This window comes from Vulpes vulpes, chromosome 1 (assembly GCF_048418805.1).
Source record: "Vulpes vulpes isolate BD-2025 chromosome 1, VulVul3, whole genome shotgun sequence".
NCBI classification, from domain to species: Eukaryota; Metazoa; Chordata; class Mammalia; order Carnivora; family Canidae; genus Vulpes; species Vulpes vulpes.
Window position 1 is genome coordinate 196,740,425 of NC_132780.1, and position 288,358 is coordinate 197,028,782.

The 288,358-nt window shown below is 46.4% G+C and overlaps 1 protein-coding gene across 3 annotated transcripts; it reads right to left on the minus strand.

Annotated features, from left to right (window-relative positions):
- Positions 1-13,377: 13,377 nt before the first annotated feature.
- FYN (FYN proto-oncogene, Src family tyrosine kinase) lies at positions 13,378-224,802 on the minus strand. 3 transcript variants are annotated; one of them, XM_072739156.1, is made up of 14 exons: positions 224,403-224,802; positions 196,682-196,721; positions 130,763-130,832; positions 70,899-71,156; positions 67,271-67,367; positions 58,922-59,020; positions 55,798-55,901; positions 54,673-54,822; positions 51,181-51,336; positions 48,234-48,413; positions 46,218-46,294; positions 45,966-46,119; positions 25,015-25,146; positions 13,378-15,018 (listed from the first exon to the last, which is right to left on the minus strand). In XM_072739156.1, exons 4-14 carry the CDS (start codon positions 71,143-71,145, stop codon positions 14,810-14,812), a joined length of 1,605 nt encoding a protein of 534 aa, XP_072595257.1. In that variant the 5' UTR covers positions 71,146-71,156; positions 130,763-130,832; positions 196,682-196,721; positions 224,403-224,802; the 3' UTR covers positions 13,378-14,809. The 3 variants fall into 3 exon arrangements, with proteins under 3 accessions (XP_072595257.1, XP_072595238.1, XP_072595248.1); XM_072739137.1 differs by lacking the exon at positions 51,181-51,336 and adding an exon at positions 51,744-51,908; XM_072739147.1 differs by lacking the exons at positions 51,181-51,336; positions 196,682-196,721 and adding an exon at positions 51,744-51,908 and having other exon boundaries at positions 224,403-224,782.
- Between the last annotated feature and the right edge of the window lie 63,556 nt (positions 224,803-288,358).

Below are 288,358 nucleotides of genomic sequence, written 5' to 3' on the forward strand. Positions count from 1 at the left end.
GGTATGAATACTTTGTAAAAAATAGATTTTGGGGGCCCCTGTGTGGCTCAGTCAGTGATTTTGGCTCAGGTCGTGATCTCGGAGCGGTGAGATCAAGCCTTGAGTCGAGTCAGGTCTCCCCGCTCACTGAAGAGTCTGAGAGTCTCTCTCTCTACCCATCCCCCTCCCCTACGGGTGCCATGTCTACGCGAGCAGTGCTCTCTTTCTAAAATAAAATAAATAAATCTTTAAAGAATAGATGTGGTAAATATCTGCTCCAAGCCTGGGACTTGGACTGGACTCCAAGCATATTCATTTACTTAATGTTGTTTCTGATGAACATAAGTTCTTATGTTTAATAAGATCCACGTTTATCATGTTTTACTTTAATAGTTGACATCTTTTATTATTATTATTTTAATAATTGAAATCTTTTATTTATTATTATTATTTTTTAATAGTTGAAATGTTTTAAAGAAGTCTCTCCTTACTCCAGGGTCATGAAGATATTCTATTATGTTTTCCTCTAAAGGACTATTATTTTGGGATGCCTGGGTGGCTCAGCAGGTGAGCGTCTGCCTTCAGCTCAGAGCGTGACCCCCGGGGTCCCAGGTCGAGTTTCCACATCAGGCTCCCTGCAGGGAGGCTGCTTCTCCTTCTGCCTGTGTCTCTGCCTCTCTGTGTCTCTCATGAATAAATAAATACAATCTTAAGAATAAAGGACTATTATTTTACTTTTCGTATGTATCATATCTTTCATATGATATGATATGAGTTAATTTTTATGTATGTTTCAAGTTAATTTTTATGTATGGTGTAAGCGTGAATTGTTCATTTTTTCCCATACAGATATGCAAATGATTTGGCACCATTATTCTGGAAAGACCATTCCTTTCCTATTAGATTGCACTGGTGCCTTTGTTGCAAATCAAATGCCTGTATACATGTATGGGTCTATTTCTGGAGTCTCTATTCTGTTCCATTGGTCTATTTGTTTATCCTTGGCCCAATACCAATACGAATACTCTGTCTTATAGTTTTATAGTAAGTCTTCACATTGGTAGAATAAGTTCTCCAACTTTGTTATGCTTGTCAGAATGGTTACAGTTGTTCTAAGTCCTTTGCATTTCTTATAAATTCTCAAATTTTGTCAATTTCCATAAAATTGTTTTGCTGAGATTTTGATTGAGTGGTCTTGACTTGATGGATCAATGTAGAGAAAACTGATTATCTTAATATTATTAAAAATTTTAATCTATGAAGATAGAATATCTCTTCTCAGTGATTTAGTTTGAGTAAGAATAATTTGAGTAAAACTGTTTCCAAGTGGCTAAGGATAAAGTACCAATATGACCTAGTAATTCCACTCCTAGATATATACCCAAGAGAACTGAAAACATACGTGTAGGGGCACCTGGGTGGCTCAGTTGGTTAGGCATCTGACTGTGGCTTGGGTCATGATCTAGGGGTCTTGGGGTCAAGCCCCCACTTGAGCCCTGCCTGGAGCCCCAAGTCAGCTCTGTGCTCAGCTGGGAGTCTGCTTGTCCCTCCCTGGTTGCCTCTACTCCCACTCATGCCCTTTCTGTCTCTCTCTCAAATAAATAAGTCAATAAAATCTTAAAAAAATGGGTACAGAGAAATTTGTACCTGAATGTTCAAAGCAGTATTAGTCACAATAGGCAAAAAGTAGAAACAACTCAAATGTCTATCAGCTGATGAATGGAGAGGGAAATGTGGTCTATTCATACAATGGGATATTATTTGGCAATTTAAAAAATAAGTACCGTTAGAGGTGCCTGGTGGCTCAGTTAAAAGAGCGTGTGACTCTTGATTTCAGGGTCATGAGTTTGAGCCCTAAGTTGGGCATGGAGATAAACTTTTATTTTTATTTTAACTAAATGAACTTGTTTAAAAAGTGCTAGTGAATGCTACAACATGGATGAACCTAGAAAACATTACGCCAAGTGAAAGAAGTCGGTCACAAATGACCATATATTGTATGATTCCACTTAAATACAATGTCCAGAATAGGCTAATCTATAGAGACAGAAAACAGATTCGTGGCTACCTAGGGGCGCCGGGGTGGCTCAGTTGGTTAGGCGTCTGCCTTTGGCTCAGGTCGTGGTCCCAGGGTCCTGGGATAGAGCCCAAGTCGGGCTCCCTGCTCAGGGGGGATGCTGCTCCTCCCTCTCCTGCTCCCCCTGCTTCTGTGCTCTTTCTCTCTCTCTCTGTCAGATAAAAAAAAATAAAGTAAAATAAAATAAAAACAATGAAGAAAAAGATCAGTGGCTGCCTAGGACTACGGGAACAAGAAGGGATTGGGGGAGTGCTGGCTAGGGAGTGTGGTTTCTTTTTGGGTAATGAAAATGTTCTAGAATTGATTGTGATAATGGTCCTAAAACTGTGTGAATACACAAAAGGCCATTAAATTGCACACTTGAAGTGAGTGAATTGCATGGTATATGAATTCTGTCTCAGTAAAGCAGTTGGAAATTTTTAAAAGTCATTCTGTCCGTCTATTGCTATGGGTTTAGACGGGTTCTAACACATCTTGCGTCTGACATGCGATCGTCACACTGAGATGTTGGGGGTTAGGGCTCAACAACGGCACGGATTTATGCCTTAGAAAGAAAAAATTGTATATATTGAAAAATGTTGATTTCTTGCCCCAGGGTCAGGAGGCCACAGCAGTCTGCATTTGACTAAAATTTCAGACCCTGTTCCCTCGGCTGCCTGAGTCAGAGGGGAGCGCAAGGACCCAGCCAGCCAGTGGCCTAGGAGCCAGGGCCCCAGACAAGCTACAGGATTGCCCTGGGCGTGGGAGGGCCTGGGAGGGCGTGGGAGGGCGTGGGAGGGAGCCGACACTTTGCCCAAGGGCTATTCAGTCTTCAGGGGGCCCGATGGGCGCGGAAGCCCTAGCGTCATTGGGCTTCTGGAGAAAGTCCCCTGGGCTTGCAGCACTTCTCCCACCCGCTTCCATCTGCCGTGGGTGGGGTGGGGGGCACCTCTGAATCTCTGGAGGGTGCGGGGGCCCTTGAGATAGTTACAGTTATCAAAAGTGGGCATCAGAGAAGCCCGGGGGGCTCAGCGGTTGAGCATCAGACTTGGGCTCAGGTGGTCAGTGATCCCGGGGTCCCGGGACCGAGTCCCGCGTTGGGCTCCCTGCAGGAGAGCCTCCTCTGCCTCTCTCCCTCTGCCTGTGTCTCTCTCATGAATAAATAAAAAATCTTAAAAAAAAAGAAAAAGAAAAAAGTGGGCATAAGGAGTGAGGCAGGGCATCCCTCCACAGGGCTGGCCCAGGCCACTCCATATAGCGACCTCCTTCTTGTGCAGAGGACGTGGTCGGGGACATGAATTTTTTTTAAAAAAGATTTTATTTATTTATCATGAGAGACACACACAGAGAGAGAGGCAGAGACACAGGCAGAGGGAGAAGCAGGTTCCATGCAAGGAGCCCAACCTGGGACTCGATTCCGGGTCTCCAGGATCATGCCTGGGCCAAAGGCAGGTGCTAAACCACTGAGCCACCCAGGGATCCCTTGACAGGAGTTTTCAATGCGTTCTGGTTTCTGTTTTCTGTTTTTTACCGGTTTCATCTAGAAACCCAGGGCTTTCGCATGAAGGACAGGCCTGTGTGTCCTGTACGTTGGCGATGGGCTTGTGGCAGAGCTGCGCCCATCGACTCTGGGTCCGGCTCCCCCGCGCTTGGGGACTGAGCCCAGGTCCGCTGGGCTCCCAGAGAGGAGGATGGCCTGGCCGCACCCTGGGTGCCCTGGGTGCCGGGCCACCAGCTGCGGTGTCACCCCCCCCCCTGCCAGCAGGTGCAGTGTCGGCAGGTGAGGTGTCCCCCTGGCCACCAGCCGCAGTGTCCTCCCTGGCCACCAGCTGCGGTGTCCCCCCAGCCGGCAGGTGCAGAGCGTGACGTAGTGGCCTGGGCTGTCCAGCCAGAGCTGAGGCAAGTGGGACTTAAACGGAGCCTTAGAAGGAGAAGTGCGACGGGAATGATCCATGACGGTGGGGGGTGGGGGGGGGGCTTGGCTCACAGCCCGGTGCTGCCAGCGAGGAGGGCCCACAAGCTGCATCCTTGTGGAATCGCAGGGGAGGCCTGGGAGCTTCGGGAAGCGGGGTGCAGCTTGCCCTCGGCTAGACTTGGGCACAGGGCCTGTGGTCAGGTCAGAGGTCAGCGTGTGCTCACAGCCGGGGCCTCGGGAGTGGGAGCCTCTCCAGGCGCTGGGCGCCAAGGGCGGCTGGAGCCCCACCCGGGTACGGGGCACCTGGGGGGCGGCTAGGCCCTCACCCACCTGTGTACCGGGGCGCCTGGTGGGTGGCTAGGCCCTCACCCACCCATATATTGGGGTGCATGGGGGCAACTAGGCCCTCACCCACCCGTATATTGGGGTGCATGGGGAGCAGCTAGGCCCTCACCCACCCGTATACTGGGGCACCTGGGGGGTGGCTAGGCCCTCACCCACCCGTGTATGGGGCACCTGGGGGGCAGCTAGGCCCTCACCCACCCGTATACCGGGGCACCTGGGGGGTGGCTAGGCTCCCACCCACCTGTGTACTGGTTGCCTGGGGGGGGGCAGGGTAGCCAGGGGAGCCTGCAGCCGGGAGGGGCCCGGAGCACCAGGCCAGGCCGAGGGCCGAGGGTCGCTGGAGCTGTGGTCCCGTGGTGGTGGTGGGGCATTGCCCTGGGAATCGCTCGCGTCTACAGGCGGCCGTGGGGAGCATCACCGCGGGAGCAGGTGCCTCCATCCATCCTCTGGGTCCGGGTCCGCCGACCCCGGCAGAGTGCACGCGGGCCGGGCCGTAGAGACGCCAGACGGCAGGGGCGAGGCCATCCTCTGGCTGCAGGTAGAGGGGTGACGGCCTTCCGCCGGGTCGGAGTTCCAGAAGGTCTTATATTACGGCCCCAAATCCACGGTGATGGTTCCAATCACATCAGGCAATTAGATGTCCACAGGGGGGGTCTGAGGCTCGGACCTGCCGGCCAAGGATGCCCCATCCCCGTCCCCTCAGGCCAGCAGTCCCTCAGCGCATCTCCATCCTAAGGAGCGCGGAGCTCTGGACTGGAGAACTGGGGACCGCGTTTTGGGATGCGGCCTGGCAGGTGGCTGGCGCTCCTCCATGGGCCGCGCCTGGGCACTGCGGGGCTGCGAGGAGGTGACCGGTGACCGGGCCGGGAGAAGGCTGCCGGCCGGGTCTGGCCGCAAGGGGCAGAGGCTGCGGAGACAGGAGAGGCAGAGAACATTCCTGGCAGGGGAGAGGCCTGGGGCGGGCAGGGGAGAAGCAGGCGGAGGTCCCCTGGGCCCTGAGCAGCGGCGACAAGGCGGCCTGGGGCGACGGGCTGGGCGGCAGCTGGGCCTCGGGCTCAGGGCAGGGCAGCTGCCGGGTCACGTCTGCGGACCCTCCTGCGGCCGCCTGCGCCCCCTGTGCCCCGCGGGCGACCTCGGCTGCAGGCCTCGGCTAGGAGAGGCCGTTGCCACGCAGGGGGTGCAGGGGGCGCAGGGGCTGCAGGGGTGCAGGGGGCACAGGGGGTGCAGGGGGCTGCAGGGGGCACAGGGGGGTGCAGTGGGCGACCGATGCTGCGCAGGGGGCGCAGGGGGTGCAGGGGGTGCAGGGAGGTGCAGGGGGCGGCCAATGCCGAGCAGGGGGCGCAGGGGGCGCAGGGGGTGCAGGGAGGTGCAGGGGCTGCAGGGGGGTGCAGGGGACTGCAGGGGGTGCGGGGGGCACAGAGGGTGCAGGGGGCGGCCAATGCCGAGCAGGGGGCGCAGGGGGCGCAGGGGGCACAGGGGGGTGCAGGGGGCTCAGGGGGCTGCAGAGGGCGCAGGGGACGGCAGATGCTGCGCAGGCGGCTACAGGGGGGCGCGGGGGACACAGGGGGCACAGGGGGCGGCTGACCGAAGATAAGCCAGGCCCACCTCCCCTCGTATCTCGGGGCTGCCCGCCTTGGGCCCGGCTGCCCGTCCGGAGCCGTCTTTTCCCGAAGCGGCCCCTCAGCCGACGAGCAGGCGAGAGGATGCACCCACCGGGGCTCTGATCTGAGCCGGGCTCGGGGGTCACAGCCCAGCCGGCTGGGCCGCGGAGGCGGGGGCGCCGTCGCACCATCTCTGGGTGTATGGACTCCGGGAGTGCCCTGGCAGGTGGCAGCATCTGGGGGGGGGGGAGCTTTTTCTAATTTGCGAAAACATAATTTACAGCTGGCGGCAGGAGGCCTAAGAGGGAACCTAGTGTCTAGTAAATGTTGGGCCACTGGCAGGGGCTGGTGGCAGAGAAGGGAGGAGGGAGGAGGAGCACCGGGGAAGGCCCCTTTGGCTGACCAGGGTGAGCACCAAAGGGCTAAGAAATGTGGGTATTTGTGGGGTTCAAGGTTCAGCCCCGAGGGGCCATCAGGGTTTTCGAGGAGGCAAGACAGGCCAACGGGGGGCGGGGGGGGAGGCAGACAGCGGCAGCCACAGACTGGCCCCGACAGGTAGAAGCTAAGGGCTGCCTCCGGGAGACCAACACTGGCCTTTAGTGGAGGGACGGGGGTAAGGAGGAGGATGTGTGTCTAGATAAAGATGCTCTGGCTCACGTGGGGCTGGTGGGGGGGTTGGGAGCAGGGGGGAGGATGGGGGGAGGATGGGAGGGGGCTGGGAGGATGAGGGGAGGATGGGAGCTGGGGGGAGGACGGGAGCTGGGGGAAGGATGGGGGGAGGACAGGAGCAGGGCGGAGGATGGGGGGAGGATGGGAGGCGGGGGAGGGAAAAGCCAGTGCCCGCGATGGAAGCCCAGGGCTCAGCACAGGGTGCACAGCCTCTGAGCCTCTTGGCCCTGCAGCACCCCCAGGCTCATCCCCCCACTCAGCCTCCTCCCCCAGCGCAGTGTGTGACCCTCGCTCCCGAGGCCGCCCTGTCCCTAACCCGGGCAGCAGGGTCTTTGGAGCAGGGGCCGCCTCTGGGCTTTGCGTTGGACCCAGCAGGACCGCCGAGCACCAAGCGGCTCTGCTCCTCCACTCATCTTCCGAGGTCTCTGTAGGCCGCGCGTTGCTCTTGTTCTGGGTGCGCTGGTTTTTGTGGTTTGTTTTTTTTAAATATCTTTTTATTGGAGTTGATTTGCCAACATATAGTATCACTCCCAGTGCTCCTCCCGCCCGGTGCCCCCCAGCATATCACCCAGTCCCCCCACCCGGAGCTCGGTTCCCGGTTAGGGACCTCTCAGGGCCTGCTGGCTTCACAGCCTCGCGGGGGCAGCCGCGGTTCCTCTACTATTGAAAAGCAAGCGCTTCCTTGAGTTAGAGCCGAAAACCAGCGGATGGAGGCCGGTCCTAGTGCCGGCTAGGACGGCGATCAACGCCCCGCGCTCACTTAGGGACCTTCAGCAACCTAGAAAGAAACACTTTCTGGAATTTGCAGGTGAAAGGAGGGAGGCGAGGTGGCTCCCGCGGGTGGCGCCTGTACAGCCTGACTCCTCGCCCTTCCCAGTTACCTCACAAACTCCGCTCCGGTGAGCAGTGCGGGAGCTGCTCATATTTTAAATCAAACTAAAGTCCACTGAAGGAGAAAAATTATGCATTTTCCATAAGTGATGTGGGCAAATTATTATTCAATTTTTAACAGGGTTTTGCCATCACTTTACTGTGCACAGCATAGTATGGTTAATTTACCAGAAAGCAGTGGTATCCATTCCCTAATTCTCGAGGCCACTGCTCTCCGGGACCCGACCGACCTTCCGGCTCCGTTTGGGTGGGTTGGGTTCCCGAGCCTTCTCCAGAGGCCCTGCCTCCCTGGGGTCTTCCAGCACTCGCCCCTCGGGAAGTCTAAAAATGAAAGGATTCACATACCCGGGTTTAGTTTATGAGTGGCTTTAAGTGAATCCTTTTGTAAAGACGAAGACAAAGACGATGACGAAGACAAAGAAGGAGAAGAAAGAAGGAGGAGGAGGAGGAGAAGAAGAAGAAGGAGGAGGAGGAGGAGGAGGGGCAGGAGGAGGAGGAGGAGGAGGAGGAGGAGGAAAAGAAGAAGAAGAAGAAGAAAGAAGAAGAAGAAGAAGAAGAAAGAAGGAGAAGGAGAAGGAGGAGGAGGAGGAGGAGGAGAAGAAGAAGAAGAAGAAGAAGAAGAAGAAGAAAGGAGAAGAAGGAGAAGGAGAAGAAAAGGGAGAAGCAGCAGCCTCTTGCTATTTGGTAGTATTTCCCCACGGAATTCCATGTGCGGTTTTCGTTAAAAACACGATCTGACTAATAACCATTTCATTCTCTCCTGCTTCTAATTAGCCACTCATTGATGACTACGTTCCAAACGCTTGATAATGAACCAAAGGGGAACAAAATTCTGAAACAAAACCACCAGAGAACATCCGCGACCGGCCCTATATATCTTCTTTCAGGAGTTGACGTGTCGCGCGGGGGTTCAGGCACGACAGCCACGTCACAGGAAGGACAGCAAGGAAGCCAGTGGGTTCACACAGGGACGAAGGCCGCCCCCCCACTGCTGTTAAAGGGGAACTATCACGAGCCCCTTCCCCCGCCACTTCTTGATTCTCATACTCTGTGAATATATTTCCGGCGCCTGGACCAGTCCAGCTGGGATGCTGGAGCCGATGCCCTGCCCCAGGCTCTCTGTCCTTCCATGGTGTTGTCCACCATCGGCCTAGCAGCTCAGTAATCAGAATAACTGATGCACCTGTAGGGTTTTTTTTTTTTTTTGTGTGTGTGTGTGTGAGAGAGAGAGAGATTGACTTAGATTTGTTTTGTTTTTCTTCATTTAGATGCATTGGCTGAGCACCTTCTAGATTTAAAACATGCACTGGCACCCCTAATGGGGGTTGGGAATCAGAAGGAAACACATCCAAAGGCAAAGAACACTGGTTCTCCCATTAAGCAGTACATAATCCATTTCTACTTGTCCTTTAAGATTCAGTTCAGGCATCACCTCCTCCAGGAAGCCTTCCCTACACTCTCCGTTCTGGGCTGGACAGCACTCCCTTGCTACTACCTTTTTTTCTTTTTACATTTTTTTAAAAAAGTAAACTCTATCCCCAGCGTGGGGCTTAAACTCACAACCCTGAGATCAATAGTCCAATGCTCTAGGCGTGCCTGGCTGCCTCAGTTGGTAGAGTGTGTGACTCTGGACCTCAGGGTTGTAAGTTCGAGCCCCACATTGGGCATTGAGATTACTTAAAAAAAAAAAAAAATCTTAAAAAAAAAAAAAGAGTCACATGCTCTATGGACTGAGCCACAGAGGCACCCCACAGAGAGCTTATTGCAATGATCTTTTATGGGTCGCCATCCTCACTGAACTGGGAATATTAATCGTCTCTCTGACTTTTAATAATATAATCTATTAATAATAACAATAATAAGCACTCAGCAAGTGTTTGGAGAAGGAATGGATGCTGAGTCCTTATATATGTATATATCCGTAGTCATTTCTACCATTATCCCACCACCTTGAACAGCCTTGGCAAAGGACTCCTCTCTACCCAGCTCTGGTTTCTTCCGCCTCGTCCAATGTCTCCATCCTGTTTATTCCCATTTGCTGCCATCTTGGACCAGCAGGTTGGCCAGACCAGACGTTCACTTCTGGTGGCTCTGGCTGGTTTTCTTCTTCCCACTATCAAACCCTCCTGTCTTCTGTCCCATTCTCCGTCAGGGGGCTGTTCTTCGCTGGGTGAAAAAAGGGAATCAGTTAAGAGAATCCACATTAATGGGGATTAATGTCACCTCTCCCAAATACATTATTTTTATGTTAATGGTAGTATTTTATGGACCACATCTTCATGCTGTGATTCTCAGGCAGGGCCCAGGTACCCCTGGGTCATGCAGAAGGGTGCCAGGAATCCTATAAGCCATAGCCTGCTGAACAACACACCACCTGAAGGCCTGGAAAGATAATTTTATGTGAAGATAAGGAATGGATATCGTAGGGAGAGTATCAAATTTTCATAAAAGGACAAAGTTAGAATGTGACCTTGAAGGGCCCAGGTCCCAGGGAGTACAAGCTTATTCCCATTAATGTTGGGGTGAGCTCTGGGCAAAACTTTGGGAAGCACTCATGGGGTTACTGGGCCTTTGAGTCATATATTGCTGACTGGTGACCACACATTTGCAAGGGGGCAGGGCTATGCCTCCCAGGATGCTCGGCCCGGGGCCTAGGTCACTGTGTCATTTGCAGGTCAACCGTTTGCCACACCTGAAGCCATCACCCATGGAGCCACCATCGTTCCGTCCAACCTCGCGCAGCAGCTCACCATTGCTCTCGGTGCCGGGAGAACGATGGTGAGCCAGTTAGGCACTTACGTTCCTGAGGCGCTCGCGGTCCGCCAGGGGAGATGCAGTCAAAAAAGAGTCATATTGGCAAACCCGGTATTAGAAGAGTAGCAAGTATTCCAGACAGGAGCAGGGTACTCTGCCCCTGGTGGGATCACCTTCTCCTTAGAATAGTCCCTACCAAGCTGGGAAAACACTTAATTTCAGTCCCTAGAATTTTAAAAATAGAGGCCTGGCTCCCCCTGCCCCCCCGGGGGATCATGGATATTCTGCGTGTTTGAAAAAAAAATGAGGCATGATTTAGGAATGTACTCTGAAAAGTTTCTGGGAATGGAGGTATGTTACAAATTGGGAAGGTCTGTTTGATATTTCAAAGGTATCAAAGATGCTAATGTTTCCTTATTTTCTGCTCTGTAGTTGTCATCATTTTGGAGAAATGAATAAACGTGTGTTACTGGGCCTCGCTTGGTAAATCTGCGCCCCACAGTGTCATTTGTAGAATAAGACATTTTTGAGCTCCTTGCCCTGTACCCCCAGGTTATTGTCTTCTTCCCCTCCCCCCACTTCCTCCCAGCAGATATTTGGGGCAGCCTAACCGAAGCCCCACGGTACAGCACCTAGTGGTAGAGAAGCCAACCAAAGCCACCTAAACCGATTAAAATACATTTCAGGAACAAACTGCCCAACGACCATTTTATGTAACTGATTGGGCAACGCCAGTTCTGTCAAGGGAGGTCCCTTGTCCCTTGGAGCCGGCACAGGCGGTGCCCCTCTGTGTGCTGCTGAGAACCTCACCTCCTGTCCAGGCCGCGGAAGAACCAGTCAGCGAAGGTCCCACAGGAGACCTCGGCTGAAGTTTCGTAGCTAGAGACCCTCTGGGGCCAAGATTTAGCCACGGAGGACTCCTGTCCTTCTCAGGGCAGGTAAACACCCTCTGGCGCTTGTCAGAAAACCGGCGGTCGCGTGGCTGTACTTGAGGGCCTAGGAGCACCCCGAACTTTCCGGGGGGAACGTCTGGCTTCCCCACAGCCCCTTCTTTGCCATGAACCAAGTCAGAGCCAAATGCATCATTAGCTTTGGTCTACACCCTGACGCCCCCACACAAGGCTCCCCCCGCCCCAGTTCACTGGTCCTCCCGGCCCCCCAGGGTCCTGAACCAGGGCCCCGGAGGGGGTGAGCACAGGTGCATGGGAATCACGTCGGCACATTGGCCAAGTGTCAGCTTCGTCAGATGGTTCTCCGGTAGCTCCGTGATTCGATTAACAGTTGGTCAAGATTAATAGTTAATAATAGAAAGAATCGTGTAGCCCCCAGCGCCCCGGCAAGGCGCCCGCTCCCCCAGGGCAGCAGGGGGTGTACTCACTCACTCCCGGGCGCCTGGAGACCCCAAGCGATTCAGCAACACCTGCTGCTAAGGCACCTTGCAAGACCCGGGCGTGCCGCCTCCTGGCGTGCTTCACTGCAGTCGTTTTGCACACCGAGGGCTGCGGCACCCCGCGCGGAGCGGAGTCTGTCGGCGCCCCCTCTCCGACACGCGTCGCTCACTTCGCGTGTCCCTGTCACATTGCGAATTCTCGCAACGTTTCATTATCCTATTGGTTATGATGAGCTGGGATCGGTTCTTGCAGCTCCCTGGAAGTTCAGATGAGAATTAGCACTTTGTAAGTAATATTTTTAAGGTAAGTGTATGTACTTTTTTTCGGACACGCTCTTGCACACTTACGAAACTACGGGACCGTGTAAGCAGAGGCTTCACGTGCACCGGGAAACCGAAACATTCATGTACTTGCTCTGTTGAGATAGTTGCTCTGCCGGGGTGGTCTGCGCTGGGACCTGCTCTGTCCCTGGGGGTGCCAGTGTTCCTCGTTCCTAACAAGACATCTTTCTGGTGAATTCAGTTTCCTGGCTCCAAACTCCTGCAGCTTGGGAGGGAGAGAGCTTCTTGGGCGGTGTTGGGAACCCCGGGAGCGGTCTTCGTTGGCCTGGGCTGGCTGACCTCGGGGCCATCTCCGGGCAGCACGGGCTCTGCCTTCCCCGCGCCTCCCCGCCGGCTCTCAGAGCGGTGCCCGCGCCGCCTTTTCGGGGCGCCCTCGGGTTCCCCAAGCCCTTAGCTCTGCTTCACAGGACAGACTCCACAACAAACGCAGCTGATGAATCAAAGGCTACGCTTTGGCTTGAAGAAACCAAAGTTTTCTCTTAAAGAATCTCTGTCTAAAGCAAGTTATAAAGTTTTCAGATTTTTTTGAATGACCCAGTCAAAAACCCAAACAACAACCCTCCAGAGAATGTTTGCAAATTATCCAACCGAGTGGGATGTGAAGATGAAAAAGTTATGTTTAAAAATATCTCAAACACGTTAATAAATTGCCCAGTAATGTGATAGTAATTGTAGAAGATCTTTGAAATTTTTTAAAATCAATTTAGCAATCTCATTAATACCAAAAACCATACCAGAAAGACTTGGCTAACCAGAAAATCCCTTTGTTTCATGATTTTTTTTTTTTTTTAATGTTGGGAACCCTTTCTAAGTATGAAGGTTGTTTCAGCAAGAAAACTCCCCTGCTGTGGAACTCCACCTGACGGCAGCGATCTCCGAATCACAGGATCTTAGATCTGTGGAACCTACAGCAAATCTCATCCAACCCCCTCATTTCCATAGACAGGACCTAAAACAGAGGCGCCAGATGGCTCCAAGGTCCCGCAGCTGCATGAGTGTGCAGCCAGGCCCGGACAGCTGGAGCAGTCCACCCCCGGCCCCTACTACCACCGGGTTGTTTCCCTGGTTACGGAGGTAGAGGACCAGGGGAAGTACATATACTGATTCTAGGGCAACAAAGTCTTTTTGTAATTGTCCTTCTACAGGTAGGATACAGGATGTTCCAGTTAGAGACAATGTCTGATAAATTAAAATGTTAAAGGGTGCTTAATCTCGCTTTAATGATCCTCTGAAATAGCTCGACAACAGCCTAGGCTTTCTAGGGGTGGGGGCGGGGGGGGGAGGGAACCCCAGTCCTGGTGTTCTGAGTGTTTCTGTCATTTGGAAATCACTGCACGATGGTTAAATTCACCAGAGGATTCCTTATCACCTGGTGTGGGACAGATATGTCACCACTGGAGTACCTTCCATGATTTAAACAAATGAACAAAAAAAATTCAAATGTAAAATGCTCTCTTTTTAATTACTAAATTAAGAAAGTTAAACAATTTAAAAATGTAAACTCACAAATAAATCATAACAAAAAAGGAATTAAGATTTCAGAGTTGCTACCCAGTATTAAAAACTTAATAGAAATAGGCTTTTTTTGATTTGTTGTTGTTAAACATGTAATTCAAGGTTGGTACAAACAGCAACTAAAAATGTAATACTTTTTTTTTCTTTTTTTTTCTTTTTCCTTTTTTGGTGCATCCCCATGAAATGTAAAGTAGTGCATAGTTATTCCACTGGAGACTTCTTGGACATATAGAAAGTCATTTCATTAGCAGTACAGGACGTTTAAAACACTTATTTTACAATGGGAAATGTACAACCCCCACCCTCATAAAGTTTTAGTTGCATGAGAAAGTTTAGCAGATTGCCATGACTCTAATGCTATGGGTTTTAGACCATTTAAATGTGGTTACAAGGTTTATTAAATAAAAAAAAAGGTTGAAACATTTCAGCATTCATATCTTTATACAAGAAGCATGTGTGGTATCCATCTTCCAGTTCCCCTGGTAGTATTGGCCATTTGCTTGCTTAAGTGTACTTTTAGGTTTCAAGAACGAATCGCAGGAAGTCAAAGCAAATACTGGAAACAGAACTTGTGAATTCAGCTCTGCGGCTGCGGAAAAGAGTCAAAGTAACAGCCATCTATAGGTACAATCATGAACCAAAAAAGTGCAATCCAAATTAAGAAGAGAGAAAAAAAAAAAAGGGATCATGCTTTGCAAAAGCCAAAAAGGAGGCCACTGGTTTGCAGAATAACACCAGTGCTTTTATGCTGATTTGGCAGTAAAATCCTCACTCTGGGTCCCCGAGGCTTTATGGCCCAGGTTGGCCATGGTCTCCACGTTAGCACCCACATGGTGTATGTACAGGGACATAGATAGTCTATATATATTTTTTTTTGTAAAAAAGAAAAAAAGAACCCAAACACCTGTCCTGATTGGTTTTTGTTAAAACATGAAAAAAAATTTTATTGTTTTAGACAAAGAGGCCACTTTTGGAAAATAATACCTTTTTTTTTTCTTTTAGTTGAATCAGGTGAAGACAGTTAAAATCACATAGGATTCGCATTTTAAAAAAAGGAAAGCACTAGGATCGTTGGCACTGGAGTTAACTATTTACACTGAACAGAGGTTTGGCCTTTTACATAAACATCGATACAATGCAATTTTCCAAAGTCTGAGAAATAACAAGGTTCTGTCTCGTATGCTTCACAGAGGAGGTTCGGATTTGGGGACAAGTGTCATGAGTGAGGGCCGCGGAAGTTCGTCAGCTTCGGAGTCACATGCAATCTGGTCCAGGACGGCTCTCACTGCTCGAGCAGCTGCGGCTACGGAACTGAAAGCTAATGGGGGGGGGGGAAGCCTGCAGACCCGGGCTCACAGGTTCTCGCCGGGCTGGTACTGGGGCTCCGTGGCCGTGAAGTAGTCTTCCAGGAAGCCCTGCAAGTACTCGAAGGTGGGCCGTTCCTCGGGGTCCTTCTTCCAGCAGTGGATCATGAGCTCGTGGAGGGAGATGGGGCAGTCCTGCGGGCAGGGCATCCTGTAGCCGCGCTCCACCTGCTCCAGCACCTCGCGGTTGTTCATGCCTGCAAGACACGGCAGGGCGTGCGTGAGCAGGGCGCGCTCCCCGGCCTCGGCCTGCCCCTCGGGGGCACCCAGGACGGCGGGGGGAGCCCAGGACGGCGGGGCCGCTCTAAGGAGGGGGCCAGGCCGATGGGCCACGCGGGTGACGCGCTTGTGTCGAGTTCTGGGAAAGGCCAAGCGATGGTGGTGGGGAGCGGAGGACTGGCCGCCAGGGTGAGCGGCGGGGGCGCCTGCGAGGGGCTGCACAGGATCTCTGCCGTGTGCATTATGTATTCTTAAAGATCTTATTTATTTATTCATGAGACCCAGAGAGAGAGGCAGAGGCACAGCAGAGGGAGAAGCAGGCTCCATGCAGGGAGCCCGACGCGGGACTCGATCCCGGGACCCCGGGGTCACGCCCTGAGCCCAAGGCAGATGCTTAACCGCTGAGCCACCCAGGGGCCCCTGTAAATTTTGATTTAATTTAACTGATCAAAACCAGTGAATGAGGCGGACAAAAAGAAGGAAAAGAAATCGGTGGAATGAAAGCTATACTGTCCCTTGTTTACAGCATCTACAACCTCCATCTATGGACTTCGTAAAATGGTTCTGCTTACGCCTGGGCCAGCTTTGGGTGTCCCGCCGGGCGAGACCTGCCATCGTGTCATCACGGCGGGACCGTCTGGCCCAGTGACCCCGCGGTGCCCTGCGGTTTGGAGACTCTGACGGTAGCCGGGGCGCCTCCGCGGCTGTGCTCACCGTCCGCCTTGGACAGGCCATCTGTCGTCTGAGACCTGCTGGTGAAACCCCAGGCTGCGCAGCCCCAACCGGAGACGCTGGGGGAGACGGACGGAGCAGGAAGCGCAGGGACCAGCTAGGTGGGCTGAGGCCAAGCCTGGCCCCTCCTCCGGTCACTGCCGGACACGCTCCTGTCCTCCTCGCCCTCCCTTTCCCCCCCCCGTGTCACATCCTGCCACTGCCGCCAAGCACTTGTGTGTTTTGGCTGCTGCTTGGCCCCAGGCTTGTAATCTGGAATCCTCCCCAACTGCTGACCTGCTTCATTTACAAAATCAAGGGCCTGATTTCAAGCCACCAGAAACCTAGATTTCCTCCCCTGGGTCTCAGAGATAAAAGCAGGGGACCCAGCGTAGGCACGCAGCAGCTCCCGTGAGGCCCGCGGCGCACCCCTGACCTGACTTCTGGGGTCTGTGGCCCTTCTCTGCTGTTGCTTTTGGAACCGGGCTTGTCCTGGCTCCTGTCTGGACCGGCCACGGCCCCGTCGGTCACATGCTTGCTCGAGCGCTTTCAGGATGCTTGCTTGGTCTCGGCCAGTGAAACTTCTTGGGATAAAATCCAAGTATCACCCCTGCTGCTGAAGGAGGCCTTCGGTGGAATTATTCTAACATCAGCTTTGCTCACATTTGGGAGGGACCCTTAGTGTTAGTGAGAGAGGTTTAATGACCCGGTGAGGGCCCCCTGCCTCCAACGATGCCGGGCTTCGCTGGGACCCTCCTCAGTCGGGTGCTGGGTCAGCTCTGTGGCTGGTTACCTTAAATCCTCCACCAACTGCTGAAAACTCATTTCGAAAACCCAGGATGGGGCGGGGAGCTGGAAGCAAGGGGCAGAGTGTGGTGCTGCCAGCAGAATGTCCTGCGGTGCCCTGGACACACCGGGTGAGGGACAGGGCCCAGCGCATCCTTATCCACGATCCCTAAATCCAACAAGCTCTGGGAGGTTCTGGGGACTCACCTGGCCGCACAACTGACCCGAACGGGCGTCCTTGGCCACAAAACCTGAGGCTGTTTACTGTTTTTATTTGTTTGTACAAACTGCTACGGCAGTGAGAAGGTATCGGAGTATGGAGCGTGGCCTCGGGCCCTCCTAGGATGTCGTGCTAAGCGGTCCATGCGCCCTCGGTGCTGTCTACAGAAGGCCTGGTCCTGAAGCACATCCGGGCCCGAGTTTGGGCTGCGGCCTGAGCGTGGCCGTGGCCGCCAGCCCGGAGGGGCTGGGAGGTGCGTGAGGATCCGCGTTCCCTAGAGCCTTTGCTTTGGGTCCTACCGTCCTTGGCTCCCATCTCAGAGGCGGGAACCTCCCCGGTCCTGTCCCCCCACCCCCAGGAGCCTGTAGGGACGAGGAGGAAAGGCACAAGGCCTGCACCTCAGGAGGCCCACCAGGCCCTCCTGGAAGGCTTCACCCCCTCCCCCCGAAGCCCCTTCTAATGCTTTATTCTGGCGTGGAGACTGTCCGAAGTGGCACCGCGGAGTTTAATTAATCATTCTCCTGTTGCTCTGTGGCGCTTATGTCAGGAAATGTTTCCTTTCATTAAAAAACAAACTACTCAAATGGAAAGATTTCACGTATTTTTTTTTTTTTTTAAGACTCCTAGTGCAATCTCTGCCAATGGAAAGTTTAATTGGCCACTTGGGTCAGGCCTATTTTTCCAGGGCTCTGCCCAAGTCCCAGCCACGGCAGATAGAGCCCCTTGACCCTGTGCCTGCAGCATCCCCGAGACGGCCGCTTCCTGGGCGGCGGTGGCCAGGGTCCCCCACGCGGGCCCACGGTCACACGCCCGCCGCTTTCCTCCAGGTCCCTTCCTGCCCCATCCCTTCCTCCCGCGCCTCCTCTTCGTCTCTTCTCTTGCCTTCCTCAAAGCATGGGGACCATATGTAACCAAGTCTGCTCCCTGGGCCAAGCCGAGACATACCAATGACGGTGTGGCCAGAAAAGTGGGGAAGACAGACAATGCACATTCGGGGGACAATGATGGCGCGAGCGGGATCAGCTCTTCCCGCTGCGCATGAGCCGGGGCTGGCCAGGCCGAGCTGCGGATGCTCCTCCACAGCACCCTGGGATCTGGAGATGCCGCTGGGCAAGGCTGGGGGGAGAGTTTTTTTTTTTTTTTTTAAGATTTTACTTATTTATTTGACAGAGAGAGAGAGAGGGAGAGTGCGCACAAGCTGGGGGAGCAGGAGAGGGAGAAGCAGGCTCCCCGCTGAGCAGGGGGCCTGACATGGGGCTCGATCTGCAACACCCCCAGGTCTCAGGCTTAACTGAGCCCCCCGGGCGCCCTGGGCTAGTTTTGACTCTACAAACGACAGCCAGATGAAGCGGATTGTGTTCATATTAAAAAAAAAAAAAAAAGTATTCCCAGCTTTAAGAATTTTGATCAATCATTTCAAGAATTTCTTTTTTCAGCAAAAGTGGGTTTTACTCTCTACACTACGATAGAAATGAGACTATTTTCCTTTTTCGACGGTTTTGTATTTTTGTTACCAAAAGGACTTGGGAGCTGCCCTCCTTGAGCCACTTTTCCCAAGACACTGGCTGCACCTAGCACCTGGGCAGTGCGGGAAGGGCCTGGCAGGGGCCACGCAGGCCGGCGGCGGGGCCTGGAGGGCGGCGGGGACACCAGGTCAGAGGAAGTGGTCACCATATCTCCTGTGGAGGAGGCAGGGAGGCAGGACGGTGCTGGAGTGTTTTTTTTCTCTTCCCTCCCTTTTCGTGGGGGAGATGCTGGCAGAGAAACAGAAGAGACAGAGGCTCTAAAACATGGCCTGTGGGTGCGTTTCTGGGCGACACTGCCTTGGACCACTCGGGCCTCCAGGTTTCCAGTGGGAGCTGCTGGGAGACCGTTTCTCAGCCAAGGGTGGTCCCTGCGGCGGGCGGTGGCCGGCCTGGGAGGTGTCATAGTCAGGAAGGACGTGGGGCTGGGCGGCCAGCTCGGCCCCACCTGGCCTCTTTGGGCGGCCTCTGCCCTCTCGTTGCATCTGCAGAATGGGCCATTCCCACGGGTCACAGCTCCACGGACGTGGGCCGTGCGGGGTTTGCCTTCCAATCCGTCTTCCCTAGCTCCTCCCCGGGGCCTCCCGTCACCATGGATTTCGGGCCTTCGGGGGGGGTCACGGAGAGAGCCCCATCTCCAGCGGGCGGCCGAGCCTCTGCGCCCCCCTCACGACCACAGAACCCTTCCTGAGTCATTGTGCTGCCTTGCTCCCGGCTTCCCAACCGGGGCCACGCGTCCGACCCTCCCGCTTACACGTGCGTGCGTTCCCTTCCCTTCTCCTCTTGTCTTTCTGCCTCTTCTTCTTTTAGATTTTTCCTGTTCCCCTTCGAGCTACCCACTAACTCCACAGAGCCTCATCTCTCTTTTCTTTCAGATTCTTTAGAGGAGGGGAAGAAACCTCATTTCCCCCAGCGGAGCCACTTCACTACTTCCAACTCTGCACCTCTAACTGATGACCTGACCTCCCCTGGCCTCAGTTTCTCCATTTGTCAACATTCACTGTGCTTGCAGCTGTTTGAAAAAAACAAAACAAAACAAACCCCAAAAACGGGTTTCCTATGAAAGGGGAGTGTTGGGTTTTATAGCTTCCCATTTGTGCATCTTCCTAATGCGGATCTCCGAGGGGCCAGCTCTGCACGATCAGGGATTTTCACTGTTGGCGGATCAAGGCCACATCTGGATTAGACGACGGGTCTCAAGAACCTGGATTTTGTGCTATGGGGAAAGGGAGCCTGTCACAATGGGAAGGATGTGAGGTTATCAGACGTTGGGGTTGCTTTTTGCAAGCTGAGCTTTGCATTCAGAGGACTTATGCTCTCTTGTGCAGAAGGCTTTCTCCGGAGGCTCCCCCTGGCTTCTCTGCATAAACCCTGTCGGAAGCTCCTTCTGTTTACTCGCCTGTGTCTGCCAGGGGACGGAGGGCGAAGTTAACGGCGACGAGCTTGTGAAACCCCAGACCATCCCGGGCTCTGGGCAGCAGTCGGGAGGTGTCCTGTTAGGTCTGGTGAATGATCAAAGTGCCACGTTAGGGCAGACAGATGCTCATCAAAGAGCAGAGGCGAAAATGAAGGAGTAACTTTGGGAAGGCAGAAGAACGACTAGTTTTGTTTCTCTTGCCTCATCTTCCCTGATAACCTGGGGCAGCTGGTTTTACTAAGCCCACCGTACTAACGGATGTGGGAAGGACAGCTACTCAGGTGCCATGGTACAGCAGGGGTGTTTGATGTGGATCACGCAGCACCATGAAGAATTGTCCCAGAGGAGGAGACGGGAGGAAGAGCGCCAGGGTGTCCACGGGGAAGGCCCTGGAAACACTGAGCTGACCAGAAGGGCAGCGGGACTGGGGCTCAGGAGCGGAAAGCTTCTCTCTGGCTGCCCTCTCCGCGTGCCTTCTCCTCCCTGCTCCCCCCTCTCCACAGTGAGCCCTGTAGGGAAGGGCGGCAACTCCAGGCTGGCTTCCCTCTCTGGGGGGGCACTGGGGAGCTGAGCAGAGAAGCCGGGGGACGTGGATGGGGGCAGAGGGCAGAGCACCCTTGGCTGAGAGTCGCGCTTCCCTCCTGCTTCCCACGTTCCTGGCCCGAGAGTCTCCTCTTTTCCTACCCCCAGAAAAATCTGCTCCGTGGGCAGGCTGAGCCTAGCAGGAGGTGAGAAGGCAGGTGATGAAGGTGGCTGCTGAGCACAGAGCAATGTGCCTGGGGTCCAGGGCCGCGGGTGTCCCAGTGGGGCGGTGGGGGGGGGGGGCGGGGGACGGTCGGGGCTTGCAATTCTCTAAGGAGGAGACCTTCTGGTTTCCCTAGTTTGCCCTGTCGCTTTAAGTCGCCTTCGGGCCGCTGGATACATTCACGAAAGCCAGGAGCTGCCACTCACCGAAAGATTCGAAAGTGCTTCAAGTGCACGGGTCAACGTGCCGGGCTTCAGGGCACGGTCCTGCCTCGCTGGATCCTGCCGAATTCACGGAGCAGGTGTGCAGGCGAGAGCCGGGGCACGGGACGGCGGGACTGCCTGCCTGGCCCGGAGCTGGGACGCGGGCCTCCAGCGGCCCAGGGCAACTCTGAGGGCAGAGGCCAGCTCGCGCTGGGCCAACACACGCTGCGTTTCTTTATGGTGCGGGTGGGGCAACAGAGTTAAAAGGCTTTGCAGGCCATCAGCCAACCTGAAGGAGAGCTTGTCTCAAAAAACTCATCGGCATAATCTTTTTTTTTTCCCCTCTCTTTTTGCTATGCCACCCATCCACCCACCCTGCGTGGGCTTATGCTTGTTGAGAGTCTGTGTGGGGCAGACGCCGCTGGGCCCCCGGTGGCACGGAGGCAAGCAGACGGGGCGGGTCATTTGGGGTGGACGTGGAGAAGGCGATGTCTGGGCTGGGCTCTGAAGGACGGTGAGGCCGACGCTGGAGCCGAGAGGAGCGACTCGGGTCAGCGGGATGGCCCAGGGGTGGCAAGAAGGAACTCGCCGCCAGGTCATGTCACTCTCCCACTCAGGCCCATCAGTGACCCCCCACCTCACTAAGGATGACAGCCCCAGTCCTCACAGTGACCTGGGAGGCCCTCTGTGGTCTCCCCGGGCCCCTCGGGCCTCCCGTTCCCTCTGCTCCAGCCACGCTGCTGCAGAGGAGAGATCCCTGGAGAGCCTGCGTCCTGCAGGTCCTTCCTCTGGTGCCGCCCTCCCCGTGGGCCCTTCCCTTGCCTCTCTCCATCCCCTTCCTCGTTTTGTTTTTCTCTCACCCCCCCCCCCCCCCGCCCCCCACACAAACAGAGTTTGCCTATCTTTGTTTATTGTCTGTCTTGTCCAAGAAGAATAAACGCTCGTGAGGGCACAGGTCAGTGCTTGAACCAGGCCTGGCATACAGTAGGTGCTCAATAAATATTTGTGGACCGACTCAAGGAGTCTCCTCCACCCCCCTCCACTCCCCGACCACACACCCCTCCACGAAAGGGTTACTAAGGACGACGCGAAGCTAAGGCTTCTGGAGTTTCTCTGGAAGGTGAAGGGAAACCACACCTTCCAGATGCTTCTAACTAGGAGAGTGAGATAACCGTGTCTCTGTTTTCTAGGATAACAACCCGGCGGTGACAGTGACAGAAGGGGTGAGCGGGGAGGAGAACCCGAAGCAGGAAGTCCCACCAAGGGGTCACGGCACAGCGGGTGGCGGCCTGACACGGGGCAGCGGAGGCAAAGAGCGAAGGAAGGACGTGGAGGGAGGTGCTGGAGGCCAGTGACGGGTCAAGGAGCCGGACTCCCGTTCTCTGCAGCAGCCCCGGAGAGGGAGAGCGCCTGCCCGCGAGCCCGTCGGGGCCCCTCGGGTACACGTGCCTCTGCCGCTGCAAACAGGGGCTCTGGCCTTGGCGCCCGCAGCAGCCGGGGACAGTGCGGGGCACAGCTGCCCTTTGGACCCGCGGCGCCTCCGGGACGCGCATGGGCAGCAGCCTCTGCCCGGGAGGGGCGCGTGCGACTCCCCTCTGCTCCCCCACGCCCGTCTCCTGGCTCCAAAGCTGTCACTCGGAGTGAGGTCGCCCTTCCTCCCTTCTCTGCTCCTTTCACGGGACTGACCTGCCGACCCCACGTCTCGCATCACCTCGACCCTCTGCTCCTCATGTGGTCCCGCCTCCCGTCCTCCACCCTGGGCCCCTTCTCTGATTCCTACTTCTGGAACTTCTCTCGTGAACGCTCGATGGACCCGGGGAGGAGTCCCCTCCCTTCCCTTGACCTCCATCCTCGTCTACCAGTTGCCTTTCCTCTGGGTCAGGGTGACGGCGGGGCACGCCCAGGTATGAGAGAATCCGGAAAGATACCGTCACCTGCTGTTCTCGAAAAAGGAATCACTTAAAAGTAGGCTGGAGCCCCCTGAGAAATGTCCGCGTGGGTGGAGATGAGATGTCCACGCTGGCGGGGGCCGGGGGGTGCCCACGTACACCACGAGCAGGCCGCAGCGCAGCAGGGAGGCAGGGCCCGGGCCCACGCTGGCTGACGTGGCCACACCGGCCGTGACAACGTGGACAGGAGGGTCCTTCCCGTCACCGTGACGTCTGCGGGAAGCTGAGCGACACCGACCTCGGGAGGCCACGGCTCCGGCGGCCGTTCCAGGCGCGCTTCCAGACTTGGGCCCCCCAACTCCCCACCGGGCAGCTCCTTGAGTGAGCTCAGGACAGAGCGACGCGGAACCCGGTGCACGTAGGTCTCGTTCCCCCCCTCGCCGCCCTCACGGGATTCTGAGGGAGGGCCCGCTCTGTAGATACCCGAATCACGCGCCCCTGCCCCCATTATCCGATCAAAATTCGAGGCCCACCGTGGGTAGATCCCAGTTAATTCATCCCATGAGGACGATTTCCTTAAATAATAAATAAGGAACAGAAAAGACTGATTTCTCCCTAGACTTGATGCATATCCCATCTACCTGACTGCAAAGTCCGTGAGCGCCGGGACTGAATTCGTGTATCTTGCCCGTTGTTCTAGCCCCAGCCGGCGACACGGCCTAGCTCCAAGGAAGCCTCTGACCAGCCTCCGCAGAGCCTGAATGTCTTCTTTGTGCTTCCTTCCTAGGTACAGCAAGACGACCTCACGGGAGGCTCTGCTCAATGACCCAATCTTAGCCTGAGTTATAAAACGAGGCCATTCTCCTTGGGTACGCTAGGACCAAACTTGGTAAAAGACTCTGGGTCAGAAGCACACACCTGCCGGCCCGTCCGGGGCCCCCGCCCCCGCCCCCGCCCCTTTGTCTTGGATCCCCGTGCAGCCCGGGCCGCAGGAACAAAAACTGGCTTTGTGTCACTGAGGGGAAAGCCTTCTGAGAAAGGCTAAACAACATTAACCTTTTCCCCTCCGTTGCATTCAACACACTGGCTGACTGTGACCCTGGGGGACTCAGGGAGAAATTAGTTTGAAATTCAGGCCAAAAAAAAAAAGAAAAAAAGGTGCTTTCATATCTTCAAAATCCCAAGGACCTGCGCATTGCCTCCTCCAAGAAGCAACTCAAAAATGCCCAGGCTGTGCTGCAGGCCGCGCCGGACACCCCTTCGTCCCTGCTGGTTGGCCCCTCTCCGGGCGGCTCGGGCGTGCTGGGAGCAGCCGACTTCCACCCGCATCTCCAAACGCCCAGGGCTGGCACTTCAGAGACACGGAATTTTGTCCATTTTGTCTCTGTGCCAACCCGGCTCCCCTAGGAGTCTCAAGGCCACGCCGACCTGAAAAGAGATCCTCTTTGCTTCTCTGCATTCTCCGAAGATGACCAGAAATAATCATAAAAAACTGAACAAAGGGATTACAAATTAATCTGCCCTCGCTGTCTCCTCTGACTGCAAAGATAGAATTACAAAACCCAGGATTTGCAAGAGACCTCGATTCCTCATTAATCTCCACTATCGTTTCTATCATGGCTTTTTTCTTTTTCTTTTTTTAAGCTCCTTTCTTAGGCAGGGAACGAGGGGGAGCTATGTTCTTTCTTCCCTCAACAGTAACTGAAAAATATGTCCTTAACATTTCAGAAAGCAGATCGTCCATGTGCTATAGTATAACCACTAAAGCGTGGAGGTGAAATGGCACGAGTGTCCTTTACGTCACCATCTGTTGAAATTAATGAATTTAAGCGTGGATAACCTAAACCTGAGGTTTCTTTGAAAGGCAGGAGTCTGATAGTCTAGGAAATTTCCAGGGCCTAAGAAGAATCTCCAGTTTCTTGACATTACACTTGCTTTTGTGGAGCACATTTTGACTGTTTGGAAATGGGCAGTGGGTAGCTTCTAAGCTGCGTTTCCCATGTACCTCTGGCCATCTGGAGCGGGGTCTGCGGAGAGAGCAGGTCCTGGCATTTTCTTGCCAGCCTCATGCCATGGGTCAGTGCTACAGTGTAATCAGAAAAGCAATGGGGGCTCTTCTCCTCCTCTTCCTGGAAGTCTGTAAACCCTATTTGGGGTGAGGCTGTGCCAGGACCATTTCTGTTCCAGGAGCCGAGGCTGCATGCTGACACTGAGAGAGCAGACTCCGTGAACTGGGGTGGACGGAAGCGCTCATCCGAGCTGCCGTTTACGTGGAGCCTGCACACAGTGCACACAGTGCACGGTAGCTGTTTGTCTCCACGATGCCCACGCTGGCTCCCGGTTCTGCTCCTCCCTGGCTAAATACCTGCCCGTGTTCCTCAAACTCACGCTTGGCAGAAAGTCGAGGATGGGGCTTCAAAAGGCAAAGCGTTAAGAGAGCATCCAGGCAGGGGCCCATCTCCGCCAGGTCCCACTCTTACCTGGGTATGGCACTCTTCCTTTGGTGACCAGCTCTGTGAGTAAGATTCCGAAAGACCACACGTCAGACTTGATCGTGAACCTCCCGTACAGGGCTGCCTCGGGGGCCGTCCACTTAATGGGGAACTTTGCACCTGCAGAAAGAACACATGGGTTACTTGACTGGCGACTGGTGGGGAGGACGGCGCCTGGTACGGGGTTGGGGGTGGTGGTCGGAAGTGCTAGGAAGCCACTTCCACAGGAGCAAGCCCGTAGAGGGGGATGGGAAGGCGGTGAGCAAGAGCGACCTACAACAGAGCAGCTGGTCCTGGCTCTGGGACCTCCAGCAAACTAGTCTAATTTTAATTTTCCCATCAAAAGATTGGACTGCAAAGCTCCTTAAAAAGCTCTGGCTTCTAGAACTTGAATCTCTGACCACACCGAATGTCATGGGTTTGGTCTGGATGTAGGGCTGACTTGTGACTTAGGAAACTAATTTTATATACATTTTTTCCTTTGCTTTGAAATGACGTCATATTTTATTTTTAAGGATTTTATTTATTTATTTTTTCGTGAGAGACAGAGAGAGAGAGAGAGAGGCAGAGACACAGGAAGAGAGAGAAGCAGGTTCCCCGCAGGGAGCCCGACGTGGGACTTGATCCTGGGATCACAACCTGGGCCGAAGGCAGGTGCTCCACCGCTGAGCCACCCAGGCGTCCCATGACGTTGTATTTTAATTAATGCATAAAGTATCAAATCATAACACTACTCTCACAAATTCCTTCACAAAATTCACAAAACAGGAGACCATGGTGTGCTCTTACGAGGTGCATAAAAACCAAATCAAACCACCATGCTTCTCCCAAGGCGAAGACAATTTGCTGCAGCCCATGTATTTTGTTGCAATGGGCTCTATTTCCACAAGGCCTTCCATACGCACGGCAGAGAAATGATTTTGCCTCTGGCTCCTTCCCTCCACCGCTCCCCCCATCGCTGATAGTGGCCCTCTTTACTCCCGGGGTAGTTTTTTTCTTTTATACTCTAGGATCCCTCGCTTCCCTCCCTATGTTTCCCCTGCTGGCCGGGAGGGTGCTGCTTAATGCTTGTTCTTAAAGAGCAATCTTGCCTCAATGACTGTCTTACGAGTCTGATTTCTCAAGACCAAGCGACAAATTCGTGCCCCAGTCAGTAGAACCTTTTCTTTGAAAATTTCTCGGATTAAAAAAAAAAAAAAAAAAAAGAAATTTCTCGGATCATTTGGAGAATCCTCTCTCCAATCCAAAAGGAAGGGCGGCGTCCACCCTGCTCTAAGGCTAGATGTGTGTACGGGGAATTAAAATTGATTCGGCAGCCTGTGCTCTCACATATCAAGCTCAGCAATTATAAAGCAGTTCCAGATATTCCACTGAACAAACCAAAAGAAAAACACAGGGAATTTTTATTACCGATGGAAACACGATTGTATGTTGAAAGCATGTTAATTTTGCTTAGGAGCTCCTTAAAAAAAAGGAAAAAAATCATACAAAGGCTGACAGAATCAGAAATTTTCATGGTATCTTCTACGGAAAGTCACAATACGCAAAAGTGGCAAATAATTAAAATCCTTAAATTAGCATGGTTTTAATAACAAGAGCTATGATAAATTACAGCAATTAGATTTTTGTTTTAAACACAGTACATGATAACGTCTTTAGCAAATCTACCCTGGCATTTTCTGGCGATGTAATTTTCCTCTCCATCTCTTTTATGCCAGTGTGAAATGAAATTTAAAAAATCCTACTATTTCATTATGTGGCATCTCCCATTTACGCTGGAGCGGAGAAGTTATTCTATAGTTTTCCTTTTGTGCACTGAGTTATTTTTAATTAGCTGTGTTTCTCAAGCATAATTATTTCTATCTTTTCTTACGTGCTGCATGATTCCACACAAGGCCTGGTATTCTCCGAACAGTCGTTTTGTTTTTAAAGTTTTCTTTCAAAGCGTTCTGCTGTGTGAGAACCTACCCTCGAGCATTCTGTTCACGCAGCTTTGGACTCTGAGCCGCGGGGATTAATGTGATAGATTTTCTTCAGTGTGGAGAACAGACTCTGCCCTGGACCAGACCTCAGCTGGAGTTCTCTTATTTCAGAGAATTAAAGGTATATTAAATTCATTCCTATTTAAACTATCTCTTGAGCCAAATGGCTTGGAAATCCATGTCCATCTCGAAAGCAAAAATAACTTTTTTTTTTTTTCCCTCCCCCGTGCCGACACAAAGCCTGTAAGTAAAATGACAAGCAAAAGGAGCTTTTCTTCCCTCCTCGGAATCCTTCAACGTTTGTGAAGGTGTGTGTGCGTGCGTGTGTTGCTGAAAGTAAACCGTTCAAGATTTGGATAAAGTCATTTTGGATTTTCTGGGAGGAGAGCTCACAATTTGAGGGTTAATAAAAGCCGAAACAAACGTCAATATATCAACCCGTTGTGCTAGTCGGGCTTTACTGGTTTTTTTTTTTTTTTCATTACGTCATCTACAACAAGAATTAGAAGAATATGTAAACCTTCAACAGATCAATTCAAACAAAGGCTGCAAGGGATCTCTGATAGGAAACCGTTGGTGGATACGTGCTCTGAGACTTATTAGCGGGAGCTCCCGTAGATAAACTTATTTTGTGTTAGTTTTCTTTCTAAGATAAGCAATATATTTACACCCAGTACACATTTTGGAAGAAAAAAGAAAATAAAGACTGTCTTTGCCCAATTTCTCCTACTTCTTCTCAGTCTTAAAATAGCAGCCACTGTTGACAGAAGCAGCTTCCCTCAAGATACCTCATATTTTCCTCTTGAAGGCAGGAGAAAGGTTAATCAACGAAGGCAGCGATAGTCTGTTGATCGTTAACTATAGTTTCAACAAGAGAACTGATGGGTGTCCGCTCTTTTACTCATCTCATTACCTCTACTTCCCACCTCCCGGGGCGGCGGGGTGGGGGGCAGGGGGCACAGATGCAGCTCCAGACGGTTTGTGGCAGGTGGTGGGGTGTGTGTGTATGTGTGTCTGTCTGTCCAGGGCCAGGCAGGTTGCACACTGCAAACCCCAGGCTCTGAGAACAGGGTCCCCAGTGCTGGCCTCTTGCCTCAGGTGGAGACAAGAAAGCTCAGAAACCTGGAAGGAGGATCTCCTGGGTGTAAATACTCTCTTTCCCTTGAAAATAAAGTTCTGTCCCTCCGTATATATATATAAATAGATATATTTTTGAAGACATCATGACAGACAGTCAAGTCAGGATCAAAGCTGTCTTCTAAGCAGGATGGTTTTGTAGAAAAAAGGAGGCGGTGTCCAGAGGCCTGTGCTACAATGGACTTGGGCTCTGGTATGTCACCAGCTGACTTGCTCTCCTTGAAATTCTCCCCTTTGGGAGGAGGATTCAGATGCCAACGCAATGTCCTCCCCTTTGCATTTTTGTCGCGGGAAAGGTAGCAGACTCCGCAGGTAGGATAATCTGTGTCACGGGTGTCACGGGCCCTGGAGGACACGGTGACGCTCAGCCAACTTGTTCACTGTTTAGATGAACCCGAAAGGTAAAGGAGTTATCGTCACCCGAGCTTTTATTTCTGACTGAATTACTTCAACACGTTTACGATTCTTCGAGGCCGCTGGACAAAGGCTGTCCGTGATATGTGTGTATTTAATGCGTGGACTTGAAACGTCTTTTCCACGGAGTGTTTTCCAGGCCGGGCCTAGGGCGTTGTGCCTCCCAGGGTGAAGCCCTTGCTGAAAGCCTGACTTGGTGCTGTCACCGAGGCCCGCGTCATGGAGCCACAGCATCCGGGCTTCTGCCGTTGACCTTCCTGTAATCATAGCGAGGGCCAGTGAGCCTTAGGCCAAGCCTCCTTCCGTGGTGCGTAAACACGCCAGTGTTTTAAATAATAGTCTGTCACCGACATCTCAATCCTGTTTCTCCAGACCCCGTGGGGGTGTGAACTGAGTGGTCATAAACGCTGTGCGCTGACGGGGATTGTGCTCCGTCTCTTGGCTTCGACCCCTCTCCTGACTCCCGTGGCACCTGCCCCGGATCATCCGATGGGCCCTCCCTCCTGCATCCCTGACCTGTAAAACGGATTCTCTCCTCCGTGTCTCCGCGGGGAGGCCTCAGGGGGCCTCTCAAATATAACGGCCAAAATTTACCTTCTCCAGAATTCTGCTTCTCTTTCACGGTTTGCTGCCTAGCAAACCGCCCGGCTGATGAGACCAGAATGCCAAGAGCCCTTCCCTGGAGCTGCGTCTACCTGCCATCACCCGGCCTCCCGGGGCAGCGCAGGGCCTGCTGCTTTGTCACTCTGCGGCCACCTCACTCCTGGGAAGGTGTCCGGGTGTCCGGGCATCCTTGCCACCCTCGCGCTATCCCTTCCTCGCTCTCTGTCGCCTGCCTGCGCTCCTGGCAAGGGCCCTGGGGCCGGGCCCACACGCACAGGCTGGTCCTGCCTGTTCTCGTCGTCCTGGGCCTGCCCCCCACCCAGCCTCTCCACTGCCCTCCTCTGAAGGTCACTACCTGCGGCAGGGCCACCGGGCAGGCTGCTCCCTCTGCCGAAGCGCCCACCCACGGCTAACTCCTGCTCCTCCGTTCACAGCCCAAGTGTTATTTGCACAGGGAGCCTTCGCCTGACACACAGAGGCAGGGGGTGGTGCCCGAGCACTGTGCCCCCTCCCCTTCGAGAGCCTCGTTCTGGACGGTGTCTCCGGTGCTGAGACCAGTGCCTGGTGCACAGAAGAAACGAGATAAAGGTGTGTTGAATGACTGAGTGACCGGGCAGCCGATTAGCCCTCCAGGCTTCCTTTCCGGGCCGAATCACCATGGCTCCTTATGAGGCTTATTATGAGTTCCCTGCTCTTCGGCGGGGCCCCTCTTTGTCCTCAGTGACCGGTGTCATTGTCCGTCACCATCTGGAAGCCCTTATCAGGATCTAACAACCACCGACTGCAGTGGAAAAGCATCTATCACACACTAATGACACTTAGAAACCCCTGGAAACCCCTGTGCTTTTCGGGCCAAAGTGTGCAGTGAATCTGTCCGAGGTGGAAGGAGCACCCCCCCCCCTTTGCTCTGTGAGGAGCGGGGGGCCTAGATCGCTGGAGTCGCAGCTGGGGACAGGGGCAGGGCGGGGGAGGTTAGTCAGCAGTAAGTCTGGGCGGGCCAGAGGCCTTGGGGGTGTTCACAGCAAAAGAAAGTGGAAATAGAATGAGACGAAGCAGGTAACTGGACGCCAATCACGCACACTCACGGGCCCTGGTCCTTCTCAGGTGGAAATGAGGTGAACAGTCACCCGGGCTTTGGGTAAGAGAAAGGAGGGGGCTGTGGGTTTATGCAGGCATCAAAGTTTGGTCACAGAACGACATCAACCCCCACTACTGCTGGCTGCTTTTGCTCACTCTCGTTTCCCGCCATAAGTCTTTCTGAGCTTTCCCCGCGTGCCTGGCACTGTACCTGGTGCTAGGAGCACAGCGGTGAACTCGATCCCTGGCTCCCACGGGGCGTGCCGCTTAGTCTGGGAAGGAGATATACTAACTGAGTGGCCGTGATATGGGTCAGACGGTGACAAATACCATGAAGAATAATAAAATGGGCCACAAGGACAGGTGTTATGGGGCTTTCGCCAGCCTCGCTAAAGCCTTTGGCTCCTGTCCTGTGATGGGAAGCCACTGGGGCTTGGGAGCAGAATATGATGACATCCCACCTCATTCCTTCTCCCTGTCTTTCAAAAGTAGAGGATAATGTGTCACTATCTTGAGAACAGTTTGGGATGAGAAAGAGCGTGCAAAGCATTTTGACTTTTCAACACCCTCGGGAAGCATCACGACACCTCCAAGGCCCACGGGTGAAGGAGCATTAGCGTCGGGTGGGCCGGCCTTCTATCGTCACTTCCGACGTCATGTTCGTTTAAAGAGTGGCTCTAGGCACATCTGCACTATTTTAGCACACTTTTCATGGTCGAATGATACTAATAATCTCAGCCACAAAGGAGTAAAACTTAGCGTACTCCGGCGCTTTGCAAGCTCAGACATCTTCGGGAGGAATGAATGAATCATCTCTGAGTCCAAGCCTCCTCGTGTCTCTGAGTGAGGCTCCTCCCTCTCCGTTCATTCCCTGGTGGGGGGGCACACCCTGTCTCTGGCTCCCCCCCGCCCCCCGCCCACCACCTCTGGGCTGGAAACACCACACAGACCCTGTTTGTCATCAGATGTCCCAGTTCTTGATTTGCAAACGTCGAAGGGACACAGCCTCTGGGGTTCCCCACCTGTCTCTCGATTGTGGCAACTAGGCGTCTAAATGCATTATTTTACCAAATCATCTTACTATGAAGATGACATCTTATTGTAAAGGAGATTCCTGTATAAGGCAGAAAGTTTTACTAAACGACTGATCTGACTTAAGTTTCTTCTCATTTTAATATTTTAGGATGCGAGTGGAGTGCCTTTTTAATTAAAAAAAATTTTTTTTTATGTTATCCCTTTCCCGGGGGTCAGATCATCATTCTGCCGGGGTTCAATGTGAAAAGCCTGAAAGCCAGCTGGAACTTCTCCTTTTCTTGCAACCTCAGAGCTGATCTATCACCAAGGTTTCTTTCTCTTCCTTTTTTTTTTTTTTTAAATAATCTCTATGCCCAAAGTGGGGTTCAAGCTCATAATCTTGAGCTCATAACCAAGAGTCATATGCTTTACTGACTGAGCCAGCCAGGCCCCCAGTATCACCAAGGCTCCCTCTTTCCCTCTGTAACAGGCCTCCCACATTTGCCCTTTCTTTTTTTTTTTTAAGATTTTATTTATTTATTTATTTATTCATGAGAGAGAAAGAGAGAGAGAGGCAGAGACACAGGCAGAGGGAGAAGCAGGCTCCATGCAGGGCTCAATCTTGCGACCACAGATTCACGACCCGAGCCAAAGGCAGATGCTCGACCACAGAGCCACCCAGGCACCCCACATTTGCCATTTCTGGTTTAAGCTCTTTGCTGAAACTTGTCTTGGGGCCTTGTCCCTCTGGTCAGCCTTCCCGTCACAGTTCATGGATCGTGCCCTGCCTTTGGCTCATTGTCCTTCCAATGAGTCACTTAAACCTCAGCCTCATGATATACTCCCCTTACCCACCACAGAGCGGGTCCCCCACGGCATTAAGGCAAAATCCCCCACCTGGTTTTCACACCCACGTACCTATCCAACTTGAGCTCTTGCAACCCCAAACACAACTTCTCTTCTGGTTTGCTTTCCCAGAATCTGTACCCTGCACTTGGCATAATCGTGCCTGCTGCTTGTTAGCTTGTTCTAAATGTCTTCTTCTCTTCCACTTGCTGAGCTGAAACATACTCCTCTCCCTTCCCACCTTCCTCATGAAGTCATCTGTGATTACTCCAGCTTTCATTGATCTCTCCAACGCACTTGGAGCCAACGTTATAAATAACCGTCGAATGCTTGACAGTAGTAGCCACAACAACAGCTAAACATACACTGAGTGCTTGCTAAGTGTCAGGCATCAGGCTAAGTGCTTTACACGCAGGAGGTAGATGCCAGTAATAGTCCTGTTCTCCAGATGAGAAAACTGAACGCGGAGAGGTAAAGTGATATGCCAAAGACCGTGTGGAAACGGCGGAGCTGGATTTGAACCAAGGGAGTCTGGTTCCAGAGTCCAAGTCCTTGAACACGATACCCCATGCTGCAATGCCCATGTCCCCAACATGTCCTTCTGCTAGTTCTGCATGTGTTATTTTTTTGTCTCCTTAAGTAGAATGCAAATCCTTTGAGGTTGGGGACCATGTTTTATACTTCCATTCCTTGACAGTACCTCGCCTACAGCTGCTTAAAGAGCAACTGCTCAACTAATCTTTAACGGACTAAAGGCAATTTATTCCAGCAATTTATCCAAAGAAATTCTCTTCTTTTACGCAGGTTTAATCAAACCAAAAAAAAGAAAAGAGAGAATACACGGCAGTGTAACAACTAGTGATTGTTTTCACCCCTAGCGTTACAGGAATAAAGGCATCCTTACCCTACTGTAGGATGGTCTGACCAAATGCTCTTGATTTTTAAATGAAAGCAGGAAGACCAGTTAAATTCATTAAGTCAGGATGGCTCATCCCAACCCCCAGGATCCAGTCCAGTTAATGAAGGTTCTCTATCCCTAGTGGCCAGGCAAGCTGTTTTCTTCGCCTCAAACAGAAGCGGTTCTTACTTGATTTGGTTACTTCCTATATTTTATGCATCTTCATGCATTAAGATGATGGCAGTGGCCCTGGAAATATTCAAATGAAAATGGCAGAGACTTCCACTCCCAAGTCTACCTCCTGCACTTAGTGCATGTAAGTTGGCCAGGAATCAGGGAGAAAGTGCTCTTAAGTGAGAGTGCAAAGGGGCGCACCCCATGGGCTGTGCTGGGATCGAGGGGCCATTTGTGGAAGGCCCAGGATGGCTATTTATGAAGGGAGCTTTGGAGTCAGTAGATCTGGGCTTGCACGTCCCATTTGCTCGGTGACCACTTAAAACTGCCCCCAGTCTCAGTCTCTGTGTCTGTAAATCGGGATGATGATAACCTCATGAGGTTGTGGTGAGAATTGTAAATAATGTAAGGGGCTCAGCACAGCCTCTGGCACACTGTAACAGCTGAATAAATGCCAATTATTATTCTATTTGTTTTTTGTTTTTTAAGATTTTATAGATTTATTCATGAGAGACACAGAGAGAGGGGCAGGGAGAGACATAGGCAGAGGGAGATGCAGACTCCATGCAGGGAGCCTGATGTGGGACTCGATCCCGGGACTGTGGGATCATGCCCTGAGCCGAAGGCAGATGCTCAACCGCTGAGCCACCCAGGCGTCCTTATTATTCTATTTGGACGGTAATGCAAAGGCACTGAGTTGCATCTGGTTAGCTGAAGCTCTTCAAACTTTAAGAGAGGGAAAGAGGATAAAGAAAACCCAATGCACTCATCAATCACTGAGAACTTACTGAGCATCCAGCGAGTGCCCGGCACAGGCGGAGGGCCTCCTGAGAAGACCAAGCATGGATCACCTCCTGCCATGTGCCGCTGTAGGCAGCTGGGGAGACACAGTTCACAGGCAGACCCAACAGACAGCTGAATAGGTTGGGACACTGATTTTAGGAAAAAAGAGGGCTCAGGAGAGAGGGAAAGAGGAAATGCACAGGGAATGGGGGCTCTGGATAGAGGTGGCCAGACTGAAATGCTGCAGTGTGACCCGCGGTTCTCCCTGGGAGAGGCTCAGCTCGGGAGCCAGGACAGGCCGAGGGTGGGGGGGCCATTCACATTATTGGCTCTTGGTGGACAGTTGGGCTGTCAAACCTTACTTCCTCTGCTGGTGACCAGGCCAATTCCACAGCCCTGTCTCAGAAAACATCCCCTCCGGCTACAGAAACTGGGCCAAGGTGGAGAAGGCAAAGCCAGTATGGAATAAAAGCAGCCAAGTCCTTCCGAGAGAGACTCCAGTGGTGCCCCAAGAGCATTTTCAAGGGGGAAAGGCATTAGCGTCAACAACAGACACTGTTTTTCTGAACCAAAGATCCATCCAGGGTCCCCTTTAATTAGGAAGCCACAGACTCTGCAAATTATTACATCCAGAATTAAATAATGTGCAGGACGTCAACTTTAAAGTCACCCTGCGGAATAAAGGAGAAGAAATCACAAACTGTGCCAGCAACAGGAAGCTGCTTATGTTGGCGGGGAGGGGTGACACGTCAGGACGAGGACGGGATATCCTGCAGAAGAGGTGAAATCAAAGCTGACCTGACCTGGAGCTCTGCGGTTGTTCAAACAAAACAATGATTTCAAACCCAATAAAACCAGGCAGAGCAAAATTCCGATTTTTCACACGAGGCCAAAGGAATGACTTTCAAGTTCCCCAAATGTGTCTGGAGCAATACAACTGTGTGTTTTCCAGTTATCTCTGGTGACGCATTGTATTGAAATTTCTACGTGAGGTTCAGAAGATTTCAGCACCGTGTTTTAAAAGTAAAAGTAGGGGAGAGGTGAACGGTACCGTGAATTCACATGATGTCCCATCTGAAATGCACGATGGTGAGCAGGGAATCTGAGAAGGAAGGAGGTAAGCAGTAGAGGAGGGAGGAGCGGGGTCCCATCAGGGATGTGGGTGGAGGAAGACCAAGCCCAGCCAGACAAGAGCCAGGGGCCAGAGGCAGGGCCAAGACACGTCGTACAGACAAGGGCTGATTAGCTGGGCCACGGATCCGAGGTCTGGTGTGGCTAAATGCACGGAAGGGATGTTCAGGCTGAGAGGGGTGAGGAGAGTCTCAAGGGAAGCCCAGAATGGAGGCCCAGACAGGGAAGGGGGGTGCAAGGTCCAGGCCCATCGGCGGGTATCAAAAACCTACTCAGGACAACTGAAGGAGGGAGACCCAGCCCGCGGGAAGAGGGGGATGCGGCTGCAGCCAGGGCTCTGCTCCTGGCACCCTGGAGTTGAGGAGGGGCAGGCAGGGACATTTCTTCTGCGACCTGTGGGGGATCGCCAGCAGGCGAGGGGAGGGTGCTCTGGCTGCCCGTTTCCCCACCACTCTCTTCCCCGTGGTGACCAGTGGCAACCGGAGAGAACGGTCCCTGGCAGCGCAAAAGAACGGAATGCATTGGCAGCTCCTGAAACCATGGGTATTTGGTCCCCGTACTTTCCGGAAGGAAATCTAAGACTCGTCGAGAGGACTCTGCTTGAAGCACAGACTGCATTAGGACGGGGGTGGGGTGGGGTGGGGTGGATTGAAGTGATTCTCTCGGGCGGAGGTGAGGAAAGGAGGAACCCTGCTGGCTATTCCAGAACACCAAAGCTCTGAACAATTGCAGCGATCCTCCCCGCTTTCCAGGAGCCAGACAGAGACGTGAAATCAGAATAAGGATCTTGATTCACCGTCCCGGGTCGGAGGGACACCTACCTCCGTGGGCTTTTGTGCAGAGTAAAAGACAAGAACGCTGGGTGTAGGGCTTTGCAGCCAGGGGCACGCTGCTGCTCAGGGTGGTGAGAACTCAGACCTCAGTAATAAACGGGTGTCTGGGAGGCAGCTCAACACAGAAATTATTCCAGGAATCCGGCCACCCCCAGGAGGGGCAGTCTGACATCATGCCACGAAGCATGCGAGGCAGCGGGGACAAGCGCCGGGGCTTGGGGAACAGCTGGTGGTCATATTGAGGGTTTGGCTGCAGTGAGGAAGGAATCAAAGCAAGAGAGGATGTGCGGAAGACAATAGGCACTTTGGGGTTGCTTTTCCGGACTGCCCCCACACAGCGCCGGGGCCTGCCGGGGCCGCTGGGGAGCCCAGCTCCATGCGGCTGTGCGCCTCCCTCCAGCTGGAAGACATGGAGGCCTCGAGACGTGGGGCAGTTTTCATCTGCACTGCCTGTCCCTGATTATCCAGATGATGCAAATGAAGGAGTTCCTCCTGCCAGCAAGGCAAGACGAGGAAGCCAAGTGACATTTTTGATGTTTGATGGCAGTCTGCAGTTCCTATTTACACACTTTAAAATCACAGAGGGTGACCATCTGCTTCCTCCTTGCTGATTGCTAAGAAACGCGGGATGCACAGACCAAGGACATGCTCTTGACCATTCAGAAACCACCGCCAAATTGCTCTGCCCGAGACAGCACAAAGGAGAAAGACACCCACCCGGCGTGTAACACGTGACTGGCCGGTGCAGATAAAGAGGGAAGATATTCAGAGGAGCGGAGCGGGCTGTCAGCGACCGGGGCTCGCCGGGGTCCCATCTGTCTCCCCGGGGCCGGCGGGCGGTGGAAGGACCCAGGCCGTCGCCCGCCTGCGGGTTTCATCTTAAAAGAGAGTCTGGGGTGGCCGAGGGTGGGTTAAAGTCCCTTTCTTTTCATTGTGATCTTTGGCTTTCCGCGTCCTCTCTGGGAGCGAAATGGACGGTGTGCACAATTCGTGCTCCTTCCCGGGGGGCACAATCGGGGTGGCCCCCGCGGCTCCAGGTGGCTCAGCAGGCAGGAGGCTCCCGGGCCCCCCCCCCCCCCCCCCGCCACGGCACCCCTGGGGCTCCGGGGTGGGGGGTCAGTGTAAACAAACACGCTTCCTGCTCAGTCCTTAAAACAATGGGTGCTTTGGGAAGGGTTTGCTTTTCGTCAAAGGGTGGTTTGCTTCTCCAGTAGGGGGAGAATTAGATTCAATCCAACGATTAAAAAAACGGGTCCCCGGCCGCCTCCCCGTGGCTGACATTTGCCGTTCGGGTCACGGCGCGCTGTGTGGGAATGGCAGTGCTGCTGTTGACAGAGAACAAGAACCCATGTGCCGCCCACGGGGGCGGGGGCGGGCATCTCCTGCCTTGATGTGCCACCGGATTACAGAGGCCTCGGAAGAGGCTGATTAATAATTCTGCAGGAGCCCTTGAGCTGGGAGGCTGGTGTTCGCAGGCTGATAATCCCCAGTCATTGTAACACAAAGGGAGGACAGAAATTGAATTCACAGTTCTGAATCGTGAGATTCAAAATTCGAAAGAAAACCGGGATCCGCTTCTTCCTGGCTGTGTTTGTCAACCTAGCTGCCTCCTTGTTTGTGTTAAATGGCTACTGTGCTTTTTGAATCCAAAATCTGATTATATTTAATTAGTACAGGCATCTGGGATTTCTAATACACAAAGAGTTATTAAAGTAACAAATCTTTCTAAAATATGTTCACCATGAAAGAATGTGTTAATTTATGCAGTAACAATTTTTTAACATGAAATAATTAACATGAAAACTGCAACGATTATGAATTCTTCGCAGTCTAATTTATATGTGAATTTTCCTCCAGATAATAATCTATTCAACTTAAATCTGCAATACTGGGAGCATTTGAACAGACGCATTTTTCTTCCTCTATTTAACACACAAACCTAAACTCACGGCAGGTCTCCCCGCCCCGGCCCCCCCCCCCAAGCAGGTCTTATACAAAGTCACAGGAGCCCCGGTTTCTATCTACATTCCAAAGATCCAGAGATTAAACTGCTTTGACATTTGCTTCCCCCACAGTGATCCTTAAAAAAAAAAAAAAAAAAAAAAACAACCAAAAAACCCCAGCACACAGAGCAATTCTATGTTCCTGTCTTTGTGATGATTCAAATCAGCAGTGGAGAGAGTTAAGTAGGCAGGTGACCCGGCTGGAAGACGAGAGGGTGTGTGCTCTGCAGGAAGGCAGGCGTGTGTAGGGTGTGCTTGTGTGTGTGTGTGTGTGTGGGGGGGGGGATGGAGGGGAGGGCCGGAGTGAGATACAACAAACAGCTGCTATCACCCCACTGGATCAATAGTAGTGACGTCACTATTACTACTAACAACTGTACAACTATCAGCTCAGCGTCTGCTCTGTGCTGAGCACTTTACGGATATTCCCAGTCCTGTGATGGAGACGAGGTGGGGATGGAGACCCAGGGAGGTTGGGTAACTTGTCCAAAATTTACAGCTACTTCGCAATGATGCTAAGATTTACACTAAGATCATTTGATTTCATATGTCGTGCTCTTAACCCATTCAGTCCCTCCCATCTTTGGGAGCATGTGTGTGTGTGTGTGTGTGTGTGTGAAGGAAAGCGGGGTTGGGCCATCCAGAAAGACATAAAGCAAGGAGCTGCCAAGAGCACAGGAAGGAGTGAAAACCCCGAGAGCTTCTTCTCTGATCCTCACAACCGCCTGAAAGGTGGCCAACACCGGCCCTGGTTCTCCAGGGAGGAGAAAAAAGCTGAAGCTCCCTGAAGCTAGAGCTTATGCAAAGTCCACGAAGGAGCAGGAAATGCAGAGTCGGGATCTGCACCCAGACCACCCAGCTCCAAGGCTCCTGCGCTTCTCACTACCCCAAGACAACCTTGCTGCTGCATCCAGGGAGGGCTGGCCTAGCACAGCGTCCTCTCTGGAGGGTCTTGCGGTCACCAGGGTGTCTGATGCCCACAGGGAGAGCTGTGCCCGCTGCCCAGAGGGCAGGGGAGCAGGTCTGGGAGGAGTGTGCAGAGGGGACAGTGAGTTTGGCTACTTTCGCTGCTGTAAGCAGGTATCTATTAAGTACCTACTGTATGCTCAGTGCTGATCTTCAGGCCGAATTACCTCTATGGAGGAGCGGTGAGACTGGGCCCGCAGACACGTGGGAGGATTGCTCCGACAGCGCTCGTGCATTTATGTGTGTGCTCACGCACACGCAGGCACAACCATCAGAGCCGCTGCTGGAGCCTCTGGTTTGCAGTTATGCTCGGGCTGGCAGGGGATGGGGGGGGGCCTCGGGGCATGTAGGTAATAAGTGGTGAGGGCCCAGGCACAGCTGGCTGTAAAATTAAAGAACTAATTTTTCTTTCTTTTCTTTTTTTTGTCTTAAAAGATTGATTCTTCTTTCCTGATTACTAGTAGTCTTTTTCTTAACTTCTTTTTTAAGGTAAGAAAGAAAGAGACTTTTCAAGGATAATGTACATCAGACATAAGAAGTTTGGGTCATAAGGATGGTTTTTACATTCCACCACCCTCGAAGAGCTTTCATAGACAGCCCGAGGAGTCCTGCGCTAATTACGTGAGGAAGCTATTTTCACTTTTCCATTTCACAAAGGTCAAGTGATTTGTAAGTGAGTTTGTTCAAACCCAGGCCTTGTAACCTCTAGGCCTGGCTTCTTCGAAGTGTCCCACCAGCAGGTAACACAGCAACCCCGTATTACACCTCTAAAGGCATGCCCACAAAGTCTGCAGGGCAGTATCTATAAATGCAAACTAGGCTTGCCCGAGGACTAATGGTTCTTTTTATGTTTTAAAGATTTATTTATTAAAAAAAAAATAAATAAAGATTTATTTATTTATTTGAGATAGAGAGAGAGACAGTGCATGAGCAGAAGGGGCGGAGGGAGAGAGAGAGAATCTCAAGTAGACTCCGTGCTGAGCGCAGAGCCTGATGTGAGGCTCGATGTCCTGACCCGGAGACCATGACCTGAGCCGAAATCAAGAGGCGGATGCCAAACCGACTGTGTTACCCAGGCGCCCCTGACGGGTCTATTCCTGGGACCTAACCACGAGACAGAGGGACTTTTGTCCTCCACCACGGCAGCCTAGTCCATAATGGCCCCAAATCAGAAATACCAGTAGGACAGATAAACTGATAACAATTTGTAGGGTGGAATACGGCTCAGCAAGAGAAGGGAAAGAGCTGATGCACACAGCAGCAGGGATGAGCCCCGCAGACGTAATGGTGGGAAAGAAGCTGGACACAGGGGAGCAACGCTCATGGCTCATTTAGACGAGGTGCCACCACCAGCAGAAGGAATCTCTGGGTGCAGGTAGGAACAGTGGCTACCCAGGCAGGCGGCTGTGGCTGGAAGGGGGCCGAGCGGGGCTTCTGGGGTGCTGGCGGTGTGGCCTGTCTTCATCCGTGGGTGGTTTCAGGGGCGGACACGTGTGTAAGAACTTACTGGGTTGTACACTTTGCCGTTACTCATTTTATCGTCCGTATGTTATGGCTCAATAAAAATAAATACGTGTAGACAAAAGCAGGCCGTTCTTTTACACAAGCCAAGTCGACCCGAACGTGTTAGGTTTAGATCGGGCCTAGTCAGCACTGAGCTTCCTGAAAGCTCAAGAAGAGAATGGGGTCGATCAAGAACTCTCTTCCTGCCTGTCTGCGTGAGCTCTGAAGGAGCTGCTGGTTGGAGGGGAACTGCCGGAGTCTTAGAAAGCAAGGCTCGGTGACAGTCACCCACGCTGGTGGTTATGGGAGGAGGTGAGGTGTGGACATGTGAGGATGACAGACAGACAGGCAGACGGTGGAGCCTTGGGGTGTCCGCTCCGCGGTGATGCTGCAGTAGGGACAGGGCTGAGATTGGATCTCAGGCGACCCTGCAGGTAGGGGGAGAGGCCAGTGGGAGCCTGGGGGAGGGGATGGAGGAGGGGGTAGAGGCCAGTGGGAGCCTGGGGGGGATGGAGGTGGGGGGAGAGGCCAGCGGGAGCCTGGGGGAGGGGATGGAGGTGGGGGGAGAAGCCAGTGGGAGCCTGGGGGAGATGGGGGATGGGGGGGAAGAAGCCAGTGGGAGCCTGGGGGAGGGGATGGAGGTGGGGGAGAGGCCAGTGGGAGCCTGGGGGAGGGGATGGAGGTGGGGGAGAGGCCAGCGGGAGCCTGGGGGAGGGGATGGAGGTGGGGGAGAGGCCAGCGGGAGCCTGGGGGAGGGGATGGAGGTGGGGGAGAGGCCAGCGGGAGCCTGGGGGAGGGGATGGAGGTGGGGGAGAGGCCAGTGGGAGCCTGGGGGGGATGGAGGTGGGGGGAGAGGCCAGCAGGAGCCTGGGGGGGATGGAGGTGGGGGGAGAGGCCAGCAGGAGCCTGGGGGAGGGGATGGAGGTGGGGGGAGAAGCCAGTGGGAGCCTGGGGGAGATGGGGGGTGGGGGGGAAGAAGCCAGTGGGAGCCTGGGGGAGGGGATGGAGGTGGGGGAGAGGCCAGTGGGAGCCTGGGGGAGGGGATGGAGGTGGGGGAGAGGCCAGCGGGAGCCTGGGGGAGGGGATGGAGGTGGGGGAGAGGCCAGTGGGAGCCTGGGGGGGATGGAGGTGGGGGGAGAGGCCAGCAGGAGCCTGGGGGAGGGGATGGAGGTGGGGGGAGAAGCCAGTGGGAGCCTGGGGGAGATGGGGGGTGGGGGGGAAGAAGCCAGCGGGAGCCTGGGGGAGGGGATGGAGGTGGGGGAGAGGCCAGTGGGAGCCTGGGGGAGGGGATGGAGGTGGGGGAGAGGCCAGCGGGAGCCTGGGGGAGGGGATGGAGGTGGGGGAGAGGCCAGCGGGAGCCTGGGGGAGGGGATGGAGGTGGGGGAGAGGCCAGCGGGAGCCTGGGGGAGGGGATGGAGGTGGGGGAGAGGCCAATGGGAGCCTGGGGGGGATGGAGGTGGGGGGAGAGGCCAGCAGGAGCCTGGGGGAGGGGATGGAGGTGGGGGGAGAGGCCAGAGGGAGCCTGGGGGAGGGGATGGAGGTGGGGGGAGAGGCCAGTGGGAGCCTGGGGGAGATGGGGGGTGGGGGGAGAGGCACTGGGAGGTGAGGACCTGGGGCAGGGGGACGGGGCAGCGGTGAGGGCTTGGACACTGCCTGGGGATCCACCACCACAACCACCTCCAGCTCCACAAACCCAGAACCAAACTCCTCCTCTTTCTCTGAAAAATGAGCTCTTCTCTCCGACTCCCTTATTTCTGTCACTGGCGATTCCAGTCTCCTATAACCTGCATCTGGCTATGCGGGAACTGCCCTCGCCTCTCCCTGTCCTCCACAGCGTTCCCGGGTGTGCTCCCCAAGGGCTGTCACCACGTATGAGACACAATGACAAGGGTATGTATTCACCGCCTGCCGTGTTCCGGGCCCTGTGCTGAGACTTGACATTGCCTTTAGCTGTCTTGGCAAAAATTAAAGCACGAAGCAGTTAAAATATATTTCCACTTTGCAGGGAAGCAAATTGAGGTGCAGAGAAGTGAAATAACTTGGCCGAGGCGATGGTTTTATGTGGCTTCAGCGCCGGACCTGTGTGTCCCTCTGCTCACCTGCAGGACGCACCCCCACCCCCACCCCTGCCCCGGGGTGCGTCCTGCTTCCTTAGAGCAGTAGCTCCCAGCAAAATCCCTCTCCCGGACGAGGCATTCACGTAGTTAATGGTGGCGTTACTTAGAGGCTCTGATTGCACAGAATTTAGCAACGAGTTTATGACCGAAGAAGACCTGCTGTGATGGAGGGAGATGTGCGGGTACCAGAGAGCAGCGCCAAGTGATTTCTGGTGGCCTCCAGAAGGCTGGCGGTAGAGGACCACCCTCACCGGCTCTGACCCTGGCGCTGACCTCCTCCCTGACGGGGGCTTCTGCTCACAGTCCAGGGGGGCGGGGGGCAGTAGGGGGAGAGCAACGCAGGGAGGGCTGCTGGACGCGTGTCCAAATTCCAATTCTGTGCCCTGGGGAATGTCACCGCATCTACCCAGGGCCGGGGGATGGTGACAGACGCTTCGGTGCGCCCCTAGCTGGGAAACCCCCAACCGTGAGGAGAAACCACTGCTGCTCAGAGTCCCCAAATACCTGTGTTCGGTGCTTGCTTCTGAACACTGCCCTCACTTCCATAATCAGGATCTCCCCTGGCCGTGGCCTGGGGGTAACATAAAACCCGGCTTGTAAATACTCCCAGGCTCGCGGGCCAGCTGTCTGGAGGAGCCGAGGAGTCCCCAGCAGAACCCTCAGCGTGCAGCGCGTGCCATCTGCAGAGCGCCCCGACAGCTACACGCAGGCCCCTTCTGCCTCCTGCAGAGCCGGGGCGGGCCAGGCCCTGGGGGAGCCGGCCCAGAGCTCGAAGATGCAGCTCTTTCAAGCTCCCTCACACTTGCACATGAGAGGCTCCCCCTTAAAAACACTTCCCCACACAATAAAGGGGAAAAGGGACTTATGACTGTTAGTTTTTGTTTTTGTTTTTTAAATCACTGTCTGGCTGAGCGGCAGTGGGCACCGCTGAAGAGAGCAGAAGCAACGCTGCCGGCCACACCTGGAGACTCCGCTCTTGCCTCTGCCCTTTGACTAGCTGCCTGCCTTTGTGCAAGGTGCTCAACCCGAGTCTCTTTCTCTTTCTCTCGCTTCCCTCCCGACTCTTCACATTTAGGCTCCCGGGCCCGGCCCTCATAGGGTGCCCCGTAGACGCCCCGGCTCCTTCCTCTCCCTCTGCTGCAGGAGACCATTGCTTTTATTCTCCTCGCAGATCCTGGAGCCCCACAGCCTTTGCTTATCCCCGAGTGCGGTTCTCCACCTCATTTCCTTCTCCTTATTTGTCTCTTTCCGGAGTTTGGCATGGACGGGAGGACATTTGCGAAAGGGAAGAGAGAGGGAGTGGGTGGGACGCTCTATTTGGAAGTTAAGCAAAGGAAATACGGTACGAAGGGTATGAGCGGATCCTTCAGAAGTCGTCGGGGGCAGCATCCGGGAACGTGATGGTGGGGGTGCGGAAGCCAGCAGAAGGGTGGTCAGGACAGCCGACCGTGGAGGAGGGTGGGACTGCATGGCCCGGGCCGCGGGTGGCCGCGTGCACGCTGTCCCTCGGGCGCCAGTCACCCAGGGCCACAGCCCGACGACCCCACTCCGTGGACTAACCCTCGAGCCCTGTCCACGGCACCCTTCCCAACATCCTTGGTTTCTGCCCTGCAACTTCTAACTTATGGGTGGTTCAAGGCAAGTATCTGTAGCCACACACTCTGTAGAGTCCAAAGTGTGGGAGAGGGGAGAGGCACACCCTGGACCGCCCCAGCCGGCTCCCGGACTCTACTCACTCCCGCGAGCACGCTGACACGACCGACTGCCGAGACCGACTCCCATCTCGCCCCTTCCTGAACTAAGTATTCATGTCTCCAAACCTTCACCTGCTCCCCGCGCGGCCCCCCGGCTTCTGGGTCTGCGAGTTGGGACCTGACGGGTTTGCTGCAGGGCAAACGGTCTCATTTAGGGCCAGGTCTCAGACCCAGGGACGCTGCAGACCCCTTGACTCAAAAGCACGGCCACATTTCTGTCCGGATGACCAGTGCCAATCACAGCTGCCCGTGTGCCTTTGATAAGGGACACGGCCTGCCATCTGGCCCCGCAGTAGCGCGTGTGTGCATGTGTATGTGCGTGCACACGCGCATGGGCACGCTCGCGGTGTGGGCATTTGGCTCCAGCACAAGAGCTGCCACGTGTTGGGGAAATTCAAACAGCCAAGCTGTCTGACCGACATGAGATTGAGCATTTGGACGGTATCTGCACCAGCCAGGGTCTTCGTTTAAGCGCTTTCCTCCTCGCTTGACGCTGCCGAGAATGAGGAGGGGAGAACTGACACGGAATGAAAGAATTTAAAAGTCCCAGGGTGGCCGTTCTGAAATCCAGCAGGAAGCGCTGCCCTGCCACACATTCCAGTCCCCGCTTCGCCTTGCTCAGGAGGCCTAGGCTTGGTGAAAAACAACAGCCACGCAGCCTCCCCGCTCCCTTCAGACGCCAGCGTTACCTTCTACACGACAGACAGGCCTACGCTCCCCTGCAAACCGCACTCCTAATTCCACACACGTACCTTGCTCACCGCGGTGCGCACATCCGGGAAGGAGGAAAACAGCCCTGGGAATTCCCTCCCTGGCATCGGGTGCTCTAAAAGTAGCCGAAAAGCTCCCTGCCGGAGCGGCTGCAGGCCTGGGGTGTGTTTAATCTAGAATCTGATTTCTACAAATCTTTGGGGGAGGGAGAGCAGGGGGAGATGATTTAGAGGGGTGGGGTGCTCAGCTGACACGGTTATTTACCATCCTTCCTCTAGATCCCTCTTCTGCTCGTCTCCTGGTTCTCAACCCAGCTGGGCTCCTCAGTGGGCTCCTCTGACCGCTGGATTCCCCCCCGGGTTTGGCGGCAAATCTGGAGAAGCCCCAACAGCGGGCTCAGGTACGAAATCGCCCGATCCAAGCCTGGCCTTTCTCTGCAACGTGGCCTCTCATTCTTAGCCCTGGTGCCTGCTCCGTGCCCACTGCCCTTCTGGCCTCAGTGGGTGATGGCTGTCACCCACGAGCTCCGGGACATCACAGCATGCCTTGTTGGTTTCCCTAACCCTGCCCATGCCTTGATAAAGAACTCCTTTATTAAATTCTCCAATGAGCATGTTTCTGTCTCCTGCTGAGACTTGGATGGAACGACAAGCTATGATTTGATGTATCTCTTGGCTTCCCACAGCCCTCTTTCCCCAAAGGCAAAGCGTCCGAGGCTTGGACGCTGTGCGGGGGCCAGCCTGAGCCAGGAAGACCACATCAGCGGACGCTCAGTCACCAGAAGGCAACATGCTGTCCATCCATTGAACCCACTATAGTCTCCCGCCTGTAGAGCTATCGGATCCCTGCCAGAGCAAGAAGAAACACCTCGGCTGGAGGATGCCATTCCAAATATTTTTCTGGAGGAGGGGAAGGGAAGGAGAGAGGAAGGATGGTGCCGCAAGCGACTGTTGTCTCGGATGTGATCACGAGCCATCCCATATAAATGCCCACCTTGTCTTGCTGTGTACTCATTGTCTTCGATCAACCTCGCCAATCCAAAGTCAGCAATCTTGCATATTAGTCCGTTCCCCACTAGGATGTTTGCTGACCGCAGGTCCCTGTGGATGTAATTCATGCGCTCGATGTAAGCCATTCCCGCGGCAACCTGTAGGAACGGAGGAACAGGACGCACGTCACACCACGACTCCACGGGCTCACACGGCCTTACGCCTGAGGCGGGCGTCAGAGGACCACGCAGCCTACCTGTGCTGCCATATCCACGAGGTTTGGTAACTTCAGAGCTCTTCCTTCCCCGTCTTTTAAGAAATCGAGTAAACTTCCTGTGGACAAAACATAAAACCATTTCAATTTACTCTGGAAGATAAAAATGCCTGACAAAGGGCTGCATTTGGTTTTCTTATGATTGAATAGATGATGCCATTGGTGAATAAAAAAGAGATTTATACAAAAAAAAAGGAGGGTAGAAAAAAATTCTTGTTTGAGAGGCAGCGGTTTTATCTTTCGGATTTCACCGCAGACAATGGTGACTTCATTTCTAAGAACAACAAAAGTTTGGGGATGCCTGGGTTGTTCAGTGGTGGAGCATCTGCCTTTGGCTCAGGGTGTGATCCTGGGATCCTGGGATCGAGTCACGCATCAGGTCCCTGCAGGGAGCCTGCTTCTCCCTCTGCCTGTGTCTCTGCCTCTCTCTCTGTGTCTCTCGTGAATAAATAAATAAAATCTTAAAGAAAAAAAAAAGAACAACAAAAGTTTGAAAAAAGCATAACGCGTGGGATATGATTCCCTCTATGTCACAAAGAAGGGCACATGGGGACACGTGGGGATACGTGGGGAGTTGCACCACTTTGCTTCATCCCCCAGCAGTCCCCACTGACATGGGGAAGACGCTGCCCGGCCAAGTGGTTCCCGAAGTCTGGTCCTGGGACCAGCAGGGATTGCATCCCTCAGGGAATCTGTTAGGAAGCTCTCAGGTTGTGCGCCAGAATCAGAATCAGAAACTCAGGAGGCGGGGCCTGGAAACCTGCAGTGTGAGAGGCCCCCTGGGTGATCTTGATACATAGCAAAGTTTGAGAAGCACTGGCCTAGCTTATTTACAGATTTTTAAATCAAGGAAAGAATATCTGAGGAATATAGAGTGGGGCAGGTAGCTCCCCTCGTTGGATCATGGCCAGCCAGGCCTTCTGGATATCTGACGCCTCAGAGCCACCGTGACAGCACGGCCTAAGTTGCTTAGGACCAACACCAGGGCTAGAACAATCATGCGCAGAGGCCGGAGGCTTGCGATGGTCACTGGTGATTGCTTGCATGCTTTAATCACAAAGTTATTGACCAAATAACCCTGGAGACAAAAGACAAGCAATCTGCCAGGAAAAAACATTTTTTTTCCGAATATATTTAAAAACAAAGTACATGGAAAGGAAAAAATTACACTGGGGTCCTCTGTTGTATGATGCATTCATTGCCTTTTAAGGTTGTTTCTTGTTTGGTTCGTCTATTTTTCCGAAACAAAGTGATCTTTGGCCTTATCCCTGGCAATACTGCTTTTGATTAGAAAGACAGAGAGAGAATGAGAATAAAATGCGCTCTCTAGGCCGCTTGCGTGCTGCAGTTGATTGAACGCCCGGCTCTTGGTTTCGGCTCAGGTCATGATCTCCGGGTCGTGAGATCGAGCCCTGCATCAGGCTCTGCACTCAGCAGGGAGTCTGCTTGAGACTCTCTCTCCTTCTCCTTCTGCCCCTCCCGGTTGTATTCTCTTTCTAATAGATAAATAAATAAATCTTAAAAAAAATGTGCTCTGTAAAAGCATGTCTTTCTTCATCTGATATTTAAGAGAGTTGGAAAAGCAAAGGTGCTGAGAAGATGGAGACAAAATGAACCCAGAGACCTGTGTCTGATATGAACCGTTCAGCCCTGAAAAAGGAAATTTAGCACAAGGCATGCCATCCGAAATGACAGCAAATGATCACAGCCCTCGCCACCACCCTTGACATTAAAAATGAACGCTTTCGTTATGGAGAGGAGCTGAGACTCCTGACGTGTGCAGCGTGTAAAAGGTGCTGTGTTTCATAAGGACCTAGGGGTGGGAGCACACTCAAGGTCATGGTCTGTTTTAAAACTGTTTTCATTAATGAGCAGACAATTTGTGCTTCCTGACGGGAATGCTTGACTCATGCAGAAAGCAGGGAAAAAAGCAAGCAGGCACCTCCATTTCCCTCCCCAAAACAACCCCTGTGGGTCAACTGTGAGAGGGATCCCAACCTTTATTCATGTACTCGGTGACAATGTAGATTGGCTCCTCGGACACCACCGCGTAGAGCTGGACCAACTTGTCGTGTTTCAACTTCTTCATGATCTGTGCCTCCTCCAGGAAGGACTCAGGGGACATTGTGCCTGGTTTAAGAGTCTTTATGGCTACTTTTGTGTTTCCATTCCAGGTACCTGCACACATCCCACAATACTGAGTCAAATCAAAGCTCCTCTTTTGAAGGAAACAACAACAAAAAAGCTTTTCAATCAATAGCTCCTTACATAAAGTTAAACTTAAAAACTTAATCTCCTTTTTTTTTTTTTGTTGAATGAGGACAATCAAATGTAAGGACTCTGTCAAGTATTTTCAACAGGAAAAATGCGTTTACCTATGGCCGTATTACTTTTTTCTGATTTCGATATTATGCGACTTTCCTTTTCTGGGGCTCACTCATGTGATTACAAATTGTTACCAAAAGCTCTGGACACTTCTTTACAAGGATGAAAGCCCAAAGGTCATTAGAACAGGCCTGGCCATCCCATAGCTATCCCTTCGGCAGTAGAGTGAGCATGGAAGAAGACATTTTATGAAGAGTGCCATTAAAAAAAAACACATGGCAACACACTGAGGATGTCTGGAAATTTCCTCTAGACTTTCAACTGTCTGCAGTGGATGGGCTACTTGACCGAGTCCTTGAACAGTTGATATATAGGTAAGATTACAAGTATGCTATTGAGCTTTGGCAAGAAGCTCACAGCCTACTTGCCCCATACTTCAACCAGGTAAGGAAAGTTCCTCATGTTAACTGATGGTCAGCCACAAGAACAATAGCTTCTATCAGTTAGAGTGAAAAAATTAAACAGCAGCTAAGAGGGAACAGAAGTATTTAGGCATAACATGTTAAAATCAAGTAGATACAGAGACAGGCCTGGTTTATGATCACGGGTTGCCTCATCTATAAAATATAGGAACGGAACTGGATTATCTTTTGAATCTCTTTCAGCTCCAGAATTTTTTTTTTTTTTTAAAATCTAGGTTCAGTGTGTATTCCATTATTAGTCTTATAATAACTATGAGTTAAAACTCTAAGGGAGGGGCACCTGGGTGGCTCAGTGGTTAAGCATCTGCCTTTGGCTCTGGTCCTGGGATCGAGTCCCGGATCAGGCTCCCCACAGGGAGCCTGTTTCTCCCTGTGCCTTTCTCTCTGTGTCTCTCATGAATAAATAAATAAAATCTTTAAAAAAATCTGCCGAGTTAGATTATGCCTTTACTATTTGTAAAGAAAACTGGTTTAAATGAAGATTAATTTTTATTTTTATTTTTTTATTTTTTTTTAAAAGATTTATTTATTTATTCATTCAGAGAGAGCGAGAGAGAGGCAGAGACACAGGCAGAGGGAGAAGCAGGCTCCATGCAGGAAGCCCGACGTGGGACTCGATCCCGGGTCTCCAAGATCACACCCCGGGCTGCAGGCAGCACTAAACCACTGGGCCACCAGGGCTACCCAAGATTAATTTTTATATTTAACATAACTGATTTTAGAATTAAAAAATTCTGTAACCTTTGGGTACTCTGTTCAAGGCATGATTCATATAATGACGACATGCAACCTAGAAAAATCTGAGTTAGGAAAGAGCAGTGGCTTACAGAAGAGTTCATTCAAATTATAAAATATCTGACTGCTACATGTAAGTGGAAAAGGTAACAATCTGTAAGTGGTCTTTGCTATTTGAGCACTGTCAGCATCCCAAAATTTTAAATAGAGATTTTCTTCTCTGGTAACAACCCAATTAGTCTCACTGGCATTCCACCATAACGTGGTATTTTATGTTCAGTAGGAAACAAATTCGTAATAGTATGGCATAATGACTTCAAGTTGATAATTATGCATTTTGAAAATAAATCTTCGTGGAATGTCCAATTCTTCCTGACTGCATAAATGAATTAAAATCTTGGCACCCGCAACTTCAGTTATAAATTGAGCGGATGAAGGAGAGGAAGGCCATATACAGATATTCATATATACTTATTATATAGTAGCTTATACACACATATATGTGCATGTCTGCGTGTCTGTCTCTAACCTTACTGCTCTATCTACAGCTATGTAATACTTATTCTGTTACAAGAGCTTTCCCTGTGCTAAATCTTTTAATGTTGACCACCCCTAAACACTTAGAGCTACATATAGCAACAAGTACCTATCTTTATTGTTTTTAATTGAACCTAAGAAAGGAAGAAGGCGGATTCCATAAGCACCAACATCTGTCTCACTGACGGAGAGATGTGTTTGGGTGGGGCCAAATTCAAGGATTTTCTCTAAGCCAAGCTGCCATGGACCAAAGGCTGTTATAAAAGAAGTGGGACGGGCCCAGGGCAGTCAGCCTCATCAATGACACGACAACCAAATTAAGAGAGGTCTGAGTGGTCTACTGAGCATCCACCATGTGCAGGGGTTCTGAGTATATTGTCCATGTCATCCTCAATCCCGTGAAGTAGATATCATTCCAATTTTACAGATGAGGGAACTAAGGCTCAAAGACATTAACTTAGCCCCTTGCCCATGGTTAATCAGCTAGGAAAGGTTCAAATGCAGGCCCACTGAGCCAAAAAAAAAAAAAAAAAAAAAAGCTCACGGTCTTTCCCTATAGTAACCCGTCCATCGTATCTTACCTTCTCAGGTCTTAGGAAGAGGAAACAACGGATTCTTACTGTATTGGTTTCCCGTTCTGTGCACACCTGCCTTCGTTAGCCATGTGACGGAGGATAGAGGAGTACAGTGAAGTATCGCTGTACTTTCAAAATCTGGACGTCCTGTGCCGGACCGGCTACCCAGGTTAAATGTCTTGGTCCCAAAATCTGTGTGTGTGTGTGTGTGTGTGTGTGTGTGTGTTTGTCCCAAACTGTCTTTAATTGGCTCTGAGGTGCAGCCAAAATGCAATGCGCCCTCTGCCTTACCAAGCCACACTTCAGCGAAACACCCCTGACCCAGCTTCTTCTCCAGAAACAACGAATCACGTGCAACTTCCCAAGCATCTTTAGCCAATCCAGAAGTTTGTGGGGTACAACTCGATGCAATCACAGTTAAGTTAAAGCACAAACCATCAGCTTTGTCTACAGGAAAGGGAATTAATAAAGAAAACACAGTCCTTATAATCCATAATCATGCATGCACTAGGGAAGATGGAAGGTGACTTGCCCCTTAGGGCGACACTGAGTTCATTGGGCAAATGTTTGCACTTGAAAATGAAGGGCTGGAACATTCCTCCTACTATCTTCTGGCTTATGAATTGAGACTCATATGATAGCATAATTTGAGCCATCTGCCAATCATGACCGCTACTTCTCTTTTGGAAATTCTGGAATTCTGAAATCAAAATCAAATGTATAATCCCCCACTATTAGTAATTTAAACCTTCTTCCTTCCGGGTCACAAAGTCTTTATTTTCACCTTCCATCTTTGATGTTTGGGACTTCCCAAACGAGAGAGCTACTAATAGAATAATTGAGTCTCAGCATACCCATCCATACTTCCCCAAACTGCCCATTTCCCAGTCTCTTGATCAACTGCAGGGATTCTCGAGGGATTTCCCAGACATCTTTGGTTTTGACAGACAGATCGGTAAGCCTTGGCATCCCTTTATGACAGGGAACAACTAGGCGGCAGCAGAGACCTGCGGCTCTCTCTGATGGAGTGGAGACAGCAGCAGGAGAGGGAGAGAAAAGCAGAACATGTGAAACGACACTTAACAGTTGCACAAACCCAGCGAGCGCACAGCATTGCTCAAAACAGGGCTACGTCGGCGAGAACTGCACATATCTTGGAAGATTAGACACCACACGTTGAAACATGTTCATTGGAGGTAGAACAGGAAAGACATTTTAAACATGGACCGCTCCATGCCTCCAGGTAGTATATAGGCTACACACATACACAGGTACAGGTACGGCTGTTTTGGTTTCTATACTCGCTAACGAAGAAAAATGTTTTCCGTCCGAGATGCTAATGACATGTCTCTGGAGCCCTGGAGATCTCTCCAGTGACTTCAGAAGGTACCTTTGGAAGACAGAACATCAGCATGACTATCCTCTCCCTTTCTAATATCAAGGGTTCAGGGACTTTCTTTGGTTTGAACATATTTAAAATTGTGACTTTAATTCAGGATTTTTCCATAGAATATTAGACTGTTATAAGCCAGGAAGACTGAAGATTATACCTGGCCGGGGAAAAAAGAGGTCACATTTCTCTAGGGATTTCTTTGGCATTTTAACTGACTCTATTCTAGCCGTCAGATACTCTTGCTTCTTTGATATTTCCCATTAAAAAAAAATCTTTATAACCGTCTCCAATGCATAATTTAGAAATCTGGTTTCAAAGCAGAAAGAAAGGAAACTGAAATCTGTAGAAACTCAAGGCTGAGAAAGAATCCTATTTCCTATGAAAAAAGACAAAGGAAACAAGTTATCACTTATGGGCTATTTGGATTTTTTTCCCCTTCTCTCTTTTCTTTCTTTTTCTCTTCGTTTTCTTTTCTTTCTTTCTTTCTTTCTTTCTTTCTTTCTTTCTTTCTTTCTTTCTTTCTTTCTTTCTTTCTTCTTTCTTTCCTTCCTTCCTTCCTTCCTTCCTTCCTTCCTTCCTTCCTTCCTTCTTTCTTTTTAAAGAATATACCTTTCAGAATATATCAGTGGTGAGGGGAAATTGCCTAAATGTCAGGTTAAATGTCTGCCAGGTAAGAAAAAGTAACAAAGAATAAAGGATCGGAGCAGTGACAAAAGCCGTAGAGCGCCTGGTGTGTGCAATGGACAGCGTCCCGCCCGCCACGTCCCACCAGCGGCCCCTCGGATCCAGGGAAATCCTGTGGAGGGTGGTTGTCTTTTCTCCAGGAACCAGCCTTAAGTTACTTTTTATTCCTTTATGGTAGAACCAGGTTCTGAGATGTTTAGGCAGGAAATTATTTATGTGTCAATATTTCAGAGGCACTTTATTGCATGGGAGAGAGAAAGAGGGAAGAGGCAAAGCCAATATAAAAACAAATCTAACTTGAGATGGAATTTTTTTTTCTGAGATTAAAAAACGTCTATTGCTCTTCATATCCTTTCTCTCCTCCAGCTTTACGATGTTATTAACGTGCCCTTTCCAACACAATATTTTCAAATGATCCAAACCCTGGGGATCCTGCTGATGTTTGGCTGTAATGAAATATATCTCGGCATTTGAAAAATCCTTACATGTGCGGGCACTTTGAGTATGTCGCTTAAGCTCAGGGAGATATTCTGCTTCATTTCTCCCAAATATTTCATTAGAATCCCTATAAACTAAACCTATCCAATGCCCTAAACAACGATTACTCCAGGTCCTGTTAATTTTTCACTTTTTCATTAGTGCCCAGGATGAATCGATAGGTATTTCTTATTGCCACTTTCAAAAGATTGCTTTTTTTCGGTGCTAAAAAATTATACACAATTTTTTTTAAAAAAATGAATGTGCACAGAGCCATAGTTGAGGTCAAGCCATGTACTATTTTGGGGTTTTGTTACTGTCCTGAAGAACAGTATATAACGTGTATATATATATATATGTATGCATATATTATGTGTGTACACATAATACACACACACATATACAGATCAAGAAAAAACTACAGGGTTCAATGGGACATAGATCTGTATATGCATGTGCATCTATGTAAAACTCCACCTGTGTGTATATGTTATATGGTGCGATAGCCTTGCTAATCTTAGAAAGTAATCGTTTTGACACTTGTATATAAGACCATATTCTTTACTATAATGTGCGGACTGTACACCTAAATACCTCATAAACATATATTTTTAGGAACAACACACTAACAGTGACCTCTGGGTGTTAGGACAGCGACTGATCTAGTTACTGTTTGTAAGCTGAATTTAATACAATAGCTGTAACAGATCTAGGAGCTGTGGGCCGCACAGTCTACATCTAGTTAGGAAACAGCCATAGTGGTGGAGGAGTGGAATGTGATAAATGGACTGCAAAATGCATCCGGTCATGGGAATGAAAAGCATGTGCAGCCAGTCCCGTGAGTGCTGAGTGTGAACTGGGGACCCTCGACAGGAGCACCCCCCCCACCCCTCACCGTGAGTTCCCTCCCAGACACTGTTCCCTCTCCTGTCACGGTTTCTGATTACAGACTCCAGGGGAACAGGTTTACAATTTAACCTATTGCTTCGTATTTGGGAACTAGAATGTTATAGAATCTTTTGACAAATGCGTGGAACTAATAACAACCATGGTAAAAAGACATCAACAGAGCCTATTCAGCTAAGCCCCACCTTGCCTGGCTGCAAAGAAAACTATGCCACTGCTGACCTTGCTCATGCTTGTACCTCCTCCCCGCCCCGACCTCCCTAGGAGCCTCCCCGTTCCCTCCAGTGTCCCGGTGGTGAGTAGCTAGTCAGAGTCAGGGTTACCTGAGTAATGTTGTACAAGCTGCTGAAGTGTTTCAAACTGGGCCCGGGTGGTAATATAGTATCCACCATTGTCAAGTTTGCGAATTTTATAATGTTTGACATGGTCTCCTTTCATATCATCCCAATCTCGGATCGACAGTGAATAGGCACCTGGTAAATATGCAAAGCATTAGCAGCTCCAATAATTTTGAACGCTCATTTGTTTTTTGGGTCTCACTTACCTGACTATTCTGATTAACCAATATGAAGAGGACACACACATGTATGTGTGCATGCACACACACTCTTCCACTCAGTAACAGAAGAAGAAAACACCTCTTTCTTGCCAATGCCAGAAGTTATTAGCAATTAAGTCATTTTATCCTTGAGAATGAAAGCGTCCTGCATTTCTTCCTACAACACCCTCTTCAGTACCCTAGTGTTGCCTAATATGGTATTAGACCCAACTCCCCTGGGGGCGGATGAAGAGAAACACAGACACGCAGGCAGGCTGGGGTCGCTCTCCTCATCTTCCTTACTCCTGGAGTGCTGCAGAGGCAGTGGCCACGTGTGTTTGAAGAAGGGTAAGGACCGTTTCTCTAGAAGGGAGCCTTCAGATACCACTTCACTGTCTCAGGAGCACATAACCATGGCTAGTAGATCAAGCTAGAAGGCTACTGCTCCTCCTTTCCCTTGGCCCAGCTCCCTTTTGTGGGCTCTGATGTGTGGGTGGTTAAATAATGAAAGGCCAGTGGTTGGAGGAAGAGCAGTCCTCAGATTTGAAAAAACAAAAGGAATGCAAAAATAACCTGTACGATTGGTGCCTGAGGAACTACAAGCTGTAGAAATCAGTAACTCTAAAGAACTGCCGTGAATTCTATCATCTTGCATGTCTGCAGGAGTGAAGCTGCCCAGCCCCTGTTTCGGGAGAAAGGGCTTGATTCTGAGCCTCTACGGTCCTTTTGGAGCTGTCTGTGGTTCTAGAGCCTGGGGGTGGGGGGGAAACTGAAAATAGGACTCTGCTCACAAGGCGGGGAGGATATGTGCCATTTAAAAATCCTTGTACATTAGAGAGAAGCCTTTTCATCTGCTCTGACTAATCCACAGATTTGAATGACAACCAAGTTCTTCAACTCCTTATCTTACCTTTGGTGGTTTCACTTTCACGGATAAGAAAGGTACCTCTCGGGTTTCCAAAGGACAAAAGCTGTCGCTCAGCATCTTTTCGGCCAAGTTTTCCAAAGTACCACCTTTAAATGAGATCAAGGGAAGGAAACATTTTGTAAGGGATCATTTACAAAACTGCAGCAGTGATCCTCCTCACCTCCGATCGCATCCCTAGCCTTTCCCCGCCCACGTTTTCCTAGCCTCATCTAGTTCCCTTTCAGTCTGCTCCCAATTCCATCCCTAATCCATCTTTTTCAGTCTTTGAAGAAAATAAATCAGATTGGAATCGTGGGCGATTTTCCTTCTCTTCCAGAGGTGACAAGAACTGGTTTGTGTTAACACTGCCACCTGCATTCACAAGAAGAGAAATCTAAAACCTTGTTTTGAAATGGCAAGTGCAGGAGACCCTTTCCGTGCATGTCTATAAGACCCTGGATTTCTGAGCATAATTACAACACCTGGGAAATAACGAAACGCAGCCTTGGTCTAAGTAAAGATCATTAATCAAGCATTGAAAAAAAAAAGTCAGGATGGATAAAGAACAGAGACGTGATATTTTCAGTAACTTCGTACCTACAGTGATTTTGAAAAAAAAAAAAAAAAAAAAGCTGTCAAGACTACCCCTAATTTGAGATGACTGCTGCCTTCAGATGCTTGCTTTCATGCTCTTCCTGGCCAGCAGGTGTGAGGACTCATGTAAATGGAAGATCTGCCCAGCAGATGGGTGGGGATCTGCGCATGTGTGCTCTGGCTCAGCTGCAGGGACAGGTCACTAGGCAGTCAACGAGCACGGCCTCACAAACGACTGGCTGTTGCAGCCGTTTCCTATCCTCCCCGTGACAACACCCTGGTGCCGTGTGAGAAGGCGTCGCGTCAAGTCACCTCACAATCTCTGCTGTTTATCTTTTATCTTCCCTTCCGCTCTCTAGCCCTAACCATGGCTTGGCAATCAGCTAACGTTTCCGCAACTAGCTGCTGAGGGAGCAGCAGCAGGTGCCGTGGGAATCCACGACAGAATTCAGGAGAACCCCGTCGGAATCTGTGCATAGACACAATTTTAGAATATTCAACTGTGAGAGGATCCAGTTTCTAAAATGAAATTTTAATTCACTATACTTGAACATAGCTATTATGTGTTCACTGTCAAATTCTTTTGTGAATGAAGGAGCCTCGCTGAAGATAAGAAAAGACACACTCCAAGCGAGCTCCTCGGTGACTTTTAAAGGCACCAGACTGTGCAACAATCCTAACTTAGCGCTAGACGGTATAAAGAGAATCACAACAATTATTTACGAGAAATGACTTTCTGGGTTTGCATCGGTTGCCGGATGAAAACGCAGTATAAATGCAAATGGTGGTGAAAAGAGAACAGTTGGAACAATGGGCTGAACCAAGACAATAGCATTTTAAGATAATGGTAATTAATTGCCTATGTAAAGCCATAGGCGTTATCTTCTTAAGATGCTAATTTATTCTTTAAGAACGACGTATTTTAAAAACTGACCATTACAAATATAGCTTAAATATATAGTCGGTAGGTTCTCAGTTAAATCAAAGTAATGCCACCTTTTAGTGGTACCTTTTATTCTGAAAGAACGCACAGATGTTGGCAAATCTGCCCCCCAAAATAAAAATTCAACACAAATTCCTTTATTCTCTGATGATAAAACACACTCCCTAGGAGAAAAAAAAGAGTGCAGAACCACTGAGTATTTGAGAGTGGAAAACAAAACCGATCTCCTTAGAGCAAATATAAAGGAATTAAAGGCAAGACAGTGATCCCGTTGGGAATTTGGTTGGGGTGCGCCGTCCAATCCTCCCCGTCCTGCTTAAACAAATCCAGGGCAAAATGCCATATTAGAGCCAAAGGATGGAGGGCTTCGTGGCTGACTCTCCTTGCCCCCCTTACTGGTCAGGCAAGGCCACCAGAAGAGGCAGATGTCCAGGGTGTCAGGGAGGAGGACAGGTCCCCGGATCTGGGAGTCATGGGCCAGTTTTCTTTCCCTCAGTTCAGAAATGAGGGTTGCCACACGAGCCACTCTCATTAGTTCTCCCTTTTGGAAGCGACCGTGACTCTGCACAGGCCAGGAGAAGGAACGATGGTGGTCCCCTCTAGAATGCCCTCAGCCTGCCAACCATCTTCCCAAACCGGTACCAGTGAAGTCCTTGGTCTGACAGTTAACTGCGAGTCACGATTTACCATCACAGAAACCAACCAAGATGGCAACTCAAAGGAGAGGAGCATTTGAAATGCATCATCAGGGGATCCCTGGGTGGCTCAGCGGTTTGGCGCCTGCCTTTGGCCCAGGGCGTGATCCTGGAGACCCGGGATTGAGTCCCACGTCAGGCTCCTGGCATGGAGCCTGCTTCTCCCTCCTCCTTTGTCTCTGCCTCTCTCTCTCTCTCTCTCTATCATAAATAAATAAACAAATCTTTTTTTAAAAAAAATAAATGCATGCTCAGAGGATTCCCCAAGCTGTGGAACACGCCATAGGTGAGATATTTGTACCTGGGGCACGGAAGGTATGTCTTCAGTACCCCCTTAATATTTCCCATTACTCTAAGAAAGAACTCAATCTGATCTTTGATCATTGTTTGCCTCCTTCATCACCCCCTTCCCTGTCCCCCTTGCCTTTCTCTTTCCCTCCCCACTCCCATTCTTTCTCCCTTCCTCTCTCTCTCTCTCTCTTTTTTTTTCCATTGGACTATATTATAGGCTTAGAGCCTTGGGTTTGCAGTAATAATATATGCTCTGGCCAGAATTGCATCACATTTTCCCGATTACTTTGTATCTGTGGCAAATACTATTGGGTTTTCAATAGACTTGGGAAGTAATGCTCCCTTTCAAAATGAGTATGCTTTCAAGAAGCAGGCACATGTGAAAAAAGATATTACGTCAATAATAGTACAAGTACCCCACAGACAGGGCACAGGCCGCAGCACAACGCCTGGGAAACCATGGCATCACCATACTCTCTCAACCCTGAAGTCGCTCTAGAGAACTTCTTCTCCCTGCAACCTGCACAAAGTTAATGGCATTTCACTGTGACAGCTAAGTTTTAAAAGCAAATAGTTGAGTGAAAACAACAAAAACAAAACATACTCTTCTGCCTGGATTGAGTCGACTGGAGCCACGTAATTGCTGGGAATGTAACCAGTCTCTCCGGTTGTCAAGGAGCGGGCTTCCCACCAATCTCCTTCCCTGCAGAGAACAAGGAGAAAAGGAAGTGAGTGTGCAGACCATTTTAATGTCAACGCCGTTAGGGTATCCAAGACTATCTCCCAGTCATCTCATTGGCTGATTTCTGCAAAGTCCAACACAGCCCTCTGCGAGGGTCACACGGCTACCATCAACGTCAGCTGTGACTCGAATCCAGGGCTTGTCTCTCATCTCTTATTTTACTTGCAAATTAGGAATGTAGGACCCTGGCCACGAGGGGGTTCTCCTGGGGGTGGACGGGCATTGTGCTCGGTAAGGGTCCCCAGCTTGGACAGAGGGGAAGGGTACTCGGCCTCAGGCTACGTTAGAAAAACCCTGTAACGAGGAACCAACTGGTAGTTATGGGAGGTGCGGGATGTGTTATCGTGGTAGACGTCCACGACACGTGCACGGGTCAACCAGCCACACTGTCCACACCGCACAACCCGTCACACCGTACAGGACCCATCGCAAGGTACACAGTGTTGTGTGTCAGTGACATCTCAGCAAAGCTGGAGGAAAGGCAGAGCATGCCCGGACTCTGCTAATTTAGCTCACAGTCCCGACGCGGTCTCACATCCTGCGGCAACCGCATCCTCTGGTACTGCTGGGGAGATGCACGCCGGTCGCTGGCTCTAGTGCTGTTTTGCTCGCCACGGAACGGACGTATGAGAAAAGAAGAGAACAGGGCAGCTGCAGACGGTCTGAGAGGGGAAGCCTGTTAGGAGGCCCGGGACCGGATGAGAGCTCACCCCGGGCCTGCCGTGCTTGCCGTCTAGACAGTGGGTCGAATCCTTACAAGCACAGTACAGCTGGGCCGTGCTCAGAAGTGTGCAGCCTGCGGTTCGTGCCTCGGCCGCCGACGGCGCTGACCTGAGTCTGCTGGGCCGGAGGGGCAGGGTGGGGAGCTGCGTGCGTGCGGGCGCACGGGGAGAACAGACAGTGGCCAGGCCGGAGGCGGAGTCTCAGCACCGCGGGACACCCGCGTTCCAGGAGGCGGCCTGTCTCAGCCTGCGGGTGGGGGGCAGAGGCCGCGCTGCAGGCCTGTAGCACCCGTCGGCTCAGGTTGGCGGTGAGAGGTCACGTGTTTAGGCTCAGGGGCACGGATGTGTGACGGAGAGCGCGGGCGGGGCGTGTGCCCCCTCCACACAGCGACGCGGGGCTGCGGCCCTGCCAGTGCGACACCCACAGAACCTGCACCCGCCCGGGGAGGCCAGCGCCCTTCAGCACCCCGGGCCTGCCCGACTGCTCTCCAGCAGGGGCCCGGCGCCGTCTCGCCTTCCTTTTTTGGTCCATGGAGGCAGCAAGAGAAATCTTTAGCCTTTTTTTTTTTTTTAAATCATTTTGTGGCTGGACTCTGTGTCAAAACCCTCAGCCAGGGAAGAAAGTGTGTTGGCTTCTGGCCCTGGTCAAGATCTCCCTCAGACTGACAGCATTGGGCAGAGAATGACCAGCCTCTGTAGGATCGGAAGCCTTACTCCAGAGCCCCGTTCTGCAGACTGATTCTGCGTGACGTGGCTGATGAGCAGCGACTCTAGATAGAATTTAATAAAGCAACAGACAAATGATGACAAGCCCACACGTATTCTGGGTGTGGTTTTGGGGGGAGTGCTCGGTGGCACCGGTGGCACAGAACAGCTCATGAGAAAATGGGGTGCTGGGAAGGCTTTTAAAGACTCTCATGTCTGGTTGTTTGTTTGTATGTTTTTAAAGATTTTATTTATTTATTCATGACAGACATAGGGAGAGAGAGGCAGAGGCACAGGCAGAGGGAGAAGCAGGCTCCATGCTGGGAGCCCGACGCAGGACTCGATCCCGGGTCTCCAGGATCGCACCCTGGGCCAAAGGCAGGCGCCAAACCACTGAGCCACCCAGGGATCCCCTGGTTGTTAGTTTTTTAATTAACTTATTTATTTTAAGAGGGGAGAGGCAGAGGGGGAAGGAGAGAGCAAATCTGAAGCAGACTCTGAGATACAAGACTCCGAGGTCACATGACCTGAGCCGAAACCAAAAGTCAGACGCTTAACCTACTGTGCTACCCAGGTGCCCTAAAAGCTTACGTTTTAATTCACTTTTCGGTCTTTCCCTTTTTGACCCTGTTTAACAAATTTAAACAGATACATCCACCAAAACAGGGAGATAACTTCTCACACCTAGGAAGCCCTTTGTTAATCAATCTTAAATTTAGTTTACGTCCAGATCTGTCTTATGAAATGACTGGTACGTACCAAAGGATATGTGTGCGTATGAACACCTGTGGACCCACACCCGACCGAAGAGCTGCGTCTTCACTGATCATGTCTGTGAAGTCTACTCCATGCTGTTCCCCTATTGCATTCCTCTGCCTTTTGGGGCTCACATCACGAAATTCAAACTGGTTCATGTTTGAACAGTTTGTATTGGTTTATTTCTGTGTCCTCCAAAAGAAATACGTGCCCTTGTTCAGTACATCACCTAGGAACACATGTGGAAGTTGTTTTTTTTTTCCTTTGGGACACATGCTAAGAAACAGTTTTGGAGGCTTTAAAATGGTGACATGTTTACTGCTCCGAAATTCCACTAGATGGAGACATTTCATCATTAAAAAGAATAACAATACCCACCACCTCTCCACCCTCTCCTTTCTCTCGCCCTTACTCTACCTCCCAAACCCCACACCCAGGAAATGCTCCAGAATAGCAAAAAATCAAGAGCTTTCAGCAGAAGCTTATCTTTTATTGCAACCTTCATCAAGTGAGTTCTAATCGACTTAAATGAAGAGGAAGAAAGTCTAATATCAGAGTTGGGGAACATGGAAATGTCATCTGAGGCAGGAAGCCAATACATTTTTTGGGGCAGGGACAAGCCCAAGTCTGATTCAGATGATCTGGGATTAATCAAGTAAGGTCGACCCTTGGGACGCCTGGGTGGCTCAGCAGTTGGGCGCCTGCCATTGGCTCAGGTCATGATCCCAGGATCCGGGATCGAGTCCCACGTCGGGCTCCCTGCATGGAGCCTGCTTCTCCCTCTGCCTGTGTCTCTGCCTCTCTCTCATGAATAAATAAATAAATCTTAAAAAAAAAAAAGTAAGGTCGACCCTTGAACCACATGGGTTTGAACTACACAGGTCCTCCTGCATGCAGATCTTTTCCAATAAAACCAGTAAACGTGCTCTCTTCTTAGGATTTTCTTAATAACATTTCCTTTACTCTCATTTTATTCTTAAGAACATTGTATATAATACAGATAACATAGAAAATGTATGTTAACGGACTGTTAACAGTCCTTACCTGTTATTAGTAAGGCTTCCAGTCAGTACTAGAAGAGTATAAGTTAAGTTTTTGGGGGTGTTAGGTTAGATGCAGTTTTTTGACAGCATGTGGAGAGTGGCGGGAGCTGGCGTCCCTAGCCCTCCCCCATTGTTCGAGGGTCAACTATAATTTCCCATTTCAAACCCAGCATTCATGTCTCATTTTGGTGTTGGCACCTAGATAGTTTAGCACAGATTAGAATCCAACTATCAGCTCATCCTAAAGTCATGTATCAGGAATTCATGATTTTTCTCTTAAGTGACTCCATTAATCTCACAAGGGTTTTCAGTTACTTATGAGAAAGATAAAATTCTTTTTATTTTTTGAGGCCATCTAGGGTCACTTTTTCCATCAAAAGAGATATAAAGTGACAAGGCAACAATGTATTATATAGTAAGCCTCACAGGTTGTGCCCAGAAAGGCTGGTAGACTTGAAATATTAAAAATAAATAAGTAAATAAGTAAGTAAGTAAATAAATAAATAAAAGCAACCCCCCCCAAAAAAAAACAAAACCCCAAACCTTTGAGCAAATGAATAAATCCTCTTTTTAATACATTAGAGGCCAACTCACCCATAGATAAATGATACTTTTTATAAATCATTCACCTTGATTCAGGAAAACAGAATCTGGACTATGGTACTTTCTACTTCTTGAATTATTGTAATGAACGTTTTTAAAACTGCACTTAAAAAAAAAAAACACCTGTTCTTACAGTTCAGATTATTTCAAGAATTTAGAGTTGGTGAGATTTTTCTTTAACTGTTATCTTGCTTTGATTAAAATATGTGATTTAAGGCTCTGGTTTAGAATGACTTTTAAGTTTTTATAGCAGCTTCCCCTCGTCCTCTGATTTAAAGACTTATTAAGAGAGCCTGTTTTCAGTCCCCCAGTTTGCTCATAAAGTTTGTTGGCCCCAGGAGCCTAGGGCCCTGATGCAGCCGGAAGTGGTGTTTGCAAACAGAAGTTGGTCTGATCTGTTGAGCTGTGGAGCATTTTTTATTATAAATGCTATATTATTTTCAAATTTGGTTACTGTCATCTTACTGTCAGAGTATCCGTAACAATTTTATTGCGTGCTTGGAGGGGACTGTAAACCAGGATTTCTCCTTATCAAGATGAAAAGAACTTTGCAAGGAGTCAGTACCCTAGGCACTATTCCACTCTGTGCAACATGTATATTGTATTTTTTATTTATTTATTTATTTATTTATTTATTTATTTATTTATTCATTCATTCATTCACTCATTCATTCATGAGAGACATACAGACCCAGAGAGAGAGAGGCAGAGACACAGGCAGAGGGAGAAGCAGGTTCCCTGCAGGGAACCCAATGGGGACTCGATCCCAGAACTCCAGGATCATGCCCTGAGCCGAAGGCAGATGCTCAACCTCTGACCCAACCAGGCGTCCCTGTATTATATTTTAAAGAGTCACTGGTTTTAGGTGGTAAATCACTAGTCATGAAATGTGAAAATAGGGAATAAAATAAGATGAATTTAAATAGTTTGCTAAATGGGTTCAAATTTAATAATGTCCAAATATACTGCACTGAGCACTTATAATAGGTCGGGGAAGAACCCTTACCCCATGTGGGGCCGTGGTGTCACTGGCTCTGGGCCCATGGCACACACGGGTACCACATGCTTCCTGCTGCCCTTGAGAACACAAAGGCCAGCCCTGCCGCCTCCCATTTCTGCCTCCTGACAGGGTAAGGGGTGGGAGGGTACACTCCCTTGGAGGAGAGAACAGAGGGCCATCCCCCTCCCCGCCAGCGGAGGGGGGGGGCTGGGAGAGGCTGGGGGAGGGGGAAGGAGCCCCCGTGCCATCTGGTTCCCAATTACTGCTTGGTTTGTCCTTCACAATTTCCTCTTCCCCGTCATTACCCTTTACTTCAAGATACTGTATTTGTTGTAAAAATCTTATTTTTTTCCCCCCGACAACCTTGAAAAAGGGCATTTAAATGGCATGTAGGATGAGGAATTCCACTGGCAAGAAGGAAGAACATTAAGGGTGAAAAAAAACAAAACCTTTGCAATATTTTCTTCTAAGAGAAGCGGGCCCGAGGCTGGAAGTCTGTAAACACTAAAGGCCATGCATGCAAATCCTAAAATACAGTCTGAGATAGACTGGATCCTCCTGGACTGTTTCTCCAAAATTTCAATTAAATGCCACTGTATATCCTATCCAGATGAACGAAGGAAGAAGTCACCAGTTTGACCTTGGCGAGGACTGGCTTTCCAAGTGGCCTGTGATCCGATGTGTAGATACCCCGGCAGAGTGGACAAAACCCGCAGAACAACAGCTGCGTGGTACTTCCTACCGCTTCTCAGTTCTTACCTTTCGGAAGTTGGTTAAAAGTTCCAACCAACTTCGGGACTGAGAGAATATTACACAGGATGGGGAGGGGAAGTGGAGGGTATTTTGGAATTTCAAAGTAAGTAGACTCTAAGGAGAAGCATTCATCTGAGAATCAAACTAACAATAAGGAATCACAGATCAGAAGAGATCAAAGCCAAATTCCCCTCTTCCCCGCCAACCTTCCAAACTTTCATGTATCTTGAAAGGTTCAGTCCCTTCTGGGGTGGGGGGTGGTCCTCTGGGCCCTTCTAAGACTAAACCTGACGTGGTCCTCAGGATGCCATCCCCACACCCCACCCTCGGCTCCTCTGTGCACCTGGGAAGCTCCTTAACTTGAGCCTCTGGCCCCTCATATGTCAAACGATGACTCCGAGGCGCATCTCAGACAACTGCCATTGAAGAATAAATGCGAACATTTGCAACTTGTACATGGTCGGTGATAGGAGCCTTCAATCAATGGTAGCTGTTTGCTATTTTTTTGTTTTTGTTTTTTTTTTTAAATCTCTGTGGCTATAAGGGAGCTTGTAGAGGGCAGGTAATGTTCTTCTGGCTCTCGGTGCTGGTTGCACAGGCATGTTCAGTTTGTGCAAATACAGCAAACTACACTTTTAAAACATTGTGGTAAAATATGCACAGCAAAATTTCCCATCTCAACCATTCTTAAGTGTGAAGTTGGATAGCACTAAGCACATTCACATTGTTGCATGACCACCACGCACACTTCTGATATGTCCAGTTTTCTGTATGTATTTAAATAGCAAAAAAAACCCAACCACATCCATTAATGACAACAATAATACCAATTAAAAATAATCCCAACAACCTGGTGGCTCCTATGTAGACACTGCTTTCTGAGGTCCAGTAGAGTCACTAGTCTCTTCTGGGGGGAATCTAGCTCTTGTCCTCGAAAGGCGGTGTATTCTGAGTGTTGGGGGCATCCCAGGGAAGGAAGGATGGGGCTTCCCAAGGAGGCAGTTTTCAGGCTTGATGGAGCTCCCTATGACAAAGGAGCTCCCTATGTCTCTTTCCTAGGACAGGGATGCCCTGGGGTGCCTCTCCCTCCTCTTGCTCCCCTCTCTTCTCCCTGGAGCTCTCAGCAAAGCTGAAGAGCCGGGCTTTGACTGGTCCTTCTGCCATTACAGTTTGCTCAGGGAATGGAGTAGGGAGCAATTGGATCTGGTGGCACAGGAACACTTCCTGGCGAGCCTTCAGCCTTGGTGCGGCATTCCTCCCAGGTCACTGGGAAGTGCTCACAAGGAAAACTTGAGGAATGGGGAGGAGGCCTCAGTTGCTGATGGACATCATCATTTTCCTTTTTTTTTTCTATTGGGGGAGGGCAGAGGGAGAAGTAGAGAGAGACTCTTAAGTGGGCTCTATGTTGGGGCTTGATCTCACAACCATGAGATTGTGACCTGAGCTGAAATCAAGAGTCCAAAGTGTAAATGACTGAACCACCAGGAGCCCTTTGTGTGCGTGTGTGCATGCGTGCGTGTTTTAAGTAAATCCTACCCTCAATGTGGGGCTTGGACTCATGACTTCAAGATCAAGAGTTGCATGCTCTACTGACTGAGCCAGCCAGGTGCCCCCACCACCATTTTCTTTGAAGCCTGAAGTTTTCGGGCAGGCACACTGCCTTAACCTAATAGGGGCAATATTTAAAAACTAAGGGAAATCTGTTTCTCTATATGTGATGCCATATATACCTATATTTACTCTTTTTTTTTTTTTTAAAGATTTTATTTATTTTTTCATGAGAGACAGACAGAGAGAGAGAGAGAGAGAGAGAGAGAGAGAGGCAGAGACATAGGCAGAGGGAGAAGCAGGCTCTATGCAGGGAGCCCGATGTGGGACTCGATCCTGGGTCTCCAGGATCACGCCGTGGGCTGAAGGCAGGCGCTAAACCACTGAGCTACCCAGGGATCCCTATATATACTCATCTTAATGGAGGAATTAAATGTAGTGAGTGAAAACTGAGTGATTCTTACCCTTGAAATTTCCCCAATGCCTGTGTAACTGTTGTTCCTACTGGTCACGTCTAAAATGCACACATTGTAGTCATACACAAGTGGGCGAAGTCACTTCTCCTTCCATCTCACAAAGATTTCAGTCACTCGCAAATTTTCACTATGGGGAAACGCCTCCACAGGCTTCACCAATCGGAATATTTAACAGTTTTGAAAACAGAAGGTACTTGTTACCAGCTCTAAGTGAGGGCTCAGCTAGTGCAACTTGTGAAATGCAAAAAACAAAAACAAAAACAAAACAAAAAAATCTCTAGGCAGAGAGAGAGAGGGTAATGTGGGTAGCCAAGCTTTGTGCCAATTATCTGAAAATGCAGATCTGCAGGGGGCGGTACGGGAATTTTTCCAACCTTTGAATCAAAACTATCAACTCTGCTACTTTATGGTGTCCTCCAAAAAGCTCCTTGGACACCATAATACTGCACTGATTCATCAATTCTTCGTAAGTTCAGTATCTACTCATTAATGAGGTTAGCAGGTGTTCCTTTAGCATTTCAGATACTAAAAAGACACAGACTGGTAACACAAGTATTCTTTCCCAATCTGAACATACTTCCCCCCATTTCCCTCTCCGAACTTACGAGCTGTTCAGTATTTGGAATTTCTCTCCTTTGTGAAAACTCAGGTCATCTTCTGTCCGTGCTTCATAATCATAAAGGGCTACAAACAGGGTCACTCCTGAGAAAACGAAATCAAAAGGGGAGAGATTATTACTCAAGGGGAAATTCATTCCAAGAAATTAAATCTTCACTCAAATCTCATTCTCAAAAACTACATCTAATCAGCACTGATAACACGGTGCGGTGATGTGATTAATGTGTGATAGCAGAGTTGCAGGGTGGAATTTCTGCCTGGGTCTTTGTAGGGGAAGCATTATTTGACCCGACTAAAACCTAGAGCTGGAGGTGCACTTCTCTGTGCACCTCTGAATGAGTCCTCGGGAAGAGATGGGCATTAACATCATGTCCACAGCCAAGGGGCAGCAGCAGTGTTACCGCTCAGATCTGCAGAGGTCTGCAGCAATTAAAGACATCTTTTATCTGACACAAATTCTCCTCCTCTCAGGAGCCCACGTTAGTCCAGGGTAAAACAGAGCACTTCTTCCCGTGACCTGACAGTAATGTAGAAAGTAACAGGAAACTCCTTCTGCAGCCTGGGACTGAGAAGACCTACTCCATTAAGTTCACCCCAATTAGACGATGTCTTGCTCTTGGCATCTGCAGTTGCTCTGGGGACTCCCTCTCTCCTATCATAAATTTGCCTATCCTTGCATTGATTTGCACTTATTCCTCCTCATACCCACTCTATGTCTTCTTATCTGAGGGGCTCCCCACAGAGGCCCCTCCTGCTTTGCACAAGTCTGCTGTCAACAATGACAAATCTCCAGCATCCCATGCAGCCTAGGACCTCCTTCATACAGTAGGCAGAGTTCTAAGATAGTCCTCAAGGACTCCAACCTCCTGGTATTCATGCTCTTGTGTTATTCCCTTCCCTGGAGTGTGGGCAAACCTAGTGACTTGCTTCTAACCAATAGGACATGGCAAAGGTGATGGGACGTCCCATGAGTGATTAGGCTCCAAAAGACTGTGACTTCTATCTTCCCAGTAGACTCTCTGTATTGCCACTTTTGGCTTAAACACTTTGATGAAGCAAACTGCCATGTTGGAAAGGCACACATGACAAAGAGCGGAGGGTGGCCTCTGGCTGAGAGCCAACGAGGAACTGAGTCCTGCCAGCACCACACGAGCTTGGCAACAGATCTTTCTCAGTTGGACTGTGAGGTGACTATGGCCCAGCCAACACACCTTGATTGCAGCCGGTGAGAAGTTCTGAAAAAGGGGATCTAGTTAAGTTATTCCTGGATTTCTGACCCACAGGAACTGTGAGATCATAAATATGTATTGTTTTAAAGCTGCTGAGTTTGCGGTACGTTATGCAGCAATTGTTAATGAGTACATTGCATTTCTCGGCTCTCTGGCTCCTCATTTGGATCTCCACACATTTCACAGTCCCTGATGTGGCCTAAAGAACGCACAACATGGATTCCCCTCTTTTCCAGGCTGTCATTTTGCCATGTTGGTAGTTCCGAGGGAGCAGATGTGCCTTTGGGACTATTCAAAAACCAGAGAAGGAGCTGGGGCTTGTTTTTCTACCCCATCCCAAATGGGGCTTCCTATAGGAGACCTGGCACCCAGAAGGTCTGACCATGCAAAGCAGCAGGGCTCATTTGGCAACTTTAAATTTCTTTGAAAGCCTGAAAAAGAGACTGGCTTAAAACAAAGAAGTGGGAGCCTATAAGATCATGTCTGTTCTCACTGAACACTCTATTAACAGATTCCTTTTGTTACATAATTTAAAAACAAACCCTAGCTCCACCGTGAGGAAGACAAGGCACATGAGGACGGATACTTCCAATCTCCCACTATCTCCCCTGCATCAGCTGGCAAGTTCTTACTGGGGTTTTTAATCTTCTAAGGATGGAGGGGAGAGTCAAAGGAGGTCACAGGGGCACACAGGCACTGTTCTTGGCCTTAAAGCACTAAAAGCAGTGGCGGAGAGACACACATGCACACACAACAAAGCCAAATAATACAAGGCCGAAGAGTCTGCCAACATTTGGGAGTACTATGTTTTAACTTCCAAATCTTAAAAGGGACCAGGCAGCCTCATACTAAGATTGTCCCTAACTACAGTATAGACTCCCATGTTCAAGGCGAGTAGCCCTTTCTAGTGACTTTATGAATGACACCTGCAGACACAGGGATTCATATCCAGCATTCATGAATGAATGAATGAACAAGGTCGATGTCTGTGTCAGCAGAATTCAGTCTGGTTGGCAAAGAACTCAGCAGGCACAGAAGTGTGTGCTGGTGCATTTTTGGCTCTTTTTTTATCCCCCTCTTGTATCCTCAGAGACAGACTTCCACAAAATGCCTCCTCCCTTCCTCCCTCCATTCCAGGAAGGTAGGAAGGATGGGTGAGTGTACTAACATCCACTTGCTCATGTGAGGCTGACTTTAAAGAGAAAGTTGGAACCACTACAATATAATGATAAAATGCCCAAAACTCTGGATCAGGCACCTTGGATATAACTATGCTGCTTTATTGTAGGCAGAGGTGGGGGTAAGGGCAACAATCAACCAAACCTGTTAATGCCTCAGTAGGGCCAACTCCCTAGGTAAAAAGGCACAGTGGGTTCTTATATAAGACATGATGAGCCAAGAGCATAATTGGCTGATGTACATTTCTTTAAACTTTTCTAATAAACAAAACAGTATGGAACAAATAATGTCAAATATCTAGTTACCATGATTCACATGCTGGGAAGAAGATTTGGAAGGCTAAGGATGCATGAGATAACTTACAAATATTTTGCAAAACATATGTCTGAGAATGTATGCCAGATATTTTATGAAGTATTAGCTAAGTCAGCAAATGTACATGGCAGTAAAACAGAGCCTTGTGGTGGGAAAGAGAAGGAAACTTAAAAAGCAAAACAAAACCAAAGCTGAGAAGGATCCCTTAAGGATACATGAGATTTGATTTTAAAATACAAGAGATACATGATATACTTGAGGGTTGATAAACTCAGTCATATGGAAGATGATGGGAAGATCAGAAACAGAATTAATGAAGATGAATGGCCAAAAACTAATGCTACCCAATGTCTGCACTGGCTGGGAGGTGCCAGTGGAAGATGAGGGAGGTGCCAGGTGGAAGATGAGGGAGGAGGTGCTACCCCCTTCCCCCCGCCCACAAAGTGGCTCTTAACTGAGGGGTGGGAGGAAGTGCACTGATATCTGGAGAACTCAAAACATACATTCTCAGATCCAGTCCTGAAAGCTTCTGATGCAAAAGATCTGGGATGGGACTCAGTATTCCAAAAAAGCTGTTACTTAGCCAGCCACGGTTGAGTCTGCCAGCCACGGTTGAGACCACTGACTGGCCTAGACTACCTTAGCAGAAGCTGTACCTCCCAACCCATGCAGCATCCTCACAGAGCAGCAACCTGAGGTCCCCCTGTACCTCTATAGATAGCATTTTCATTTGTCCATCAAGCTCTGTGGGGTTTTTTTTTTAATAGCCCTTCATCTGCCTTGGATAGATGGGGACTGATGAAAAACTGAATGTTAAATCCTTTGTCAAAGGGAGCTGCCTGGAACACAAATGTTCAATTGACAAAAGAATTAAGAATGGCTTAATGCTTACCCGTTCCTCCCCTGGTACGCAAGGTCCCAGTATGAGATGAAGAGTTCACACCCCCAAAGACAGTGAGTCCTTGGCCTCCGGCCGCGTGGAAGTTGTTGTAGTTTGGGATGGAGGTCACGCCGAAGCTGGGGTAGTGCTGAGGAGTGGGGTCTGTGCCATAGCGGTACCCGGAGCTCTGGTTCAGGCTGCCATCCCTCTCCTCTGTCAGTTTTGTTGCTTCTTTATCCTTACATTGCACACAGCCCATTATCTAAATTCCTGTTGAACACAAAAAGGAGGCATGTGAACTTGGATGCTCCTCAGTTGCTGGGTTGCTGGATTAAAGAGGAATCATTTGTCAGGCTCACGCCTGGCTATTTCAGGCCTGAAAGGGACATGAGGGAAAGCAGTGGCTTAGGTTGATGGTTAGAAGCAATCTCATGGCCTTTAACTTGACAATCACATTTGTTCCCCATGTGCTCTGGGTGTTGGGAACCACACAGGGTATGGTTACCAGGCAGCAATTGCCTTGGATGAGGCCTGCACCCCTTAAAATCCTCTAACATCACACACCTGCTTAAAGAGAGTCCAATACTACATATTATGCTTTTCTTTAGTCATCTCAAAGAATAATGTATGCTCTAGAAAGTCAGTCTATGCAATATTAGAATAAAAATCTCCATTATGGCAACAACAAAAAAATCTAAGGAAGAACGTGGAGGAATGTTGGAAAAGCCGGAATACAGCCTCTAAACAGCTCACCATACTTCTTTTTTTTTCATGGCTACCCATTCTTCAGGCACATTCCTGGTAGATTTTAAGCAGTAAGATGGTGATAAGTATCAATATTAAGAAACAGCTGCTGGATGGAAAAATAAAATTAGGAGCGCCTGGGTGACTCAGTCGGTTAAGTGTCTGACTCTTGACTTTGGCTCAGGTCATGATCTCAGGGTCGTGAGATCCAGTTCCACATAGGGTTCTGGGCTGGGCGTGGACTCTGTTCAAGATTCTCTCTCTTTCCCTCTCCCTTTGCCTCTTCCCTCCTCTAAAAAAATAAAATAAAATAAAATAGGCAGAAGAAACTAAGAGGTCCGACCATATTTGCAGGATGTCATGATAGCCTACAGTAACAAAATCATTTAAAGCTGCTAATTAACTTTCCAAATTTCCATTAGCTTTTGACATCTTTCAAAAATATTTAAAAAAAAATCAATCCCATGTTCTAGAGTTAGTGGTAGATTAAAAACTCAGGTCATTGTCACCCCACCCTCCTCCAAACTTACTTCTATGCTCATCTTAGAAATGCCACCACCATCAATGACTGACTTGCTTGAGCCACAATTCTGAGAAGCAACCTTAGCTGTTTCCTTTATACTTCTCACTTTCCCTGTCTCACACTCTACTATCCAAACATGCAAACTTCTCAGTTCCTTAAAGGTTCAATGTTCCCTGGACTCGAACATTCTTTCCTGATGTGCAACATATCCTTCATGTTCCAGGTAAGACACTGCTTCCTCCACGAAGCCTTCTCTGGTCCCATACCCTCCTTCCAAGGCTGGGGTGATGCTCTTTCTAAGTGCTCCCATAGCATCTTGATTTTCCACCTATTGTGCCATATTAAAACATGGTCTGTCCACTTCTCTCATTGCCCAGTGGACCGTGGGTTCCGGGAAAGTAGGGCCCTGTCCACTTTTATCATAGTTATAATGCTAGTGCTTGGCATGCACAAGTGCTCAACAAACAGCAGTCAAATGAGTGAAGATTCTCTAGCCTAGTATGTTTGTTTTTCACTCTTTTTTTCTGCATCAAGACCAACCCTGCTCTCAGTGACTTACAGTAGTGGTTGATCCTGAATTTTTTAATCTATTGCTATTTGTGACAAATAAGGAGAATTCAGAAATACAAGGTTAAGTTGGTTAAATGATCGTACTTTGGACTGTAATACCCTGTCGGGTTGATGGAGGTAGGCTGAACATGCAATGGATGGGAAAGGGCTTCCGAAACTCTGAAAAGTGGCCTATATGAAACCCAAGGATCAAATAAGAAATGCATGACATCATGTGTAATTACATGTGTTCACTGGGGAGGGCAAAGCTGGTACAGGAAGAGAAGGGACTTGCAGTAGTGAAGGAAAACGAGGGAGCCAGTTTTTCTGAGTATTTTGTGATCCAAAGTGTGGAGTGCCACATCAGATAGAGAGACTCTTCTTGGCGGCAGGCACTGTTCTGAGCACTGCTTTTCTGGGGAAAAAGGACATGAAAGCAGCATAAGAGTGCTCTAAAGTCTTCTTACATTACACATTTCAATAAATACTTATTGAATTCAATGGCAGTTCCCGAGAATGGAAATGTCTGGAAATGAGCCGCCTACTGCTTGAGCTGAGATCACCCAATCTGGAACACATTTACGCATAAATCACTTGAGACGAACTTACAGTACACTGGGTCCAACATGCTCTCTAACTTATGGTAGATGAATGCCATTTTAACAAATTTCCAATAGGAAACGCAAACTATCTCCAAGGCATGATTTATTGAAGGAATTTCATCATTTGTGGTTGGTATTGCTTCACAAGACTGATAACTTGCTCACTTTATATTAACTTTTTCATGGAAGAGAGTTGCTTTGAGCTTCCACAAAGGCCAGACAGAGATAGTTCGTGTCCCAGGCACTTTTTTCAGGGATTTCCCTGGCTTACTCTAGTTAGAAGGTGTGAGACCCGAATCACAGCATTTACATCAGCGATTCTCAGTGGGGGTCAACTTTACTCTTCTCATCCCCACAAAGGGACATAACAGGCAATGTCTGGAGACACTTTTGGTTGCTGAAACTTAGGGATAAGAGGTACTACTGTACTTAGTAGAGACCAAGGATGCTGCTAAACATTCTACAATGAACAGGACAGCCTCCAACGACAAAGAACTAATTGGCTCCAAATGTTAATAGCATCAAGGTTGTGAAATCCTGATTTATGGAGGAGAAAGAATTTATATCTAGATTTCTGAAATTGTATGTAACAGCGGTTTCCCTTATGTGTGATCAATGTGCAATTCACGATGCCTATCCTAGGAGAACAGGCAGGCTAGGTATCAATTTAAAAATTGATAAGAAATGCTGATTCTTCCCTAGAAGCTTGTTCCTTTCCACAGAGAAAAGAATCTGAACCAAAGAGAACTCTCATTACAAACTACTCTTTCAAGTCCAACAAAACAAAACAAAACAAAACAAAACAAAACAAAAATGACACATCAGAACCCCACTGAAAATAGGGCCTTATATCTAAACCACTCTAAGAAAAAAAACCTAATCTTTCACAATCCACTAAGAAAAAGTATCACCACTGGAAATAAACAACTAACACCACATATATAACTATGAAAAAACGAAAGGAAACAAATGGTAAGCTCCCTGATGGCAGGGATTATTTTTTGGTTTTGTTTTATTATCTAGAATATTGTTGCATGCTATATTGTAGAGCTCAATACGTATTTACTAAATGATTAAAATGCAAAAAATCAAAAGTTGGTCAAAATAATTTGGAGGAAACAATCCTCTTTTGTAGTAGGGATAGCTCTGTTACCACCTTACACATTGGCAGTTTCGAGTAAGAGGTTTCTGCACAGGTCTTGCTTCCTCGCTTCCCCTTGTTTGCAAATATAAAGACACTGAAATAAATCAGTAAATGCAGGCTCAAGACATTAAAAAAAGTTGATCACAATGAAAATATTTGTGTAAGAACTTGTGGTCTTCTTCCTCCCACTTGGGGCAGTCAGACTAACCATTTCCTGATGGAAGAGTCGGAAGACACTCTATGAGCTGCACTCAACATGACTTCAGATTCCTTGCCATGAGACAAACTTCTGAGCATTTGAGTTAAAATTAAAAAAAAAAAATCCTTTATTACATACAGTTCTGTGGTGTGGCATTTATGGCCAATGCCGTAGGTCCATTATGAATGTATAATGTACTAATATACTTGCACAAGATCCGTGGGGCCCCGGGAAACACTGCATAATGCTATTCCGGAAGTGGGACTTTGGAATTACTCTGATTAGTAAATCACACACCATGAACTCATGACCATCCTTCTCTGCATGCTGCTATGCCTAGAGAAGCTGGTGGACAAGCACTTTGACCAATAAGATCCTGTGACCGTGCTTGAGGTGTCTGGATGACAGCCACGAAGCCTCCCCTGTCTTCAATTCTTTGGCAAGACTGAAGGGCTCTTTCTGTTACGCAAGGAAAACCTGACACGTGAAATTTCCTTAGTCCTGTGGATCTTATATGTGCCAACAGCATTAAGCAACTCAGGGAAGAGTTGTCAGAGAGAATCCGAGAATTGCCACACCCTGTTCCTATGAGCATGGCAATCTTCAACCCATCACAGCACTTTCTGGTGCTATGCCACGTGTGGCCTCAGGGTCCTTCTTCACATAAGCCCTCGAGTGATCGACTGAAGCTGCCATCAAAGATGGAATCTATCCACGACTCTGGGCATGGGCTGCTTTGATGCAGAATGAGTCTGGTTGAACATACACTCCCTCCACCCATGCCACAGACCACAGTCCAGTCTCCTAGGTGCACATTAAACACAGATAAAACAAAAGGTAAGCTCCCATTTCCCCGTATGCCAATCATTAAAGCAACACCTGTATACACTCAGGTCCTAACGCCACAGGACTTCCGAAAAGATTTCAGAGAACTAGATACCAAAGAGGGGGAAAAGGCCACTGGCAGTCTTCTGCAAAAGCAAATTACCTTCTCTTGAGACATATAAACTTGCAGGCAGAGGAGGGATGGCAGGAGGAAGAAAGGTGAAAGTGACAACAAATAATTTTAATTTCAGCAGCGAGAGCACTTTTGTCTTGGAAACCAACCTAGGTGGGTGTGGGGAAGTGAGAGCCCTGAGGCATAGGTTGCCATCCTTGCTGCTGACAGCGCAGACTTTGAAGAGTGACAGGTGGAAAGCCACACTCTTATTGTACCCTGATGTGGCATGTTTCTTGGTGGTATCATTCACCTTCCCTTTAGCTGGTCTCCACTTTACCTGGGTGCAAATCATAGTAAAAGTGAAGGAACAAGGGAACCTAGAAACCAAACAAAGCAACTGAGATAGGGGCAGTTGAAAAAAGAATTGAAAGCTGAATTGTAGATCAACTGCACAGTCTCATACACTTCTTGGGAAACACAGCAAAAACTGGTAGTTTAATGAGCAACCACCACCCTTTTCTGGTCAATAGTAATTACATGAGGCAAAAGGGTGAGATGTGTCAGAAACACATCACAAAGGCCTTAACTTCTGGGTAGAAGAGCCATGGCAGGGGGTTCTTAATCCTTGTCAAATTGGAAACATCCACAAGAATCAACCTGCGGCATCTTGCTATGTTCTCCATCGAGAAAATGAATCCCTTGAAAGTCTAGGGAAGGCTTGCTTTGGTTTTCACCACATAACTGCTGGAAGCAGGACATTTAGAGACAGAAGAGGGCCATGTTGATGGCAATGGACACTGGGACACAGAACCTGTCAACCAAATTTCCCAGCACTTTCAATTCTTTACGATGGGACTTTTCCTCTTTGGAGGACATTGGGTCCTAATACCCCACAAGAGAGTACAGGTGGTGGTGTCTTTTGAGGACACCCAGGGCAGAAGGGCCAGTGCCGACCGGGGAGGCTGGAGAAAAAGCAGGACATTATTAGAGGGAGCACAGACACTCCCCACGGTCCCAAGGCAGGGAAAAGGTCACAGCTGGGATGGTATGTTGGGCATGTAAATACCCGAGGCCTGAAGCACAGACAGCACTGGTATGGGGTCCAGCCAGTAATCCCAGACTGGCTATAAAAAAAGAATACACAGGACTCTGCTTCTTTGCTGCCACATGGAAGGAAGGAGTGAAAACATGTGCCTTGCTAAAAACGTGGTGTGGTCAGCAGAACTCCAAGGTGTGCCCCAGATTCCTGCCCTTGGTGCTACAAGCCCTGTATGAGCCCTAGGACTCATGACTGATGGGATAATCACTCCCTCGATTAGGCTATTTTATTTGGCATGGTTGACTTCAACAGAGAGAAATTATCCCAGGTGGCCCTGACCTCATCAAGTGAGCCTTTGAAAGGGACTGGGCTCTCTCTGGAGAAGTAGATAACAAAATGTAAGAGGCATTCAAGGGGAGGGATGTTCTCCACTGCTGGCTTTGCAGATAGAGGGGACCATGTGGCCAGAAATGCGGGTGGCCTTTGGGGCCTGAGAACAGTTCCCGGCTGCAAGTAGCCAAGAAACGGGGACCTCAGCCCTACAACTGTAAGGACTTGAACTGGGCCAGGAACCTGGAGGTGGATTCTTCCCTTGAGGCTTGAGATGAGAATGCTGTTGGCCAACACAGCTTTGGGAGCAGAGAGGTCAGCCACACCATGCCCAGATGCTAAGAACTGTGAGCTAATAGATGGGGGCTGTTTAAGCTGCTACGTCTGTAGTAATTTGTGACACAGCAAGAGAAAACTAATACCTATTTTGGTGGAATGGGCAGCAGTGAGATGAAGGCTCCAATCTTGGTGGTGATGACCAATGTCCGATGAGGGCTCACTGCAAGCCAGGCACTATCCTATGTACTGGAACATACTGTCTCACTAGGTTCTCAGGACAATGCTAAGACAGAGGTATCATGATGTCCCCTCGTTTTACAACGGAGGAGCAGAGAGGTTTGAGACTTTGCCCACAGCTCAGTCAGGGGTGGAGATGAGATCTGAAGGCAGACAGACTGATTCCATGGCTGGTGCACGGAGCCTGTAGATCTGAGTTGCTTTTTGCCTTGTGGACTCCTGGCTAGTCCACGTAGGGGTGTGGGTGTGTGGTGAAAAGAGGGGAGGGAGAGGCCTGTGGGGATGGCCTCCTGGTTCTACAGAGCTCAGCTTCATGGGCATGACTACTGGGGACCCTGACATTAGGCACTGGGCCTCACTCCCCTGCATTCACATCCTGCCCCAAGACAGTGGGCTCTGTAAGGGTTCGGGGACCATGCCACGTGTGGTGAGTCACGGGCTTCCTTCATGTGGTGTAGGGTCTCCATGAGCATTTGAACTGATGGCACCGAAGCTCCTGTCAGCTCCTAATGCAGTGAGTGTTTATATACACCACAAAGGAGTGAGCGCTGGTTTCCCTTGCCTACTGCATTTCGAACATGATTTGCTGTACAGGCAAAACTTGCTGGAACATATTTACTGTATAAACAGAGCACAAGCAATGCCTCCTCCAGGCACAAAATAATAGATCTCTACTCTTGGTGGAGTCCCATGAGGGAGAGCCCCCCTCCCACCCCACAAGCAATACCACGTCACATCTTTGAGGTGATGCCAACGCAGGAACGTATACAGTGCAGATGCTGGCCACATGCAATAGTAGGAGAACGGATCCTATTTAAAAATCAAATGAAAGCTTTGCTTTGGAAATAATAAGAGGTGCTGTTGGATGATCATTTGTGCATGACTCTGCAAGGTCCTCTGGAGGGTGAGAAGGATGGATCTTGTTCCGTACTGCACAGCAAAGGAGCTGAACTACTATAAATCATGCTCACAAATGTCACATTACTTTAAGGAAAAAAAAAACTATATTCCTGGCACCTAGAATATTTTTTGGCTACCTCCCTGGCTTATCTTGTTCAAATGACGGCCAGGCCAAGAAGCAGTGGCTCACACCCTGTAGCGTATTCTCCTTTCCCTTCTGTAAAACCTTCCATTCCCCAATGCCCGGAGATTCAAAAGCACTTAATAAAAAAAAAGAAATGGAAGCATTAGACCCCAATGGTGAGGTTTAACACTGCAGTCAATGAGAAGCTGGAACAAGTCCCAAACACAAATGGCCAAATGAGGTTTTAACATCAAACCGTGGAAAGGCTCCAAAAGGAGGGAAGAACATTTTCTTCTTACATTCACTTCGCTTCAGATCCCAGAGTTAAGACAAGCACAAAATGTTAATTAAAAAAAAAAAAAAAGATATGTTTTAAACGTCTCTATGTCAAAGGGTTCAGAAAGAGAGCACAGATTGTGAAGTTTTTCAGGTCTTCTCCTACCCGTTTGGGAAGAAAAAAGTTCTTTTGTGGTTACTAGTTTGAATTTTTATCTTATTTTTATTGATATTTAATTCACATACCATAAAATCCACCCTCTTAAAGTATACAGTTCGGTGGTTTTTAAATATATTTTAATATATCTACATATTACATATGCATGATGTATCAACCTGTATGCTTAATATACAAAGGAAACCACTGCTATATCTAATCTCTAGGACATTTTCATTACCCCCAAAAGGAACCTGAACTCATTAAGCAGTTACTTCTCATTCCCCTCTCAGCTTCACCCCCGACAATCAATGGTTTTATGTCTTCACGGATTTGCCTTTTTGGACACATTTCATACGAATGCAATCATATAACATGGGGCCTTCGGTGACCGGCTTCTTTCAGCTGCACATGGTTTTCAAGGTTCATTCATACTGTAGCATGAATCAGTACTTCATTCCTTTTCATGGCTGAAGACATTCCGTTGTATGGATATACCACTAGTTTTTTACCGATCATCAGTTGATCGACATTTGGATTGTTGCCACTTCTTGGCTGTATGAAGTAATGCTGCTATGAACATTCATGCATAAGCTTTTATGTGAACATATGCTTTCAATTTTCTTGGGTTAATATTTTAATATGTAAGGAATGTATATAGATTAAAAAAACCCACCATGATTAGGTAAATGGGAAGGCATGTTAGTTGGTAATTCAAAGAAAGGAAAACAGGACTTGTGAAACTTCTGGGAAAATGTTACCTTCAGTAGTAATCAAAGAAGCACAATGTAGACTAATGAGAGACTTTCACCTCTCAGATTAACCAAATTTCAAAAGGAAGTCTGACAATAGTGACCTGAAATGCCTATTCTCATATATCGCTGACAGAAGACAAGGAATTAGTGTATAACCTTTTCAAGAACCAATCTGACAATATTATATAAAAAAGAAAACCCTTAAAAATGGGCCTGCTCTTTGTGAATCTGTGCTGAAAAAACGCTTTCTGAAAAAGGACACATGAAGACATCCTATGATACATTACTTATAGTTTGAAAGTTAGAAAACTTGCTTATTATTTAACAAGAAGATGATGGCTAAGTAAATGGTGAGGCGTGCCCATCAAGTAAAGTAAGACAGAAATTGACACTTATGCTTATGGAAAATTATTAGTAATATGGAAAAATGCTCATATCATAGTAAGAAGGATCACATGACTGTGACTATATGACAAATGCCTTAAAAACTGTTTGGAGGGAAAGATACCAAGATGCTTGTTGGTGGTGTGTGGCAGGATAACACCACGTGTGACTATTCTTTCTTCTGTTTTTTTTTTTCCCTCAGCTTTTCTATACTAAGAAAGCACAATTTTTATAATAAAGCATTTTTTAATAGGAAAGATCTCTTTAATTTCATCAGTTGCTGATATAATTTGTATAGAAGTATATAACCACACATGGATGAAGTATGCTTTGTGAACTGAAACATTAACGAGAGGCTGAGAGTGAGATTGACTGATTCTAACATCTATTAAGAAGCAACCTCTCAAAAAAAAAAAAAAAAAAAAAAAGAAGCAACCTCTCTTCCTGGAAGGTTTGAAAGGTGAAAGGTACCGAAGAACAGATTTCCTCTTCTATTTTACTTTTAAATTAATTTATTTATTGGGGGGGGGGTGCGGGTACAGAATCCTCAAGCAGACTCCCCGCTGAGTGTAGAGCCCAATGCAGGGCCCGATCCCAGGGCCCGATCCCAGGACCCGATCCCAGGACCCTGAGGTCATGACCTGAACCTCAGTCGACAGTCGTCTGCTTAGCCAACTGAGCCAGCCAGGTGCCCCTAAAGCAGAGAAGTTTCTGAGTGAGTCTTCATAACATCTGTGCTGGGAAGGGGGCAGTGAGGGAGCAGTGCTGGGGGTGGGGTGGTGAATGTACACAGATGTGCGGCCATGAACATCTAATTGAGGGCACAGATTAAGCAAAGCCACGGCCTACAATCTACTCAGAGGACCACGCAGGTGGCAAGGAGTAGAATCTGGGATACCAGAACCAGAAGTGGGGTGGCTAGATTAGTGGGTTCTTGAGAGCCTTCAGGTCCCAAGCTCCTAGGTACCTGGGGAAACCCAATGAAGTCAGTATGATCGTGCTCTGAACAAGTCAGCGTTGGAATACCACCAAGGAGTTCTGGTTATTAAGGTGCCTGCAAGACCTCTCGGTGAGTGAGGGCCTGAAGACCACACGCGGGCATGGCTCTAGGTGGGGAGATTGAAGCGAAACACATTTGTTCTCTGGATGCCTGCCGTTCGTGGACACAAGACGACTTGCTCAGGGAGGCAGGCAGAAAAATTCTGCATTTTCCTCGTTACCCTCACTCTTTCCTGTTGGGACATTCAGCCTGGCATTTTGATGGTTTGGCTTTGGACTTTGACTAGAATTCCCCAGTCCTTAGAATTTGGTGTTTTCCAAGCAGGGCACAGAATAGTAACCAACGCTGGTTCATGTGGCCTAAAATTTTTCAAAAACATCTAGGATTCAACAAAGATGCTTCTTCCTAATTAATGTTGGTACTTGGTCAAGTATCTTTCTACTCTCCTTGGTCCCATTATATAAAAACAACCAGAGGAAAACAAAAATAAAAATGTAGGCTTCCTTTCACGAACCGGCCAAAGGAAACAGGAGAGTCAGTGTCACATCTGGGCCACAGTGGCAGAGCCTGGCTTTCTGGGCTGAACTGGCCGAGGGCCCAAGGGTCAGGGTGTCACCTGGCGGAGCCACAAGAAAGCACATTAGCACAATGCAGCTGTGTGAACAGGCGTCATCAATGCCCCCTGCCCGCCAATGTGGAGAGTGAACGCGAAGGAGGTTCACTCTCCAAGGCCAAACAAAGACCCTCTCTGCCAATCTTTCTAGTCTCTGTGGAGGCTTCTCGCCAGATGATTCTGCAAAAGTGGCCTCATCCTTTCAGAAAACAGTGAATTCTTTTTCCCTTTAATTCATCAGTTCCAGTCAAGAAGCTCTACTCCTTTGAAGAAACAGAATGGACTTTGAATAAGGAAATTTTCCTTTTCCTTTTCTTTTTTCTTTTTTTTGCCCTCGAGCTCATGTTTGTGTCCATGTCCCCGGGAGACCCCCTTTCCAGTGATGACTTGTCTGGTTATGGAGTCGGAGCGCATCAAGATCCACCGTCCTGAGAATTTGGTTGTGAAGCCACTTGCGTTGTGTTTCTGGCACGGAGGCAGATGTCTTTTCTTTGAAGACCGACATGACGCCCTGTCCCCCCTCCCCTGGATCTTTATGTTGGCGCTTTCTAAAGTTGCAAGGAATGTGCAACACTCCAAGCCGTAACTTTTGCATCCCTTGCAGGGCTCTAGAATTTCAAAGCTCCTTGGCAGCTGCTTTGGTGTGACCGTGATGAAGTCGGCCTGCAGAAGTGCCCCTAACTCTAGGCCTTTCCTGGGACAGGAACAACAGGGACAGTGAGGATGGGAACAAAGGAAACAGAGGCCGGCGGGGCTCTAGCCAGCGTCCTCCTATGCCCCCGCGCCTAAAGGGAGCGAGACTGTCTCTGCCTTCCCCTGAGCTGACTCTTCTCACCTGACGACGCGGTGGTTGCGTCAGGGAGGCTTTCACAAGAGGTCTGCGCCCCTGAGAGCAAGCCTGCAAGGCGGGTGCCCACAGACGCATGAGGAGATTAGCAGCAGGAGGTAACAAGTGAGAGGAAGGGGACGTGCGTGCGCCCGCCGAGGGCAGGCAGCGATGCTTCCCCGGCCCCGGGCTGTGGCCACTCTGGGGGAGGAACACGAGTGACGAGACCACTGGCTGATGACCCACTTGGCACCAGAGAGAAATCCTGCCAGGTTGCTGTTACCAAGTCTGAAAAGGAAAGATGTGCTTTCCGTACCGGCGTACGTCGTGTAGACCCGCGGCTGGGACGTTTACCGGAGAGCAAACCACCGGGCCGCTGGGCGCCTGGAAGCGGCCGAGCGTCCTTTCCCGAGCCTCGTCCTGAGCAGAGGTGAGCCTGGGGTTCATGTCCGTAGGGAAGACGGCCCCGATGGTCCCCTGGCGGCTTCTGGTACCGGACACGGCTGCCCGTGGCCCGAGGGGCAAGGGACACGCAGCCTCGAGGCCCAACTCCGCACACTGAGGAGGGGCCTGGGTGGGGGGTGGGGAGAAGGGTGCGGCCGGGGGCTCGCTGTGCCACGGCCCCAGCCCTCCCTCGGCGGCGACCCCATGGCCAGGCACCTGCAGACTCCACTTCGCACTCCCCTGCAGCCGGGCTTGGCCAAGGCAAATTCTGGTCAACGGGCTGAGAATGGAGCCGATACGTTCAACCCCTGGGTCTTCTAAAAGGGGTGGGTCTCTCCATCCGCCTTCCCACTGCCCGTGGGCCGGCAAGTGGACGTGCTGCCGGTGAGTTGGCCTCACGCAGGCAGAGGACGGCACCTCAACAGCGGACGGCTGAACGGCAGCACAGGGGAACCTGAGCCCCAGATGGTCTTGTGGAGCCTCAGAGCTGTGGTCTCGGACCCAGCACGAGAGGCACGAGGGCCCATGTCGTGGGAGCCACCGGATGTTCGGAGGCAGGAGTGGGCCGGGTCTTCTTGTTCTAACAGGCAGCCTGTGCCCTAACACAAGAGGGAAGCAGATCTGCACAGAGGTCGAGGGTGGCTCTACTGCTCACTTACTTGGTTTCTTTCCCGCCATAGCTTCCAACCTCCTTCGATACCAACAGTTAAACTCATGTGAAAGCAGGTTAGTCGGACAGCGGCCACGAGCCGTACGATGGCTCCATGTGTTGAAAACTCACCTTGTGCTTGGCACTTCACGTACCGTATCTCACTTAATTTTCCGAACACCTCGGAAGGGTATTTCACAGTTAAGGAATCTCGGGCTCACAGAGTTCAAGTTGACTTGCCGGGGTTACCCAGCCAGTGGGACCCGGGTCCATGTCTAATGCGATCACATCCTCCTCCTACGGCCCCGTGTTTCCTTTTGAGGACCATGCTCCGCTCCTCGCCATTTTCATCCTTCTTTTTGAAAGGAACCCAGGATGAGAAACCTAATGGTGTGACAGGAGCTGGGCATTGCTGCGTCCCACCGATATTTTATGTTTTGCACTAGGGCTGAACGTGCTCTTTCAGTGTTCTTCTCTTTTCAGCGGTCCAGCTTAGGGCTGGCTCCGAAGTCCCCAGGACACTTCAGTCCTGGAGTACCGGGCTCCTGGGAGCAGTGGCAGAGCCTGGGGCAAGGCTGTGAGGTGCCCCGTGGTCCGGAGCATATCCCCTGACACCGTGGAGGCCTGTTTCCTTCTTGGTCCAGCAACAGGCCTCAAGAAGGAGCTCTTATACCAGGCCCAACATTCCTGAAGGAGCCCAGCCCTCCGGTACACATTTGAGCAGAACCGAGTCTGTGAACAGGCCCAGGGGTCTCCACTCTCCGCAGCCCTAGATGAACGTTATTGATCCTGAGGACCTAGGGAGTGACCCAAGTGGTCAGGTGTGGCTGTGAATGCTCCGCTGTCCCTCGGCCATGGCCAGGGCCTGGATCGTGGCATATCGTGAGAGTTTTTATGACATGATAAGAACGGGGCATGGCTATGCCCTACAGCTTTTATTTTTTTTGCACGATGGTTTAAAATACTCTTTCTCATGTGGTTTTCAGAAGACCCAACCATCCCCTCCACTTCCCTCTGCTGCTCAAGTGAAGGACGGCTCACGACACGGCACCACCAGCTCAGGTATTCGAGATAGGCTCTGGTCCCCCTCCTCACAGGGAGGCCCCGGTTCTCTCTGAGACCTTCCTGGGATTGCCAGGTATAGCTGTTCTCCTGAGTTGCTGGAGGTGAGGGGGTTACACAGAACAAAGAAACTTCCCCCACCCTCCCCCAAAACAAGAGTTACTCAGGAATCACCATAATGACAAATCACTAGTTTTTGATGGTTTCACTTTCCGTACATTTTCATCTCTCTTCTTATTTACATCCAGCCCTACCGCCAGCCTTTATGCAGCAAACAATATTGATCGTGTGTGACAGGCACTGCACAGAGGGCTGTGGGCATGGACTCAAGTAAACAAGGCCCTGCCCGCGAGGCGCTTATAGCTCCTTAGGAGGGAGACAGTCAAATCTGGACTTGGGTTGGGGAGGGAGCACCGAGGGACCTGAATTGATCCAGGCCGGCAACCGTGAGGTACCTGGTCCAGGTGGGGAGAGGGCGGCACAGTGCACAAGAGCACAGACGTGGGGCAGGACACAGTTCCACGTGGCTTACGGGATTTGTTTCTGCGTTTCCAGAGCACTGAAACGTGTGCCCGGCCTCTTGCAAGGCTCTACGAGTGAAGGCACCAGGCTCCCGCTCAAGAAGGAGCTGGTAATTCAACGCAATGGATGGAAGCAGCTGGGAAGGTGGCTGGAAATGAGGCCAGATCGCAAACAACGACGTGTCCACTTTACTGAGCGGTCACTAGAGTCCCTGAAGCTGTGCTGTGCGTGATAAGCAAACGATTTCCTCTGATCCATCAACAACCTTGTGAACTGGGCATTATTCTCACTGGCAGCTTCTTACAGATGAGGGGACAAGGGTAGGGGCGCAAGTTACGTGCCTAAAGCCCCCCAGCTAGGCCGCGCTGGATTGCAACCTACAGTTGAGTCTAAGACATAATCTTAAACGTGTGCTAATAGGGCTGCAGGACTTACACACTAACTAGCCGATGCTCAGGATTAAGCGGGAGAGGGACTGGGTCGTGATAGACACGTACTGGAATGGGGCCGGGAGAGGAGAAGCACGGAAGCCGAGAGTGGGAGAAGCCCGCACACGGGTGGACGGTGCATCTGAGTAAGACGTGACTTCTTCAGTTGGGCAAACGACCCATTTCTAGCTCCCATCTCTGCCTGCTTCCTACCTCATGAATCACCCCCGACCACGGCGACACTGTAGCTTTTGCTGCGAGCGAGAATGCAGATCTAAAACCGTCCTGCAGCCGAGCCGGTTTACTATGGGACCACGTTAAGTGACATGTTCAGAGACGCCTGTCGCTAAGAGAAGCCCGAGATCTTTTAGGGCTGGCAGGAGGGGGAGATGTGCAGCTGGGTAGACGGTTGCCTAAGTGTGACAAGGACAGACAACAATAGAGACAGATGGACACCTGCGATGCACGGCATCTGGAAAAAGATGACACCTGTCCACTCAGAAGGGCACGTAACAGCTACTGCGCATCAACGGACTGGTGACCTCCAATGTCCGCAAGAGGAGCCTGCTGAAGGGCTAGGGGTAGAGGCGCAGGTCCGTGTGAGGTCCCCCTCCAACCACGGACGGTTTGTTGCACCAAGCCAAATAGCAACGGCTTTTGGCAGAAGCGGCATTTATGTCTCAGTTTTGCATGGAATATGTAATATGGACACTTTTTTTTTTTTTTTTTTTAGGCTGATGTCAGAAGACGATGGCTTATATTTTGGCTATGACAGCTCTGCTCACATCTACAAGCTCACCACCACAGTCAGGGGACGGAGACTGCCCATCCACCAGCAAGGGTCACCGGTCAGCAGCTCCGAGCAGCAGCACCGGGCAGAGCTAGCCTGTCCTGGTTCCATGCGACCCCAGCTGACTGGGCGAGTGACAATGGTACGTACTTGCACTGAGCCCGGGCACCAGCTCTGCCATAATTCTCTTTTGACAAAGGCCGACCTGACATGCTGATCATCAGCCCAGGCAGGGGGGAGGGAGGACAAAAGGTCCCGCGGTTAAACCAGCCTGCACACCCTTGGTGTCTGCCAGGGTTCATCTTTAATCTGGACACACATTCTCCGAATGCCCGCTCCACCAAGACCCCTCTTAATTCCCTACGCAACTTGCTTCTCAAGATTTGCACTTTCCACACAGGTTTCATCGCTAAGATTTAAAAATGTTGCTAAAAGTTACTGGATCTCTGTATCTCTTATAGAAAATTGATCATTGATACCAATTCCTGCCTTCCCAAACCCACTAAGCTGTTTACTAAATTGTTTTTTTGTTTTTTGAATTTATGTGTTTGAGAGAGCGAGAGAGAACATGCATGAGCAAGGGGAGCAGCATGCAGAGGGAGAGGGAGAAGCAGGCTCCTCGCTGAGCTGGGAACCTGACACAGGGCTCAATCCCAGGACCCTGAGATCATGACCTGAGCCAACGGCAGATGCTTAACCCACTGAGCCACCCAGGCGCCCCTAAGTTTGTTTTTTCTTAACCATATCTCAACTGTTTTAAATCTGTGTCTGTCCTAATATGCTGGCTGGTTAATCTCCCTTTCCATTTTTTCCCCCATTATTTCTTTTGTGCCTCAAACATCGGACTCTCCTTCAGCCTAAAATAATGCCTCAACTAAATTTCTCTTTTTCACTTTTGGCTCTGTTTCCCGTGGCCAAACAAACAAAATTCATCACTTTTTTGGGGGATCAGAGCATTTCTGTATTCTCATTTAGGTTAGGTAACAAAATATCACTTATTTTTAAACCAAACCAAACCAAACCAAACCTACCCCAAACCGTGCTCCTTCGTTTCTCCATTGTAATTCTAGCACAGAGAAGTGATGCCATCGACGGATTTTTCAGTCTGATGATACAAAGTACTGGTAAAAATGTGGAATAATGGACTCCCTAAAACACTGCCGGTGGGATGCAAACTGCTAGGATTACTTTGCAAAAACAATGTTATATTATTTAGTGAAGATGAAGATGCATCTGGCCTCTGAGTCACAGTTCCACTCCTAGGCGGAAATCCTAAAGACACATGCCTCTGTGAGCCAGAGGACGTGTGTCCCCGCGGGTCTGAGGGAGAGCCGGGAGTCCGTATTTTTCCCAGTTCCAGAGGCAATGTGGGCCTTACTTCCTGGCCAGGGCCCGGGTTGAGGGTTTACAACACCAGCTCAGACCTATCTTTGGAGCTGGGTCCCCTCCAAGGCCTGTGGTTACGGTCACAGGGAAGCTCACTGGAGAAGAGTGATGGGAAAGGCACCAGCAGCCGGGGTGCTGCTCCCTGGTCAGAGACAGCAGCCTGAGGAGCTGGGAAAGTTCGCCGTCATTTCCTCTTCTTCCTCTCTCAGCCCTGGCTGCCCAGGCGAGGTTGGGCCTGTGTGTCCCTCACGCAAACTCCACCTCATCTGGGGAGGAGCTTGGAGTCAGCATGCCCGGCATCCTGGCATCCTCGTCTTCAAGGCAACCCCCTCCCCAGACAGGGTGCTGCTCTGCAGGTGCTGTTCCGTGCCAGGGGTGAGAAGAAACCTCTAGGTGAGGCTGCAGGAGACAAGGCTGAAGGCTGAGCCCTGGGGAAGAGCCGTGGGTCTTCTTCCTCACGCAAGCCTCTTGGGGGGGGCACGTTTGCCTACTGAGGCCGACCGACGTACAGCGTGGGTGCAACCTGGCTTTGAATACGTACTTCCAAGTGACAGTGACTAGAAAGGGAGATCAGGCACCTCCTCTAAAGAAGTGAAAGCAGCCTCGTGCCTTCCGGTGTGAGGCCGCCCTCCAGCTTCCCACTGCCCTGTCTGGTCTCACTCGGGGAGGCCGTGCAGGGTGGTCCCTGTCGCCCTCCCTCATGCTCATTTCTCCTCCTGATGCCCAGAGTGGCTTCCACTGCCCCCCACCCCCCCACCCCATCTCTGGCGAACAAATGGGGAAAGTGCGTGGCTTGGCCAGATGACCTCCCTCCGTTTGTCCAAGCCCGTAAGCTTCCTACGTTGAGACTGATAGATCCCTGTGGCAAAGCACCGATGGCCACGTGGCTATCACTCTTTTAGGCTTAAAAAAATCTGCAAGGTGTCGTGGAAAGTTGTACAGATTCCACGAGGCACCTGAAACCTGCCCTGCTGTTATTCAGCCTCAAGGGCGTACTGAGGGTGGAGGCAATTTCTTTATTTTTTTAAAGATGTTTTATTTTATTATTTTATCTTTAAGATTTTATTTTTTCATGAGACACACATAGAGAGAGACAGAGGCAGAGACCCAGGCATAGGGAGAAGCAGCTTCCATGCAGGGAGCCCGACGCGGGACTCGATCCCGGGACCCCGGGGTCACGCCCTGGGCCGAAGGCAGGCGCTCAACCGCTGAGCCTCCCAGGCACCCCGGCAATTTGTTTAGTTTTAAATCATTATTAACTCCTAATAATGTGGGTGTTCCGGCGAGATGCAATATGTGTGGGAGATGATGATGTTATGTTGGGAGGAAATCAAGATGCTGATGTGATGTAAACACAAATGGAGTCTGGGTTGGATTTCAGGGAGGCCACGCAGAGCCCATCTCTGTGCGACTCGGCCTTGTTCCCACGGCCCTGCCAGGGACCGTCTCTCACTCGAGGCTGCTGTGGTCCCCGCTGCAGCAGCCTGTGCCTGCCCAGCCAAACGTCTCAAGAGAGGCCCCTGTCAGGCAGCTCGTTATTTGGGCATGTAGGAGAGAGACAGGAGTGATTTTTCTTTTAATGGCTTCAAATGCACTCCTTCAGTTCTAAATGGGTTGCCTTCTAATTCTCCCCTCTTTTTTTTTTTTTTTTCTCCTTCCTTCCTTTCTCATTGCCTTCGGGTGTCAGAGGGTAGAAAAGCCATGATGGAGGGTTAGAATTTATACCTTGAGTAGGCGGCTAAAAGTACTCTGGCTTTTTCCCCCGTAAAATGGGTATTATGCCGGTGTTTAGAAGAATAGACATTCTACTATTAATTACTAATAGGAAGTTTGTTCCCGGAGCATCTTTGACCTGAAAAAAAGGAAACATCAGCTTCATATGGAACAAATTAGTAGGTAACGTCTAGACCATTAACTGGCCACAGAGCAGGCGCTCAGTGCACTGCAGGTTTAATAGGCCCGGGCATGTAAGGTATGTAAAGGGCGCAGGCACTGCTGGAGCTGGGGGTGCTCCTGGGGTTATGGCTGGCCTTTCTACCCCAGGCACAAATGACATCCAGTGACGTCCCGGCTGCCCAGGAGGAGCGCCCATCTGCCATTACTGGTGTCCGGCTACGCTGCCAAACTCATCGCTATGGATCAGTCAAAGCATTTTGTGAGTTTAGCTGAGGAGACAAACAAAATGAATTATCCTGATAAAAATTAAAAGACAATAAGAAAAGAAAATAAAGAAGGGGGAGAGCTGCATTTCTGTCTAAGTCTTCATTTGGTTTCGACTCAGGAAAGAATCCACTGCCTTAGAGTTTTCAAAAGGAACCACGACATTTGTACGACAGCCACAATGCTCAGGTGTCAGTTGGAAGGTGGGGATGGAGGGTTGTTTGGTTTTAGAGAGAAAGAAAAGGAGCTTCTAGTGTAACTCTGGGGCTAAAAATCTCAGTATGAATCACACCACCAAAGGGCTCATTTCAGGGGTCACTAAAACGCCAGCACTCCTGTCAGACAGCATTTTTGCATCTACTAAGCTAATTTTCACATAAATACTAATGTTCAAAGTACAGATTTCTCAGAAGCTGTACTCCGATGACTGATGACCCAGAGAAAAGCAAATGGGTCTCAGGCAGAAGGAGTTATATTTAGCTCCACTACTTCCTCAAAGCCACAAGGAGACAGTTCAGAAAGCCCTGGCCCTTCTGGCACAGTCCTCTTGGCCTGATATGATCGGAGAGCTCAAAGGGACTAAGGAACAGGTGGGCTCGGGGCAGCCACATTCTGATTCCTCACAGATGGCTTCGGTGGCTCCGTGAAGTGTCATCAGCCCTTCCCATTACACTGTCCATGCCCATAGGGCTCCTGTCACCGGAACGCAGGACCTTCCCTCGTGCTCTGGGACTTCCACAGGCCCGTGGGGGGGCTGGATTCAATCAGGCACCAGATGCTGGGAATGGCCCCCCCATCTCAAAGGCATTAGAGCAAGGTCACCTGGGTCTTCTCCTTTACCTGTGCTGGGGTAAGAGCAGGGGACTCTTCCAACCACATTAGACACATCAGACACTGAGCCTTTGAACTGGGTGGTCTAGAGGGATACGACTTTGCAACATTTTGGGTTAACAGTTTTTGGACTTTTGGCTTTACTGATGATAATCATTCCTGCTAACCATCTACCCACTGACCCATATGCTCAACACTTATTTGTTTGCTGAAAATAGGCTCACTGGATTCAGTAACGAAAAAGAGTAAATGACAGCAGAGAAAGACAGTTTGCTTGGTGGAGCCTGGAGAAGCTCCAGAGTGTCAATGGGGGCCCTCGCTCCGTGGTGTCACGGGCTGCCTGGAACGTGTGTGGCTGACACCAACCGTGGGATAGAGGTCTGAGTATCCAAGGTCGACAGTGCCACAAGCACACAGGCCCTGTGGTTGGGGAGTGGGAGGGCGACTGCTTCTATTGATACAAAGATCCCACCTTTGTCTTTAATTATTTGCTGAAAAGAGCCGTTGCAACTTCTACATGAAGACCAAGTGTTGGGGTGATGCAGAGAAAGACACCAACATGTAAATGGAAGACTTATTTGGTTACTCGAAGGGCTTTTTCTTTTGGATTCTGGCGAATTTCTCTTTTCTGTTTAAACAGAAAAAGTCTCCAACTTTAACTTTTTTTTTTTTTTTTTGGCTCTCCAGTTTTCCTGAGGTGGAGAGAATTAAAAAGTCTGAGCAGAAAGGAGGGAACGACTGGCCACTGCTGGAACTATACGGTGAGGGTAGTTAGACACCCTGTGCATTCCTAGGTGACTTCCACACAGGAGCCATGTAGACCTCCTCAGTATAACCCCCAGGGCAACTGAGCAGGACAGGGGAGCAGATACTTGATCACAGCCATTCATCAGTCAGGGGAATATAGGGTGCTTAAGACATCTGTGCCCCCACACACCTGTAAATGAAGAATATGGGTCTAAACCCATAACCTGTTGTGTATTTGTGTTTTCTAATTGCTTAAGAATGAAGATGGTGATGGGAAGATGCACGGTTAACATGTAGCTAACAATTAAATTAATGATATAATTCTGTAAGAGGGTAAGTAAAAGAAGAATCAAGCCTAGAGACAAATAATTACTTTCTTATGTTTTTCTTATATAAAAGTGCAAGGGCCAGGCCTAGGATAAAGTGAGCAAGGCGCCTGCCCTGGGAGCAAAATAAAGAGATGCCAGAAGGCTTGGTAATTGGGATTAAAAAAATAGCATTAATATATTATTTCTCTTGGGATCCCTGGGTGGCGCAGTGGTTTGGCGCCTGCCTTTGGCCCGGGGCGCGATCCTGGAGATCCGGGATCGAATCCCACGTCAGGCTCCCGGTGCATGGAGCCTGCTTCTCCCTCTGCCTGTGTCTCTGCCTCTCTCTCTCACTGTGTTCCTATCATAAATAAATAAAAATTAAAAAAATATATATTATTTCTCTTGATTACTGAGGATTTTTTTTGGTGCCTTTAAATGATGCACCCCAGGAGAGTGCCTCACTTGCTTCCCTCTGGCCCCCCAGCCAAGTAAAAATATATCAACTAAAGATGTTAAATGACCAGGGGATGCCAGTTATATAATTACAGGAAACCAACTAACAGACTCAAAAAAGTCTTCAAATTATAGCCATTAACAATAATAGTGCAGCAGAACTTAATAATCCCAAAAGATGTTCATGTTAAAGTCAAGGGAAACATGCAAGTTGCAAAACACTAGGTGGAAATAGGAATCTGCTTCTCCTGTTTCCATTCTTGCCTTCTACAATCCATCCTCTATGTAGCAATCTTTTGTGATCTTCTTTCCCTCCAAGTTTCTCCTAGTCTTAGTGTAGTTTACTATTATATGCAGAATAAATTTAAACTCTACAGCCGTCCCTGTTCTGGCTCCTGCCTATCTCTCTGGCCTCCTCTTCTACGGCTCTCCCTTCCACATCTCTTCCCCCTTAACCAGATGGGCCTCCACACAAGCTTCTCCCTTTGCTTGAAAGGCTTCCCCCCTCCAATACCCACATAGCTGGGTTGTTCCTAAGATTCAAGTCACAGCTCAAATGTGACCTTCTCTTAACTGACTACAGCCCGGTCACTCTATCATATCAGTCTTGTTTTTTATTTTTTAGATTTTATTTATTTATTTATTTATTTATTTATTTATTTGAGAGAGAGAGAGAGAGAGAGAGAGAGAAGGAACAGAGGAACAAGCAGAGGGAGAGGGACAAGCAGACTGCACACTGAGCACAGAGCCCAACATGGGGTTCAATCTCATGACCTTGAGATCATAACCTGAGCTGAAGTCAAGAGTCAGATGCTCAACTGACCAGGCCACCCAGATGCCCCTTGTAGCACTATGTTTTATTTCCTTCACATACCTAATACTCTAAGAAATGATCTTATTTAATTAGTTACTTATTTGTTTACTGTCTACCTCCCTCCATGAGAATGAAAGTTCCACAGGAGCAAAGCCTGTTCTTGACTGTATAACCATGGATACTGAATGACTATAGGTAGATGCTTCTATACATACAGATAGGTTAATGTGCAGAGGTGCATTCACATTAAAAAAAAAAAAAAAAAGGAAGGACTAGAAGAGCCCAGGACGAAATCCCTGTGTCTTGGATGGGGATACTGAGTTTCTGGATGGTTTTAAGTTTCTTCATTTTGCTCATTTTTATTTTCTACAACACTAATATACTACTTTTGAAATAATGAAAACAAAGTTTTCCCTCTGTTTTAGAGTACGATCACTGTGAGAATGTTGCCTGGGTACAGCTAGCCGGAAATTAGAACCACAAGGCCAGAACTGGAAAAGAATGTAGAGACCATTTGGTCCCTCTCACCTCTCATTTCAGAGGTGAGGAGGTCGAGGCCGAGCCAGGAAATGGCTCATAGTGTAGGACACGTAACAATTAGTCTGGTGTTCTTCTCACTGCACCAGCGGTTCTCAAACTTAACACACACGAGAATTATCTGGAAAGGCTTGCAAATACAGACTGTGGGGACTGGGGAAGGGCCTGAGAACCTGCATTTCTGACAAGATCCTGCATGATTTCGAAGCTGCTGGTCTGGGTCCATACTTTGAGAACCACTAGGCTATGCCATGTTGCCTTTCATGACTCCCTCAGAAAGGTCTTACTCTTTTTGTAGGAACAGTAGTGATTAAAACAATACCTTCAATCAAAAAATTAATTTTTAAAACCCCATCTTTTAGGCTCACTCCCCAGAGTTCCTAATGCAAGGAAGGAAAGGAGACAGGGATTAACGATTCTGAGAGCTTACTCTATACCAGGCACTGTCCTAGATGGATCTCCACTTTGTTTGTTTAATCTGTTTTCCCGCCAGAAACCTAAGCTACTCAGAGGGATGAAGAAACTTGTCTGAGAGCAAACAGCTAGGGAATGATGGAGACAGATTTCAAATTCATGTCTATCTGACTATATAAAGTCCGTGCTCCTTCCCCAACCTTCAGAAAAGAAGGAAAAGCTGTCACTGGTGGCATTCAATGTGGCAAATCAATGTCTCCCAATGCAGAAACAAACACCCCCAAGAAATATTAATATGATGTCATGCTCCCAAAGATACTGAAGGTGTGTACAACAATATTAACATCCAACCTTTTCTCTGGGCTTGAAGCCAAGGTTTATTCATTTACATGATATTCAGCAACTTCCAACTCAGACCCTCACAGTCGAGATGATTTGAGTCCATGCCTGGCTCACTGCAAATCATCTGTGAAATAACTGGGAAGGGAGAACTCATCAATCTCAGCTTCTGACAAAAGGAAGAATTCACACATGCTCTGTGGGAATAGAACCAAACAGGCTTTGCAGCTGAACCGAACTGTCCCACTAGTTGAAGAACTCAATTTCAATCCGAAGGCCAAAAGCCAAGTATGAGAATGTGTCATTTACCATTTTAGGTAAAAAGTGACGTAGACATTAATTATTGTTCCCTTTTTATTTATTGATGAGGAAATTAGTGAGAACAAAATCTACGTGACAAGGTCACATGTACCTACAAACACCCACATAGTCAATGAGTCACAATTTGTCCTATTATTGTGGTCACACTCAATCCACGTTTGAGAAAGCTCTGTTGGACAGCCTGGGTGGCTCAGCAGTTTAGAGGTGACTTCAGCCCAGGGCGTGGTCCAGGAGACCTGGGATCGAGTCCCACATTGGGCCCCCTGCTGCATGGAGCCTGCTTCTCCCTCTGCCTGTGTCTGTGCCTCTCTCTTTTTCTCTCTCTATCTCTCATGAATAAATAAATCTTAAAAAAAAATAAAGCTCTGTTAATATTGTAATGGTAAAGGGCCTTGATGACATTCTTTAACATTATAGTTTTGACCCAAATTCCAAGTGAAGTACAAGGTTAAATATTAGTGAGTTATTTCAGGAGCAGCAGCAGCAACAAAAAAGGTGGTTTTCTTCATCTTTCTCTCTGTATTTCTTATTTCACTTCATGATTTTCCCCCTTATGTTTTATTCCAGATCCTTGAAACAGCTGTGTAAATAGGTTTGAAATAGGTATGAAAATAAAAGGAAATACTTGTGTAATTCTGGCTATAGAGTCAGAAGAATGAGGGCTTTGACCAAGATGGTGCCCAAGGTGAGTTCCTTCCTGTGCGGTTCCCAAGGATCCTTTGGCGCCTCTTCCTTCAGAAGCTCATTTTCTAACTGTGGTCAGTGAAACGTCTGTACATTTTGGCTAGCAAAGCCAGCCAGTGGAGACCTTGAAAGAAAGGTTAAGTGGGAAAGAGGGAAGGGACAGTGGATGTGAAGAAAGGACAAGAGGATCCCAAAGATGGGTCCCCGAGAGGGGTTAAAATTTGCTATCAGAGGCAACTTGGCTCTGAACAGTTATGAACATGTTGAAGGTTTGGGGTGACTGTGCACCAATCGGTTAGGTGGACCAAATTCACAGCCCCTCATTGCTTAATGTCTGTAAAGATATGGCTCTTTCACTCTCGATAAAATGCGTGGAAGTTTGTTTATAATAGAAAAAAGGAGGTCTGAAAGGTCTTGTAGAATGAACCCTGGGTCTCAGAGCCAGTGAGCTGTCCCTGCAGTCAGCTTCCGAGCTAGGTCTCTAATGCAAGACACAAGGCTGGACTGTGCAGTATTGAGTGTGAGCAAGTTGTCTCTTCATTCCCGACTCTCGCCTTTTATGAGCAGTTTGGAAAATGGCCATCTTGCCTTCCCCAGAGGAATGATGCTGCTGCAGCTGCAAGTGCAGTTTCTGCAGCCATTATCCCGCGGTTAAATATTTGCTTTTAAATATTAGACTGGCCCAGCAGAAAGAGAGGTCTCGCGTCTCCCTCTCTCTCTCCCTGTCTCCCTCTCGCTCTCTGTCACAGACACACACACACGCACACACATGCAGCAAATGACAAAGCTCCGTATCTGCATTTAGCATTAGCACCATACCTGTGTCCCAGCAGGGATTTAAGAAAAGGCATTCCCTAATTTCTACCCAAATGGACATTTATTCCATAAGCTGCAAATATATTTTGGCAGTGTGTGGCCGCTGTTGATTCTCACAGATTTCACAGTGGCCTTCAGCCTGGGGTAGTTCATGCAGAAGACAAAAGAATAGCTACTTGGCAGATAATACTCTTCAGGCCTTAGGGAGGGCACTCAGCTGGAAAGATCTGTTTTCGTTGGAGATCGGAAGTGCTTTTCCAGCAATTATTTGATCTTTCCTGGGAACTCGTACTTTTGAAAATCTCCCAGCCTGGTGGGAGCACATGGACTTCTATTCTGGTCTCAGCATTATCACTAACCAGACGTGTGACTTTGGGTAAATCATCTGGCCTTTACTTCACCTCAGTTTTTCTCATTTGCCTGCTGGCATAACGGTCCCTTCTTTGCTTAATTCATGGGGTTTTTGTGAAGATAAAACAAGGTGGTGTATGTGAAGGTATTTGGAAAATATAAAAAAGCTAATTTATCATTAAGTGGAATTTGTATTGGGCTTCTCATTTTTTTCCTACCCTGGTTTACATGACATTGGTACGTTCTGGTTTTCTTCCTCCGAACTAGGTAGGAATTCCTTCCGTAGAGGACGGGGTAGTAAGTACAACTCAGGCAGAGATCACCATCAGAGTCTTGTTAATACTTGGAAAAGGAAAGTAAAAAATGCAGGACCAGAACACTGTGACAATGCCCCAAAAGCAAGTCTGCTTTTGCTAGGGACACGCAACGTTCTGGTCTTACTGGCCTCTTCGTCAGGGGTCCATACTAAGAAGGCTACTGCTGCAGGGCTGAATGAAGGAAGGAATGAATCCAAACACCCAACCACCCTCCTTTTATTGGCCAATAGCGTGTATCTAGCAACATGCACAGAATAGAAAGATGCAAAACGCTAGTCCCCTTGCTGAGGAGAGACCAGCCAACCTAAGGCAGACGTGCAAAGTATTTGTCCGCTCTAACGTGGTCAAGTGTGTTCTCCAGAGAAATACACATATGCTCTGGGAGCTTGAGCATGTGGGTCATTCCTACCTTGAGGAGGCTGGGACAGGTTCTCAGAGCATAGGCATGTGAGCTGGGCCTGCAGGAAGGACCGGTGAGGGACGGGCTGAACTAGATGTTCTCCAGCTCTTACAAACGCACAGAGTCTAGAAGGAACATCTCAGAGAGCAGCCTTGTTTGGTGTGATGAAAGCCAAAGAGTGGAGATGGGCAACTAGAAAGCTGGGCAGGGGCCTAAATGTGAAAGCAGGAGCAGGCCATCAAAGCTTCTGAGCAAGGATTACACAACAGATCGGTATTTCAGAAAGATTACTTAACAGCAGGGAGGACCGACTGGAGGGACAGGGTGGGGGGTAGGAAACAGATTTAAAATCTAATGTAAACATCTGCATTTCACAACACTGGACACTTTATTGGTGTAAGAGCACTCCTCCAAATTCTAAATTAATAGAGCCAATCTCAAATTTGGGAAATGAATAGTCAATGCCTTCCAGAAACTATTCTTCAAGTAATAAATTTCCCTTGCACAATTTAGAAAACACTGATTTCGCATATAATCTGGAACAATCATTGTGAAAAGGGAGTCATTCTATGCTTCTGAAATGTGGCTGACCATTTGTAAACTGTGGCACCAGGAAGGGTCCAAAAGAAATAGGAAACTGCTGCCCTACTACGTACCTGGGATATAAAGAGGGTGATGAACAGCTACCTGGGAGCTCGCTTTGGAGAAAATATATATCTCAGAAATGAAAAGAGAATTTCTCATAATTGGGGGAGGGCTAGCAAGGATTATGGACTTTTTAGTTCCCTTTCTTTCCTTTTTTTTTTTTTTTTTTTTTTTCTTGAGAGAGAGAACTTGTGTGCATGGTTGGGTGCGGGGAATGGAAGGGGAGGAGCAGAGGGAGAGAGAAAAGAGATTCCCAAGCAGATGCCATGCTCCATGCTGAGCCCAGTGCAGGGCTTGATCCCGCGACCCTGAGATGACAACCTGAGCCAAAACCAAGAATCCGAGGCTTCACAGGCTGTGCCCCACAGGCGCCCCAGTTTCTTTCTAGTCTAGGTATAACACACACGGCGCAACGTATGGATTTCAAGTGCACAGTTCAATGAATTCTGACAAATGTGCCTGTGTAACCTAAACCCCTCTCAACGTAGAGAACATTTTCATCACCCTAGAAAGATCCATCAGTGCCCCTTGCCATCAGATCCATGCAAAAACAATCCCCGTTGTGATTTCTACCACATAGATGAGTTCTGTCTGGCGTGGAACTCCATATAAATGCAGTCCTACGGTGAGTACTTTCTCTATTTACTTATTTTTGCCATTTATCCACAATAAAATGCCTCTCCCTAGTTTATCATTGCTGAGCAGTACAGTAGTTTTTATTGCTTTATTCGCTACAGTAGTTTTCATTACTGAGCCATACTCCATGGTGTGAATATAACATTACTTGGCATGTTCTGAACAGCCCTCCCTTTTGCTGGGGTGTGCAAGTGCTTAACCAAGGCAAAGCAAAAAAGAAAGGCACAGTGTGTAAGGTCAGGTGAAGTGGCGCTGACCTCCTGAGCCAGTTTGGTCTTTGGGACCTTGAACTATGGGCTAAGACTTCAAGAAAATCAAGAAAACCAAGAGAGAGACCACCCTTTGTATTCTCTTACTGCTGGATGTCTGGGTCATAGAAACAGATGAGAAATGGCCCCCAAAAGGGAGAAGCCAACTTGCTGAGAATTCAGGTACTCAGGATGAATGGGTAGACGAATGACTTAGGTAACCAAAGCATTCCTTCAGAACAGTCTGTCCATGGAGTCTTGGACGTAGCCTAGGAGTCTATGTTGTTCCCGCCACAAGGGGCACTTCAGTAAGGGTCTGAGGGAGGTCAGCAGAGAGAGGGAGTGATTCAGAAATCCTCTTAGGGCTCCTCGTTTCCAACAGGAGGAGTGCACCCACGTGTGCCAAGCAACTAGGCAGCGAGACTGCGGTTGTGTTCAACTGGGAGACGATATCCGGAGGCTTCGAGGAGCGTCGACGAGCTCCAGCTAAAGGGTTTATCGGGCAGCACAGGCAAACGTCCTTACTCTGTGGAACTGTGTAAAGAGGCATCACAAAAGAATCCAAATGGCATCCAAAACGCTTTTTCAGTCCTCCTCTGTACATCTGTCACAAGTCCCTATGAAAATCAGATATGAATACTGTTCTGATGACTCGAAACGCACCATTTGGGTCAGCTCCTCCCCGCCGTCGCTGTACAATGCCTGTCGTTTGAAATGAACTAGTCATTTTGGCTCCAACATTCCCATCCTCACTGAAAGGGGTGCTGGTTCACAGTCATGCTGAAGACACACTGGAAACACAAAGCTCTCAGCTCTGGGTGGAGCCTGGTTTGGTTCCAAGAATCATGTGCATAATGTGCTACAAAGAGCTGGCAGGCTCCCTTTCCATTTTTCAGACTAGACACACCTACTTGCTTTCTATTTTGCCTAACCATTTTTTTTTGAAGCAATTGCAAAGTAAATAATAACAGTTATCATTTTTGCTGAGCACCATGTGCCAGATACTGTGCTTTGTACTTCATTCTCACGAGCCCTTGAGGTAGGTAGGAGCTCTTCTTCCTCCTGCTTGGATGGTGAGGGAAATAAGACATAGCCACAGCTTCTACAGTCATTCATTACTATTCCATGTGTTGCCTTTGCCTGTCTGCTTGGCGGTGGGGGTTGGGAGATGTGAAAGATGATGCTGAACAAACAGAAAGCAAAATGATCCTCTTCTTTGATCTCCAACCAACCCCCCTTACATATTTTAACATTAAATTTTGTAATTAGGTCAAAGTGAGAGATATCACTGTGGAGAGCTACAGCTAAAGTTTAACAATTATTTCTTAGAAGATCGTTAATTAGGCTGACTCGGGGTACAGGCTTCGGAATACATATTCATTCTGATGGCAGTTACAGCACAAGACATCTCATAAATAAAAGCCACTTAGAGCATTATCCACAGGAAACAGCTGCAGCTGGTAAGGGAACTTCTGACATTAAGGAAATGCAGAACTTCATGGAATTAGAGGAAGGCAGGAATCATATATCACACAGTAACACTATCTTAGCAAGAGCCGGACTATGTTTTCAGTAGATACACTCATTTTACAGCAGTTTGTGCTTGCTTACTTCTCTTGGGTTTTCAGGAGACAAGCTTGGCATGTTAAGAGCAAAAATTCAAAAGAAATGTGAAATCGACTCAGGGATATTTAGAATTTCAAAGGCTAGGAGCCTGGGGTTTGGTGCAAAGCTTAGGTCTGGTCAGCTGTAGGGACCTGAGCTGCCCAACGTGGTACGTGATCTCTAACTGCATGTGATTGGTCCAAACTGAGATGTGATCTAAGTACAAAGTACACAGCCAGATTTCCAAGACTTAGCATGAAGACAAGGTTGTAAAGTATGTCATTAATAAATTTTAAATTATTGACTGCCTAATGAAATGATAATATTTTGGCTATGTCATCATAAACAAAATATATTATTACAATTACCTCCATGTGTTTCTTTTTGCTTTTTCATCATGGCTACTAGAAACTTTAAAATTACCTGTGTTACCTGCTTTTGTGATTTGCATTATAGACCTATTGACAGCACTGGTTAATGTATTCAGTAATTGAAAGGATTAACTCAAGTTAAAATATGACGCATTTGATTAAAAGTGGTAAACCATCTGCATTGAAATATGTTCCCTAATAGGTGAGTAGGATAATTTAAAAAGCAAACATGTGCACTGCTGTTCTGCTGACCCACTGGCGACCTCAGATAAGCCACTCATTCTCCCTGGGCCTAGCCTCTACAATGGTTGATCTAGATAAGCTTTTTTTTTTTTTTTTAAGGTGGGGGTTCCAGAGTTAGAGGGAGAGGGAGAGAGAATCTTGAGCAGGCTCCATGCCCAGCGTAGAGCCCGGCGTGGAGCCCAATGCAGGGTTCGATCTCACAATCCCGAGGTTGTGACCTGAGTAGAAATCAAGAGTCGGATGCTTAACCTACTGAGCCATTCAGTGCCCCTGATCCAGATAATCTTGAATATTTCTTCTAGTGCTCATATTTTATATCTGTGGCAAATTCCTAAGGGTTGTTAACTCATGGGTGAAGGTAAATAATAGTAATAATAAAAAAACCCAAATATTTGCAGCTCTAATGTTGACTGCTGATCTTTCATATGTGACACATCTTTGTCTTTTTCTGGAGCAACAGCTAAAACATAATGGTGATAATAATCATGTTTATAACAGACAGACTGGGCTACCCGAAAGGAAGGATGATGCCATTTGCCTGTGTACCCAAATAAGTGGGTTTTATATGACAAGACTATATTCCTAATATGGAAGAATTTAAGAGCTCCTTAACTCAACAGACACTGAAAGGCAAACCCGAAACGTTATAAAATATCCCAGGAGAGGGCAAAGAGAACCAGTTATTCCTTTTAGTTCAGGTTCTGCCCTGTTTCTTTTTATTTTCAAAGCATCTAATCATCTGTCGGAAGCTATTCTGTATCTCTCAGGAAAATTATACACTTTTTTAGATGATTCTAGAGTTTTTCCTTAAAAGGTAAAAAAAATTCAGTAAAATAACTCAATTATAACAAGGTAAAGTTTCAGCACAATGCAAGACAACATTCGTGACCCTGTGAATATTTTAAGCAAATGTTGTTCAAAAATCTATGTGTGGAAACAAATTTGGAATTAAGAGACTGTAGAAATAAATGTCTGCGCGTAGGGATGGAAATCTTGCTTATTGTGAAGACCTCCAGAAATACTGCATGATTCTCCCTGGAAAGAATCCTAGAATTTACATCCCCTTTTCTGTATGATTCCCTGTTCTATCTAATTTAAATCTGACACCTTTAACTTCTGAACATGTAGTGACAAGCGATACTTGCCCATTTTGAAGCAGTTCTTGCCTTTATTTAGAGGACTCTAGATTCCTTCCATTATGACTTTCTCTAACACGACCCTAATGTCACTAATACTGATGAATCTTGCCTGTACTGGAGGTAACCCAATAAATACTTGGTGAGAAAAAGAATGTTAGACATGCAGGCTCTTCCCCTCCTTTCTTTTTTTGTCTATCCATAACCATGTTGCTATAAGTCATGCCTTTTTTTTTTCTTTTAAATTAACATTGAAGGAAAATTGGAAATTTTGACTGAATTGTTGAAATAAATGGCCTGGGCTTCAGCCATTCTGGACTTGCGGGGTGGGGGGGACTTATTTTGAAAAGCAAGAAAGAGGCTCCAACATCACAGAACAACAAAAGGACAGCTTGGCCACCTTCACTTTTGAAACTGGTGGAGTGGGAGTTGGTCAACCCATGAATGAGAGCAAGTCCCGGTGGGTCTATTGTGCAAGATAACAATTTGACGTGAAAACGGAAAAAATGACCCTGCATTTCTTTTCCTTTGCCACTATCTACAGAACCACATTTGAAAAAGCACTAAGAGAAGCAGATTAAAAAGAATAGCTTCTGGCTGGCTTTTCCTCGGCATTTTATACTTTCATTCCTTTGTTCTTTTCTCGTTCAACCTCATTCCCAATTATTGCACTGTTTTGGGGGGCACTGGGGACAGGACGTCTGGGAAACATAACACATATTAGTCCATCTGTTTTCTCTGTGAGTTCTTTTCAGCATCTTTGCGTGGCAACAGGAAGGATGTGGGCTCCCTTTCAGATTCAAATGAGGCTAATCAGCCCTACCTCAGGTTGACAACATCATGCCTTTGTTACACTGCAGCCTGAGAAAGCCAGAACCACCACCTCTCTCAGCCACCTCTCTGGTGGGTAACCATTTCATCCCTGGGCTTAAATTCTTATTTTTAACATCAGATTCCTAGCCCACTCCTCACTCAAAATAAAACCAAAAAAACAAACAAAAAACTGCTGACACAGTATGATTCAAGTACATTCTCCTGTTAAGAGAATTCGGATTTTTTAGAGTTGGTAAGACCAATGTTTCCAATGTATTTGCAGATGTTTTAAGCTGTGTGGCACAAAGATTCCGAAGTGGCATAAATTATTTAGGAAGTTCAAAGAATGTGGTAAGAAAAGCCCACCGTGCCTTTTCCCCAAGTATTTATTTCTAAATGTGCAAAATCAAGAGGTATTACAATTAAATATGGGACTTCTGTCTAATTCTTAAAACTGGATGTTTAATGACTAATACTTCCACAAAAAGATCAAAGCAAAACCAGGGGATAGAATGTGGTACAGTGTTGGGCAAACATCTTATCACTGAATTTGGAAACTGATTCTATTATCAAATCTATTACTCAAAACCTTGTGATCTTGACAAGTTATCTCTTGAATTTCAACACCATCCATCCACGCATTCAACCAACCAGCCAACCAACCTGTCCCATCTACTAGGCACCTGGCCCTTTGTGAACTTAAAAGATGAATAAGCTATCGTCCCAGCACTGGAGCGGCTTTTGATAAAACAAGGATACAGACAGTCCTATATGACTCTCACTTGGAAGTTACAAGTGCTACCAGGAGCTCAGTAGAAGAACAAATCACTTTCAATGGAGGGATCAGTCAAGACTTCATTAAGGAGAAGCATTTAGGTTATTGCTTGAGAGAGGAGCAAGATTTCTAAATTTAGAAATGGATTGGAACATTCCCCACCTCAGAACACGGGCAGCAAGCATGGCATCAGGGAATCAGGGAGGCAGAGGAGACATTCAGGGAAGAGTCATGACTCCACGAGGTGGTGTTAAGTCTGAGGAATCGGGAGGTGGCTCTGAGCAGACTGCCAGCCACGGGAGCAGGACAGGACCTAGTTTGGAGTGTGGAAGGAGGACCCTGAAGAGCTCTGAGCGAGTGACTTGGTCTGCTAGCTCTAGGCAGAATGGCTCAGCAAAGGGAGCACCCAGAAGAAGGGCACACAGCTAAGAAGCGGTTTTGGTGAACCAAGCCAGGATTGATTAATTAATATTGATTTAGGAAGGTGGTGGGGAGGGTGGGGTAGAGGGGCAGACAGGGTTGCAATGGGCAGAATGGCGCTGGGGGGGTCTTAGTTTATCTCTAACGTTCTAGCTGACACGTTCTAGTACTTAATAGTTCAGCACACATGAAGAAAATTGTTAAACCAAATGCCCACAAAAACAGGGGTGAAAATAGCTTTGGATAAAATTCAGTCCCATTTCCATATCTGAAATCTCAACACTAATTGGTCTTATTAAAAATAGATTGGTCTTATGGAAAAAGTATCAAGGAGTGCTAGATGAGAAAAGCCTAATTTGGGTAATCCCGTTAAAGTGTTTCAGCATTTGGTTTCATATAGGATAGGGATGGTTAACCGACTTTCAGTTTTGAAAGAGATCAGAGAAATGTGGTTCTACGTGCGCTTCAGCAATGCATCATCCAAAAAGGCTTCTCGTATTCCCTTGGGAGACAGGAAACTATGGCCTGGATACCAGGGCAATGCAATGAATGATAATATCTAAATGGGGCTGATCAGTGAGTTCATGTCCACTTAGAAGGTGGCCTCTAGTGGGCATAAAACAGGGCTCTGAGCTCGCCAACAACTTTGCCAACATCTTAGATGAAGACATGGAATATTTGCTTGATAAAATATTCAGATGAGACAAACTTTTGGAGGAATCAGAAATGTTACAAGTGACAACCTCAGGACACAAAAATATCTTGCTAGCCTAGGGTAATAAGGCCAGAATGGAGATGGTAAAATTAGTGAGGAAAATTTGAGGGCCTGCCTGAAAAAAAAAATGTTATGTAAGTACAGGAAGGTGGATGTGTGGGTTTGAGCAGCAGCACGTGTGAAAAAGATTGGGGGGTGGGTGTTAGTTGAGTAATTTCAATTTGAGTCAATTGTTTGACATGGCTGCAGGGAAGCCGGTGTGATCTAACGCAGTTTGCTGAAAATAGCATTAGGTCTGGCCTCACTTTAGGTAAGGTCTCAGAAACACTTAGAAACTTGGGACCTTTTGACATAAATATGTTGGGTAAAAATTAGTTAACAAACCTAGCTGGTCTTAACCAAGAGAAGAGGTTTTGCTGGTTATCATGGAGGTCTTCCCTTTAGTTAGGCTGAGCGAAGGAGGTTAATCACAATGAAGGAGTAGTCACACTAGAGGTTCTATTTACCTATTCTTAGCAAATCTGAATTTTGAGTCTTTAAATTGCAACGATAATGAAATTTGAGGCACCAAGAGATAGAGACAATTTATTTTTTAATTTTTTTTTTTTTTAGATAGGGACAATTTAAAAGGGCAATGCTGTCTCTCTGTTCCTCATTAAGTAAATCCTAAGCATTTTCCTAAGTAATTAAGATATTACTTGCATTTTGTCTGCTTGAAGATGGGACTCCTTAACTGTCTGAATAGTTCTGGGCCTTAAGCTGAGGTTTCCCTTCTTGATGGTAGGAGAGGATCCTGAGGGAAAGGGGGTGGAGTGCCCGTGATTTACAGCCAACTCCCTGCAAGCACAATAGGGTACTATTCCCATGGGAGGATGAGACCTTCTGACACCTCTTACTTTTCCCTCAGTATATAAATTGTGAATTCTGGAACTTCCAAACATAACATTTACCTTTATGTCAGCAAATGAAAGGCAAGATTTTCCCTATTATCTATTAGAAACATAGAAAGCAAGCCAGCAAAATTTCTAAAGAAAGTTGGATTTTTTTTTAATAACAGGAAATTTGTTGCCGTGTATTGTTTTCCTTCCTCCGGTAGCTGCTGCTGATCTTCAGGACAAGGACTGCGTGGATCTTGGTGTATACCTTAAGAATAACAGACTAGAGGCACAGTCTCATCTCAACTGTTTATCTTAAGAGAGAGTTCTTATATGACAGAGTCAGTGAGTTTTAGCCTCCATATAATTTTTTGGAGGGGTTCCTTGGTAGTTATCCAATGAGATATTTTAGTCTCTCAAGCCATGACTATATAGAATCTAGAACTCGAGGGAGCCTGGGTGGCTCAGTGATTGAGTGTCTGCCTTTGGCTCAGGGCATGATCCTGGGGTCCTGGGACTGAGTCCCTTATTGGGCTCCCCGCAGGGAGCTTGCTTCTCTCTCTGCCTATGTCTCTGCCTCTTTCTGTGTATTGCTCATGAATAAATAAATTCTTTTTTTAAAAAAAGAAAAGAATCTAGAACTTGTTCAGAAAATAATAGATATCAAAAAGACCTGGAATTATGTTAAGATTATTTTGCTTTAAGCAAAAGAAGACATTTAAGCAATCTAAAAAAACTGATGGGTTGTTACATAGAAGAATATTTTTTTTCTTTTTTTTTTTTTTAGCAGAATATTTTCTTATGACCTGTTTTAATAATGAGAACTTCCCAAGGAGGGTAGAGACCGTGTGACAATGGAGCTGTTCTAGCAGAATTTAGATAAACAGATACTGGTGGAGCTGGATGAACTTTAAGGCTCTTTCGAGCATAGCAGTTCTTTTCTTTTCCTCTGAAATAGCCCACAGTGTTAAATCTAACAAGGTAATCTGAAGGTGACTGACTGCCTTGAACTCAGGGCTTCTGGGAAACTAGATTCATAGTTACTTAGAAGCCAAAGAAGGTTATCCCTGTTCTGAGAGAAAGAGGATGGTGTCAGCAAAAGGCTCTTTGATACTCCTCCAGGATTAAAGCAAATTGTCAGAACTGTAAGGACAGAATGACAAACACAGTGAGAGATTTTAACAATACCTCTCTTAATGACTGATGAGTTAAAAAGTACATAAGAGATTTGAACAACATGGTTAAGAGGTTTCATCTAATGTGTGAAGCTCTATCTCCCCAGCACCCATCAGAGAATATCCATTAAAAAAAATATTCACGGAATGTTTTTAAGAAATCGATCACACACCAGGCCATGAACCAAGTCTCAATAAATTTTGTGGAAATGGTTTCATAAGAACAACATTCTCTAATAACAGATTTTTTTAAAGTTAGACTCCTAAACAAAATGGTTACTAAAGAACTCTCACTCATTTGGGAATTTAAAATGACACTGCTAGTAACTCATGAAATCAAAGATGAAACAATTATGGTAATGATAACATTCCAAAATAAAACTGGGCAGATTCCACTAATGGTATACTTAAGGAAAATACTTACATTTTTATCCTAGAAAGGAAAAGAGATGGAAAACTAATGAGTATCCAATTCAGGATGTAAGAAAGTGAATGAGAATAAATCCAAAGTAAGTGGAAGAAAGGAATAATAAAGGGTAGAAACTAAGGAAATCAGTAAACCAAGACATACTACAGAAGATTAACAAAGCAAAATCTGTTTATTTGAAAAGGCTGATAGGCAAGTCAGCAAAACTGATCAAGAAAAACACAGGGAACACTAAAAAAAAAGAAAAAAAATTAGGGGTAAAAGAGAGAATAAAACTATAGATCCAGCAGAGAACAAAAAATAAGAATGTACTATGGAACAGCTGTATATCATTAAGTTTGAAAATTTCACTGAAATGAAGAATTTCAGAAAAACACAGTCTCATAACCGTTAAATGAATTGATGTATTGGTTAAAAATCTACTCATCTCGCCATCAAAGAAAACAAAACTAATAAGCAGTAGGTTCAGATAGTTTTAGAGAAAAAAAGATGCACGCTTTCAGAGATAGAGAATCTTACTATCAAAACCAGACAAGGGTAGTAGGAGAAAGGAAAACTATAGACCAATTTCAGATATAAATACAAATAAAAATCCTAAAAATACGTTAGCAAATGAACCCAACAGTGCATGAAATATATCATGGCTAACTTGGATTTGTACCAATAATGGAAGGACGATTGAACTTAAGAAAGTTGCTGACAGCAATTTCCCCATTATCAGATTAACAGAGAAAAACCTTCGATCTTATCAATGGATACAGAAACAGCACTGAGTAAAATTCAACACTTATTTGTGATTTAAAAAAAACAGAAACTCTTATTAGCAAACTAGGATCAGAAGATAACTTTCTTAACCTAAAAAAAGAGTATTAACCAAATCCCAACAGTAAGCATCATGTTCAATGGCAAAATGTTAGCAGCCTCCCCCCACCCCTTTTTTTTCAGCCTTCCCTTTAAAATTAAGAACAAGTCAAGGAGGTGTGCTCTCTCTATTTTGCTTAACACTATACTATGGGTCCTAGGCAGAGGGGTAAAATAAGAAAGATAAATAAATAAATGTAGCAAAGGGAGAACTAAATCTGATGGTTATTTATGGATGACACTGGTTACACAGACCTAAGAAAAATTACAGACAAATTAAAATTGACAAAAGGCCTTAGCAAACTGCTTAGTTCAATATGAAAAATTCTGCTCCCATGTACCAGCAACAAAGTAATTTTTTTCAAAAAAATACAAGACTTATTTTTCTTGACCTTCATTTCCTGCTCTATGATGCATACCTCGTTTGTATGAGCATAGACTGATTAAAAAATAATAAAGAAAAACAGGTAACTAATTACAATATATAATTGCAAAATTCTGAGATGCCGCGAGCACAATTTCATGGAAGACTTTCAGGATTCCTCTCTAATCTATGGTTTCCACAGAAAAATTCCACTTGAAAAAAAAAAAAAAAAAGAGGCGTTGTAGTTGGGGGTTACCTTGAACTGTGGTGAATCACACGTATTACTGGAAAAGAAACACAAACAGGAAGCTCCAGGCCTCTGCAAATCAAACTCTGCCTCAAAGGGAAAATAGGCTTGACACCTTCTCTTCCCCACAGCTTACAATAAAGTGAGCAGGAGCCAGCCTTTCAAATGGCATCCCACATCGGGAAGGAGACAGATGTCTTGAAGAGAGAGGCGCTGAGCGAGAGGTAGGTAGGTAGAGAGGGTTAAGAAAGTTCCTCATCTACCAGAATACTGAGGGTTACTAAAAAAAAATTTTTTTAATCGAAATTTCACTATATCAAGCACAGGATGATATTTAACGTCTAAGAACTACCTGCTACACCTGAGACCCCTAAACTTATTCTCTACTTGGGTGTATCCATCAGCACGGGGCTTGGTCTGCTTGCGTTTTCTTAGAGCGGCAAGCTATGGCACATATAATTCTTTTCCACTCAGGGGTTGATTATCATTTTGATAAAATGACAAAAAATGAGATAAAACTTTATGAAGAACTTTTTTTGTTCGCTTGCACCTGACTGGGCAATTCACTCAATGAAAACAAGGTTATCTGAGAATGGTATAGTATGACGTTGTTTTTAAAAATGGTTAAAACCCAAGTCTTTCGAAACAACCAAAATAAGCAAAAATAGAGGTTGGTTTCCTATCTGGTTAAATAAACCACGGCACATTCCTAGAGTGGGATAGGAGATAGCGCTGGAATCACACTGTAGAATAAACTTATTGACACTACTGACATGATAATATTCATGGTATAGTGCCAAGTTATGAAAATAAGATGTAAAACATTAAGTGCAATCTGAAATCACTTAAAAAAACTTCCAAATCTGGACACTGGACAAAGATACTAACAACATGTGTGATAATTTCTGAGTGATGGAATAATTTTTGTCCTTTGTGCTTTTCTGTATTTTCTAAGTACTGTACACCGAGGGCGCGTATCAATGCGGATGTTATCATAAGAAACTCACCATAATGACATTACGCTAAATGAAATATGCCAGACACAGAAAGACAAATACCATGTGATTTCACTTGTACGTGGAATCCAAAAACAGAACAAAACAAAAATGAATGAATAAACAAAGAAAAAGAGACCGAGCCATTAGGTACAGAGAACAAACTGGTGGTTGCCAGAGACGAGGGGTGGGGGGTGGACGGGCAGAATGGGTGAGGGGCAGTGGGAGATACAGGCTCCCAGTTATGGAAAGAATAAGTCACGGGGATAAAAGGTTCAGCACAGGGAATATAGTCAATGGTATGGTGATAGCACCGTGTGGTGAGAGAGACTTGTGGTGCACAGAGAAGCGGAATCACTATGTTGCACACCTGAAAATATGCGACACTGTATGTCAGCTACACTTTGATAATTAATAAACAGCCAGACAGACTGACAATTAAATAAACTTCACTATGATCAAAGTGCCTAGAGCTCACACAGCACAAGCTTCTGGGGCTCTCCAAAAACACTCGAACGCAGTGAGCTTCATGGCAGCGAAAACGACCGACAGAAACAGTGCCTCCTGACAGCCACGCCAGGGGACCTTGACTTCCTCCTGCTCTACTGCCAGGGGGGCAGCAGCTGGGCTGGAGTAGGTCAGGACCCCCAGGAGCCACCGAGAGGGCTCCGTGCCTGTGCCAAGGAGGAGCCTGCTTCCCTTAGCTCACTCTCGCACCGTGGGCCAGGGGGTGTGCAGAGCCCAGCCTCCGGGGCCTCGGGACAAGGATTCCACGTAACCTCGCTTTCCTGGCCCGCACCCTTCCTCAGCTCTCCAGCCTGGCTTCCGGGCCTCCCACGGGAGGGCCCCCACGCCTCCTGCACCATCTCCCACTGCCCCGGCACCATCTCCACCCAGGAGGGCACACATCTCCCCACAGCCGGCCACTCATGTGCCAGGCCTCAAGCTGATCTTACCCTCCGGAAGCCTTCCTTTTAGCTCCTCGGGCTCACATTGATCTCATAGTGTCTCGGTTCCTTGGCTTATCCCCCACGCTTGAGCATGTGGGGGTGGGACAGTCACACCGGCTCACTGTTTCCTGTGCATGGCAGGGTCTCTGAACGGCTGGGGCCGAGGCTTGCGCTGCTGCTTTGATTGTCCCCATGGCCTCCGCCGAGCTCCTAGCACCGGCTCCGACACGGCGGGCTCGCCCCTCCAGTCTGTCTGCCTGCTGCTTCCCTCTTTCTGCTTGTCCCACCCGACAGAGCAGAGGACGACAGTTTTCCTGCTCGTTCTTCTCAGCCCCTACCCATGTGGCTTCCTCCAACGTCTTCAACTCGCATTTAGCCGCACTAACGGATGGCGAATCACTAGCGCAGACAATCCCTGGGGGTGCCTGGTCCTCCTGCCTTCTTGCTCCCAGGCACCCCCACCCCGGGGTGCTGCACCCCTGTGCCTGTTCCCATGGAGGACCATGTCTTTTCCAGCTCCTCCCCGGCTCTCCTCCTTGCTTTTCAGGACTTCGGTGGGTTACACCAGCCATTCATCTCTTCCCCGCTCGTTCAGCATCTGGCTACCGAGTGCCTTCTGCGTGGGGGGCTCTGTTGCTTACACTCACGGATGGAGGGCTGTTCCCCCCACTGGATCGGAAGCTCCCTGAGGGCACATGTCATCGGTCAACAACTGTTTAAGTGTCCAGACAATCCAGCAGTGCGCTGGGAAAACGTCTGGAGGATATGAAGCTGAAGCTAGAAGGAGAAAAGGAATGGAGCAGAAGGCTGCCGAGACTCTCCCCTTTGTGGTTTGACTACAGAGATGGTGTAAAGACAACGAAGAGCCCCCGCTCTAGCGGGGCGAGTGGGGCCTTCGTCTCTTTCCGAGTTTAACGCAGACAAAACGGGACCGTGGTGTACGGGAGAGCGCTCTGCAGACGGTAGGACACGTCACCCCTGGGAGGCACCGTCATCCTCCCCACGCGCGTTCTATCTCGCTGGGGAAAGTTTGATCCCAAACGATAAGCAACGAAGTCACCCCATTTTGCAAGTTCCTGCGACCAGCAGCAAAATACAGCCCGAAAAGAAAGCCGAGAGCCCGACAAAACCCAGATATAAGAGACAAACGAGCAGGAACAGCCACGCACCCACGGAGGGAGCAAGCCCACGCTGCTGGGAGCGAGCAGCCCTCCAGCTGCCCGCACACCCCGTTCTTTCCCTCGCTCCCAGCTCAGCCCAGCTCCAGGCTCCGCGCGGCTGCAGGCTGGGGAGGAGGGACGTGCAGGGCCAGCCACGAGGACAGAAGGTCCACAGGCCAGGCTGTCGGGCCACGTGAACTACGGATTTGACGCCTGGTACACAAAACTGAGCAGACAACCTGTTGTGGTTCGAGAGCACGCGAAATGGTGACGGAAATCGGTGTCGGGAGGAGGGCAGCGGTCACGCGCGTGGGCAGGGGTGCTGCAGTGGTGGGCTCCTCTGAAGCAGCCTAGGAGCCTCCCCCAGGCAGGGGGCCGGAGGGGGGGAGGCCGCAGTCGCCTTCCTCTGGGCAAGTGACCGGAAGCGCAGACACCCACACCCCTCAGTGCGCTGCAACTCGGCCTTGATGCCCAAGTGGGCGACCTTAGCTTTTGATTCTGGGGTCATTTTGATCATCTCTCCCCTGCGATCCCTACCTCGAGCTCACCAGTCCCGAGTCTTCACTCCCTCTGGGCTGCCACATGTGTAGGAGTTTCCCCCATGCCCCCCACAGTCGGAAGGAGCCTCCTAAGGAGCAATTAGTGTGATTTATTTATTTTTTAAAGTCACAGCATCTTGGAGCAGACAGTCCGTTTTTAGATGAGGAGACTTAGGTGGACAGATGCGGAGAGACCAGGTGTGCTCATACCACCAGCTGGTGGCAGGGATGCGAGCCCTCCTCTCATACCTTGCAACGTATCACACACGAGAGGAAAGGGAAACCACTGCTTAGTGACATTAGCTTAGGGACACTGTTAGGCGGCTTCACATACTTCCTATCTGAGCTCCCATCGTCCGAAAATCCCATGAGCTAGGCTCAAAGAGGGAGGGCACTTTCCCCCATGTCTCCCATCCAGGAATGGTGGAAGTTGGGGGTCCGCATCCAGCATGATCGCAAAGCCCGTTCTTCCTTTTAGCCAGGACTGCCTGAACGTTTCCGGATGAAGGAAGCTGATGGATTACTTGACTCAAGAGACGGGTACCTTTTGAGGGGTTTAAATTCTGTTTAGGGTAAGGGCAAAAGGAGGGCAGCGTGATGGTATGGACGTCAGTGAGTCACATGGGCCCCAAGGCTCCATCAGAACTTTGGCAGCCAGTGGGAAAGGTGGGTTACTAGAAACTTCTTGGTTTCCTCATGGGACCACAGTTTCACAATTTGTGGGGACTCTGGGGGATCCTGGAGAGATGGCTGTCCTATCTCTAAGCAGCTTCCTCCTCCAGAGCAGGGGAAAGCTGGAAAGGCAGGTTGAGTAATGCCAATGGCAGCCACACTAGGGTCGCCAGGGCTCACGGGGCTCTCGGCGGAGTGGGAGGGAGCCCGTGGGCTGTACCTTCAGCAATGAAACGACCCCAGGGATCCCTTTACCCCTGAGAGAGTAGAGAGAGAGCGCTCAGCAGTTGGTGGCCAGGCCAGGTCACCATCGACGCGGGGCCTGCGTCACACGGTGGAGCGGTGTGGGCAGCTCCGTGTTTGATGTCGTTTGGTGAAAGCCATCGATTATGTCCTTTCATTCCGCTGGTTGTACGGACGCGGAATGTTCCTTTGGGTAGAGGATGGGATCCCACCGAAGTGGCCAGAACTGGGAAAGGAGAACTGTCCGTTGTTATAACCAGCTCTAGCCTTGCAAGAGCAGCAAGAGCGAGGAGGCTTCCCGAGCTGTCAGCTGACATGCATCCGCCCCCCTGCCCCCGCTGGCGTGGCCCTGTGCCCAAATCAGTTTTCTGAGTTCTCTCGGACCTCGCCTGGTACACCTCCGAGTGATTTCTGTCCCTGGCTTGACGTTTCTTTCTTTCTTTTTAAAGATATTTATTTAATCATGAGAAACAGAGACACAGAGAGAGAGAGGCAGAGACACAGGCAGAGGGAGAAGCAGGCTCCACGCAGGGAGCCCGACGTGGGACTCGATCCCGGGACCCCAGGATCATGCCCTGGGCTGAAGGTGGCTCTAAACCGCTGAGCCACCCGGGCTGCCCTGGCTTGATGTTTCTAAAATCAAAATTCAACCAAGTTTCAAATCCGTCTCTTTGGCTCTTTGGAGCAGACCTGAAGAGGATGGGTAACAAAATGGCTTATGTGTTTTATCCACTGCTTGATGGGTAAGGCAAAGTCGGTTTCTGTTGAAATTACCCTCCACCAATATTTTACTGTGAAAAACTTCAAATACGTAGCTTTAGTAGTTTTACATTGACTACCTAGTTCTCACATTAACATTATACCATATTTGCTTTATCATATAGTGGATCCATCTAGCCAAACCGTAAAGCTTATCTACACATTTTTAAAAAAAATTATTTTAATGGTCTTTATTCTTCCAAGGTGCAGCTTGGGGGTAAAAGCATGGCTTTAGGACACCTGCGGCAGTGAATCCCTGCTTGAGCACCTACTAGCTAGGGGGCTGCACATGCGTCTGATTTCCTAGTGCTTCAGTTTCCACAGTCATAGAATGTGGGTAACAATGCCTTGGGGGGCCGTGAGGACTAAATGCAAAGTGGTGGGGGAAGCACCTGTAAGGACGTGGAACCAGTTTTTAGTTCAGAAACAAGGCATAAGCAAGGTGTGCTTGCCCTCTCTCCTATGAAACAAAACTGCAGAGTCAAAAAGTAGTAACAACAGGGGTACCTGGGTGACTCAGGGTGTGACCCCAAGGTCCTGGGATCGAGTCTGCGTCGGGCTCCCTGCAAGGAGCCTGCTTCTCCCTCTGCCTGTGTCTCTGCCTCTCTCTCTCTCTCTGTGTCTCTCATGAATAAATAAATAAAATTTAAAAAAATAGCAATAGTAATCTAGATACAGACAAAATAAGAATGGGAGGATGTGGATAACTGTTGGAGCTGGGTGAGGGATTCGTGGGGGGGGAGCGTACATGAGGCTACACTGTGTACTTTCTATAAATTTGAAAATTTCCATAATGGAACAAAATATTAAAAAATGAATTCATCACTGGATTTTGTCAAGGAAAAAAAAAAAGAAGAATCCTACATTTGAAAAATGTAATCAGAAACCTCTAAGGAAGTAATAAGATAGATGATGACACGGTGGTTAATAGTACAGGTTGACAGAGGCCCTGGGTCATCTCACCCGCATAGGCGGGAAGGGAAGCAGAAGCAAAGGGCTTAGGTATGTTGTAAATCCCCCCCCCCCCCCACCCCAGGTGACTTTGGTTCACTACTGGGTGAGAACCTTTATACTGGCAGAAAAGTGTGAAACCACACTTTCCAGCATCTTAATTGTGAGAATAAATACTTTGCATAATGCAGAAGTCGTGCCTCCAGCCAATTTGCAGGCAGATGACAGCTTGAGGAGCCTCTGATTTAGCAGAATAAAAACTATTTGTAACTGAACAGCCTTTCTCCGTAAGCCAGAGGTGGGTTACCAAAGGCCCGGATTAGACTGCCTTCTCCTACATCCCTTCTCAACGGTCTAAACTACTAGAGCTAAGGGCAAGGGGTTCCTTAGCCACCTTCAGAATCGGGGACCTGGAGAAACCTGGAGAGAAGAAAAAACACCCATGGACAATGTTTAACAGAGAAGTAAAAGGAAAAGGCTTCGTTTCTTTCTTTTACCCCCAAAATGTCACCCTCCTGTTCTTGTACCCTGATTCCTTCCCCTCCATGCCGTGGTTCCTTTTCTCTTGTTCCCCTTCCCTGGCGGCCAAGGGCCTCGGGGTCTGCGGGAGGACCTCTGTGCACGGTGACACACGGTGCGTGTGTCTGGGAGCCCTCGCAGTGGCAGCAGAGGCAGGGTCCTGGAGGGGTGGAAGCAGCTGGACCGGAGCAGCCCGGCAGGGCTGCTGCAGGTGAGCCACAAAGCCATCCGGGGCCCTGTGGGCCTTCTGCACGAGGGCAGGGAAGAAGAAAGCTGGTCACAGAGCACGCATGGGAGCCCAAACGTGCACACGCTCCCTCAGAGGGGCTGGCAGTATTTTTGTATCCATGCATTACTGATGGGACAGGGTCTCCCCACAATTCATATCCTGAAGTCCTAACCCCCAGTGTCACTATGTTGGAAGACAGGCCTTTTAAAGAGATAATTAAGGTTCAATGAAGCCATAGGATAGGGCTCTAGTCCCATCGGTCTGCTGTGCTCACAGGGATGCGTCTGTACAGAGAGACCACGTGAGGACAGTGAAGGTGGCCTTCTGCAGGCCTCCTTGCAGAGAACAGAGGCTCCACCAGAAGAGGCTTCTTTGAGCCCCCGAGAGAGGGACACAGTGTCGGACAAAGAGGTGACTTTTGTAGGCTGAAGGACTGGAAGGAGTGGCACTTGAGACGACCCTTGCAGCAGACTGTAAGAGATGGAAGGAAGGCATCCTGGAGGAGGACAGCGAGGCCCCCCGAGGGGCGGTCTGCTCTTGCGGTGGGGCGGGTACGAAGCCTCAGGTCGGCAGAAAGCCAGTTCAGACAGATGCATGCTGAAGGGCCTTGGACGTCGGGGGACAACGTTCAGGCCTTTCTCAGAGGCTGCTGGGAACCCTGGACAGCTTTTATTTATTTATTTATTAAAAAAAATTTTTTTATTGGAGTTTAATTTGCCAACATACAGCAGAACACCCAGTGCTCATCCCGCCAAGTGCCCCCCTCAGTGCCCATCACCCCATCACCCCAACCCCCTGCCCACTTCCCTTTCCACTACCCCTTGTTCGTTTCCCAGAGTCAGGTATCTCCCATGTTTTGTCACCCCTGGACAGCTTTTTTTTTTTTTTAATTTTTTTATTTATTTACGATAGTCACACACACACACACACAGAGAGATGCAGAGACATAGGCAGAGGGAGAAGCAGGCTCCATGCACCGGGAGCCTGATGTGGGATTCGATCCCGGGTCTCCAGGATCGCGCCCTGGGCCAAAGGCAGGCGCCAAACCACTGCGCCACCCAGGGATCCCTCCCTGGACAGCTTTTTTATTTATTTATTTATTTATTTATTTATTTATTTATTTATTTATTTATTTATTTATTTATGATAGTCACACAGAGAGAGAGAGAGAGGCAGAGACACAGGCAGAGGGAGAAGCAGGCTCCATGCACCGGGAGCCTGACGTGGGATTCGATCCCGGGTCTCCAGGATCGCGCCCTGGGCCAAAGGCAGGCGCCAAACCGCTGCGCCACCCAGGGATCCCTGGACAGCTTTTAAACAAGAAGATGGCAAGAATCGATCTGTGTGCTCACAAGGCCAAAGGCATGAGGCCTGACACAGAATAAGCATATAATGGTGCCGGGCATCACCTGAGCACCACATCTCAGCTCCTGCGATTCCGGACTTCCCCCACCCCCACCCTGGAAAGTAGGAAGGGGAGAGTCAGGGACCAAGACCCCGCAGCTGGCTTGCAGAGGGGAGCTCGGATCCCAATCACACGCCCAGCGCCACGGAGAGCGGCCTGTCCATTCTGCCATTTAAAACCCTAAACCCGCTTCTTGTGGCTTCATCTACTTTCCCTGCAGGCAGAAGGGCTAGTTATTGGAACAGAGACCGGAATGCACGTTCCGTTTAGGCTCGGGAAGTAGGTAGAAGGGCCGTGAGAGCTTCCAACGCACCGAGCACCTCCAGAAATGCTACTCGGCCTTCCAAAAGAAGCAATACGCCAGCTGGTCCCCGGCCCGCCTCGTCACCACACAGCGTGACGACCGTTCCTGCTATGTTTGGCAGCATCAAAGGAACCCATAATGGTAACTCGCAGATCAGCTGCAAAATGTGTAGGGAGAGGGGCGCCTGGGGGGCTCAGCGGCATAGCACCGCCTTCAGCCCAGGGTGAAGGTCCCGGGATCAAGTCCCGGAATCAAGTCCAGCATCAGGGACTTGGGATCGAGTCCTGCATCAGGCTCCCTGCATGGAGACTGCTTCTCCCTCTGCCTGTGTCTCTGCCTCTCTCTCTCTCTCTCTGTGTCTCAGGAATAAATAAATAAAATAAAAATCTATGGAAACAACTCGATTGTCAGAGTTGGTGGAGCTTAAAAAAAAAATGTGTAGGGAGAGCACTTGTCCTGGGCGAGCGGACGCCCTACACTGTATTTTTTTCGATTCAGTGTCAACCGCTGCTCTCAACTACTCTTTGCTCCCCAACTCCTGAAAGAGCATCCAAGACCCAGGAAAACATGGTGCTATGTCCTGGATCTGGTGGAAGGACAGACTGGGTAGGAGAGGCCACGATCATTTCTTTTGGCTCAGCTGCTTATCCAAAACCTTAGATATATTTAACAATGAAAAAGAATAAAAAAACTGGGTTAGAAAGAAGAGTTAATGTTCCTTAAATATAAAAATCAAATCATACTGTGACATGTACTGTCAGGAACCACTTAAATGGTCTTGTATGCACTTTCCTTCAAGGGCAAACATTTTTAGTATTTAGGAAGCAGCGGTCACAGGGGTAATGTGGGTTCTGTTTTGAAAATTATACACAACTTTATTATCCTAAGAGACAACTGTGTATGATAGTTTGTCAGGGAAAGGCAGACTGAAAGCATCAATTCAATTCAGCACACCTACTGTGTGTCAGGCACTGTGACCAGATAGATAAGGATAAAAAAACTGGGCAGTATGAAAGGTTACTGAAATCACTTTATGTTTAAAGATTTTATTTATTTATTCATGAGAGACACACAGAGAGGGGCAGAGACACAGGCAGAGGGAGAAGCAGGCTCCCTGCAGGAAGCCTGATGTGGGACTCGATCCCGGGACCTCAGGATCATGCACTGGGGTGAGGGCAGACGCTGAACCACTGAGCCTCCCAGGCATCCCTTGAAATCACTTTAAAAACAATTGGTGCAGAGCACCTGGGTGGCTCAGTCGATTGAGCGTCTGCCTTGGGCTCAGGTCATGATCCCAGAGTCCTGGGATTGAGTCCTGCATCGGGCTCCCTGCTCAGGGGGGAGCTTACTTCTCCCTCTCCTCCCTTCCCTTACTATCTCTTTCTCTGTCAAATAAATAAATAAAATCCTTAAAAAAAAAAAAGTGATGCCATAACAACTTTTTTTTTTTTTTTAAACTTTCAAACCAAATTTTGAGAGTCATTCCTTTGAAAAACAGGCATAATATTTTCCACTTCCTTGTTTAATCACGCCCCAGGACTCATGTTCTGTGGCTTCCCTGTGAAATTTTCCTAACGCTGCCTACCCTATTCCATCTTCAAGAAGGCAGTGGGGGTAGAACCGGGAATGTGTGTGTGTGTGCACGTGTGTGTATACTGGGGATCTGCTTTTCCTTTTGTGCTCCATAGAAACACTCATATTATACTTTCCGTTTTGCATCCTAATTGGTGGAGTTTGGTCTCACCCATTAAACAAAACCCTTGTCATGTACTGTGTCTCAATGTACCTCTGTTTTCCCAAGGCAGGAACAATGCTCAGCGCTGCTCCTAAATGTTTACTGAATGAACAGATGCTTGTTTTGATGGGGAGCTTTATCTCAGAGTCCAGTTTGGTAGTTAAAATTATTCCCCATAGTAAGTGTCAAAAATTTCAAAATTTGCAATGTTTGCATATATAAATATACCTCAGGATATTAACTTTGTTAAGGTATAGTTTACAGAGAGTGAAACTGTCCCTGAATTTTGACAAATGGACACAACTGAGTGAGGGGAGGTGGTTCTTAAATACTTGCTTGGGTCCTGTCCCCCCAGGGCCTCTGCCTGTGAGGCCAGGGTTTTTAATAACCCCACTGGTAATTCAGAGAAGAATCCTTGGAGTGGATGGTCCTCTGCCACTGTATACTGGATTTCCTTTCCTTTCCTCAGCCTCCCATCCATCACTCTCAGTCAACTATTAATACTGAAGATGAAACCAAAACATTTCTACTCGGACCCCACTGGAAGTAAAACACTTGGCTGGAGTCAAGTATGATTTCTGGTTGTTTAGAAGAAACAGAGCTAGTAAATGATATTTTTGAAATGAACACGAGATAGCCACTCAAAGACATGAAAATGGCTTCAAATCAGAGTGAATAAAAGGGCTGTGACTGGGGCACCTGGGTGGCTCAGTCGGTTAAGTGTCTGCCTTTGGCCTGGGTCATGATCCCAGGTCCAGGGATCCACCCTGCATTGGGCTCGCTGCTCACTGGGGAGCCTGCTTCTCCCTCTGCCTCTGCCTGCTGCTCGACCTACTAGTGCACACTCTCTCTGTGTCAAATAAATGAATAAAAATCCTTAAAAAAAGTGGGGGGGGGGAAGTGCTGTGATTTAAATGGAGACTGAGGATTAATGTAGAGATAGGATGGGGTGAGAGAAGAAACACATTAGTTTGATTCCAAATGCAACGTGACACCTAAAGATTCAGGGGTTCTGTGATTAAGAGAGATTGACACAAGGTTAAAACCTAAAGAATACACTGTTGAAGGAAAATAGGGGAAATTCATTTCTCTGGTTTGATGGTGTCATCCTTCAATGACTGGAAGAGGCCACGGGATAAGGGGGACAAAAGACATTATCTTCTCTATCCTTTACTTAGCCAAGACTGTTGGACTATGTGGAGTCTGGCCTCTAATTAATAATATGGGGCAATCTTTACCCTATTCAGATTTCTATTTTTACAAATCAACATTTCTGTTTGGGTGAAATCCATCATACCCAAGTCCAGGGGCCTATCACCCTTCTTCTGTCATCGGCCCCCCGCCCCAGGATTGTATTATGATCCAAATACTTCCAGTGATAGGGTCAATGGCCAGGAGACTTGACATTTAGTGGAAATGGAATCTGACCTTTACTAATGTTTCATTGTGAATAATCTTGGTTTCATTGTGAATAATGCTCAAAATGGGGCTGATGTATTGACTAGTGTTTGACTAGCCAAAAAAAAAAAAAAAAAGAAGAGGAAGAGGAAGAAGAAGAAACCATCATGAATCAAAACAGAGGTATATATACTTGGTGTCAAAACAGCCCAAAAAATGTACAAAAATGTACAACGCCTACTTGTTCTGCTGAGGTCCTGGGAGACTGCAAGCCTGCGTGTATTTTAATAGTCCACTGATTAAAATGGGTCTTTCAGAAAGGGTGAATTTAATGACAACGACAACAAATCACCCTGGTTTTGCAAAATGCCATCAAGTTGCCCCCTCAGAGTAAAGGAAATCACGGAAACTGCCGTGGAGACGTTTGGAAGCATGCTTCCCACTATCATTTACAAGGCAGGGTACGTCGGTCTCGCCAGCTGCCAGGACGGGTGGGAAACTGCTGAGCCAGCCGTTATGGCCAAACCAAGCGGCTCCCTGTAATTAGAGTTAGCTGGGGGAAAAAGTGGCACAGAGAGGATAGAAATATGTGGCCTCAGACTGGGGGGGCGGGGGGAGGACAAGACAGCTGATTAAGTTTCTCTCAAGAGATTCAGTGAAAGGATCTCCCTGGGAGTGGCCCCCACTAATAGCTGCGAGCCCCGTGGAGCGCCCGAAAGGTGGCTTGGAGAAACGGAGATGTGCCCTTACGAGTCGAACACACACGGAGATTTCTAGGACTTAGCACACAACTATTTCCATGATTTTTAATACTGGTTGCATGATGGTAGGATAGTTTAGATACATCTCAGGTCAAAGTATATGATTAAGATCGATTCCACTTATTTCTTTTTACTTTCATTTCACATGGCTACTAGAAATTTTTTTTTTTCTGGCAACTAGAAAATTTTCAGGCATACATGCTCTTTGCCTTCTCTCTCTATCGGACAGCAGGGATTGAGACCTTCGCTTCTTCACTTGGTAACTGTTTCTGGCGAAGGGAGGCTGGGCTGTGGAGGGTTAGCAATGGAAGAAACGTCTTGTGTCTCTGTGGGATGAGCGTCATGCCGGGGGTGAAGCATCGTGGCTGGTACTTGCTGACTGAAAACTTTAGCTTCAGGAGACGTGAGGAGGAGGCACAAGAGACTCTCAAGCTAATTAGGTCTGACCCGGGCCCGACTCAATCTGCCTCTGCCTCAGGTTGTTAATCTGGAAAATGGGAGGGCAGGACTAAATTCCTGCGGCATGAAGTGAAACCAGAGGAGGCCTCTACCTGCGATCGGTTCCCCATCACTCCAAACTCGAGGATGATTTCTGCTACAAATGATTAGAGTTGGGGCACCTGGGTGGCTCAGTCGGTTAAGCGTCTGCCTTTGGCTCACATCATGATCCCAAGGTCCTGGGATCGAGTCCTACACTGGGCCCCTTGCTCAGCACAGAGTCTGCTTTTCCCTCTACCTCTGCCCCTCTCCCCTGCTCATGTGCTCGTGCTCTCTCTCAAATAAGAAATAAAATCTTAAAAAAAAAAAAGAAGATTAGCGTTAATGTAATCAGCCCTTACACTGTGACTACTGAGGCCCAGGCTGAGGAGCACAGCTATTCATCTGTGTCAGCTCTGCTTCCGTTCCCCTCATGGGAACAAGTGCACAGTTTCTTCTGTGACTCGTTACTGTAGTTAAAGACACACAAAGAACAGGAGTGCGAGGTGTTTGGTAAAACATACAGACTTCGCCTCCCTGGTAAGGACTGAGAGAACAATTTTAATGTTTTCTTATAAAAGATTTTATTTATTTATCTGAGAAAGAGCGAGAGAGAGCGAGAAAAAGCAGAGTGAGGCAGGAAAGGGCAGAGGCAGAGGGAGAAGCAGACTCCCCACTGAGCAGGGAGCCTGAGGTGAGACTCGATCCCAGGACCCTAAGATCATGACCTAAGCCGAAGGCAGACGTTTAACCGACTGAGCCGCCCAGCCGCCCCTCAGAGAACAATTTCAAACAGAAAAATCATGCAGATGAGATTCAGAGGGAAATGTATTTCCTTTCATTCAAAGCCACAGATGAAAGTCTGCTACTGTGCTATTAACCTACTAAGTAAGAAATCCAAGGTTTTCTAAGAATACTTCAGTTATAGAATACTTCTATAAAACCCCACGTTCCCCCTCTTCAAAAACCAAAAGCCCCTCAAATCAAATTTCAAGACCATGAATTTCTGTTTGAAAGAATATGTTAAAAACAGGCACAGAATTCCACTTCTAAACAAAGCCTTGGCTGACCTGAGGGGCCTCAGCCGGCTGCAGCGCAGGTGCTGAAAACTAGCGATTCTGCTGTCGAGTGTCAGAATATATAAATCAGCTACCAGCACGAAAAACTTGGGATGGTTACAATATGAATGGAGATTTCGGAGAGTTCTGGGCCCAGCAGCACATGCATCTTTTAGGCGTGTGTGGCTTGCTTCTGCACCGGCACAGCAATACCCTCCCCAGCTTATGCCTTGTTTCACAGACCGACCCAGTCGGGGAGGCATTTGTCTAAGGCAAGAACTGCAGGTGTGAGACACGGACAGGGAAGGGGATCAGAGGGAACAGAGCAAAGTGGAAAATCCCTGGTTCTGAGCCCGATCGATCTGGCTTGATCTCGGCGCCACCAGAAGGGCTGGGTGACCCTGAGCAAGTCCCTTTCCTTGCTAGTCTGAGCTGTTGTGGGGAAAGAAGGGAAAGAAGCTCTACAGTTAAGGAGCCCAGGTGGTACGCTGGCAGGTAGTGAATAACTTTGTTAGAGTTATTCCTTCTTATCCTAGAGACTAGAAAGAAATGTGGTTAGCATAATCTATTATCACAGCAAAATCTAGCTGACCACCTGGGAAGTGTCTAATTCGTCACTGTAAAAAATATGAAGGCCTAGGTCATTCAATATCAAGAACCGAGGCAGAGAAAGCAAAGGGGAAAAAATATCAGACACCATCCCAACATAGTAATGGATCCAGGTGAGGATTATCCATTGATACTTGAGGACGCAAGGCAGGTGGATGACAGGATGTCCATAAAGGACCCATGAACCAGCCCACAGATGCCTTTACTGACTCAAAGTGTATCTGGACAAGGGTGAGGTCTGGTTAGCACACCCTGCTCAAGAGATCAAACTAGGCTCTGTGGATGGTGGGACGTGACATCAATGGCCTCCTGCCGTGATGTAGCATCAAGCACGCCATTATCACCTGTGGAGTATTCTTGCCGCAGAAGATGTTTAACCTGCATCGAATACCAAGCCTCGAGAGCTAACAATTTTCAGCAAGAAAGAAGGAGCAAGCTGAACGACACTATGCAGAAACAGGCACGGCCCAGAGTGCAGGATGCTCTGTACCACCTGCAGCCTGGCCAACCGGGAGCTGTCTGAATGTGGAATGCATGTTAGATGATGTCATGAAATTACTGTAAAGGTCTTAGGTATAATATCGTGGTTGTGCAGAGGAACCCATAGGAGATACACAATGAAATGTGTAGAGGTCAAGTCCCAAGACGTTTTTAACTTTCAAATGGTGTAGCAAAAATTTATGTAAGGTATGCCATATATGTTATATATAATACATATAGATATATATGTGTATGAATAATTGGAAAAAGGAATAAAGAAAGCAAATATGGCAAATTCAGAACAATCGGCGAATCTTATAGGTAAAGGGCACATAGGTGTTGGTTTTGCCATCCTCCCAAACTAGTGGCTTTGTTCAGAATAAAAAGTTGGGAAGGAAACTGGAAGAGAGAAAGAAAAAAAATGAGAGGGGGAAAAAAAATCACATAATATCACTCCCTCCTCTTTTCATAATCCTGATATATTTATATTCAGGTCAGCTTCACTGTGTGCCTTTTCATTCAGTATGGTGATATTTTTACCACTTTAATAAATTTCATGTGTGCTCATTCAAGCTGATGTAGCCACTGTTTTGGCTGCTTTGTTGGCAGACATCAAAACCAAACTTTAAATAAAGCTCCCATAGTAGGCCCTAGAAGTGTACCAGGTAGGTAGGAAGCCAGAGATACCGTATCAAAAAACTCCTGAAATTGACACCTAATTCCCTATCTGGATGGTTTTTAAGCCAATAAGATTGGATCAAAGGCTCTAGGTGGAGAGCATCCTCTTGGGCTTTGATCTTTTTCAAAGATGGCACTCTTCCTGGCTGGGCCGGGCATTAAAAGAAAAAAAAAAAAAAGACAGGTACAGGGTGCTGGTCAAGCAGGGCTACTGAGGTTTCAGAAAGGCTGCTTCCACATAGAGCATGCTGTGCCCGCGTTCTGGTGCAGAGTAGCAAAGGCTCAACCCAATCACTCAGAATTCAATTTTTAATGCAGTGAGAACTCCCAGTGAAGCAGGAATTAATTCTGTGATGCCTTTAACAGGGACAGGGCCATAAAGGGCCTGGATTCAGGGCAGCCCCAGTGGCAAAGCGGTTTAGTGCCGCCTGCAGCCCAGGGCATGACCCTGGAGACCCGGGATCGAGTCCCACCTACCGTCGGGCTCCCATCGGGCTCCCTGCATGGAGCCGGCTTCTGTGTGTGTGTGTGTGTCTCTATGAATAAATAAAAAAGGGGGGGCCTGGATTCAGAGAGCATAGATACACACCTGGCTCTACTGCCCATGTCGGCTGTACAGCTGCAGAGCAGGGCTTCTTAGTTGGGGTACAACTCTTCACCGGCAGGACTGTCTCAGAGACCGTAGGACATTTACCAACCCTACCCGACTCTCCACACCCCCACGTGCCAACACTGCCTCCCGACTTTGAGAAGAGGACAATGAACAGCCCCACACCTCCCAAGGGCCTCCTGCCTAAGACACAGGCTACATTCCTGGAGTCACTGATTTTATCAGGGGTTAATACCTGTTCCACCACCTAAGCGGCGATTTGGGAGGAGCAAAAATGCTGCAGCTCCTTCTACCCTTGCATCAGCTATACAAATGACATCGTAATACCCGTTTGCACGGGCAGCCTTTCCAGTTAGAGGCAGGGCTATAGACTTGGTCCAAATACCTGTAATCCCAGGTGGGATCTATTAGCCGGTGTTAGCTGTCCAGCCTCGTACTAGAGTATGCAACAGCCAACTCAGTCTGAAAACGCTTCCCCTCCGTAAATGGGAAATAAGCACTACTGCAGACAAAACCCAAGCTGCAGGGTAGATTTTTGCGTGAGGGCTGACGGCAGAGACACGGGAGCATACGAGATGGACGCCGGTCTCAAAGCAGCTTCAAAGAATCTGGCTTAGGATGGCACTCAGTCTAATCTGGAATGAGAAGGACACTCCTCTTGGTGAGCAAGGAGCAACTTCAAGGATCAAGAGAACAGGGTAGCAGAACACGGTGCTCTATCGGCCCACGCAGAGCGGAGCAAGGAGCAACATGCGCAGCCCTGACCTTCAAAACAGCAGATCTGTTCTTTGCATTCTTCAGCCCTGCTCAGGGAAGGGAATCTTAGAGGTTGGGCAGGGCGGCCTGTGAGTGTGCACAGCAGCCACCTGGAGCGTGACGTGAAGAACACACCTGCTACAAGGGTTCAGATTCCATCCACCTCGACTGGGCCCAGGGACCTGCACCCTTAAGCAATCTCTCTGGGTGATTCAGATGCAGGCCGCAGACAGCCCCTGGGAGAACAGGGGCCACCTCTCCAGAGACTTCTACAGTTAGCAGGCTTTGCCTTCAATCTCCCTCCTGGGGCCTTCTCGCTCTCATTTTACTGCCTTCGAGACTTAGAATTTAGGCAAAAGTGCTTCTGTGCCCTCAGGTGTGGTTGGTTCTTTTTGATTAAAAAAAAAAAAATCATTCTTACTCTACCTCTGTTCCTCCTCCCTGCCCACCTGCCACACACACTGCGTAGATGAAAAGCTGGTTTTATTGTGTTGATCTGATTTCTCCTTTTATCCTTCGCTTTCAAAGGAGGACGAGGAAACGCTGACTGGACAGAAAGTTCCAACCCTTCCGCTGAGGGAGCCCAAAGGCCTCAGGTACTAAGAGGGAAGTGAAGGAGGCCGCCAGAGGCGAGTCTTGAAGAGCTACGTGCGGGTGGATACCCACGCTCAAGGGCCTTCGCTGCGGTCAAAGGGCACTGAGGCGGCCCACGAGAGTTACCTGGGCATTGGAGAGGCAGCGCTGGCAGGGAAGGAGCTATACATGCGTGGCTTCTCTCCAGTTCCTTACATTAGGGTATTCAGCATTCTTGCTGTCTCATCCGACGCTGCTTACTACTCAGCTTTGGTGCACTCCTCCACCTTCTATTCATCTTAAAAACAGCAGGCTGATAATGTAAAGCCTCTAAATCTCTGGACTTGGCCATCTGAAATGAGATCTTTTACCCTTTTCTTCTCCAACTTTCCAGAACACATTTTCACAGCAGCCTCGCGAAGGGACAGATTATCAGAACCAGAAAAATGGAGGGTAGCGAAGTCGAAGGAATATTACACCAAAGGCTTTGGTAAGAGAATATTTATGTCCACGAGCACAAGCCACACCCTTTCTGGGAAGATATTACTAGCCCTGAAGCTGGGTTAGTGGATCCCAAAATATACCTCACAAAAAAGCACAGTTACCCTCCTAAAACAAGCCCTATAATTAAAGTCTTTTTCAAGTGGCTTGTGCTATATCACAACTTGACATATGTTGCTTTACTCTCCCTGCTTCAGCAACTGTAGCCATCTTGGGCTACAAAAGCTCTCAACAACTTACATTTAAACCAGACTGTGGTGTCACCAGGAAACTGATGCAGATAAACAGCCCCGTGGACCAAAATACCCAATCTCAGTCGTCGGTAATGAGATCTCTCTCCTCCCTAAGCACATTTTCATCACAGCAGAATCGCTGCCCTTGCCTCAAAAGGAAGGACTGGCCCCAGATTGAAATACCATTTCATCTCAGAGACCGCCTAAAGGCAGCCTCTTCTGAAGAAACTGGGGCTGAAATCAAAACAGGAGACCACCTCCTTTGTGTGAATGCGGGGATCGTGTTGTGTGAGTCTCACTTCTAGGTCAACAGTCATCAGCCTAAGCCTTCAGACGCCCATCTCTCTGCCTGAATCCACGAAGTCGGTTCTTGCTCGGAGTTACGGGTAGTGTAAGAGACGGTCCCTTACGAGGTCTGTGACCAAACTTCTTGATGTTTTCTAGTTCTATATTCACAGATATTTAAATGTCAAAGTATTTAAAATTTTAAACCTTCAAAGTAATAGCGCTTTGAACATTAATTTTTTTTTTATTACTTCCATCGGTCTCAGCATTTTCAACACCTCGGGCCTGATCACTGGGTGTGGCGGATGCTGTCCTGTGCACCGTAAGATAGTTATAGCAGCATCCGAGGCCTCCACCCACTAGGCCAGGAGCACACATTCTCCCACCACCCAGGTGTGACAACCAAAATACGTTGCCTCCTCCTTTGGGAGAAACAAAATTAACTCAGGTTGAGAACCACCACTCTCTTTATATTTATGTATTCATACATCTCCCCATGGCATGGCTAGGGGGTAAAAAAAAAAAAAAAAGAAAATCTAGATTTTTCAAGGCATTCACAAGTTTTTTTTAAAATTTCAAACTTCCTATGACTCATAATGAAGAGTCAGGATGTGATACGGTGCTACCTTGAAAGATTTATACACAGCACTACTGCTGTTTTAAACAAAGGGGGGCAAGACCTGGCCTCATTTGGGTCAAGACGCTTAAGAGGATGGATCTGTCATCACCCTATCTCTTGGATGGCTATCCTCCCTACCTTTCCCTCTCGCCCCATTCATAGACGACTACTGTGTGTGTGTGTGTTTTGTTTTTGTTTTAGAAATCTTTCAGATCCATTACCAGGCACTGGTACTGATTGCAAAGGAAGAGGATTAGGGTTGGAATCTATTGACATGGTCTACAGAAGCAACAGCCCCGGGTACTGCTCGAGGGCTGGATCACCTCAGGGGCAGAGTTTCTAATGCTGGAGAGCAGGCTGGGGGAGAGCGAGGGATGTAACATCAGGAGGGAAACATGGAACATGGTTAAATTCCGCCCAGAGGAGAAAAGACGAATAACGATGAGGGAGAGGGTCTTCAAATACCCAAAGGGCTGCTATGTGAGAGAGTGGGGAGACGTGTTTCTGTTTGCTTAGAAAGTGACTACAAGCATAGATGGCTCAAGAGATATTTATCAGAGGCCTTCTGCATGCCAGGCACCGCCCAGGCACTGAGACCAGAGGAAGGAAGAAGACCAAGTTCACGCCTCATGGAGCACCTACCCTTCAGTGGAAGGACTAGATTGCTTTCCTTCCCTCTCTCCTTCCCTCCTCCCTTCCCTCTTTCTCCTTAACAATTTGAGCTACATGTCTATGTATTTGTCTGCTTGGGGGTTTGTTTGTTTGTTCCATTTTAAAACTAAGGTTTAATTATGGAAAATTGACCCTTTCATTGTAGAGTTCTATGAATTTGCACGAAACATACACCCATATAAACACTGCCACAAATAATTTCATCACCCCCTAAACTTTCCCTGTGCCCCTTAATTATTTAATTGGAGCAAGCTGCTCTGCACAGTAGCAAGCTCCTCACCTCTGAGAGAATTTGCACTCCCCAAATTGGTCACGGGTTCTGTAGAAGAGACTTTGTTGGGGCTAGTGGGGCCAGACAATCCCTGAGGTTGTGTCCGTCTCGTTTAGGGGCCACCTGGGGACACCGATCTTAAACACCAGCCCACCTGCAGTGACACGGTTGATTCCCTCCAACCACAGATATAAGCCCTACCACAAAGTCAAATTCTTTTAGTCAAAGCTTAAAAATTTCAGTTCAGTAACTGGATCTCTGGGAAGGGTACATAATAAGCATAGATTTTTAAAAAAATCCAAAGAAAGGTTTGGAAATGAAAGCCTAAATATGGCAACTGAGCCCAAACCAGGGGTGCCAGCTACTCCTCGACTCTTTTTTCCCTTTTCATTATTTTGGTTCAAAGTAACGTTAACTTCAAAACCAGACAAAACTCTAACAAAGATGACTGCACTTAGCTGTAAAGGTGGCAGGGAAGGGCACTTAAATTAGCCACGCTTGTCTAAGAATGGGTGGACAGCAGTGGAGAAGATGACAAATGTCTTGGGGTTGCCGCAGAGTGGACTCTGGAGGGATGGACTGTGGTGACCAGCTGGGACATCCCTTGTGACAGCAAATGTGGTGTGACCAACCCACCCTTGGTGGCCCTCCTGCTGGGAGATATGTACACCTTTTGGTAGTTTGACTTCAGTGGTAAATGTCCAATTTCCAAATAAGACTGTCCTGTTATCAAGAATAACTGCTTTACTGAGCACCTACTTTGCCCCAGTACCACTTAGCTCATTTTATTCTCGTAACAACCATATGAGGTAGGTAACATTATAAGCCTCGTTTTACAGATGAGGAAACTGAGGCTCAGAGAGTGTATGTAACAATCAGTTAGTGGAGAACTAAATTTTAAGCCAGGTCACCTGACCCTGAAGACTTTTACTACTGCTAGCAAAGTATTCTGGGTGGTTACTGAACTTAATGTGCTTGGTCTCTTGGGCCACTGTCATCATGCTGGGACTGGCTCCCACACATGATGGGATTCTTGATTTCCTTCAATTTTCCATTCCCCAAACAGCGAACTGCCAATTTTTCATTTCAACAGAGAAGCCATAAGGATTTCTCTGCTGTGGAGAATTTTTATTGTTGTTTTTCTACTGGTCTGCACTTTATTACCCTTATATTCCATGGGTTACCTGGACCATAAGCTAAACTGTCAAGGGTATTCTTCACCCCGCATCCCGAAGCTTCCCTAAATCTAGACTTCTTACTAAATCTTAGAAAACTCCATATTTCTTAATAACATCAGCAATAACAGGAAAAAAAATGTCATACTGTCAACAAGTAGTGATTGAATGTCACATCTAATTATAAAGTCCCATTCTGTCCAAGTTGAGTGCAGATTTAAAAGATGCACAAAACAAAGCAATGGCTTCTCTTTGGGACACCATTTTACCACAAAAGGTATCAGAAGTAAAAGCAGCAACACTTACCAAAATTTCCCCCAAGTATCACAAACTTTATACACACCACATGTCTTCTAATACAGCTGCTGGACCAGTCCTGAAAGACAAACCACAACAAAAGGAAAAATGCATCTCTACACAGAATTAATTACTCTTCTGGAAAGCACACAGTTGTCCTTCTTTGGGGGCACTCATCAACGTACCAAACACTTACTGCTGGATGCATCTTGTTTTTCAAAGGAAGATGAAACCAATTTACAAATTAACTCGGCACCCATAATAACAAACGAATAAAAATCTGGACAATGAAATAAGCCAGAAACTATTGCTCACACACTATACCTGAATTTTAAGCCCTTTAAAATAATGGAAGACAAAACAATGCAAGAAGATCTAAAATTGAACTCATGGAAAGTCTCCCCCCAAGCCAATTCTCTTCCCTATTTCCTTCAATAACACACTCTCTTCGCAACTGCTGGCCATGAGACACTCACCGTTCATTTCTAGACTCTGTTTTCTTATCTGTAAAACAGGGATTATTGTACTGACCTCCCAGGGTGGTTATGGAGATTAAATGTGATAAATATAATGACATATAAATGTCACAGCAAGGCTTAAAACAGCACCTGACATGCAGTAAACACTTAGGGCATGCAAGGAGCTATTATCTGTCTCCTAATCACCCGGGCCTGGAAACAAACACGGCCTTCCTCACCTCCTGGGTAAAGCCAGGTCCCAGCCTGCCCTTCTAGTCCTGCGGGCGTGCTGGAACTCATCGCCTTCTCTCTATCTTATCATTACACCGCCTGGCATTGCTCCTGGCAGGAACCGGTTCCCTGGCCCCCGGTTTCTTTCCTTCCAATCCTACTCTCGTGGCTCTGCAAGGCATCCTTCCCAAACACAACTTAAGAGGCCTTGCAGAAACACCTTCCATGGCTTCCCATGACCTACAAATTTATCTGTGAAATTACATTAGCCTGGGACTCCAGCTCCCCTCTGCTCTATCTCTACATCTTTCCACCGGAAGCCGTAGCATCCAGTCACCTATCCTGGCCCGCGTCCGTGGGCCTGCCAGGTCCTCCCGAGAGTCTCTGTCTCATAACTGCTGGTAGGAGGCCAAGCCATCGTCTGGGCCATTTTTCTTTACCCTTTCTGTGCCGTAGGCTGTTTAGAGACACGTTTCTCAGAATAATGTTTCTAAATGCTTGAAATTAATACGTGAACAGGATTCCAAAGAAGTATGTTGATATATAGTTATCAAAATATATGACAAAACTATGTTTCTTTCCATATTTAAATAAGTTCCAGCAGAAGTCTAATAATTACTGTAATTTGAAGTACTGTTGGACATAAATGATATTTTAGGAAGTCTCTATAACCATAATGTAATATGAAAATACCTGTAATTGGTGACAAAGAACTAATGCAATGCTGCTTTTGTAATAGAAGGAAATGTTAGATTTTGGTTAAGGGTTAGTGAAAACAATTCCCCCCCATCTAAGTTCACAGAGCCCCAAATTCCGTTCCCGGACCCCAGGTCATGAGCTCCTGCTTTTAGGCCTGGCTCAACTTTCTTCTTCTTGAGCCTTTTCTACCTTGATTTTCCCAATGGCTATGATCTTACTCCTTTTTTTGTCCTTTCAAAAACTATGTTTTATTCGATACAGATACTTGAAATACACTTACTGTATCCTACCTTTTAGGCTATAAGGGAACGTACTCTTTTTTTCCCCCTCCCTTGGCTAATAATGCTTTGCTTCACTGCACATCCAGGTGGGAAAGCATGCGGCCGGCACTGTTTGAATCAATCAGCAAGTCCAAGGGCTTTCTCGCCTGCCCCATACAGGTCAGCTACTATGACTTTTATTTCATGTCTCTTTGGCAGGCTGTGAGGTCCTAAATATGTAGACAGCACACCTAAACACTCCATATTTAGAGTATCAATTGCTGAAGTTAGGTAACAAAACGTTCTCTTCTTTTACTTCTCTTTAGAGAGTGGATGCTCAGTCAGTGCTGCTGACAGATCTCCTGGGAAGGGACCAGCGGTTCCACTATCCGTCACACAAGCACAGTCCCTGCCTTCACAGAGTGTAGAGTAGCTGGGAATCTCTCAACCTGCAGGGCTTTTGCAAAGACGAGAAATCTCCGGTGATTTCCTAAGTATGCGCACCTTGGTGACCTATGCAGGCAAGGCCAGTTAAGAGTTGCTCCGGCTTCTCCCGTAGGTCTCACATATGTGAGCCGGGGGTTCCGGGAGATGGAGTGGTAAAATGTCATCTTCCTTCCCAAGTGATGCTTGTCCTTGCATATGAGGTCAGAGATGACACCACCACCAAAAAGAGACTGTCTCAGGAGGGCCTACTCAACACCTGGCTGTGTAGTTCACTCTGAGCCCCACTGGGTCTATGATAGATCTGCTTCAGGATAGACACCAGTCCTTTGGTCTTATCAGCTTTCTCCCTAAACAGCTGCAGCTCAGGATTCCTGTGTATCTTTGTTAAGAAAAATTTAAAAATAATAGATGCGACTCTTGATCTCAGGGTCATGGGTTTGAGCTCCACTCTGGTGAAGAGATCTCTTAAAAAAGTAAGTGAACTTAAAAAAAAAAAAACCAAAACAGTTTTTTCTTTTCAAATGATGAGAGTATAATTTTCTCCACTGAAAATCACTCATAAGGGCATTGTGATTATTTGCTTTTGCATGAATTCAACCACTGACAGTATTTTTCATGCTCAACATCATATCAAGGGACTCTTAGGACAGTGAGGGTATAGTCTCTCCCTGAGGACTAAGATGACATATTCATGCAGCTCAAAGGCTGGGCCTGGCACACTCTTTTTAAACTTAAGGACATTTACATCTATTTCATTTGAATTTGTACTTTTTGAGACACACTAGATATACGCTATTAAAAAAAAAAAGAACTGTGTGATAGTGAGTGTTTAATCTTTCGTTTCAAGAATTATGACATATGGGGTGCCTGGGTGGCTCAGTCGGTTAAGCATCTGCCTTCGGCTCAAGTCATGATCTCGGGGTCCTGAGATGGAGCCCCGCTCAGGCTCCGCACTCGCAAGGAGTCTGCTTCTCTCCCTCTCTCCCAACCCCCCACTCCTACTCTCTCTAATAAATAATCTTCAAAAAATGATGACATATACATCTTCATAAATAGTAAATAATTATAGGCATTCCCATATAACACGTTGCCCTGCATGTACTTTTTGCTTCTAATACATACCATAGACCCTAAGCAACTCCTGGTTTAAAGGTTAACATTCTCATTACCCCTGGAAACAGTCCCTGTCTGCATGGGTCATTCCTTCTCCCTTCTTCCTAACAGATCCCCTAGATTCCTCAGCCACAGTGTCTCGGGGCAGGTGACAGCACTCCCAGCTGGAGGGTGGGGACCTGAAGGACCTAAGGCCTTGTGGTGTGCCACCCAGCAACATCAGCATCACCAGGGAGCTTCTGAGACATGTCAGCTCTGAGGCCCTGGCCCAAATCTACTGAATCAGAATCTGTTTTACAAGATCCCCAGGTGATCTGCGCGTCCACAGGGTTTCAAATGCATTGATGTAAGGAGAACACATTCCTTTTGTCAGGGACTGGTTCAAGATTGGGCATGTGACCCAAATCAGGCTGTGAGGATGTGAAGAATGTTTTGCTGGGAGCTTCCCCTCATTTTGAGATAAACTGCCCCCTTCTGCATGTTGTGTGGGATACGATGCCTAGGACTTCTGTAGCTACGTCGCTCTAGTCTGATGATAAAGTGGGCCCAGAGAGGAAAGCAAAGACAAAATGTCCCAGGGAAGCAGAGTTGGCGTGACTGCATTAGGTCCAACTGTGAAGTCTGTGGAATCAATGGAGCTCCAGTAAATTTCTTATTTTTCAGGACTCCTTGAGTTGGGTTCTCAATTATCTGTAGCTGGAAAGCATCTTGATTAATCAGTGCCCAATAAAGCATTATAAAAGGAACAGAACACCGAGGCATTGGGCTCAGCTGCATGCTGAAGAGTCTGGACAAGATGGTGCATTGAGAGACCAGAGCAACAGTTTAGAGACTTGTTTTCTTTGGGGGAACTGATTCGGGAGTATTTCTGGTTCTAACAACCTTTGTTAGCTTTGCTCATTTCCAAAGGCTTTCCAAATCAGCCAGTTTAAATGATCAACCAGAGGAAGTGCTGAACGCTTTCCAAATTATTTTAACCAGAGCGGTCAACAGTTGTTTTCCCCAGAAGCCACATGGATGTCATTTCCTGTAAAGACAATGGGAGACTAATTGCTCAGCTCTCAGACTCCAGTAGTGAAGACAACCTGTGACATGTAATTACTGGCAGGGTAAATAAGGAAAAGCTTGAGGATCTCAGAATCTGCTCCTGGATCCACTCCAATAACTTGGGGAAAAGTAAAAAAGAGCCAGCTGGTCTAGGAAAAGATTGGAGAGGCCAGCAACTTGGGCCGTCACCTATAGCATTTTTACATACACTGGTATTTCTTAAAGACCGTTCTGAGGAAACCAAATAGACCTGCTCTTGCATAAAACCATATACGACCTTGGGGTAATTTTACTTCATATACAGGAGTGATGTACGTAGTCAAGGAGGGCTGGCTGTCTAAACGGACATTATCTCTTCTGCGTGCTACAGCTTCTTAGCCACAACCGGATATTTTGAGGGACAGGTTTGTTGTGTTGGCTTGATGAAGAATGCGCTATCACGGAGTGAAATCAGTTGGTTCTCCACAGAATGTTCCTTAGGTTCTATCACTGCAGGTCTCTTTTTCTCTCCAAATATTTTTGTTTTCTCTTCTCTGGTGCCTCCTATGCTTCCATAGCTCCAACCAGCATCCCTTGTCATGAGTTTCAAATCACATCCTTACATCTATCACCCATGTTCCCAGTCCCTCCTGCTGCCTCCTAGACACAAAGTACTTGGAAGGCAGGGACCTGGTTTTGGTCGCTGCCATATTATCAATGCTTAGCTTAGCACATGGTGGCTGGCACTGAGTGTTACATGTTTGTTGCCTGAGTAAGTGAAATCCGCCCCCCGCTCAGAGTCTTAGGATGGCTCTCAGAAGTTCCTGCCATCACCTCCTAACTGGCCTCTCTGACTTTGGTCTCTCCTTTTCCCCCTCTGTCAACAAGCTCTGGATCATAGCTCTGATCACATCAGCCCTAGAATGCCCCAGCTGGGAAGGACTTATCAGTCCAGCCCTGTATTTTCCAGGTGAGACTCTGATCCCAGTGAGACCGAGAGACTTGCCTAAATTCGTATAAATAGTGGGCAGCAGAGACAGGATTCTAAGTTAGGATGCTAACCCAGTGGGCTCCTGCTATCATGCCACTGATTAGTTTGAGATCTTCAATGGTCTTTCAGCCAAACCTAGTACAGGACTAAGTATGTAGGAGTCACTTAATATTTGTTAACTGACTGGATAAATGAATGGGTCTTTTTTGCATATACCACTGGGTTTCCATTCCTCTTAAAATGGAATACTCTTTAAAGAAAGACAATTCCCCAGTACATAATATGCAAAAGAGAGGAGCTGATCTGGACCTCTGCCCCTGCAGTGCTTCTGAGCCACCTCTTAGGACTTCAGGGTTTGGTGGCATTGCAAAACGAAACAAAACAAAACAAAACACCCAATGACTTCCATAAACTCAAACTCTTCAGCTTTGTACTCAGAGCTACTATTTTCCAATTTCCACTATTATTCCAAACCCACCTCAACCTTATCTTCCATTTCTTCTTCCTCCTTCATGCCCAGTCTTACCAAAGCACTTGCTGTTCCCTGCACTTGCTCCTCTCCTAGGCCTTCATATGCCTTGTTTCTTCCCCATTAGGTGCTCTTCCCTCCACCTGCAAGAATGGAGAACCAACCCATCCCTCTAGCCTGACTCTAATATAAATCCCTTCCTGAAGTTCTCGTCCAGTTTCCTCCACTGGAATTAATCTCATTCTATTTGTACCTCTACTATAGAACTTCCCAGGCCATCTGCTTCGAGGGAAAGAGCCAGCTCCTTGAGGGCAGGAACCTACTCTAAATCTATCTTTGAGCCACAGGCACTGTGCCTGGCCCAGGGCCTTGCACAGAAGAGGCACTTCCACTTATTTTGTTGCATTCAAAGGGCATTAACCTTTTTACTTCACCTCTGTAACCAAAGTATATAAATTCTGTATATAAAGTATATAAAATCTGGAGATTCCAAGTCTTCCTCTAGACAGTACAGGCTGATGATAAAGCCAGGACACACTCCTGGAGCCCACTTGCTAAGAAACAGCTGTGGGAGTCTTTGCTGAGTCTTATTTTCAAAATCAAGGAATGTGTGGGTGGGGAGAATGACATCCCCCCCCCCCCGGGGGCCATTGCTGTCCTGCATGGCGTGAGGTCCAAGCTGGGCAGCTTGTGCACAAAAGTAACAATAGATTTGAAATATAATCCTCTTTCCATGATACCATATTCTCTGCAAGTCTAAAGTCAATTGTCTGAAAAATTAAAGCGTTCCAAATGGTGGGATAATGCATTAAACAAGCCAGCACACAGAGCCCAATCACAAGAGGGGAGGATGGGAACAAGAAAACACAGGGTTGCCTAGAAAACCGAGCCTGCTTCATGACTGACTGTGGCCTTCGGTCCTCTTGGGGGAGGAGGACGGGTGCTCTGAGAAGGCACCGCTGACCCATCTGCTTCCCTCGCCTGCAAGGCCCTATTTCTTCTGGCCTCACTCCAACAAGCTGGGGAGGCTCAAGCGAGGCTTGGTTGTTGCCTGTTTTATTATTTGCTGGAGGGGGAGTAAACGGCAGAAGAAATGAGGAAGAAGAGAGATGGACAGAAAAAGAGATGAACAGAGAAGGCACTCGGCCAGCAGAAAGAAATTACTGACCACAGAATAAGAGAGTAGGAAGGAAGAACTACAAAACGCCAGCTCAGAGAATTGGAGGCACCACCAAACCAGCGAATGAGCTTATCCTCAGCTGCCCAACAGGCCAGCTCTGAAGTCAGACTAGGGAGGTATATATTTTGGGCTCACTGGCACAAATGGTTGGACTGAGTCACGCAAAGGGGATGGCTGGAGGGGTTGGGTGGGGCTTTAGGGCTCCCCCTCGCTCCCTGTCATCCCCATCCGTCCCAAGTAGGAGTAGTAATGATATAATTTCTAATAATTATAGTAATAAATTATTAAGTTTAAATCTTTGGGCTGAAGACCCCTAGTTTATTCGGGGGAGAAATAAATGCCACTGGAATGTCTAATTAGTTGGCTCTCAGACGGAAAAATAAAGATTCTGCTTCTATAAGACTCATGAGAATGAAGTATGTATTTATAATAATCATGTCTTTTGCTAAACGAGTTAAAGAATGAACAATGAGTTTCTGTCAGGGGATCACATCATTTACGTATCAGGTAAAAAGAAAATAGAAACAGTTTTTGTAGTACACTTGAATTATTTCTGACGTGTCCTTGTACATGAAGCTATTTCTAGGGATCTGCCGTCCAGAGCCTCAGCGGAAACACTGCTTTGCAGGTGCAGCTGCTGGACACGTCCCTGAGCTCCCTTCCAACTGGAATACTCCTCCCAAGGCCCTCCAAGCAAACATTCTGCAGTGGCTCCTGGGAAGGCCCGCGAAATGCACATGGTATCACAATGCTGCCAAGATCAAGGTTCATAATGATGTGTACAGAGCCCCTGGAGTGGAGGTTGGCTACATACAGTATGAGAATCCCAGAATCCTAAGGATGGATGAAATGTTAAAGAATGTCCAGCCTGGTAGATTTAATACAATCTCTTTAGTACAAGAACCTTGTGAATCCATACACATGTGGTGTACATTTTCAAGGTTTATACTAAATGCCAACAGTGTATTAGATGAAAGTAGAACAGAACAGTCCTGGCTCAAGGGGAAGAAGGACTCAAAACGCCACCACCTGGGCCATCCTGCTGGCCCATCTGGCTCTTCTGGGGGAGCCCTAATGTTCTAAGAACTCTGAAAATCTCGGATCTAGTTCCCTACCCCCACCCAGGTTCTGCATGTTGTCTTCATCTCTTCCAGCCTGAACACAGGTTCGCCATGTGGCAGGGTGGGTGACCAAACACCTCCACCTTTTCTCAACCAAGGACCTATTTTATCCACCCCCAAGGACTCCACATTATGAATGATTTCACCTCTCATCAAGCTTCCATTCCTGAAGTGATAACTAATTTATTTGCCTAGGTCTTATTTGGAATCAGTCAGTGAGACCTCAATTTAAACCTTAGTCCTGCTGTGCTTGATTAACTAAGGAACATTTCCTAATAATGTAAAGTAGAAGTAGAAACCCAGTAGAAGCTTCTTTCTTTTCCTCACCTTCCTATTTTTTCAAACCAATTCCAACAACAACAACAACAACAAAAAACCCATCAAATACCTAAGAGTAAATCCAACAAAGGATAAGTCTGACACAAAACATTGAGAGAAATTAAAGACCTAAATAATGGAGGGTTATGCATGTACATGGACTGGAAATCTCACTGTTTTTAAGATGTTGGTTCTCCCCAGGCATGTGACTGGCTCAGTCAGAGGAGTGTGCAACTCTTGATCTCAGGGTTGTGAATTCAAGCCCCATTTTGGGTGTAGAGATTAAAATAAAAATAAAACTTGAAAAAAAAATCTCATAATTTTTTTCAATGCAATTTCAATTAAAAAAAGTTATTTTTGCTTTGTTTTGTTGTTGTTTTTCTGGTGGAAACTGACAAGCAAAGTCAAAAACTTATATGGGAATGCAAAGTGCTAGGAGCCAAGATAATCCTAAAGAACAACACAGCTGGAAGACTTATTCTATCAGAATCAAAATTCATTACAAAATAATAGTAATTAAGATAACAGGGTATTTGTTAAATGATAAATAGGCCAATAGAACAAAAAAGAAGGCCTCAAATAGACCTATGCAGATAGTCATCTAAATTATGACAAAGATGACACTGAAGTTCAATAAATGGTGCTGGGTTCACCAGGTGTTGTGGGTTGAACTGTATGCTCCAGGAGGATACACTAAAGTACTAATCCCCTCTTCTCTCTTGTACCTGAGCAGGTGACCTTATTTGGAAAAAGGGTCTAGGAGGTGTAATTCATTAAAATGAGGTCACAGTAGATTAGGAGGGGGCCTTAGACCAATATGACTGGTGTTCTTATAAGAAGAAGGCCATTTAGGCAGAGAGAGACATAAGGGGAATCGGGTTATGGTTATAGCCACAGAGATCGGATCAATGCAGCTGCAAGGCGAGAAGTGCCAAGGATTTGCTGGCTACCACCAGAAGCTAAGAAGGATTCTTCCTTAGAGCCTTCAAAGGGAACATGGCCCCACTTACACTTTGATTTTGGACTTCTAGCCTCCAGAGCTAAGAAAGAATAAATTTCTGAGGTTTTAAGCCATGTAGTTTGTGGTGCTTTGTTATGGAAGTCCTAGTTGATGAACACACTGGGTATCCACATGAAAAAATTATTCTTAATCTCTACACCATGTAAATATTAATTCTGCATGGACGGTAGAGCTACATGTGAAAGGTAAAATACACTTTGCAAGAGGTGAAGATTTTTAAGGAACAGAACCTAAGTAAATTCTAATCATAAAGGGGAAATACAGTATTTTGTAGTACATTAAAATTAAGTATCTCTGTCAAATGACATCAACAGAATCAAAAGGCATGCACACAGGGGAAGATAATTACAATACTACATCCAGCAAAGAACTCCTGCAAATCCATAAGGAAAAGGTAGACACCCAATAAAGAAACAGGCAAATACTTCAGAAGAAATTTCACAAAAAAGGAAATCCAAATGTCCATTAAAAACAGATTAAAAGATGCTTTAGTAGTTGAAGAAAAGTAAAGTCACAATGCATTACCACTACACACCAACCAAACTGTCTAAAACGACAAAGTGTTGCTGAGGATATGGGGTAAGTGGAACCCTCATATCCAAGCTGATGAGAGTAAATTGATAAAGATGCTAGAAAACTCGAAGTATCTGAAAGCTGACCACGCCCATACCTATGACCCAAGGTCTCGTCATCAAGGGATCTACCCTACGGACATGTTACATACGCTCACCCACCGACATGTACTAGAATGTTCCTAGCAGCTCTCTTTGTGATAAGTCTCAAACTGGAAACAACATAAAAGTCCACGCAGGATACTAGAAGCATTAAATAAATTGTGGTGTGGTTATACAACATTACACAGCAAGGAGAATGAACAAAGTACAGCTTATAACAACATGGAGGGATCTTCCAAATATAATGTTAAGGGGGATACAAGATTACATAGTACAATTTTATTTAAATGAAGTTCAAAAATAGACAAAATCAATGTCACTAGAAATAATGCTATTAGTTACCTTTGGTTGGAGTGGGGGTGGTTAGGGACTAAAAAGAGGTCTAAGGGGCTTCGGGTATTTGGGTGACATTCTTCCTCCATCTGGCTGCTGTTGACACAGCAATGCTCACTTCATGAAAATTCAGTATCAGTGCACTTAATTTCTGTGCTTTTCTGTATGAATGTTATACTTCAATTAAAAAAAAAAAAAATCTTGATGGTTAATGCCGTGAAACCAGAAACAAAACAGGGCTCTTATAAGTACTGAGAGAAGAGAGCACAGCAATTTAATTTAAGCAAGATAATTTAAAAATTTGCTTTGCTAAAAGCTTAAAAAGTGCCATTTCATTAAATTGTGTTCTTTATTCACTTAAGAGGACTCTCATGCCAACGCTACTTTATTATTATGCATTATTATTTATTATTATATGGAATTATAGTTATTATTATATGGAATGAAACAAACACAGTTTCAAAATGAAATAACACGTTTTAGTTTTATCTGATTTCTTAAAGTGAACATTTAGATATTAAGCCCAATTTTAAAAATTTTTCATGTCAATTACACGAGCAGTTTTCTGGGTCCTTGGTTCAGTCTGAAGAGTCCCTGCAGGGGAAAGCCCTGGGGATAAAGGTGCTTTCTCTCTGTGGCACACGCAGGCCCTCAACGTCGCCTTCCAGAGGCACCACGTGAGATCAGCTCCTTCCTGCCAAGGGAAGCAACAGCAATTCTTGCCTGTGCAGCCTGGTTGTGGGTAAATGTTGCCACCGGACAGTCTAAAATACTGAATATACCTCCCAGGACACCACTCCAGACTTTGACGAGGTCTACGGCTCTTAGGATTCCCGCCACGCAATGCCCAGGGTCACCAGGCGGAGTCCCGACGTCCCTCAGCGGGTAGCACTGCAAGAGAGCATTCGGGGCCCTTGTCCTGGCAGCTCAGTCTCCGCTAGGCCCTCTCCCCCTCCTGGCGTCTGTGGGGGCGCGTTCATCGTCCTGACGTGCGCTCTGTACAGCTGCTCCAGCTGCCACCGAAACAACTCCCTCGGGGCGTAGAAACCAGGTGGCCAGTCTGTTCTCAGACCCCCTGGCCCGCAGATTTGTTGGGGCGCTTACTGGGCATCCTGCGGCTGCGGGCCGTACCCACGGGAAATGACAGATGCCCCCCCCCCCATGGCCTAGAGGGTGAGGGGACCATGGAGGATGGGGGGCTACGGGGAGCCCTCACTCCCCCTCCTCCTCAGAGAAAAGCATGGGGACCGGGGTTCTGTTGCTGAGCTGCCATCCTCCATCCACCTTGAGAAAATCTGGGCCTTTCTCTGGCCACTACATTTCCCTAAATATCAACTTTCTGAAGGGACTCCTTTTTAGATTCGAGCTCTGTTGGTTTTTGTGCAGACTTTCCATGCTAATTCTATTCCTAACTTTACTGCTTTACACATAATGACTTTCTGGGCGTTTTAAGAATGTTTTCCACATCCCCAGCTAGAGTTCCCATTGGTAAAAAAAAAAAAAAAAAAAAAAAAAAACCACACACAAAAAAAACCAAAAAACCTTGCTTTTTAGATTATTATTATTATTTTAATCATGAGTAACCATAGAGATTTTTCAGCATTTACATGAACTGAGGAAAATTATCCAGGCCAAGTTCCTTGAGAGCCTTTTAGCTAGGTGATTGGTCTCTACCAGCCAGGGAAGGGGTGCACACTAAAGCCTGGGGGCCAGATATGGTCCCCTCCCTGCTTTGGGCACAGCCCATGAACTAAGAATGGTTTTTACATTTTTAAATTGTTGGGGTGGGGGGAGGAAGTCAAAAGAATATTTTATGGCATGTGAAAAATATTAGAAGTTCAAATTTTAGGGCGTATAAATGAATTTGTATTGGAACACAGCCACACCCATTAGTTAGTTTACCTGTTGTCTCTGGCTGCTGTCACACGATACAACAGAGCTGCCCTGGCAAAGGTCATATGGCCCACAAAGTCAAAAATACTTACTATCTGGCTATTCACAGAAGTTTGCTACCCCTAAGCCTAGCTAGCTGTTATGCAACCTTCTGCAGAAGGTTGTCCCCTCTGATCTTCTTACTCTCCCTTACCCGTTTTGAGCCTCTGAGCTATTTCTACAATCCGTCCAAGGCAAGTCCTCCTAATGCCGGTGCCAATATCACACTAACCAATACCACCCACCACAGCAGTACCTTGCGACCTGTGGTCTGGCAATCAATACAGTGGGCTGCAAAGATCTACTGAGTTGGTCGTACTCAGCATTTTCTTTGACAAAATAAAAGAGAAAAAAATATCAAGGGCACGGTTAGGGATTGAATTATGTCCCCTTTGCCGATTCATATGTTGAAGTCCTAACTCCCAGCACCTCAGAATTCAACTGTGTTTGGAGATAGGGCCTTTAAAGAGGCATTTTTTAAAAAAGATTTTTAAAATTCATTTATTCATGACAGACTCACAAAGAGAGAGAGAGAGAGAGAGAGAGAGAGAGAGAGGCAGAGACACAGGCAGAGGGAGAAGCAGGCTGCATGCAGGGAGACTGACATGGGACTGGATCCTGGATCTCTAGGATCACGCCCCGGGGCCGAGGGTGGCGCTAAACCGCTGGGCCACTGGGGCTGCCCTAAAAAGGCAATTAAGGCCAAATGAGGTCTCAAGGTGGGCTCTGATCCAACAGGACTGGTGTCTTTTTTTTTTTTTTTTAAGATTTTACTTATTTATTCATGAGAGACACAGGCAGAGGGAGAAGCAGGCTCCCTGTAAGGAGCCTGATACAGGACTCGATTGCATGATCCCAGGATCACACCCTGAGCCTAAGGCAGACGCTCAACTGCTGAACCATCCAGGGGTCCCATGACTGGTGTCCTTAATAGGGGAGATTAAGACATGCACAGAAGAGAGGCCATGTGAGGGACAAAGGCCAAAGATGGCCATCTGCAAGCCAAGGAGAGAGGCCTCAGAAGAAATCGACCTTGCTGACACCTTGGTCTTGGATCTCCAGGCTCCAGAACTATGAGAAAATACATTTCTGTTGTTTACCACCACTCAGTTTGTGGTACTCTGTTTGGCACCCCTAGGAAACTAATATAGGCCTCATACGTGATATTATTTGATGAAATTTTCTTTTTCAGTCACATATGCATGTGATACGGTTGTGATATAAAAATGCATTAAATTCCGTGTGTTAGATCAAAAATAAGTCGACGAACACCACACTGGAGAGAGGCACACATGCCAGGTACAAAATCACGGAGGGGGGCTCAGGTGGCAGGGCCAGGCCTGACTCCAAGGCCGATGGTGTACTATCCCTCATCATGAACCAGTTCGTACTTCTAAGTCCCTGAGAATAGGCTGTAGTTTGACAATACCAAGGGATCAAAAGAAAGGGGAAAATACACATAACAACTAGCACTTACTAAACACTTCCTATGTGCCAGGTACTGTGCTATGCTTTACATAAATGACCTCACTTCATCCTTATTAACAACCCACAGAGGAGGCTGTTTTCCATGATTCTCAGGAAGTCTGGAAAAAATTAATGAAGTTACTCCAGGTTACAAAGCTGGTAAATTGCAGGCCCAGGATTTGAACCCCAAATGCTCTGATATTTGAGCTAGAACTCTTGCCTACCACAATCTCTCCTTTGACCTGACTATACTTATTGTCAACCTAAGCATATAACTGTTTGCCGGTAGTTTCCATGTGAAGAAAAAAAGATGCACACCTTTTGTTCATATATTCAGTAAATAATCAACTGAACACATACCACGTGCCAGGCCCTGCTCTGGGGCCGGCGGCGGTGGTGGTGGTGGTGGTGGGGGGGCAGTAGGGAAACAATAATGAACAAAACAGAATTCTTGCCATTATGGTGACCATTTGGATAAGGCTTTAAGGATATAACCATTACCATGGTGATCGAAACCACCTCGTGTGTGTCATGAGTAAGATTCAGGTGTGTTCAGTGAAACTGAAGAAATGGTAGACAACGGAGCAAGGTGTGTAAGGTTTACTATATAGAAATTTTATTTAATATCTCTGGTATCCAGGTTTACTTATCACGTGGGCATGTTGTCCCCAAGCTGACTGGAAATCCTTCCATGGCTGGGGCTGTATCGTACTTTAAATATCACCCTTAGTGCTTGGCACAGCAGTTTGAATTTATTTTCTTATTTTTAAGTTGTTTTCAAGAGATACGTATGGAGGTTACTCAGGGACTTGCAAGTCAGATGTAATGACAAGATTCAGACAGTCCTTGGGAAGTCTCAAGAGGATAGATACTGTCGCATGGTACCAAGCACGTGAGCAAAGAACTAAGCACTTAGTGGGAAGACTTTTAGCTAAACCAGATGAGATACCAGTACAATGGTGAGGAAATTATAACGAATGCCTGGTCATGAGAATGTGAGAAAAACTATTCTGAGTGAAAGGAAACCAGTGCATGGAGTGTTAAGAATTTTAATAGATTTGTGGCAAGTATTTTTTCCTATGGTTCCTTTGTCTTTATTTAGGATTTTGCATGTATAGGGCAGCCTTGGTGGCTCAGCAGTTTAGTGCCTGCCTACGTCCCAGGGTGTGATCCTGGAGTCCCGGGATCAAGTCCCATATTGGGCTCCCTACATGGAGCCTGCTTCTCCCTCTTTGTGTCTCTCATGAGTAAACAAAATCTTTTTTTTAAAAAAGGATTTTACATGTATAGAAACTTCATATTTTTAAGTCAAGTCTATGCTTCCATTAAGAAATAAGGAGATAAGCAAGTATTTAGATACCAAAATGATTACTATATGTTATTTATAATACCAAATGAGAAAATGTAACTGCACAGTAATAGGATGGTGAATGTTTAATTACGTCTATTCGTACAACGGAAAACTCCATAGTCATTATTTAATTAGATTAAAAAATGATCACAATTTAATATTAAATTAAATCAGGATCCAAACCTCATATGTGTATTTATGAAGCACATCCCCAACACAAAGGAGGGGAAATAAGTATGAGCTTAACATTGTTATCTCAATGGAGTGTGATTACGAGATGTTTTAATTTCCCTTTTTTTTTTTTTTAAAAGATTTTATTTGTTTATTCATGAAACACAGAGAGAGAGGCAGAGACACAGGCAGAGGGAGAAGCAGGCTCCATGCAGGGAGCCCGACGTGGGACTCGATCCCGGAACCCCAGGATCACACCTGGGCCAAAGGCAGGCACTAAACCGCTGAGCCACCCAGGCATCCCTAATTTTCTTCTTTACATCTCACTAAATTTTCTACAATGAGTGTATTTTTAAAGTCAGGAAAAAATAACCAATAGAAATAAATTTTTTTTAAGATTATTTATTTGAGAGAGAAAGAGAGAGAGAAAGAGACTGAGAAAGAGAATACAAGTGGGGAGGGGTAGAGGCAGAGGGAGAAGTAGGCTCCCCACCGAGCAGGGAGCCCGATATGGGGCTCGAATCCAGGACCCCGAGATCATGACCCAAGCCGAAGACAGATGCCCAATCAACTGAGCCACCCGGGTGCCCCCCTCATTAGAAATAATCCTATATCAAAGAGAAAGTTTGCATATGGTATCCTCATTGCACCTCTCTTGACTTGTTGATGGTCCTGGCTGCCAGGGGCCTTTGGCCACATTGACCCATATGGCACATTCTTGTAATGTTATTAAAAAAAATTTTTTTAAAAAACATGTATTTTTTAAACATATCTGCAAAGAAGTTTCAAAATAGATTTGGCCGTGGCCGGGGCAGTCACGAGGATGTGATGATGAATTATAATGAATTACTTGGCTTTGACAATACTTTCATTCAACAAGCATTTATGGAGCGCCTGTCATGCTCCAAGTGCTCTGTTAGGTGCTAAAGGGTCCAGTCGGGTCTCTGGGAACAAGGGACCCTCGGGCTGACCCTGGGCCTGCGCATCCTGACTCTAGCTACGATCCAGCAGCTCGCAGGGGTGGACAGTATAATCGTGCAGGCCTGCCCTCAATCCTCCCACCTCTTCTGGGCGGGGATCTGTGGCCCTGAGACAGGCTGGCTTCACCTCCCCAGCGCCAGCAGCCTCATTTGTAAAACAAGAATGATCCTGACCCAGTTCCCAGCGCCGTGGTGAAGAATAAGTAAAAAGCATTCCGGGCTTGTTTCTATCTGTTCAGTGCCAGATGGAGTCTACCTGTTAATAGCCAGCATTGCAGCATTGCTTCCTTCCTTTGGAAACTGTGTATTTATCCTTTACCAAAAAAAAAAAAAAAAAAAAGGTTTGAAATGAGGTTCAGTGGTTAAAGGGATATTCCGTATTCTTCCTCAGAATATCCAGATGAACCATTACAGAGATGAAAACTTGTTTCTCAACCTCCGACAAAGGCAGAGGAGACTGGAAGTTCCTGCAAGGTCTGCCGACATTCCAAGGACAGAACTAGGTGAGGAGCTGCCAGTCTTTAGGGGAATAATTCAATTATAACCGGTGCTGCAAAATCTAATAAAATTAACTTACAGTTTCCCATCCCCGCCTGTTTGGTAGGAGGATTTTCCGAGGAGCAACGTTTAGAAACGAACCAGGGTTAATCTAAGCATCATAAAATTTTAACATTTCTAAGACAGGCTGAGGGGCAGGCGCTGCAAGGATACCGGCCGGGTGTGTCGCCCAAGTCGGACCCAAAGGTGACCATATCTCACCCAAACGGAACCCCCTTTCCAAGCTTTGGGAAGACTTGTGCAACAACAAGGCCCTGTGACAGGCAGAAGCGGAGGTGGGGAAGGAGCAGGGAAGACAGAAGGAGACAGCGGAGGCCTAGACACGGGGCGCGTCAGGGGAGACCCTCTGTGGGTCCCTCTGTGGGTTATCAGGGGCCCACGCAAGCGCCGTACAGACACACGTAGAGAGGAAGCGCAGCGTCAAGGCCTCGGATTCTCAGCTTTGTTTCTGTAACGGCTCCCGCCGCGTCGTGGACCTTGCACCCCGGGAAGGCCTGGCAACGGAGGGTTTCAACAGCTTTACGCGAATCTGGACTGAGCCCCTTCCACCCTGGGCTGCTCATGTCGGCGATGTTATCTGTCCGCAAGCACACAGATAGCTCAGGTGAAGCCAGAGCCTCCATGTCCTCCCGGCTGTCCTGTGGGTGACAGTGGCCCCATTCTCACTGCTCGGGCACCGGGTGCGGGACTGTGACTCTGGGTGGCACAGGCTCAGCAGCCCCGCGGTGGAGGGTCGCGTGCAGGAGCGGCAGCCAGGGTTCAGTCTCCAGCGGGGACACCGCCCGTGTCCCAGCCTGCAGCCCGGGTGGGGAGGCCTGTACGACTGGAAGCCACCAGCTATCCCCAAGGACGGAGGCACGCTGCGATGATAGAGCCAGTAATTGCTCTACTTTTTAAAAGGGAGTTGTAAAAATCATATTTAAAATGCTTGCCGATGCCCCGTGGGTATGAGTCACTTTGTAAGAAGCAGGATCAAAACGGATCCTCTGTCACCGGCTCCCGCAGGTTCTTTGATTCTAAACAATTTTACGAATGTTAATGGGAGTTACGCACACATCAATGAGAGAATAAATTCCTTGGGTTTAGTGGCGCTTCGATGAGTGATTTATAATAAGCAATGTAAAATGCTTGCTAATTTTTTTCCCCTAAGTAATGACACATGAACCGCAGAAGAGCTGAAATTTAGGCCCAGGTCTCCCCCCGGGGTGGGGGGCCGGGGGGGGGGGGCGGGGTGCGGCGGCGGCAGAGAGGTCCCTCAGCTGGTCGGAGGACTGCCCCCAGGCCCTGCGCCCTGCGGGTGGGGAGAGGTCCTCCCGGCGGGAAGGTGATGAAGGGAGGGAGCGAGAACTCACAAGGGGCGAGCCTGACGCAGGAGGAGTTTACTATAATCTAAAACGGGAGTGACTGCAGCAGTGCTCCTTAAATCTGTCACAGGATCATTCCTTTTTTTTTTTTTTTCCAGAGCATAAGCTAATACTGTTCATTGACTTCCAAAAATACCCACCAAGATGAAAATGGGGATTTAAGTTCCAGGGATGATGCAGCAGGATTCCTAATGAATAGGTTAATTCGCAGTGACACAAAAAGCCCTGCCTTCAATTTCTGGAAACTTAGCTTCAGATTTAACCCTCTATTGCCCGAGGCCTGCAGGTCTGTCCTCACGGGAAAGGAGGTGCCAGGGCTGGATACCCTGTGAGGATGGGGTGGGATGCCATGGGGGTTGCAGCAGAGACAAGTAAGCGTAAATCTCAAGTGTCAAAATTCTATCATTTGGAAAGAAGACAGATTACAATTCCCAGGATCTCCTTGGAGTCTGCTGCTCCATACTTCATCACCTCACACCTCCTTGCGACTTCATCCAAAGGCTTCGCAGATCCCAAGGAGGCCGCTGCCAGCAAGTAAGGCCCCACAACATCAAAGACCAGACCCAGTGGCCGATGTAAGGGGAATCTGCTCCTAGCCCTGGAGAGCCTGGCATTACGTCGAAGGGATGCCGGAGCGCCCTCTGCGTCACCTGTGATGCCGCTGTGGTCAAGCAACCCTCCCCGGGTCGCGCCCTGACGGTGCGGCTCACCTGTGACCTCCCACTCGGTGGCTTTCAGAGCTCTGTGGAATTTTAAAGGTCTTGCATTTAGACATTCTTGCATTTAAGCCATTTCCAAGATAACCAAGGCGGGGGTCCATGCGCGGTGTGCATTTTATGCAGGGTCAGAGAGCGCTTAAAGGAGCTCCCCCTGTAATCGCTGCCGACACGGCATACCCGAAGGAGGAATCCAGGAGTTGTTGATGATCCGTAGTTTAACTGAACAAATCTTTACAGGCAGGGAAGGCTGAGGGCTGGGCAAACGGAGACCGATTCGAGAGAACTTCTCTACTGGCCACTTGGACGTAACGGGGAACGGAATAAGTCATTCTATGAATTACCAGAAAACTGAGGGGTCTCCTCCTGTGGTCCAGATCACACTAGAAAAACACGAACTAATTCCTAACACAAATAGCGAGTGAAGAGAGTAAAGTATCCGAAGCCGTGTTAGCCTTCAAGGTATCTGAGCTGTATCCGCCCGCCAGGTTAACCCCCCAACGCCAAGACTTAACCACGGACCGTTTGCCGAGATCGATGCAGACGTGGGTTTTGAAGAAACTGGGTAAAGACTCCTAGATTTCCCAACCGTACGTGTTTTTCTTGGCTGGGAACCTATAACGTTTTGGACCAGAAGATGACCAGAATCCAGCAGAAGTTCCTCTAAGTGAGAAAAGTGACAACTAAGTGGCCTAGCTGTTTACCCACTTTTCTCCAGAAAAAAAGGCCCCATCCGCTTTGGGAACTGTTTCCCGGATCCACCATCTGCCTCAAAACAGCAAGTTTCCACTGACCTTCGGAGGCCCCTGGGCGTCCCAAGGGCGTGCGCTGCTGCTGCATCCTCTGAGCGCCGATCTGGGCTCGGCGTAGTCTTTTGCATTTTCCGAATCAGGTACCTTTCGGGGGGTACATATTTATTTGGCTCTTTTAAGAGTACGAGTTCAATCAAGTTTAAGTATTTGGGCTTCATTTAAAAAAAAAAACAACAACACACCATTTCCTTTCCAGCCCGCGCTGCTTTCGCGGCTTGCCTCTGGAAGTGGGGCCCCCTCACCCCGCGGAGCATCCCTGGGCGTCCAGGACGCTCGCTCACTCCCGAGCTGCCCCGAGCGCCAGTTTCGCGCATCGCGGGCCCCGGCCTCTCCGGTTCACCTCCCCCAAGCTGCAAATGGTCGAGCCCGATTCTTCGGACCCCGGGGAGAAGTGACCCGCTCTTCGGCCGGCGTGGCTGGGGGTGGTGGAGGCCACGGAGGTAAAGGGCAAGGGAGAAACCTGCGTGACGGGGGCTCTGGTTCAGGCTGGACGCCGCGGCGCCCGGGCTGAGGAAGGGGCAGTCCGCTGAGGCTCATTTCGTTCCTGCAGCAAACGGCCCAACTGCGGGGCTACCTGAAGAAACAGCCTCCGGGGAGGAGGAGGAGGAGGAGGGGGGGGGAGGGGGGAGGAGGGGGGGACGTGCTGCTTTCCAAGGAAACATCGCAGACATCCAGCGTGTCGGGACGGGCACACAGAAGAGCAGCTTCTTTCCCATAAATGACCTTCTCCCCTCTAAATAGTTTCCCACGTGCTAGTTTAGCGAGAGGACGAGCCCCAGCGCCGGTTCCCCGAGGTACTGTCCTCAGATCCAGCTGACGTCAGGAGCCGCTGACACAAACAAAGTGGGCTTAAAAGGCCATTGGTTCCCGCGTGGGGAGACGTCCCGAAACCCGGGAAGGCTTTGCCGCAAGAAGCAGGGCGGAGCCCCCGGGCCCTGGAGGGACCCAGACGGTTTGCTGTGAGCGGGACGACATGCTCCCGCCGGGCAGGCCTGTCCCCAGCTGGGCGTCGTGGAGGGTCCCCCGCCCGCCCACCTGCCGAGTCCCCCCACTCGGCCCCGGGCAGGAATGGACGCTCCCGCCAAGTCCCTGGCAACGCACGGAAGCCAGAAGGAAGCACGACCTCAGGTTTCCCTCCCTGGCTCCCGACGAGCCCCATTCTGGAAACATCCGTAACTGCCCCAAGTAGCACCTGATGCGACGAACGGCAAAACCTGGATGTTTCTGCTCCCCGCTCTGCTGTTAACCGATGGAACACACGACCCGGCCGCCAGTGACCAGGGGCCGCCGAGGAGAAGACGACGCGGACAGTGACTCCTAAGCAGGGCGCAGTCCCCGCCAGGTGGCCCGAGGGCCGGGGAGAGCCCCGGGGGGGAACGCGGCTGCCCCCAGCTTCGCCCTCCCTGCGCCAGGCGGTCGCGCAGCCGTCGGTCCCCCTCCCGGGAGGAAGCCCTTCCAGGCCCCCGGCCCGGGCCCCTCACCTCCTCCGGGGCCCTCCTGCCACGGCCACAAGTGGGGGGCGGCCGCAGGCCGTGAGCACCTGCTGGGGGGCTCCCGCGTGCTCCCCGGGCCGGGGCTCTCCCACCAGCCCAGAGGCGTCGGCCCCGTCCCTCCCGGCTCGGCCCACGACGTCTCAGACCCGCGCTCAGCCGCTCCCAAGGCTGCCGGAGAAATCTCAGGGCACCCAGTTGAATGTGGATTCTGGGCAATCTGGGACAGACCTATACTTTAAAAAATGACTTCTGTTTATCTGGAATTCAAATTCAGTTAGGCATCCTTTATTTTACGATTTTTTTTATTTGCTAAATTTGGCAACCCCACACGTGATAGGCGGTGCTGTTGGCGGCCTTAGACCCCAAACCAGCCTTACACAACCCAAAGCCACTGCTGGCCTGACTTCTGGGTCTTAGGGACAAGACTCCACGTGGTGAAGGGTTTTATTCCTCCCTATTCGTCTCACCGCTCCCAAGCCACCCCCTTCTAGTCCTGCTGTTGGCCTTCTACACCACGTACCTTCCCTGGGTGTCCCTGAGGCACCCAAATTGTCTCCTGACCACTTTCCAATCACACTCCCCTTCCCCCTGGCTGGGAAATCTGATCAAATTAATTCATGGACACGTGTCAACTGATCATTTCATGAGTCATCAACCTCCTGAAGCAACTTTTTCCTCTTTTTAAAGGTCACTTACCACCTTAAGTCAAAATGATCGAATTGTAGGCCATCAAAAATTGAAGTGAAAAAACAATAGCCTGCGTGGAAGAAAATAGCATGGTGGGCGGGGAGGGGGGGTGCGTGTTGGGGGAGGGCTAGCGGGGCCCCCTCCTGCTGGGTCTCACTGCAGTTCCTCTAAACTGTTCCTGCTTTTTCTAGCCTGTTCCTTTTGTCTTCTGGGTGCACAGCAGCTCTCGTGGTAGCTTCTCCCTGTGGAGAAGGGGCAAGGGGAAGGGTGGAGTGGCACAGGGTGGAGTAGGAAATGGGGGTGTGGGTGTGCTGTCTACCAGGACAGCGGTCCCCACACTGCCCCTGCCTGCAGCCACCCTCCCGGTCACCAAGAGCCGGTCCTGGGGAGGTCCCTAGCGTATCTCATTGAGTCAGACTGTGGGAAACACAAAGCTTGACTGGCCTTTCTCCTTTCTGAGCACCGTGTGTTGAGAGATGAAACACGGCACACACTTGCACACACTCGTAACTCCTGGCTCCAGAGCGCTGGCCAAAGTAATTCCGGGGGCCTTAAGAACCACCTCTGCCTTTCCAGGGCACGGTAGTCTAGATGGTTCTGAGAGCCAACCTGGAGAGGCAAGGGGTGGCTCGAGGCGGTGGGACACACTTGGGTCAGAATTGCTCAAGCACTTCCAAGCGGGTCAACTGAACTCCTCCTGGCCCAGCTCTGCCCTCCTGGAAAGGATCTCTCTGCTCCTAGGCTGTTCTACCCAAGATGACCTTTCATCTTAATCTCGACGACCAGTCAGCTAAAAGCACTTTGCCAAACCATTAAGAGGAAAAGGCTTAAAATGAACAAAATGGCACAATATTATATAACGGATGATTTATTATTCTTCTCTGGCAATTAGCTCTCGGCGGAGTACCCCTCACTCAACCCTAGGGGAAGACAGAACTGCCATGTGGCCCGGCTCACTACTCAGGTGAGAGGAATTACTACTTAACTGGGGACTGAGAAAGGCTCTTATGATTTTGCAAGCCCCATAGCAGGGCAGATGGTGGCACCTGGGGTCCACCCCAATGACTCAGCAGATTACACTTTGCAATTATCTTTACATCTTTGTAACTGCCCTGAGATTAGGGATGTGAATTTTTTTCTTTTTTTTTAAAGATGATAACAGAGTTCTGGTGGGGACAGCAGTTCAGGTGGGGGTTGGGGGGCAGGGAATGACAATGAGAATCTCACACTTGGTCCAAGCAGGATTTGAACTTGTGGCTTCTGGACACTCCCTATTGCCCGCGAGGCCATTTTATTCAGGGTCTTGAGCCCCGATCTCACTTTTCCCTCGGGAGTGTGAATGCTGATGCTTTTTCAGAGTGTGGTCACTGACTGACTAAGCATTTCATAGGCTTATAAATAACAAGGGCATTATTGAGGAATTTACTTTAACACAGGATTTATAACTTTTTTTTTTTTTTTTTGCAGAAAGCATCCAGTATTTAGAGAATTATATTTTGTATCTTGAGTTACACTTTGGGAGTCAAGATTTTCTTTCCTTAACAGATGATGGTGAGGAACTCCATGACAAAAGAGACATGAGGCTTTCTTCCTGGGTAAGAGGCAGTGGTCTCGTCCTTTCCAAATCTTGCATGAAGTCTGGCCATTCCCGCTGATGCACCAGTTTACTCTTGTTAACAAGGAGTTAAGAGAGAAGTTATTCTCCTTTTTCAGATTTAGTTTTATTTTCTTTCTTGTTGAACTGTATTTTTCAGGAGAATCTGTATTTACAACCATCAGGTGCTTCTCTCACTTACTGCCAGGTAACAGTAAAACATGGCACAACAGGTAGGGGTCCAGTGCCCTTGAACCAGTCATCTGTTCAGAAGGCCACCTGGTTTGGGGTACTATAAATGATCACATTCTGTGTCTAGTGAGCAAAAGGTCAAAAATCACAAGGGCCTTGGAGTTGGAGGGCTGAGGCCCATGAACCTGCATTTTCAAACATCCCTAGGTTATCCTGAAGCACCCTTAAGTTTAGGGACCATTCTGGTATACGACACATTGCCTTTAAAGCTGAGGTCAGAGGTCAGTCCGTTTGGAACCAGTCTGCTTGGCTGTGTTGCAAAGAAATCTGCATATGCCCACCTTATAAGTCAAGGTTCCAGCTGGAAACAGGCAACATTCTTGAATTCCGATAATTTGCAGGGAATTTAATAAAGGGGCTATTTACAAAGAAATGGGTGGGGTGCAGGAAAGCCACAAGATATAGTGCAGTCCCCTGGGCTAATAACGGGGGGGACTTGGTAGGATGGGCTCTTTCACACCCTAAAGCTGAAGGGGCAAGATGAGACGGTAGATACCTGAACCTGGGACGGAAATGCTGGTGGACGGTGCTGACAGGAGCTATGACCATCCTTTAAGAGTCAGTGCCTGAGAAATCCCACAGAACATAAGGATCCTGACCTGACCTCACTTCCGCCTTGGCTCAAGTGCTCCCCTTGCTGAACCCAACTAGGAACAAGAGGCAATGGAGCCCACCAAAGCCTTGCACAGAAGTCAATTTTCAAGGGGCAGAGAACTGAGCGGAGGAGGGAGGACGGTGTCTGGACCTAGAGGAGCAAAGGGAAGATGTGTGGTACGACAACCCCGCTACAGAAACCTACAGAAACCATAAAACAGAGTGTGAAGCGCTTGCCACCACCACAGAGGACCGCATTCCGCCTGCAAGCGCTGAGCGTCTATGCCCCTGCTGTGCCCACTCACGAGAGCACCTCATGGGATAGATAACTACAGGAAGGACACAACTTTGTCCCGGGAAGCATTTAAAAAATGAGTCCACAAAGGTACCTCTCAAGGATCTACTGAGCACTGATTCCACGAAAGATGAGATATTTCACACTTTAGAAGTAAAGGCCTTGGTGTCTTTCATGCTGGACTCCATAGGGCTACTGCTGAGAGATGTATTTGTAGGGTGGAGTGAAGCGCCCGTTGCTATTTTTTCTTTTTAAAAAAAGTGAAAATAAATATACTATGGAAAAGGAAAATATCTCAGATTTTTAAAGTGGATAAATTGAACTTTTGCATGTACTCACAGCCTATAGCAAAAAGTGACTTTCCCCCCACTTTTAATATATGTGATTTTCCAGCTAGGTTTTACCTGCGTATAAGCAGACGATTTACACACAGAATGTGAGGTGAGGTGGCCTAAAACAAACAGGCTGAGGGCTGATTTATTCCATCCTTCGGCTTCCACCCAACTAACCTTGGTTCCACGGAACGTAACAAGTTCTCACGAGGCATCACGTTTGATCACCGCATCCACTAAGGTCATCTTCCCTGGGTGTTCAATAAACGACTGTTGGGTCTCACAGTCTCCACATTCACCTGGTTCACTGGCATCAGTGAAGGAACCAGTCTCGTGAGTTCTCTGGGTTGGCCATGGGGTGCAGCAGTGTCTGACACCAGGGACGCCCCAGGTGACTTCAGAGGCGCCTCACAGAATTACAAAACAAAAACCTTGTTCCTTTTTCAGTGCTTTGAGTCTTCTCAAACACCCAAGTCTCAGCCGGATGCTGTGTGTCTAGGACAGCTCTCTCTGTAACACCTGCCAAGGCCCCTCTTACCTTGGGGGGGGGGGGTGGTGGCGGCCTTGGGTCCTTGTCTTAATTCACATATTTATTTTAATGATAATCATCTATTTGCATCAAATGATACTGCGTTTCTACATGAGAGGTCACAAAATTCCTTTTTATTTTTTATTTTTAAAGATTTTATTTATTTGAGAGAGAGAGAGCACGCACAGGAGTGGGAGGCAGGGAGAGGGAGAGAGAGAGATGCAGACTCTGCCGAGCAGGGAGCCCAATGTGGGACTTGATCCCAGAACCCTGAGATCATGACCTGAGAGAAGGCAGATGCTTGACCGACTGAGCCACCCAGGTGCCCCGCAAAGTTCCCTTTTAAAATAAGTTTGGTTTAGTATAAAAATTAAGGGCTATCATATAAATCACACGGCTGGCACACAGATAATGGAGAAGGCAATGCAGGTGGTATACAAATGGCGAGAGTTGGGATCCCTGGGTGGCGCAGCGGTTTGGCGCCTGCCTTTGGCCCAGGGCGCGATCCTGGAGACCCGGGATCGAATCCCACGTCGGGCTCCCGGTGCATGGAGCCTGCTTCTCCCTCTGCCTGTGTCTCTGCCTCTCTCTCTCTCTCTCTCTGTGTGACTATCATAAATAAATAAAAATTAAAAAAAAAAAAAAAAGATTTTACAAATGGCAAGAGTCTGAGAAACACTGATCTAATGCCAAGCATACCTCATGAGTCACAGAGAGAGACCTAGGTGTTTAGTTCAACTGCCGTCAAGTAGCAATAATGAGTAATTTTATTGTCTTGTAAACAAACAATTCTTCCATTGAAGGTAGTAGTTCTGGTCAGAGGGCTGCAGCTCAAAGAGAGTATAATAAACATTTAGTAAAATTGCTTTGTAACCCGAATTCTATCTTGTTCTTAATGGAGATGCCTGTGAGGACTATTAAACATTTATATGGCATCCTACCGTAGGATGGAAATACGGCATAATAAATTATGAAGGGAGAGGAAGATAGGTGAATGCTGTTCTCATCGGGTCTGACAAGAGGGCCTTTGGCATTCTCTGTAATGTGAGGAGAAAAGCCTTCCCTCGTTCACGGAAGACTCACTGACAGTATTCCAGGGCCATTCAGGCAGAGTAAATTACAAAAGCAAGCTGTCATGGTCGGTTAATCCTTTTAGTGTTTGGTAAAAATACTGCAAAAATATTCCGTGGTGCTGATCAGGGAAGACGTGGTCAACGGGCCCTTCCCACGCGAACTGTGCCGCTCTTAGGGCATTTTACCCAAGCCCTGTTTTGTTTCAAGCTTGTCAAATTCACCCCCAAATTCTAACCTGCTGAAAAGTTTACGTTTATGTTCAAGTCAAGATCTCAGGAAACATGAAATCACCCAATGCGGGGTGCCTTTTTCCCTCTTATGATCATGAGCATGAGAAGGCCATGCGTGCGCGAGGGTGCACTCACACCTGCTTGTGCATACACCTGCATGAACACTTGTCCCCACCTGCAAACCCACCTTGGGGGTAGAGCCAGAAACGAATGCTGCCAGGCTCATTCCAGAAAGAAGCGTTTGCAACAAAGTGTGCTGTGTCCTTCCAAGTGCTTATTTACAATTGCACTTTGCTAAATATCACACGTCAGCAGACACTCTGGGGCTGGGGCCCTTTCCCTATGCACTATCTGCCGTTTACTTGTTTTAAAAATATTTCTACAATGCATCTATTGTTCTCCATTCACTCTATAATTGTATGATACATTGGCAAACAAGTGCTCCTCAATGAATAAAAGTGTGTTTACCAAAGAATAATTGGAGTTACTTGGCACAGGGACCAGACCTTGCCCAGCACCAGCTGATGTATGTTGCAGACATGGAGTCCTCGGCCTTCTGCCCTTGCTGGATGTGCTAGCCGTCAGAACTTTAATTCTGGGACCCCAGTTATAGCCACATAAGATAAAGGAATGCTACTTTATGCTGTATGATTTCGTTTGCAGAATTCTTTAAATCAATCGGTTGCTAGAATTATAGGAAATAAACCGACTCTAATTTTACTTAAATTCTAAAATTTAGATTCAAACAAAATGGCTTAAAACATGTCATAATAGGTAGTGGCTTACTTTTTTCTTGGGGGGGTGGGGGGAGGAGGTTCCTATAACAGCATTTAGACTTATAGTGAATACTGGGCAATACAATACAGATCAAGATACTGCTATGCTCCTTATTCTAACAGAACCCAGTGTCATAAAGAGACTTGTTTGAGGACAAAGAGTAACTATAGTTTTATGTTTTAGGCCTCCCCAAATCACATCTGTACATGTTTTGGGGTGTCTGCCCCAACCTTGTCCTGTTCTCTGGGAATCTGTCCTGCTAATGGCTCAGCAGCAAACCATGTGAGCATAGCTAATCCAGCAACGTATGATTGGACAAAGTGTACAAATGAAATTACTGAATATCAAAGAATACGAGGAGCTCCCAGAGCAAATGCTAGAGGGATGGAAGTTAAGAATCATCCACTGAGGATTCAATGCTCTCGGAGGAAGAGATCTTTCTGATGGCGCTTGTACAGGCTGGTCTTAAGGAAGACTCATAAATGCCCCCGCAGATCCCAAGTCCTCACCTAATCGTGCACACCAATGGTTACACGTGAAGTTTTCAGACAAGAAGAAAAAGGTTGTAACCCAAATGCCAGACACACATGTGGCACATGTGAGTCCTACGCAAAGTCCTAACTGCTGCTTTGACTCTCCTCTGCAGTAATTTTCAAACACTGTGGCAAGACACCAATGACTGTCTAATCAGACAGCACAAACACATTTATTTCAAATTTCTAGGAGGTAAAAAAAAAAAAAAAAGTCTGATACTCATGCTCTATGCACGCTCAAGGCCAGCTTATAAATACTCCATTCAGCAATAACATAAATTTGCAACAATGAAAAGAAACTGGCAAAATCCAGCTCTTGCCATTCAACTGAAGGAGGCCCACCCACAAGTGCTGGCTAGGAACCTACAAGCAGCACGGCTTGGCTTAAAAAGATAAGTTAAGCCAATCAGATTGCTCTGCCAGGAATTTGGAACTAGAAAGTGGAGAAGCTGTTACTGGTTAGCTATGGGCTGCTAAGTTGACAGATCATTCCAGCTGAAAGGCTTTTTAAACATTTCTTTTAATTTCGGGAAGGGGGTAATAAATAGAAATGGCTAGATGATCTCATCCACAAAATTCTTCGTTTTCCGCAAAAACATTTTGGGTAGAAAACTGTTCCGAATCACTGCTCTTTAAATACAATTAATAATCATTCACCTAGGGAGAACATTTGAAGAGGAAGAAAAGCCTGTACCTAATTCCTTGGTGAGAGGTGCAGAAAGCAGGGGCTACTGCTTGGTTCATCGGATGCGTGAAGTCCTGCAGGCCAACAGCTGCTGGCTCTCCAGGCCTCGCAGGCGACAAGGAAAGCTGCAGCCTTGAAATTAGACTACAAAGCAGCAGCATATGTGCCAGCTCCCAGGGAACACGTCAGAGGACCCTCTGCACCCCAGGCCCCAAGGTGGCCTGTGCAAGGTGCTCAAACGAGGCTACGTAAACTGTGTGGGACAGAGCCTGGCCCCAGAGCAGCCTTGGGTGGAAGTCGGACAGGCTTTGAGCAAAACCGGTTTGAGTGAAGAACGGAGGGGCTGCTGGCAGCGCTGTGTATGTGTCTAAGTGAACGAAGGGCGTTCTGAAGAGGCCAGGGACTGGCTGGGCAAGAAGGGAGGGTGCCGGGGCCTCGGAAAGGAGGCCGGGCAGATGGTGATCCTTCAGGGGAGCGAACAGAAATGCCCAGGGCAAAACCCCGAGACTCCTCCATCTAAATGGATGTGTTAATGGCTCCCATGGAGCGGGTGTAAGAGGCCTTAGCACATATGCCTCCGTCTACTGTACTGGCTGTAAATAAACCATGTGCTTGTCTGCACCATCTGCTTTACTGTGCACTTTGTGGAACTGTGTGAAGAGAAAAAAGTGTTTGGGGCCAAATGTCTAGAAATACTTTAGTTATATACTTAGAAACCAAAAATGCTTACACAGCTAAATTATTACGTTTCCTTAAATGAGGGTAATTAGTTTAAAATGCCCCCCCCCTTTTTTGATAAGGGGGGGCAATGCTGGACAGTAGGAGGCCGCACAGCTTTGAAAGGTCAAATAGTAGGTCGCAGGCACAGAATGGGGCTGGAGACAAGTATCCTACAACTAGAGTTAATCAATCTTGAGTTAGTCATACTTAACCAATATTAACCACAAACTCTTCGTCTATAAAAGAAGAGTGTGTCACTCATCTTCCTCAGAGTGGCATTTTGAGAATTAATTAAGTTCTTGAGATAAAAGATATTATGAACACACAACATGTTTTTACGGAGACAGTCATGCCCTCTATAAAACACTGAGTACACATCATATGTGATCATTGCCCTCAGATACACATGGAGATTGCTTATTGTTCATTATTTTTAGTTCCTCGAAATTATATAAACAATGCAACTAATTCACTGGTGAAACAATTATTTACTGAGCATTTGGTATGTTCCAGACCATGGAATAATTTATTTAAATTCAATTTGCCAACATACAGTATAATACGCGGAGCTCATCTCATCGTGTGCCCTCCTTAGTGCCCAGCACCCAGTTACCCTATCCCCTCACCCACCTCCCCTTCTGCAACCCTTTGTTTCCACGGAATAATTTAAATTAGAAGACACCTACAATTATGTTCTAAAATCACAGACCTAGTATGTTGCAAGTAATCTCCAAGATACACAGCTGGATTTGTGTTTAAAAATTAAACAGTTCACAAAATTTACCAGTGGGGTATTTTCCCACTTCTGTATTTGTGATGATCTAAAGTTTAGTGATTTCAAAGAGTTCAAAGAACTCACTCATCTAACCTGGATGAGCTTTTCCCCCAGGATTAATACAGTGGCAATTTTAGGTAGATAACATACACACTCCTAGACAATCCAATGACTTTATGGAAAACTCGATAATATGGTTTATGAAATGCAACCCTGAAAGAATAATCATACTGTGTTAGACTGATTTACAAACTTTCTCTCTTAATGGAACCCCCAGGGATGATACAGGTCAAATCCTGAAAAAACGAATTCCAAGGATGCTCAAATACTTTCTCTGGTGCTGAACTTGGACTCCATCAGAATTTGCTTGAAGGAAGAAGAGGCAGTTGGAGCTAGCACTTTGGACTCCAAGTCCCCCACCATGCTGTGTCAGCCGCGGTCTTGGATCAGCGACTTTACCTCTCTGGGCCCTGGTTTTGTCATCTACCAAACTGAGATGATAATACCATTTATCTCAGAGGATTTCCAAGTGAAACGGTAAAGGTCTTAGCATATGGTAAGGGTAAGGACTCCATGAATATTAGCTAATACAGGTATCTTCATTGTGTGGAAAAGGAAATGGCCTGGAAGTCAGAGAGGTCATCAAAGAGGTGTTATTGAAGCTCGAAAGTGGGTTGAGAATGAGGAGACCCTGCTACTTCTGTGTTCCCACTGGCGGCTCTGTTGCCCTTGCTAGGCAGAAAGCAGAGGTGCCAAAGAACTTGAGGGAGATGGATCATCCTTCTAAGTCTGTCCCAGCAAGACGTGAGCTGAAGGGGAGAGTGCAGGTCACTTTGGATGCAGCACAAGTGAACCTTAATTTCTCACCACATCCCAACGTGGGAGTGCCTCAATACCATCCTGATTTATGTTAATTCTGTAAAGAGGAAAGCACAGTGTTTGCTCCAGATGAGTTTCAAAACTAAAGGGGCAAATCCCACACTTTGGATGCATTTTAACACTGTTCTTATTAAAGTACTTTAAAAATAGGTCAAAATGGTGGAGAGAAAACAAACCCTAAACACTGGGTTAGTTTCAGAAGTGACTTTGGTTTTATAAACTAAGTTTTGATCCTAAAGACAAAAGTGTGGAGGAGATGATAAAGCCGCGTCCTACTGACAAGGTCCCAGATTCTCATCAAAAACAGAATGAAATAAAAGCCTAAAGCATGTAAAGATCTTTTTCTGCAAGATTTTGGAATTTCCTAGGAGAAGGAGAAAGATACGCCCAGAGCTATAAATTTTACACAAGTAAATTTTGATCTTTTGCCAAAAGGTTGGAAATTATTAAGAACCTGAGATGGAGAAAGTTTATGCAAAAATTTGTATATACGTGGTACATTAAATGTATACTATGTGTAGAATTAAGGAGGTACATACCTAAATTATGAATTTATCATAGTGACATAATATTTTCAAGAAGTATTCCTAAACAAAATATATTTTTTAAAGATTTTATTTATTTATTTATTTATTTATTTATTTATTTATTTATTTATTCATGAGAGACACAGAGAGAGAGAGAGAGGCAGAGACCCAGGCAGAGGGAGAAGCAGGCTCCATGCAGGGAGCCCGATGCGGGACTCCATCCCGGAACTCCAGAATCACGCCCTGGGCCCAAGGCAGGCGATAAACTGCTGAGCCACCCAGGGATCCCTAAACTAAATATTTTTAAAACATTTATTTGTTTTAAGCCTTTAAACAACGCCATACTTGTTCTAGGAAAAAAAAAAGATAAAAAGGAAAATGGCAGTAAAATTAAGATGATTTTTCAACTAAAATAAATTCACATGGAAATCCTAGGAGGGCAGAAATATAAGCCAGGATTTGACTGCAGAACACAGAAGTATGAGTACAGAGAATATCTGAGTTCCCGCCTTTCAGAAAATTTATGAAATGTAAGTCCTGGATAATCTCAACACGCAAGGCAGATAAACTGGTGAGTTCACAGTTGTGTGTGTGTATGTGTATGTGACTGTGTGCACACACTTTAAAAAAGATTCACAAGGAGGCTTCTTTGAAGAATTGGCTTCAAATGAATTTAAAGATCTTAAAAGAAATGTGGTAACAAAACCTTAATTTCAACACAACAGTAACATAATTATCTCATGAAATCCAGCTCAGCCACATGGGATGAGACATAGAGAGCTGAGAAAGATTCAGTCCACGTTTGGTCAATGCGAGATCGCCTTGCTGTTCTCCCAGAGAGGAAGCAATGTAGACAGGCTACAGCTTCAGCCTCCTGGAGTCTGTAAACCGTTTAAACATCTTCAGAAATAATGAAAAAAATGGCCACATTATTTGATTGCATAACAAGCTCTGAATGATGAATTCAGAGGAGCTGCAATGTTTATAGTTTTAATTGTCCAAAATGTCTTTCAATTACACTTAATTCTCACTCTAAGAAAACATGTATTACAAATAAATAGCAACACAAACAAAATTCTCAATTAAACAACAATAGGGAAAAAAAATCAATCAATCTGGGTAACCACACCCTCCCCCCCTTGTTGAAAAATTAAGCATACACATTTGCTGAAATTCAACATCTTGTACAATTTTAGTATGGTCTCACTTTGGTAAAATAGGTATCTAGAAGGAAAAAAGACTGGAATAAAATACCTCCCTAATCAGAAACACTGGTCATCTCTGGTGGAATTTCAGTAAAGGGATTATATCCTTTTTCTGAGTGTTTCTGATTTTGCTAAAATTTCCTACAGTAAAAAATGTAATATTCACTGAGCACGTATTAGAGGCCAGGCTGTATCCAAGTCGCTTCTGCATCTCCTAGAGCGCTTACATCTGTACGAGCCGGGTATTACTATTATCTCTGCAGATGTGGAAGCAGAAACCCAGGCCAGTAACACTGGAGGGGTGGGGACTAGAACCCAGGCCTGCCTGTGTCATTACTATTCTGCTGCAACAGAACTTCTTTTGTGGCCAGAAAATAAACAAAAGTAAATTTAAATGCTACACAGCCAGGTGAAGGGTGAATGGAGACAATATACTTCTAGGCATTTATGTTTAAGGTTTTTATTAGATATTCCTTAAGTTTAGCAACTATGGTTTTTTTTGTGTGTGTTGCTATTTTCAAAGGTATAGCATCTATTTGAAAATAAAAGGAAATAAAATATTATATGATGCTAAAACCAATGAACTGGACTCAGATCAATTATTTCAGTGAGGATTTTATTATCGAAAGTAGACAACCTCCTCACTGATTCTGACTCTGAAGAATAAAGTAAAAAAAAAAAAAGTTTTCCTTTTTAAGAGGTGTAAAGTTAGGACTCCCAGAAAATGGTACTCCATAGACCATATATGGAGGTCATGATTTCTTGGTGGCTCTAACTCCCATCCAAGAACAACAGAAATCAAAGATACAGAAGTTAAAACAGTGGAGCATCATTTTCCCCCCGTCACACTGACAAAGATGATAACCAATGAAAAGTAGGATCATAAGAGTATCGAAAAACTGGCATCATTGTAAGCTTTTAGTGGAGAGTGGTTAGACAATAAACATGGGTCAAGCTTCAAAGTGTGTAAACCACCGACCAGCCAATTCTTTTGCTAGGGACTTATTCTAAGGAGAACATTAGGTTATGTATGCAAAGGTAAATGTTGCAGTAGTTGCCGTTCGGTGCAATGTTGCTTATAAACACAGGAAAACCAGTAATAACCTAAATTTCCTTTGATGGGGAGTTTGCTGCTCATCCCCAGAATTCAGCAGCATCTACATGAGGAGGTAAAAATAAATATCTGTGAATGAATAAATTAACAGGACACAGCTATATGACTGAATTTTATGCTGCCATTAACACCCCGGATGTAGAGCTATATTCAACACAGAATGGAGCCCACAGCATTTTGTTAAGTGATCAAAACAGATTACAGACTAGCCTACGTAGTATGATTCCATTCAGAGGGAGTCATTTGTACGTCCACCTGTGTGTGTGTGTGTGTGTGTGTGTGTGTGTGTGCAGAATGACATATATATGTGCAGAATGACAGGAGAGATGGGATTTGTGAAATGTTCATTTTTTTTAATGCCTTTCTCTATTATTTGGATTTATTTAAAAATAAATAGCTACATATTTTCTACTTGGCTGAGGAGAATCCAATTCTTTGAAGTTTTATCCCAACCACTCAAACTATGGAGAAGGATACGGCTACTAACAGATGTTCAGAGGCCGTAATTCAAGACAACGCCTTTTCCCTTGATTTCTCCGACACTGCGGTGCTAGACATTCTCTTTCCTGCAACGTGCTCCTGTGGCACGCCCGAAGCAGGATGAACGCGAGGCACATCTGTTTTTAAAACGCTGCAGTCGACGTCCTGGTGACCGTTACACTGGAGAGAACATCTCAATGCGTGATGTTTCACTATTTGACTCTCTCTGTCCACAGCCCTCCTGAACTCACCCTTGTGAACTCTCTGGCCGACCCCGTAGCCTGGGGGCGCTGTCTTGGGCTCTGTGTGCGTTCAAGTGTACGCACCATCAGCGGACTCCATCTGTCAGCTCTATACACAAAGGCCTTCAAGTTATTTGGCAAAGAAACACTGCTTTTCTTCAACGCTGGATTGAGTTTAAAAGCAGACAGTTTGTATTAATAACTAATGGCTTCTGGTAATTTTATTTTTCTTTCAGTCCACGAGAAAATACAAGCATTCCTGATAAACAAATGACAAAGCGTCTCTCTTTGGAGTCCAACAAGAGCAACGTGATTCCTCTGTTGGGGGCACTGTCTGCTTACAACGGTGCCCGGCTGCGATTCTGGGCAGCCTGGGAAGGCAGGAGGCACGGCCAACGGACACCGCATGTGTGCACATGTGCCCCGAAGAATCAGCCAACTGTGAGAGAGACCACATGAGCTGATGACTGATAAGCTGCCTCTTCTCGATGCCACTTATCTGAAAGTACGGAAATTTGCTGATGACACATGCCACGCCAAGGCATGGTTTCATCAAGTCAAGATATAGGCTACATAGTCTGGTCTTGTCGTGCCTTCTCCCGAGTGATCACATCCAGCATTAGAGTAAGACGGAGGGCTGGGAGAAGAGAGCCGGAATGCCGGAAGACAGCGCACATCTACGGCTCCCTCCTTGCGGTTCCTGGTGTGCTATCCATCGGTCCAGGTGGGTGTTGGGGACACTGACAGCAGACACCCAGTATGAAAAGCATTCTAAACACCAGGCATGAGGGTGACTGGCTTGATCTGATCAAGTGGGTTATGGATTTAATGTTGCAAATCCTTTTTTTTTTTTTTTAAAGGTACTACTGTATATGAAGACAAGCCAACCGGCATGAGCTCTGAGTACACGTTCAGTGGTGGTGGTTGTTTGTAATCACACCTGTTGGATGGCGGTACCACTCATTTACAAGATGCTGGGACAGCCTGGGGGCCTCCTGAGAAAGGAGCCCAGACCACGGCCCGCCTCGGGAGCGGGGCTCCTTCACGGTGACAGGTGCTTGATCTTTCACCTGGCGGTTGCCACTGACTAGTTTTCTCTGATGCTGCTGTCATGTGCCTTGTCTGCTTAGACCTGTCAGCTTCTGAGCCACAGCTATTTCCTGAGGGATATAAAACTCAACACATGGCAAATAAACAATACAAAACATGATTTCGTGCTGTCATGTTGCTGTTCCTCTAGATTGAGGCATTGTGGCAGCTCCCTGATTTACAAGTATCATTTGACACTCACTTTTCCCTTCCAGTCACTTCTTTTTCCTGCTTTTACCTTTAGTCTATCAGCAACCTCTGTGGCCTCTACCCTTCCCCAACCCCATCCCGGCGACCCTGGCTCTCAAGGTCACCTGGCTACAGAAAAGGTTCTTGTAAAGTTCACCAGCAAGTTAACCTTCCTTGTTCTTAAGAGTTGAACACTGTCTGTGGCTTTTGCTGCCCGTGTGGCAATGCTCGATCATCTTCTCTACACGTTCGCTTAGTCAGAGGCAGATACCTTCCTGGGCTGAGAAACTCAACTCCCTTATCTCCCTTATCTCATTCCCCTACATCCGGGCAGCCTGCCTCCATCAACCCTCGAGATTCAGTCCTCAAAAATGCTTGCAATTCATCAAGATTTAATACAGACTTAATAAAATAACATTCCTAAAAGGAGTCTATAAACCATAGTATGACATACAAATACAACATGTCAGTATGGGCATAATCATTTTACTTCATTTCTGTTCCCTGCTGAAGTCATTCAAGCTCTTTTTCCAGTATTTAAATCCTTCTGTAATCTCCAACTAGACCATGACTGTTGCTTCATGATAGTCCTTTCCTCTAAAAGCCTTTCTTTAAAAACACAGCACTTGAACCACCTTCCCCAAGACCTTGACCCAGATTAAATGGAGTTTTAGCCACTCCAGTAACCCCTTGGGCAGAATTTTAATTAGTTTAACACATATGTGCATTGGAGAAGTCTTTATGTAGTTTCCATTTTCCTGCTTCTTTATTTTCTAATTTGTGTTTACTTATTTCCCAAATTAGTATACGTAGGGATCATGTCTTAATATGGACTATTAGTGACCAACAGACTTCAGCTCACTACTGATGACAGGTTAGTCCTACCCCCCCCCCTTCACTTTCTGAAACACACAAATATTAGAATATTATTCCTACACACTCACCCTTGGTGTCTCCTCCAGAGGGTCCAGTGATGAAAGAGTTACTAAGAGTATTTAAAAGCCCCATTTCAACTCAGGAGCAAGAAACTCATCCACCCCTGACAAAAACTGCTTAAGAATAAATTCCATACACCCAAGTGTTATTTTCTTCACCCCACAAACCCACGAACATTATGCGACCATGACACAAGCTTGGATGACATCCCATGGCGATCAGATGATAGATGTTTTCATTGGTTTCTCCTTAAATCAGGGCTATTAACAGCAGCAGGATACTGAATGAAAACCCTCAGCAAAAGAGCTCAAATTGTATCTGACAAGGCTCACTTTATAAGCCTCAACTATTTTCCTACTGAAGAGATGTTGTATTAAGTCACTTCTGTTTATACAACCATTATGTATTTATGTTCTCTTTAAAGATAAACGATACTTGTATGAAGAATGAATTGCACACAAAATACTATCCACCTTGGAAAGATGCCAACATACACAGTTAAAATACACAAAACAAAAACAACCAGCTACCAACACTTCTTCCAAACAAAACAAGTGATGTACAGAATTCTCTTCTGCATAGTAGGGTGATCTTAATGAGGAAAGCAAAATTAATGTTACTGTTAGAAAATGACCCGAGAAATATATTACCTGCACCTTATGATAACTGCACTAAGATATTGACTATAGAGCTTAGGACATTTGAATTTGAATTTAAACTATAATTTAATATTACATATAAATTAGAATGATCTATTCGAACGGGCAAAAATACCAATGTTCATTCACTCACTGAACATTTATTGACAGGTGCTTTGATAGGGGAATACGAAGACACGCTGTCCCTACCATCTTGGAGCCTTAGGGAAAACAGATACACGACCATAAAAACAACATTATGTTAACTACTATAATTACTCAGTTGGCTTTGCTTGGAAACACCCACACTTAAGAAGCTGATGAATCATAAAATGGGTATGATGGAGGTCTATTTACCCTGACCAGGGTCATCTCCAAATCAAAAAGCAGTATGTATAAAATGATCCTATTCATGTGGAACAACAACAGACAAACCAGATGACATGGAATGGGTCAGGAAGAGAGGCCCATTTGCCTCTGGGATGGGGGCAGGGTGGGTAGAAACGAACATGGTTTTAAAAAAAGGCTTTCTCTTTCTGCTTTATGTACTTCTGTTATTGTCTGAATTTTTAAAGTAAGCTGTATGTTCATGTAACACTTGACTACTGAGGAAGTGAGCCACTGAGGCAGAGAGCACAGGAGGATCCAGCAAGGCCAACTGAGAGGAGATCCAAGTCAAAGGAAATCCAGAGGAGGGTGGAGTCATAGAAGCCAGTGGAGGTCAGTGTGGGGAGAGAGTGCTGGTCAACCAAATCATCAGACTGCCTACCAGAGGTGGAGGAGAACAAGCAGACAAGAAAGGACACGCTCCGAAGGAGGAGGACTCTCTACTTAGGGGTACATGCAGCCGTGGAAGTAAGAGTGCAGCAGGGTGAAGGTGGGGTGTGAAGATGGGATGAGCAGCCACGGGGGAGCAAATGCCACAGGACAGGTAACACGCGTGAATGAAGTGAACCGGGAGCAAGCTGCCCCTCCGTCTCTTCCATGTGGACAAATGGGTATTCCCTTCCCTCCCCCCCCCAAAAAAAACTTGTCTGTTTTGTGAGATTCAACAGCACAAATGTGACCATGAATGGCAACTAACACTTGTAGCCACAGACTTCAGGAGTGGGGACCCACCAAGAACCTGACAGACTGCCTAGGAACAACTGATGGGGTGGCTGCTATGCAGCTCCATCTCCAGTTAAAGGCTGCCAAGTGGTGACATTTGCCCAATGTTGCCAGGTCATCTTATTTTTAAAGAGAAGCCATAAATCTGGATTTTTTTTTTTTAAGTGTGAAATAGCTTGACTTTTAAATGCTGGCTCAAATTTAAAAACAACAACAACAAAACACTGGACTAGCCAAAATATGCCTATGGGCCACCTCTAGCATTTGACCCTTTCAAGTCTGGCATTGAAGAGAAAATGTCAAGTAAAAATTTTTACTCTTTTCTTTTTTTTTCTTTGCTCTTCTTTTCCTTTCTTTCTTCCTTTTAGAATGAGAGTTTTTCACATGTTGCTAGGCTAAGTTTACTCTTTACTGACCTGATGGGTAAAAACCATTCTCTTATTTTTTTAAATATTCAATACTTGAACAACAAAAAAAAGGCTCACTTTGCTTGCCTTTAAGAGTCTACACAGGTGCCTGGATGGCTCAGTGGTTGAGCGTCCACCTTTTAGCTCAGGTCGTGATCCCGGGGTCCTGGGATGGAGTCCCGCATCGGGCTCCCTGCATGGAGCCTGCTTCTCCATCTGCCTGTGTCTCTGCCTCTATCTGTATCTCTCATGAATAAAAATATAAAATCTTAAAAAAGAGAAAGGAGTCTACACACTCATGGGGCACCTGGGTGGCCCAGTCTGCCTTTGGCTCATGTCATGATCTCAGAGACCCACATCTGGTTCTGAGCTCAATGGGGAATCTGCTTCTCCTTCTCCCTCTGCCCCTTCCCTTGCTTGTGCTCTCTCTGTCTCTCAAATAAAATAATAAAATCTTTAAAAAAACTCTACACACTCACAAACTCTACTGGTAAACGTTTAGTCCACACTCTTGTATCATGCTGACATAACGGACCTCAGCTAACTATTACAAGTGTTAAAATATGTGTTTGGGTGGGAAGCACAAATTAACGGGTCATTTTTTGAAAAGAAAACATGAGGAAGGACCCAAAATTCTCACGGAAAATATATAAACACTCAAGTGGACTTTCAGTTTATCAAATTTCCTCAGGAAAGAACTTCCCATTTGCAGCTGACTTATATTATAACAACACACCCAACAATTTCATTAGAATGTTATTTTTAATCAGTTCATCATATCGCTTTGCCTCAGGAACTGGAAGCAACGAGTACATAAAGTCACCGACTATGGATACAGAACATTCAGAATTCAAATAGTATTTTTAACTGGGAAAACAGAAAAGCACGGCATCCCCACAAAAGAAGGGTATCAACAACTGATACTCTTACGTGAGTACACAGCTTTAAAAAAAAAAATCTTCATTGCAAACTTTTGAAAACTGAAAAACACCTATTGCAAGATGTGAGGAGTCTATTTGGTCGTGACTCATGTGTGATAACATCATTGGCTGGGTCATTGCCATAGAATCTATTTTAAGCTCATTTCACTTTGCTCTAGTTCTCCTAGTTCATTAAGGGGCAGTTGGGATGATGATAAATATAAGTGCCTCTCCTTTCAAACGATTCTTCTCCTGACCCAACAAATACAGTCTCGGGCATGCGGAGGAGCTCATGTGAAAGGCCTCTGTATACGAGGCTTAGCTTTCCACTGAAACTCAGGGGAAAATCTGACCCCCACCCCCACCCCCACCCCTTACTTCAGCATCTTTAAAGCTGTGTGACCTGCTTGCCTGTGGCTCTGTGGCTTTTTCAGCACATCTCTGTCTCATGTCCCTTGTCTTCAGCTCACACGTAGCTCTGCTCTAGCTTGTCTTTCCCTGTTCGCTCCGTCTCCTCTGTTTCCCTTACTTGCTTACTTGCTCCTGTTCATTATTTTGTATTTGCATTGGTTGAGGTCTACCTATTTTGCCTCTCTGGTCCCTTGTCCCTCCTTCCGTTTAGGATCCTTTCTCCTCCCCGCCCAAATGAGGTGGCTATAAAATGCATGCTTTGTATATCCTTACCCCTAAGCTTCCTATCTTTATTAAGTTGACAAATTTCACACGTTGAAGCAGCGTGTTTGTCAGAAAACACGAGTATTTTATGCTCGTGACAAAGGAACTGCTTAAAGTTTCCTGTATTTTTGAAAGCTCCTTCCAATCCCCATCTCTGTGCACTGCAGACGTTTCCTTAGACTGCCAGGCCCAGCGTTTGCGGGCTGTAAAATGTGCTACAAGACCGAGTCAGGAAGTCATGGCCTCGGATGTGTGGGGCCAGTGGTCCTCAGAGCGTACTGGCATCCCTCTGGGCTGTGGGCAAAGAGCCCCAGACCGTTCTCTCTGTTTCCAAACAAGACAAAGATTCCACTCCCCTTGGGGGGAACATCCTCTTCTCCATTTAAATATATAAACACCCCTACTATGCTTTCAAGATCATTGCTGAACACAGATTTCCAGTGCCTCAAACAAACATCAAAGACTTGGTTTTGTGACTGTGCTTCCCACCCAAACAACTCTGCAACTGAAACAACACGGAGCCTCTGGGATTTGTATTCCTTAGGGGCAGCACCACATAGGACAAAGAACATGGTTTTTATGACCACACAGAACTGGGCTCAAATCCTAGCATTCTCCACATGGCATACCAGGCAAGTTACTTGACTTCTCGGGCTTCAGTTTTTTTTCCATCAGCAAAATGAGGATATCAATACCTACCACACAGGATTTCTGTGAGGCTGACATCACAGGAGGGACCACAGAAGAACGACAGTGAGCGGAGTGAGGGGCACGGAAATCAGGAAGGCCTGCTTTCAGGCTCTCTTCCCTCGGCGATGCTGACTTTGCCCTCCTGGTTCTTCCCCTGGCCTACACTCTGTGAACGTCTTGATCCTGGCCTCTCTGGGAGCTGTTTTATGATGCGGAATGAGGCGGGAAGGTAGCAAAGCAAGTGGGCCCTGGTTGGGAAAAGTCTGTACCTTGGTAAGCGCCGCAGAGCGTGAGGAAATCTGGTCGGAGGGTGAGGGACTTGAAGTATTGCTATGGACTGCATATCCCCACGAGGGCACTGCCAGATACAAGAGTCTGCCGTTCGAAATTGTCACCACTGGACCGTATTTGTTTGATTCTATCATCATCCTGAGGCTGGATCGTGCGGCTCTGGATGCACAAGGGTTAGAGTGAGTTATTATGCCAGCGTTAGTATTTAATTATCCAGACTTGGGAGTGGAGGTGGCTCATAAGCCAAAGGGAAGGGGAAGTCAAAACAACCACGCTGCCTGCCTCATTGTAAAAGGAATGTAGGGAGGACCTGGAGGCGGTGACGGATGGTCCAGGGGCCGGAGCCAGGCCCTATTACCCATCCCTGATTCATTCGGATTCTGGTGAGTCATTAGCATTTCTGTGTTTCGGTTCTTCCCTTGTAAAATGGCAGGATGGGAGGGCTGTTATTATGGCCCACCAGCTGACCTTTTAAAAGTTTGCTGGGGGGTACACAGCAGCTGAGTTTATCCAACTCTGGCTTGTAGTGATCCTTAAACAGAAGTACGTGCGCGCGTGTGTGCACGTGTGTAAACACCTATCTGTACACGTGTGCATACGCCTGCGTGCACACACACACGCATTCTGGAGCTGTCCTTGCACAAACGACCAAATCACTGAAAAAGAGAGCCTTCAAAAGAATCGTGTGGTTAATCCTGCTACGTCTGAACAGGCATATCCCTGCATCTAAACATATGAGTAGAATTTTCTTTTCCTAAAATCTCCAAGGGAGAGGTTTACAGCTTCCGATTAATGATGTACTTGGTTTTCTAACAACTCTCATAATGGAAAAGCTCCTCTTTGCTACATTTTTTAAATTGCACTCCTGCCTCCGCTTCTCGATTGCTCTTACCGCCCTATTTTGTTCTTGGACAGAACATACCACCTTCTAACAACTATAGGATGTATTTATGCATTAGCATTTACTGCTGATTGTCTTTCTTTTCCCCCCAACTGGAATAAGCTGTCTCGTTCAGGGATTTATCCCAAGCACCTACCACAGTGCCTGGCTCATAAAAGGCACTTGATAAACATTTGTAATTTGAAGCTAATTCTTTTTTTTTTTTTTTTTTTTTTTTTTTTGCTTACTCTTTCACAAAATCATCAAGCTACAGAGCTGGAAGGAACGTCAGGAAAGGACGGTCAGTGATGAGAAAACAGAGGCCCCGTGAGGGGAAGTGGATTGCCTCAGGTCATACGGTTTCACCAGTGCTCCTTTCACTTCACCTCGGCACCTCCGCATGGAACTGTGATTGGGGGGGGGAAGGGGGAAGCAGCTTGGCTGGAAGCTGGCCAGTGAGTGAGGTCAAATCTAAACTCATTTCAAGCAAAAGGGTTTGAGAGAATAAGCTATAGTATTTATTTGCAGAACATAAAGTCTCCTATAATGATAATAATTTGTGCATCAGTAGCTGCTTTCATCTAAGGATCTGATGAAATTCTCCACCCACGGTGCCAGGTATCATTACGTGCTCTGGTGCAAGGGCACTGAGGCTGGGTGCTCTGGGTGCTCTGCGGCCTCACTGCAGGCTGGGTCAGGCGCTCTGGGGCTACATATCCGCTCTGTGGTTTTAGATTCTGCATCCTCATCCTTATCAGCATCACAAACAGCCTGACAAAGCTTCAGCAGCTATAATAACCTCCCAGTTTGTTCTCTTTCAAGCGCCACCCTCCTCCCCCTAACCCCAAAACCATTCAGGCACACACCAACTTTCAAACCAATGTATGGAGAGACAACACTGGGCATGTGGGGTGTTGGATCATGTAGTGTCACCTCAGGTCGCCAAGGGCTGGGCCTTCCTGAGCTTGTCATGGAGACAGGCTGACCGCAAGGCCATCTGAGGTACACAGAAGCTTTTGGGGTTGGGATTCTTCTTCTTTCATTGCTTTGCTGCCTTTGCCCCACATACCCCCTTCCTTTTCCGTCTACGGAAAGCAGATCCGCTCTGTTGGCATTCTTACCTACCCCACACAGTTATAGTATTTACAATTGCCCCTCAGTTATTTAGGAACCACATTAAGGGCCCATTAGGGTGAGTCAACACAGCAAGCCCTGTGGCGGAGCCCTTTGATCCATGGCTTTGACCGGGTGTCATTCCTTGCTCCTTGAGGAATGAGGGAAATGGTGGATCCCAACATTCTTCACCAGAAAGGCCTCTCAGGCCCCTTACTGCACGTAGGCAGGGGGTTTGCTCTTCTTTATTCTCCTGTTGAGCAAAGGTCCCAACCTAACCGGAGCTGCCTAACTGACGTCAGTGCCACAGCAGCCTCTTCACCTGTGCCAAGTTTACAGCGTCAGTTCCAGGCAGAGGAACACTCGCTACAGTCTGTCGTGTATCCTGTGAGCTTCCTCTGCTCTTGCAGTTCCTGGGACCACGCTGCTGACCTTGCCCGTGGGCTGGGAGCTTTGTGGCTACAACATCCCACCAGCCTCCTGAGATTTGCGGGCTCCTTGGAACAGGTGGAAATCCTTAGAACAAGCAGAAGGAATCCCACAGGCTCAGGACTTCCCAGTGTTTTCCGGGAGGCCCAATGTTCTGGGGGATGCTCGAAGGTAAAATGTGGAAAAAGAATTCTGTGATCAAATGGAATCTGTGAGACTTGGGTGGAAAAATATGTTAAACAATAGTGTTGCATAAAAGTCTTAAAGCAGAATTACCACAGGATCCAGGATTCTAATTCTGGGTGTGTATATATATATACCCAAAAGGAATGAAAGTAAATTCTTTTTGTGAGAGAGAGGGGGTCGGGATGGAGGGAAAGGGAGAGAGAGAGAGAGAGACAATCTTAGGCAGGCTCCATGCCTAGTGCGGAGCCCCATGTGGGGCTCAATCTCAGGACTCTCAGATCATGACCTGAGCCAAAATCAAGAGTTGAATGCTTAACCAACGGAGCCACTCAGCACCCTTGAAAGCAAATTCTTGAAGAGATATTTGTACACCCACGTTGGTAACAGTATTATTCCCTATAGCCAGAAGCTGGCAGCAACTCAAGTGTTGTGTTGGATGGATAAACAGATGCGGAATATCCATATAATGGAATATTACTCAGCCTTAAGAAGAAGGAAGGTCTGACACATGCTACAACAGGGATGAGTCTTGACAGCATGATGCTAAGTGAAATAAGCCAGTGATAAAAAGCAATACTGTATGATTCCACTGATGTGACGTACTCAAGTTCATAGTGATAGAAAGTAGAACGGTGGTTGCCAGAGACTAGGGGAGGGGAGGATGGAGTGTTATTTAAATGGTGCTGAGTTCCAGCTTTGAAAGACGAAGAGAGTTCTGGAGAACAGCTGAACAAAATAAGTGAATATACTCAACTGTACAATAAGGGTGGCTCAGAGGTTGAGTGTCTGCCTCCGTCCCAGGTTGTGATCCCAGGGTCCCGGCATTGAGTCCTGCATCAGGCTCCTCGAAGGGAGCCTGCTTTTCCCTCTGCCTGTGTTTCTGCCTATGTCTGTCTCATGAATAAATAAATAAAATCTTTTAAAAAAATAAAATAAAAAAACAAACTGTACCATGAAAAATGGCTAAGATGGTAAATTTTTACATCACGTGTACTTTACTGAAATTTAAAAAAGTACATTTAATGGTCATCTTTACAGTAGGACTTGTCAGAACCTTTATTTTTAAAAATATTTTATTTATTTATTCATGAGAAACGCAGAGAGAGAGAGAGAGAGAGAGAGAGAGAGAGAGGCAGAGACACAGGCAGAGGGAGAAGCAGGCTCCATGCAGGGAGCCTGACGCAGGACTCGATCCCAGGTCTCCAGGATCATGCCCTGGGCTGAAGGCAGATGCTCAACCGCTGAGCCACCGGGGCTGCCCTTGTCAGAACCTTTAAATGCTAATATGCATTGGGACTCGCCAAGAGGGACAGATAGCAGGCAGCTTTGCCCAGCTTATCTGGCCACGAAACCCACTTTTCACTGCATATCTCGTGGGGCCAGTGTGCTTCACAACATACTTTAGGAAATGAGCCACTAAACTGGAAACTGTTAGAAAATAGGAAATCCAATATATATACATATTTTTAATATTTACATCAAGGAAGGCAAGATTCCAGAGCCCAAAGCCAGATTTTCAAAACAGTTTTAACTTGCTATCCTCCTCTGGATGAGGAGAACCAGACTGTATCCTCAACTGTGTCACTTGTTAGCCACATGGTCTTGGTCTCAAACGAGTCACCACTTTTATCTCGTCTGATATATGAGACTAATACCAGCTCAACCTATCTAACTGGTTTGTGGTGAAATCTAATGGAAAAACGGATGTCAAAGGACCTGAAAAGTACCAAGTGCTGCTCAAAATGTAAGATAATTACTAAGTACTTATGCTTATTTAAGTGCAGAGGACAATGAAGGCAGCATGAAGAGCTCAGAATATCTGTGGGCACCAAGCAGGCACGAATAAGCACAGGGAGGAAGGAGGAGGGAGAAAGAAGACTGGAGCGCGGAGCACTTGCCGTGAGCAAAGAGAGGAGAGTCCAAAAACATCAGTTCAAAAGCTGGTTTTACTGCTGTCTGACCCGGGGCAGGTCGCTTAACCTCCCTGTCTCTGCCGCCCCCTGTCAGGTGAGGGGGCTGATCAGGTCAGAGGCCACTGCAGCTCTGAATGTGTCAAGCGCCCGCAGGCCTCCACGACCCGGGCCGCCCCTGCCTCGCTGTGCTCCGCATGGGCACGAGCAGACCCCAGGCTGCCGCGGCTTTGCTCCCTGGGCCCTGCCCCACGCTTTCCTAAACGAGGTGCTTGCAGAGCTGCCTTACTGCAGTGCCCACTCGACTGAGCGAGATGCTGGGGACCAAGCTGCCAAGTGACCGGGGGTGCCGACTTCCGCGGGGGTGAGGCTGCCCCAGCGCCGCACCCGCCTTCCCGCCGGGGTCGGTGACTCCCAGAAAACCAGAGGCCCGGCCGTGCCAGCACCCAGGCGGACGCACAGAATGTTGGCAGCCCAGGAAGGCGGGAGAGCAGCGGCCCTCGGGCCCCGCGAGGCCCTGGGGGACGGCAGCAGACTGGGGGGAAGCGGCAGGAGTCGGCCCTCGGGCAGGAGCTGGTGCTGTGTAACCTCCGCGCCAGGCCAGAGAAGCCCCAAGGTGTCCAAGGGGGTGCGGCAGGGCCAGGTGTGCCTGGGGAGCGCGGGGGGAGGCTGGGGCGGCTTAAAGGACAGAGGTCTGAGGCCTGCCCCAGGGCCGCGTGACCGAAGGTCATCAGTGTGTTGGCTGGACGGAGCAAGACGGCCCGCGGTTCGGGCCTGGGGGAGACGCTGGTGACCACCTACAAGGGCTGACGGGCTGGGGATCGGTAGTGGCGGGAAAGGATCTGTTTCTGCCACACTTAGACTGAACTGGTACTGGAGACACTGAGGACAAATGCCCTACGGAGAGGAGGTAGAAACGGAAATGAAGTTGCAGCGTGGGCAGGGGAGAGAGCAGACACGAGGGATGTGCGAAACGGAAGGGGCTGTTTGCACAGGCTGCACCTGGGGCAGGGCCTCACAGCCCGGGGCCGGGAAGAGGCACTCGGGGGTCCACAGACCGCCCAGGTAGAGAACTGTATTTGCGTTTTGGTGTACGTGTGCCCACGTTTTTCTTGATGGAGGATTTCCCTAGCTTTCACCCGGCCCTCTAAAAGGCCCCCCAATAAAAGGAGAGAAAATGAGCGAAGTGTCAGTGAGAGTGACAAACCATGAGAGACCCCTAACTCTGGGAAACGAACAAGGGGTAGTGGAAGGGGGGGTGGTTGGGGTGACTGGGTGACGGGCACTGAGGGGGGCACTTGGTGGGATGAGCACTGGGTGTTCTGCTATATGTTGGCAAATTCAACTCCAATAAAAAAATAATAATAAAATAAAAGGCCCCCAACAGTGGTTTCCTTGGTACTAAGATCCTTGACAGTGGATGGAAAATTTCTCCATCTGTTTGATGAATCTACCATGTCAGAGCACATTAAGGGGAAGGTGTTAAAATTGCATTTATCACCAAATTTAAGAACCAAGGAAGAGTCACTCTCCTATCTTACCACAATTAAGGTACATTATAAAACTCCAGAGACTACTGACACTGGCAAACATATTTAAGGATTTTAATTTTTTAAAAATATTTAATTTATTTATTCATGAGAGACACAGAGACAGAGAGAGAGACAGAGAGAGTCAGAGATAGGCAGAGGGAGAAGCAGGCTCCCTGCAGGGATGCGGGACTGGATCCTAGGACCCCGGGGTCACGCCCTGAACTGAAGACAGATTCTCAACCACTGAGCCACCCAGGCGTCCCGAAATATTTTAAATTAAAAATGTTAAAAGTGGGATCCCTGGGTGGCGCAGCGGTTTGGCGCCTGCCTTTGGCCTAGGGCGCGATCCTGGAGACCTGGGATCGAATCCCACATCGGGCTCCCGGTGCATGGAGCCTGCTTCTGCCTCTGCCTCTCTCTCTCTCTCTCTCTCTCTGTTACTATCATAAATAAATAAAAATTAAAAAAAAATGTTAAAAGTATATTTAGAATTTTGCAAGTGCAGGTTCCTTGCAAAAGGTTTGCTATGTATGGTATTTTAATATAAAAAAGTACCTGGATCTGTTAATATTCACAGCTAGATTCAAAGGCCTGCCAAAAACAGTTGTTGAAACTACTTTAACAGTCATGACCCTTTTTCCCCCAAAAGGATGTTATCAAGTACACTGTGCAGTAGTGACTATAAATACATGACATGCCTGTTACTATAAATAAATACTGCACATTCTCCCAACCCATTTAATTACCATTCACCCAAAGCAGTGCAATTAAGAAACTGTTGAATTCTGAAAATGGGAAAAGCCCTCCTGTCTCTCTTAGGTAGTTTTACCATCCTAACAATAGACTTAACGAAGCCTTTTAAAACAAGGACGAATTACATTAAAATGACCAGGGCATGTAAAAATTCATTACATAGGTCCGTCCTGCTGTCTGATGGATTAAATGCCTCATCACACCCTAGAGAGAAGTAAGAACAAAGGATAAAGAAAAAAATCAACTTTCTGAGTGAACATCTTATGCCTGAGATTTAATCAGGCCCCGTAAATCACTCAGGACTTCACTCTATACCCAAAGTGCAACGGAGATATGCTCGGTATCAGATAGATTATGAAATGGCCCCAGGAGTGCTGCATGGCTTCTTGAGTACAAACTGACATTACAGTCCACATCTTGATGATGCTAAACAACAACCATGCAGGTTGATATAGCTTTTTCCCTTGAGAAGTGATAAGAGCTACAAAAACAAAGTCCACTCCCCAGGGAACTGTCTGGGACTGTTAGCACCCATTACCCTTAAGTGCCCTCAGAGATAGTGCCAATTGATAGTTTTGTTACATTTATTTCTAAGTGTTTTATGTTCTTCTGTTACTCTTATATAAAGAATTGTTTCTTCAGCTTCATTTTCTACCTATTAGCTAATATATAAAAATACAATTGATTTCCATATATTGACCTTATATCCTATGACTTCACTGAATTCATTTATTAGCTCTTTCTAGAAGTAGTTTTATACATTCCTTAGGATTTGTCTATATAAACAGCCATGCCACCTGCAAGTAAAGAGAACTGTACTTCTTCCCATCCAGCCTGTATGCCCTTCATTTCTTGTTCTTGTTCTAGTCCCTTTCTTAAAGGGCTACAACAGCTTGTTTCACCAGCAAGGAACCTCCTACCACTGCATTCCAGTTGGCCTGGTGGTTTTTTTGACCTTTGTAGGGCCAAGAAGACTATGCCATGGGCAACTGTGGTCTTTGGAGAAATATTCTGATCCCTTCAAGCTATCCACAAAAGACAGGGAGCCTGATTCAGAGCCTCAAACTTGAAGGAACAAAAATTCATAGTTGATTTCCTATAGTTTAATTACGTGTACCTCTCAAGATGCTGACATGTTAAAAGAAGAAAGAAAGAAAGGAAGGAAGGAAGACCCAAAGGAATTACAGAATTTTTGGACTTTTGAGCCAGAAGGGTCCTTAGCAATTAAACTTCTCCTCTTATAACAAAGTGAGGCTCAGCATGTCCAGTGACTTGTACAAAGGCAGCTGGAGGCAGAGGGAGAGTCTGCTATTCTAAACAGGACATGACCGGGGAGTGCACAGACCTGGATTCTAGACGTGGGTAGGTCAGGAATGTACTCCTGTCTTCAGACTGTAAGGCTAAGAGTCTAGGGGAGATCTCAGATACTCTGAGTACTGGTCCAAGTAGATGGGATGACTTGGGCGCTGTGAATATGGGCATCTTTTTTTGGACCTTTGCTAAACTAGAGCAAGATAACATTTTCCAGCACCTAGCCAAGCTGTAGCTGGCTATTACTCTTAAGAAATGAGTTTTCAGGGTGTCTGGTTGGCTCAGTTGATAGAGCATGTGACTCTTGATCTCATGGTCCTGAGTTCATGCCCTACACTGGGGTATAGGGATTACTTAAATAAATTTTTACTTAAAAATAAAATCTTTAAAAAAGAAAAAAGAAATGAGTTTTCCTCTCCCTGCCTGAATAAACTTATCCTGAAATAAGTTAAAAACCAGGATTTCATTGAGCATCTCTGACCCTGTTTACACCAACTGCTGAACATGATCATCTTCTATCATCACAAAGCTTGTTTAACATTGTAGGGCTCACACACAGCCCCTGGGGATCCTGCTAAATCTTCTCTTATATATTAATTGTATTTGTCTTCTTAGAAGAACTTGGCAGGGCCATAAAATCACCAGCCTGTTTAGCAAGCATATAACATATTCTCTCCTTACTAGCCAAGGGGTGTTAATAAAGATGTCCTCAAATAAGCAAGCATATTTATGTCAATCCAATATAGATATATATTTGAACAGCTGAAATTCTCCAACATTTAGGAAGTCTAGTTCTTCAAATTTCCCCTCCTTCCACATAATGCCAAACATTCTTACTCACCAATCACTTCTCTAAAATAACCATCAGTTGTCACTGCTAAAACAGAAGTCCCAAGAGGCCAAAAGTGTTTGCTAACATCAGAGTGGGCCCCAACTGGACAAAATAGAAACCAGATAATAAGAGAGCACCACTCATGGTTGTTGGGTGTGTACCGGGCAAGGCTGGTTTCACAAGAGAAGGGGAAACTGCAGAGGGTAGGAACCACCATACCAGCTACTTGGACTGGGGGCGGGATGCTTGGGAATATGACCTCATTTGACTAGCAACAACTCTCTGGGTGTAGATATAACATCTTCAGCTCCTGAGGAAGCCAGTTAAGTAGCTTACCTAATGTCAAACAGCTGGTTGATGGTAGAGTGGCAATTTGAATCCAGATTGATCTCTCTTAAGTCCAGCCTTTTAATTAATTCTATTATAAAAGTAATATAACCACATTAACAAACATGGAGGCAAAAATCCCTATAATCTCATAACCCAAATACAACTGTTAGCATTTGGTATAGTTTTTGTAGGCTTTCACTATGCATGCATTATGCTTTGCAAAATTATGCTCATAGTCCACAATTTGGTATCCTGCTTTTTTCCACTTAGCAAAACCAAATATTTGTCTAACTCGTTTAGCAATTTTTCTAATCATTTTATTTTTTTAGGATTTTATTTATTTATTCATGAGAAACACAGAGAGAAAGGCAGAGAGAGACAAAGGCAGAGAGAGGAGAAGCAGGCTCCCTGCAGGGAACCTGATGTGGGACTCGATCCCAGGACTCCAGGATCATGCCCTGGGCCAAAGGCAGATGCTCAACCACTGAGCCACCCAGGCATCCCTTTCTAATCATTTTAATTAATATATTATATTCCATGAGTAGACACGTCATAGTTTACATAATGAGACCTCAAACTGTGGAATGGTGATGTTCTTTTCAGTTTTGGGGGCAAAGCATGGTGTTATTTTGAGTATACCATGCTGCCTTCCCAAATATGTATTGTCACCGTCGAAAGCTTCAAATAGACAATACCAATCAACAGGTGATTAAAAAAAAAAAACTATGATTAAAATATTTTGAAAATGCCACTATCCCTGAGCTCTTAGGCCTAGAGTCAAATAAATCTGATGAATGCTATTAATGAAGGGTGACCCAAAAATAACAAGTTAAAAAAGGCTGTACTTCTGAGACTCCAGACAACATGTGCTGTGAATGGGTTAGTGCTCTACTTTCAGTTTCCTAGGAATGCCAACCAAAGAAGTCATCCTTCCTAAAATCTAGATGTGGAGGAATGGAAAATCCTTTGGAAAAAAAAATCTTATCAGCTTTATGTGTCGGAGTGGTTGAAACTTACAAATGAGGTCAACATGCTCACCCAGGACCGTGTCCTATTTCATAATTAATTTACCATTTTTCTCAGGTTTAGTGACTGAGCAACAGGGGAGTAGCTCTGAGTTTTTAAGCAAATAATCCTATGATGTAAAAGAGACAGCAATATCCAACCCTGTGTGACTTCACTGAATTTATAAAGTATAAAACATGGCTGTCAGGAAAATCTCCTACATTGGGAGGAGAGTAACATCCAAAATATTTGTAGGCCTCCGTGTGTGTTTTGAAAACTTTGGTAGAATCCATGCCACCATCAGTGTGATGTGGGAGGAGCACACTTCTATGTCTGGAAGCATCTTTCTGCTCTCCAGAGGGAGCACTAGTGATTCCTCCTCCTCAGGAAGAGCAGAGTAAAAAAGGGGGAACTGGGGAATTCAGTCCTACTGAGATGGAATATGCCTCTTAATGACACCTTGACCACAGTCCATGCAAGATAACCTTTCACCCTACCCATAGTGCCTATTTAAAACCCTTACCTTTTTCTTCATATCCCCACTCTCTATACCCTACACTTTGATGGCGGAGTTATACTTCATCAGACTCTAATGATATCCTTTTTCTTCTTCAATGTTTAGACAATCCTGCACTTCGGACTTCCCTTTCTCTTAAAAGGTAATAGGTTTACTCATGGGAAGATCAAATGGAATGTCCAAACATAACCACTTTGGAAAACAATTTGGTATTATCCAGTAAAGTTGAAGATGCACATACTCTAAGACCCCAACATTCTTAGGCACCTGTCCTAGAGAAATTGTTTACAGCGGGATGCACATATAAGAAAGTTCACAGCAGCACTGTTTAAAATAGCCCAAAATTGGAAATGACCCAAATGTCTGTTGAGAAAAGACTGGATAAATAAACTGTAGTATGTTCCCACAATTCAAAACCGTAGAGCAGTGGAGATAAGTGAATTTCATGTATGTCATTTCATGCATCAACAAGGATGAATCTTAAAAAAAAAGACTGAAAAAAAGCAAATGATACAAGAATACTATATGGATATTAGTATTTTTGTCTGCCCAAGGCAAACAAACTTAATAGATTACACAGAAAAGCCATAGGGACACACACACAGGCAAGCCAGGAAATGACAAACAAAATTCAGTAGAGGTGCCGGGAGAGAGGAGTATGGCCAGGAACACATAAGGACTCCCAAAGTACTGTTGGTATTCCAGTTCTTATGTCGCAGGATGGGTACAAGGGTCTTACTCCCTTTTCCCTCCACTCCCCTTTCTGCGTATGCATATATGTATATAACTGACACAGACAGACACTTCCGTGTGTGTGTGTGTGTGTGTGTGTGTGTGTGTGTGTGTATTCCTTTGTAGACATCATCATTATCATCATGATTTTCCATGTCACTGCAAGCTCTGGATCTGACTCCCTAGCGCCTCCTTCCAGGCATTCTGACCCTTGTGGAGCCCTCAGCTCAGAACTCTGTCCTTAGACTTGAGTGTTTACTCTGTCCAGCTCCCTCCTCCAATCAAATACGACGACCACTGCAGACCCAACGACCACTGCAGACCCAACGTGGCATCCTTTATTTGTTCCACAGACTCACGTGGAGCATTCATTCAGGCCACCATTGATGGGGAGGTAAACTCTGTGGTGATGTCTCATTCAGAGGTAACTGAACTGCCAACTGTACTGCAAGGGGACCTGAAATGCCACCCAGAGTGCAATGGCTGTTTGCTACATTTACCAAATTGCTGCAAGTAGCAGTGCTGGCCTCCATCTCCCAACCTGACCCAACCACCCAACACAAGCTTGTCAAGCTTGCTCCACTGCATTACCCCTACCCACCTGACTGCCCCAAACCACTCTTCTTTTCTTCCTACAAAATAATCTTAATTCCATCCCTCTCTCAGACACCCAGGCTTCCAACCTTTATATGATTCTTCATCTTTTTTGCTTCTTTTAAGGGTAAGCTCTGAGATTATTTTTCTACTCTAACCTTAGACACCCTCAAAAGTCCCTGATTTGGTATCATAGCCATAATTTAGACAAAATAAGAATTCTTACTGAATTTGTTCCAGTTCAGTAATGTTTATTCTAAAAGCTTTTCCTATTTTCTACTTAAAAATTAAAATTGATAGGTTATTTCAAAAGCAAATGAATTTGGCAAAGTTGTTTTACACTGTTTTTTCCTATTTAGCAGACTACTTGTAGAAAAAAAATACACAAACTGTACCACTGACCTAAAGATAAGAGTTTAGGGAATTTGATTTTCTTGAAAAATGTTTCTTTTTTTTTTCTCTTATCAGAAGGTTTTATTTTTTTTCTTATAAATTTATTTTTTTATTGGTGTTCAATTTGACAACATAGAGAATAACACCCAGTGCTCATCCCGTCAAGTGCCCCCACCTCAGTGCCCGTCACTCAGTGACCACCACCCCTAGTTCGTTTCCCAGACTTAGAGGAGTCTTTCATGTTCTGTCTCCCTTTCTGATATTTCCCACTCATTTTTCTCCTTTCCCTATTGGTCTCATTCATTTGGGGAATATAAAAAATATTGAAAAATGTTTCATACCATCTTCATTGTGACATAAAATAGCACGTCTCCATTTTTGCTTTAATGGGCCAATTGTCATTTGACCATAGAAGACACACTAAGTGAAGAATGAATATGAAAAAAATTATGAAAAAAGTAAGGAAAGGTTTATGCAAAGAGGTGGTAAGATACTGCAAAGTAAACCCTACACTCAGCCTCTGAGGGGCACGATGTTGTTATAGTCAAGGGGCTGAGCTAAGTGCACAACTCAACAGAGAATGCCGAATTCAGCAATAAAGAGAGGAACTGAAGACGGGTCTGAACTACCAAGCCAGCAAAGGTGATTCCAAAGTGAGAGGTAATAACTTGACTCAGACCCAACTGTGGGGAAAAGAAACAGAAAAAAGGAGGACCTTTGGAGAAAAGCATCCTTCAATTTGGGTGAAGAGAGCTCTCAATGATCATGGAGCTGGAAGATATGTGATACAAAAGAAAACAAAACTCTGTCATTCACCATTCAAATTTGAGCAGATACACAACAATGGATGTTTATGGGTTAAAGCATCAGGTGAAATGGTGGCTGACTACATTTACATGCAAACAAGCCTATGGCAAGAAGTGATTTGGGCTCTTCCCCTAAGGAAATACAAAACAATTTCTAAATTCCAACAAAGAGCAAGTGCTTTTCATCATGCTCTATGGTATTTACCCGAGGGATCTGAAAACTTGTGTCTACATAAAACCCTCTACACAGATATTTATAGTGGCTTTATTTACAATTACCAAAATTTGGAAGCAACCAAAATGTTCTTCAGGAGGTGAGTGGATAAATAAACTGTGGTACATCTAGACAACGGAATATTATTCAGCGCTAAAAAGAAATGGGCTAATAAGCCATGAAAAGACATGAAGAAAACTTAAATGCATATAGCTAAGTGAAAGAAGCCAATCTGAAAAGGCCACCTAGCGTATGATTCCAAATACATGACATCTTGTAAAAGAACCATAGAGACAGTAAAAAAAAAAAAAAAAAAAAATTCAGTGGTTGCCAGAAGTTAGGGGTGAGGGAAGGATGGTCACGCAGCGCACAGAGGATCGTTAGGGCAGTGAAAATACCCTATATAATAGCATAATGGTGGACACACGTGGCTGTAGATTTACCCAAACCTGTAACGTGTACAACACCAAGAGTGAACACTAATGTAAACTGAGGATTTGGGGTGAGGACACTGCGTCAACATAGGCTCATCAGTTGTTACAACTGTACAACTCTGATGGGGATGCTGATAATGAGGGACACTGTGCATGTGTGGGGGCATGGGTATATGGGAAATCTCTGTACTTTCCCCTCAATTTTGATATGAACTGCTCTAAAAAATAAAGTCTATTAAAAAAAAAAAAACAACCTTTTAAAAAAACACCAAACTAAACAAGTGCTTTTTCCTGCCCTCATACATCTTGCTCTGTTGGCTCTGAAATTGTTTCTGAAGCTTTCTACTTTTGCCTTCAAAAACATTACGTGTTGTATTTACTACCTAGAAAACACGAAGCCTAATTATACTTTCCTCTAAGCCACTGTATAAATAGAATAATAAAAAAGTTACAAGATTGGCTAGTAGCCAGTATTTGTATTAATAAATATAACCAAATATGAGAAAATACAGTAAATATTATAGTAACTGTCAAATTTTTTTTGTTCTTCCAGTCATAGGTAATACATAAAAAAAAAGCGCTGACATTTTGCCAACGAGGCCTCTCCCACACCTAAAACTTCCCTGTGGATCACTGTGAGGACTTCCAAACTTTGTAAGTTTTATAAATTATTTCATTTTTAGTACCTATGGGCTGTTCAAACTTATAACCCCATTATCAAATTTACTTTTTTTTTTTTGCAGTAAGTATCACCTTGACACATAAGTCAAGCTCTCTGGTAAGGAAAAAAAAAAGTTTTTCCCCTTATTTGATAACTGTATGACGGGCAAAGTGGCGGTTACTTTGCTTTTTAAAACTACTGCTTCCAATACTACCAGTTTAGGGCTACTTTTCAGAATATTCTTCCAAAGATGAACAAAATCTGCCTCCCACCCACAAGCACAGGTTCTGTTTGTTTTAAATTACTGTGGCATTAAATCTTGATGAAGAGCAACAGAAAAAATAATGTCGTGGAAAGGAACCTTCTCTCCCCTTCCCATTCTTCCAGCCCAAGCATGGATCCGTTTCCTGTCACACTTGGAAGTTATCCAATCCTTGGCCAGTATTGCCCAAAGCAGGGGGAACAACCAACAGAAGTTGTGAACTGCTATTTGGGATCCTCCTGCATCATTTACCCTGTACCTTCCCTCAGACACTCACCACCGTTGCAATTCGTCATCTGACTATCTGTTTCCCCCACAGCCAACATCATATAGCTTTTCGGTGGCACAGCAGGACTTACTTAAGCCCCTGAGGCCCACACACTCTTTCCACTACATCATGCCGCCTCGTGATTGACCCTGAAACCATCTCACTTGGTCTTGGCAGGCTTATTTGGAAGGACTATGCAAATGAGTGAATTGTTTTGCCCCCCTTCTTCTGTTAACATAAATGATCCACACAGCATCTCACTTCCTTTCCTTCACTTTACACGCTGACTACATTTAGTAGTGGCACATTTCACAACTTAATGAACACTCCTACATCTTCTAAGAAATGGCCTTACGCACCCAACTGTAGGGTCTGCTTTTTATACACTACACGTAATCTGCAAAGAAGGATGTCTTTAGGAGAGGTGAACACTAGAAATGGAGATTAGGACTCTGCATCTGAATACTGGCTTCTAGTTCTGCTTTAAAAATCACCCACGGGCTAACACCCACAAGTATGTTACGGGAAGTGGGACTTAGGATTGAAACCCATGGGTGTCAGTGCAAACAACTGGGGACCTCTGGCCGCAAAGCAGCGAGTGACCAAACACGCTACCCACTCTCCCCTCCTGGGGCCCTGCCCTTATCTCATGCCCTTTCTGCAGGACTATCAGAGTTGTAGACACTGAGCTCCTAGATGTCAGCAAAGCATCTGACAGGTGCGCCAAGCGTAGCTGCCTGAGATGGGAAACCTTGGGCTAAGGGACAATTCAGTTTGAAGGCCTCAGAGGTGACTGAGCAACCATACCCAGGGGTGCCAACATCACAGAGGAGCAACACTGACCTGGAGGGAGGTCCTTGCACAGCAGGACTTTGTAGGTCATCCCTGGTGAGGTTTTCAGCAAGATGTGCTTAGAGATACCACAAAAAATTCACAACTGAGGGGACAGTCAATCAATCAGAGGAAAGAACAGAGATCTTAAAACATTTCAATGGGCTGCAGGGACTGTCACAACTGACCAAACCACCGGCAAAAAAGAATCCAAAGAATTCACGGGAATAAAACCCTACTTTTCATAGTAAGAAATCAACTGCCTATAGATAGGAGGGTGTCATCACCTGCCCTGCACCCTCCAATCTGCTCAACTGGGACAACACAACCCTGTTCACAAGTTCTGTCACGTGACCTTGACCCCAGGCTCTGAGCAGGGGAGGCTCCAGGCCACAGATTCACAGACGCACATCCGTGTTGTGACTCTGACTTCAGACTAGGGGCTTCCTTTGGGTCTCTGGACTCAAGCTCCCATCTTGGGCCCTCCCCTGCTTTGGGAGTTGACTCTAACTCATTCTTCGGGACTCAACTCTTTTCATCAGTTCCCTGGTTGGAGTCTTGTCCCTCCATACCAGTGTGCCTCCTATCTGCCCTTGGCCTGTTCAGCGGGACAATTCTGCTCCCAAATATCTGTCCAGCTAGACTGCCACCTACACAAGACTTTCTCCAGTTCTATGCCTCACCAAATTGTCCTAACTGCCTTCTGTTTGCCGTCTGCTGCTGGTACCATCCCTGTGAGCATACTCCAGCCCATGGATATATCTGTTCTCTGGATCTCTGTCTGGACTCTACTCTGGGTCCGAAGCTGATCCCATACTGCTACTGACAGAAACCCAGCTCTTCTTCCTGGCAGGGGCAAAGGGGAGAGGTCTAAAGCAATTCATATTTTAAAGTCTTAAGGATGTTTACTGAACCTGAGTTCATTGCGAGCTGAAAAGTGTGACAGGGTGGCTAAATGGAAGTGTGACCTTGGTTCCTCTAAGTGTAGCACGTAATGATGCAGAAAACATGTGCATCTCACAAGACCTAACAGTTCTAGGAGTAGAGTCCTTGCCCTACGCTGGGCACGCCATCTCAGAAGTATTGTTCATATCTCAGCGCTATGTTCTTAAAGAGACAATGACATAAAGGGAACACCTCTAGGGGGATGTAACCAGAACAGTAGAATGCCTGATATCGGGTAATGTAAGAATATTGATAAGAACAGGGCTGTTGGCCAAGGAAAGGGGGATTTGCAGGGTTGGGGTTCTCAGGTACTAAAGAACTGTCACATGAAGGATGAGGAGGAGACATATATGATGGAGGACAGCTTGGACTCACAAAGGGACACAGCAGAAGAGCTGGGCTGAGGCAGTAGGTGCTGATCCCATCTCCACTCTAGACTCGAGGGACCCTGCATCTCTGGCCTGAGTCTCCCCCCGAAGTCTGGGAGGCTACGGTTTCGAAGGCCCGTCCCTGCTCTCAGCGCCCATGATTCCTCATCCTTACAATCACTTCGATCTAAGGAAGATGATAGGCCTGGCCTTGCCTGTTCTGTGGCCTGGGAGGCCAGGTTGGTTCTTAGGACTCCCAAGGGCCCCCTTCTAGGAAAAAATTAAGCTCGCTGAAGTAATGTGTGAAACCAGTGGTCATAAGCTGTATGTTTCAGGAAATGAGAAATGTAGAAATTCTGAAAAGAGAAGGTGTGGGAGGCAGAAAAATGTCCACCCCCTCCCCAAGATGTTCACTTCCTAATCCTTGCAATCTGTGGCTGCCACCTCGTACGGAATGCAATGGTAGGGTATGACGAAGTTAAGGATCTTGGGAGGAAGAGCTCATCCTGGATTATCTGGTGGGTTCTGAAAGCCATCGCAGGCATCCTTAGGAGAGGGATGGTCAGGGGACACACAGAGGAGAAGAGAACTTGAAGGGAAAGGCAGAGGCTGGAGTGACACGGTCATAAATCAAAGTAATGCCTGTCGCCACCAGGAGCTGAAAGAGGTAAGCGACAGGTTTCCCCCAAAGCCTCTTGAGGGGACACACTCCCGACCTCCTGCTGTGAACTCTGACCCCCAAAACTGTGAGGGAAGAAATCTGTTGTTTGCAGCCTTCAAGTGTGTGGTCGCTTCCTATGGCGGCCGCAGCAAACTAACACGAAGGTTTTCTGCTTACACTTTTGGTGTTGCCCCCAAGTGGGCCGTGGTAACCCGTGTTAGGGGAAAAGCCTGAAATTTTGAGTATTTTGATGGTTGCATTCCCATACACACACGCCAGCCCAGAAGAAGCGCAGCTCTGCTTTGGAAAGTGTTTCGGGGCAGTGTCAAAAGTATCTTCGAAGCCATTCTTTACACTTATTTTACTAATAATCTCTCCTTCACAGGGGATTTCAGCAGACAATAAATCTATGCAAGGCAGACAACCGAGTGATTCCAACCTCTCCCCAGCAGGCCTGGCTGCAATAGAAGAAATTATGCGGCAATTGGGCTACAGAAGAAAGACTACCGAGTAGGTGGGAGCTTGTCTTGACTCTTCATTGTCAAGTGGGCTGCATTTCTCCCCGTTCTCTCCTGGCAGCATCCAGCTCTCTCCTTGCAGGATGATAAATGCTACAGAGATGAGGACAATGAGATCATCCTGAGCCCAGGAACAGGCCTCCCTGGACTCCCATTCCTGTAGAATGCCATCATGGGAAGTCACTCTCTTGCCGCCACTGTCACCCCCATGCGACCACCTGGTGGGACCATGTCAGATTCAAAGAGATGGTTCTTCTAAGTTTCTAATTTCTCTTTGATAAAAAACATCATTACTGGGATCCCTGGGTGGCGCAGCGGTTTGGCGCCTGCCTTTGGCCCAGGGCGCGATCCTGGAGACCCGGGATCGAATCCCACATCGGGCTCCCGGTGCATGGAGCCTGCTTCTCCCTCTGCCTGTGTCTCTGCCTCTCTCTCTCTCTCTCTGTGACTATCATAAATAAATAAATAAAAAAATTTAAAAAAAAAAAAAAAAACATCATTACTATTTTTAAACAAATAAGGGTGAAAGTCCCTTTAAATTCAGGGAAGAGAAAAGGGAAAGATGCGTATAAAACTACCAGTCAAACTGCACGAGGCTGATGATGGTTGTTCATTTGTCTTCTGCTCTTTTGAGCTTCAGTACAAGAGAATATCCACTGTTGAGTGGAAACAGAAGGGTATCCCAAGTTTAAGAGCTACTTTTGGTTCTTACCACTTCCTACATGTAAGTCCTTGGGCAAATCATTTCACTTCTGTTCAGCTTCATTTCCCTCATATGTAAAATACGGCAACTGAGTAAGATAACATGTGGCGTGGGACCGTGGTTAGCCCATAGGTGTTTGGTAATGTTTGAGGAACAAATGAATTATGTGTTCTTCATCCAAGACTAGACAATTCACCCCGATTTTTTTTCAACTTTTTCCTTGATCACAACATAAATTTTGTTATGTGTATTTCTTCCAATGGTCATCAACATCTGCCAGAGTTTATCATGTCTAGGAAGAGGGATCTTCTATTATCTTAGAAATTCGAATTGGCAGAGGGCATGTTTTCTCTTCCACGGCAGCAGGTTTATAATCCAGAGATTTATATGAAAGAAAGTTGGTCAGGCATTATGGGTGATATAGAACAACTGTTTTTGGTACAGGACTAAAACCGTTTGCTCTTCAACCTAAAACAGAGCTCTACGCAAGTTCCTCCCTCCCAAACACCAACCCCTCTCTCCTGTCCCTGTCCCCCACCACTACCCACCAAAACCATCCCCTTTCCCTGATCCCTAGGCACCAGGAAAGCAGGCTGTGGGAAGCCCAGCCTTTACTCGGTAAGAGGCTGGAGAATGAGACACAACTGGGCATCCCATAGGCCCCAGGGATGACAGCTCTAAGTGTGTGGATCAGAGAAGGCCTAAGGAGTAGCTAGTTCCATCTGGGGACCGACCAGGGCTGGTCCCCACACCACCTAGTGAGATTCCATTCAGAAGCAATGGCTTCTACAGAGGGCAAGGAGTTCTGCTTATGGGTGTTCTTCCCTCTTCTTCTTCACGCTTTCTACCTCCTTATGGCAACCAGCATACACAGTGAAACGCTACATCGCCTCCCCCCAGTACACACACACATTCTCACTAGAGACACATCCTCATGCCTTTGGACTCCCCATATAAGCACTGCTGACCTTGTGACCCCTGAAAATCCTATTCCTCTACTAAAGAAAAATCTTACATGAATTAATTTTTCCATCTCTCGTGCAGCTATGTAGGAATCACATACACATGGCTTTAAAGCTTGATTCCAGATGCAGTCTCAAACTGTGAGCCAATTGTATAGAACCACGTTTTCTTTCTTTTTACTTTTTCATTATTATTTTTTTCATTTTCTTTTTTTAATAAGAACTATTAACCCCACAATAAGAAACTAGGATATCATTATCATTTCTCTTGGGACTTATTAAAACAAAAGAAACATTGAAAAATGGAGCAACTTCTATATACATTCTACATTTATGGATGAACACATTTTAAGGAATTTGCTGGGATAAAGGAAACATTCTAAAGAATTCTATTTACTTTTCTTTTGAATGACAATTTTTATTTGGGGTGGCCTCTGTGTCTATCAAATAGACAGTATGTCTATCTGTGGCCATATTCGTGGCTTGAAGACAGCTTATCTAAACCCTGCAAACAGAACAGCAATACAGAGATTGTTGTTCTCACTGAAACTACAACAATGATGGGTCTCTCTCAAGACAACCGTCAAATACTTGCAATCATGCTAAATAGAGGCCATGCAGGATACATGAAAATCATGTAGGATACATGGAAATCAAACCTCACTCCTTAGCCCTCTGAAAGCCATTATGACCAAAGTAGTTATTATTTTAATCAAGTCCATTTAAATCATGATTTAAATTACCAAATAGGATAAATCAATTTAATCAGTTTTATTTTTCAAAAAGTACATTTTTTTGTCCTTCTGACCTAACCTGATTACATATTCTTTAAAATTCAGTTGAGTATGGGTTTTACTTTTGGAAGATACACTGTATATATTTAAATCAGTGATTTGTGTAAACCATACTCAGAAGTGTATCCCTTAATAATGCAAGAAGATTCTTTTGAGGAAAAAAAAAAAAACAGTATTAATGTCTCCCTTGTCCTCTTACTGCTCCTCCCTCTTCTATCCTTAGAGTTTCTTTGCTTTTGCATGGATTACTTCATTCTCAAGAAGTATCTATTCATCTGTCTGCTTGAAACTTGGTACTTTTGAAGAGGACGCCAAGGAGTGATTGTCTTATCTCCATATAATGCTATTAACTGGCATGGTTTCCATAGATAAAACCTATAGATGGAGAAGAAAAACATGATTTCTGGAGTACACAGTAAGATTTTTTTACTTTGCCACTTACCAAAGTGGCTCTCATGGACTCTAATTTGGTCATGTGCCAGTGGTCAACATTTTAGGAGGGCAATCTAGAAGCCAGGCACTAGGCTTAGCACACGTAAAGATTCAGATCTGACAAAGCTTACGGTTCAATAGGGAACACCGATACGAGATGGTTACTGCACAAATAACTATACAACAATGACGGCTTTGAAGAAGTGCGTGGTGGCAGGGCAACCCCATTCAGACGTCTTCTAGAAAGTAACTGCTTTTTTATTACTCCTAAAACCTTTTAAAAAGAGGTCACAGAAATATATTGTCTTGAATATTGTATCCATTGCAAGGTAAGCTAGGGTTATGAGAAAGAGAGGGCTCTAGACCCAGACAGATATAACCAGAATCCTTCCTTGATCTTGCTGTGGTGCCTCAAGCGACTCATGGTAAGGGCCATGGTTCCTTCACAAGATTGTTGTCTAGTGTGGCACACAGAAAGCACTCAGTATGTAGCATAATCTCAATAACCTACAAGGAATAATTAATAATTGGAACTTATTCTTTGACGTGTCGCGATAAGGCTAATTTTCCATTCATAGTTCTATCTTTATAAAAATGTCCAAATGACAGAGAAAGCTCAAAAATCCGTTCAGGAAAAAACACACCTTGACTTCTGTGATTTTTCTTCACTTGGGTTGGCCAGCAGGTATCCCTTAGTTACACAACGGAGGCACACTCTAGATTCTTCTCGGCAGGTATACAAACACAGGCGAAGACAATTTATACCTCTGTGCTCCACAGCCTTCTATCAGCATCAGAAAAAAATTCTGGAATTGGGGCTTTTGAATTAGAACTTTTAAAATGCTGAACTCCTCTAGGGCGGTTGAGCGTCTTCCAGGTCATTAATTACGTGACCGAGAGGGTGCAGCCGGAAGAGTCCCTTGCAGGCAGCTCAGGTTCACGCAGTCCAGGAAGCACCTCCTACCACACTTTCAGCTTCTCTTATTCTGAGTCCCCTCAGTACTTACAAAGCCCCAGCCCACATGACGGGTTGGTCACAGCTCCCTCCTTCACTAGGCACTCGCTGCCCACGGTGCGGTCCCGGGCGCGCCAACAACGGACAAGGCCGCACCTTCAAGGAACTCCCAACCTCTGCTGGGCCTTATTAAGCATCCTTCAGACTCGTGGCCAACAGCCCTTTACAACCTTCTTGGGATAAAGCCCAAGTCAGAAAACAAAGAAATACGTGTGGCTTCTGTGTTTTTTAAGTAAAAAAATGAAGGATTTTTACTTGAAACGGGGGATGGGACCGTGTTACGGATGAGAGAAATGGGGCTCTCACAGGAGAAAAGATGTGCCCAAGGTCGTAGGGCAAGTGAACAGCAGAGCTGAAGCAAGACGCTAATTCACTCGGCTCAGGGCTTTCCCACCCCGTTTGCTGAGGCCTCTTGTCTGCCTGGCATCGGGTTGTACTGAGAACACAATGAACAGACCCGCCTGCCCCATAGACTGGACCTCCCTCCCCCTCTCACGGTGGGAGGATTCACCTCGGGCCACGGCCTGGGCGGCACAAGGCAGGGCAAGCCCTGCAACCTGGAACAGCTCCAGGATTCCCAGAGCCGTCCCCCCGGCCCGCTCTTCTGCGCCACCCCGTCCTGAGGGGGCTCCTGGCACCCCAAGGCTCTCGCTGGCGGTGGGGCCCACGAGGGCCACAGTACCCAGCAAGGCCTTCGCTAGCCCCTGGCTTCCACAGCCAAAACTCTAGCAGCCAGGATTTCACGCCTCCGTCCAACCCAGGCCTGGTGAGAGCCTGAGTCACCTGCCGTTTGCACGGGCAGGAAAGGCTGTGACCTTTCTGCAGGCCATTCTGCAGGAGCCAGGGGTCGCCCCTAATCATTCCGGAATGAGCCTTCGGAGGGCACACTCCGCAGCGTGAAGGACGCTGACTGCATGCCGAGTGTGCCCCTAGTTCTGGGAGAAGAACTTCTCTTACACACGAAGTCTAAAGGAGAGATAACCCCAAGTCATTCTTTGATGATGAAGTGGGGCCCCTGAGCGGCCAGGGGACGGAGGACTGTCACTCTGAGCTGCTGAGACTGGGGCAGAACAGGATCCCGTGGGTGGCCAGGGAGACCCTGTCCGTCCAGCCGTTCACGGGAATTGCTCCTGGGAACCCAAGGCAGCTGGGAGATGAGAAGTACAAGCAGAGAAGACTCAGCAAACATTTGCCGACGCAGTGACTACAGGGCTCCGTCACACAGGCCCTGCATCTAGGGCTTTCCCGGACAGCGCAGCCTCAGGCGGAGCCTCCAGAGCCCCTTCTGCACATTCCTATTGCGATGTACAACAATCGCCTGTGTACTTGTCAGTCACATCCATTCTGGTCTCCACAGATCCCAGCATGGTGCCTAACACCCAGTGGGCATCAGAAAAATGTTAAGTGAATGAAAGGATGACCCGCGACACGGTGACTACAAACCGAAGGCACAACTAGGGCAGAGGTAAGCAGGAGTTATCTCAGAGTAGAGAAAAAACAAAAACGGGTGGACGGAAGGGGATCTTCCTTAACCAGTCTGAAGGCAGAGTGCTGCCCACCCCTCAGAGCCCCTGAAGGCATCAGCCACAGGACAGCTGTTCCCTTCTATTTCTGGGGTAAAGAGACGCATCTTATGGCTAAACATCTACACGTTCCCATAATTACCAAAATCGAGCGTTACAACTAAGAGGAGGGGGAAATCGTAGATTCACCTAAGTGAGGTGAGACTTTCTATTCATGTGCCAGCTCCATCTCCCAACTCAACGTCTCTCTTAGAAACCTACAGGCTCAGAGTTCAAAACTGGACCAAGTCCTGGGTCCCAACGGGACACACTTTCTGATTTACAAGGCATGTGCTCTCAGGGCAGAACTTGTCAACTTACTTTTTCCACGTCTAGATCAGCATCCTGCTTCTTCAAAAAACTGTAGAAGAAAAAAAAAAAACAGACATCAAAAGAGAACTGAACACTCTTTGCCTATAAACCTCCCACAAAGTACCACCATAGAATTTCCATTTGCTGCAGACAATCAACTTGCCCACAACTCCTTTTTTTTTTTTTTCCTCATTCACACAATTGTTGCTAAGTCACAGCTGCCACGAACACCTGCCTGCAACTGCAAAGACCTGGCCTTGTACCAACAGAGGAGGCCAACACAAGATTTTGAGTTTCTGGAGTCAGGAAAAATAAAGACGGAGGCCTTACATACACACACACCTTCTGGGTTCCTACAAGTCATCCATAGTTGGGATATATTTAAAAAAAAAAAAAAAAAAAAAAAAAAAAGAGCCTTCCAAGGTCTTATTCAACTCATCTCTTGGCTTAAATCTTCCCTTAGGCCTCAACCAATCTGTGCCCCACTTCCTAGACTGTGGGTGGGCCTCGCTGTCAAAACCACCTTCTTGGTATGGTCCCTCTTTCCCATCAGCTGGAGTTCCCCTCTAGGGGAGGTGCCCACCCCCCAGCCTGCACCAACGTGTCCACGGGACTCCAGCCCCAGGATTACCTTAGAACCTCGTGCCAACACCCCCCGGCAGAGCTGGGTGCTGATTTTGTAGCACCCCTGCCCATGTCACATTAATCTTTAAAGTGCCAGGAGGACGACGGCGGATTCCCAGTTTGCTCATGCACTCCGCCTACAACCTGCCAATATGATGGTACCTCATTTTTTATTTGCAATTTTAGCTGTTTGAACTATTTTATTTTTTTTTAAGATTTTATTTATTTATTCATGAGACACACAGAGAGAGGCAGAGACATAGAGATAGAAGCAGGCTCCATGCAGGGAGCCCGATGCGGGACTCGATCCTGGGACTCCAGGATCATGCCCTGGGCTGAAGGCAGGCGCTAAATCGCTGAGCCACCGAGGGATCCCCATGAACTAAGTTTTAATAAGACGTCTAAAGAGAATAAAGATGCTTGAATGGAATTATGTTGACCATGTGAGGGCAGAAAGGAAAAGTTTTGAGGAATGAGAATAAAAAAGCAGAAACGATTTTTCCTATCTTAGTAGAGATTTACACATTTTTTTCCATTAGGATCCCTAGCATCCCGGTCCACGGTTTAAAATACTCTCCCCATCAAAACCATCCATCCCCACACACGCACAAAAGAATTTCTGCACTGTTTGAAAGGGTGCATAATTAACAGTAACATCTTTGTTTTGTTTAATCAAAGATGACTCAGAATGAAGGGAAGAAAAAAAAATGACCATGGGGAAGAGAATTAGAAACTCATATATTGTCTTCCGCAGATGGGTATTCAAATCATGAACTCACTGCAGACATGCAGGAGAACTAGCATGGGGCTGGAGGGAGAGAATGTGCTAATGAGCATGCCACTGCAGCCGTACCTTAGCAACCCACATCGCCCCATCTCCTGCTTGCCTCCGACCTGCTGTCCTGGCCTAACCAGGGAAATGCCACCTGGCAATACATGCCTTTCTCCTGGCTAACCCGCTGGGGATGCAGATCCTGCTGAGTTGTGAAAAAAAAAACAAAAAACGGGAATCCATATTGTCCAAAATTTTTAACTAGCCTCCCTATAACCAGCAAAGAGTAATTCGGTACCATGAAAGCTCTTCACCAGGGGTGCCCCCGTGGCACAGTCGGTTAAGCAGCTGACTCTTGGTTTTTGGCTCCGGTTAGGATCTCAGGGTCATGAGGTCGAGCCCTGCATTGGAGGTCTCTCTTCTTTTCCCTCTGCCCCTGCTCCACCCCCCCCCCCCCCCGTAATCAATCAATCAATCAATCAATCAATCAAACAAACCTTTTCACCAGAGGGAACATACATACAGTGGAACTCTGGCTTCCACTTGAACGTTTCCCAAAAGAGGTTTAGGAAGGTTGTCGTTCTGATTCACAGAACGGAATTTTCTATTGGCAAGGTGAGAGATGCCCCCGTCTGCCACAGAAAGAGCACCTGGGAGAATCATTAGCCCTTTCCAAAGTAGTGAGGAAACTTAACCTCTCTCCTACAGACAGCACAAGCGCAACTGCGCGGGAAGCCCGGTTCAACAACAGGCTCTCAAAGAATGAGCCTTGGCTCCATGGCACTTGAGCAACTGGTAGCAAAAAGGAAAACTGAAAACCTGTCCGGGGCTGCTGGCTCACTATGGCACAGGGAATATCATCTATCCCTCCATATAGGCAGCTTCATCCAATTTCTTTTTCAGGCTTATAAAACAGATGGAGTTAATTAACAAAGACAATACATCTACGCATCATCCTGCAGCCATAACCTAGAAGGATGTCACAGCTTTAACTTCAAAGACTCCCAGCAAGCACAGCCTGAGATATTTTTAGGCATGAGCTCCATTGTTTCAAAGAGGATATGCTTTGGTGAGATAAAATTGCCAGAAAGTAAAATTCACAGGGCAAACACTGTCTGGTATGAAGGGTGGCATTTGTTTTTAAAACCAGGTATATCTGTCAGAAATAAAGGGTGTGTTTCTGAAAAGTTGAGAATAGATAAATTTTGTCATCAGACCTTGAAGTGAACTAGAAGCACCTTTTATTTGGGGCGCCTGGGTGGCACAGTTGGTTGAGCGTCCAACTCTCGGTTTTGGCTCAGGTTGCGATCTCACGATCCTCGGACTCCCTTTCCCTCCCCGCCAAGCGCACTCTCTAAAATAGATAAGTAAATCTTTAAAAGAAAAAAAGACAGAAGTACCTTTTGGCTTACATTCAAAAAAATTATTCTTTAAAAAATGATCAATTTTTCTACTTTATTTCTATTCTAAAACTAAACTTTTGAGATATTCAAGTTTTAAGTTTCCAAGGCTTTAAGGCAAGAGGGACCTCTCCTTCCCCGTGTGTGTACGTGTCTGTGCGGACACAGGCGCATGTAGGTCTACAGACATTTTCAATAGTTGACTCTGCATTCCGCCGCGGGCTTGTGGGCATCAGGGCACTTTCCATGCTTTAATTCTTCCTGCTGAAGTCGTGCTAATGTTTTGTTTGAGAAACATGACTGAAGTGACCCAGATTCCCCAGTGGAAAAGGCTGATCCATGGATGTTGCAAACGTGTGACTGCCTGCAGGGAGGGAGGCCAGAGGATAAGGCCCTGGCCAAAAAACGAGCTGCTCCCAACTATTTAGATCCGAACAAATCCTCTATCTTTGGGATGATGCAGAGAGAGCTTTGTTTTTAGAGAAAACTCTAAAAATAGAACTAAGAGGCCTTCAGCTCTGAGTTCTCCCTTGATGCAGCCCACCCTGCGGCCCTGCCGCTCTCCTGTTTCCAGCCTCCCAGGGGACATCTCCCGTGGCGCCCCCCACGGGCACCTTACCACAGGACAGAGGAACGCACAGGCACAAAGGGGCGTCAGCCACACGTTCAGAGAAGGGGCAAGAGGCTCGGCAGGGCCACAGGGCAGACTGGGGGTTAAGAGGCTGGTGGAAGGTGGGAAATTGAGGCAGAGGCTGGCTAAGGAGCCAGCCAGTGGGAAGCACCCGCCTGCAGTGACCCCGTCTTTTCTACTCGCCTCTGTCCTGGGAAGGGCCAGAAAACTAGGCGCAGCCCCCAGCAGACTCCTGGCACCAGCTGTCACTCCAAACTCACCAACCCTGCCCGGTGAGTCTAGCTTCCTCCCAGGCAGCTGTGGCTGTCGGGGGCCCGGGGCAAAGATCGCCTTTCCGCTCCTGTTTCCCTTTGGTCCCACTTCTGAGCAGAGCAGGACTTCCTCGCGTCCGTGGTGCTCCAGCACGCTCCGCAGTACCGGTCCCACGGTGTCCCCTGCTCGCAGGCCGGCGCATGTGCGGCCGGGGCCGTGCTGCGCGCCACGGGGGCCTGGGCCAGCTCTGCTGACCGAGGGGGCGGGGGGAGGGCCGGGGACCGTGGCCGGGGAAGAACCCACCCGACGGGGGTGAAGGAAGCGAAGCCACACGCTGACTCAAGCTGCAAGTTCGGCAGGGGTGTGTGTGCGTGTTGGGGAGGGGTGGGCGACGTGGGCCCAGGGTGTGCCCACATACCACGCATAGCATACGGACAAGCAGGGCATGGCCCTGCTTTCCACTCTGTCCTGGGTTGCGACCTATAAATAAGTGACAGAGATCCAATCTGGAGATTCTGCTGTTATTTTTAATATTAGCCCGTGTTTCCTTTTCACTTAAAAAAAAATGGGGGGCTAAGAAGCTGAGGTTCAGTATGTGAGAGTCATAATCACAACTCCCATGTGAAGGAGACTTAAGGGATATGACAAATCCGAGATTTAAATCCTGGTTCTGCTTTTTGTTTGATTATTTTAAGAAAAGGAAGATCGGGAGAGAAATGAAATCTACTTTTCCCTTGCCACAGAATCTTCTCTATTTCCAGTTTGACCCTTTTCTACTTCTTGAAAAAGACTTAAAATATTCATCAACCTGCCAAAAAACATCTGCATGTTGCTAGACACGTCTATTCACATCTGAATGGCTTCTTTCTGCTCCAACGATCACAGCTCTATTCAATCAAAACTAAAGTGAGAACCTCAGAACTGTACGTGGTGTGATGTCAGTGGCAACGAGGATAAAACGGCCCTTGGACAGCAACTTCCATATCAAGTATGTCAACAGGGGCACTGTTCCCTTCGGGTATTAACTTGGGATCCAAGGCACAAAAAGACCAGGCAGGGCCAGACTCTGCCATAATTCCAAAGAAAGCTGAGACACATGCAGAGCGTACACAGAAGCTCCTCAATGTTCCCTGGTGAAGGGGCAGCCCCTGGCTCCCTGCCTGAAGCCTCGGAACAGGCCCACTCTCTCAGTGGGCTTCCTGAGGCCTCCACAGCTGCACACAGACACGCAGTGCAGTGTTTGGGGCCATCCACACTCAAGGTCACCACAATCTCCTGTGTGCCCAACTACTGGGGCAGGCCCCGGAGACAGGAGCCAGCTCAGACAAGGCCCTTTTGGTGTGGGGTACTCCTCACGGCGTGGTTTCCCCAGGAAAAATGCATTTTCCTCTAGCCACTCACTCTGACTCCAGACTAGCTCATTCTCCTGTGTCCTCCCTTCATCCACCTTCTAACAAGGTTCAAGATGGCACAACCACAACTCTTTCTCCCATCTGACCCATCCCCCAACCCCACCCCAGCCCAGCCCACCCCACCCCCCTGGGCAAAGGTGCAGTGATGGGCCCATGTCCACAACGGTGAAGGGCACGAGGCCATGACGAGGTTGGTTAACAAGCTGAGACTCCTGAAGAAGTCTGAAGGAAAGGGTCTCGTCTCAGGGAGGACAGCAAAGGTGGCTGGGGATGGCCTTTGGGTATCCTGTGCTGGGAAGCCAGGATGGAGCTCCACCAAAGTCCTAGGACTTTTGTCCTACTACCTCCTTCTTATTTCTTCTATATAAACATCTATTTACCTCATTGGAAAGGCAATCGATGCTCACTGAAAATCTGGAACCCCTGTTAGGATGTTGGCGCTTTCCCCTTCTGGCCCGTTTTTCTACGCTTATGTAAATGTTCACCTCTACTACAGCACCTCCACCTTGCATGTCACAGCTGACGGCACATACAAGTTACTTCTGATAGAGGCATATGGGGGAGGTACCCCCAATGAACAATGTACCTTGACAATTAATTGCAGGGTCTCTTTTGAGGAGTAAGGTGCAAAACAGAGGCTGCATCTCCCCTAATGATGCCTCTCACCACATATGACCTATGAATTACTCTCAAAAACAGAGAATTTTGGTCCACAGCCAGGGAGGAAGCACTTGGACCACGTTCTCTCCCTAGATCTATTTATTTGTCCTGTGACTGGGTGAGGGAAGGGGCGTGGGAAGGGTCACATACCAAATAACCCACAGATGCAGGCAGGTAAATCAAATGAATGAAGCCGGTGGGGGGAGGCTGGGGTGAGCTGAAGAGCCCTGCCCCATCCCAAGAGGACAGCTGTAGCCCTGCTGAGGCAAGCTGCTCTCATGGGAGAATGCGGGCTTGGTTTTGCTGGACCTTCCAATTTTCTTCAAAAGAAACGGAAATCTCAGTGTTTATACAAAACTGCCCGATTTTAAAGTGTTAGTTTAATTTTTTAAATGCATGATGTGGCCTAACAAAACATAATAAACGAGGGTAAAACCCAGCCCGTAGACTGGTTTGCTATCTTTTTAAGTCATAAGATCTAGCCCTTGGATTCTTTTAATATTAAACATGGAATTGGCTGCTATCTGCCCCTTGGGGTTATTTAAGAGCATAGAAGGGGTTTTTATTATCATGTAACAAAATAGTCCAAGCATATTCAGATGCACAAGGCGGGGTAACGTGATCCCTTGGGTTTACGTAAACGTTAATACCATGGGGCTTCATGTTTTGTGGAATTATCTGAAATGTATAATTACATGTTAGCCACTAAATAAACAAAAGTGGTAATTGTAATAGCCTTAGAGGATGAAGGTGTGACCAACTGAATCCAGTGGTGGGCTGGAAGCCTGGGTGGAAAGGCTTTGACTTTTTTTTAACACACACTGTGTAGAGACAGGCAGTGTAGACAACCCCCTCAAGAAGCACTGCAAGAAAGGGCAGCAGAGCAGTGAGTGGCTGCTACATGAGAACAGGAGGTGAACACAGTGTATCCTTTTTTTTTTTTTAAAGATTTTATTTATTTATTAGAGACACAGAGAGAGAGAAAGAAGGACAGAGACACAGGTAGAGGGAGAAGCAGGCTCCGTGCAGGGAGCCCGATGTGGGACTCGATCCTGGGTCTCCAGGATCACGCCCTGGGCTGAAGGCGGCGCTAAACTGCTAAGCCACCGGGGCTGCCCACAGTGTATCTTGAAAATGGATGAAATCACAAATGTCTGTGTGGGATGGAAGGAGCATCATGCTACTGTAAACAAACAAACCAACCAAACACCCAAGTACCAAGTAAAGGAATTATGTCAGCAAAATACTAGACAGTATTGGGTGCAGTAAAAATTTTATTAGTAAGAGTTAAGAAGCCAAGATCTAGTTATACAGGTTTGCCTAAACAAGATGTCAAAAATTAAAAAAAAAAAAAACAATCTTTACTACAACACACATTGCCCCACATTCTGCACTGTGCCATTTCTGTATTTGTCCTTTTTAGCCTACTTTGAGCAGTGTCTCTTTGCTAAAATACATTAGTTGCCATGGAAACGATGTCATAGTGTGTAAAACCATTTACTGTCCTTGGAAAGGCATTCATGATAAAAACTGAACAGTGGCATGTTTTAAAAAGAAATCCAATAGAGAGCAGTTGTGTAAGAACACCACAGGATCTCAAAATCGTGACTTCAAAGTGTTCTATCTACACCACCACCACCATATGTCCCAGTTCTCCCACCCCACCCCACCCCAAGTCAACTGGAGAGGCATCTTTCCTCCTCTTGTACGCCAAGAGTACTTGACACAAGATTTCTGATCTGATGTTGGTGAAAACGACAGACTCCCTATAACGCACACGTACTGGGAGGGGTGGGGCTGGGAGACCACAGGAGCAGAATGGTCTGTAGGCATCACAACACCTCTGCTAATGGGAAGGACTTAGTCCTGTGACACCTTCTGCCGTCCAACTTGGTTATGAGAGAGAAAAGTCACACTGAGGGCACAGAGATTTAGACTTGCTTTTCTTATTGCCACCGATTAGCAAGATGTTCCCACTTTTTTCCTTTCATTAACCCCAAGTAAATCACCTTTATTCCTCTGAGGTAAGACAATAAGTAGCTCTCATATGCCATGTTGGCAAAGAAAATAGGCAAGGTACGGGTCTCCTGAAAGCTTAAAATCTGCTGGGGCCATCTGGGTGAGGGTGGGAGCATGAAAGGCCTCCTGGGCTTGGGTGAAGAGCTGGATTTTCAATCCAACTGCAACGGGAAGACAATGGAGTGGTGTTACCCAGCAAGGTGATCTCCCAGGGATTTTTAAAAGTTCACTCAGCTGTGGTGGGAAGTGGGACTGGGAGTCAACAGCAGAGGTGCGCAGAGCAGTGATGTTATCAGAACTGTCCCAACCAGAGAGGACAGTACAAAGCAGATGGAGAAATATCATCACTCACCAGGATGACTTTACACCTTGGCTCCTCTGTCAAAGTGCTGGATTACACCTATTGTCCTGAGAGCCCATCAGGTTAAACATCTGTCCGGATGTTTCATTTTTAAACCAAGTATTATTAACTGTTATGTCACAAAATGCACCAAGATTGAATTTGGTAAACTCCACTTTGTGTTTCCAGCTTCTGCCATAGGCTTGCCTGTCGATGGATGACTCCATGGTAAAGAGAATTGTACCCTAATGTGATTAAGCCTGAAAGGTGACCAGTGACATCTCTTTTTCCTGTCCTTTTCTGATCTTGGCCTAAGTAAACACCTCCCTTTCAAGGGGAACATGCAGGATGCTCACCAATAAAGCGAAGAGCACTTAGGCATGAGCAGCTAAGGGCAGTTAACGCCTCCCACTCTCAATGGGTGGTGCCCTTCCCAGACCCTGGATGCTACGACCAGTGGTGTTGGGACCCATGCTGTGGCCAGAGTTGCACAAGACACCCGTCAGAAGGGCCGATGGGAAACAGAAAATGACAGGTTAGGGTACATGAGATATTTTTGGGAAATGACCCTTCTCAATGCTTTCATTACAGTGTTTTTGTCATTTATTGATGGTTATCTATTTTACTTTGAGTGAAAAAATAAGCACTAAATTACCATTTTTGAAGAAAGCTGATGATGAAATGTTAACCCACACAAAACGTTTGCTGATATTTGTTAACTACCATGGGAGCCACAGTGGGATATGAGCCACAGCCACAGACCTGCAGAAGCACAAATCAGCAACTACCTCAATTGTTGTGACAAGGCTATGCCCGAGGATGACAATGTCACACACCCAGGTTCACTAACGTAGAGCTCTAGGAAGCAGGACTTTTCCTTTAGGTCAAGTAACTCCTCTTCTAACTTTCTTCTGCTTATTTCTGAGTTCAAGTTTTTTTTGTGCACATATGAAAAGTAAAGAAATAGCTTTTAATGTGTTGGCTTCTTTAGCAGAAGAAAAACATTTAACAGTTAAAGGATTCCAGTGTTATGTTAGAATTAACAGGAATTTTAAGCAGAGAAATCAATTAATTCCAATAGTGGTTTGATTTTTTTTTTTCCACCATCTATTTCCTGGGATCAAATAAAGCTTGTGGAAGTTCATTCTGTCACTGGTGAAACATCTGTTACTGTGAATACTACTGTAAATTGCCAAAAGTTTAACATGAGAGATGAAGTTGTTTTTGCAGTGAAATACAAATTTTATGAGGCTAGAAACAAACGTCCTCACTAAATCAAGAAACCTACGGAGCAGAGAAAGTCACTTGGAATCGCGTATGGCATATGTGTAATTCATAACTGCCAATTCAAGTAAGTGGCCATATCCTACCAAATGCAAACAAAACTTTAGAATTGGCAAATAGGAAAACTGAACTAGAGAAATACTATAAACACTTCAGCACCATAGTATGTGCCTTCTATTTTGCCACCTGTCATCAGCAACCAAGTTCTAGAAATGTTTGAGAAACGACTCTCTAAATCAACCTAGTTGTTCCATAACCGTATGATAGATGAATCCTGTAAAGTTTGGGTGCGTTCTGTTCCAAAACAGTTGGAAATCTTTCATCAAAGCAGTGAATGGAGCGCCACAACACTTCAGCTTTTAAAGCCTTTAGCCAATTGCAGTTCTCGAAAACAAGGCTTGCAAAAAGGAAGATGTTGAAATTTATCCCAACAAAGCAGAGGAGGGACTAAACACAGTGTCCAAGCTTTAATACTGAAATCATGGTGTTTTGATGGATCTCGACTTGAGGTGATCTTTTGATGGGGCCCCTTGTTTTAAGTGGATACACTGATATTAGGAATCAGAATGGGGTGAAATCATGAAGCTCTAGGATTTGTGTCATCTAAACGTGAGAAGACATTCAAAAGGACCACAGGGGAATTTATTTTCAGGAACTTTGTAAAAAATGTTTAAAAAAAGAAAAAAAGATTTGTGTGAGAGAGAGAGAGAGCGCGTGAGTGCAAGCAGCAGGGTTGGGGGGGTGCAGAGGGAGAGGGAAAGGATCTCAAGCAGACTCCTTGCTGATTGCAGACTGAGCCACTCAGGTGCCTCTGTAAAGATATTTATTAGTGATAAAAATCCTGAATGGGGGTGCCATGGAGGTGAAAATATCCATTCTAGAATACTAACACATTTCAAGGTGAAAAAAATTAGTCGTTGAAAAGCCTCTGTTTAGCAGAATTTGCTCTGAGCTTATGTGCGTCTGTAGAAAGAGCTATTTTCTCAGTGAAAAATATTGTGATGTATACATAAATGCCAACTGACGATAGTAACAATTTCAAATATTGACTACAAAGCACAACTTTGAAGGAGACTGCAGGCAAGTCTACGAGAAAATCTAAAGCAGTTCATTCTTCATAAAAAAATATATGACGTGGGTATTGGAGATAGATGGCTAAAAATGGATTAGAGTGAATATATACCCCAAATAATTATGGTCTTATGTTTTTTAAATGCTTAATCAATCAGTATAAAAAAGTTTTCTGGGGGTGCCTGGGTGGGTTCAAGTCATGATCTCAGGGTCCTGGGATGGAGCTCCCTGCTTTTCCCTCTGTCCCTCCTGCTGGGACAAATTCATGCTCTTATACTCACTCTCTCATTCTCTCTCAAATAAATAAAATCTTTTTTTTTTTTTAAGATTTTTTTTTTTTTTGCTCTAATGTACATGGACATGTTTTTAATTTTTTTGACATTTTATTTTTGAGATTTTGAATAGAACTGTTTCCAAGGTCCAAAATATTATTGAAATGATGTCACTTAATAAATCAACTTTTTAAAAATTCTATAACATTACTTCAGTGACTCCTCTCCATAATGTTATGATCTCACATCTCTAGCTCTCCTGGCTCCCACTGACAGATGAAGGGAAATATGAGATGCATTTATGTTTTGAGAAGATTTGCTCAAAGTGTCACAGTAATTCTCTAGTAGAAAAATACATAAGCAGGCAGTATCCTTACCATACCACCAAACCCACACTTTTTAAAGACCCAAAAAAAAAAAAAAGACTAAAGATTTCCCTTCCCAAATTACTAGGCATTTCAAGAAACAGCAGGTTTTAAAACATCTTAAATGCAGCATCATCCTTGTATGCACGTCAAAGAGAGATGAAACATAATTAAAAAGAGCTAACTGGTTTGTTTCCCCCTCTCTCATTTAGTGTTCTGGTAACTACTTATGAATTATACTTGAAAATGAATCCCTTCATAAACTCATTCTTTATTTAGCACATGAGGACTTGAATAAAAATGAAGAGCTTCTCCCCTCACAGTCAGACTGTAACCTTTAAACTATGGAACCGAAGGATCGTACCCAGTAAAAATTCTTTGTCTAGTCTCCAGCATGACAGTAAACTCATTAAAGAAAGGCCTGAAATTCTAGTACCTTCCACTGACCTGAGGCTCCATGGCAACTGAAGTCCTTCCTTGCAGGGCACGGAAGTTCTTGTGGAAGAACTGCCACAAGCTCAACAAGGGGAAGCCGAAAACCCCACTTTGCTTTGGGATATATGGTACACAACTCTGCTCCTTGAGAGGGCACATCTTCCCACTTCTTGCCCGAAAGGAACCTGATACCATTACACTAAGGCATGGCGGACTCAAAGGGACAAGTGTGTTGTAGGAATACAAGCAAGCGAATGTGCTGCCATCGCCGTCATCATCAGCATCAACGTGTGGTGCGGCAGGATTGGGATTCACACCTACTGCTCAGCCACAGGCAAAAAAAAAAAAAAATGTTATTTCTGGGGCACCTGGTGGGCTCGGTCAGGGGAGCGCGGGACTCTGGATCTCAGGGTCCGAAGTTCCACCCCATGGACATAGAGCTGATTTACGTACAAAAATAAATTTTTAAAGAATGTGACTCCATTTCCTCACAGTTAAAATTCAATTTGATCAGGACCACTGCATTTCTGATTGTGGCAGAAAAGACAATCTTGCCACTTCAAGATAATTTAATCTTTTCAGAAAGATTTAAAAATTCTAGTTGCTTCAAGGCAATTAGTCAAATTAAATCCACCTCAACCTGTGTCTCCGGGCTGTGCTCCTTTCCCTTCCTTGCCCTTCTCCCCCCCAACCCCTGCTCCGGAGTCAGAGGACAGACCACCACAGGACAGGGGGCCGACCTAGTCCGGGCACTGCCCTCCGTGCCCTCCCTGGCCTCCGTTGGATGTTTCTTCCCTTTGTCTCTGGGTGTTGGTCTGGTTCTGCTGATGTGACTGGTAGATGGAACCCAACTAGTGTCCATGCTTCACTCTGTGCCACCTTCGCTCTGCCTCCAAGCCTCTCCCACCCAGCTCCCTCTGCACCTCCACAGGTGCCCGCGGGGGCCTGCAGGCCCTTGGCATCCCTCCTGTGCCACATGCAGGCTTTGGGGAACTGGTGGCGGACAGCATGTCAGGGCTTGTTCCTGCTTAAACGTGCCCCACTGCAGGGCACACACCACGGGTGGCTTCCTCCCAGGGTTCCAGACAGAGGCAGATTCCCCTGCACCCTCCTGGAGCGGGGGAATGTCAGCCACCCATTCATTTATCTCTAGTCTCCTCTAATCTCTACGGGCTCCATGCTCCATCCCAGGGAGGCATTTCTTCCTTCCCGCGGCCTCCTTCCTGCCTGGCTCACTGTACAATATATGCCGGGCCTTCCCGGGCCTTCTGAGATCTGCCTCCTTGGAATCCACGATCATTTGTCCTCTAACAAAGCCTGCCTCTTTTGAGTGAAGGCCTGGGCTAACTCTGGTCTCTGAAACATGCTTCGAGGGCCTGTTTTGAAAGTCAAAAGCTGAACAACGTCTTCTTTGTCCTAGACCATATTCGGTCCTCCCCCTGAAGTAATGGAATCCTTAGCCTCAATGGGGGAGACTCCCAGGGCAACAAGAATTAGAAGGAAGGGAAAGTAAATTGAATACTAGTTTAAGATATTATCACCACTAAAGCAGCTCATCAAAACGCAAGGCTTCAGAGATCCCGAAACACTCCTCCAGGATTTATTTTTATTTTTTTAAAGTAAACTCCACACTCAACAAGGGGCTAGAACTCATGACCCCAAGACCAAGACTTGCAGGCTCTGCTGACTGAGCCCAACAGGTGCCCCATCATCTAGGATTTTTTTTTGAAAGTACAACATGTTGACATGTCATCCTTCTACTAGAAGACAGTCAACCCTTGAACAACATGGGTTTGAACTGTATAGGTCCACTCATACCTGGATCTTTTTCAATAAATACTGTATGGTACTGTAAACGTATTCTCTTATGGTTAATTTTCTTAATATTTTCTCTAGTTTATTGCAAGAGTACGGTACACTGTATATAAAACATATGAAATACATGAACCCACTGTTGATCACTAAGGCTTCTAGTCAACAGCTATTAATAGTTAACTTTTCGGTAGGTCAGAAGTTATACGTAGACTTTTGACTGCCAAGGGGTCAGCACCCCTAATCTCTGTTGCTCAGAGGTCAACTGCCACTGACCATACATACATATTTGAACCAAGGGCAAAAGAGGACTATGGCCCGTGGTTTCTTGAAGTATTTATATCTAACGTCCTTAATCGCTATTTGACATTTGAGTGGAGATCCATTCAACAAGAAGCCACCCTTGTGCAGCATCATTTTAGAACTCTCCACTCCCCTGGATTTCCTCTTGCCAAGGCCTTCCTGCCTTTGTTTCCCCTAATCCATACCTGCTGTTTTCACTCATCACATCCCTAAAACTTCAGTTCCTTCCTTACTGTACCCACCACCCCAATTCCAGCTTGCTCCCCTACCCAGCCTGAATCCTACTTGCAGCTGATTCAACTGATGTTTTCTTTAGTCTCTTAGAACATCCTCCTCACCTGACTGTTCAATTCTCAACTCTAGGTCACTACAAGGTCAGATTTTCCAAAGTAACAAGTACTACCAGGCAGAAAATCACAAAACTGGCCTAAAGCGAACCATTAAAAATACCTACAAAATCCAATGGGGCCTCACTATTTCTCCGTAACACTTTTAAAGACTTCATTTTTAAGTAAGCTCTAAACCCAGTGTGGGGCTCAAACCCACAAACACCAACACCAAAAGTCACACGTTCCACCAACAGAGTCAGCCAGGCACCCCTCTCTGTAATACTTTTTATCCACCTGCTAACATGTTATCCTCTATTTTCATGGCTGTTTGGACTTTTTCTAGATTCTCCAAGCCCCTCTCCTATACCCAAACCTTCCAACCTTGGATGATGGCTCAGCCTCCAATGTTACTGAAAAGCTTCAGGACCCCCATGTGTCAGTATCTTCATCTGCCTTGCAGTGACAGTTAGAAACCACATATGTAAAATACTGGGCCTTCCCCTTAGTAGGCATTCAAACTTGCAAATACTTTTCTGTGTGTTCTTTCTTACTCCAAGAGACTGGTAATTTTTATCCCTGTAAAAGCTACAGTGGGTTGAAAAGTGGCCCCCTTCCCATAATAAAATATGCCAATCTGGAATCTGTGAATGTGGCCTCGGAGGGAGAAAAGGTCTCTGAAGATATAATCAAGGATCTTGAGATGATATCATCTTGGATTAGGCTGGCCCCTAAATCCAGTGGCAAGTGTCCTTATATGAGAAGGCCATGCAAAGACGCTCAGAGGAGAATCTCACATGTGCTGGAGGCAGAAATCGTAGTGATGGGTCTAAAGCCAAAGGATACCAAGGACTGCCAGCAGCCCAGGAGCTAGGAAAACAGCATGGAACAGACTCTCCCTCAGAGCCTCCAGGAAGAGCCAATGGCAGTGACACCTTGATTTCAAGACTTTTGGACTCCAGAACTGTAAGAGAAATTTTTCTGCTTTTTTAAGGCACCTAGCTTGGGCTAATCTGTTGCAGCCACAGGAAACTAAGACAAGTGCTCCTTCTATGTCTATCAAGATCTTGCCCCTGCCAACCTGTTGCTGATCCTCTTCTATCCAGTATCCCTTCTTTCCCAGTCTCACGCTTATTAATGGATCATTTCTGCGTGCTCCAATTCATGGTTCTGAAAGCCCAGCTGAGTGTCCTGGTAGGGAGCACAGAGCAGGGCTCTTCCCAGTGGCAGTTCTGACTCTCAAGTGCCTGGGAGCATTATTGAGCATTAGGGTGCAAGTGGAGGTTGGGGTACTTTACCCCCTACAAACAAAACCTTTGTCACAGTGAGGGGCAGGAGATCAGGGAAGGCAGTGGAGTTTGCCTCGGACACCCTGGTCAGGGACGCTTACCTTCCCACACTGGACTCTTCCTCACATGGCATACCTGGGCCAAGGTGCAAAGAATGTTTGGGGCTGCAGTTTTCCAGGCGCAAATCCTCCTTGTATCACACTTAGGTATAAACTAACCCAAACTTCCCTGGAACTGCTGGCACCCACAGAAACATCTGCCTCTGCTCATTCTACTGTAGTCCTTATAGGTCCTTCCCAGCCACACGTCACTGGACTTCCCTGAGCAATTCTCGGCTAAGTGATTCTCAGAATCACCTCCGATTCTTCGCAGTCTGAAATCAAGAATCTGTGGGATAATGACTATAAGACAGTGGGAATTATATGGGCAACTACACCTATATGAAAAGAAGGGTGTGGTATTGACCCATTATCTAACTATGCTCTGGCCCTAAGTTGCAGACTGGATTAGAAGTTGGCATCACTGCGTTTTCACCCAAGGAAGTAGAATCTAAGGTGGAACCTAAAACACTGTGCGACCAAAATCTGGATTCTAAACATGACTCTGAGGATCTACCGATGCAGAAAGACCTAATGTGCTACTTACAGGAAGATTTATTTGAGATGCATCTCATTCCAGAAGTACTGAAAACATGTGTAAGGCCGCCCAGCTTGGAAGCTTAGAACCATAAACAACAAGCATTTAATACACGCACAGTTCAGTGTAGTAGCACATAGCGCAAAGCGAAATAAATATGGTGGGCTTTCAGCCTTCTGGAAGCATGCTCCTGAAAATGGACAATATTGACGGTGACATGCACAGAAGTGACTGAACATGAACAAACTGGATAAATACACAAAGTGGTGGCATTACATGCCAGCCAAGGACAAAGTATATTTTGACAGCGGTACGTGATCCCCCACATTTAAGGAGGTGGTTGTGGTAGTGGGGGAGGGGGTGTGCTCAAACCATAGACTATGTATGGTTAAGAAAGGGGAAAAAAGTTCACCACCACTTTCCAAGGACCATAATGGCCTTTCAAACAACAGTGAGGCACCAGGTGCCTCGCCTTCCCCCTCTTGGCTGCAGCAGTTGGTCTACATCCATAGAAAGTGTTCTCGTTAATCTCTATCCCTCAGACACCTTAAACTTGACACCCAGGTGAGGGCTAGGCAGGGGGCACATTAATGAGGAATCACGGACAACTTTTCACAGGTAGCTGAGAAGACTCTTAATAAGCGGCTGGCAAACACTGACTGTTGTGCGTTTGGTTACAGAAATGACTCGAGTAATGACCCTAACCGTGGAAACCATTTTATAAGGTTTATTTTTAGCCATTCTTTTGAAGGATATATAGAAGCTCTGGTTGGGATACAGTGTTAGTCATTACTTTGTAGGACCTTAAGTCCATGGAAACTTCCTCCCCTACTAGGGAGACTCTTCAGATGATGACACCACCAAGTGAACGACATTAACAGGGACAGAGGGAGGCACTCTCACAGCCACAGCTGGGGACTCAGGTAGATGCTGATCTGAGAGGTGCAGATGTGGGTGGACACCCACCTTCACTAGTCCTCATTGGCTTCCGGGCACAACACTGATGGCCCCTCTGCACTCCTGGTGTTGAAACATGCTGCACTTCCCCTGGTCTTGGATGTCATTGCATCACTGGTAACTCTACGGTTTCTGTGAAAATCTTATTGGTGAAAATCTAATGGCAGAGGACAAAGAAGTAACTATTTCCTTGACCACTCTAAATTTTTTTTTAATATATTTTTGTGTGTGTGTATAACATCCATAAGCAAGCAGAGGGAAGAGCAGAGGGAGAGAGAATCTCCAGCCGACTCCCTGCTGAGTACAGAGCCCGATGCAGGGCTGGATCCCACAACCCTGAGATCACGACTTGAGCCAAAATCAAGAGTTGGAAGCTTAACCAACTGAGTCACCCAGGCGACCCCCCCCCCCCCCCGACTTCTCTGACCACTCTAAATTTCTAACAAAAAGCTCAAGGTTATGAGGAAAAGATCTTCAAATATAGAACATTCTCAAAATACAATGGTGGTTCCTGGAAACAGTCTGTGACAATCATTACCCTAAACCACGTGGGTTGGTCCAGAGTGAATCTGGTGCCATTAGAAACTACAGAAGCTCAACGTCCAAGAAGATGCTAGCCTAGCCCCACGGATGGCTGGGAAACCAGCTACATATTCCAGTGCCCTGCTCCAGGGCCCGTCTGAATGAACATCCACTGAATATCTGCAGTATGAATGACATTGTGCTACATGGTACGGGGGGACAAAAAGGGAGGATGGGCAGCCAGCAACATTTTGGCACACAGGAGGCCAAGAGTCTCTTGAGAAAACAGGGCCCGTATACATAGATTCCTCAGAGACCTCGATTCTAGTCTAAACTAAATTACTGGATGTATGACCTTGGGCAAGTCACAAAATTTCTCTGCACCTTGGATTCCGCGTATGAGAATTTAACAACATAAAGCATCATTCATGAGGAGACGACTGCTTGCAAAGGTTCAATGCAAGAGGACGGAGAGATCAAGGGAATCTTCCCAGAGTTGAGATTTCAGCGGGGCCTTGAAAAATGAGTAGAATTCTGAGGGAAAAGAAGCATTAGAGGACTCCAGGAGGGAAAACGAAGGCCGGAACACATACTTCCTATTAATGAGCTAGTAGACTGACATCCGGCTCATCGAGTGTCAGTGCAGTGGTGAATGAAGTGAGCCAGGTATGACCAAGGATGTGGAGACGCTGGGAGGTGTTGAATGCCAGCCTAAGGAATGTGGCCTTTCTCCTATTCATTGGGTTGTTCGTAAAGGGACAAGGCAAGAGAACCAGTATCCACATCAGTCAGCACATCCAGTTTACACGGATTAACACCTCCTCACTCAATTTAGAAGGTATAGGGATGAAGCAATGCAGTCGTGATTTGCAAACCACGGGAGAGCCCGAAGGACGTAACATATTAAGAGACTATAGATGGGGCAAAGGTATACATCAAGGACAGCCGCAGGATTGGCATTTTCGAGTAAAAGATGATAAAAGACAATGACGGGATGTTGGTGTTCACTGATAACTCAGCAGTTACATCTGAAAACAGTGACGTGCTCTGTTTGTATCTGTAGGTTGGACAGTAAACTCCACAACGAAAGGCGAAAGCATCCAAACTCTGAGAGCAAATAAGAGAAACCTTTAACAGAAATCAGCACTTTTCGAGTATCCTTGCATGCTTGTGCCTAGTTATAGGCAACATATCACACAGTTCTGGAATAAGAAGAAAATTGAAATGAAAATCAAATTTTACAAATGACAGTATTTGAAACCATTACTGGCTTTTAAATAGATAGGACAATGTGTGGAAATGAAGAAACTTGTTTAGGGTTTATTTGCCTTTTCAGTAGAATTTAAATTGGGGGGAAGGGGGGTAAATCTCACAGAAGAAATACAGATTCAGTAACTTTTTCTGGGGATTAAAAGAAGAAAGGATTGGGAAAAGTGCCCTGGGCTTTGTTGTGGGAAAGGCGATCTGGCTCATTTTTAATTTTCCATTAAAGCCCTACTTTTCGGTATAAAGCAGATGGAATCCTTACACAACTCCATGAAAAGCCTACTATTTTTGGGAGCCTCAAAGATGGAAGCTCTGAAAAAAAAAAAAAGTGTTTAAATTCATCAGATAAAATCCCACCAGCACATTCAAAAGAAGCAGGTACTTAGAAATCTTAAAAATACAAAGTAAGTGGTCGTCCTGTGATTGATTTCTGATCCCAGCCTCCCCTGGGCGGCTGCTGGCTCTGGCTCCGGCTGATTGATGATTCTCCACCACTTCGCGGCCTGCTCTCATCAGTGTGGCTCAGAGTCACTATGCTTGCCTCATTCCTTGTCTTTCAGAAGCTGCCTCCCTGGTGGGTCCATCCCCGCTGCCATGCTCATACCTAGAAGAGATTTCAGTGTTCAGGCCTGCCCGCCCCAGACCTACGGAGTCAGAAGAGGGCCTGGGAATATGCATTCTCTAAGATCCTCAGAGAATATTCATGTAACCATGGCCCTAAAGCTTTCTCCTTATTTTTCTTATGAGCTAAGGCCTAGTTCAATATATTCTGTTGGTTGTGCTGCCGGTGTGGATGGAAGACGACGAGGGCTGATGTTTACGGGGTGTGGACTGTGAATGCACTGGGCTAGGAGGTGATATGCACGGTCTCTGTCCTTACAGTTTACAAGCTCACTTGAGAAACAGGACAAATTCAGTCTTGGGAGCAGAGATTCTGGAGTCAGACTGCCTGGGTTCAGATTCCAGCTCTGCTGCTTACTAGCTGTGTGAGTCTGACTAAACCACTTAACGTCTTATACCTCAGCTTCCCCCTCTATTAAATGGGAATAATAATGATAGTACATCATGGAATAATGCTGGGTGTCGTGCTGGCCAATCGACCATGGATATATATAGTCCCTGACTTCCAAAGAGCTCACAGGTCCATAAAAAAAACCCAGTATCCGCCCATTCTCTCACCCAGCTGACTCCATTTTGCTCCTTTTTTTTTTTTTTTTTTTAAAGTCAGACCATGATGAGGGTGATGACGAGGTGTTAACCAAGTGCTATGGGGGCCCAGAAAGAGGACTAAAGAGGGGACTTCCCAGAAGGTAGGCCTTGAGTGGAGCAATGAAGGAGTGAGGTTTCCACTAGGGGGGGAAGGTGTCTTATATCCTCCAACACTTAACCCAGAAGCAACTGCAAAGCAAAGGCAAGGACATTAGAAAGCAGGCAGGGAGCGAGGAACCACCACAGCTTCGGAGCAAAAGCAGGCATGAGCATCGGAACCACACAGACTGGCTTCTCTAGTAATTAGCTGGGTGACCACACTCAAGTTCCTTAACCTTTCTGAGCCTCGGTCTTCCCATTTGATCAATGGGGATAATAACACCTGCCTCACAGAGTTGTTATAATTAAGTAAATTACTGTATGTAAAGCACTTAACGAGGCCTCCAGGGTGCAATAAAAGTGGTAGGTATTATTATTTTTATGGTATATTTAAGGAGGGGTAAGTAGCACATGTGGCGTGCTACATGCTTTTTTTTTTTTTTTGACATTATCAGAAGGCCACAAATAAGCAGCCGTCAGAAGAAGCCTTACGAATTGAAATAAGCAATGAGCTAAGACTTTCCCATACTGTACATTTTTCTCCCCCAAATTTATAGTTAATTGATGTTCGACACATATTTGTCCAAACCAACAAGGGGCTGCTTGAGGCCACAGGTCTACAAGGGCAGAAATAACGTGGTGATCTCTGCTTCCTAAAAATACCCAGGATGGACCCAAGTCAGCTTCACATCCTGTAGGTCATCCCGGAAGCGCTGAGACGAATGGGAAAACGCTCTCATCCAAACATTACGACAACTCAGAGCCTCACAAACGTTGTTAAAGTTTCATGAGTCAGTAAGCATTATCTTTTCTTCCCACGTTTTTATTAGACCATAAATCCAGTTCAATTTATATCCTTCTAGGATTACTGTGTTCTAATCAAGTCCAGAGTGCCACTTATTCCTAGGCTGTCTATACTGCCTGTCACCCGAGTCCATTGGGGTAATAGTGTTTGGGCTACTTGGGTGTTTTGGCAGCTAAAAATTAGATTTGCTACATTGAGGGGGGGAAATAAAGGATATTTCTCGAAATAATCCAAATCACTCTATTCTCATAAGAACCAAGTGCCTAAAAGTCATAACTCACGTTTTCTCTGTAGTCTCTGCCTTCAGGAAGCCTGATGACAATCCTAAGCCAAATTCAAAGGATTTGCATCATAACTAGGTTAAAATTCTGGTTGTCTGACTAAAACCAAGACACTCTTTGATAGGGCTAACTTCAAAGTGCTTTTATGTTTTCTATTCTCAAGAATAAAAAAGGTTCTGCGTTTCTCAGGAAAACTTACTAAACATGCTGTTTTTCAGTCATACTATATAAACTTTCCTACCTTTCCAATAATTCTTGACCCAAGACCTGACCAGTCGCCCAAATCTCTTTCTAAAATATTCACAATTTCTTTTCGTGCAGACAGTACTTCTTCATCCTCCCTTCCCTAAGGGATACGTATGTAAATATGCTACACGGATGTGTGTACACACACACACACACACACACACACACGGAACAGCAGCAGCACACTCCCAGCGTCTCCACGTGTGGGGCACTATCCCGACTCCTCTACGTTTATTATCTCACTGACTCCTCACAGCAAAGCTCTGAGGAAGGAACTATTATCTCCAATGCAAGGGTGGAAAAAAGGGAGGCACACGGAGAGTTTGAGCTGGTTCACACAGCTGGAGGGGAGCCAGGACCAAGCCCCTCACCTGACGCCCGGCGTTTAAGTGGTGACTCTCCACCTTAGACAAGTCACTTGGCCTCTCTGGGCCTCCTTTTTCCTTGTAAGTCAAACAGACATGCTGGACTCCGTGATCTCTAGTCCCTTATGGTTACACGTTCTGTGGTTCTGATGTCTTTGCCTTGGTCTGGGGAGCAGCAGAGTGCTCGACTTCCGCTCCTTATTCCCCTGGTGCTGCTGTGGCCGGATTCGGAGATCTCTGGTGCTAAATCAAACTACACTTTCCAGGGGCGCCTGGGTGGCTCAGTCAGTTAGGCGTCTGCCTTGGGCTCAGCTCAGGATCCTGGGATCGAGCCCTGCATCAGGCCCCCTGCTTCTCCTTCTCCCTCTGCCTGCAGCTCCCCATGCTTGTGTGCTCTCACTTGCTCTGTCAAATAAATAAATAAAATCTTAAAAAAACCAAACTACAGTTTTCATTCTTAACTGTGCTTAATCTGTGGGGCATAACCCTCCCCTCCTGGGGATCAAGGACAGCTCTCTCCCCTGGTGTTGAAACACGCTGCACTTCCCCTGGTCTTAACTGTGTACCACCATTGTATGTTGAGAATGGTCTGTATTTTCTCCCCTGGGCCTATTAACTCTCCAGCTGTTCCCCTCCCACTGGGGGCCTGGGCTCCTCTTCCTCCTCCATTCCTCGGGAGTCTCCTACAAACTCCCTTAGCGATATTGCCCACATCCATTGTTTCAAGGACTTTCTGATTTGCTGCTAACAGACTTATATTTAAGTCCTAGTCGTCCCTCCAGACCCAAATATTCAACTGCCTACGACATACCCTGACCCAAAAGCTCCAAGTGGCCGTGATAAACTCATTTTACACATGTGCCCTCTCTTTTTCTTTATTACCTGCTACATGTCTCTTTCCACCTAATTTCCAGGACCCTTCTTCTGCACACCCCTCCTATGCTGTCTCACCCCCTCTTATTCCTTTTTGTTCCATTTCCACTTCTATTCCTTCCATTTAGAACTTCATCTTATGGCTCATGTGAGTTTCCATAACTACCTTCCCTATATTGGTCTTGATTGCCTCTGGTCAACAGCCCACATGGTGGCCAGATGATCTTTCATAAAATACGAATTAGATCAAAGTGTCATCTCCACTTACAACTCTTAAACAGCATTCTGACATTCTGGCCCTTTGAACAACATAGGAGTTAGGGGAGCCGATCCCCAGGCAGTCTAAAAATCTGTGTGTAATTTTTGACTCCCCCAAAACTTAACCACTTACAGCCTACCGTTGAAGGTGCTGATAACATAAAGAGCTGCTTAACACATATTTTGTATGATACATGTATTATATACTATATTCTGACAATAAAGTAAGCTGGAGAAAAAAATGTTAAGAAAGTGGTGAGGAAAATACATTTCCAATATTGTAATGTATCTATCAAAGAAAAATCTACACCTAAGTGGACGGCGCAGTTCAAACCCACGTTGTTCAAAGGTCAACTGTACTTACAGGAACATTCCCAATTTTTCCTCTAGCCCCATCTTCTTCCTCTGTCCATCTCTCCACAACCCTCGCCTACTCTGAACTACTTGCAGTTTCCCAAAAGGTCCTTGCCTTTGCCTTCTGGGATGCTCCTCCTGGGGCAATGGCCTTCCTACAACACTCTACTAGCAGACACCTACTCTTCATCTCAAAGATCCTCCTCCAAACCTTTTCAGCCTGGCTGGCCCACTTTCCCACCTCTTTGCAGAGTTGATGCCCCCTTCTATGTGTTCTCTTGAGGCAACCCCTAGAATCATTTCCTTCAACCAGGTAAGTTCCTTGGAGCAGGATTACACGTACTCTGCTCCTGAGGCGTCTAGTTCAATGTCTGGCATGGTCAATACAATGAATGAATGCTGCAAAGCATATACGTAGGACAATTCACACACACACAGACCTCTCTGTGTCCCACAGAAGGACCCAGCTTAAAATAGGAATCACACAGAGTAAAAGTATTACCACTATCAACATGCTTTGCTTTCTCATTTTTTTTTTACTTTTTTAAAAATTTAAATATAAAGTCTTTTCACAACAACTAGAAGTATCAATTTCCACAGCATTTAGCCCTCCCCCCTTAAGGCCTATAATTTATTTTAATATCATTATATCCATATATAATATTTTGCATATTGCCCAGTGGCTAAAAAGCAAGGGCTCTGAAACCAAACTAATTGGGCCCGAATCGTGACTCTATCACCCAATAACTGTGTGATCTTGAGTTACTTAACCTGCCCTGCTTCAATTTCCCATCTGTAAGATGGGGACAAGTGAAACCACTTCATGTCATCATTGTTAAGACTAGAACTTCAGGGGATCCCTGGGTGGCTCAGCGGTTAAGCACCTGCCCTCGGCCCAGGGCGTGATCTTGGGGTCCCAGGATCGAGCCCCATATCAGGCTCCCTGCATGGAGCCTGCTTCTCCCTCTGCCTGTGTCTCGGCCCCCATCCCTCATATCTCTCATGAATGAATAAATAAATAAAATCTTTAAAAAAAAAAAAAGACTAGAACTTCAACGCTGCTTGGCACATAGTAAATGCTCAATAAAAGTTAGCTATTATTTATCTGTTTTCATCTCCTCTAGCAGACTGTGAGCCCCGGAAGAGCAAGGACAGCAGAAGCATTCATTTTCATGACCCTATCTCCCAGTGCCTTGCACACAATAACACACTTGGCTAATGTTTGCAGAACAGATGAATATAATGAACTGCTTGTAGCAAAAATATGTGCATTATTAAGTATGATGAATAGTATGGGCTGCATTGCTCCAACACTTTGGAGGCCTGTGGAGAACAGACACTATCCAGAACACTAGCAGTTTGCCCTGCTCCTGGAGGTCTGGAAGCTCACTCAGTCTCCAGGGAATACACAGCAGTCACAGTCACCAAGTCAGGGCAGCTGTGTGGCGAAGGGGGCCCAGGTGGAGGGAGATCTGGGCCTGCTGGGGCTCCCTTCCCACTAGCATGGCCCCAGGCAAGAAGTTCCTCCTCTGCAGTCTGCTTGCCAAGGTGGAACTGTGATTTCTAAGGATCCTCCTAGCCACGTGGGGAGTCTAAAAATCAGCAAAAAAACAGAAACAAAAAAAACACAACAACAACCCTGGGCCAAAAAAAGGTGCTCCTGGAGTGAAAGAACCATATCAAAGTCAACAGCAGAGGCATGAGATCCCTATATTAACAGTAGTCACTGAGTGGGAACTAGCTGCTTGAACCGACAAAAAGCAAAGTTTTTTAAAACACATGTAAAATAAAAAGGTCTGAACTCAGGAAATCAAAAGAATAAAACAATGATGGGTACAGGCTCCAGGTTTCCATATATTTTAATTCTCATCAGCCTGCAAGCTCCTTGAGGGCAATGACTGTGCCTCGTTGAGTGCCAACACATGGCAAAGCTGCTGGCCCAAAATACACTTCTTCTTGATCTCTTTTCTTTGTCAAGGGGCTACCCTGTGATTCCTAGGCTCCCCAGCAGTTAAATGTGGCCAAATAACTCACCCTCATGTTACAGGATGTGAGTGGAGGTGATGGGTGTCATTTCCAGGCCAAGGCATTTAAAAAGTAGACTACTACATGAGGAATAATAAACATCTATTGCTTTCGAGCCATTACATTTTTGCAGGCCTATTTGTTATAGCTGCTAAAATTAGTTTAATGAGTCCAGGTGCCTGGCACATACCAAAGACCTAATTCACATTTATTGATATAGGATAAGTAAGACCAGCTTCCTTCTCTCAATGTGCTGACCGACTAATGATGGGAACAGAGACATGCCAAACGTAATGCCTGCTGCTGAAGTCTGAAAACAAAATTGGAGGCGTGGTGATTTGTTTGGAGGAGAGGATGGAAAAAGCATCAGACTTTTGAGCTGAGCCTGAAAGGTTAAATAGAACCCAAGAAAATCAGATGGGATTGGAGAGTCCAGACCCAGTACAAAGCATAGAGTAAATACAGAAAGCAGAGTGTGCATTTGTTCACATTCAACCTTATCATTAAGTCTCTTTAGCTTGGTCAACACAGTGTGAGCTTATTGTGCACTGACTTTCCTTCCTGGGTCTGGCATCAAACAAACAACCCTTTGTTTTTACAGTACACTCATTAACCCTATTGCTTTTTTTTTTTTTAATATAAAAAGGTCCACGATGAATGTCCTTAGAAAGTGGAGAAGTAAATGTTTAGTGAATCATAACTCTTTTCTAATAAAATTCTTGAAGCACAAACTTGAGACAGATTCCTTACAATAGTCAAGGAGCCATGTTCTTAGGAATCAATGGGGTTCAAACTAAGTTTTCACGTTATCGATTAAGCATGTAATGGTCACCGGCTTACAAAATGGAACATTAAGCCTCTAGATTTACATTAACATTTCCTCTTTGAGAGGAACAGCAAACAGATGGTTCAAAGTTCCTTCACAAGATTCTCTACATCCTTTGCTCTCATTTAAGTGTGCCCAAACCTGAGATAGTTAACAAACCACTTCCTCCAAAAGTCTTTGAGTCCCTACATCTGCAAGCACAGTACCCATGGGATCAGGCCTCAGGAGAAAGAGCACAAAGGGTGGAAAGTATTGCCATCGCTTGGGTGGTGAGAGGAAGGATGTGGGTGTCTGAAGGCTACTCTGAAGCAGGGAAGAGGCACGGTCTCCAGTGGTCTTCCAAATTCCAACTTAGGCCGTGTTTTTCTGATGTCCCCAGAAACTTGTTTAAATATAAGGCCAACACACCACCACTGGGCAGACGAAATTTCATTTCAAGACTTCAGCATTTCTTAAGACTTCAGAGAAGAAGTCTGGCTGCCTCGCTCTTACTAAACGCCAATTATCTGATGCAGAAGCAAAATTCTTCTGCCCCCACACCCATGTTTTGCACCCCAGCTCTTGAGTACCTCTCCCCCGGAAGAGAGGAGCTTAACACAAGGCAGAGGAGGGCTACCTTGACAGTGAAGCAACTCTGGAGACGGCTGGCATCATTTCCCCCTTAAATCTAAGGAACACTGCAGCTGCCAGTCAACAGCACTGGGTCCATGAATATGGCAAAATGACAGCACCTGCCACCCTGCAGCATCTGGGGCCTTTTATTTATTTATTTATTTTGGTCAATGTGGCAGGAAAGACTCCCAGAGAGAAAATCAACTGCTTTATCTGAGAGAAAGGGAAGCCCCAGTGAAGAGAAATAAGAATCATCGTGCCCATCCTTGGGTACTTTGTGCGTCTCCTCTCTGTGCACTGAAAGGGCTCTTTGTGTCACACACACACACACACACACACACACACACCCGGCGAGTCTGTGTGATTTATTAAGGGGAGGAGGGGCAAGAAGGGTGATTTTTATTATCCCTCTTCTCTGGGCCCAGCCTCGGTGGCCTCTTTCTGGCCGGGTCCCCTCCGCCTGTGGCCGCAGAGATAAGAGCGGCGGAGGCGACCAGACAAAAAACAGTCCTCGATGTGGGGAAGTGGAGAGGAAACCCAGGGGCAGGGATGGGAGGAGAAGGGAGCCTGGGGGAGCAGAAGGGGTGGGGAGGCAGAGGAAGGAGGCCGAAGGCTCCGGCACGGGGGCCGGGGAGGCTGGGTGGGTGGTGGCACAGGAAGAGTGAAGGGAGGATGGGGGAAGTGCTAGGGAGGTGCCAGAAATAGGCAGGAGGATGCGCTGAGGACGGCGACGGCCGCGGAGGAGGCCGAGGGGGAGTGGGGCAGGGGTGGGGTGCGCTGGGGAGGGGAGCAGCACGGGGCATCAATTATTAAGTGATTACATCATCCCTGACATTAGGACAACACACACACACACACACACACACACGCGCGCGCGCGCGCACACGCACAGCCGGGTCCCCGCGGGGCCCCCGAAAGGAGGGCGAGGGTGGAGCCCGGGCCGGCCTCGCCCCCCGCGCATCCCCGCGCCCCCCGGCCGCGCCCCGCAGAGGCGTCCCCCGCTCCGCGCCCGCCCGGAGCCCGGCAGCCCCGCGGGGCGCCCCGGAGGCGGCGGCGGCGGCGGCGAGACCGCAGCGCCGGGCGGGGGCGGGCGTCTCCGCAGCATCCCCCGCCCCCCGCGGCCGCTTACCTGCGCGGCGCTCAGGCTCCGGAGCCCATGCACATGGTCCTCCCCGCCCTCCTCCGGCGGCCGAGGCGGCTCGGCGGGCCCGGAGCCGGGGGCCTCCCGAGGGCGCCGAGGGGGCGGCGCCGCGTGTGCCCGGCCCGGCGGCCCGATCCCTCTCGCCGGCTTTGTGCGCGGCGGGCGCTGCCGGGGCGCGGGGGCTGCAGCGCCGCGCGAGCTCCTCCGTCCCGGGGCAGCCCGCCTCTGCCTTCGCGGGCGGCCTCCGCTCTCGGCGACCCCTCCTCCTCCCGCGCGGCAGCCCCCTCCCCGCCGCTCGGCTCCTGACAGATGGCGCAACTGCAGGGACGCGCCGCCGCCGCCGCGGCTGCTCGCAGCTACTCGCGCGGATGCTCCGGCCCCTCCAGCCCCAGCCCCGGAGTGAGGACGGGGCGGGACGCGCGCGGAGACTGGCAGGCCGCGCCGGCCTATCGCAGCACGCGTGCGGAGCTGCGGCCGGCGGCCATTGGTGCCCGCGGCGGGGGGCGGGGCCGCCGCGGCGGGGGCGGGGCCGCGGCGGGGGCGGGGCCGCGGCGGGGGCGGGGCCGCGGCGGGGGCGGGGCCGCCGGGTGGGCGGGGCGTTACTGTGGCAGCGGGCATCCTGGCGCGCGTGCCGTGTGGGCTGCGAGAGGGGATGCGAGGCTGGAGCAGTTGTGTGTGCTCCGGGGATCGCGTGGACTCGCGAGGCCGTGGGCTCGGGCGGGGGAAGGAGGGGACAGTGCGAGCCGCAGCTCCTGCTTTGCGGGAGGTTGCAGCTGCCACTGCAGAAAGGCATCTGCCATCCCACCCCCCACCCCCCGCACCCAAAACCAGGGGAACCTGCGTGGAGGAAGGGCTCTCTTGCCCTTCTGCTGCCTTTTCATCTGAAGGTGGGAGGGTAAACTGGGAAAGGGTGAGGTGGTGAGGATGTTGTCGCTCATCACCCTGGGGAGTGTGGAGCAAGGTAAGATCCAATCCCAGGAACTCCGAAAGACCCGGAGAACCCTGGAAACGCACAGTTAATATCAATAATAATAAAGAGAAGGAGGAAATTAAGATTAATCTATTACTCTTGCATTTCCGTGGACGCACACGTTTATTTTCAAGCAAAAGCCTGGAAGAAGTAGTATTGAAATAGGGGGAGGGGTGGAGAGGGCAGGTGGCGACTTAGGAATCTGAAATCACAGAGTAGAGATTTGTTTGTATAGTTTTTTCCCCAAAAAAACTATGTGTAATTGTAGCTGCTGGTTGTCTTTGGTTTCTCGTGACATTTCGCTACTCATGGTTTTTTTTTTTTTTTCACCCCCTTCACCAAATCTCAGCTTTTGCTCAGATTTTCCTTGATGAACTAATAGCCAGTTAAGTGTACAGTTCGGAGTGCATCAGTCTTTATTTCCTATCCAGCTTTTCTATGGCAGGATGTAACTTCATAAAAAGAAACACGTTGGCTTCCTGATTTTCTTTATAGGTAATTCCTGTTTACTGAAAATTCTCCTCTAAGGCATGCTCAGAGTCATTCTCCTTAGTGCTCTTGGCAAGAACCCTACCCTTCCCCCTCAGCAAATCTAATGTTCTGAGAAATAGAAGTGAATTAGCTTCTGATTCTATGCTCAAAATCTATATTACCTTTCCTGCCCACTAGTTTTTTTAACCAGAATTTAAAAATATCAGTCACTTTTGCTGACTTTTTTTTGTACGCAGTACTTTGAAAAACATTGCCCCCGTGCCTGGGTGGCTCAGTCAGAAGAGTATGTGACTCTTGACCTGGGGGTCCTGAGTCCAAGCCCAATGTTGGGTGTAGAGATTACTAAAAAAAAATAAATGAAAACTTTCAAAAAAAATTACCAACATTATTAATGGATCCCCATCTTATGGATGAAGAAACTGAGGGCAAGAGAACTTAGTAACTAAACTCCAGGGGATAGTATAGGGTGATTACTGCGGGGTGTTGTTTCCTCCTTAAAGTGATAAATGATGCCATGTTCAAATTATGTGTCTGGGAATTCATTCCACGGTCCCAAGAAATGGAACCACAACAACGCATAAAGGGTTTCCATACAAGAGAATGCCAACGTCATCTAGCCAAAAATTGTTGATCTCGAGAGAAGGGGCTCCTCTTCCTTAGTACTAGCCTCTGTCCTAGATTTGAATTGTGACAGGAGAGGCAATTGTCTAGAACAATGATTCTCAAACCTTAGCATCTTTCAGAATTACCAGAAGGGACTTGTTAAAATACAGACTGGTGTTTCCCACTCCCAGAGGGTCTGATTCAGTAGGTTTGGAATGGGGCCTGAGGATCTGTACTTCTCACAGTTTCCTGGTGATGCTGATGCAACTGGTCTGGATACCACATCTTGAGAACCACTGGTCTAGAACCGGGCTGTCCAATGAGGCAACCACTAGCCCAGGTGGCTGTTAAGTACTTGAAATGTACTTGTGTATTCGAAATGTGGCTGGTGCAGAGTAAGGTATGCTGTAAATGTAAAAGACATATTGGATTTAAATATCCAGCATGAAAATAGAAATGTAAAACATCTGATTAATTTTTATATTGATTACACGTTAAGATAATAGTCTGAATGCGTTGTGCTCAATAAAGTATATTATTAAATTTTATTTCACATTTTTGTTTTTATTTTTAAATGTAGCTACTAGAGAATTCTTTCTAAAGATTTATTTATTTACTTGAGAGAAAGAGCACAGGGGGAAGGGCAGAGGGAAAAGGAGAAAAAGTCTCAAGTGGACTCCCTGCGTAGCATGGGGCCTAGGCCTGAGGAGGAGTCGAGCCCAAGGTGGGGCTCCATCACCGGACCCTGAGCTCATGACCTTAGCTGAAACCAAGAAGAGGACACTGAACTGACCGAACCTACCCAGGAGCCCCACTACCAGAGAATTTTATTTATTTATTTTTCCAGAGAATTTTAAATAGCATATATGGCTCGCATTACATTTCTATCGAATAGCAGTGGCCTAGAGTTTCTGATTCCAACTCCATAGCACACGCTTTTAGCACCTCGATGAGGCAAATCACTTAGCCTTTGCGGAACTTTGCATTCTCATGTATAAAATAGGGAAATAGTAAAACTGATCTCATACTGCTCTGTCAAGACTAAATGGACATAGAAGCAGTTTATGCATACTTTCTGCCTTTTTAAAGATAAACTGTCATGTACTCTCAGAAATACCACTCTTAAGATATGGATCTCCTTGGTATCCCATGTTGGATTAATTTATCTTACGTGAAACCTGGAGTGGGTGATCTCCTTGCTTAAGGTTTCTTCAAGAAGAGTCACTTTTTAGCGTCTGTAACTCTAATAGCTTCTTGATCTAATTAGTGAACAAAAAAGAAGAGACAATGCAATTAAAATGACAGATTAACCTGCTTCCATCACGACTCCATCCTGTTTTTGTAATTCTTTCCTTGACTACCTTTTTATCTGTTGCCCTTCTTAAAAGTCACTTTAAATGGATTTGGCCTCCTCAGGAGGATTTGCTAATGGCCTGAACAAGTATATAGAGTACTCTGAAGGATTTGGATACTATTCCCCATTTTGATCCACTGTGCAGGTCTCTGCAGACACCTCGATTAAAGGTCCATGGCACTGTCCCTGCCCTACTTGGGATAAGTCATATCATCCTCTGCACCCCTGAATTTTTTTTTTTTGCATTTTCTTATGGACAGTTTATATTACACAAATTAGAATGTAGGCATTGTTCTAGAATTTTTCTTTGATTTCATTGGTACTGGTTATTTTTACTTCTCTATTTCCTTTCCTTAAAGTTTCCTATTTCTCTCTGGACTTTATTTTGTCTCACCTGGATTTCTTATCCTTTCCCGTTTAAAGTAACATTTTCTGTATTTTTTATTTTATCAGTTAAAATATTTTCTTGTCTTATTGTCACATTTTAGTTTTAATTTTCTCTTAAATGTTAACAGAGTAGCAACACGTATGGCAAGGGGAATCCAGACTATAGAGTCCTTACAAATCAACAAGAGAATAAAGATGAACACTCCAACTGAAAAACATGGGCAGAGGAAATGCATCTCAAAATGGCCAGTAAACACGAAAAGAGACTCAGCTTCACTTGTAACACAAAAGCAATACAAAGATAGTTTTTTCTCCTGCACAGTTGGCCAAAGACATAAAAGAATGAGGGGAACTGGATACCCACACCCTAATATTAATCGGCATAGCACTTCTGGGAGACAGTTTAATAACATTTCTGAAAAGTATTTCGAAGAGTGTATGCCTTTGACCCAGCAGTTGTGTTCTGGGAAAGAATGCAACAAGTTTGCAATGATATACCAATGACGTGAGTAATCAGAACATTGTTTATAATAGTGAACAATTGGAGAAAAGTCCATTGGTAAGAGATTGGGTGTGTAAACTATGCTATAATAGAAAACTACATAGCCAAGAAAATGATAATGAGGTCATGTATTTTTTTTATGAGGAAAGATTTTCACAATAAATTAATATGTGTGTGTATGTGTCTCTATATATGTATTTTAATGCAGACGTATTCCATTGTTCTAAAATTTATCTGTCCATGTAGATTTCCATAGAAAGTATGCAAGTACATATGCAGAAATTTTAACAGTTATTTTCTCCAAGTTATCAAATTATTTTTTATCTGTTTTATCTGCTTCTTAATTTTCTGAACTTTTTTTGTATCAGCCACCTATTATTTAACAGAAGAAACCATAAAACTTAAACTTTTTCCTGTCTTTGCTACTTTGATTTTCCCCTTTATCTTCCTTCATTTTCCTTGCTGATTTTTCCCTTTTGAAGGAGCCTTGCCACAGGGCTGGTATCCAGGACAGGCTCCCTACTCCCACTTGCCCACACCCACCCTTCTAACTTCTGGTGGACCTCCTTGGGACTTGTAAGAATGGTTCTCAAAAAGTTCAACTTACTCTGAGAGCGGGAGAGTGCTGGGAAACTGGTCCCAGGGCTAACCTCTCTGTATCTGGCACACTTGGCTCACTGTGAAATTCTTGCTTCTGACATCTCATATCATCAAGTTCTTATCGAAAGAGCGACATATTTTAAAATCCATCATGTTCAGAATATAACCAATAGTAGGAGATGGTCCTGGGAAAATCTCATGTGGAATGGGAAAGACCTTCCACACTACAGCCCAGCCTGAGCTCAGGAAGGGGTAGGAGTAGGTGGTGTTAAACCTGCCTTTGGAAGAGGCCCAGCCAAGCTCTGGAGGCTGGGTTTCTGGTAGTACTTTATTCCAGTTCTCTCATGTTCCATTTTATCCAAACTGGATAGTTGCTCCTCCTGGCAGTTTATGTCAGAGCCTTCCTGGCATATGGCTTTTCAGCTCCCTTCCCTCTTAAAAAGATGGAAACTGGGCTAAATCAACAGGAGTTGTTATGAATGAAGTTTTAGAGACCGGGTCCAATGACCTCTGTTGCATGCTCTTAATGTGTCAGGGTTATTACTGGGCAAACAAGGCTTGTTAGAAAGAAGCGATTTGGCTTATAAAGGAAGAGAGGCCATATCCCACCCAAACCATAGGGAGTGGAAGGAAGGGTGGTTGGTGATGGATATGGATGGTCTTCTTTGATTCTTTGCTTGACTCTCCAAGAGAGGCCTGGGTTATTCTCTGGTGTGGTTTAAGTGTCTGGGGATAAGACTAAGTCAACTTTGAAGGTCCCAGTGGGAACATATCTGTTTTCCAACAGATATCCTACAGAAGCCCTTGCAGGAGTCTAACAAGAGAGGCTCTCTTGTCATAAGCTGGCCTGCCCCTTTCTCTTGCATCCTAACTGGCTGTCTCTCCCACTCTGACTTGAGCAGGCTTGACTGCTCACTTTTATTTATGTTCTGATTCCATTCTATGCAGTGATGGTGCTTGAGGCTCCTCCAGTATGACTGAGCCACTGGTGTAGCTAACTGGATCAGAAGCCTTCAGACTTCTCTGTTTGCAGGCATAGGTTGGCTAGGCCTCATTGCTGGGTGACCCGAACCTGATTTACCATCCCTGGGGAGACATTTAAGACCTACACAGTGAGACCCAACAGAAGCTGTGTGTGTGTGTGTGTGTGTGTGTGTGATCTGGTGGAGCTCCTAGAGTGGGCCCTTGATGATTCAGATATTTTTCTGGTCGTAGCCTGCTATAGTCCTAAAGAAAAAAAAGCTTTCTAATTACTTTCGTGATCTACATCTGTATGAAATGTGGATTTTATAACATTTATCTTGCTACTTTCAAGAGTCCAAATATTCTATGTGTCAGGTTGTCAAAGGGAAAAAAATGAACAGAGAGAAGTAAATTATTTTATCATTCAAGGGTCTTGGTTGCAAATGTTAGAAACCATGTCTAGTGTAAGCAGAAAAGGAGTTTATTAGAAGGATGTTGGGTAATTCATAGAATCAGGGAGAGGACTCAAAATATAGACTCAGCAAATAAGCAGGAGTCAGGAATCACCACCCAGAAGCACATCGGAGGGCTAGTTAGGATGCTCTGTCAGGGCCCTTCCACCGCCAAGGACTTCTGCTGCTGCTGGAGGTGGAGTCTATGCTGTCTCTCTATTCGCATCTTACTTGCTGAAGACTCAAATTCTTGGGGGTAGCATCCTGCAGGCTGGTGGTACTAGAGCTGTCAGGGGGGTTGGAGAGCAGAGGGCAGAGGAGGGGAACAGGTATCCGGCTTCCTTTAGCGTCCATGGAAGATGATCAGAACTTGCCCCCAACCAACTCAGATGATAGGACTCTTCCCAAAACAGGAGGGGAAACAGGATATTGCACCCAAATTTTAAAAATGGCTGTGCCCCCCTCTAGTTATTCCCCCATCTCTATGAACCTCAACTTTTCATGATCAAGTGTCACTGCTCATTTAACAAACATCTCTTCCTTTCCAGTTATGATTCTGTTTTCTGGCAAGAGGTGTGACAGCCTACGTTCTGCACTTACATTTCTCCAGCAAGGTACACAATATCTTCTTGAAGATAGAGTCTCACATGAATGATCTTTAATTTTCACTTATTCCACATTCACGTGGGAGAGTTTATTGTCTCCGAGAGTGAAGGATTTCTGAAAGGTCTTATAGGGATGTGAAGCCTCTGAGGAATGGGAACATGGGTAGAATTTTTACCCTGGCTCCTACCCTGAGAGGCAGCATAAGCGGCTCATAAGAGGCTCTGTTGGCTCTAGCCTCTTCCTGTTTATTCTCATCTCATCTCATCTCTCATCTATTCTCATCTCTCGTCTATTCATGTAGGAGACATTCTTGCAGTGGTTTCCCAGATCACAGTCATTTCCACTTTTGGGGATTAGCTCCCCAAACCCAGAGGTGGGCTTCTAGAGACCATGTTTTTATGAAGTAACCATGCAAGAGCACAGCCTAGTTGTGGCCATCAGAGGTAGGCACTTATCCCATAAAGAGCCAAGTATTGTTTACCAAGAATTTGAAAATTAGGGCAGAGATGTACTGACTTGGATGTAGTCACGGGAAAAGCCGACGGCCATATCAAACCATCCCCAAACCTCTGTGGCTTTACATAGCAAACATTTGCTTGGGTTTTTCTTGGACAACTTTCTGCAAAGTGATTCAGGGACCCTTCAACCAGGATTTCACTGGATTCTCTTCATACCGCTGGGAAACAAGGGAAAAGAGAGGAAATTGCACGACAGGTTTTAGGACTCCACGTAAGAGTGACATACAGCATTTCGGCCCACATTCCATTGTCTAGAAATAGTCACAAAGCTACTCCCATAGGCAAAATGAGCTGGGAAGTGTAGTCTCATTGGTGTTGGCAGGAGAAAGAAGAAATGGCTTTGGTGAGTATCCAGCCAGTGTGCCTGCCACACTGTGAAATGGTAAAACTGAGCAGTGCTCTGGGGAGATGATCTACAAAGTCCTGCTGCTGAGGTTCCTTTAGCATTTTGGCTTCTCTTCCCCTAATTTGATTAGTCAACTCCTTAGATCCACCAAAATATCTCAGTATCTGTCTGATACATATCTCCTCACGGTCCGGCTAGCCAGGTATGTTTATGTGTGTGCAGAACAGTGTATGTATAAGGACAGTTAATTCAGCATGTTTGAATCTCAAAAGTTTGGACATCTTAAATGTCCACAGGTGACTACTCAAATAAATTAATGTACTTGAAATTCTTTGTGCCTTAAAACAGACTAAATTATTATTATTATTATTTTTTAGACCTGTTGGGAAGTATTTATTTCCCCTTCACCTTCCACTTTAGTTAGCATGGCTGACCCAGAACTTGCCTTCACTAATCTGGGGAAAATAAGGGCTTGGGAAAATAATAAGGTAAACCGTGGAATTTTGAAAATATATGCATGAGAAATAAAACTTGAAAAGTTTTGAGGAATAGAACATTGCACCTCGGATTCCTGGAGGAAGAATTTTTGCCCTGAACATACCAAGAACAGATAGGGATGCTAGCTTAAAATTGGTGCCATCTCACCTGTGCCTGGCAAAACCATGTCTTGCTCTCCTGCTGTCTGGCTTTAATGAAGAGTGCTAGGTTTAAAACAAACAAAACAAAATGCTGACCCAGTTAGTAAAGAAACACCCAAAGTGAAAACAAACCAAAATGATAGCTGGTACTACTTCCAAGTCTTAAAGTCATCTTATATTTTTGTAATTTGTGTTTATGTGAAAACACGTGGGTCTCTCAGAACCAATCATAAGAGCAGAAACAGTTACATGGAGTGTGTATTTGGCAAGTGTGGGTGTGGAATCCCAGATCCCCGTCACATTTTAGAGGCTTGATTTTTCTAGCTTATAAATCAAGGTCAGCTACCCTGAACTTTGGAAGTCCCAGACCAATCTGAAGAAGCAACTTCTTCATATGATGCATGAAATCCAAAGTTCAGTGAAAACAAAGCATCCAGGAAAAATCTCAGATAGATTTAAAGGATAGAGGAGCTTACAGAAGTTATACTCATTTTAAATGAAGAGAATCAAGTTTATTAGAAATGGTCTACTGGAAAATAGGACAATATTTCATGCCGGTATAAAACTGAAAGTCTGTCCTGCATCCAATGTATCATTTACTTTAATTCAGTTTAATTTGTCATTTATTTTATTTAATTGCCTTTGGATAAACTGTATGCATTCCCCCAAACACTTTCCCACACACACACCATCTCAATAGGAAGTGAAACATTCTATTTCTATTCAGATCTGAAATTAGACAAGGCCATTCCTTTCACCACTAATACTTAATATTGTCCTGAAAATTCTAGCAACTGCAATAAAACGAGATGAAGAAACCACATGTATAAATAATGAAAAGGAGACAAAATTCTTTTTATTTCCTGTTGATGTGATTGTCTACCTGGAAAGACTAAGAGAATCAATTGAAATGCTATTAAAACTAATACATGAATTCAGTAAGGAAGCCAGTTGCCAGAGATCATGAGGTTCTAATGAGAGTAAGAGAGGTAAAAGTTGAACATAGGCAAAATCACCCTTTAAAGTTCTCCAAATTGCCCCTGAGATACTCTATACATGGAGGTTGTATATGCAACTCTGTGTACTATATCTGTGTAGGTGTGTAATACATACAGTATTTGCAGAGTACATATGTAAAGCAATTTAATGGGACTCATTTTTTCATGGCAAAACTAACGTTTGAATATATTATTACAAGTGCATATATTTCTACCATAGACAGAAAAAAATCAGTGATTTATGTTGCTAGTTTGGAATTATTATTTTTTTTAAAGTTCCATTTATGATAGCAACTAAAAACGGTTAGGGGTTATGCGTTGGTTGGGGTTTCTTTAGAAGCTGACTCTGAGACAAGGATGAGTGTTAGAGTTGTTTATTGAAGACTGATCCTGGGGAATCCAGTCTGGGAATGAGAAAGAGAGATGGGCAGGAGAGGAAAGTCAATAGAGGGGCATCATCCAGCTAATATTTCTGGGGAACGATAGAGCCTCACCCCACTGAGTCCCTCTGAGGTGGGACGGTGTGAACATATGTCTAGGGACTTGAGCTCCAGATTTCCAGCTGGCCCTGCTGGCAGTCCTAATGTGCTCTTATGGCCAGAAAAGGCTCCTTGTACAAAAGGTCTCTCGTCCCAGGGATGCCCCGTAAGCAGTCCTTGCTTGGCACGTAGACAGGAATGCCAGAGTCATTTGGTAGGCAGGGCACCAGCAGTGCCTACCACATGTTAACCTGGAAAATAGTGGCATCTATATATAAAACCATACATTTTTACTGAGAATTATAAATTTATGAGTTTAAACAGAGAGATGGACCATGTTCCTGGGAGGAAAGACTTAATGATGTTAAGATTTTAGTTTTCCCCAAATTAAACTATGAATCAAATATAATTCCAATTAAAATTCTACTGGGTCTTTTTTTTTTATTTTAAGTTTATCCAGCAGGAAAAAAATGAGTCAGAATTGTTTAAAATGTTTGAAAACTTTCATGTAGTCAGTATTACCTTTGAAAATCCTTTGAATAAGTAGAATGTATTGGCTTTACCAGATAATAAAAGAATGGTACTGGTGCAGGGATAGAAAGGCAAACAAAGGGAATATTGTAAAGATTGCAGGCACACACTCAAATATTTATTAGCATATAATATACATTACCCATAGCATTTCAAATCATCCATAAATGAAAGGAATACTGGATAAACGTTATTGATATAAGTTAAACCTTACATCGTGTCTTACGGCAAAACAAATTCCTCATGGATTTAAGATTAAAATATAAATAAGTGAAGTAGTAAAGTACCAGATAGAACAAATGAGGGTGAATAGAATGGGCAAGTCCAGCCTGAGCTTGACACCTGGGATAGAATCTTAGAGGACAGAAATGATAGAATTGAGTACATAAAAGTGAAAAACATCTATTGACCTAAAACATGACAGACAGAACAGAGGAGAAGATAAAAGAGAAAGCATTACTATACTTAATATATAAAAAGTGCTTGAAGTTCTAGAAAATCAATACGAATATATTAAAACACTAAAAACAAATTAAAGTGGGCAAAGTACTTGTCCATCCATTGTTCAACAAGTATTGCTCGAGAGCCTGTTCTATGGGAGAAGGTGTGCTACGAAGAGAACAGGGAAAATGGAATGAAAGGACTTTGATCAAGTGAGGCTTCTCTGAGGAGCTGCACACAAACCAAGAGCTTTGGGATGAGAAGGAGACTTCTGAGTGGAGAGGAGAGGAAGTGGAGGGAGCATTCTGGTAGGCACACAACGGCATGTGCAAAGGCCCTGCAGGAATGGAAAGGAGGCCAATGTGGTAGGTATGAGGGAGAAGGCAGGGAGAGTGTGGTAAGAAATGAAATGGAAGGGGGATCCCTCTCAAATTAATAAAATCATGAATGAGAAAGGAGAGATTACCACCAATACCAAGGAAATACAAACAATTTTAAAAACTTATTATGAGCAGCTATATGCCAATAAATTAGGCAATCTAGAAGAAATGGACGCATTTCTGGAAAACCACAAACTACCAAAACTGAAACAGGAAGAAATAGAAAACCTGAACAGGCCGATAACCAGGGTGGAAATTGAAGCAGTCATCAAAAACCTCCCAAGACACAAAAGTCCAGGGCCAGATGGCTTCCCAGGGGAATTCTATCAAACGTTTAAAGAAGAAACCATACCTATTCTACTAAAGCTGTTCAGAAAGATAGAAAGAGATGGAATACTTCCAAACTCGTTCTGTGAGGCCAGCATCAGCTTAATTCCAAAACCAGACAAAGACCCCACCAAAAAGGAGAATTATAGACCAATATCCCTGATGAACATGGATGCAAAAGTTCTCAACAAGATACTAGCCAATAGGATCCAACAGTACATTAAGAAGATTATTCACCATGACCAAGTGGGATTTAAGGCTGGTTCAACATTCGTAAAGCAATCAATGTGATAGATCATATCAACAATAGAAAAAACAAGAACCATATGATCCTCTCAATAGATGCAGAGAAAGCATTTGACAAAATACAACTTCCATTCCTGATCAAAACTCTTCAGGGTGTAAGGATAGAGGGAATATTCCTCAACATCTTAAAAGCCATCTAAGAAAAGCCCACAGCAAATACCATTCTCAATGGGGAAACACTGGGAGCCTTTCCCCTAAGATCAGGAACACGACAAGGATGTCCACTCTCACCACTGCTATTCAACATAGTACTAGAAGTCCTAGCCTCAGCAATCAGGCAACAAAAAGAAATAAAAGGTGTTCAGATTGGCAAAGAAGGAGTCAAACTCTCCCTCTTTGCAGATGACATGATACTGTACATAGAAAACCCAAAAGACTCTACCCCAAGATTGCTAGAACTCATACAGAAATTCAGTAGTGTGGCAGGATACAAAATCAATGCCCAGAAGTCAGTGGCATTTCTATATGCTAACAATGAGACTGAAGAAAGAGAAATTAAGGAGTCAATCCCATTTACAATTGCACCCAAAAGCATAAGATACCTAGGAATAAACCTAACCAAAGAGGTAAAGGATCTATACCCTAAAAACTATAGAACACTTCTAAAATAAATTGAGGAAGACACAAAGAGATGGAAAAATATTCCATGCTCATGGATTGGCAGAATTAATACTGTGAAAATGTCAATGTTACCCAGGGCAATTTACACATTTAATGCAATCCCTATGAAAATACCATGGACTTTCTTCAGAGAATTGGAACAAATCATCTTAAGATTTGGGTGGAATCAGAAAAGACCCCGAATAGCCAGAGGAATTTTAAAAAAGAAAACCATAGCTGGGGGCATCACAATGCCAGATTTCAGGTTGTACTACAAAGCTGTGGTCATCAAGACAGCGTGGTACTGGCACAAAAACAGACACATAGATATATGGAACAGAATGGAGAATCCAGAAGTGGACCCTCAACTTTATGGCCAACTAATATTCGACAAAGCAGGAAATACTGTCCACTGGAAAAAAGACAGTCTCTTCAATAAATGGTGCTGGGAAAATTGGACATCCACGTGCAGAAGAATGAAACTAGACCATTCTCTTACACCAGACACAAAGATAAACTCAAAATGGATGAAAGATCTAAATGTGAGACAAGAATCCATCAAAATCCTAGAGGAGAACACAGGCAACACCCTTTCTGAACTTGGCCACAGCAACTTCTTGAAGATACATCCATGAAAACAAGAGAAACAAAAGTAAAATGAATTATTGGGACTTCATCAAGATAAGGAGCTTCTGCACAGCAAAGGGAACAGTCAACAAAACTAAAAGACAACCTACAGAATGGGAGAAGAGATTTGCAAATGACCTATCAGATAAAGGATCCAAGATCTATAAAGAACTTCTTAAGCTCAACAGCAAAGAAACAAACAGTCCAATCATGAAATGGGCAAAAGACATCAACAGAAATCTCACAGAGGAAGACACAGACATGGCCAACATGCACATGAGAAAATGCTCCGCGTCACCGGCCATCAGGGAAATACAGATCAAAGCCACAATGAGATCCCATGTCACCCCAGTGAGAATGGGGAAAATTAACAAGGCAGGAAACCACAAATGTTGGAGAGGATGTGGAGCAAGGGGAACCCTCTTGCATTGTTGGTGGGAATGTGAACTTGTACAACCACTCTGGAAAACTATGTGGAGGTTCCTCAAAGAGTTAAAAATAGAGCTACCCTGCGACTCAGCAATTGCACTGCTGGGGATTTACCCCAAAGATACAGATGCAGTGAAACGCCAGGACACCTGCACCCCAATGTTTATAGCAGCAATGTCCACAGTAGCCAAACTGTGGAAGGAACCTCGGTGTCCATCGAAAGATGAATGGATAAAGAAGCTGTGGTCTATGCATACAAAAGAATATTCCTCAGCCATTAGAAACGACAAATCCCCCATTTGCTTCGGCATGGATGGAACTGGAGGGTATGATGCTGAGTGAAATAAGTCAATCGGAGAAGGACAGACATCATCTGGTCTCATTCATTTGGGGAATATAAAAATTAGTGAAAGGGAGTAAAGGGAAAGGAGAGAAAATGAGTGAAAATATCAGTGAGGGTGACAAAACATGAGAGACACCTAACTCTGGGAAACGAACAAGGGGTAGTGGAAGGGGAAGAGGGCAGGGGGTTGGGGTGACTGGGTGATGGGCACTGAGGGGGGCACTTGGCGGGATGAGCACTGGGTGTTACGCTATATGTTGGCAAATTGAAAATAAATAAATAAATAAATAAAGGAAAGAAGGAAGGAAGGAAGGAAGGAAGGAAGGAAGGAAGGAAGGAAGGAAGGAAGGGGGATCCCTGGGTGGCTCAGCGGTTTGGCGCCTGCCTTCGGCCCAGGGCGTGATCCTGGAGTCCCAGGATCAAGTCCCAAATCAGGCTCCCTGCATGGACCCTGCTTCCCCCTCTGCCTGTGTCTCCGTCTCTCTCTCTCTCTGTGTCTCTGATGAATAAACAAATAAAATCTTAAAAAAAAAGAAATGAAATGGAAGAGGAAGACAAGCATCAAGTCATGCAGAGCCTTCTCGACTGCAGTAACTAGCTTGGAATTTATTTGGAAATTGACGGGAATCCAATGAAGGGCTTTAAGCAGGAATAACATGATCACATTTCCACTTGAAAAAAACATAATCTACTTTACGGACAACAGGTTGGAGGGATACAAGAGAATAAACAAGTTATGGTAGTGGTGGAGGCGAGGCTAGCTGGCGTTGACTGGGATTGAGGTGTATGGAGGAGGGAGAGGAGGAGAAGGGTTAAGATCTATTTTGGAAATAGAAACAATAGAGCTGGCTTATTAATGAGGAGGGAGGGCCCAATGGGAAAGGGGAAAGCAACCGGGAATGACCCTGGTTTCTAACCAGAGTAGCTCTGAAAGTAGTAGTGACATTTGTAAGTCAAGGAAGACCGAGGAAAGAGAAGAGGGAATCCCTGTTTCTTTTTAGAACATGTTGAATTTGGGGTTCCTGTGGTACATGCAAGTAGAGATGTTACAGTCAAGTGAATGAGTCTGGAGCTCAGGAAGGAAGTTTTTGGTTGGGGATATAATTAGCGCATGTGGTCACTAAATGGAAGGTGAGCGAGATGACCTAGACAGGGCCCAGGATTAGGCCACAAGGGGTCAGAGAGAGGAGAGTGGGGGGGGGAATGGCCAGGGAGACGGAAAGAAATGGTATCTCAGAGGGCAAGACAGGAGAGTCCTTTGAGGAGAAAACAGTTAAAAGTGTCAAATGTTTCCAGAAGGTCTAGGGAAACGGGATCAGGACAACGATCCCAGAATTAGGTGATGTGGAGGTAATTGGTGGTGGGTGGGGGGTGGACTGGGAGGTCCGTGAACAACGGGGAGGTGGAGGCCCGTGTGCACACCCCTCTGTAAACCATTGGCCCTGCGGCAGTGCTAGAACAGGCAAGTCTCGAGGACACAGCACAAGCGTCCAGGAACAACGAAGAAGCATTTCACTTCAGGGGTAACCCATGAAAAATTAAAACAGAAAGGGCAAATCACTTGTAAACTATCAAATTGGCAAAATACCGAATATTTTGTAAGGAGGGGGCGGGTGGCACACATTCTAAAGGAAATGCAAATTCATGCAACATTTCTGGAAACGTAGCTTTGTATTCGTGATTCTGACTCAGCAATCTTATTCCTAGGAATACACCTGCAGGAAAGCATCGGGGTGTGCGCCAACCTTTGGCTGTTGAGTATTTTTGTCACGGCGTAAGGCGTATAAAGTAGTGACATGTTGGAAACAACTGAAATGTTCCACCATAAGAGCCCGGTTAAATTATAATATATTGTTCAATTCTTCGCAGTCACTCAAAATCATGTTGCAGAAGACTACGGAACAACAGGGAAGAGAGGACAGCACGCGCTACAAGCATAGCACGGCTCTCGTTTGTTTAGTGCTTTGCAGGTACCAGCACTACTATTAGTGCTTTACATCAAGTAATCCATTTAATGGTCACTAAAAACCCACCCTTGGAAGTCGGAAGTATTATTATTATTCCCATTTTATAGGTAAGGAAACCAAAGCCAAGATTGGTTAGAGAAACTTGCCCCGGGCTTTGCAGCTAATACGTGACAAAAACATCACGTCTTACCGATATTTCATTTTTACTAACAAGCAACGGTATATATGTTCATTCAGTGAATGAACCCAGGATGAATTCAAAATGTTACATCTTGTGGTGGAGCTGTAGGTGACCTTCTTTCTGTTTTTTTTTTCTGTTTTGTTTTCTTATCCATATTTTTTAAAAAAGATTTTATTTATTTATTCACGAGAAACAGAGAGAGAAAGAGGCAGAGACACAGGCAGAGGGAAAAGCAGGCTCCATGCAGGGAGCCTGATGTGGGACTCGATCCCAGACCCTGGGATCATGCCCTGAGTCAAAGGCAGACACTCAACCACTGAGCCACCCAGGCATCACTTTCTTATCCATATTTTTAAAGATATGCTACAAAAGAAACATATTGTTTTAGTAATATAATAACTTCAAAGAATAAATGTGTTTTTTTCATATGCAGAGGACAAGGTTTTAATATCATGAATTATGATATGCCTTAATAGACAAATGGACCTGCGGCCTAATTTCTGCCTCTAAAAAGTGGGTAATTGATCATAATTTCAAAAACAAAGTCATCTTTTTCTGGAAGTTAAATGGAAAGGGTCCCCTCAGTTCTCACTGATGTAGTTGCTACCCCTGTAACGGACAGTCCATTCATTGCAGTTACTATGTAGAATGGATTATGCAGTTTATTTCAGCTGGTACCAGGAAGACCCTTAATAACAGACATTCTATGTTTGCGAGGTTTCCTGAGAGTTCTCTGCATGATGCAGGTAGGCCCTGATTTTTTTTTTAAGACTTTATTTATTTATTTATTTATTCATGAGAGACACACAGAGAGAGAGAGAGGCAGAGACACAGGCAGAGGAAGAAGCAGGCTCCATGCAGGGAGCCTGACGTGAGACTCGATCCCGGGACTCCAGGATCACGCCCTGTGCCAAAGGCAGGTGCTAAACTGCTGAGCGACCCAGGGATCCCCGAGCCCTGATTATTCTCACATTCAAAGTTCCTCTAAACCAAAATTGTTACAAAACAAAAACAAAAAAATTGTTACACACTTGATGACATAGAACTTCAGTGCCCCAAGGACATGTTTGTGGATATATCAGAATAAATTCAAAATTATTTCCTTAGGAGAATCTTGACCCCTTGGGGCAGTCTCAGCCCTTGTCTGTATGAAGGTTGTAGAGGTGGTGGGAGGAGGTAGCTATTACACAGTTTGGTTTATACCATAGTCAAGTCCTATCTCCTGACATGTAAAACAATAAATATCACCTGAATGTCCTCAAGGCGTGACGCCTTGCTCAAAGCATGAAGGTTAGGACACCTTTTCACTGTATTGCTCTAGGCGGTTAGTGCTTTCAGATGCAGGAAAGAGACCTCCCATGCGTCTTGGCTCTGCTACTTAGTAGTTGTGTGGCCTTGGGCATGTTACTCAGCCCCTCTTAATCGAGGTTTTCTCATTCACTTCAAAGGATTGTTGGAAGATTAAATGAGATAATGTGGACTAAACCCTCGACATGAGGCCAGGGAAGACTTCAAAATGTGTTAGGTGGGAGCCCAAAATATCTGTTCTTAATTATTTCAGAGATGTAAACTATTTTGTTTATCTTGAAAAGATCACAGTGATTGTTTGGGTTCTTAATTCCTCATTTTATAAATAAGGAAACAGGATTTGAGAGGTCATTCATTGTATTTTTTTTCAACAAGGTCTTTTTTTTTTCCTCCATGTCATGCCAAGGTTTGGTTTTAGAAGCAAGATTATAATTTCCTTAGTATCTAGGAATGCCTTCAGCTGCAAATAACAGAAAAAAATTGAGGAACAGTGGCTGAAACAAATGGATTTATCGTTCTCGTATCTGGAAGTCTAGAGATCGCCAGCTGCTGGCCTTGGTTCATCTTCTCAGTGGGGCCATTAAAACCCCAGACTCTTTCTATTCCTTCTGTTTTTACCATGTTGGCTTTTCCCGAGGACTCATCCTTTCCTGGTTGCTGTATGGCTGCCAGGGCCGAAAGCTTCACATTATTCAAAGGCCAGAAATGGCAGAGCGTGGGCAGATTGGGCCGGCCTACGAATAGCCAGGCGGAAAGACCTCCTTGTCCACCTCTTGCTCTCTACCCAGAATCCCCCAGCATAGGATTGCTGAGTCTCTATTTTAGGTAAATCTATTCACTAATTAGTTAAAAATATTACTGTTTTGTCTGCTTTATCACCCCCAGAGTCTTACACACCAAAAAGCCAATAAACCCTGAATGACTGATGAGTATTTTTGGTTTGCAGCCAAGCTATTAAACTTGTAATATAACTTGAAGTTTATTGAAACTTGCATATTGGTCACATACATTCATAAAATGCATCTATCTTTGCAACCTTTAAAGAAAAAGCCAATAAATCCGGATTATATATTAAAAGCCCTTATATGTTGCCAGAGCCCACACTGGAATAAAGGAAACATAGACTTCTGAATGCAGCTTATTTCTCTTGAGACATCTTTAGGTAGATTCTTATTATAGTTCAGTTTCTAGTGCTTTCTTTGCTATGAATGTATTCCTCACGAGCTCATAAGACAGAGAATAATTACTGAGGACACAGCTGTGATCCATTCAGGTTATAGATTTCAATATTCCGGGGAAAGCATAGTCAGAACGAGACGGGGGCACCCGGATGGCTCAGTCAGTAGAGCATGTAACTCTTGATCTCAGGGCTGTGGTTCGAGCCCTATGCTGGGGGTAGAGTTTACTTTAAAAATTAAAAAAAAAAAAAAAAAGAGAACTTGACAGGCCAGATGATATATTGATGGGAAATCACTGATCAAAAAAACCCTGGAGGAATGTCTGGGTGACTCAGTCGGTTAAGCAACCAACTGGATTTTGGTTCAGGTCATGATCTCGGGGTTGTGGGATGGAGCCTTGCGTCAGGCTCCGTGCTAGGCATGGAGCCTGCTTAAGATTCTCTGTCTCCTTCTCCCTCTCCTCCTGCCCCTTCTCTCTCTCTGAAAAGAAAAATCACCGGAAAACTTACTTTGCACAGAACTGGACTACCTTAAAGGCCCAGAGTCCCAAGGTTATTTTAGAAATAAGACGATACAGATTGCTTTAGCAAGTACTACACCATATTTATTCCAGCTAAGTGGGTAACAAGGTTGGATCTTACGGTTCTTGGTAGGACCTTGTGAACAAGAAGCCATACATGAATTTAATTATTAAGTCATTTGGAATTTCTCTTCTCCTTATCTTCTATCTTACAATATATTGTAATTTTTTTCCAGCAACATGGTCTTGGAGTTCTGCCTACATTTCTGGTAAATCTTTTAAGACCCAGGATTGCTCCAGGATTTATTCTTTTGAAATCTATTAAGAGGGTTTCCTCTCTGCTAACCCCATGGTGTGTGTTCTTTCTTTCTTTGTGTTCCCATAGCTATTTCCACTGTGTCTTTCAAATAGCACAATGCAATGATGAAGAGAGGGAAACTGGCTGAGAATTTTGAAGATTGGAAAATTGGGTCGATGCCAAAAAGTATGAGCCAGCCTGTTTTCCCCCCTTTGCTCATCTACTTGCTCAGTTCACTGAAGACTGGAAAGTCTGAGGCCAGAAAAGATACGAAGCTTATCTTGTGTCAATAGAAGCAAGCAAATGCACAGGTTTGCACCTTGTAAAGCAGCGTTATAACTATTCGGTGTGAAGAAAGGAGAGCTCTCAGGCAGATCCCTGAAAAAAAACATGTGTGGAAACAACTCATTCTGAGAACATAAAAAAATATTTTTTATCATTGATTATTACTATTACTGCTGCTACTTCTACTGAAGTCTTCCTCATTTTCTTCCTAGTTCATGGTATTTTCAATCCCAGGTCTCTCTTGTCTTCAGAAAAGAGGGTTCCGGCTTTCTCTTTAATTGGATACTCAGTAAAGCCAAGGCAGCAGCAGGATGCTTTCCCCGTTGGAGGAGGAGGGGCTCCAGCCAGGAAGAGGAGGGACCTTCCAGAGAGAAGCCCTGGGGGGAGTCAGAGATGGACCTCAGCAGGGGTTCAACTTTTCAAAGCTACTCTTCCCTTTTGGAAGAGAAAGAGGAGGATCAGAGGGTTAAGGTTCCCTCACCGCACTTCTAAAACCTACTTAGGACTTCTCACTCCTGAACCAAGGGAGCAATGTACAGTTGGTGGGCTCATTTCAGCTAATGCAGTTGGAAAGAAAAACACAGGCCTGCTCACTTGCAGATCTGGAAACAAAAGCCTGGAAGTGTGACAGTGTAGGGCCCAGATGATTATTACCACCATGATCATTTCAAATGAAATGTAAATATATATAATTTTTTTTTTTGGCTCACAACTCCTTAGGGAATTCCTGGCAGGATACCCAGTAACTACTGATAACGGTTTCCTCTTAGGAGCAGTCCTAGGACCATGACAGGCTGGAGGGGCTTTTATTGTTTGCTTAATATCATCTGTTCTATTGGAACTTTTTACAGCAATTTTATTTAAAAAAAAAAAGTGATTCAACTTGTAAGCTATTGAGTAGATGCGATGCTTTAAATGAGCTACTTTACTGCTTCACATAAAGATGAAGAGAGGTAGAAAGAAGGAATTAAAGAAATCCTGTTCTCTAGAGTGTCCCTCCCCCAGGCCCAAGACTGCAATACCAGGCCTGTCCAGAGACAAAGGTGGACAAGATGATGGTGGCCACGGAGTGCCAGGGGAAGTTGGACTTCAGTGCTGCAAACGTGGACGCACCGTGTTGCATTTCTTCTTTTTCTCTTCTGAGATTTCCTCATTTGCTTTTGATTGGGGCTGTGGTCTTCCTACCACCAACGGGAGCTTTGGGCCTGGCTTTCAAGAATCCCATGGTCTCATCTGAGCTCCTGGAGCACTCTTCCCACAGGATTGTATGCATGGCTTCAGTGGGATTTCTTTTTCCTGTTTCAGATTCAGCCTGTAAATTGAAAACCTAAAAGCCCTTGGGTTGGAACGGATGGAGGCCGAGAATAGATGCATCTCCTTCCATTTGGAGCTCGGAATATATACACATCGTTGTTTAGGCATGAAGGGAGAGAGGGAAACAGGGCTGAAGGGAGAGGAGATAGAATTAATGGGCATAATCTCACTGTATAATTAAAAATATGAAACTTAGATACATGGGCATTTCTTATAGGTGATACAGCAGCCCCACAAGTATTTCTTGATTTCTACAACTGAGGTGCTTCCTCTAAGAGATGTAAATCTATTCCTTTTGCAAATCATACGACAATTTACGGGCCCATGAGGAGCCTCCCATTTAGAGGACTCTAATTAGGAATATTTTCATTTAACTCATTTTATTAATTCTCTTTTAGAAAGGACTCAGCCTTTTTATTTTACTAGTTTTTCCTTCTCATCAAATAGACTTAATTGTGCAGTTTCATCTTAAAACAAAGGAAGAACCCTCCTCACTAAAATGTCTCCACTAGCTCCTACTCTCCCTCCCCCTTCACCGCTAAGATTCTTTTTTTTTAAGATTTATTTTTTGGGGGCACCTGGCTCAGTTGGTTAAGCACCTGACTCTTGATTTCGGGTCAGGTTATAATCTCAGGGTCATGAGATGGAGCCACAAGCCCCATGCTGGGGTCCGAACTCTGCAGGGAGTCTGCTGGAGACTTCTGTCTTTCCCTCGCCCTCTTCCCCACCCCTCTGTGAGCACAGGAGGGTGGGCCAGGGAGTCTCAAGCCGACTCTGGGCTGAGCACAGAGCCCGAAGCTTGACCCCACCACCCTGAGATTACAACCCCAGCTGAAACCAAGAGTGGGTCATTCAACCAACTGTGCCAGCCAAGTACCCCACTAAGATTCTTCAAAAGGATGGTCCCTTCTTTATGGAAGCAGCACTATTTCCCTTGAGTCACCAACTCCTTGATATGAAGTCCACTACACATGCTTTGGATTCCTTTTATCAGACCCTCCGGTATTCTTTGACCCTGCTGGAATGCTCTCCTTAAAACATTTTCCTCCTTGGACATCCATGACTTGGTTCTCTCCTGGGTGTCCTCCTATTGCTCCTCTTGTGTCTTCTCATTCTCTCTTGTGTGCTCTTCTACGATCTTCAACTTCAAATGTTAGCCACCTCACGCTTGTACTTCAGTGTTCCCGCTCCCTTTGGGATTGCATTTGTACTCATTCAAATATTTTTTGAGTTCCTGCTGTAAATAAGGCAGAGTTCTTGCCCACTGAGCTTGCAGTCTAGTGATAATGACTTTTACATACGTGCTAATGACCACAACTACCAGAAGTCCAGCCCAGATCTTTCGGGTTCTAGACTCAGACATTTCTACTGGAATATTTTTTTGTCGTCGCTTCGAATCAAACATGTTTAAAACAGAATTGTTCCTCTCTCCGTTCCTACTCAAACACCCTCCATATGGGAGATCAGTAACTCTATTCAATCACCCAAGAGGAACCTGGGACAATTTCTTGGCTCCTCCTTCTCCTTTAGCCTGTGCATCAAATTTGTCACCCAGGTTAGTTTTATCTTCTTGAACATGGCTCAGATCTGTCCTCAATGCCTCCTAGTCCCAGTGTGTCCACCTTACTTCCTACCACTATCGTTTCTTGCATCCTAGCTGGTCTTCCAGCCTCTACACCTGGTCTCTTACTTCTTTGTCATATGTTTTTCTATGTTTTTCAAGTATTTCTAAAATGCAAATGTAATCCTGTCACTTACCCATTTAAAAACCTCTGTTCCCTGTTGCCTGCTGGAAAAAAAAGTCCAAACTCTGACATGCGAAGCAACACACTAGGCACACAATAGAGTATCTTTACAAACTTTCATACCAGCCACATTGTACTATGCATTTATAAATAAGTACCGGTGTCTTCCTGGAATGTGTTGGCTATTCTCAGGCTTTTGTCGTTTGCATAAACTCCCCTTCTTCCTGGAATACTCTTCTTCCCCTCAACTATCTACCTCACCTTTTTTCTTTAGGACCTAGTTCAATGTCACATCAACCAGGAAGATGCTCTATCCTTGGTCTGGTTAAGGTGCCTTCCTGTGAGGTTTCCTCTCATGTAGGACTTATCACAAATGTTCTATTCTGGTATATTCTAGTCCTCTATAAATATGTGTTTATTGAATGAATTATTAATGAGTGGTGAATCTAATCTCCTAATTTATGTTAGGATCACAGAGTTGTAATGCTACCTGGGATCTGACTGAATGTCCAGTCTATAGAGGAGAAATTAAAACTTGTATACAGCTCTCTTGAGTCCTATTTCTTTCCCCCTTTTTGTGCTTTCTGAAAACTTTTTTTTCTCATATTTCTCATCTGGTTAAAGGGAGGTGTCATTGTTACGAAGTTCTCACCAGAAAGTGACCAAATTATACAAAGGCATTAACATATTGACTATTAAGGGGGCACCTGGCTGGTTCAGTCGGTAGAGTAGATGACTCTCGATCTCAGGGTTTGTGAGTTCGATCCCCACATTGGGACAGAGATTACTTTTTTAAAAAAAGTTGACATATTGACTGTTAGAGGAGAGGTGTAGTATGCTCACTACTCCTCTGGGCTCAGCTCACTGGTACTGATTTATGAATGCACAATGTGTCTTGCCAGTACTTAGCATGCCACTTTTTGTTGGCCGTTTCAAAACTATTCTTCCTTAAAAGGGAGAAGATAATAAGTATTTCTCAGATAGAATTTTCATTCACCTTTTCCCTTTTCTTTATAGACGTTTTCTTCTAATTATCATCAAGATCACCATGCAGAAAACTAAACCGATGAGCAAAGAGGTTGCTGACACATTGGAAACCCGCCAAACAAACTACAATATGGGTTAAAGGGCATATGTTTACGAAGCAACGAAAATAATTTGGCATGCACACCCTAGAAGAATGGCAGGAAAACAAGGATACGGTGATGTATAAATAACTGAGAGCCACTAAAAAAGGAGAGGAGGAATAATATATTAGATGTGGTCAAAGCCATCGAGGCAAGAGAAGAATGAAATAAGAAAGAAAGTACAATGTGTGTGAAAACCATGTTGGTAAGTAAGCCTGGAAAGAGAAATAAGAAATTAAACTATAAATACAGAATGCTTACCAAATGTCAGGCCCTACTTGAAGAGTGTTACACGTATTAACTCATTGAATTCTCATGACAACCCAGCAAAGAAGGTGTTTGATTATTGCAGAGAAGGAAACCGAACCCTAGAAACATCACCCAGGCTTCTCACCCAATGGTCCTTTCACCATTTATGGTAAAAGAATAGCTGGCATGCATTAAGAGGTTTACACGTTTCCCAGAACTTCCAAACATGATTTCATCAATCTTCACGCTGGTCCTGTTATTACTCCTAAAGATAAGGGAAGACTTAGAGAGGTTAGGATTTCTCCATAGTTGCTCAATCACCAATTGGTACTTAAGCCAGGTTGGCTCCTTTTGCTTCAGCTTGCAAACCTCTAAGACAATGAATTGTAACTGTAGATGGAGAACACTCAAAAAAATAGGCCCGACCCCCTCTGGATAATTTTTTTGGCTTGCTTGCTTGCTTCCTTCCTTCCTTCTTCCCTTCCTTCCTTTTCTTTTTACAAAGACATGTGCTTATTAATGGCTTTACTGAGCTATAACTCACGTGCTGTAACACTTTTATACTTAAAGTATACACTTGATGGACCAGAAATTATGGGTTGTACAGGGTGTCAGATAGATTGGAAAAAAGGAAAGAATGTCACTTTGAAAACCATTAAGAAGAAGCAGAAACACAAGGGACGGTGGGACCGTTCATACTGTGACCAAAACAGTTTCCAATGACTCTTTCTTTAATTTTTTTGCCCTACCTGAGGTTCCTGAGAGTGGAGATTTGGATGATGATGAAGCTGTCCTTGCTGCAGACTTTGAAATTGGTCACTTTCTACGTGAGCGTATAATCTCAAGATCAGTGTTATACTTTAGTGGAGAGGCTCTTGAAGATGATGATGATGATTATGATGAAGAAGGTGAAGATGTGGATGAGGAAGGGGAAGAAGAAGGAGATGAGGAAAATGATCCAGACTATGACTCAAAGGAGGATCAAAACCCAGCAGAGTGCAAGCAGCAGTGAAGCAGGATGTATGTGGCCTTGAGGATAACCTGCACTGGTTTACCTTCTGCTTCCCTGGAAAGGATGAATTTACATCATTTGACAAGCCTATTTTGAGTTTTTTGTTGTTATTGTTTGTTTGCTTGTTTTTGTTTTTGCAGCCTAAAATAAAAATGTCAAATATAAAAAAATTTTTTTTCGTATATGTAGGGTTGTATAACCATCGCCACAATATAGCTTTGAAACATTTTCAGCAACCCATCCCCCTACCTACCACCACCCAAGAAACCCCATACCCATTAGCTGTTGCTTCATAGTCTTTCCTACCTCCGATCCCTAGCAAACACTCCTCTACTTTCTGTCTATATGGATTTGTATTTCATATAAACGGAATCATAGACCATGTGCTCTTTCATGTTTGGCATCTTTCCATTTGTTGTGTTTTTGAAGTTCATTCATATCATTTCAGTACTTCATTCCTTTTTGTGGCTAAATAATAATCCACTGCATGGCAAGACCATGTTCTATTTATCCATTAATCAGGTGAGGGACGTTCGGGTTATATGTGCTTGTGGACTATTATGAATACAATGTGATGAAAGTTCACGCACAAGTTTTTGCATGAAAGACATGCATTTTTATCTTTATTTTTTTAAAGATTTGTTTATTTATTCAGAGAGAGAGAGAGAGAGAGAGGCAGAGACACAGGCAGAGGGAGAAGCAGGCTCCATGCAGGGAGCCCGACGTGGGACTCGATCCCGGGTCTCCAGGATCATACCCTGGGCTGCAGGCAGCGCTAAACCACTGCGCCACCGGGGCTGCCCTATCTTTATTTTTTTAAAGGTTTTCTATTTATTCCTTTGAGAGAGAAAGAGAGAGCATGAGCAGGGGGAGGGGCAGAGGGAGAGGGAGAGGGAGAAGCAGACTCCCCACGGAGCACAGAGCCCAACACAGGGCTCCATCCCAGGACCCCGGGATCATGACCTCAGCTGAAGGCAGACACTTAAGTGACTGAGCCACTGAGGCACCCAAGACATCATCTATTTCAGTAGAAATAACTACTTCCACAAAAATCCCAAGTTCCCTAGAGGACTAGCCCCATGAGATGCTCTGCAAAACAGGCAAGTACTGCGGTCAAATAAATGTGGTTAGTGCCTCTTCTCTCTGCTCTTTTAGTCGCATTACATGACACCAGGCATCAGGAAAACCTGCTCCAAGAAAAACTGTTTAACATTTTTTTTTTTTTTTTTTTGCCTAGTCTTCTTCCAATGCCTGTAGTGCTGGAGACTTCTTTCACAACACACATTAACATTCTGAAAAACTAGGGTACTACGGAACACATTTTGGAAAATGCTGCCCCAAATGTTGAGCAAGGAGAGCCCTTCAGGGAGCAGAATGCTTGGAGCTCATGCCGGATTCTCCCTTTGGTTCATCTGATCCAGCATCTCTGCATGTGACATGCAGAGGATAATAATAGGCCTAACAGTATGGTCCCCCTTGCTATTTTGGGTTGGGGAAAACAGGTTAAGATTTCCTCTTAAAGTATGGCGTTTTGGGGGGTAAAAATAGTAGGTCGCCCTGACGGCACTGTCTCAGGAGAGCTCCACAGCCCCTAGCGACGGGCCATGGCAGGAACCAAGGTTTTGTGACCACGTGGCTCACACAGCGTCACCTCTGGGCTGTCCCTGGTACCCAGCACAGGGTCTGAGGCCCGGCAGGCCCCCGAGCTATTAGTGATTGACCGTGTGCAATGCCGGAGCTGCGGGCACCCGCCACTGGGCAGATGAAACCCGGGTCCCAGAGGACAAAGACGCTAGCCGAAGGGGACCCAGGCACCGGCTGTGGCAACTGGCCAAGCCCCGGACCCTGCAGCTTACATGCTGCATTTCTTCTGACACGCACAATGCGGGGTTCGACACTTACTATTATTATTATTTTCTATCCAAATTTCAAGGGAGACTTGACATTTTGGCGAACTGGTATTCTTGAGGCCGGTGGACTAGCGGGCCTTGTGCCAAGGAGTCAAGGTAGAGGCACGCCTTCCTCGGGGGGTGCAATCTGAAGAGGGCCAAGCCTGTCCCCGGCTGCACAGAGGCTGCGGATGGACGGTCAGGGCAGGCACTAGACCTCACCGGCCACCCTGGGGGGCCACGCACTTGCAGGTCCGATCCAGGCTGCAGATGGACGGTCAGGGCAGGCGCTAGGCCTCGCCGGCCACCCTGGGGGGCCACGCACTTGCAGCTCCGATCCAGGCTGCAGATGGACGGTCAGGGCAGGCACTAGGCCTCACTGGCCACCCTGGGGGGCCACGCACTTGCAGGTCCGATCCAGGCTGCGGATGGACTGTCAGGGCAGGCGCTAGGCCTCGCCGGCCACCCTGGGGGGCCACGCACTTGCAGCTCCGATCCAGGCTGCGGATGGATGGTCAGGGCAGGCACTAGGCCTCACTGGCCACCCTGGGGGGCCACGCACTTGCAGCTCCGATCCAGGCTGTGGATGGACGGTCAGGGCAGGCGCTAGGCCTCTCCGGCCACCCTGGGGGGCCACACACTTGCAGCTCTGATCCAGGCACCCAGGGTTCGGAGCGGCCAGGCCGCCAAACACTGGGTGCAACATGTGTGTCTACGTGCAGTGTGCACCAAACAAGCCGTACAAAGATGAGCCGCGCCCTTCCTCTGTGGTTCGACGGGGTCATGCATTCGACCTTCTCCCTAGTGCCTGGCGACCTCCAGCCCCGGAGACAACACCAGCTGTACATCATAGGAACCTCTATATGGAACAAACCAGACCCCGAAGGGTAAGAGTTCTGCTTGAATTATTTATTATTGATTATTCATAAGGCTACTCTAAAAAATTACTTAGTTTCACATTTTTCAGAAGGATGCTATCATGCTGGAAACTTGGTATAAGCTCTGAACCCTCCCCTTTTTTTTCTCTCAGAAAGATTTATCTTGATCCCTTTGCCATTTGAGATATAATTTTAGTTTCCCTACATATGGAGGATTTCAAGTCAGTTGACCTCGTAAAGCATTCTCGAAGTCCTTTTGCTCATTTTCGCTAGAAGTTGCGAAGGTGCCGGACAGTTCTTCTGGGTCCTCGCCTGGGCTCCCAAATCTGCCCTCTGAACCTCTCTTGCTGGGTTACAGTGTAAGCCCCTGGTTTGTCTTCTCTGTGCTGCTGTGCTAACACCATGTATTGCCCTGATATTTAATTTGAAACAAACGCACTGCACTTTCATAATATTCCATGTACATAATAATAGCAATAGCAATTCCCCCCAACACCAGCATGGTGCTAACCTCCGTGTTCAATACAAATACTTGCCCAATAGAAGGGAATACCCAAAATGCAAGTTCCTTTTTGGGAAAGAGGAATCGAGTGCAAAAAGCAATGTTTCTATTATTTGTTTGCAGGAACCTGCCAGTCCGGGGGCTGAGGAGATCGTAAATCAGGGGTGAAGGACTTTGGTGGAGTAGAGAATCATCACTCTCTCCATCTCGTGCTCTGGCCCCCTCAGCCACAGGGAGAAGGGAGTTGGTCCTCACCAGGAGAATTAGCTGGATATGGCCCTGGCTGTTTGGCTCTAGAAACTCTCACCTCCTGTACTGCTAGTCCTGCACATGTTCTCGGCCTTGTGGGGCCAGTTCCCATCCTCTTACGCTTCCTATTACCAGATGACTGTATTTCTCTGACACCTGGTAAAATAGATATAGGTAAAACCACTTCTGACACACGATACAGTCCCTCATCAGAGACAGCGGCATCGTTAAGGCCGGACCGAGGAATGGGGGGCTTTGCAGAGGGGGAGGCATGGCTGGTTTTGGAATGGAGCAGGTTAGTTTTTGGCCTGTTCATCAACTGCCTCCCTTGTGCTACTCACTTCACTTCTAGGGCCTCGGTTTTTCCATAAGGTCAAGCACGATTAATTCCACCAGCCCTGAGCCAACTCATGGAATTGTTGGGAAAATAATAATAATAAAAAAAAACCTCATAGATTTGAAGACCTTTAAAAACATTGACGAGAATTCTCCAAATGTAGCAGGTAGTATAGGTTCATGTCCAAGTGTTTTGACCGTGCTCTTACAATTTTAACGAAGAAATCTGCAGAAAATAGCAGTTTCCCTGCTGTATGAGCCAGAACTTTAGATACTCAACCAAGTTACACTGACAATCAAGAGGGTATGGGAAATGTCAGGGGCTTGGAAATAACACTGACTTGAGTTTGGGTTCAGTCTGAGGAGCACTGGGTTAGGAAAACAGTATGAAGCCTCCTCAAGAAGTTAAAAATAGAACTACCCTACGATCCAGCAATCACGCTACTCGGTATTAGCTCAAAGAATATAAAAACACTAACTCAGGGCACCTGGGGGGCTCAGGGTGTGATCCCAGGGTCCTGGGATCGAGTCCCACATTGGGCTCCCCACAGGGGGCCTGCTTCTCTCACTGCCTGTGTCTCTGCCTCTCTCTGTGTCTCTCATGAATAAATAAATAAAATCTTTAAAAAAATAAAAAAAATAAAAACACTAATTCAAAAGAATATATGCACCCCTGTGTTCATTGTAATATTATTTACAATAGTCAAATTATGGAAGCAGCCCATGTGTCCATAGATTGATGAATAGATAAAGAAGCAGAGGTGTATATATACAATGGAATATTATTCGGCCGTATAAAAGAATGAAATCTTGCCATTTACAACAATGGATGGAGCTAGAGAATACAGTGCTAAGTGAAATAAGTCAGTCACAGAAAGACAAACACCATATGATCTCACTGGTATGTGGAATTTGAGAAACAAAATAAAGGGGGTAAAAAAGAGAGACAAAACAAGAAAGAGAGTCTTAATTATAGAGAACAAGCTGATGGTTGCCAGAGGGGAGGAAGGGGGTGGGTCAATTAGGTGAGGGAGATTAAGGAGTGCACTTGCTGTTGTGAGCACTGAGTAATGTAGAGAATTGTGGAGTCACTACATTGTACACCTTAAACTAATATAACAGTGTGTGTTAACTAACTGGAACTAGTTAAATAAAAGTTTAAAAAAGGGGGCACCTGGGTAGCTCAGCGGTGGAGCATCTGCCTTTGGCTCAGGTTGTGACCCCAGGTCCTGGGATCAAATCCTGCATCCGGCTCCCTGCATGGAGCCTGCTTCTCCCTCTGTCTGTGTCTCTGCCTCTTTCTTTGTGTCTGTCATGAATAAATAAATAAAATCTTAAAAAAAAAAACTTTAAAAAAAGAACATTGGGCAGATTGCTGAAACGGTTTCCTCAAGTGTAAAATGGGGAAATCTATGCCTGCCTCACATTTGTGAGGTTTAAGTGAAATAGGGTATATATAGCACCAGCCAAGTCAGCTGGAGCCCCTGGGGTGGGGGGCAGGCACTGGCTCTGGAGATACCTGTGTACCTATCACCTTGTAGAATAGGACTTGGAATCCAGTAAACATTAATTTCTTTTCCATTTTCCAGATTGTTTTCTTTTTTTTTTATAGAGAGAGAATCTTAAGCAGGCTCCACGTTCAGCACAGAGCCTGACATAGGGCACAATCTCATGACCTCCAGATCACGACCTGAGCCAAAATCAAAAGTCAGATGCTTACCCCATTGAGCCACCCAGGCACCCCCATTTTGCAGATTCTTATGAAGAGCCAACACTTTCTTGAATAAAGCACTGGCTCTGCCTGCCAGATCCTTCCTGCCCACTCTCAAGTTGATGTGGGCTGACTTTGCATTTTGACGGAGACCATAATACAGTGTGTCCTTTTCACACCCGACGTCTAAATTATTTGGTTCTTACTTTACCAAGAAGATAAATGTTACACTACAGATCCTTGTTGGAGATTTGGCCGCAAATGAACTCTTCCAGCACATATTCAGGACTCAACTGATGAGCTTAATATTTGAAAGAGAGAATTTTGAGGATTTATTGACGATAAAATGTAGTGAATGTCTAGAGCTAGCCTTCTTTCCTGATTTAATCACGAATGAATGATTTCAAGAGGCAGAGATGAAAATGTATCTATTGAATGTTGTTCTTTTTGCAGATAAAGAAGCTCAAGTGACCTATTGATAGAGAGCCCTGACCTGACTCCCAGTCACGGGCTATGAGTTTTACACCTGCTGAGTCTCTAAGTACCTGGGCCCTCTACTTACCCCCCTCTTTCCCTTCCTCCTTCCAGAAACTCGTATTCAGGGAAGGATAGATACTTGCAGGGAGCCCTCTTCAAGTCGTGTCTCATGAAAAAAAAGCTCCATCTTCTGGAAGAGGGTGTGCATTTTTGAGAGTCTAAAACCTGAAAACTCAACAACCCACAGTGTCCTCTGGAGAACCCAGAGCCCACATCACAGCCTGCAGAGACCAGCTGATGTCAGTGAATGGAAGCATCTATTTCTTCCAGGTCCTTTGGTGGTCTCTGTTTTGATTTCCTGATCATAAGCTTCAGCGTAATCTGATAAGCCCCCTTAGATCCTCGTGAATGTAAGCAGGTTGTAAATCCTAAGGGAATAAGACTACCGCAGCCGAGCCCGGATTCTCCTGTCAAGAACTGTGATCTGTAACCGTTCTCTACCACCCATCCCGTGGGCTTACAGTGACTCAGGGTGGGGGCCCCCTGAAGCTCTGGCTGCATGCCCTGGGCAGCTGCGATCGCAATGGGGAGAAGTGTGCCAACATTTCACTCTCCTTAAAGGTGGAACAGGTGAGGGATAATTAGGAATGTACTTATTTTGAGCTTAATCAGACGTCCCAACTTCTGTCTCTAGGCAACGGAGGTTGGATAAAAAGTTGCAGCAGGATGAACTACCCCCTAAACATATTCCAAAGACCCCAGCTCCACCCAAATTAGCCAAACCAGAAACCTGGCAGTGGTTCTGGACTTCTTTAGCGCCCTCTGACAATCACTGGAGCCGTCCTATGCCTTCCATCACCTACACTAGCGCTTGCCAAGCCCGGAAGCCTATTCGGATCACTTGGAAGACTTTACAAACATGGGTGCACGGTTCGCTTCCAGACATTCTGATCCAGTGGTCTGGCTGTAGGATCCGAGCACCGATATTAAAACTAAGACCAAAAAAGAAAGAACAACAACAAACAACAAAAAACCCCTTCCCGGGGATGATGATGTGCACCCAGGGTCGAGAACCACTTCAACGTAGCTGTAATCAATGTCATCCTTTTTTTTTTTTTTTTTTTTTTTTACCAACAGTGCCCACTTTTTTGGTTCATGGCCTTGCCCTTGCCATGTCTCTCTCAGGCTCTCAATAGTTTTCGGGCTGATTTCCTCGCCTCCTCTCTCCTCTGAGTCATTTGTAGCTGATATAATTTCTCTCCTTATAACCAATCTGACTTTTTGGGCCTCATACCCCCACCTTCTTTCCACCGTACGAAAATCCTTTCTCACCCATGGGACGCGCAGGCACTAACATTTATTAGAGTCACTGACCTCAGGCACTGTGCCAAACGTAAAGATTTCATTTGCTCCTTCCGGCAACCCAACGAGGTGGGTAGCCTGAGCCCCGTTTTACACAGAGGAGGTCAAGGTCACAAAAGGTTGAGTAAATTAGAGGCAGCGATGAGGGTGGGATGTAAAGGCAAGCCTATTGAGCTCTTAACCATTAAGATGCTTCCGCCTTGTTCAGGTGAAAGATAAGCATGCAAGTTGACAGTGAATCTTCAGAAAGTCTGCTAAAAATCTTTGCAAGAATAAAAGAGGCTTAAACTTGCAAGTGCAGGAAAAGTCGGAGGGAGGAGGACATTGGTCTTTTGAACGGGACTCCTGCAGAGTCCAATCATCTCACATGTTGAACCGTTCAAAACAGAAAGGTTATCAGGAAAAAAAAAAAAGGAGAAGTTTGTTCCTGGGGGCAGAGAAGGCATGAAGGTGTGGGGGGAAGGGCTTCCTATGAGCATCCCTTCTTAAAAACGACACTTTAAAGCTATGTGCGTGTACTATTCTGATAAAAATATTAAAATGTCTCAAAAATACATATTTGCTTCTCCTCTTTGTCCTGTTTCCTCCTTACGGGAAGCCTTCTTCTCAGCTCTGCCCGTGGAATCTTTCTCGAGTCTCTAAGACCCAGGTCATATGCCAAAGTTTGTGCCAGGATCCCCAAGCATAACCCCACACACACACTTGGGGTTACCCTTGCACTCTGCGCATGCTTGCTATTGGAATCATAGAAATATCGCACTACACCATTATTACTGGTGTAGTATTTGTCTCTCCTACCTGGATGTGAGCTCCTTCAGGGCAGAAATGATCTTGCTCATCTTTATGTCCCCAGTGATAATATAGTACCCGGCTCATAATAGATACTAAAGAAAAACAGATTGAGTTAATGGCTGGGGGAAAAGCGAATCAACAAATAAATAAAGTAATGGGAGGAGCAATCCTCTGGAGAGCCACTGGTTTACTGTCAACCGAATGCCTAAGATAGAAAATAGTACTTAGTATTCCGGATAACCACAAATGTTATCAAGTCTTAGTCTGAATATGGGATCAGATCAAGACGATCCCTGCTGCGCACACACAGAGGGACAAGAAGCTGGCGCCCCAGTAAAGTGTGTATGGGTTTAATATGGGCTAGCGATAAAATGTTCATAAAACTCCTACAAGCAAGCAAGAGAATGCCCTTTCTACAATGGCAAAGAAAAATTTAATCTTTTGTCCATTAAGAAAATGGATAAATCACTTGTGACAAAGTAGACTTAGTGATCTAAAAATACGCGTAACCTGGATGCGGATAGCAGCTTTATCCATAATAATGGATAGTTGCCATTATTTGGATAAATAATTTATAATCGCCGAATGTAGAAGCAACTGAGATGCTCTTCAGTCAGCAACTGGATGATAGATACACTGTGGTACATCCAGACAGCGGAACGTTATTCAGCACGAAAAAGAAACGACCTATTGAGCCATGAGAGCATACGGAGGAAATGTAGATGCCTGAGAGAAGACAATCTGACAAACTGTATGCTTCCACCTATGTGACATTCTGGAAAAGGCAAAACTAGGGGGGCAGTAGAAAGATCAGGGGTTGCCAGGCCTTGGAGCTTCGGGGAGGCACAAATAGGGAGGATACAGAGGATTTTAGGTGGTAAAACAGTCCACTATAATGATGCATACATGGCGTTAGACAATGGTCCAAACCCATAGACTGTACATCACCGGGAGAGATCTCTGACGTAAACTATGGGAGATTATCAAGAGTCCATGTAGGGGGACACCTGGGGGGCTCAGTGGTTGAGCATCTGCCTTGGGCTCAGGGTGTGACCCCAGGGTCCTGTGATCGAGTCCCTCATTGGGCTCCCCAGGGAGCCTGCTTCTCCCTTTGCCTGTGTCTCTGCCTCTCTCTCTCTCCATGTCTTTTATAAATAAATAAATAAATAATAAATAAATAAATAAATAAATAAATAAATAAATAAAATCTTAAAAAAAAAAAAGAGTCAATGTAGGTCCATTAGCTATAACCAATGCACCACTTTGGTGGGGATGTTGATAGTGGGGGAGGCTGTGTGTGTGTAGGGGGGGCAGGGACACATGGGAAATCTCTCTCCCTCCTGCCAATTCTGTGGTGAACCTAAAACATCTCTTCTAAAAAAAAAAAGTATTTAAAAATAGATATTTTAAAAAATTACATATTCTCGTATAATATATACGTGTTTAAGTTATCTGTATAATTAGATGCAATGAATCCAGTCGAGTATATGGTGTATCCAAAGAGGAAACAGCCTGTTTAGGTAGCACTGGAAATCCCGCTTTGCTCAATCATATATTTCTTTAGCGTTTGACTTCCTGTTTCTTATGGAATAAAATTTTAGGTCTTCGCTGCTGTCTCTAAAACTATCCAAGATGTGGCTCCTGCTCCCTTCCCTCGAGCTCCCTCTTCTTCCCTCCTGCACTCTGGCCTTTCTGTTCCTGGACCACCTCCTCCCCTCCCTTGCCCGTCTCAGGAGCCCAGGCCTCGCCGTCTCTCACCCGCATGCTCTTCCCTGCTCTTCGTGTGGTCTAGCATCCTCACGTCTTAGCTCAAATGCCCCCTCCCCGGGGCCCCCTCTCGGACTGTCTTATCTCAAATAGCACCACCCCCAGTTACACTTTCTTATATCCTCCTACCCCCCTTATCACACGGATCACAGTTGGTAATCATCATGCCTCTTTACTTGCTGGCTTTAAAGATTTTCGTTTTTATGGGTTTATCTGTGCTTTGCCCATCTCTGTGCTAGAAAAGAGGTACCACCCCCGCCCCTGTTCACCATTGGGTCTCAGGGGTCAAGTTTAAAGACTGAGGGCTTCATGACCCTTTGCTAGAGCCTCTCAAGGGATCAGGGAAAGGGGTGCATACAAGGGGGAGACACTTGACTCCGTGTTCTCTCTTCAGTCCCCTGAGTAGGCCAGGCCCGAGAGAGGCAGCGCCTCAGGTATCAACATTTTGGGATTCACTATGTTTTATCCTCCTTGGGTATAAACCAGTTTTCCCCCAATCCGTAAGACAGGCGCTCACGTGTGACTTTCAGACATCCAGATTGACAAGGCTTTTCGGGGATACGTCACATGCACTGCAAGAGGCTCCCTGGAAGGTACTTGCCATCACGTGCGTAGCACATCTGGAAAGGCTCTCTTGCTTCCTTTACTGGTGTTTCATTTTGGGTTCCCACTCTCCTGCATCCCAACTCCTGCCGTTTCTGCAGGCAGCAGAGGCAACTTCAGAACGTACCTCCCTGCCTGGGGCCCAGCACAGAGCAGATTCCCAGTTGAGCCGAGACACGTGCATTGTCGTGCCTTCTAATAAATATTGCTTTTAACCCTTTCACCATCACGTGAGCTGCCCTAAGGGGGAAAAAAAAGAACGGAAGGGAAAAAAAAATCATCTATCATAAAAATGATAGGAACAAATTTAGGACTTGGAAGGTAAGAAGAACTGACAACACCAGTTTCTTATGATAGTTTGATTGCAAAAAGCACGAATGGGCACAAGACTCGAAGGGATTCAAAACATAAATAAACACACACGGACAATGTTCAGCTAAAAAACGAATTTAAAGATATTGAAATCCAAACGATTTATTGATACTGTTGTGTCTCCGGCAAACTAGAAACTATCAAGCGCGGTAGGGATTTTAGGTGAGCCAGGACCGCGACAATATAGTTTCACTAAATGGTAGAGAAATCTTGAAAATTAGAGAACTTCCTGGGGGAGAATATGGCTCGTAGAGGAGCCATCAAATCGGTCATAGTCCTTGCCCTGATACCCCCGTGTGTGAAAGCATATCCTAGAGAAATACTCGTGAGAAAGAAACGTCTGTCTGCGCTAAGATGTTTATAGCTGGTCTAGTGGTAGTGACAAAGACAAACTGGAAATAATGGAAACATCCTCTAACTGGTATTATAGGTCTAAATAGGATCTTGATTCTACACCTTGGCATCAACAGGGTAGCCGTGTGGACTATATGGACGCGTGAAGAAGTTAAATACCATTAAGTGAAAGACATAATGCAGCGTTACACGGTGATCAGCATCCCGTACACACATCGTAGAGGATATAATCGTGTAAAAACAGGTCACGGAAGAGGTCATAGAGGCTGGTAACCAGGTATTTGTGGAGAAGGGATGCCTTCATTTTTGTATATATATATATATGCATATATATATACATATATATATACGTAATTGTCTTGATGTTTGCTTATATTTTACTGTAATGTTGGCTAAATATATTCGAATTTAAAATTCTAGCAACTAGAACTTGAAAATAAATTCCATATCCAGGAATGTGGCGATTTTCCCACTCTGCGTGCTCAGAGTGAGTGTTTCAGTGCGCTCCTCTTTGCAGGGAAATATGCAGGAGAGAGAGAGCGAGCACTCCAGTCCATCTGTCGCCTGACTCCTGCAGGCAGTGAGGCACTGGCAGAGACAGAGAGCTGAACCCTCCTATCTTTCCTCTTCTTCCTTACTAACGGATCTCCAAATGTTGAGCTGAGCAGAGAGGCGTGTGCAGTAAAGACGGTGCATTCTAGCCCTGTGCATAAAAATTCTGTGCATAAAAATTGCATTTATGTGCAATTACCATGTCCTTGAAGAGGTAGGGTAGGTTTTCCTCTCTTTGTATTTCCAGCTCTCTGGAAGGCAGACATGATGGCCGGAGCTGTGACAGCGACATTGTTGTTAGGTGGCTGCTGACCACAGAGATTAGTGGAGCTACAGGCTCAAAACCTGTTCCCTGAAATTCCACAGACTATGACTTTCGCGCTAGTTGCTATTCAGCTCCAGGCATTTAACTTGACTGAATAAGATCTTGTGCCCAAAGTGCTGTTATTTGGGGCTCTTTTATTCTCAACCAAACTGAATCTCAAGTAACACAGAGGCTTCTATCAGTTTACTTGATGTCTGTACACTTTGTGTCTTTATTTTCAAAAGAATGAGTTAGACCCACTCTTTCCTTACTGCGTTAGCATTTAAAAAGCACTGGATTTGGGGGCATCTGGGGGGCTCAGCGGTTGAGTGTCTGCCTTCGGCTCAGGGTGTGATCCTGGGGTCCCGGGATTGAGTCCCCCATCAGGGTCCCTGTGAGGCACCTGCTTCTCCCTCTGCCTGTGTCTCTGCCTCTCTCTGTGTGTCTCTCGTGAATAAATACGATTTTTTAAGAAGCAATGAAAAAATCACCAGATGTTTTATACAACTGATGAATTATTGAACTCTATACAGGAAGCTAATGATGGACTATATGTTGGCTGATTGAATTTAAACTAAAAAAAAAAATCTAAAGTGGACATCTCCTGATATGTGTCAGTGAATCATTAGAGTCTTTAAGATTTATCTAGGGGTGGTTTTATTACCTTTTAAGCTGCTTATTTTTGATACGAAAATAAGTCAAGTATCTTACAAAAAATAAAGATAGAAGACACAGCTAGAGAAAAGAGAGGAAAAACAATTTATAGTTCACTTTCTTACATGATCGCTGTTAAATTTTGATACAAACCACCAGTAATTTTTCAATGTGTGTATGCTTCTTCTACTCTTTATAATCTGCTTTTCCCATTCGATGCATTCGCACCCATTTCCAGTTCATTTAATGTTTTTCTAAATGTCATTTCTAAAACGCATTGTATTCTATTTCATGGACGACGTACCATATTGAACCGAAGTCAGAGTTTGGGACACTTAAGAAGTTTTCATGTTTTTGCTATTACAAAAGTAGCACTGTGAAGGATGATTTTTAGCTTAATCTTTGCATGCTACACATAACTAATAATAAACTTTCTAGGTTAAAGTGTAGGAAAAATTGTATTGCTATACTGGCCCAAGAAATTTGTACCAGTTTCTCTCTCTTCTAATTCTCCCTCACTGATGTACAAAAGTGCTACATTCTCTGTAACTTTACAGTGAATATTATAATTTTTAAAAAAAATCAGTGCAATTGGATAGATGTGTTAATTCGCATTACTTTATTAGTGAAATAGGAACTTTTTCATGACTTTATTGGCCATTGCACTTTTTCTCTTATGAATGATCTTTTTTCCCCTCTTCATTTTCTGTGAGTATGATTGAGTCTCTCATGTTGATTTATAAGAGTTTTTATATGTTAAGCTTGTTAGCTCTTTGCCATACTTATATAAACATTCCCCCCAGTTTATATTTGCTTATCTCTGTGTTTATTTATTTATTTATTTTAACAACTAAAGTTCTAGGGACACCTGGGTGGCTCAGCAGTTGAGTGTCTGCCTTTGGCTCAGGGCGTGACCCCGGGGTGCTAGGATCAAGTTCCACATGGGGCCCCCCTCATGGAGCCTGCTTTTCCCTCTGCCTATGTCTCTGCCTCTCTCTGTGTCTCCCAGGAGTAAATAAATAAAATCTTTAAAAAAAAAAACAACAACTAAAGTTATAAAACTTTTGTAGTCCAGCTTACCAATCTTTTATTTTATAGCATATTTTTATTTCTAGTTAAACATATCTTTCCTTAGTCTCCCTTTTTGAAATATTATTAGTTGTTCATCTTTTTTAGTTGTTCTTTATTTAGAATCATTTTTGTCAAGTTTTTTTCTGCCTGCACATGCACACACACACACACACACAATCTTATTGATATTTCAACTGGTTTAAATTTACAGATCAATCTGAGGCAAAATTTGCCTCTTCTCATGATCAGTCCTCTTATCCAAGAAGCTGGAATATCTGTCCAGTTATTCAATTCTTTGTCCATGTTCCTTAAATTTTTTCTAATTGTGGTAAAACACACTTAACGTAAAATTTGTCATCTTAATCACTTTTCATCACTTGTACAGTTCAGTGGCATTTAGTACATTCGCATTTTGGGGCAACCATCACCGCCATCCACCCCCAGAACTCTTTTCATCTTGCAAAACTGAAACTACCCATTAAACAATGACTCCCCTCATTCCCTTCCATTCTCCCTCTGCCCAGCCCTGGGCGCCCACCATTCTATTTTCTGTTCCTATGAATTTGACCACTCTAGGGACCTCACTTAAGTGGAAGGGTTATTCCTAGGTTATTAGTTTATTGCACTTGGAATAATGCCCTCAAAACTAATCCACATTGTAGCATGTGTCAGAATTTCCTTTCTTTTTAAGCCTGAATAATACTCTGTTTTGTTTATCCATTCAGCACCTCATAGAAACTTGGGTTGATTCCACATTTTGGCTATTGCAGATAATGCTATGAACACATGTGTATCTCTAGCGTCTTTTCTAAGGAGTCTTGCTTTCTGAGTCTCTGCTTTCAATTCTTTTGGATATATACCCAGAAGTAGAATCACTGGATCACATGGCAAGTCTATTTTTTATTTACTTATTTATTTATTTTGAGGAATTGTCCTACTGTTTTTCATTGGCAGCCACACCATTTTACATTCCCACCTACAGTGCATAAGGGCTCCGATTTTTCTAGTTTTCTAAAGAGATTTATTTATTTGAGAGAGAGACAGAGAGACATCAGGGGGAGGGGCAGAGGGATAGACTCTTCAAGAGATTCCCTGGTGAATGTGGGAGCTCCGTGTAGAGCTCGGTCTTACAACCCATGAGATCGTGACCTGAGCTGAAACCAAGAGTCAGATACTCAAGCGACCGAGCACCTGAGCCCAGGTGCCCCAAGTGCCCTAATTTTTCTAAATCCTGTGAACTCTTGTAATGTTTTATTTTTATAGTTCCAATCATAGTAAGTGTGAGATGACATTTCATTGTAATCTTGTTTCGCATTTCCCTAATGAATGTCACTAATCTTTTTTGTGTGTGTGCTTGTTGGCAACTTGCATATCTTCTCTTGAGATATTTCTGTTCAAGTCCTTTGCCATTTTAAAATCAAGTTGTTTTGTTTCTTTTGTTGTTGAGTTATTGGAGTTCTTTACACATTCAGATATTAGCCTCTTATCAAACCTATGATTTGTAACTATTTCCTCATTCCATGGGTTGACTATTCACTCTTGATAGTGTCTTTGATGCACAGAAGTTTTAAAATTTTGATGAAGTCACACTGTCTTGTCTTTTTTGTTGCTTTTACTTTTGGTGTCATATTTAAGACATCATCACCAACTTCAAGGTCATAAAGCTTTCCCTTTATTTTTATAAAGAGTTTTAAAGTCTGAGGTGCCTAGATGGCTCAGTCAGTTGAGCATCTGACTCTTGGTTTTGGCTCAGGTTGTCATCTCATGGGTCATGGGATCGAGAGCCCCATTAGACTTCATGCTCAGCAAGGAGTCTGCTTGGAGATTCTCTGCCCTCCTCCCCAAGTAAATAAATCTTCAAAAAAAAAAAAAAAAGGAGTTTTAAAGTTTTAGCTCTTAAGTTTAGTTGATCTTTTTAAAAAATATTTTATTTTTAAGCAATCTCTACACCCAGCATGGGATTCAAACTCACAATCCCAAGATCAGGAGTTGCATGTTCTTCCAACTAAGCCAGCCCAGCACCCCAAGATGATCTACTTTGAGTTAATTTTTGTATATGGTGTAAGGCAAGGGTCCAACTTTACTTTTGCATGTGGATATGTCTCAGTTAAATTCTAATTTTATTTTATTCTAATGGTTTCTGCATATTTTTGGCTAATCTAAGCCTTAGGCACTTTGTATTTTTTTTAAAAAAGATTTTATTTTTAAATAATCTCTATGTCCAACTGGGACTTGAACTCACAACCCTGAGATCAAGAGTAACATGGTTTACTCCAAGCCAGTCAGGTGTTCCAAGCACTTTGTATTTTGGTTGCTATTGTGAATGAAATTCCTCTTCCTTGTCCCATACCCATATACTGTTAAATTTTCTAACTGCTTCTTACTGGCTTAGAGGGAATCTTTTTTTTTTTTTCTATCAATGGCTATATGATTGAGTTCTCTTGCTACTTTTGAATTTTTCAGTTGAATGTTCTAGAATTTCTAGACAGAAATATTCTCATGAAACTTGGAAAATATATTTCTTTGTCCATATCCTACTGAGAAAATGAACTCTTCAACTTTTAATATAAAAGAACCATGATTAATCTTAAAGTCAAAGACACATCTCTTTAAATTGTATTAACAGTTATCTTGGCACACCAAACAGCTCCTCTCTCTCTATGTACATCTAGCACCTGTTTTACGCAAAGTGTGATCCTCAGATCAATAGCATTAGCATCACCTGAGACCTTGTTAGAAATTCAAATCTTTATGCTGGATTTAAAATGAAAAGCTTAATAAAATAAAGAAATAAGTTCAAATCCACGGGCTTTCACCCCAGACCTATTGAATCAGAATATGCATTTTAAAATCTGCAGGTAATTTTGTATACATGCTAAAGTTTGGGAAGTACAGCTTTAGAGGTTAATGAAATAGCATCCTTTCCTTTTAAGCTTTTCTTCCATTTTCCAACCACAAGTCATTAGATACTATAAAATGCTAGAAAAAAAATTTAAAGGGCAATAAGTCAACTAATCTTGGGACAAGGGTGCCAAGAATACACAATGTGGAAAGAATAGTCTTTTCAATAAATGGTGTCAGGAAAATTATATTTTCATATGCAAAAGAATGAAACTTGGACCCCTCTCTTATAATATAAAAATTAACTTGAAATGGATTAAAGACCTAAATGTAAGACCTAATGCCTTAAAATACCTGGAAGAAAGCATATAGGACAATTTCCTTGACATTGGTCCTGGCAATGATTTTTGGGTATGACACCAGAAGCACACACATCAAAAGAAAAAAATAAGCCAGTGGGACTATACCAAAAGAGCAAGCTACTGTACAGCAAAGGACACCATTAACAAACGGAGAAGGCAACCTACGGAATGGGAGCAGATATTTGCAAACCATATATCTGATGAGGGGTAAATATCCAAAATACATAAGGAACCCATATAACTCATATAATAGTGAAAAGAACAAGTAGCCTGGCTGAAAAAGACCTGAGTAGGCATTTTTCCAAAGAAGGCATACAAATGACCAACGAGTATATGAAAAGGTGCTCAACAACACTAATTACCAGGGAAATGCAATTCAAAACCATAATGAGATATTGCCTCACACCTGGTAGGATGGCTATTATCAAAAAAGGCAAGAGATAACTTGTGCTGGGGAGGAGGTGAAGAAAAGGGAACCCTCATACACTGTTGGTGGGAAGGAAAACCGGTGCAGCCACTATGGAAAACAGTGGAGGTTCTCCAAATAATTAAAAATAGAGCTATCATATGATCTAGCAATTCCACTTCTGGGTACATATCCGAAGGAAATTAAATCAGGATCTTGAAGAGATACCTCTACCCTTATAGTCATTGCAGCATTATTCACAGTAGCCAAGACACAGAAACGATGTCAGTGCCATTAACGGATGTATGGACTAAGAAATGGGCTATTGATGCACGGGGGTGGCTCAGTTGGTTAAGTGTCTGCCTTCTGCTCAGGTTGTGATCCCAGAGTCCTGGGATCGAGCCCCACGTGAGGCTCCCCAGTCAGGAGCCTCTGCCCCTCCTCTGGCTCGTGCTCTCTCTCTCTCTCTCTCAAATAAATAAATAAAATCCTAAAAAAAAAGTGCAATCTATCTCTCCCTACCTGTCTACCTAGAAATTTTATTCAGCTATAGCGAAGAAGGGAATGTCCTGCCATTTGTGACAACATGGATGAAACTTGAGGATATCATGCCGAGTAAAATAAGTCAGATGGAGAAAGACAAATACTGTATCATCTCAGTAAATGTGGAATCTAAAAAAGTGGATCTCACAAACCAGAGTGTAGCACGGTGGTTGCCAGGGGCTACGGAATGGGGGAAATGTTAATCCAAGGGTACGAGATGGATGCATTCTGGGAGCCTAATGTACAGCCCGCCCGGTGGTTATCGTTAAAAATAGTGTATGGTACCCTTGAAATTTGGTAAGAAAGTTGATCTTCATTCTTCTCACTATACACACCAAAAAAAATGAGAACCATGTGAGATGATGGGTAAATTAATTAACTACATTGTGGTAATCACTTCAAAATGTATACATAATTAAAGCATCATGTTATACACCAAAAAATTATGTCATACAACCTAAATAAACAGTTTTTATTTATCAGTTGTACTTCAATAAAGCTGGGGGGAGGAAAGAACAAAAGTCGACTGAAATAATAGGGTGTTAGAAAGGAAAGTAGACTTAGGAAGCATTTGGTTGAGTTTCCAGAAGCCTGTCCTAGCGGCTCCGTGATTTTGGACTTAGTGGTATAATCTTTGTACGGTTATTTATCTAATAACCTTATATGGACTTATCTTTTTTTGAACTAAAATAATTTTATTTAAATGAAAGTTTATTAACTTTCACAAACGAAAACCCATATTACTTGCCAAAACAGAGCATTACTGGAAAAATGAGTCAATAAAAACCAAAGAAATGTTATTCAAAATAAAAGTTAGCAACGCATCACAAATCATAATGAATCTATCTATAAAAATATATATTTAGGGGGTGCCTCACTGGTTCAGTCAGCACAGCATGGGACTCTTGATCTTAGGATTGTGAGTTCAAGCCCCACATTGGGTGGTGTCTCCTTAAAATTAAAATAAAAAAATATATATATTTCAATAGGTTCCTCAGAGAAAGCAATGAGGCCGTTGATGGCTGCCTGGGAACTTGATCTGCTAAGTATGAGACTACATAAGGTTCTACATCAATGAAAACACGTAAAAGCTAACAAGTATGCGGGGCTTACCAAGTACCAGGCGTAGGTCCAAGAGCTTGGACGCATATCTGAGCTTCACGAGGACCTCACGGGGTGTTTAGTAGCATCCGTCATGTTTTACAGATGAAGAAACTGAGGCTGTAAGAGATCAAGCCATTCGTGAGAGGTCACAGAGCCCGTCAGTGGCAGAACGAGGCTTTGAACCCAGGCTTGGGCATCTCCAGGGTCTGGCACCTGCTGCGCTTGGCCAGCACCAAGGAATCCAGGTCAGGGGTGTATTTAGTTGGAAAGGCCAAGGGTAAGTGATCTCCCTTCTCTACTTATAATTACGTCCATTGATCCAGACTTTCTACGCTAAGCCATTGCCAACTTTCGAAGCTGTCAGCCTGACAGGTTGCTGACGGAAGGCAGGGACGTGCCAGGAAGGTAGGGGATAAGGGTTCCGTCATCGGTGCGCAGCACCTGCTGGATCCGAGCAATCCCGCGCGCTCCTCCAGTCACAGGTACACCTTGTACCTCTTGTGACTGTCCGGCGGCTGTTCCTCCTAATGAGTCACCGTGTGACCTCCGCTGGGGGGGCCGGTGTCTCCATGGGTGGCGCGCATGGTGCAGGTGAATTGCCAACTTCAAATTTAGGTGTAGAGACGTGTAATTTTGTTAATCAGATGAAATTCCCACGCTGAGGCTCGCCGCTGCTGCCGCCGGGCTGGCAGGGAGGCAGCTGCACGCGTCCCCGCGGGTGTGCCGACCTGGAGCTGGGCCAGGTGCTCGCCACCGGCCGGGGGATCGCGGCCCTGCCTGCCTCTGGACGCCTCGGGGCGGCAGGCTGCGGGCACCTCGTGTGGCTCTGTCGTGGGCGCAGGCTCCGGGGAAGGCAGTCCTGGCCCAGGCCGCCCCGCGCTCTGCGAAGCCCAGGACGCAAGGCTGGAGGCCCCAGAACCCAGCTCCCTGCTGGCCCCGCGGGAAAGGGGGGCGCCCGGGGGCTCAGCGGCTGGCACCTGCCCTCGGCCCAGGCCGTGCCCCCGGCCCGGGATCGAGGCCGCATGGGCCTCCCCGCGGGGAGCCCGCCTCCCCCTCTGCTTCTCCCTCGGCCTGTGTCTCGGCCTGTGTCTCGGCCTGTCTCATGAATAAATTTTTTAAAATGCGGCAAAGGAAGGACAGAAGGGAGAGTTTAGGAGTGTCCCTGGCACACGGGAGATCGTCTTCACTGTAACGCAAGAAAAGCAGGATTGTTAAAACCTGTAAGGGCCTCGGAGGGCCTTCGCCGTCGGCAGGCGGTGGCGAGCCCGTTCGCTGGCTGCTGTCCCAGGGCCGGCGTCTCCCCTGAACCGGCTGGGCGGACAGGCCTGGGGGACAGGCAGGGCCATCCCGCAGGCGCCGATGGTGCGGGCGGCCCGTGGCTCCTGCGGCCTTGCTCAGCCGGGGCCTACCGCCTGCCCCTCGGGGCAGAGCTGGAAGGGACACACACGGGGCCGCACCCCTGGCTGGGCTCTGTGCCCCTGGGCTGGCCCAGGACTTCCTCAGGTGCCAACCACCAAGGGGCCCACGGCCGCCCTGCGGAGGGCGCAGGTGCCCAGGTGCCCAGGTGCCCAGGTGCCAGGACATCTGGCCTCGACCGTAGAGGGAGGCCGCCTCCTTCATTCCGGGGCCTCCTCTTGGGGTCACATGCCCCCTGCTCCCCAGGCCCGGCCGCTCGCTCAGGTTCTGCCCCCATCCCAGCACCCAGAGCTCCTGTCCGGGGCCCATGGGCTGCCCCACCCCCACACACACCCCGAGGCCTTTCCCTGGACAAGGAGCCGCTGGCTCTGCCCCTGACTTTTGGGGAGGCCGCCTCCAGGCCTCACTGGGTGACTCCTGGACCCCACTCCCCGAGGGGCCACTGCTCAGGGGTCCAAGGTGATTTTTCTGGCACTTTGCTTCCTGAAAAAGTGGGAAAACCACACAAATTTGATGTCTGTGGGCCCACTATCAAACGCGTAAGCACCGGCCACATGAGCCGACAAGCGGGTGGGTGTGTACGCGGCCCGGCGCCTGGCCAGGGTCGGGGTTCAGGCCTGCTGGCTGGGCCATCCCGCCGGTCCTTGGGCCTCCGGACCCCAGCTGCTCGGCGGTACGTGGTGCGTGGAGGGGAGGGGTGCAGGGTGGGGGTGGCTGATCCCACCACAGCCTGGTCGTAGGACTAAGTCACAGGATTCGTTTGTAAACGGTAGAGCTCTCTCCGGGTGTAAATGTTACCGGCAATCCATTTGGGTCTCCCCACTGTAGTACCTCCAACATTTATTTCAGAAAATACTGAATTTGGGGGGCACCTGAGGGGCTCAGCATTGGAGTGCCTGCTTTGGGCCTAAGCGTGATCCTGGAGTCCCGGGATCGAGTCCCGCGTCAGGCTCCCTGCACAGAGCCTGCTTCTATCTCTATGTCTCTGCCTCTCTCTGTGTCTCTCATGAGTAAATAAATAAAATCTAAAAAAAAAAGAAAGAAAGAAAGAAAGAAAGAAAACATTGAATTTTGATTTATAGAACAAAATTGACTAAAAAATGGGTGATATGTGTTTACATTTTTTGACACCTGAATGCAGCCCCCTTAAACCTGTATCATGGAAGGGAGGGAACAGGTGGCCCCCAGGGAATCTGCTGTATAAAACGGCTACTCCCTCTGGTTTAGGCCACACATCCCAACTTATTATGAACATGCTGCGTGGTCTCAAAAACTGCGGTGGGGTGGGCGTCTCCTCCTTTCCAAGTTCTGGGTCTTATCCCTGACCCCTAACCCCACCCGCATCCATCTGCCCTTTTGCCCACAGTGACTCCTGCCCCCTGAGTCCTCCCTGCCTGATGGCCCCGGGGAGTGTCAGATGCTGGGAAAAGGCAGAGAAGTCCTGACCTCTCCGAGGTCTTCTCAGGGAGCTGAACCTGCAAGGAACCGTCTTCACCAGCTCAGTGAAGTTTCTCCCTTAGGCTTTTGTGTCACAACAACTGCCTGCCCCAAGCGAAAAAGGAGGAGAGCCCGTCCGGTGGCACAGACCTTGGGTTCACAGGTGCCAGGCAGTGGGAGGGCTTGGTACTCTCGAAGGAAGGGGAGCTGGTTAGGGGGCGTTTGAGGATCAGCTTTGGAAAAGGGCACTGCAAAATTCAGCCATTAAAGTCATAAGTTTATTTTATTTTAAGATTTTATTTATTCATGAGAGAGAGAGAGAGAGAGAGAGAGAGGCAGAGACACAGGCAGAGGGAGAAGCAGGCCCCATGCAGGGAGCCCGATGTGGGACTCGATCCCGGGTCTCCAGGATCAAGCCCTGGGCAGAAGGCGGCTCTCAAGGGCTGGGCCACCCGGGCTGCCCAAAGTCACAAGTTTAGAACCATCCACCACCAGCCGCCTGGGAAGCCTCTAAGGTCCTTTCATCCCCTGGGCCAGTGACAAGCGCCTAAGAGCACCAGGTCCCTCCAGGATTGGATCTTTGGGCTCAGCTCCTAAATATTCGTGAGCCCAGCCAGATGCTGGGTTCCTGCGGCTGCTGGTCACCAATTCAGGCCTGGGTCAAACGCTACATCTCCAAAGCTTTCCTCTTCTGATGAACTGCCTATCACCTGACGAGCCGCGAAGCCTGCTTTATCTCGCATTGGTAAAAACTAGCTACTGGTAAATACTTGTTTTGCTGTACAAGAGGTTTTTAATTTTGCATCTAAATTCTGAGAGTCCCTGAGACGCTATCATTTGGAAACATGACTCTAAAAATACCAAATTATAAAGAAATTACAGCACAATGAGGATTTTAATCACTTCTTATGGCTTGCCATCAGGTTGACAAATACAAAAAAATTGCCTGAGTATTATTTTTTTTTTAAACATCCTGTAATTAGCCCTCTTGTTTTCCATCTTCTTGGAACAAGATGAGCTCTGCTGTGCATGTTGCTTAAGTATCCAGGAACATGTGAGAAGAGTGGTATCTTGTAGCCAAATACCCTTTCATTTCTTTTGTTTTTTATTTTTTTGAAGATTTTATATATTTATTCATGAGAGACTGAGAGAGAGGCAGAGACACAGGCAGAGGGAGAAGCAGGGAGCCCGATGTAGGATTCGATCCCAGGACTCCGGGGTCACAATCTGAGCCAAAGGCAGACGCCCAGCTGCTGAGCCACCCAGGCATCCCCGCCCCCCCTTTCATTTCTTTATTTAAAAAATCTTCATGATGGATTGCTACCTTCTTTTTTTTTTTTTTGGATTGCTACCTTCTTGAGCTAACTTTCAGCAGTGTTTTCTTACGGAACTAAGTTTCTTAATGGTGATATAATTACAACGACACCTAAAGATGCCTCTAGAGCCCTCCACAGTTCACATCTGATGGTCACAATTAGAAATGCACCGTGGGAGGGTCAGCTTCCCAGTGGGGGTGAGCCTAAGCCACCCCTTCTTTCCCTTAATTGCCCGGTACGTCTCTTCCATTAATTCATTTTCTCCAGACCTTAATAAAATCAGATTTAGATATTCAACTGGAATGATTAATATTCTGGGAGGGTATGTAGTCACTGTAATTTTCAAGGTTGTAAAAAAAGACTTTATTTTTAGCCGGTTAGGTAAACACAGAGCAGTGAAACTATCTGCCATTGATGACATCAGACTTTGGGGAGGTCTCTGGTCGCAGGCTAATTTGAAAGTTACAGTTAGAATCTGATGAAATCACAGCGGGTGTTGCAAGAGACATCCTGGCTGAAATTTGAAGATTATTTCAAAACTTCTTGGTTAGTATCTTCTTTTAAATATATATTCCTAGGTACTGCTGACGAATTATAATCAGCATGGATACGTGGTCATACCCTAAGTATCGTCTATGGCTTTTGTAAATGCTCATCCGCTTCATAATTACTCCATGGAACTGCATGCCAGCCACGAACGTGGTCACCTTTAATCACCTTGGGCTCTGCTGAAGACTTAATTGCAAAGGAAAAGATGGGATTTTTCTTAACCACCTCCATGGTCCCTCATAAGGTACATTGCTTTGTGGGATGCTGAGATTTCCACACTGTTCATCTCAATTTTGGCTTGCCTCTCTGTGTGCTTCCTTCCTTCCTTCCTTCCTTCCTTCCTTCCTTCCTTCCTTCCTTCCTTCCTTCCTTCCCTTCTTTCTTCCTCTTTCTTCCTTTCTTTTCCTCATATCTCTATGTCAGACACTATTCTAGGTTCTAAAAGTAGGCAGAAGGGTCAGAAAACAGCTTATCCAAAGTTTTCAGTCCAAATCCAAACCAACTGATCCAACTGGGCACAACTCAAGATGAGCTAGATGTTACTGAGGGGGGAGTTAGCGGCCAATCTGGTGAATTAAGTTTATTCCTCTACAACTTCGACGTGGCACCATCAGCCAGCTACTTCATGTAATTGTGGGTGATCGCTATTGGCAATTGATTTAAAAAGGAGAGAAAAAACAACCTCTGGCATCTGGCGTCTGGGGATGTGATAATGTGATGTGCAAGGCTGTGTGAAGTCTGAGATACTGGAGAAACATATAAAGTTTTCTGTTGTTATTCATCAGCATTGAGGTGCTTTGGTTTTGGCTATTTCTTCTGACTCTGGATTCTTTTCAAAGACCAGTACGAGGGCAGCCCCGGTGGGCTCAGTGGTTTAGTGATGCCTTCAGCCCAGGGCGTGATCCTGGAGTCCCGGGATCAAGTCCCACGTTGGGCTCCCTGCATGGAGCCTGCTTCTCCCTCTGCCTGTGTCTCTGCCTCTCTCCCTCTCTGTGCCTCTCATGAATAAATAAATAAAATCTTTAAAAAAACAACAACTACAAAAAAAAAAAAAAAAAAAGACCAGTACAGGGGCCACAGTTTTGGAAAGTAACATCCGGACACAAGTGAAGCTGCGGGAACAGAACCTGGCCGTGGTGCAACCTGACCTTTTCCCTTTCCTTCCTTCCTTGGACAATTATAGTTTCATCCGCGTGTGCTTTCCTCAAAGATGCTATTTAAAGGGAAACTACATCTACTTTGCTCAAATCATCCCTGTGAAATTGACACTTCTATAGTATTTGGTTTCAATAAGACAAAAATAAACACAAATTATATCCATTTAACTTTTATTTTAAATCATCTGCAGAGATCCTAGTCTTTTAGAAACATAATTGTGCATCCGATAACAATCCAAGTCAGGAAGATTATAGGCATAATGTAGGGCAGGGCAATAAAATGAATGGGGAACACTTTCTATAATTGTAAATGGAAATGAAATCTTTAAAAACAGCTAAATGACTTCTGGCAGAGTAAAACCTTGGCTACGCCAAGTGAAGTGGATTGGTGATCTATCTGCATAGCCCGCTCTCCAGATCGTGTGTCTTGTTGCATATGGGGTTCTGACTGTGGACCGATCATCTCCTTCAGTGATCTGTTTAGCTACTCTAGCGATCTACCCATCTACCTCATTTTCTGGCATTCTAAGCTATTTGTTAGTATGTCTAGAATATAGACTGTTAGAATACAGACTGGGCTCCAAGCGACGGAGACCCAAAGTGACAGTGGGATAAATAAAGATGGTTTATTTTCCCAAGATGGCTAATGACGCTGTTCCGCTAAGTCATCAGTGGCCCCTCCTCCTGGGTAGTCTAAGGGTGACTCTTCTCCATGCCTGCATTCCAGCCAGCATGGGCAAAGGGCCTGCTGCATCCCGCTAAGTGCATCTGGATGCGGGCACGCATCACTACGGCTCGTACACCAACAGCTCTAACTGGATCACATGGTCTACAAGTGTCCACTCGGCTGCAAGGGACCTAGAAAATGTTGCCTCTACTTTGGTCAGCTATGTGCTCAGCTAAGTAATCAGGTCCTATTACTTGCGACGTAGGGGAGACTAGGTAATAGTGAGCAACCAGTGGTTTTTGACTAAATGTCACATCAAATGCCTCTGCATCCTCAAGACCAGTGCTCTGTGCCAGTGGTTCCTAAAGCCTGGTCCCCAGCCCAACAGTATCAGCATCACCTGGAACTTGATAAAAATTCAACTTCCCACCGTCTGTCCCCCTTCCCAAAGTTCCCGAATCAGAAGCTTGGGGTGGAACCCAGCAACCTGGATTGTAACAAGCCTTCCAGGTGATTCTGAGGCCTGCTATAGTTTGAGAACCACTGGCCCACAGTGTGCTTTCCAAAAAGCCAGAGGGGAGTCTGGGAATTAGAGGAGATAAGTCAGGGAGGAGAGGCCTGGAAATGGCCAGCTTCTGATCCTTGACTGCTCTGGTCCTTACGAAGTCACCCCTCGTAAATCCCTCTTCCTGATCAGTGACCTGCATCTAGGGCCACGCCATATGGTGGGAAGCTCATGGGATTATGGATGACCTTCCCCAGGAGTATACTTCATCTTTTTGTGACCTGTTTTCCTCTTATATAAAATGGGTTGGGTTGCAGAAAAAGAGCACGTGATCTTGACGATTGCTTCCAGTGCTATCTCTTCATGGTTCCACGTATTGCTCTGCTGGCTCGCTGGAGTCATGGTTTCGTCTTTTCCCACCAGCAGTGGAGATGGTGCAGTCTGGGGCTTGACCACAGGACCCCAGAGGCGGGTAGGTTTGGGTTGGAACCCAGGTGCCTCTGCTTACTAGCTGTGTGATCTTGGGCAAGCTGCTTAACTCCCCTGGATCTCAGTTGCCTCACTCATAAAATGATAATGAAGCTGACTCACTGGTCTATTTTAGACGTGAAATGAGACGTGCGCATGTGTGTAAGACACATAGCGTAGTGCCTGGTAAATGAAGTGAATGCTAAACATACGGCAGCCCTTGCCATAGTGAGGGACACTCATCAAGTGAACCAACTGTTTCTTCCCAGGTATCTCTCTTTATGTGGGGAATCATTGTCAAGTGATTCTTTTCTCTTTGTGGAGGTCTTACGCACCTCAGGAGCCAGAGACCAAATTGATAACATAATTTTCTGGAAATCGGTGAAGACACAACACAACTAGTAAAGCAAACTTACACACCTACAAATCTCTCATGCATAGGATCTCCCTGGAGCCTCCTATTAGAGGGAAAAGCAGGTTTCCTACTGTTTTACAGCTAAGGACACAAAGCTCAGGAAGATTAGGGGGCTGAAACAAGGCCACCCCGCAAGTCAACGAGGAGCCTAGATTCAAGCACTCATGTCTGACTTAGATGCCTCCACAGAAACCAGGGTTCAGTTCTACTGTGAGGACTCTGTTCCTTTCTGCGTCTCCCAAGAGCCATAAACTCTGTTCATTCCCTAGCCCTCACGTTATCTTTGGATCTCAGCACCTAATCTGCACCGGGCACAGAGGAAGTGCCTAACAAATGTTTGTTGAGTGACAAAATGAATGAAAGCAGCTAAGCTGTCAGACTCCCACACTAGGGCTCTTTGCACTCCATGCAGGCCTTCTCTTTTCCAAGTGTTTGGAATCATGGCACAAGTTTTACAGAAAGAAAGGCTTCCTCTGCTGCCCTTGGAAACATGGCTCCGTCTGTTCATCACCACCACCCGTCGCTTGCCAGCGCGGAGTAGTAGATTTGGTCAAGCAGCAAATTCTCCACTTGTGTTTCCTCCTCCTGCCTTCCTCTGGGACTCACCAACCTCAGCCTGTCTCTCATGGGCCTGGCGCTATTTTTGTAGACACTCTGCAGAGCAGATGTTCCTCAGAGGGCATCCGACTCTTCTTACTGTCATCTCTTTCACCCCAACAGCCAATTAGGTTGCTGGTGTCCCTCAACTCCAAAGATGGGGGAAGGGAAAAAGATGAGTCAATGTAATGGGAGAGTGCTGCCTCAGACATCATACGCTCCCCCTCCCCCTGGCACAGCCTCGGATTCCCCCTCCCCACTGTCAACATTGGCGTCTGTCAGCTGGTGGCCAGACACTTGAACAGACTTTGCCAATTAGAGAAGTCACACCTCCCGGTTGGCAGGCTCACTATTGTGCCTGGGCCCCCAGCAGGGAGCCATATGGCTTTCGGGGGCAAAGGGTTTGCCGGAGAGGAACACGGGAGTACCCCCCAGGGCAACTCCCATCAGGTGGCAGGCCCCCTCTGAGCGCTTCTCTCAGGTAAACATGCAAGATGAGCTGTCTTCTGTGGCAGGCTTGTTTGGAGCCATTGTTTGCTCGTCTTCCAATCATGTTCATTCATGGGGAGGTGGCCTTGAATTTGTCTTGGCATCATTGAAGCCAATCTGTTGTTCTGTTGTTCTTTCTTCCTCTCCACCACCGCCCCTCCTCCGCAGCCCCTTCCTCAGTGCACTCAGAGTGTTGCCATGCTGCCCTGAGTAAATGTGCAAATACAAGAACGGCGCCTGACAGCTGTGAAGAGTTTTTGCAAAGCCCTCTCACCTCCCCGGGGTAGTTGTGAACGAATTAGGTAAAGTAAGTAGTGACGCTTTCATTTTAGGGAGGAAGACACTGAGCTCCGGGAAGAATAAGTAGTTGGTCCGCCACATGTTCATTCGAGAAGAAAGAAAACTGGACTGAGACTCTGGATTTTACTCCTGGTCGTCCGGGGGCTGGCTAAGGACAGGCTGGAGGTCCAAGATCGCTCACTTAAAACTTTGACATCAACTTTCTCATCTGCAATTCAAGGGACAAAAAATCCCTGAGGTCTTGTCGGGCTCGAGAGTCTTTACTTCCAAGGTCATTTAGTTTATAAGTGACCTAAATGAGATTAAACCACCCTATGGCCATGTCTTGTCACAGAAATCGATCTTTAAGTGAGTTCATTTTTCCCTTTAATTTTAATGATGAAAAATTTCAAACACACACCAAAATAGAGAGAATAATATAATGAACCCTCACATGCCATAAACCAGGCCCAACCAGACCAACATTTTGTCCATCTTGTCTCCTCCGGCCTCCTTCTTCTCCTTCTCCTCCTTCTTCTTCTTCTTCTTCTTCTTCTTCTTCTTCTTCTTCTTCTTCTTCTTCTTCTTCTTCTTCTTCTCCTTCTTCTCCTTCTTCTCCTTCTTTTATTTATTTATTCATGACAGACACACAGAGGCAGAGACAGGCAGAGGGAGAAGCGGGCTCCCTGCAGGGAATCTCATGGTGGACTCAATCCCAGGTCCCTGGGATCACGCCCTGAGCTGAAGGCAGCCACTCAACCACTGAGCCACCCAGGCGGCCCTCCTCTAGCCCTTCTTTTAAAAATGATCTGCAAAAATAAAAATAAATAAAATAAAAATGACCTGCAGTATTTTAAAACTAAATCCCAGGTATGTTACTTCACCAGTACAAATTTTAGTGTCTTTAACTGGTAGAGATTAAAAACACAAAGACATCGGCACCATGCCTTTATGACACCTAACAAAATTCACCAACACTTCTCAATAGCATATATTACCCCTACCCTATTCAAATGCACTGATTTCCTCAAAGGTGTCTGATGTGGGGAAACAAAGGCAGAAGAGAAATTATTGAATTTCCTTACTATCTACAGCCCATTGACAAGTCCTTGGAAACAGGCAGAGTGACATCCTTTTGGGATGCAACTGCCTCCATATTGATACTTCGCTGAGGGCAAAAGGCAGCCTTAGCCCGACCTCAAAGACCCTGTAAGTCTACTTTAACATATAAAAATTCCTTTGGAAACTTCCTTTATCTCTAAACCCCCCAGATACTGTTGGCGATCATCCCCCAAGCACATGTCCCACTGATACACATCTGAAGGGCCTCATGACTATGGTTTTATTAGACAGTAATAAGTGACCTTTTCCCAATAGCTACTCCCCTTGAGGTCCTGGAAACCTCCATTCCAAAATTCCTTAGAGACTTACACTCTCCCTAACCAGGTATATAATGGGCCACTTCTCACCCCCCACCCCATGCAGCTCTTTCTGCCCACGGGTCCTGTCCCCCTCCCCCGCCCCTCCCCGTGCTCTAATTTAATCACCTTTTGCACCAAAGACGTCCCAAGAATTCTTTCTTCGAGCTCTAACATCTTTTCCTACCTCAGTGTCTTTATAATTGGTTCATCTAAATCGGGATGAATCCAAGTCCACATGTTGTATCTGGTTGTTCTGTTTCTTCCAAGTCTCTATCATCTGCCCCTGTCCTTTTTTTTTTTTTTTTTTTTTTCTGGTGCTACTGATTTGTGACAGAAAACGAGTCATTTGTCCTGAAGAATATGCCATATTTTGGATTTAGCTAATTGCTTCTCTGTGGTGTCATTGTTTTTTTTCTCTTTGGTGTCATTTAACGCATACCTCGGTCCTCTATTTCCTGTAAATGGGTAAGCAGGTCTGGAGCCTTCATTAGGTCCACATTCAATTTTTTAGCTTCCAAGGGGTGCCACATACTTTCTGTTGCCTGACATTTTGAGGCTCATAAAGTCTGATTGGCCATTTTTTTTTTTTTTTTGGTGATTCTGAGACTGAGATTGATTACAGGGTTCAGGTATTATCAAGAAGATCTCTCCATTACAAACGAACTCATTTTTTATTTGCATTTTCCTTTAGCCTGCATATTAACAGATCCGTCAAATGTAGAAAAATGTATCTTACCTTAATCCTACTCTCTTTCATCTTTCTCAGCCTTTTCCTATTTCCCATGGTAGATATTAATTTTCTTCTTCTCCTACCACTAAAATATTAAAGACAAATAAAAAGCAGGATACTTAAAAAAAAAAAAAGAAAGAAAGAAAGAAAGAAAGAAAGAAAGAAAGAAAGAAAGGAAAATCTCAAACATGCACCCAGACATTTGATTTGGTGTAAGGACAATCTGCTACTCATTACAACAGTTCTGGTTACAAATGAATTTCACGTTGCTGTTTTGTAAGCCTCTCGGTGGAAATTCTGGAGAGTAATTGAGAATTTATACTTAGGTAAATTATGTAAATGAAAGGCCTGGAGAAAATGATAAATAGCACTCTTAGGAATGCATCTAAGGTTTTTTTTTTTTCTTTTTTCTTTTCCAGTTAGGGTTTTTAAAAAGGCCTTTTTGCGCAGCAGGCACGCTTCTCCTTTTGTTTCTTTTCCACACAAGGCAGGAGGGCTCCTCAGGGTGCAGCAGTCTGGAGGCAGGCGGGGTGTGGGGTGTGGGGGGAGCACCGGGGAACCCTGCTGGTCTCCCCCCCCACTTGGCATCACACACCTACTAAATGGCATCTGAGTGGCATCTGTCACTTGGGCATTGTCGTGAGATCGGGGACACCGAGACAGGTCGCTGGGCACGTGCCTTAGAGAGAAAGCAGTGGGAGCCTGTCAGCGTGGTTTCTAGCCCTCTGTAATTACAGGGGGTCCCCCGTGCATCCCACACGGTCGCACCCCTCCCGCAAGGCGACTTTTTAAAGAAAGTCTGTTACGGTAATAGATAAAGTTGGCTTTTAAAATATAATAGTGTCCTTCGTGCGGTCCTGCCCATCTGGTTGCCTACCTGTGGGCCCTTTCTTTCCCCCCTTCCTCCTCCCTCTTTGCCTGTTGGCTTGTAAGCTGCAGCTCGGCGCCTCACACCTGCTGCCTGACTCTGAGCCCGCTCGTCTTCCTTACAGACCTGTGAACCATCCCTACCTGCGGATGAGTCCTTAGGATGGGGGCCGAGGAGCCTTTGAAGGCCCCTAAACCGCGGGCACCTTGCAAGGGCACTGCTCTCGCCTCTTTGCTTTACCCAGAATTTGGAGTTTAAAACTTTTTGGAGGCTCCCCCTTGCTCCTGGCGTAGCACAGACTCTTGAAAGCGCTCCCGAGCTCTGCAGCCCCCCTCCGCTCTCCCCACCCTGGACTCTCTCCGTGCACGCCTGCACACATCCTCAACGTTCATGTGGACGCTCAGCGTGCTCTGCTTTCTGACCTCCCGCCTTTGCACGTGCTGTGTCCTTGGCCTAGGACATTGTGCTTCGCCTCCTCCGCTTGGCTTGGCTAATGCAACCCCAACGCTCATGTTTCCCTGTGGATATTGCTTCATCTGGGAAGCGTTCCCTCCTCTCCAAAAACTGTCGGGTGCTATCAGAGAGCCCTCGACACCCACCATGTAATTTTTTGTTAGCTTATCGTTTTTCCACTAAACTTGTGAGTTTTTGAGGGTGGGAATCATTGCTGAGGCATCTGTCTCTGTAGCTCAATTTCCTGGCTCAGCATATCTCATGTAGTTGGGTTTCAATTTACTTGTTGCATGGATGAATGAGGTACTGAATGCCGCCTCGACTTTCTCTCTTGGGGGAATTGGTATCTTCCTCCTCCAACTTATTTCTCATACTTTAGAAAGATCATCTCTTTGTGCACCGTCTTGTTTCCTCTTGTAGGTACTTCAGCACCTCATTGCGTGTGGTCTTGTTCTCTAATGTGTGTCTCTTGTCATTATTCTGGGTCTCAGAGTAAGTAGACCAGGAACTCCACCCCTATCGGACCAGTTCTGCAAAGCTAGGTAACGAATTACCCCCAAACTCAGCCTCTTGAAACAACAAACATTGTCTCATACGGTGTCGGGGATTAGGGATCCAGGAGCTCCGTAGCTAAGTGCTTCTGGGTCAGGTGGTTCTGGTTCAGATCTCTCACGAGGCTGCAGGCAGTCAAGGTGTTGCCCAGGACTGTCGTCTAGGAAGGCTTGACGGGGGCTCCCAAGCTGGCCACTCTCCCTGCTGGGGACTGGGGACCTCAGCTCCCTGCCATGTGGACCTCTCCACAGGGCTCCTCAGTGTCCTCACACCATGCCAGCTGGCTTCCCCCAGGGAGACTGATCCAGAGGGAGAGAACACAGGAAGTCCCAGTGCCTGTGTGACCAAGTCTCCAATGGCTCACACCATCACTTTTGCTTTTGTTTCTTGTTTTGTTAGAAATGAGTCACCAAATCCGGCCCAGACTGAAGAGGAAGGGAATTGTGATGTGAGAATATGGTCCTTATGGTTTCAGTCCTTTTTGAAAGTTCTTGAGACTTCTTTAATGGCCCATTATGTCATCTGTTTGGTAACTCCTCCTGCGGGCTTGAGGGACAGCTGTTGGGTCCAGTGTTCTACATGCGAGTTCCCCAGTTGCTTGTTCAAATCTTCTGCAGCTTCACTGACACTTGTTTGTTTGCTTGATCTATGATTACTGACTCCTTTATCATGACTGTAAAATGTATCTATTTTCCTATGTCATTTTATCCATTTTTCTTTCTAAATTTGAGATGATATTAGGCACAAAAACATTTAGAATTATTACATTTTCCGGGTGAATTTAACCTTCTTCCTGCATATAAGAAAACATCTTTTTGCCTTAAAGTGCATTTTGGTGAGATTCATAGTATAGCTTTCTTTTGATTAGTATTTGCCTGATAGACATTTTTCGTTTCCTTTTTTTTAAAAAAAATATTTTATTTCTTTATGAGAAAGAGAGAGAGAGAAAGAGAGAGGGGACAGGCAGAGGGAGAAGTAGAATCCCCACTGAGCAGGGAGCCAGATACGGAACTTGATCCTAGGACCCTGAGATCATGATCTGAGCCGAAGGCAGGTGCTTAACTGACTGAGACACCCAGGAGCTCCACATTTTTCATTTCTTTGAGCTTTTTTATATTCTTATAATTTAGAGGTATTTCTGGTTAGAAGTATGTAAGTGGATTTAAAAAATTTGGTTTCCTACTTTTATCTTTTTATTGGAACTTTTAGTCCAATAGTATAATTATTGATATATTTGGACTTATTATTAACCTTATTTTATACTTTATGGTATCTCACTTTCTCCATATTCCCCCACCCCACCCCTCCTTTCTTGCCTTCTTTTGGATTGATTACTTTTTCTGATTTCACTTTTATTAATTCTGAAACTCAGCTAGCACTCCTCAAATATGGCCTTTGTCCCAACATTCTCTCTTTCTCTTGCATTCACATTCTGATTAGATGTATATAGGCATTCTCACTGTATTTTCTATACTCAACCTCTTTTCTTCATTTTCCTTCTCTCTATCTTTGTGCTTCATTCTAGATCATTTCTTCAGTTTCCACTTCTCTAATTTTCTCTTCAACTGTGTCTTTTTTTGTTGTTAAACCTCTTCATTGAGTTAATCATTTTAGTTATTATCTTTTTCACTCCTAGAAATTCTATTTTTTTTGTTCAAAAATCTGCTTGGTTATTTTAAAAGCCTCATGCTTCAGCTTCAGCCTAAGGATTTTCAGACTAACTTGGTAGTACGAACTGGGGTTAAAAATTTGAGGTGAAAATCAGAGTGCAGTATGGATTCGCAGGGACTATTTCCTCCATTTTACTCAGAGCTCAATTACTCAGAGGTGATTTCCCTCTCAGTGTCCTGTATCAGGCATGAGCATGTTTCTGATTTCTCCAAAGACTTCCAGACCATTGGAATTAATGCTCAGGTTGACTGATTTAACAGAAAAAAAAAAAAAAAAAAAAAAAGAAGAAGAAAAGAAAAAAGAAAAAAAAAGATTAACTTGCCAAACATTCAAAAAACAAGAACAATACACCAGCCATGTTAAGATAATAACAAGGCATTTACTGAAATGAAATAAAGTGTTGCATACACGTGTCTACACACACATGCAGACGCAATGCAGCAATTGTATATGGCCAATAATGATAATCAGGAAGATTAAAAAATTTTTTTTGTTTTCAAAAGAAAGCTGCCAGCAGCCATCACAGTGATGGAATTTCTCTTAAGTGAGTAAGAATGACAAGACAAGGCTTGTTTTAGATAAAGGGCTCAACAAATGAGAAATCATAAAGTAAATGATTCTGACACCTCAGGCTTTTTATAATGTGGCTGTCTCTAGGGCAGAGTCTATTTCTGTTTTGATTCATTCTTTTTTTAGATTTGCAAACCTGAGCACTGCATGTGACTTGAGTGGAGCTGAACGTCATAGAGTACAGAGGTCATCATGTTGACCCCAGAGGAGACCATTCAGGAAGTCTGCATTTAGCAGAGGCAGGGGTGCCCAACCCGGCCTTGAGCTGTAGCACCCCTGTGAGAGCCCAGGTATGATCCCAGGTGGGATCCAAGGATACGTTAGCAAGCTCTTCATTAACCTTTCTTGCGTGTGTATTTCTCACGGTTACAGCAATTTTGTTTTCTCAGCCCGGAAAGAACTGCTCATTGGGCTGATTTGTCCATCAGTCCTTTCCTTTGTGAGCAAACAAGTGCCCTGATGTCATTGATAGGGACATTGGGATATATATTTTTGAGTGTTTATCATGTCCCAAGCACTGTTCTAAGTGCTTTGCTTGCATTAACTCAGAGATATGGTTTCCTGTCTAGGTGGTGATAGGAAAAAGCTAGGTTTATCCAGGGTCTTCCAAAAGAGGCTGAGAATCAAAACCTTAGCCTGCTTTCAGATATATTACTCTTTCCACTGCAAGTAAATGACACTCCTCAGGGAGGAAGTTATGGACTTGGAGAACTTTGGCACATATATGTGTGTGTCTATTTATATACACATAGCTATTAATGCATGACAACTATAATAGATGAGAACCATAGGCCAAATATTCATTAACAGCTATAAAAGTAAAAAAAAAAAAACACATAATAGCAAACACCCCTCAAATTCACTCGGGAACCTATTTGAACTGAATAGGAATTATCTTTGTCTCTTCCATTTTTTTTTTTTTAAGGCAACTGTGTCATCCACCAGTGATTTAAGTTTGAAGGTTTCTGGGTTTGATTCTTTGCCCTCCCATTGGAATATTTATTTTATTAAGCACCTACAGTACTGTCTACATATTAGGTGTTCTTCTACCTTTCTTTATTAGCTCTTTAGGAAATACTTAAATCCTCATAACAGTCCTGTGAGAAGGCACGACTCCTTATTTTATTGATGAGGAACTAAGCTGCAGAAAAGTTAAGCAGCTTCCTAAGCTCACTTGACAAGAAGGATAGAACCTAGGAAGCCTGGCTCCAATCCCCACGGCTTCATCTCCTCCTCATGTCACCTCTCCCATCTGTTCAGGTCAAGAAGTCAGAGCAGGCAACTCTGCAAGTTTATTGGAATTCATAGGGAAATGAGCCCTGACATCTCACTGGTTTTGATGGGGGAAGAAACCCTTCTCTTTTTTTACACTGGTAAGTTCTTGTCCTCTTCATTTAATGTGTGTGTCAGTCCCTAGGAAACACTCCACATTAATGAGTGAACCGTGCTCTGCACCAGACAGCAGAAGGCCCATTAGAGGCAGTTGGCTTCACATGGATGCAGCCTCCCCGATCTCAACAATCCCTTTACTCAGCCCCTGTCTGCTGGCCCACCAGCCTGCACCTTACAACTCTCAGCAATGTTACCACGAAGCATCCTCCAGGAGCTGGTTGATGTCGCTTTCAACAGTGATGGTGATAATCTTCTCTTCTCCTTCCATCTCTTTGTTTCTCCGTTATTTGGTCTTAAAAAATGGTATTTACATGTCCAGCTGAGATACGACCTTCTGTGTCTTTGTCTGCTTCTTGACTACTGTAACAGGAGGGAGACGGACTCCTCCGAGATGGCCACCAAGATTCCAGGGCTACAGTCCACAGATCTTTCATCATGTAGTGTAGATTCTTCCATTTATCAGTCAAGAGGGTTCCTATTAAGTTGATTTAACACCATGTATGCCCAGGTGGTGGGAAAGAGTGCCTCTTGGTAGATGGTAGAAGGAAATCTTCCCTAATTTTTAAAAAAAGATCTTATTTATTAGAGAGAGAGAGAGAGAGAGAGAAAGAGAGAGACAGAAAGCACAAGCAGGGGGCAGGGGCAGAGGGAGAAGCAGACTTCCTCTGAGCTTCTCTTAGAAGCTGAGCAGGGAGCCTGATGCCAGGCACGATCCCAGGACCTTGAGATCGTGAGCTAATCCAAAGGCAGACCCTTAACTGACTCAGTCACCCAGGTCCCCCCTTCCCTAATCCTTAATGCAAGCCTATTCAGACCAAAGACTTTCTTTTCCCTCCGTATAGTGCCAAGCCTGGGAGATACCTTAGAGATGACCAGAATGAGGCCTTGCTGTGAACAGCAAAGAAGCTGATGTCCAAAGAGGGCAGAGGACTCAGCCAAGGAACATGAAGTTAGCAGCATTCCTGGAAGTGTTGGGTATCTTCTGTTCACCCTTCCAGATGCGCCATCCACCCTCGTCCACTCTGCTCCCAGCCCAGGAAGACCCGTGACACTGTATTAGCAGACACCTCCACTCCTTGGCCTGGCCAACTGGAGACCTGGCAGGAGATCAGGAGAGGATGCAGGATGAGGTTAGATTTTTATTTCCTTCCCCTCGCCCTGTAAGTTTGCCTCCAACTGACTGTATGCCTCCCCTGAAGGCGCAGCTCCTCCCAAGGTGGCCTGCACTCTCCGCAGGTTATTATCTCTGCCCTTGGACGCTGCTTCTGCATGTCCTCACCCTCCACATGTAGCTGTCCTCTGTCTCCTCAGAGTTTTTTTTTTTTTTTGCATTGTGCGTACCTACCATATTTTTTGTTGCCACTTCAGTATTTTCACGCGTATTTCCCGTTCCTCCGACATAACTTCCACTTCTATTTCATAGGCCTCATGCCTCACTTGCAAACGCTCCCCAATTTATCCTCTGACTGTCAACTTGAGAACAGGTAGGACTTCTCCATCGTGGAGGCTGGGACTGCATCCGTCGTGGTCCTGGTCGCTGACACAGCCTGGGTGCACAGCACGGATGGATGTGAGCGAATCAGTGTTTGACTCCTTGCAGGGAAGCTGGACACAAAGTAGAACCACAAAATATGTCTATTAAATGAAAGAATTGTTCTCTGACTGCCTTCAGCATTCAGATGCCACCAGTAGTTGAATGACTTTGAGGAAATTACATCTCTGTGGCTTTCGCAGCTCTACGGAAAGATAAGTCATAACCAATCCTGTGCTTTCCTCTTAGGGATGATGAGAGAATTTCAATGAATTACTCGATGCGAATGGAATGCCTTGAGGTTCTTGGAAGAGAAAGAATCTATTTTTCAGAAGAGATAGTATCTACTAAGAATGCTGTGTTGGAGAAGGAAATGTTGTTTGTCAAATTGTGTATTTTATATTAAGGTGACATAATGTAAGTAAAGGACTCGTCCCGTGGCACAGAGCAAACACTTAATAAACACTTGCTGTAATTTTTAGTGAATGTTTTGTAAAATTCGACCCTAACATCGGTAACAATTAACATTTCTTAACATTAACAATTCTTTGTCTTTATATATTGAACTGTACCTATCTGTAGTGTTACACGCTCATCGTAGTATCGTTATATTAATAATAATCCCATAAAAGTAATTCATGTGGATAAGTAGGTGTGTGGGTGGCTGTGGGGTGATGGGAATGAGATTTATGGTAGGTGATGTAGTGGATACAAAAGGGGAAAAGAGGTTGTCAAGTAGCCATTCAGGGAACGTGGCAACTTGTATGCCTTCTGAGGTTTTTGAAATTACAAAGAAAATCCTTGTTATAAAAGCAGTATCTATTACAGCAGAATTAAAATATCTAGATGAATATAGAAAAATAAAGAGAGGTAGCATTCCTAACCCTCCCTTCTAGGGAACGTCTGTTGGTTTTACCTTTCCCCCTGCTTCATCCTTTGGGGCACGGTGGCTTTCCCAGGGCGTGCAGGATCACTGAAACCGCAAAGCGTGATGCCTCGTGATCTAGTCCACATCAAGCAGACTCTCTGGAGATCTCCATCTGAGTGGGTTGAAAACAGAGGGACACACACACACACACAAACACACACACACACAAGGATCAAGCGCCTTTTACCAATGGCATAGCTTAGCAGGGACTGTCGTCTCATTTCTACGACCTGGTGCCTGTCCTACCCAAAGCCTGGTTGTTCAGCTTTTCCTTCCTTTCCCTGAGTTACTGCAGCTCTTCCCAGTAAAGTCTTCCCCTCCCACCAAG

Bases quoted from the DNA above. Each gene is read 5' to 3' on its own strand.
- FYN (XM_072739137.1), bottom strand. From the start codon at position 71,145: ATGGGCTGTGTGCAATGTAAGGATAAAGAAGCAACAAAACTGACAGAG. The intron at 48,414-51,743 runs GTATGCTGAGAC...GGATGTGTGCAG, and splicing joins GTTTGGGGAAGTATGGATGG to GTACCTGGAATGGAAACACA. The intron at 46,295-48,233 runs GTTGGGATCCCT...TTTTGTCCACAG, and splicing joins CACCGAGTACATGAATAAAG to GAAGTTTACTCGATTTCTTA.